Source organism: Drosophila elegans, unplaced genomic scaffold (genome assembly GCF_018152505.1).
Source record: "Drosophila elegans isolate 14027-0461.03 unplaced genomic scaffold, ASM1815250v1 contig_208, whole genome shotgun sequence".
In the NCBI taxonomy this organism is placed as follows: domain Eukaryota; kingdom Metazoa; phylum Arthropoda; class Insecta; order Diptera; family Drosophilidae; genus Drosophila; species Drosophila elegans.
In genome coordinates, this window is record NW_024545578.1 from 18,457,480 (window position 1) to 18,701,272 (window position 243,793).

At 40.8% G+C, this 243,793-nt stretch overlaps 35 protein-coding genes across 53 annotated transcripts; 16 read left to right on the top strand and 19 right to left on the bottom strand.

Moving 5' to 3' along the window:
• Positions 1-1,975: 1,975 nt before the first annotated feature.
• LOC108142338 (barrier-to-autointegration factor-like) lies at positions 1,976-2,400 on the bottom strand. Its single transcript, XM_017266092.2, has 2 exons — positions 2,320-2,400; positions 1,976-2,261 (listed from the first exon to the last, which is right to left on the bottom strand). Exons 1-2 carry the CDS (start codon positions 2,335-2,337, stop codon positions 2,007-2,009), a joined length of 273 nt encoding a protein of 90 aa, XP_017121581.1. The 5' UTR covers positions 2,338-2,400; the 3' UTR covers positions 1,976-2,006.
• A 20,222-nt stretch (positions 2,401-22,622) lies between these two features.
• On the bottom strand, positions 22,623-25,294 carry LOC108142846 (syntaxin-7). The gene is made up of 6 exons (XM_017266915.2): positions 25,112-25,294; positions 24,743-24,957; positions 24,607-24,676; positions 23,726-23,870; positions 23,228-23,650; positions 22,623-23,169 (listed from the first exon to the last, which is right to left on the bottom strand). Exons 2-6 carry the CDS (start codon positions 24,897-24,899, stop codon positions 23,074-23,076), a joined length of 891 nt encoding a protein of 296 aa, XP_017122404.1. The 5' UTR covers positions 24,900-24,957; positions 25,112-25,294; the 3' UTR covers positions 22,623-23,073.
• A 1,045-nt stretch (positions 25,295-26,339) lies between these two features.
• Positions 26,340-29,480, top strand: LOC108142223 (alkaline phosphatase). The gene is made up of 4 exons (XM_017265941.2): positions 26,340-26,493; positions 27,123-27,382; positions 27,894-28,998; positions 29,126-29,480. The coding sequence occupies exons 1-4, from the start codon at positions 26,418-26,420 to the stop codon at positions 29,254-29,256; spliced, it is 1,572 nt and encodes a 523-aa protein (XP_017121430.1). The 5' UTR covers positions 26,340-26,417; the 3' UTR covers positions 29,257-29,480.
• A 2,777-nt stretch (positions 29,481-32,257) lies between these two features.
• On the bottom strand, positions 32,258-33,641 carry LOC108142224. The gene is made up of 2 exons (XM_017265942.2): positions 33,410-33,641; positions 32,258-33,267 (listed from the first exon to the last, which is right to left on the bottom strand). The coding sequence occupies exons 1-2, from the start codon at positions 33,576-33,578 to the stop codon at positions 32,363-32,365; spliced, it is 1,074 nt and encodes a 357-aa protein (XP_017121431.1). The 5' UTR covers positions 33,579-33,641; the 3' UTR covers positions 32,258-32,362.
• Positions 33,642-34,211: 570 nt separating this feature from the next.
• On the top strand, positions 34,212-37,101 carry LOC108142677. Its single transcript, XM_017266682.2, has 3 exons — positions 34,212-35,058; positions 35,118-35,783; positions 35,841-37,101. The coding sequence occupies exons 1-3, from the start codon at positions 34,315-34,317 to the stop codon at positions 36,675-36,677; spliced, it is 2,247 nt and encodes a 748-aa protein (XP_017122171.1). The 5' UTR covers positions 34,212-34,314; the 3' UTR covers positions 36,678-37,101.
• A 626-nt stretch (positions 37,102-37,727) lies between these two features.
• LOC108142678 (adult enhancer factor 1) lies at positions 37,728-42,446 on the bottom strand. Its single transcript, XM_017266683.2, is given in 3 exon segments — positions 37,728-39,627; positions 39,691-40,710; positions 42,172-42,446. Coding segments are annotated over 2 exon segments (1,401 nt in total). The 5' UTR covers positions 40,490-40,710; positions 42,172-42,446; the 3' UTR covers positions 37,728-39,025.
• A 453-nt stretch (positions 42,447-42,899) lies between these two features.
• LOC108142375 (HIV Tat-specific factor 1) lies at positions 42,900-55,606 on the top strand. 2 transcript variants are annotated; one of them, XM_017266205.2, is made up of 8 exons: positions 42,900-42,936; positions 43,132-43,175; positions 50,716-51,543; positions 51,596-51,798; positions 54,748-54,914; positions 54,975-55,161; positions 55,218-55,354; positions 55,421-55,606. In XM_017266205.2, the coding sequence occupies exons 3-8, from the start codon at positions 50,724-50,726 to the stop codon at positions 55,587-55,589; spliced, it is 1,683 nt and encodes a 560-aa protein (XP_017121694.1). In that variant the 5' UTR covers positions 42,900-42,936; positions 43,132-43,175; positions 50,716-50,723; the 3' UTR covers positions 55,590-55,606. The 2 variants fall into 2 exon arrangements, with proteins under 2 accessions (XP_017121694.1, XP_017121695.1); XM_017266206.2 differs by lacking the exon at positions 43,132-43,175 and having other exon boundaries at positions 42,905-42,936.
• On the bottom strand, positions 42,937-48,307 carry LOC108142372. Of its 2 annotated transcripts, XM_017266201.2 has the most exons (6): positions 47,243-47,479; positions 47,085-47,186; positions 46,594-46,800; positions 45,920-46,135; positions 43,224-45,857; positions 42,937-43,149 (listed from the first exon to the last, which is right to left on the bottom strand). In XM_017266201.2, the coding sequence occupies exons 2-6, from the start codon at positions 47,134-47,136 to the stop codon at positions 43,022-43,024; spliced, it is 3,237 nt and encodes a 1,078-aa protein (XP_017121690.1). In that variant the 5' UTR covers positions 47,137-47,186; positions 47,243-47,479; the 3' UTR covers positions 42,937-43,021. The 2 variants fall into 2 exon arrangements, with proteins under 2 accessions (XP_017121690.1, XP_017121688.1); XM_017266199.2 differs by lacking the exons at positions 47,085-47,186; positions 47,243-47,479 and adding an exon at positions 47,847-48,307.
• On the bottom strand, positions 51,830-96,878 carry LOC108142373 (trichohyalin). Of its 4 annotated transcripts, none has more exons than XM_017266204.2 (7): positions 96,277-96,878; positions 65,379-65,425; positions 56,513-56,701; positions 56,141-56,452; positions 55,930-56,041; positions 55,601-55,825; positions 51,830-54,698 (listed from the first exon to the last, which is right to left on the bottom strand). In XM_017266204.2, the coding sequence occupies exons 3-7, from the start codon at positions 56,562-56,564 to the stop codon at positions 53,030-53,032; spliced, it is 2,370 nt and encodes a 789-aa protein (XP_017121693.1). In that variant the 5' UTR covers positions 56,565-56,701; positions 65,379-65,425; positions 96,277-96,878; the 3' UTR covers positions 51,830-53,029. The 4 variants fall into 4 exon arrangements, with proteins under 4 accessions (XP_017121693.1, XP_017121691.1, XP_017121692.1 ...); XM_017266202.2 differs by having other exon boundaries at positions 55,601-55,849; XM_017266203.2 differs by lacking the exon at positions 96,277-96,878 and adding an exon at positions 77,105-77,872 and having other exon boundaries at positions 55,601-55,849.
• On the top strand, positions 69,726-89,991 carry LOC108142376 (transcription initiation factor TFIID subunit 8). Of its 2 annotated transcripts, XM_041708205.1 has the most exons (4): positions 69,726-70,594; positions 70,647-71,228; positions 89,222-89,274; positions 89,341-89,991. In XM_041708205.1, exons 1-3 carry the CDS (start codon positions 70,480-70,482, stop codon positions 89,224-89,226), a joined length of 702 nt encoding a protein of 233 aa, XP_041564139.1. In that variant the 5' UTR covers positions 69,726-70,479; the 3' UTR covers positions 89,227-89,274; positions 89,341-89,991. The 2 variants fall into 2 exon arrangements, with proteins under 2 accessions (XP_041564139.1, XP_017121697.1); XM_017266208.2 differs by lacking the exons at positions 89,222-89,274; positions 89,341-89,991 and adding an exon at positions 71,583-72,728 and having other exon boundaries at positions 69,728-70,594.
• A 9,474-nt stretch (positions 96,879-106,352) lies between the features above and the next one.
• On the bottom strand, positions 106,353-108,325 carry LOC108142290. Its single transcript, XM_017266039.2, has 2 exons — positions 107,971-108,325; positions 106,353-107,063 (listed from the first exon to the last, which is right to left on the bottom strand). The coding sequence occupies exons 1-2, from the start codon at positions 108,129-108,131 to the stop codon at positions 106,973-106,975; spliced, it is 252 nt and encodes an 83-aa protein (XP_017121528.1). The 5' UTR covers positions 108,132-108,325; the 3' UTR covers positions 106,353-106,972.
• A 560-nt stretch (positions 108,326-108,885) lies between these two features.
• LOC108142232 lies at positions 108,886-111,475 on the bottom strand. Its single transcript, XM_017265951.2, has one exon. The coding sequence runs from the start codon at positions 111,318-111,320 to the stop codon at positions 108,966-108,968; it is 2,355 nt and encodes a 784-aa protein (XP_017121440.1). The 5' UTR covers positions 111,321-111,475; the 3' UTR covers positions 108,886-108,965.
• A 1,398-nt stretch (positions 111,476-112,873) lies between these two features.
• Positions 112,874-114,610, top strand: LOC108142181 (putative uncharacterized protein DDB_G0294196). The gene is made up of 3 exons (XM_041707861.1): positions 112,874-112,911; positions 113,123-113,216; positions 113,761-114,610. The coding sequence occupies exons 1-3, from the start codon at positions 112,874-112,876 to the stop codon at positions 114,487-114,489; spliced, it is 861 nt and encodes a 286-aa protein (XP_041563795.1). The 3' UTR covers positions 114,490-114,610.
• A 495-nt stretch (positions 114,611-115,105) lies between these two features.
• Positions 115,106-127,673, bottom strand: LOC108142743. Of its 2 annotated transcripts, XM_041708097.1 has the most exons (5): positions 127,018-127,673; positions 120,655-120,901; positions 120,454-120,577; positions 117,807-120,271; positions 115,106-117,098 (listed from the first exon to the last, which is right to left on the bottom strand). In XM_041708097.1, the coding sequence occupies exons 1-5, from the start codon at positions 127,570-127,572 to the stop codon at positions 115,270-115,272; spliced, it is 5,220 nt and encodes a 1,739-aa protein (XP_041564031.1). In that variant the 5' UTR covers positions 127,573-127,673; the 3' UTR covers positions 115,106-115,269. The 2 variants fall into 2 exon arrangements, with proteins under 2 accessions (XP_041564031.1, XP_041564032.1); XM_041708098.1 differs by lacking the exon at positions 127,018-127,673 and having other exon boundaries at positions 120,454-120,596; positions 120,655-120,846.
• Positions 121,812-126,766, top strand: LOC108142744. Of its 2 annotated transcripts, none has more exons than XM_017266769.2 (3): positions 121,812-122,088; positions 124,799-125,057; positions 125,626-126,766. In XM_017266769.2, exons 2-3 carry the CDS (start codon positions 124,998-125,000, stop codon positions 126,655-126,657), a joined length of 1,092 nt encoding a protein of 363 aa, XP_017122258.1. In that variant the 5' UTR covers positions 121,812-122,088; positions 124,799-124,997; the 3' UTR covers positions 126,658-126,766. The 2 variants fall into 2 exon arrangements, with proteins under 2 accessions (XP_017122258.1, XP_017122259.1); XM_017266770.2 differs by lacking the exon at positions 121,812-122,088 and adding an exon at positions 124,558-124,716.
• Positions 127,674-128,197: 524 nt separating the features above from the next.
• On the top strand, positions 128,198-134,141 carry LOC108142404 (TBC1 domain family member 9). Of its 2 annotated transcripts, XM_017266251.2 has the most exons (11): positions 128,198-128,339; positions 128,835-129,001; positions 129,756-130,014; positions 130,078-130,639; positions 130,696-130,844; positions 130,912-132,307; positions 132,375-132,592; positions 132,683-132,912; positions 133,018-133,398; positions 133,462-133,556; positions 133,620-134,141. In XM_017266251.2, exons 1-11 carry the CDS (start codon positions 128,296-128,298, stop codon positions 133,929-133,931), a joined length of 3,813 nt encoding a protein of 1,270 aa, XP_017121740.1. In that variant the 5' UTR covers positions 128,198-128,295; the 3' UTR covers positions 133,932-134,141. The 2 variants fall into 2 exon arrangements, with proteins under 2 accessions (XP_017121740.1, XP_017121739.1); XM_017266250.2 differs by having other exon boundaries at positions 132,683-133,398.
• LOC108142405 (pre-rRNA-processing protein TSR1 homolog) lies at positions 134,057-137,184 on the bottom strand. Its single transcript, XM_017266252.2, has 5 exons — positions 136,975-137,184; positions 135,321-136,903; positions 134,995-135,261; positions 134,307-134,937; positions 134,057-134,239 (listed from the first exon to the last, which is right to left on the bottom strand). The coding sequence occupies exons 1-4, from the start codon at positions 137,078-137,080 to the stop codon at positions 134,428-134,430; spliced, it is 2,466 nt and encodes an 821-aa protein (XP_017121741.1). The 5' UTR covers positions 137,081-137,184; the 3' UTR covers positions 134,057-134,239; positions 134,307-134,427.
• Positions 137,185-137,498: 314 nt separating this feature from the next.
• Positions 137,499-155,830, bottom strand: LOC108142407 (ras-related protein Rab-26). 5 transcript variants are annotated; one of them, XM_017266254.2, is made up of 7 exons: positions 153,860-153,932; positions 145,383-146,095; positions 143,136-143,246; positions 140,192-140,300; positions 139,432-139,542; positions 139,202-139,346; positions 137,499-138,727 (listed from the first exon to the last, which is right to left on the bottom strand). In XM_017266254.2, the coding sequence occupies exons 2-7, from the start codon at positions 146,055-146,057 to the stop codon at positions 138,610-138,612; spliced, it is 1,269 nt and encodes a 422-aa protein (XP_017121743.1). In that variant the 5' UTR covers positions 146,058-146,095; positions 153,860-153,932; the 3' UTR covers positions 137,499-138,609. The 5 variants fall into 5 exon arrangements, with proteins under 5 accessions (XP_017121743.1, XP_041564358.1, XP_017121742.1 ...); XM_041708424.1 differs by lacking the exon at positions 153,860-153,932 and adding an exon at positions 151,618-151,850; XM_017266253.2 differs by lacking the exon at positions 153,860-153,932 and adding an exon at positions 151,547-151,661.
• Positions 155,831-156,565: 735 nt separating this feature from the next.
• LOC108142702 (polycomb group protein Pc) lies at positions 156,566-159,378 on the top strand. Its single transcript, XM_017266717.2, has 2 exons — positions 156,566-156,793; positions 157,118-159,378. The coding sequence occupies exons 1-2, from the start codon at positions 156,677-156,679 to the stop codon at positions 158,186-158,188; spliced, it is 1,188 nt and encodes a 395-aa protein (XP_017122206.1). The 5' UTR covers positions 156,566-156,676; the 3' UTR covers positions 158,189-159,378.
• LOC108142703 (probable serine hydrolase) lies at positions 159,295-160,792 on the bottom strand. The gene is made up of 2 exons (XM_017266718.2): positions 160,485-160,792; positions 159,295-160,426 (listed from the first exon to the last, which is right to left on the bottom strand). Exons 1-2 carry the CDS (start codon positions 160,581-160,583, stop codon positions 159,533-159,535), a joined length of 993 nt encoding a protein of 330 aa, XP_017122207.1. The 5' UTR covers positions 160,584-160,792; the 3' UTR covers positions 159,295-159,532.
• A 297-nt stretch (positions 160,793-161,089) lies between these two features.
• On the top strand, positions 161,090-163,183 carry LOC108142838 (probable serine hydrolase). Its single transcript, XM_017266904.2, has 3 exons — positions 161,090-161,304; positions 161,448-161,626; positions 162,100-163,183. The coding sequence occupies exons 2-3, from the start codon at positions 161,528-161,530 to the stop codon at positions 163,042-163,044; spliced, it is 1,044 nt and encodes a 347-aa protein (XP_017122393.1). The 5' UTR covers positions 161,090-161,304; positions 161,448-161,527; the 3' UTR covers positions 163,045-163,183.
• Positions 163,184-164,541: 1,358 nt separating this feature from the next.
• LOC108142261 (pupal cuticle protein Edg-78E) lies at positions 164,542-165,209 on the bottom strand. The gene is made up of 2 exons (XM_017265981.2): positions 165,107-165,209; positions 164,542-165,037 (listed from the first exon to the last, which is right to left on the bottom strand). Exons 1-2 carry the CDS (start codon positions 165,116-165,118, stop codon positions 164,690-164,692), a joined length of 360 nt encoding a protein of 119 aa, XP_017121470.1. The 5' UTR covers positions 165,119-165,209; the 3' UTR covers positions 164,542-164,689.
• A 2,764-nt stretch (positions 165,210-167,973) lies between these two features.
• Positions 167,974-168,688, top strand: LOC108142243 (pupal cuticle protein Edg-78E). The gene is made up of 2 exons (XM_017265962.1): positions 167,974-168,083; positions 168,152-168,688. Exons 1-2 carry the CDS (start codon positions 168,072-168,074, stop codon positions 168,506-168,508), a joined length of 369 nt encoding a protein of 122 aa, XP_017121451.1. The 5' UTR covers positions 167,974-168,071; the 3' UTR covers positions 168,509-168,688.
• Positions 168,689-168,776: 88 nt separating this feature from the next.
• Positions 168,777-170,541, bottom strand: LOC108142242. 3 transcript variants are annotated; one of them, XR_001774287.2, is made up of 4 exons: positions 170,225-170,541; positions 169,425-169,999; positions 169,102-169,362; positions 168,777-168,971 (listed from the first exon to the last, which is right to left on the bottom strand). XR_001774287.2 is itself a non-coding variant. In XM_017265960.2 (3 exons), the coding sequence occupies exons 1-3, from the start codon at positions 170,400-170,402 to the stop codon at positions 169,231-169,233; spliced, it is 885 nt and encodes a 294-aa protein (XP_017121449.1). In that variant the 5' UTR covers positions 170,403-170,541; the 3' UTR covers positions 169,065-169,230. The 3 variants fall into 3 exon arrangements, 1 of the variants encoding a protein (XP_017121449.1); XR_001774286.2 differs by having other exon boundaries at positions 168,777-169,032; XM_017265960.2 differs by lacking the exon at positions 168,777-168,971 and having other exon boundaries at positions 169,065-169,362.
• A 240-nt stretch (positions 170,542-170,781) lies between these two features.
• Positions 170,782-172,988, bottom strand: LOC108142273. Of its 2 annotated transcripts, XM_017265998.2 has the most exons (3): positions 171,919-172,988; positions 171,128-171,729; positions 170,782-171,070 (listed from the first exon to the last, which is right to left on the bottom strand). In XM_017265998.2, exons 1-3 carry the CDS (start codon positions 172,094-172,096, stop codon positions 170,939-170,941), a joined length of 912 nt encoding a protein of 303 aa, XP_017121487.1. In that variant the 5' UTR covers positions 172,097-172,988; the 3' UTR covers positions 170,782-170,938. The 2 variants fall into 2 exon arrangements, with proteins under 2 accessions (XP_017121487.1, XP_017121486.1); XM_017265997.2 differs by having other exon boundaries at positions 170,782-171,729.
• An 89-nt stretch (positions 172,989-173,077) lies between these two features.
• On the bottom strand, positions 173,078-174,418 carry LOC108142233 (pupal cuticle protein Edg-78E). The gene is made up of 2 exons (XM_017265952.1): positions 174,231-174,418; positions 173,078-174,144 (listed from the first exon to the last, which is right to left on the bottom strand). Exons 1-2 carry the CDS (start codon positions 174,240-174,242, stop codon positions 173,734-173,736), a joined length of 423 nt encoding a protein of 140 aa, XP_017121441.1. The 5' UTR covers positions 174,243-174,418; the 3' UTR covers positions 173,078-173,733.
• Positions 174,419-176,981: 2,563 nt separating this feature from the next.
• LOC108142320 (pupal cuticle protein Edg-78E) lies at positions 176,982-177,959 on the top strand. Its single transcript, XM_017266073.2, has 2 exons — positions 176,982-177,168; positions 177,232-177,959. The coding sequence occupies exons 1-2, from the start codon at positions 177,148-177,150 to the stop codon at positions 177,589-177,591; spliced, it is 381 nt and encodes a 126-aa protein (XP_017121562.1). The 5' UTR covers positions 176,982-177,147; the 3' UTR covers positions 177,592-177,959.
• Positions 177,960-179,776: 1,817 nt separating this feature from the next.
• On the bottom strand, positions 179,777-183,787 carry LOC108142671 (mucin-22). 2 transcript variants are annotated; one of them, XM_041708022.1, is made up of 3 exons: positions 182,807-183,787; positions 180,329-182,741; positions 179,777-180,269 (listed from the first exon to the last, which is right to left on the bottom strand). In XM_041708022.1, the coding sequence occupies exons 1-2, from the start codon at positions 183,447-183,449 to the stop codon at positions 180,388-180,390; spliced, it is 2,997 nt and encodes a 998-aa protein (XP_041563956.1). In that variant the 5' UTR covers positions 183,450-183,787; the 3' UTR covers positions 179,777-180,269; positions 180,329-180,387. The 2 variants fall into 2 exon arrangements, with proteins under 2 accessions (XP_041563956.1, XP_017122165.1); XM_017266676.2 differs by having other exon boundaries at positions 180,329-182,744; positions 182,807-183,785.
• A 680-nt stretch (positions 183,788-184,467) lies between these two features.
• LOC108142826 lies at positions 184,468-188,858 on the top strand. The gene is made up of 5 exons (XM_017266890.2): positions 184,468-184,876; positions 185,678-185,966; positions 187,114-187,445; positions 188,215-188,294; positions 188,354-188,858. The coding sequence occupies exons 1-5, from the start codon at positions 184,796-184,798 to the stop codon at positions 188,670-188,672; spliced, it is 1,101 nt and encodes a 366-aa protein (XP_017122379.1). The 5' UTR covers positions 184,468-184,795; the 3' UTR covers positions 188,673-188,858.
• A 455-nt stretch (positions 188,859-189,313) lies between these two features.
• Positions 189,314-190,310, top strand: LOC108142499 (glycine cleavage system H protein, mitochondrial). The gene is made up of 3 exons (XM_017266396.2): positions 189,314-189,631; positions 189,690-189,968; positions 190,036-190,310. Exons 1-3 carry the CDS (start codon positions 189,514-189,516, stop codon positions 190,134-190,136), a joined length of 498 nt encoding a protein of 165 aa, XP_017121885.1. The 5' UTR covers positions 189,314-189,513; the 3' UTR covers positions 190,137-190,310.
• Positions 190,311-190,859: 549 nt separating this feature from the next.
• LOC108142496 (acetyl-coenzyme A synthetase) lies at positions 190,860-200,019 on the top strand. The gene is made up of 6 exons (XM_017266392.2): positions 190,860-191,379; positions 197,092-197,830; positions 197,897-198,051; positions 198,569-198,737; positions 198,802-198,991; positions 199,073-200,019. Exons 1-6 carry the CDS (start codon positions 191,069-191,071, stop codon positions 199,519-199,521), a joined length of 2,013 nt encoding a protein of 670 aa, XP_017121881.1. The 5' UTR covers positions 190,860-191,068; the 3' UTR covers positions 199,522-200,019.
• A 664-nt stretch (positions 200,020-200,683) lies between these two features.
• LOC108142497 lies at positions 200,684-203,550 on the top strand. The gene is made up of 3 exons (XM_017266393.2): positions 200,684-201,847; positions 202,122-202,493; positions 203,064-203,550. Exons 1-3 carry the CDS (start codon positions 200,847-200,849, stop codon positions 203,449-203,451), a joined length of 1,761 nt encoding a protein of 586 aa, XP_017121882.1. The 5' UTR covers positions 200,684-200,846; the 3' UTR covers positions 203,452-203,550.
• Positions 203,551-203,895: 345 nt separating this feature from the next.
• LOC108142498 (inositol monophosphatase 1) lies at positions 203,896-205,919 on the top strand. Of its 2 annotated transcripts, XM_017266394.2 has the most exons (5): positions 203,896-204,013; positions 204,405-204,519; positions 204,599-204,732; positions 204,790-205,158; positions 205,498-205,919. In XM_017266394.2, exons 1-5 carry the CDS (start codon positions 203,925-203,927, stop codon positions 205,760-205,762), a joined length of 972 nt encoding a protein of 323 aa, XP_017121883.1. In that variant the 5' UTR covers positions 203,896-203,924; the 3' UTR covers positions 205,763-205,919. The 2 variants fall into 2 exon arrangements, with proteins under 2 accessions (XP_017121883.1, XP_017121884.1); XM_017266395.2 differs by lacking the exon at positions 203,896-204,013 and having other exon boundaries at positions 204,347-204,519.
• A 726-nt stretch (positions 205,920-206,645) lies between these two features.
• Positions 206,646-243,311, bottom strand: LOC108142573 (ecdysone-induced protein 78C). Its single transcript, XM_017266524.2, has 7 exons — positions 242,430-243,311; positions 242,221-242,309; positions 238,683-238,939; positions 238,479-238,620; positions 210,108-210,769; positions 209,233-209,508; positions 206,646-208,634 (listed from the first exon to the last, which is right to left on the bottom strand). The coding sequence occupies exons 1-7, from the start codon at positions 243,308-243,310 to the stop codon at positions 208,257-208,259; spliced, it is 2,685 nt and encodes an 894-aa protein (XP_017122013.1). The 5' UTR covers position 243,311; the 3' UTR covers positions 206,646-208,256.
• Positions 215,554-220,207, bottom strand: LOC108142575. Its single transcript, XM_017266525.2, has 2 exons — positions 216,937-220,207; positions 215,554-216,874 (listed from the first exon to the last, which is right to left on the bottom strand). Exons 1-2 carry the CDS (start codon positions 216,944-216,946, stop codon positions 216,342-216,344), a joined length of 543 nt encoding a protein of 180 aa, XP_017122014.1. The 5' UTR covers positions 216,947-220,207; the 3' UTR covers positions 215,554-216,341.
• Positions 243,312-243,793: the final 482 nt, after the last annotated feature.

Genomic DNA, 243,793 nt, shown 5'->3' on the forward strand with positions numbered 1-243,793 from the left:
GCCCGACACTAACCAAATAACTTCGCCCACAACCAGCTGGAGGTCGCATTCATGAAAAACCATAACAAGATCGGTTTGATATTGCCCCTGAAGCAAATATGACTTTCACAAGATACAAGATGGGTATAATAAACATCAATGGTCTCATTTATTCATTCATTACAAATGGAGAATTTATCAATTGTAATATTTTTTTTTATAACGCTTAAATACACATAAATTTAAACTAATTATTTGCCACTCTATTCTATTATAAATAAATCCCATATGATTTTAAAAATGTATTATTCATGAACAGGCAAGTATGGAAATACAGTAGTATCATTAACAGAAAAAATAAAATATAAATACCATAATATAATACAAATAAAAATACTCCGATTCCCAATCGATCATCGTCAAGGGCATGTTTTGGGATCCATGTTTACGGAAGCCTGCCCAATCCATTGTAAATATATCGTAATAATAATCGCAAGTGGGAGAGAGCCGGCGATAAACTTGGGCAAAGCAACTCATTTAGAAATGGATTGGCAGATAAATCTTTCCGCCGCAGAATGCAGTTTACATGGAAACCATATGGTGGAGTCCCAAGGAGGTGCTAATTTATGGTTACGACAGCTTTTTGGCGTTCCAATGTCTGGCCAGGCCAATGCAATGGTAAACAATTGCCGGCGGAGTGGCTGCAATTGGGATTGTGATTGGGAGTGGAAGTGGGGCTGTAGCTGTGGCTGGAACGGATGGAGAGGCCCTCGCAAAAATGCCAAAACCACCTAGAGATCGGTAAAATTTCAGCATCGGCCACTCATGGCCAATTCTTCATCACTCATTCGGCATATATATTTATTGGCTTGTTTGTGTAACCCAGATTATAAAAACAGAAGCCTAATCGTTCATCATTTGGCGTTGCTATCTGGCAACTTGGCCAGTTTCAGATCGATTGTTATTAATTTGTTTGCAAACATATTTCATGCGCTTTGCCCAATTTCATTCAGCGGGGTCTCTCCGAATCCCCGAATCCCAGAGATACGCCGGCCAGCAGATGTATCTGTATCTGCGTTTTCTGTTGCACTCATGCTGCGCGTCGAAAAGTCTACGATTTCCGTTCCTCGTATAAATCAACTGGGGAAAAAAAATCCGAAACTCAGAAAAACGCCAGAGCAACAACAAATTTTTTCTTCATTTTTATCTCTTTGGGGAAAATTGTGGCTGCCTCCAGTATTTATTTGTGCATAATAAGTTTTTTGAATGCTGCCAGGGGAGGTGCGAGAAAGGGCTGCAGTGGGATAGCTACTAAAAAGTTCGTTACGGAACTAGACATTTTCAGGGAACTTCGTTAAAACACAATCTTTTGGGGGAGGTGGTCTGAAGAAAATTCCTTTCGAGCGACGCCTCTGCTCGTTTGGGTTTGGTATTGTTGCCCGTCTGTGGATATCAAAATACCATACAAATCGTCAGCTCGTCATTTTTCAGACAGTTTTCTCTTCGATTTATTATTGGGTTTACGCGTGTGTGAGGAAGTAACACGCAAACAGTGCTTTAAGTTCGTATGCAGACAGCACGCGATGCCTAAAAAATGAATTAAGTTGTTTCAAGGGAAATGGTTTTCTCAGCATATTTTTTTCTGATTTTTGAAATTTTTTTTTTTTTAAATTAATTTGTCAAAGGAGTAACTAAGTGTTTGGTGTAAAAACTTTAGACGTTTACTCTAGTATATCCTTACATGCTTCATTAAACAAAGGAATTCCCTAAATTAAACTATTTATTTTAACATGGTTTTACTGAAACAATAACGAATTCAATATTCCAGGAAACCCTATAATTTTTTTTAAATATAGTTTGAGACCGTATTCCGTATCTGTTAATTATTATTATTATAGAACTCTATTATTGTTATTATAGACTCTAACAGGGTCAAATAAAACATAGACTTTAACAATTTCTTGAACTTGTTTAATAATAAATAAATAAATTGAACAGAAACTAAGCTGGAACACAGGAACACAAGCTTATAGGAACGCGTCACACCATTTTAGAAGGCAGTGCCAGCATTCTTGCGCTTGACGGGCATTCGCTTGGCATATTTCAAACATCCAATCGCAGAAGTATTCTTTGTCCATGTCGAAGAGAAGGAACTGCCCCAGGACACTGCTGGCCCTTCCGAAACCGGCATCGGTCAGTTTGTAGCCCAATGTTACGCCGATTCCTGGCAGCTCGGTCACGGGTTTGTCGCGAATTGGTTCGGTGATAAAGTTAATCAGTTTCTGGGAATTCGATATTATAAGTTAGCTGAGCTTTAAAATTATATTTTTGCCTTCTTACTACGTTCCGAGTAGGCATGTCAGCTTTTTTAGAAAATATATTGATGAAAGGTGAAAAACGACTGGAGATTAGCAACTCCGACTTCTATCGTTCAATTTTCCTGAACAATATTTAAACTATCGATTAAACATGTGATGAATGGTTTGTCAACACTTTTTTAGAGCCAATACCATATTAATTTTTATATTTATGGTTGAAAAATGGGCTTACTAGCTTAACCAAAACACTTTGACTTATTGTTGATTTTATTTTTAAAATTGTTTGTAGCAATCACTTGCTAACAAACAAAATAAATAACTATAATAATCAATTAATGCATTCTACGATTGAAAAACTAGTGAGATAATTAATTATTAATTTATTAATTATTCATACATTCATGCCTACAAACCGTATTCCTTAGTCTTAGCTTGGAAAACCAACTTTCGGCAGGCACTGTGCCGTCTTGGCCAACCTGCTTCCCCGATCCCAAATTTTCAGAGACTTGGGGGCGCGCATGTGGGGATTGCTTATTTATGTACATAGTTGTTGGGTGCGTGGTGTACGTGTGTTTGAGAAGCAATTCATTAATGAATTTTAAAATGTTGCTAATCGATCGTTTGCGCCACAATTAATGTCAGCCCGTGGCAATTGGAATGTGTTATGTGAAATTTCATCGGCGGCAACTTGATTCATTCGACCGGGGAAATAAAATAAAAGAGTGGACCGCCCGGCGTGGCTCTCTTTGACCTCTTGACGGGCCTGCAAAAGGGCAAACAAAAAAATAGGATAAACCAGGGATGAAGTTCTCAACATTTTGACCACAATGCAAATTGAGCTAAAGTAGAGCACATCCAGATATTCTGTTTTCTTTGTTCCATATTCGATTCTATTCTTTTGGCTTCAGGCGCATTTCTTTTATATTTCTTTTTTTTTTTTGCCTTTGGGATGTGAAACACTTGGTGCCGCGCTGTCTGCACGAGCGGCTCTGGCAATTATAACAACAGAAATTAGAGCAACAACAATGGGCAGCGGCCGCAATAATTGTAGCAACAACAAACACGGACCACCACTGCATATTTCTTATGAATAGAAAAGAGCCCACCACCAGATGCAAAATGGATAAAATCACAATTAAAGAAAAAAAAGGATATCCACGCAAAACAAAAAATAAAGAAAAATGCAGTAAAGATCAGTGGTATATATTTAAAAACAACTGATCTAATTAAAATAAAAATTAAAATCGCTCTTAGACAAATGTTTTAAAGCACTATCATATATTTTAATAAAGACCTTAGTTTCATATATATTTTAAAAATATTCCAAGTTGAGATCCAACAAAGATGTATATATACATATTTGTTTAAGTGCATGCCGATTTTGGTCTGAGCTTGTGGCCTGTTTGCTGTTTCTCCACGCCTAGCGGGAAAAGTGTTGAGAAAATTAATAAAACAAATGCCAAAGTCAGTGGCAGACACAACGACGGCGATGTGAATTGTTGTAATTTTTAACCAGTTTGCTGAGCAAATATTTTATCAACATATTTTCAGAGACAACACGCAAATGTTTGTCTTGAAAATATTTAAATATTTACATTGGGAAAACAACTGCAGCGAGGCGAGTGAGGAGAACGAGTCTACCACGACGAAGACGTTGACAAATATAAAGACACTGGGCCTGCGAGGTTTGTGGGCGGTACCAGGGGGTGGTTTTCTCTCAAGGGGCTGGGAATCCCCATTGTGGGCGTGTTTTTGTCAAGAATCTAAAAGCTTAAGGTTTAATTTAAATAGAGAGTTGTATGTACAATACTTATTAGCTTGCTTGTTTGACAAATGATAATGGCTTATACTTCGCAAAAGGATGAATTAAATATTTTAAATTTTAAGATAAACTAAGAAAATACTTAAACTTTTTTTAACCTTAGCTTAACACTACATTTTTTTGATTGAAATTTCAGTTTACTCAATACTTCCTTAATTCATTACTATTACGTACCTACAAAAATCCAATGTCAGCATAAAAATGTTGTAAAATGTACAGCCAGCTAGTTATTAATATTTTAAATCTTTTATGTATTTTACGATTAATGGCATAGATCACTAGATGTTTGTATTATTGCATCCTTATCCTTAAATCTTCCAGCCCATCTTTAAAGTTAAATTTAATAATTTTAACCCATTATTTGTGCACTGGAATCCATCAAATCATTCATCAAATTATTTAGGTAATTAAATGTTTTAGTTTCAGCAATAATTGATAAGTATCCGACAAATGGTAGCTACTTGAGCTAGATACTTATCTGCATCCACAAGTAGCCATCAACGAGATTATTAAAAACGTATCTGACAGATACTGGCACTCGCATTGGCAGCACAGCCATTAATTATGCAGCTGATAAGCAATGAAAACACATTGGAAAATCAACAAGAGTGGATGTATCTGTGACTCTATTTGAATTTGTATCTGTATCTGCAACCGCAGATTAACACAATTAGTTGAGCGATGCACGGGCAGCTGGGAAGTTGGGAAGTTGGGAAGTTGGGAAGCTGGGAAACGTGTCGTCAATGGCGCGCGGCTAAGCAAACAACGCCTAAAAAAGAAGCTGTGGTAAAAAGACGAGCGTAAAGATGCAGTCAAGGCTGATTGGTGGGGGAGTAGGGGTTTTAGGGGAAGTCAAAGTCCCCCCAAGGCAAGCACATGTCAACAGTTCCGAAGATTTCGCAGTCAATTTGACGAGTTACGCCCATGAAAGTGATTATTGTGCGCGAGTTTATGCCCATGTACCCTGCTCTCCGGCCGAGGCATATTAATTGGTAGGCCATTTTGCGGCCCGGCTAGGGTTTTAACAAGGTACGCAGACGTATAACCCTCGACCGCCCTGCAATGAGCAATTTCCTGCTGCCTACACTCACCGCCGCCGAGCCAAGACAATTTGTCCTAAATAAACATTTCATCTCTCTTGAACTGCCACAGCAACCACAGCACGGCAGCAACAGCAACCACAGCAGCAACATCGCCAGCGACAGCAGCAACATTTTATGAAAGTGGCGGCCAACGAGACGGCTGCACGGAGAAAAAACTAGGACTGCACTTTCTGTCGTCAATGTTAAATGTTTACTACATTTGTGATTAATTGAACAATCGAAAATTTGAAACATTTTACTAAAAAATTAATGACAAACTTAGCATTTTTAGAAACACATATATTCGAATACATATTTATTTTAATTACAAATTGTAATATGCATTTTTGTAAATTTGTTAAAATAAGACCAGAGAATTAAAAAAGAAAAGTGGTTTTAAAAAATCGTATGTTTTTTAGCTGTTTTTATTACTATCTATACCATTTCATCACCCTTTTTCATCATTTCCCACATTAATGAATATATTCATTTATAATCAAGGCTATACATATAGACTTACTTTGCACTGGGTTCCAAAGTGAAGAGTTTTCTGTGAGGCTTAGAGGTTTTTGATATATTTGTTCATGCGTCAAAGCAATTTGCTATTAATGAAGTATCTAAAGTTGAACTCTTTTCTTTGCGTGTACCACTGCTGATGGCATTGGTGATGGGTCGAGTAAATTGTCTGCCTGAAATATACCACCGTTTAAAGGCAGACGCAGAGCACTCTCCCTGCGAGTCCCTTTGCGCACTTCCGCAGCAGCTATGTCGCTATATCTCTTCCCCTAAAGCGATGTGGCCATATAGCTATAGCCACTTCCCTTGCAAGTCCTGCTGCCCCCGATTCCCTGTCCCTTTGCCCGATCCAGTCGAGCGTCGCTCATTCGCCCGTCGCTATATGCTAAATAAACATTTGGGCACGTCATGGCTTATTGAATTGTCACTTATGCCCGAATTCGAATTTCGAGTTTCAGTTTTTGTTGCCATTGCGCTGCCTTCCCTTTGGAATTATCCGCATCCATCCACTCCTGGCTGCGTTTTGTCGCCTTTTCAATTGGCATTCGTAATGGCGACTATCTGCCTCGTTGCCTCGTTTATGTCCATTCCATTCCCATTCCCATTCCCAATTCATCCTCTTGCGACTCCTTCGGCGGCTGTGGCCACTAAAGTGCTTCCATTTAATTAGTTTTACTCCCTGGAAATTCAATTTCAGCAGTATGCCGCCTTAAATGCATTCGGAAAGAGCTGAGAGCCGTTTCAAATAATCAATAATCGATTTATGGTGTTTACTCTTCGACAGAGGCAAGGGGATCTGAAATATAGGATGATATGTGAGTTTATGTGAAAAAAACTAAAATACATAAGAAAAAGACTACAATGAAAGCTAATGAAAAAAAAATGATTCTAAAAATCCCATATAAATTAATTCAAACTTTAACTTAACTAAAACTAAATCATCTTTATATTCCTTATAATAAAACAATCATTAATCGAAGTAGAAAAATTACAAATTAAAGTCAAAAACTGCAAAACATGATGGCATGTTTATAAAAAATTTTGAACGGTCTTTGAACGGTCTTCATTTGTATAAATAAAACCAGACTTAAGAACTTACATTCTAAGCTAATCATACAAGGCGCCCAAGTCCATATTTTCCTATTAAATTAGCAGCCAAAGCCACTAAAATAGTTAAATCCATCTATCCAAACATTTTCATTTCATAAAAGTTAATTAACCTGAGAGCCATGCACACACTCGCCGCCAACATATTTATCCAAATGATTCCATTGACTATTTAATTGAAATATTACACAAATCTATGCATCATAAAATTTTAGAACAAATCATTCAATAACAAACAAAAATTGGCAATCAGAGCCAAATGGAAATGGAAATTGAAATTGAAATGTTTCAGGCTTCATTAAAAAATATGCCAGTGCATGTGCGCGTTGTGTGCACAATTTATCCGCCGGATACATTTCAAATAAATAACAACAATAGACACACGGACGGACGGTGCGAAAACAATAATACAAAATTGCTAAATTACAATCGAAATTACAATTTCCAATTTCATTTTCATGACTTCCGTTTAATAACAAATAAATCGCATAATCCCTAGCATAATATTTTCACAATTAAAATTTCAAATAAATTTTTAGCCAAAGCAGACAAAAATCAAAGCAATTACAAAACTCAGACGCACACATGGACACAATGCAATAAAATAAATTAGCACAATCGTTGTAAAAAAAATAAATAGAAAAAGGCGAGGGAAAAACGATTATTGACACAAACACAAAGCCAATAAATGCGGGCTAAAAACGAGAGAGAAGGCAAATCGATTGAGCAAATAAACAATGAAAATTAGCAAAATTATGCAAAATGGATAAATGCAAAGACAACCTGACCAGGTTGTGGCGGCTTGTAAAAAAAATCAGAAATCGCTAACCAAATAAATAGAAGGCGGAGAAATTTCCACGTTTCGGCCATTTTTGATATAACTCGTTATTTTTTTCACTTAATTTCTGGCTTCCGTCGTTTAGCAAAACTTTTTCATAATCTGTCTCTGTTTTTTTTTTTTTTTTACCTCTCCCTCTGGACCGCCAGTTCACACCTTGGCAGAAAACCCTGGCGAAAAGTATCTAAAGTTTATAAATATTTATGTATCTAACTGGGGCGTGCCGTTCGAGCAGCAGGGGCAAATTCAAATTGAGCGACACACAAAAAGTATTTTGGCAAAATTGGTACCGGCTCAGGCCACGCCCACAGCGCTGACTGCGCAGCAGATACGAAAGTGTCTCACAGATACAAAAGTATCTCACCGATACAAGCGCAGTGCGGCAGCAGAGAGAACCACAACGCCGACGTCGCTGCCACCAATGGGTTAAGGTGAGAGGGGGCTGACACAGGGTTAACAACTACAACAATTGCCAATTGAATAGTACAACTCGTTCGGGCCGCGCAGTCTGCCTCTCGATGCCCAGATCTCCAGTTCTCCTTCCGCTGCCAACATCTATATTCCATAGCCCATATCCCATCGACACCGGGCGACCAGCCCCTCCCCCTCTCCCCGCTGTCTTCGATGGACTTGTTTTGACCAGTCGGTCAGTCGGTGTGGCCATTTGCCTCACCTCCACAGCCAAAGCCTCGACCATCGATGGCCGCACATAAATTACTGGCAACAAGACCGCTCCCCCCTCCCCGGGATTTCCCTTCCGACCTGTCCATCTTGGTCGCTCTTACCTGTCGGCCCACATAGATACGAAACGTTGTGAGTGTGTGTGTGTGGCCCCGTGTCGGTGTAGGTGAACTGTGCATCTTTCAGGTTTTGCCGTCGCTGTTTGCATATTTTTCGGTGAGTTTGGTTTCTAAAGAGAAAAAATAACCAATTCATTTGTACACAATTGATAAGAAAATTAAAGGAAACTAATTTTAAAGCGTTTAAGGAAAATATGAGTTTATTAAATATTTTAAACTTTAATTTAAGTAAAGAGAATTTAAGTGAATTAAAATCATATTACATATTATTTAATTGAAAGCATACATTTGTATGGTTTATAACTATTTGTTTAACAAGATAAGTCAGATAAGTCATTCTAACACTTCTTTCCCATTAAAGAGATATTTACAACATCTTTTTTAAAATATAGCAACTCAAATATTATTAAATTGATTATATATAAAAACAGACTTTTGCGAACAGTCTCTTTTAGTCTTAAAAGCTAATAACTTTCTAAACATAATTTTTTTTTAATTTAATACACAAAATCCATTTAATAATTTCACAAGTAAGCTTTACATTTTACTTAGGGAGTCGTAATTGGTTTGTCGAAAACAATATCTACTGGAAAAGTAAACAATGGCATTCATATAACTACAAACGACATTGATATAGGCGGTTCCAGTTGAAAATTAGTTTATATTATAAACAATGTGTGTTTCAACAGAGTAATAGATAGATAGGTAAAGCCTATAAAAACATTTATGATTTTAGAACATTTATAATTTAGGAAATAGAATTGTTAGAAAGAGTAATCCAATGAAGTGCCATTAATTCGTCTATTTACCACACAGATTTCGGTTCACAAGGAAACATTATTTCAGAGACTCTAATTAGCAGACCAAAACAATAAATTTACCCAATCAATTTAGAGGATTTGCAAATCCATCTAACAGACGCCAGCCATGTCTAACACGGAGCCAACAATTAAGTAGCGAAAACAATTAACGAAATCGAATAGAACTTATGAACAGCCACTTGAGAAGGAGAAAACTAATATACATGCATTATCCCTGCGGAAGATGTGACTTGTTACTGCAAGTGTGCATATCCATATGCAAATCGGCAGCCGAACAACTGTGGCCCATTAAACCTCAGACCACTGCGGGCTAAATGGCAGCCCAATTGAAGTGCATTGGAAATTTTAAACCAATTAAAACAGCTGCTGTCAACGCTGCGGATGCGTAATGAAAAGAAAATATTAATAAATCATACGTGACCAATCAATTTCATGCCGTTCTGGCGGTTGCAAAAAACAACTGCAAATGGTGAATTGGAAAATGGAATAAAAATTGAAAAATGGGAAAATCGAGAGATGGCCGGTCGGTCGGTCGCACGCACAGAATCAATATTTAATTTATAATTAACTTTACAACATGAAAAACAAGCGCGGGGCAAACAGCAAGGAGTCCCCGGATCAGTTTGCTTTATCTTTTGCGCACACACAAATCGAGGAGGAGTTCCCAAGGTAACATGTATAACACGTGGCGAGGGGCGACATGACATTTCGTCGGTGGGGATTTGTGGCGGCTTTAAACGCTCGCCACTATGGGCAATTAACGCGGCCGTAAGCAAACAAAAGCCTGATCCTTTAGACAAACACTCCCGTGCCCGAAACGACTGAGAGAGACGGGACGATGCGAACGTTTCCAAGTAAGGGTAAGTTTTCCTGTTTTCCTTTTTGCTTTTGCCCGGGCCACACAAAAAGGGGCGGCTGGAAGGCAGAGAGGCAACTTTTTGGGGGTGCTAATTGAAAAACTCAATATTTGTCTAGTCTGTGCAATCGGGGTGGCTCTGTACTGGCACTCAATCCACTCAGCTGGGGTTACCACTGTGGCGGCCATTTTGGTTGGCGATCGCTGGGAAAACTTGTTGGGAAAGGTGGCCGAAAGACATGGCCCCTCGGAAAAAGAGGAAAGAAATCAGTTAAGCTAACAGGAAATACTCAAAGTACGGGACTGGAGAAAGGTAAAAGGCAAATGTCAAGGGCATTTTCCACGGCTAAAATGGCAGACAAGTAGATTACATTTCCAGACTGCTTAAATTGGATGAAACTTTTTCACATGGCTTTACTTTGGGTTATCATTTAACATTTTTAGTTTTATTTTGGTGATTTTTAGTACTCATTATAATAAAATCTATTGATTTGCTAACTAGTATTATTATTATGTTCCTTATCTTCCAAACAAACAATCGGTAAATTTAAAAAATTCCTATGTACATATATATTTTAAAAATTGGCTGGCTTCTTAATAATAATGGTGAAATGGTTTAAAATAATAATTTTATAAAAATACACATTATTTACCCATTTAGTGGATTTTTCCTGAATTATTTCATTTAAATCTTTAATTTGCATAATTATACCTCAATAGTCTCCATTAACTGACACATCGAAATCAACCACATTTAGTTGGCACCGTATTGAATATATCTGGGCTATATATCTGAACGATGTGGCCATAAACATCAACAGCGTTCTGCACCTTTTTTAATGGGCTTTGCCATTATGCGCTCGCCTGCTTTTTATGGACTTGCTGCTGCACCGTAGACGTTGCGTCGACAGTTTTTTCCCAGAAAAAACACAATCGGTCCGTTTCCCATTTGAGGCATGTGCCCAACTGATTCCCCCACTTCCCCATCCCCTCCCCCTGTACTCAGCACTTATTACAGATTTGATATACAGCCCAGGACGGAGGATTTGGAATGGGGGAAGCCCTACGACAACGGGGTTTCGGAATCGCAGGGCATTAAATGTTTGTATTATTGTTGGAAATAAACTCTGATTTTATATTGTCGAGGATTAATGATATTGTTTCCCCTAAATTTGTAAATTACTAGCAAACAAATTTGTGTATACAAACCATGCTTGAGTTTTTATGCATTTTCTATAGAATTTTTGAGTGATTGCAGTGGATGAACGAGTCTGAGGCATGTGGAAGCTGAAAGTTTTACCGGATGAACTCGGGGTGAGGGGAAAAAATGTCAATGCAAATAGTAAAATTAAGAAAAAATATTTAAAAAAAATTAATTGATTAAAAAACGATAATTGATATATCTGTTGCAGAGTATAAAAGTATATAAAAGTAATTTAAATTATTTCTAAAATTACAATCGCTCTCTTGGAATATCATCCAGCCCAAAACCTTTTCTACCTCTTAATTGCCCTCCAATATCCAACCAATTAAGAATTTTCCCCCTTGGCATATGGAAAACCGCAGCGGATAGGCTCAGATGCAAACTCCGACAATCCCAGACCGAAGCATCAGCATTAGTTTAAAAACAATACAAAGTAAACAAACATTAGCATGCAAAACATCTGTTTAGTGGGGGATTTGGAGCTGGAGAGTGGGTGGATCGCTGAGCGGAGCGCCTGCAGCCAATATATCAATTACATGTCGATGTCGAACATAATGCAACAAGGCAAAGGAATACCGGAAAACCCCGCTCCGCAGTACACAGCAGTACACAGCAAATAGTACACAGCGCACATGAAAAGAGTCTGAAACTCGAACTGCAACTCGCCCGTCTGTCAGCCCAAGTCAATCAAAGTCGAATCGCGCCCCTCTCATCGCTGAAAAGCTACAAATGCCTTATTGTCAAAACAACAATAGCAGCGGCATCAGCAACAATTAGTTTACCAAATTACATGAAAATATTTTTTAAATGCTCCACAAACATTTAGCGCGCTGATTTGACACATGTCCGGGTCGCGAGTCTTTAGCCGCGAGTCTTTAGTTTTGGGGTCTTCTGCTGTCACTATCGATCGCGAGATGGATGGATCGGAATCGGAATCAGATGGATTGGGGAGGTGAGATCTGGGGGCGAGTCCACAGTCCATTTGTGGCATGTCGCTGGCATCTGTGGATGCCACAAAGCTAAAGATCTTGGGATCTTACATGATTTCGTGAGCTGGCACATGGACGTGGCCGTAAAGAGGGGTGTTTATGGGGATACTATAGCGCCTCTAAAATACTTAATCGCCTTAAAGGAAAACATTATAAAATTATTTAAATATTATATTCCGCCTTTGAAAGACTCTAGTTTTGAACCAACTTCAATTCATAGTCAATATATCATATGCTTTTATTTATGGTAATAAACAGTTTAATTGTATTTAAATAAACATTTAAAAAATATACAGTTTTATAACTTTAACTCATATTATTAAATTGTTAAGTTGTATACAAATAATATTTAAAAAAATATCAGTTTTATTATTAAGTTGTTTTATTGTATTAAAATAAACATATTTAAAAGTTAGGATCCAATCTCATTTAACTTCAAGCCATTTAAGCCAACAAAGAAAAAAAAATAAATGTACTATAAAAGTTGAAAAATTAAAAGTAAAAACGTTACTACACAAGATATTCATTTTATGCAATTAGACTATCTGTACTTGATAAAATGTTCATATGCTTAAAAATGAACTGCAGTATAGAGAGCCATGGAAACTGAATAAGTTATTGGCCATCAATAAATTTCTAGCAATCAGGCTTAAGAAGTTGTGGGGATGGCCTACCCCCTGTCCCGCCCCTGGCCACTTTGCAGCCCTCCCCTTTCCGCCGATGACTTTTACTAGGTGCAGTGTGTTTTATTTCAAATTCACACGAATGGAAGTCCCGGATCCGCTGCGCGATCTCTGCACTCGCCCGCTTTGTATACACAAAATGGACCAAATTGAACCGAAAAATCAATGGGGAGTATATCTCGTAAATTAACGGCGTTCCATTCGGCTGGTAGATTCTTTCTTTTTCTTTCTCACTACTCGTTTTCGTTTTGGCCATTGTTGGCACAGCCATAAAATAAAGTTTCAAGAAGCGTATAAAATTTATAGCGATTCGTTTTGGAGAAAATCTGACAGCGAACACCTTACACTCACTCCCCCATCCATATATCTTTCCCGATTCTATCCCTAAGCGATCTATTTTGATTGACAGGACTGCCGGGGCGTCGATCTGTTGTTGGTGTTGCCACAATCGATGCTGCTACTGTGTCGATCCTAATGCAATTCGCATTTCAATGCAATTTCACAGGCAATTGCAGGCAACGCTGCACAATAAACTAAGCAGCTCAGCCGGAGAACCATCCTCGCCCTTACTCACGCACGATTAGGCGTCTGGGATAATGGCAGAATATCATCAGTTGCCAGATATCTGTACACCAAGAGAAATATTGATGCACTGCAAAAATAAGAATGTCTTTAAATATAAAGTTGAAATATAAACCACCATGTTTTATGATTGACAAACTATTCAAATCTGGCTTGCTTAACTTTTTTTAAGAATGGTCAACAGTAAATGTTCGATGCTTATTATTTTTTTTTATCAAACATGTGTATCTCTGCGCAAATAAAATATTTAAAATAATGTACTCAACTCTTTTTATAAATATCGTTTAGAGTCTTATATATTTTGCAAACATTTATAAATCATATTGGTTAAAACTTAAATTTACATAACATTCAAGTACATTTTTTCTTGAAAGCATATTTTTTCTCAGTGAACCTGTATAAACGAAAGCAGGTTTTTAGGGGCGCTAGGGCCTCGATATTTAAGGTGCTTACACGGGTTGCTCTTTTTTGCCATTATTCGCCTCTCCTATTTGGCCGGGATTCCACGAAAGACATTTGTGCAACAATTTGGTTTGGTGGTGAGCTTATCCTCTCTGGGCCTCTGGCTACCAAAAATTGTTAGCGGATTCCCACTCGAGCCCGGTGGTCTGTTTCGTATCCCCATCCCCCTGTGAGTCGAGGATAAAACTTGCAACCCCTTTCGCAATTCGCAGAACGAACTTTAGCATAACAATGGCGTTGCGACTTCTTCGTCTCTTGTGAAAAGAAGGGGGGTTTATGGAAATTAGCCCGGTACACAATGCCTGCAGCCTGGATGGGATGTGATGTGATGCGATGGTATGGGCTGGGATGGGGATGGCAGTCTGCTGATACGGAGGACAGGACAAAAACCACAGCTACGGACGGACAAAAGGCCGGAGTCAGAGCCGGAGACAGAGCCAAAAGCTTCGACGATGCGTCGGCAGAAAATTAATTCATTTATATGCAGAAAATTCAATGTTACAATGTTATCAATTTTGGCCCAGCGGCAATTCAGTTGTCGAGCTGGCCAAAAGGGGAGGGATTAAAGGTGTTCCCTTGGAAGAGTGGAAAGACGTTTTATGGGGGAGACGATGAGTTAATTGATTGTGGGAAGGATTGACTCCCAGCATACGGCCGTAGATGTCTGATTAGAGTCCTCAAACAGAGAAGCTGTATTTGCATTTCCGTCAATGATTATGTTGGACAACCTAATGCTATGCATCTATAATAAGGCTATACACCAAATAATTTTTTTTTTATAGCCGGAAAACCGATCTAATGCCCTGCCACACCCACTTCCCCTTTTTTTCGAGGAGCGCAACCAAAGAGAGACCCAAAACAAATATACCCGAATGACCCATTCAAATCCGATATCACCGCAACCAAGTACGGTCATTTCCGACCGGAATAAGTGTTAAGAGTCCAACGCGACAAATAATTTCCATGCAATTTCAAGTGCATATTCAAATTACACTCGATATTTTACAAACTCTTGCCTTCGATTGGGCATCGCAGCCCGAAGGAAGCCCCTTAATGAAATGCGACACGTATTTCCCCTGACCCAAAACGGGGATATATGGTTATACGGCTATGTAGATGACTTTGCCCGTGCCGTCCGTATGTCCGTCCGTACGTCTGTCCGCTGTGTAATAAATACGAGACTCATTAAGAAAACCATAAATAAATGCAGCGTCAGTGCATGACCAACAATTAAGTGCGAGGAGCAGGCCCAAGATCATCCAATCTGGTCTCGAGCTCGAGCGATAAAAGAAGCGACCAGGGGCCGTTCAAGCACAGTGGTTTGGGTTCAAGAATATCAGAAAAAATCAATAAGAAAATTTAAACCTTGCAACTTGTTAAGGAAACAGGAAGTTCAAATGTGCATACATTTATAAACACATCTAAACAGATCCAGTTAAACATATATGTTATTTTATAAAATTATTATTAATGTCCTGTGAAATACAACTTCTTATTGCATACTAAATTCTTTAAAAAACACTGAAGATCTTCTTAAGCTAAGAAGGATATCTTTCTAACAAAAACGGCTGTCTGCAATAGGTTCATAATGATCAACATTAACCAATTTTAATGTGTTAGAAAAATCGAATGCATTATTTAATAAAATATGATAACTACTATTTCACAAACTACTTTTAACTATTTAATTTATAAGAAATTGGATTTGATTTATATAGCATTTTCTTAAGACCGTTTAAGAATTATGAACTGAAAACGTTTAGCTTATTAACATATTATTGGGGCTTTAGATCATAAATAATTTTGTTCATATTTATATAAACCTATTTAAAATATGGCATAATAATATCCTTGTTTTCCTTATTCCAAACCACTGTTCCCTGGCCCCCAAATAATGTTAGGGTCTGGATCTTGGGCCGATCGGGCTGCAGAAGATGTAACATGAGCAAATAGTTTGATGAGGGCATGACGTCCACAGAAGTGTCGCCCGGCAGTCTGGCCCGACTTGGGCTGGGTTTTCGATTCGAAATTATATTTTGGACTTGGGCCTTGGTCTTGGTCTTGGTCTGGTGGCCACTTGAGGCAGCCCGGCGACAAATTTCGAGTGTGCGTGTGTGTGAGTGTGTCTGAGTGTGTGTTTGCCCAAAAATAGCATGACACTTGAATTTGAATCGGCCTCTAAGTCCGGACTGGGACAGGTTTTATTGTATAATTTACTGTAAGCAGATGTGGGGGCAGTAGCTGCATTCTCGTCTTGGGAATGCCCTGTCCAAAATTCCATTGAATTTCCACAGAAACAGCCAATGAATGTTGGCTTGTGAACTGCGGCACCTGTGTGTGCAATAGATACCGAATACACTCCTGCGCATATGTCGGAGTCTATTATAAATTGTGGCCCCCGGCTTGTTATGGATAAAAAACAATCAGGATATACACACACACACACACACACCCACACACACACGCAGGCCGGCACCCACTCCTGATTTCTTCTTTGATTTAACATATGGCCGGGATCCAATCTTCCCCACTTCCGTGTTTTTTTGGTCTTGGCCTGGCCTGTGCGGCCTGGCTCCCTCCAATCGATTGCACAATTTTTCGCATTGTCGCCCTTTTTGGCCAAGCAACCGGCGGCTACTTGGCCGCGCCCATTTCGTGTCCGAGCTGCGCCCACGGCTTGCATGCGAAATGCGAAATATGAAATGCGAAATACGACATACGATACAATGTGTGATGTCGTACTCCCCCACATCCGTTCGAAATCCCTCCGGAACCCGAAACCCAGCCCCAAACCTCACCGCTCCGGCAATATTTACTCTGAAAATATTATTCGCGCATATGGACTTGAGGACGTAATCCATAATTGGTTTGACCGTTTGCCATTTCGCTCGATAAGTGGAAAATATTCCAAGGATTGTGCCGCACACAAATTCGATTAATCATAAAGGGAGGGATCGGATTTTATTGCGTGATGGAAAGTCGATTGAGATTGGGGCATGCATATTTATTAAACTTATGGGTGACATCATAAGGCATATAAACTGATTTTATATTTTCAAAAGAGCGGGTGTAGGTTTTTATATATTATATTATTGTATAAAAAGGGATACTCCTTCACACTAATTTGTAATAATAAATTTGTGGAAATGTCGCGACAAAATAAATTTAGTAAAATAAATTAGGTTTAATTTAAAGTTTGTTTTAAAAAAAATTTACATATGCATACATTTAACTGTTAAATATATGGACCAAAATCAAATTTTTAAAATTATATTTTATTTAATTTATAATTTAAAAATTTAACAACCAAATTGTTGTTAGCCACAAAGTCATGTAATTTTAGTTACTTATAGTTTTATTTTACGTAAAGGACTTTATGAAAATATATAATTTGTAGACCTTTTTTTAATATTATTAAAATTAAATTAACAAATACTGACTAGCAGCATTTTGTTGATTACTTTGCCTTGCAAGTTCTTGCAATTGTCAAGCCATTTATCAATGGAAGTTCATAAATTATACTAATCAAATTGGAACATGCCCGGCTAAAAGTCACCCATCCATATTATTGATGAAGCTCAACTAACCGCAAGTCGAATCCCTAAATCATTTGCTCTAATGCCACTCAAATTAGTCTTCCATTTGAAGACTGTCCCGCCCACTTCCATGGCAGCCCCCCTCTTGGAATATGAATCATTCCGCCTAATGAATGTGTCTGTCACTTGCTGTCAACACGTTGCTAAGGCAAAGGCCCCCCGATCCACCGACATAGCGATCCACCAAACCACCGATCCACCGACACCGATCCCATATAGTCCCCCTCATAAGTCGCGGCCCTTACTCCCAAATATGAAATGGAGCAGCCAGAAGGAGGCCTCCAAATCGGCGCTGGGCTATATTTAATACAGAGTGACATTAATGTCAGGCACAATTAGTCGGGGTGGAAAACGCCAGCGGAAAAGCGAAAAGGAAGAAAAACAAGACATTTTTGGAAAGAGAAACAATCAAAAAACGATAAACGAGGCAACCAGATATAATTTGACAGCCATCAGGGTCCCGAGAACTGAGCTATATGCTGGCGATAAGGCTGATCATCCGATGATGATCACTTTGTTATTGCAGCTTTCGATCCATTCGATTTGATTCATTTTATTTTTTTTTTTTTGGGTTTTTTTTTGTTTCTGTGATTTTTTGGTACGTGTGTGAACCCAATGAACTACGAAATTCGCCCTGGCCGTGGCCTTTTGTCTGGCTTTTGTTGCCAATTCGTAAACAAACAATTACACAACAAAGCATCGGCAAATGGCCCATGGCCCATGGGTCCACAAAAAATAGATACTCCATCCACTTCGCATTAGACACCTTCGCAAAGAATGGATCGCACACAATGGGATGGCAAAACTCGAGCACGGTGGCATCCACATTGCCCTGGCCCTACATCTATATACATATATATCTGATATATCCCATCCATCCAGCCGTGCCCTCAATTGTCCGACCGACTTTAATCCCGGCCTGCGGCTTCAGACATCTCAATACTCCGTTACAGTTGCGATTCCGATTTTATGGATGCGCTCGAATTGATCGCCGATCCCTTTGTAGTCGTAATCCCCCGCCCGGAGGACGGCAACCCCAGCATCCCAGCATCCCTGCCAATTTATAAAAAACAGCCTCAGCGCCCCTGGCTCGGAAAATTGTTCTTTTCGCTATCTTATTGCTGTGTTGACGCTTTTTTCACACAGTTCTCGACGGGCGCGTGGTATATGTGTATAAGGCGAATCAGATAAAAGATATAGATATAGTGTTTATATTGAGCGAAGAGCAGACTAGCTAGCATTTTACAGTGGTTTTTGTGCGTTGTCTCTAATGTTATATTATAATCATTAAACTTAAAATGGATTTTACTGGTTCAACTAAGCCTTGCTTTATAGTTTATTCTAAGCTTTTTCGTAAGGCCACTTAAGTTTTGTACATTTTCTTATACAAAAAAATGTTGAGTTTCATAAAAATCTCTGAAATATCAAATATTGAAGATAAAAGGCAACTTTTTCGTGGACAAAGTCTTTGTTCTAATTAAAAAGGTTTTAGACATCATGAAACAGGTAATGTGTTTTACATAAATAAACTTAAACCTCTTATTTTTATAATTAGATTTAAAACAAAATGAAAAAATAGACATATTTTTTTTTAAGCACTCTTATCCTTATCTTGCAACGTAATAGCTTCCAATATCTACCATATTCATATTTTAGCTTACCTTGATCAAAATAAACACGCCCTGCTGCTAAAAAGTACTTAATAACCTTAGTGAATGTACCATAAAATCAAGTGCTTATCTTTGTTGTACACCTAGTCCGTCAAGACTACAATAATTGTATTATGAACCAATAAAAGTGTTTGATATTTGGAGAGCCCGGGATTCGTATATGCCATAAACTGTATTGCCACAGTGCCTTCGGTGGGGCACTTGCCACTGAGCGGCAGCAGCAGGCTCCACTGTGCTGCCACAGTGGCAACCACATAAACGGGCACCGGCGGCGTCTGCCGTTGGGGGCGGCCAAGATCAAAGACCGGCGATCGGTGCCTGCAAAACGGTTAAATCTTTTGAAATGTGCGCACTTTTTGACACCCAATTTGTTTAGAAGTGTGCGCACCAGCTGAAGAAAAAGGGGGGGTTAAGAGGGGAACTTAGGGGGTTAAGAGGGGCTATAAAGGGGAGGCCTTCTCAAGCAGTTCATAAAATATCAGCTACACAGAGAAAACAGTTTGCAACCTGCTTTTTATTTTTTCAAATTAATTGGATCCTGGGATTCGCACATTAAAAAATTGTTGTTATCATATATGAAATTTCTTAATCTTCTGAGAAAAGTTAAAAAATAAGTTTATATATGGCAATAAATCATCTTTTAGAAGAAATTGAAATACAAAATAAATTAAAATCAAACATTAATTTAAAAAATTATGAAAATAACCATTTAAAATGCATTAATCATACATTTTAATGAAATGATTTTTAAAATTAAGTTAATATGGATATTTTTTGTTCAAATGAACATTATTTTAAGAGCAGTTTCTCTCACTGTAGAAAGGGGAAATGGGGTGAAGGAGAGCAGCCGAGTGAAAGAGAGAGGCAGCATCACATCAGTGGCAACTTATTCTGCGAATTTCATTAATAAAACTGTCGAAAGTGTTGGCCATCAAGTGCCTTACCCCCTTTCCACCCCCTCAACAGGTAAAAACGGAACAATCAAAAGAAACTTTTGATTTGGCATTTTTGTTTTTAATAAAAATTCAAAAGATTTACACCTTCTCTAGGCAAGTAATTCCACTTAAAGTTCTGTAAAGCAAAAGAAATGGGGGGAAAGGCGTGCGCGTGGGCACTACGTCTTCATTCATAAAAACGCTTAATTAAGAACTTTTCCAAATAAAAAGGCAAGACTCGGGCAAATGGGATAATAATAAGTTTATTGATTTGGGAAATGCCACAAACCGGATGTTTATCCACTACCCACAACTTCAAGATCAGCGCTATAGAAGGGAACTGATCGTAAGCAACGTGTGAAATGTGTAGAGATTATTAGGGTTTAGAAGCCGGAAGATAACCGCTTGCCATTTCGCAGTTTTCCCCCCCGCTTTTCACAATTTTCCCAGGACCAAGAGAATTCGAAAATCCTGGCTAGCAAGTTGGTAAGTCAATCGTCAATCCACCGCTTACCAAGTTACGGAATTTCCCCTGACCATCATTCTGGGCCAAAGTCAAAACATGCGGTTTGTGTTTGCGCATTAAGTTGGGAAAATCATCCAGACGGAGGCTGGATTTATTTGGGCAAAATGACTTTGCAAATGAGATTCGTCTGCATTCGTCTGACCACCGAAGATGTCAATATTGTCATGGGCCGGGGATGGCATTCAGGCCTATGCAAACAGCAGCCTTTTGGCCAAGACTACCTGCTGCGACCGGATCGCCTTGTAGGTGTGCATAGTTTCTGTTAATTTCCAACACCTCCGCCACTCGACTCGAGTTTCCCGAGCGCACAACGTGACCCACGGCCCAGGGGCTGGATTTGGACTCGGATTTGGACTCGGATTTGTCCACTGGGCCGGGGCCAACCTGCCAAGTGCCGCATGTAGCCATAATCGATGTGATTAGGCCGTGCCGTGTGCTTCGATCGGGGCCTAACCCCTAACTTGGCCCCCATGGACGAGTAATCAATAATTCCCAACCGGCTGGCCAGGCAGCTCGGTGACGTATTTGGACAGCCACTGACAGCCAAGCAGGCCCAAAAGAAACAACCAGCAAATGGCTGAGAATTTCCCAAGGTTGATCCCCAAATACTCTGCATACTCGAATTATTTAATTGCCTCAATATTGAAATTAAAAGAATCATATTATGAAAGTCTTAATAAGTTTGTAAAACAATTGAAAAAAAAAGACCCGCCTTTTAAAGTCACTTAAAAAATGAATAAAATGATCAATAAACTTGAGTTCTAAAATGTTTTCCAGAATATAAGACTCTGGCCCTAAACCCAACTTATTACAATACAAAACTTTCGATTGAAAATTGTTTAAAAAAACATAATCCTTGAAGAAAAACATATAAGTAATTTTAAAAATTATTGATGTTTTGAAGCAAGAGATCGTAAGTTAGTTTTATTTATGACATTTGTTTTTAAAAGACTTCTGTGATATTATTTTTTTTAGCAGCTATCAAATTGCATAAAAACCAGTCAAATTGGAAAACAAAATAAACAAAAATACCAGTAGGCCTTTGAATTTGTATAGGTCTTAAATTCAATTATGAACGGTCCATGCTTAATACTATAAATACCTATATCATTTGTAAATAATACGATCCACAATTCAATTTAGCTTCAATGAATGACTCAATATACCCTGAATATGCCAGGGCAAAGAACCGAATCGTCTTGGGCCAGAAATAACTGGATGACTCGGCGGGAAATGATTGTTGGCCAGCCCCGGGGCGAGTTAGAGAAGGAAATGAGCTGCACTTAAATGCATGCGAGAAAACCACTCGATGCCAACAAGTGGATAAGAAGCCACCACCACACCACCAGCACACAAATGGTGCCCAAACGAACTATCAATGTCAGTGAATTGGCAAAAAAAAAATTAAACTCAATTTGTATGCAGGCCAGCGGAGTTGGAATCTGAAATCTGGAAGATGGAAGTTGGAAGATGGAGTCCGGCCACGAGGAAACCCTTTAGCTGGGGCTGACACACCTCAACGATGCGGCAGTGAAGTGGGTCCACCGCATCCAGGTCTGCCGGGGCATTAATGTGCGAGAGGTGAACACCCAGCCGGAGTGGTATTGGGATCGCTATGGGAGGCGGGGGTCCAGCTCCTAAGCCGTTAAAGCATGCGTAACAATGCCCAACACGAAATCTTAATGATCGCCAAGCCAAGGAGGAGTCGATGACCAGGCACAATTTCGAAGGCCCAAAAGAGCTGGCGAGTTCCATTCCATTCATTGATTCATTCAGGTCGGGCCCTAAATGAAGTGCTCCAAGTGTTTTCAACGCACGCAGGATCGCTGCCAGATATCGGTTTTCATGTTTATTATTTCATTTTTCGTACATGTGTGTATGCCATTGTATATGCTTTCCTCTACCTCTTAACTCTAAATACAATACAAAGCGTTGGCGAATGAGTTTCGGAACATAATTAGAGTTTTGCGGCCAACAGTTGTTAATCAATAATCAATATACAGGGTGCGTAATAATAAAAGTGGTACATGTAAAATATAAGATAGTTTTAAAGCGAATATAACATATGCACGTGCTGGTGAATACTCCTCGATACACTCTCTTTGCCAACAAGTTTCTCGATTTCTAGCCAATATTGGAAGTTGGTTTAAGGATTAAAGCCACAAATGCTCCTAAAGGTCCAAAGTGGGGAATTACGGGGGGTTAGGGGCCTGCATGCGGCAACTCTTGTCTTTTCACAACAATTTACTAGTTTGGTATTGAATGATTCGGATTGGCCAGATGGCCACTAGTTCTTGAACTGAAAAACAAGTATCAAGATGATGGTTAACAGCACGGCGCTTAGGATGCCCACAAGGATCAGCTTCTTCTTGCGCACTTTGTTCTGGAAAATTTGTTTTGCTATTTAAAGGACTTCTTTGTGAGATTATCAGTGGACTCACCCTGTAAGAGCTCGCCTTGCGCAGATTCTCCGTGCCCTGTGAGACGAAAATGCTTGTCTGCTCCACCTGCGACTCGATGGAATCGACCGTCAGTCCCTGCTCGTAGACCAGGGCGCCCAGCTTCTTGTAGATCTCGTTCACGCCCACAATATTGCTCTCCAGCTCTCGGATGACCTGTTCCTGCTCCTCGAGCGCCTGCAGGTCCGCCTGCTCCTGAATCTGAGTTTGCTGCTGCTGTTGCTGCTGGTTTGATTTGCGATTGAAGAAGTTGTCCTCGAAGAAGGAGTTGTTATCCTGCTGGCTGGCGCTGCTGTTGGAGCTGCCGGTGCGCGAGGAACCGGGAGGACGGGCAATGTTGTAGCTATCACCCCGCGCCTGCCGCAGCGCCGTCTTCTCTATGTCCGCCGTCTTGCGCTGGACAGCCTAAAAATACCAATCGATAAGCATTGGGGCGTGACTCACAAAGCCATTTGTTTATCTGCGAGAACAAAAACAAACCTGGAAGGCGGTCAGTGCCGCCGTGAACTCATCGACCAGTCTATCCCGCTGGATCTTCAGGTGGCGCTCCTTGCACTTGTCCACCTCGTTGATTTGATTGTTTGTGTCGGTCACCAGCTGGTTGGTGTAGGTCATTATCTGGTGGCTGTTTGGAAAAGGGATTGTTATGTTAAGCATATTCTATAAATACATTTGATGGGTGAATCATACAGGGCTGTTCGGGTTTATACTTTTAAGGTCAATGATTAAATTTGATTTACAACTATGTTATTTTCTGTGCTGATTTCTAAACAAATAGACACGAATCAAACCTAGATTAATTCTTTAGACTTGACTTTTTTAGGTTATTCTGCATTCAATCATTTGTAGCTTTTAAAATTATGGCCAAATTAAGACAAATTTTAGAAGATTTATTTAAAGTTTCTTAGAAGTTTTAAACTAGCTGACCTATATAACTATAATTACTTAGCAATATTTTATCGGTTGCTAATAAATGTTTAGCAGACGAACTTTTATGACTCAAACAAGTTTTTCAAAATTGCTTTTACAAGAGCTTAGGAAATGACAAATAATTATAGGAGTAACATATTCCATTTTGCAGTGATTTGCAGTGACTTCAATTTAAGAATGATCCAGATAATAGTTAATAAATGTTTAATTAATTGAATTCAAGAAAAGGGTTGCTCAAAATTGACCTAATTTTAAAACTCTCAAAAGGAATATCCAAAAACACTACTTGATACTTTTTTAACAATAGATTAAATTAAAGGGAACAAATTCAAAAACTGAAAATGTATAACCGTTTTCTTTGGCATATGGTAAAATTACAATTTGTAATGGAAATATTGCTAGTTTCGAACGCTAGACGAATAATATCTTACAGTTGCTTCTTAAGCTCCGGGGAATCCTGGGGCGTGTTCAGTTGATTGACCATGCGCTGCATGGTGGACACTGCGAAAACATGGATAGGCAGATTAGTCATAGGCGAAAGTTTTGCAGTCAAAGACAGACACTCACCATTTTGCTGTACCTTCTGGATGCTAGTGGCTATGATCTGGGCCAATCTTTGGAAATCTATTTCACCGAGGCCACCTCCTCCTCCTCCTGCGCCACCGCCACCGCCTCCTCCTCCGCCCCCGCCATTCAGGCCATTCTCCATATGCTGCAAGTCCATGCTTTCGTAGGCAGACACTTTGGTGACCTTTCGCGTTCTCGGTGGCACTGAGTTATTCCTGGAAAAGAAGGCAATTCAATTAGCTGGCCCACTTATATCACATTCACTTTTTATGCGTCTCAGTCAGGTTCTATTCTATTGGTTTGTTTGTTTGTTTGTCGAGATGTTCGTCTTGTGATTGTGATACTCTTTGTTTGCTGCCCACCACCCACCTTTGTGGTTGCCCTTGCTGCCCGTTTGTTGACCTCCGATGATTGCCTTGACCTTAGCACATCTCTTTTATACTTGTACGCTTTGCGCTCGCTGCTATTTGTTGATTTAAATTCGTTGGACGCTTGCAAAACTGCAATTTTAGTTAGTTTTTTATAACAATTGGAACGGAACTGCCAACTGGTGGAATTCAGCTTTAACTCTAGCACCTAAAACTGCCATAACGCAATCATGGGTTTCGGTGATTTTTTAACACTTATTACTTGTGTTTCGCAACACTGAAAATTATATCGATATAAAGCGCGTGATTTAAAAAAACTTATATTCTATAAACAGTTTACAATGCAATAAAATGTTATTATATAATAAATTATTAAAAAAAAACCTACAAGTTTTAATGTTTTTGGGAAAGCTCAAGATTGTTTCAAGCTATAAAAGCTATTTCAAGAAATTTTGGATAAGACTTTTTTTTTTTGTTAGTTTTGTTTTATTTTTGTTTGAACTTTGAGAAAAAAAAACTCATTCTAGTTGATATAAGCCCAGATTCTTAAGGTACCCAAAATGAATAAATTGGTTTCAGTTTTCCCAAGTTACCAATAACATTTATTTAATTTTGTATAGGATTTTTATTAAACCGGCTTTGCAAAATAATTAATTATAAAAGATAATTTTTCGTCAAAGTGTCAAATAACGCATTAAAGAACTTCGTCTTCAAATTGTACTAACAGTATTCCTTACTAACAAACCAGTCTATTTCAAAATTGAAGCCTGGTAGACAATTAAACCTGTTTATAAAAACAAAAGCATCTTACTTTCGCCATCACCTGGTGTATATTTCAATTAAAACCTATATAAATCGGTAAAAAACAATATGTGAAAGATCATCAGTGCCCGGTGCTTGAAGCTCATCAGGGGTTAAGGAACTTTTAAATATTTGAATAAATTAGGTGCATCCACTAATTACAACATCTTTTACCGGGCTAAAAGATTTTACGAATATGTGAGCAAACCTGATTTATAAAAACGATCTCGCTTATGCACCTAATTTAAATAAGGGCATTAGTGCAGGCCTTTTTAATTCGTGTCCCAGCTGAAAAGTTAATTTAGAAGCTTTCTAAGGCAGGGGCGGGGTATTTAAATTTATTGTCTCGCCGCTTTGATAATACATCTCGTAGTTATGGGCCCTGTTTTTCGGCGCTCGTATAAATAAGCCTTCAGTTCCCCAAAAGCGGCTTAGTCGATCCGTAGAGCTCGTGACGCTTCCCTCGCTCCGATCGGTCGAAAGTTAGTTCATCAAAATTCCGTACTATGCGTGCACTCCGGTTCTGGCTGGCTTTGGCCCTCCAACTCACGGCGTGTAGCAGCCAGTATAAATATGGGCCAGGTGCGTGACGCCAAGATCGAGATCAAGATCGGGCCCGAAAAAAAAAGAGTGAGAGTGCGGCCGAAAGTAAACACAAAACATATGCAGAATTGATTAATCAAGTGCTAAACGGAATACAAAAAGGCGTCAGCGAAATACATTTTATTAAATATTTGACACCCCACCAACAGAGATGTCAAGCACCAAGTTCGAAAACGGGATAAACACCCTAAATAAAAAAAAAATTGAGTCCTTTTAATTGCTTAACTATACCGCCAATAAATACTATATCACAAAAGTTTAATTGAATAACGAATCTATTTCGATTTTTTTGGCTTAAACTTCACTTTAAGTTACTTTCTATTGAAAGTAATTTCCCTTTAAAATAATTTATTCGAAAGTGAAGTTCAAAACAATGGCTATTGTAATTAGTTTTTTTTGGAAATCAACAGATGTGCACGGAATTGATGGGCTCTTAAGGTTGTACTTGAAATCATTTACATATCAGCCAAAAAGAATAATACAATTAATTGTTATACTGACATATCAATTTAAGATGAATATTTTAGCTGATTGGTTAGCAAATCCTCACATTAATTTCTTTGTGGTTTGCCAAATTTCGTGATTGGTTAATTGAAATCGAATTTTAGAGAATTCATGGAACCTGCACTCCACCTCTGAGCTGAAGAACAAGGAGTTTTGGTTCCACGATGCCCAACGCGTCCTCTACGAGAAGCTGTCCACACCGCCCAATCAGTACAAGGCCAAGAACGTGATCTTCTTCCTGGGTGATGGAATGTCCGTGCCCACTGTGACCGCCGGAAGGATCTACGATGGACAGCTGCGCGGGGTGGTGGGCGAACGGAATCAACTGGAATTCGAGAAGTTCAACTATGTGGGTCTCTCAAAGGTGGGTAAATTGATAAAACAAACCGTTTGAATAGCACAGCTCAACAGCAAGTATAAAACCACCCTCTCGTAAATTATCAATTATAATTATATTTATTTGCTCAAACGATAATTAAATTTATACAAAAACCAGTAATAACTCAATTCAAATTTTCTTCTGGTATTAATTTTAAGTAATTGTTCAAACAACGGTTTTATATTCAGGTTTGAATCGTTTATCTGTGGTTTTGATTGCATTGTCAACTTACGTAACCACTAATACTCGAAATGAAAAGGTGCATTATAATATTCTTGAAGATGTACTAGAAATCATTTTTTTTTTTTTTTTCAATTAAAAAGTTAAATTGAATCTTGTCATTCAACAATTTTTTTATATTGCTATACAATCATATGAATATTTAACATGAAATATCTTCTAACGGCTAACACAAAATTTATTGCTTAATAATTTTGGAAATCTGTGCAAGAATGTGCTAAAACTATTAGTAAATGTTTAACTTCTTTAATTTCAGACCTATTGCGTCAACAAGCAGGTGGCAGACTCAGCCTGCACCTCCTCGGCCTATTTGTCCGGGATCAAGGCCAACTACCTTACCATCGGAGTGACCGCCGATGTGGAGTTGAACGACTGCAAGGCCTCCCGGTTGCCACAGAATCGACTGTCCTCCATCGCAGCGTGGGCACTTAGGGGCAGGAAATCCGCTGGATTGGTGACCACGACGCGGGTGACTCACGCCAGTCCGGCGGGAGTTTATGCCCATACCTCCAACCGCGACTTCGAGAGCGACTACGATGTCACCAAACTGGGCCAGAGTCCGGGCAATTGTCCGGATATTGCCCGGCAACTGATAGACGGAGAGGTGGGCAAGCGGTTACGGGTGGTGATGGGTGGTGGGACCAAAAAGTTCCTGCCCAACACAGTCACCGATGCGTACGGAAATCAAGGTCAGCGGTTGGATGGAAGGGACCTCATCGAAGAGTGGCAACAGACCAAACCCGGAAACGCCAGGGTGGTGTTCAACCGCACGGATCTCCTGAACACCGATGCCCAGAGCACTGACTTTCTGCTCGGTCTCTTCAACGCCTCCCATCTGGCTTACCACCTGGACGACAGTGTGGACACTCCCACTCTGCCCGAGATGACGGAGGCAGCTATTAATGTGCTCGCCCGGGATCCCAATGGCTATTTCCTGTTCGTCGAAGGCGGTCGGATCGATCATGCCCACCACGAGACCAAGGCGAAGAAGGCTCTGGATGAAACCGTCCAGTTTTCGGAGGCTGTACGAAAGGCACGACAGCTCACGAATCCCTGGGACACTCTGATCGTGGTGAGTGCGGATCACGGCCACACGGTCACGATCAGCGGATACCCGGATGTGAATAACAGCATCGTGGGCCTCAACTCGGAGCTGAGCAATGTGGACCAGCTGCCCTACACGGCCATCTCGTATGCCAATGGCCCCAACTACGAGAGATTCTACACGTCAACGGATGGACAAGTGGAGCGCGTGGATCTGCGGACCCTGGACTTCTCAAATCGGGATGCCATCTATCCGCACGGAGTGCCCATGGCGGAGGAAACCCATGGCGGTGGCGATGTGGCCGTCTATGCTCATGGTGAGTAACTTGAGGAATTAGCAAAACCAATAAAATAATTAATTGTAATTAAAGATAAGCTTTTCAAAATACTACAATATTACAATATTTTTAAATGTCTAACACTTATGTAACATATATTTTTTAGGTCCGTGGTCACACCTCTTCACTGGAGTTTACGAGCAAAGCACTTTGCCGCACCTAATGGGCTTCGCGTCATGTCTGGGCCCTGGAATTACATATTGCGATCTGCAGCCCAAGGCGGTGTACAATCCATAATAAATTATTCTAAAATAAACAAAATAAATTATAATAAAAATTAAAATATATTAAAAATTAAAAAAAAAAAAATAGATTTAATTAAATAAGTATTGATGAAAGCTTCCAGAGATCAAACCTTGATTTTCCGGAGCAGATGGACTACCTGATTCACAAAAATGACTCTCAACGTTTTTTGTATGGCAGCATTATTTTCTAAAGTGTAAATAAAGTTTTTCACCTGATTTGCCATTTTTATTTTTTATCTAAAGTTCTGCTTTACTAATTTCAGTCATCGATAGCTATTTTACTAAATATAAACCATTCTTTAACATTCCCATACATTGTATAAGGTTTCCTAATAATGAATAAATTGCTAAAACTGAAGTTCAGACAACATAAATTAATTCTCATAAAATAAAAGCTTAAAAACCGAAAATAATTTTTTCACTTTATCTTGAAGATGGAACATTCAAAAATCTAACAAGCTTTTAACTTCAACAAAAATGTAACTTCTCTGCTTTTTAATATTTTTAAAAAATTCTTTTAAACATAGCAATGGTTTAAAATTTCAGAATTACGCTCTCTCAGCCATAGGAACGATGAATGATTGAGCTTAAAATTGTTATAGCTTCAATGATTTTAAGCATACACGCATATGTAAGTACAAGTATGTAAATCGAAATTAATATGTTTTAAAGAATAATCTTGGCGATAGCTGCAAGGGATCGGCTTGCCGATGCTTGCATCAGTTCTTGGATATACATATGTACTATTTTTATTACAAAATTTACAATATTTTAACCAACTAAATTTTATAATAAATTCTTGTCCAAACACAGCAAAACTAACGAGAAATACATAACTCATAAAACGTTTTCAATTCATTATAACAAATTGTTCCTTATGGCTTAAGAAATCGGATAGCAGATTGTGGGATTCCCCTTTTTGATTCTTAGTTAAATGGTTTCGGTGTCTTAGTTAATACTATACTATCTGTCAAATAAATCGCTCTGCTAGACCATAAATGTAAACCCCATAAAAATATAAAACCCTTTCCGGGAAAAAATGTAGTGGTAAATTACAGTAAGTACGAAAAAGTGGAATGATAATAAATAACAACAAGATAAACTTAAATGTGTATAAACCTTTCAATGTTCAATAGAGCGAAAACTATTTTTTTTGCACTTAATACAAACAAATTATTTCGTCAAAATTCTCAATCAATTTGTGGTTCCCCGAATTATAAAATGGAAAACATGCATACATGCATATGTACATACATACATACATAAAAAAACCAAACATGCATACATACATATGTACATACACACACATGTAGCTAGGTTAATGTATAACAGTTGATACATACATATGTAGCTAGGGTTCCGTTAATGTATGTATAACAGTTGATTGCTGCGTAGGCTCATTCTCTTTTAGAAAATTAAACAAACTCCTTTAGTGTGCGAATTTACACTCAATGAGATAAAAATGAACCTCGATCTTTTTAATGATGGGAATTCTTCTTATATTCAATGTATGCCCTTCCGGTTTCCCCCGAAAAAACGAAAACTTAGTTTCTAACACTTAATACAGACAGATTATTAACTATTAAAATTCACAGTCACCAAATTTTTGGGGGTACCGAGTACATACATATGTACATATGTGTTCTTTATCGTATAACTCTTTATGCTGCGTATGCTTGTTCCTTCTCAAAAAAGTAAACATACTCCTTGGGGGTACGAATCCAGAGAAAATAAACATACATACATAGATTCTTTTGTGTTCTTTTATTTACAAAAACTCAGCAAAAAATGCAAACCATAATGCTTTTGTTCTTGGATATATGTACTATTTTTATTACAAAATTTACAATATTCTAACCAACTAAATTTTATAATAAATTCTTGTCCAAACACAGCAAAACTAACGAGAAATAACTCATAAAACGTTTTCAATTCATTATAACAAATTGTTCCTTATGGCTTAAGAAATCGGATAGCAGATTGTGGGATTCCCCTTTTTGATTCTTAGTTAAATGGTTTCGGTGTCTTAGTTAATACTATACTATCTGTCAAATAAATCGCTCTGCTAGACCATAAATGTAAACCCCATAAAAATATAAAACCCTTTCCGGGAAAAAATGTAGTGGTAAATTACAGTAAGTACGAAAAAGTGGAATGATAATAAATAACAACAAGATAAACTTAAATGTGTATAAACCTTTCAATGTTCAATAGAGCGAAAACTATTTTTTTTGCACTTAATACAAACAAATTATTTCGTCAAAATTCTCAATCAATTTGTGGTTCCCCGAATTATAAAATGGAAAACATGCATACATGCATATGTACATACATACATAAAAAAACCAAACATGCACACATATGTACATACACACACATGTAGCTAGGTTAATGTATAACAGTTGATACATACATATGTAGCTAGGGTTCCGTTAATGTATGTATAACAGTTGATTGCTGCGTAGGCTCATTCTCTTTTAGAAAATTAAACAAACTCCTTTAGTGGGCGAATTTACACTCAATGAGATAAAAATGAACCTCGATCTTTTTAATGATGGGAATTCTTCTTATATTCAATGTATGCCCTTCCGGTTTCCCCCGAAAAAACGAAAACTTAGTTTCTAACACTTAATACGGACAGATTATTAACTATTAAAATTCTCAGTCACCAAATTTTTGGGGGTACCGAGTTATGAAAACGGAAAACATGCATATGTATGTACATACATACGTACATATGTGTTCTTTATCGTATAACTCTTTATGCTGCGTATGCTTGTTCCTTCTCAAAAAAGTAAACATACTCCTTGGGGGTACGAATCCAGAGAAAATAAACATACATATGTACATAGATGCTTTTGTGTTCTTTTATTTACAAAAACTCAGCAAAAAATGCAAACCATAATGCTTTTGTTTTATCAGTAGAGTAAGTTTTCTAAACAAAATCAGTGGGTATTAGAATTCGCAAGTGAAAATTAAAACAAATAAAATCATATTTTTTTATTGAGCATTCATATATATGAACCAATTTATTTGATTGTTACTGAATCAATACAAAAGGGTAATACAAATTTGAGTAGTACAATATGCAAACACAGTCAGTTTAAATCAAAAAGGTTAGATAGGTCATCCAAGCTGTTCTGAATGCGAGGATCGCGAAGTTTATCGAGCACTTTCTTCGAGTTGATGCGGCATATGCGAAGCTGGTCGTTTCTCATGCGATCAAAGACGTTTTTGTCGTCGGCCCAAAAGAAAGCCAGTTGTCCAGCATCGAGATAATTCACCAAGCAGTTCCACATCTTCAACAAAAGGGTGCCCTCATCCTCTTGCCAATTGATTTTGGGCAACTCTTGGAGGATAACGGTTTTTATCATGTAGCTGGTTAGATGCGGCAAACCAGCATTCGGCCTATCTGGATTCTGTTTGTCCCGAAGTCCCTTCATAAGGCGCAGGACGTTCTTTAAATTATCCTGACGCTTCATATATTCTCGCTCCCATTGCGGGGCGCAAACCAAAAAGGTGCGATTGTCATCGGATCCCCATTTCCTTTGCGGAACGGCGAGCCAGGAGTAATTGCCACGCTCCTTTTTAGAGACCTTCAGATCTGACAATGGCCAGGGCCACTGCGACTCAACGAACTCAAAGGCCGGCACTATATCGAATTCAATGATGCGATTTCCGCATTTGGCCTCAATAGAATGAGCGCAGCCTTGCCCATCCAATCTATACTTCACTCGGTAAACTCTATCAGAGCTGGAGCTGGTGACATCCAAATAATTATATGCCCCAAACACACGATTAAAGACTGTTCGCAACCAGCTCTGCAGTTTGTCACGAGAAATATATCCGCAATAGGATACGAATTGCTCGTATCCATTGGCTGCTCGGAGATAAACAAACCCCTTTTCATTGGCAACCGGGGTGATTTGGAACGGGAACTTGAGCTTCAAGTGCAGGTCGAATTCATCAGGAGTGCCCAGCTTCACGCGATCCAAGTAACTTCCTGTTAACAAGCAAACCAAAAAAAAAAAATAATAAATTAGTCACAATTTTTTTAAACAAATAATATTTTGTTACTTCTGGTCAAAACATTAAAAATACATATATATATGTACAATATATATTACTAAAAAAAGGAAACATACCACCCAAGCTTAGACCGTCGAAGGCTTTTATAAAAGTTGAATCAGCATTTTTCAGTTTTTCAATCACTTGGTTTTGAATACATAGTGCATCATTGGTATACTCGCGACGATCTTCTTCGGAAATCAGCAAGCGGTTTAAGATTGTCTTTAAATTAGCAGAAAAACTCATGATTACTTTTTCTTGTTCAAGTTAAACTTTGCACGACAAGCTTTAGCAAACGAATGGCAATTGTAGAAGTTCCCCTTTTTAACAACACCTCGGTCTTTTGGTTAACAGCAGAACAACAGATGCATTTTCGATAACAGCCGCTCTGTTTAAGTTTAAATCCAGAGTTGCCAGTACTCAAGAAATTATACATTTAAAAATAACTACACATTTATTATTTTAACATTGCAATACCTTTATCCCTAGTATTGATGTTGTAAACGTATGTCTTACATTTAAAGCTCTAAACAAAAATCGATCTCTTGAATTTTGTCTTTGGTCAAACTTGTGACTTGGGCCACCTTTTAAAGTTTTTACGGTATGCTTTTTAAGGATAATGATACAATATGTAATTGACCATGCATCGGCGGGTGCCTGTGTGAATGTGTGCAGACGCTATATAGCGCTATTATAGAGGTTCTGCCAACTAGCACGGATTCTCATTAGAAAGTGCAGAATTTTGACCTATTTATATAATTTATTTCTTAAACTGAAAATAATTGTTTTCAAGGTGTCATTTATCTACGTGTTCACACCGGCTACATGCCAGAAGTAGAGATGGCCGCACACCATTAAGGATTATTCAGGCGGTTCACGTACGGTCACACTAAAATCAGCGCCGGCAAATGAAGACAGACTGCGTATTTTATTAAATAGTATTTGACCGAATTTGCTATTGATTTAAGTGTTAAAACCTTAAATGTCTACTACAAACGACGAAAGTTCCCCGCTCAAGGGGAAAACTAGTTCCGAAACAAAAGATTTGGTCGTTCAACAAGTATCCACGGACACTGATATGGAACTCGAACACCCGGGCTCAAATGAGGAAAACAATGCTCGACAGGAATTCACACGAAATACGGATAGCGTAGACACAATATTAAATACAAGTTCTCGACAGGACTTCACTCGAAATACTGACAGCGTAGACACAATATTAAATACAAGTTTAGATATGGTAGAGACCGTGATAGATGACAATGATAGCGCAGATACTGTTCCCTTTATTCCGCCGCCAGACTCGGATGTGGAAATGGTCTCTGCGAAGTCGGAAGTCATATCAGAGTCAGAGCCGGAGAAGGTTGCCGTAAGAAAGGAGCGCCGCAAGAAGACCAAGGAGCGACCTGCTCCGCCGGAAGCTCCTCCTCAGAAACTCAACTGGAAGTGGAACCTGCGCATTCTGATCTCCAATCTGTACATGAAGAGCGAGGACCGCCTGCCGGGAGCCTGTGTCCCCAAGTGTCTTCATAATACCAGTCAGTGTACGGACAAGCATCGCTGCTCCATGCTCCCGGATGCTCCCAACTTCACGGCCGTGCAGGCCTTACGAACCACGCTGCATGGCCAGCACTACGATACTTTTCTTGACATCCTGGAGATGATGGTGCTGCAGTGCGTCTACCCCGGTGAAGGCGTCTTTGATAGACTTATAGACATGGCCATGGTAAGGATGACTTCCTCATGTCTTGTTTACGTTTGTAATCGAATTCTGTATTCTTGCAGATCCTGATTGCCAAGGAGATGAGCGTCAAGGAGCTGGGCGACACCTACAACAAGCTGATACGCACCTTTTTTCTGCTGGTCGACGCCTTTCCTCCCTGCTGGACCGCCTTGCGTCCATACTACTTAAACTTCCTGGGCGTGAAGAATCCCGCCTCGCGTGAAACGCGTTCCAATGATTCTCCCCAGAAGCTGCAGTTCTATCTGGATCTCCTAGAGGAGAACCTTCCCCAGTGCAGCGATGATGATATACGTGAAAACACCAAGTTTTACGAGAAGTTTGTGTTTAACTTTTCAGAAGAGGAGGATGCCAATATGTCGCAGGAAACTGTCTTTTTGCGGCATGTTCAGGAGTACGACTGGCTGAGTGGCAAGCTCTGTCTGGACGACTTCAAGAGAATGTCACCCGCAGTCCGTCTGGCACGGCTTTGTGATGTCCTAAACATGCTGACCTGGGTGCTGGAAATGGAGTTCCTCTCCTGGCTGGATCACAACAGGCTGCGTCAATCGGAGTCTGAGTTGTTCCAAGAGGACTCAAAGCCATTTGCCTCTATTGTATTCGGAATGTCAGTTAGCACGCGACTCACGGACATTGTTAAACAAGTCATGAAGCTTTTCGGACAGGCAGCAGCCAAATCCATGTACCCAGAACGCCAGAGAATTCTCCAGGTGAGTTTTGACATCATCTCTTATTAAGACACACATTTAAATTGCTCTTTCCACCAGCGCCTTATATCACTGATTGTAGAGGTTAGCAACACGGCAGAGCTAAAGTACGTGGACAATGCAGTGATCTATCCGAATCTCGGCCCCCAAACCCGTGTCCTCATCGACGACTTCTTTAAGATCTTCAAATCGCAGAATCCCAGGCACATCAGCACCTACATAAAAACCATTCCGCAGTTGGATCAGCCGTATCTGCGCTTCGAATTTACGGACCACTTCCTCCAGTTGTTTTACTTGTCCAAAAAGCTTCCTTTTGGACCGGAGAAGGTGGTCGAAGAGTTTACGACCCGTCAGTGGGTTAATTACAAACCAAAGATGGAGATCGAAGGGAACGACGATGAGCAGTTGTCCCGCGAGGATTACTTGGCATTGCTACTCAGCGCATTGAAGGACTATGACAAGTGGCTGAATCTGGGTGGCTTTTGGAAGTATCTGAAAAGCAAGGAGCACATTCAGCCGTTGCAGACCAGGACCAGTAGTCCGCTGGCCACACCAGTGGGCGTGATATCCGGCGACACCGGTAAGGTGTTCATGCTAGACGAGATGGAGGAGGAGGTGCACACCTGGAAGAAGCGTATGAACACCAAAGTGATAATTGCCCGACCCAAGGTGAATCTCCCGGTGGCCAGGATCAATGTGGCCAAGATGTGCTTGCGATACGGCGAGGATGTGCGACAGATGCGCTTCCTGCGACGACTGCTGCAAAAAACAGTCCAGGAAGAGGTCGACGTTTCGGAATGGTTGACCTATCTGAACGAGTTCCTGGGCGACGACGAGCCCATGTCGCAACCGGACTCGGCATCTGCCACCGAATCGGATGAGCCCTCAGATACCTAACTCTGTTACACTAGATCCTAAGCTCAAGTATGTTTTTTAGGCCTATAATACCGAAAGTTCAATTAATTTTTAGTTATTTTAAGCTGATTGAAAACGCTTAGCGATTTTTTTGTATTATGCTAACACATACCGAAAAGAGTCAAATAAGAATGCATTTGATTCATTGCCATTTGTCATAGTTTTCGTTTCTGTATTTCTCCATTGCAAATATATATTTATGCTGTAACTAAATACACAATTACGTACACATTTACATATAAATACAGCTACTGCGCATGTACATACATACATTAATAAATATATATGTGTATAATTATACAATATTATCGCGATTTGTTTTTAAGCCTTTTGCTTGTTTGTTTTTTTTGCAGTTCCTCATCCATCTGCCACCTCGTTTTGCCTAACGTTTTCTTGTCTTTGTTCATTGTATGTCTAAATTCTTTGCAGTTTTACATTTTACACACTCAACTATCATTAAATTAGACTCTTAAATGCTAATCTCACTACATCACTTATATGTAAAGTATATGCATACGCGTGGGTTTAGGGAAGCAGGGTGCAGAGCTCAGATTTGAAAATTGGGCAGAAATAAATATTAGGCCTGCATTTCACTTTATGCTTGCCGGGATCTTTGATCCTATAAGATTTCCGCATTCAAGATGTTAACACATATGGCCCAAAGCGGATTCAAGCGTTGCTCAGATCATTACTCTGCTGGGTTGGGGTTTCGCGTTTTTTTCGTTTCTGCTGTCTTGCTTTCAATTTGTTAACACTACACATTTATCAACATTTATTTATTATTTACTCCATAAAGGCTAGGTTTCGTTTAATGTACCTCCGCTTCCCGGCTTGCAATTGATTCGTATACATTAAGGGATTTTCGTTTTTGTTGCGCTTTGAAATCTATAGGAACTAGACGCATGACGCATGAGTCTTTTGAGTGCGACACATGCTGCAGTTTTTGAAGATATTTAAAGGCGGTCGGGGGGGATTGGAAACAAATGGCAGTCGGGCTGTGAGTAAACCAAGGGTAACATAAAAAGTCGTAGGTTGTATTTTTAGAAAATATTATTTTCTCTTTTAAAAAGGTTTTGTTTTACAATTTAGGTAAACACTCTCCTTAACGCCACTGCTTTCGCTTTTTATACATACAAATTGGAGTTGGGCTTTGTACAGAACTTGTTGCTTTCCTATCGCATAATCGTAATTAATTATGAATTAATTAGCGTTAGTTTGTGTTTACTTCATTAACTAATATTTAGGCGAAGGCTAGCGTAACAGCTTTTGTGTTTCCAAATTATGCCAATGCAAAAATTAAAACTACTAAGACTAATCAAATTAAAATTAACAAAACGCTGCATTTAAAACTATGGCTCTCTAGGGACTACAAAATTATATAGTTTCGACCACTTAACACTAATAAAATTATTTTTGTTTGCCGTTTTCGGTTTATGGTATTGTTTATGGATTTTCTGATAAGTTTACAAAATTAAATAATTAAGCTAGGAATTTTTAAAACAAATTTAATTTGTGTTAACCCAGACCAAAACGCGCCCTCACAAGATGGCGAAAAAAAAACGTCGGCAACTTTGACTAAGTCAACTGTGTACAACAATTTTTCTTAAACGTTAAATGCTAAATTAAACAATTTGTAAGTGAGTTGGATCAACAAATTTAAAATTTGAAAAGGGTTCGCACTTTGTGAAGCATTTTAGTTCTTTTTCTTACACGCAATGACTTTTTGCTTATTACGGGTTTAGATTTATTTTTCTATTAGCAATTTAGTTTCTTTTTAGTTTCTCCTAGTTATGGCTAGGATTATTTAAGTGTTTAGAGAGTGATTTTATCTATTTCCGGGGCTGAGAGGGTGTGAATGTGAGATGGGGTGCGCTGTAATATAGACAACTCTCTGCTAAGGTCTTTCTTCTGGTTTCTAGTTTAGTTTACCTTTACTATTAGTTTTAGTATTTCTGTTTCTGTTTTTGTTTCTGGTTTCGGTATTTTTTACGGTTTGTGTTTTTCTCTGGGAGCTCTGAGTGCTGGTGTTGGCGCCTTTCGGTTAGCTACTTTTGAAGCGTTTGCTATACATTCATCTTGGTAAGTTCTTAGTCACACATTTAAACCTTAACAACAACAACAATGTTCGCTACAATTAAACAACTAACAACAACGTAAGCGTACACACCAAACATGGCTCACTTCTGTCTCGATCGCTGCTCCTCCGACTGAACCTGTTCCTGACTCTCTACTACAACCGTTTCCGGCTCCGGCTCCGACTCCTGTTCCTGTTCATCATCCTCATCCACATTCTCCTCCTTGAGCATGTACTCGAGGAGCAGCTCATCGACTCATCCCTCGCGTTGCGTGGCCGCCGCCGCTGACGTCGTGGCTGTGGCACCATTCGATGGCGATTCCAACTTAATCACGCCCAGCTGTTGCAGTTCCTCGCGCGTGTGCTGGATGCGACCTACCACCACGCCGCCCATGGTCACGAAACTTCCGTCCGCCGTCACAGCGCCCAGCTGCATGGCGCTGGAGAGATCGCCCAGAGCCGCAACATTGAAGTGGTGATGCGGCGAGCCGTCCTGGAGTTGCTGTTGCTGATGCTGGGCCACTGTCGTGGCGGAGGGCAGCGTGGTAATGGTGACTCCTCGCTGGTCGATGTGCTGCGGCTGCTGCTGCTGCTGCTGCTGTTGGGACGGAGGGGGAGGCTGCTGGTGGTGCTGATGCTGCTGCTGCTGGTGGTGCTGCTGATGCTGGTGTGACTGCTGCTGGTGCTGATGGTGGTGTGCCGCCAACGCCATGCGTCCTAGTCACCCCTCCTCCTCCTCCGTTTTGATCTTCACAGGAACGTAGACCTTGTCCATGACGTGGATCTTTATGTGGTTGTTGAGCGTGCTGGACTGCCGGAACTGCTTCTTGCAGATGACGCACTCGAAAGGCTTTTCACCTGCAATAGAACATGGGAATTAGCTTTGGGTGGTTCTTGGGCACTTCCAACTGCTTCACTTACCCGTGTGGATCTTCACATGGTTCGCCAGAGTGCTTAGCTGACGGAAATGCTTGGGACAGTAGTTGCAGTTATAGGGCTTCTCGCCCGTATGGATCTTCAGATGATTCGTCAGCGTTGACGATTGACGGAAGGTCTTATCACAAACGTTGCATTTGTAGGGCTTCTCGCCAGTATGGATCTTCACGTGGTTGGTCAGTGTGCTCAGCTGCCGGAAGCGACGATCGCAGACGGTGCAATGGAAGGGTTTCTCTTGCTCTCGGACTGCTCCTCCTCCTCCGCCTCCGGGGGCGTTGCCCTCGCCGGGGTGCTCGCCATGTCCGTTGGCCAGGTAATGATCACTGGGGATCGTTGTCGGACTGTGCGTGGTCAGGTGCGTTAGGTGTGGCGGCGGCGGAGGCGGTACCGCCGGCTGCTGTTGCTCTGCCGCTGCCGCCTGGGCTGCTGCAGCCTGGGCAGCTGCCATGGCCGCTGCTTGGGCGGCACTGTGCGCCTCCGCCGAGATCCCGCTCAGGTGCATCTGGAAGGGCAAGGGTAGTTCCGTTGGCGGCGGCGGAACCGACGGAGGTCCGCTCGATTGCTGTTGCTGCTGGTGATGCTGCTGTTGTTGCTGCTGCTGTTGTTGTTGTTGTTGTTGTTGGACCGCTGCCATGTGAGCAGGATGCGTGGCCTGGGTGACCGTCTCATTGTTATTGTTGTTTGCTATGGTGGTTTGGGGCTGGGCGGCCACTATGACGATGTCGCAGTTGCTGCTCATCGGCGTGGCAGCAGGATGGGCATGGGGCAGGCTCTTGATATGCATCTTGAACCGCTGGCTGGGATAGGGACTTGGACTTGGATTCGGTTACAGACTGGGAGCTGAAGTTGCTGGAATCTGGGAGGGCAGACTCTGGTACCTCGGTGACTTGAACAGAAAGCTGGCTAATAAACTAAGATCAATGCTTCAAAAATGCCACGACATGCTCATCTTGGTCGCTTCTCTGTTGCTGTTGTTGTTGTTGCTGTTGTTGCCGTTGCTAGTGCCTGGGTTGGAGAATGGAGATTGGGATTAGTCGAAGCGGCGGTATGGCTTTTTGGTATGCAAAAATATGTGAGGAATTCCCAAACGTACGAAATACCTAACTGCGAAATTATAAATCTAAATTATTCAATAGCTGACACAAATCGCTAGCTGGGCTCCCAGTTACTTCCCCCCTCCCACCCCCTCTACTCCTCACTTCTAGCTCTTTTTGGGCGCTATAAAGAATATGCAGCATCACCAGGAGGATTCCATCTAAACGCGTATCTTCGTTTATAAGAGTTTTACTCGCCTATTAAAAAAACTTTCCCAATTATATTTTGTTATGTACGAGGGTGAAGATTGAAGAATGTGCGGATCACACTGCTACTATAGTTGCCATGGGGTCGTAAAAGGTCAAGTTTTTATAACTTAATCAAATAATAACAAATTGGAGAAATATACCCCATAGTTGTCAAAGGATCAATTAGACCAAGATCGCAAGAATTTAAGATACATATTGTGAGAAACCTTTAAGTTATCTTTAAATCGATCAACTATATCCTCTAGATTTCATTTAAAATTCGTTTTCCATATTTGTTTTTAAAGAAACATAATATATTTAAGATACGATCATATATACGATCATATATCGTTAAAAAAGATTTAAAAAGAACTGTTTGATATTAATCAAAGTCGGACCACTTTTTCTACACATTGAATAGACTACTTAGTTTTCCCTCTATCTTTAAGGGTATATAAACTTCGGGTTGATAGCCAAAGGGCATAAATTATAAAACATACGATTATGCATTTTAAAACAAAATAAATACGCGCGAGTTGCCTGCATGCATGTAACTTTATTTTTCGATCGCTGGTTTTTACGTCCGCCGGACAGGTTACCTGGCCCGCCCCCCGCTCACCATCCCCCCTTACACACACAGACACAACCGTACGCTGAGACCAACACACACATGGAGCACTCAGGTATCTCTCTTTTTTTGTATTGAACTGACAGCGTGTTACTTTCTCGCAAATTACATGTGTTTTCCCAACAACTGAACCTGGTATTCACAATTTGACCAATTGGATAACCAGCCAAAAGCAAACAGTGATCAGCAGGATTTCAAATTGACCTTTTTTGGGCGGGCTTTTCGGGGGAGATTTTCCCTTTTTCAAAAGCAGTTTTTCCACTAACACGTTGCCTTCGGATCACCCCTCTCGCTCCCCCTTCACCAGAAACTCGCAACCACTTTCAGTCGCACACACACACACTGGACACTAGCACACACACACACATACACAACCGTACTGTGTAAAAGCTCTTTTGAGGTTAGGAGACTTTTAATTTTGGAGCTCTCCGCTCGAAATGTCCAATGTTTTTCACACGCCTATAAACCCTCCGATTACCAGGTGATTTCAATACCCATTTGGGTTTTCCAAGGCACACGCTCGCACTCTTTTCGGGCGCCCACACATTGACCTACCTTTCCATTTTGTGGCTGTGCTGTGTGGGGCCTTTCAGGTTTAGATTTCCCCCCGTTTTACATCATTTTCCGCACTTGGTTCGGTTTTTGGGGGATATAGGCCGTCGGCAGGGAGTACGCGCTTTGCTATCGCCTATCGAAAACGGGGCCTCACAGCATTATCTGTGGCTGGGTCTTCATTTATAAAAAGCGTATAAACGTTAGAAAAATAGTACAAATATTTCTTTTCTTTTTTTTACTGTTTCGCGTACAAAATAGACGCGAATGAACTAGTGCAAATTGGGGATGGGCGATATTTTTGGGGGACCTGTTACTGGTCACGAGTGTGGCGAAGTCACGATCGACGGTCGTTACTTGTTAAGAAAATTATTTTAATTTATTTTTAAATGTTTAATAAATTAAGATAAAAAATATGCAAGCAGCTCGCAACTCTTAAATAATAGTTTTTTAAATTAATAGTTCGTGGTAGTATTCCATATGAAGGTTTAAAATAAATTTTGCAATCTTAGTTTCAAAGTATTTATTGATCAAAAAACGTATTATTTAACTTGCTCTACATTGTTAATATTTTATTTTTCCTGCCTTTAAATAAAGTCACTAAAGTCCTTATACCACTGGTTAAGCTTGCCCGTGACTTTTTGTGACATCGAAAAGACCATCACTACGTAAATAAACTGGTTCAACTAGTGCCATTCACCCGTGAACGCGGTAAGTAATTTTTTCCCGCCCCAGTACGGTCACACTGCTCGGTGCAGAACTTTTATGGTAATTTCGTTTGCTTTATTTTCATTAAATTGTACTTCAAGACCAAATGCAATTGCTTAGAAAAGTGCTGGCGTTGGTGCAAGTTTTATAAAATCGTGCAGACCCGCGACGACTGCGCCTGCTCGCCATGTGCCTGTCCATTGGTTAAGCTCAGCTCGCTGTTTACTTTGTTTGTGTTCTTGTTGTGAATTGCAGCCGGCGGACGCACTTCATCTGTTTGGGGGGAAAACAGAATATAGGTGAGTCTGTGAATCAAGTTACTTGTGTCCCATAACATTAATAAGTACCTTCAATCCTGACCGCCTTTTCGTTGCGGCACGAGAGCCTGTCCATCACCTGCTGCACAAATCCCTTGGCGTCCTCCTCCTTTTGCTGAGCCACCGCTTGGACATGCGAATTGGCCCTCATTTGCATGGCCCGGATGTCCTCCTGCATCGCCTTCTTGCTGCGCTCGACCACCGCGTCCAGCGGATCCTCGAAGGGATTGCTGGGCTCCAAAATATTGCCATTACCGTTGCCGTGTCCTGCGGAATTGTGGTTCGAGTTCACGGAGGCGGTCGTGCGCTCATCCTCCTCGTTGGAACCCAAAGTGGTAGTCGTTTTGGGTGCCCCCTCTTTGGAGGACAAATCGTCCTCACCGCGAGGTGTGGACACCGGCGAGCTTGGCGGATCCATCTCCCTGGCTGCTTTTATCTGAAACAACGACGAGATATTCTCCTTGGCGCCCTGTACTTCACTGGAGATCTTGTTGGTCACCGAGTCCATGGCCCTGCCCATGGAATCCTTTGTGTCCGAGGCTGCCTTGATCGCATTACTGCCTGCCTGCTCCACAGCGTGCATGGCATCGCTGGCCATGCGCTGGGCGCCTTTACCCGCTGCTCCCACTGCACCGCCCACTGCTTCCACAGCTCCTCGAGCACCTGTGGCCATTCGCTCGCCGGCAGCTTCCATGGCGTCTCGGGCCCCATGGGCAGCATTCCTTACGGCCGTTTGAATGGAGTTACGCGTGGAGTCCATGGCATCCAGCGCTTCATCGCCGACCTTCGCCGCTGTCTCTTCGGTATGCGTCACGATTTTGTCCACCTGTTGCTCCACATGCTGCAGCATTTGCTCCCCATCCGATTCCAAATCCTCCACAGAACTCTCGAGTGGTGTGTCCGGCATTTGTTCCTCCACCTTGGCTGTGACATCAACGCCATTGTTGATGAAGCGTATCTCATTGACCACCTTGCTGCTGTCCTTCGAATCCTTCGTTGTGGTTATCTCCACAGCCAGCTGCTCGTCCTCTTCCGTGGGCGGTGTGGGCGTGTTCACTTGGATGGTGGCCGCCGGCACCTCGTCAACCGTTTCCAGGCTGGACACTAACTCGGGGGAGGTCCTTTCCAGATGGTCATGATCCATTGCCGCCTCGTATGAGAAGTTTCGTATGGGTGTCTTCTTAATCGTTTGTGGTGTGCTGGAATCACTGCTTTCCGGGTACGGAGTCCTTGGACGCAGCAGTTTTTCCTGGCTGCCAGGCATTTTTTCTTGGGGGTTTGATGACTGCATAGATTGCATGGATTTCTCAGATCTTAGAGATTCTGTTGGAGATTTAGGAGGTGTAGGTGTATGTGTAGGGGGAGTTGGTAGCTTTTGCATTGATTCCAATGGTTTTTCTGGGGATGCGTTTGATTTTGATGGAGATTCTTTGGCTGTTACAGGTGATTTTGCCGATTTTACTGGAGAGGCAACTGGACCAACTGGTTCTTCCTTAGGTTCCGATGGTTTTATAGGGGATTCCATAGGGGCCGTGGGCTCTGTCTCTTTGTAATCACCCATTGTTTTCATAGCAGTATTTGCATGATTCTCCATGTCCTTCTTATCCTGACTTAAAGGAGCTTCCATCTCTTGTTTGTTAGTTGAAGTTTGAGGAGATTGCATAGCTCTATGTTCTGCTTGATTGGATTCTTCTTTAGAAGGGCTGCTTGGAATCATATTATTTTCTTCATTGCCGTTTACCTCTTTGGGTTCCATATTCAAAGGATCGTCACCTTCAATATTTGCATTCACATCATTGTGTTCAGTTATATCTTCTTTCTCTTCTGCTTTCTCGCCATTGATTAAATGTTTCACCGCCTCCATGGCAGCAGCTGTACCGGCTCCTGCTGCAGCTGTCAATCCTCCCACAGTGGCCGCAATAGATCGGTCCTCCGACTCCTCGACCCCTTTTTGTTTGGTGAGACTTTTGCCACTATGACTCCTGCCCTGCTCCCCGTTTCCATTTGCATCCGGCGGTTGCAGGACGAAACTACGGCTCATGTAACGATTCGGCTCAGCTGAGCCACCCACAGAAGCGGACGATATCGAGGATCGCGGGATGCCCTGCACCAGAACGTGTTGATCTCCCACGGCGATGTCCAACAGCCGGAGATTCTTAAACTTGGAGATCTCGCGGAAGGTCTTCAAGTGATGGCCGCTCTCCGAGAACGTAGTGAAGAACTTGTTGGCCTTGCTGAGCACCGCGTAGAAGGAGAACCCCTTGAGGAGCTTCCAGATGGGTCCGTTCTCCTCGCTGTCGTAGTCGTAGAAGCGCTGGAAGACCAGGCTCTTGTTTCGCATCGACTCGAAGCTGCGGTAGATGCTGCCTGCATTGGTCACGATGTACACTTCGCTGGTCTTCGAGATGTGCATGAAGATGATGACCTCGGTGGGCGGCAGGTTCTTCTGCAGCTCGGTGAAGCGCGGAAAGACGAACTCGTTGAGGTGGCCGGTGAGGAAGAGGTTCCCGCTGGCGGTCAGCACCAGGGTGGACTCCGGGCCGCAGGCAAATTGTTGCACCGGTGCATCCAGACGAATCTCCACTGGATGACCGTCGTAGTCCGCCTCCAGTTCTCCCAGCTGCTGTTGGGCATTTGAACCGCAGCCAATCAAGCGACCAGTACCTTTTGATCGTGTAACATTGGGGTTAATTAGCCTATAATGATTTTTTTCTTTGACTACTTACTGGTCAGCACGGCAAAATGTTCGTTGCCCGCTTGGATGGCCATAAAGTTGTCCGTCTCCTCGCTCTTGGACAGGTAATCGTCGAACTCCTCCAGCCGAAACGGCTTCCGGATGATGGCACACTGCTGCTGCTCCACTTGGGCGCTGGTGAAGTGCTGGGCCACATGGGTGTCCTCGGGAAAGATGTTGCGACCCGTGAAAAAGATCTCGTTGGAGTCTGTTAATGGGATAGAATTTTTTTCACTTTTTTAATGGGACATAAATATATAAATATATATTCCGTTTGATTTTACCTTAATGAGTTTCAACGTAATACATTCTATTACAATTTTTGATTATACCTTTATAGAAAACATTTGCTACATAAAAGTATTTTAAAATATATTTTTTTAATATATTTCCAAGTATTCTTCGATACTTGAAAATTTTTCATTTTTTATCATACTTAATCTCATTGTTTTTAAAATCCGAATTGTTAAAATATCAATAACGTTTAACGTTTTCTTATTTTTTTTACTTACAAAATAGTACAGGCACAACTAAGTGCAGAAAAATGACCAATTTGCTACCATTCACTAACTTTTTCCCCTAACTAAAATTTTTTCTTGGGCCAATTTCTTTCGTGACAGATTGTTGAAGCCAACCAACTTTCAACGTATTTGTTGATTCACTCACGTGTCAGCATCACGGCCCAGTGGTTCCCGAAGGCGGCGTCGCAAATCTTTAATCCCAGTGTTTTCAAGGCCTTCACGCAGGTGGGTTTGGTGACAATGTCCCCATTGCTGTTGTGGCCGCCGCCCTTCTTCCCGGAGGCTCCTCCATGGCCGCCAATTCCAAGCTGCCCGTAGTGGTTCTCGCCCCAAACAAATAGTCGGCCAGATTCTGTAATTGATAAGAGCGGTTTGACATTTGCTTTGGCTTTCACCTGCTGCCGCTGGCTTTTGTTTTTGTTTTTGTTTTGTTTTGTTTTATTATGTTTGGCGGGAGGGTTGTTTCCCTTTTCTTGACTTTTATTGATTGAGAAAGTGTGCCAGTGTGGGCCAATCCCTCAATCCCTCAATCCCCAAATGTTTCAACTATTTAACTGCTCCCCCGCACAAGTTAACGCCTCAATTACGTTAGCTTCGGTTTTAGTTTCAGTTTCGTTTCGGTTTTGGGTGGATTACTTCGTGAGTTTGCTCCATATTTCAGGTATTTTAACGCCGCGTCTGACCCCATTAGTTGCTGAAGTTGCCGTGATTCGAAGTGCTTGGTCAGCTCTTCTCAGTCTGTCGTGGATTAAAAGCTTATGTAATGCGGCTTAAATGTGGGACAAATTTATTACATTGGAAAAATACGCTTTACATGATGATTGACTCGCTTCTTATTAATTAAAAAATGTAATTGTCGAGAAATTGATCGAACTTTCGTTATAACTGAAGCTAAACAGTTACAAATGGTATATATTATTTTTAGGGGGGTTAGTTCGTATTTATATTTTTCGTATTCAAAGAGATCAATTTAAATTTTGGTACTTTAATTACAATATTAACTAGAAATGGGAATGTTTCCTTTACGTGCAAGGTTTGAAGGGAAAAGCACAGGCAGTAATCAATTTCGATACGGATTGGGCGGATGAAATATTTAAAACGCCCCTGCAATACTCCTTATCCTGGTCACAAATTTGTCGGGCTACAAAATCCGGTTGTAGTTTAGTAATTTAATAGACCCCGCAAGACTCACAGACAACTTGGCCATTGCAAAGACTTGGCCAACAAGAAAGTGAAAGTGTCCGGGGCGTTCAGCTTATTATTATTTAAAGAAAATTGCACTCAACATGCAACCGACCACCGACCACCGACCACCGAGCGCCAATAGATTTTGACTTGACCACTTGACCAGGGGTTGCATGGCTTGACCAGCCAAAGGGATTGGGGTCGCGTAGTTACCACAAATGACAGCGCTCTGGTTTGGACCGGAAATCAGGCGCTTCACAGGATCGTTTTTGATGTAGAAATAACTCTGGGTATTCTCCGCCAGATGGGATTTGCCCAGGGTGAATATGGCTCCGCTGCTGGGAATGTCCATGATGAAATTGTTACTTTTGCGTTCCTAACTTTATGTGGATTTTGCTAGATTTTTATTGATTTTAGTATCAGTGAGTCTTGCATATTTTTCGCCGGCTGCATTTCAAATGTTTATGGATTGCCCCTAGGCGCACATATTTGTACACAACAAAGCCATTTGGAGTTGCGTGCTCCCAATTCCCGAGGCGGATACTGCCGTGGCTATTCTGGCCGGCACTTGCGGTCAGTCGGACGATTCAGCGCGTACTGGTCAGCCAGGACTAGGGCTGGCAGTCTAGCAGTCTAGCAGGCTAACTGACTGGCCACTAGCCGCTAGCCAGTAGCTCACTAACTCACTAGCTCACTCGCACTCCCACAAATGGGCCATCAATATTGGGCCATTTGAGCCGGCCCGCATAAGTGTGCTATGGAAATGTGAGTGAGTGAGTTTTGCCCACTAAAAGAGTGAGTCACCCTACTCCGTCCGTTTTTCCGAGTTAAGTTATTCCGTGCGCCAAAGAGCGAGTATGGGAACTCGGTTTTTTCGGCTAGGAGTATCGGTTCACCCCCCTCTCTTTCTGTTATTTATGGCATTTGTGAGTAATGTTTGCAAATCTCTCGGAATACGAGCCACGTTAAAAATAACATTATTATATATGTGACTGGGGCGTTGATTTCCCTTTCGTTGCGCATACGTCTCGGGTTCGTATAACACCCCTCTCCCCCGATCTGTTGACATTTGGGCAGGACGAGTGTCCTGCGAATTCGCGACATTTCTAAGAAGTTAATTAATTCGTTTTGGGTCGCTTTTCTTTCGCTTTTGGAGGGAGGCCTCCGCTTAGCCAAAATTGGCTAACGATTTTATGACCTCAAAGGCGCCGTCATAAAACATGGCCAACTAACTGGACTGGCCCACATTTGCAGACTTTCGCAGACAATTTGCGTCAATTAATTGATTCTTGACGGCATCCGAAGAAGGTTTCATTTGGTTCTCCTACTTAGTTATGCAATAAGTGCGTTTGCCAGACAAATGGAAAAGGCCAAAGGTATCCAGAGAAGTAGAGAATAGTTGCCTGACATTGCATTTCCAGTCCAGAATGGTTTGTCCTTATTTTATTTTTACAGTGAAAGGCTTTTAAACCAAACCAAACCCGCATTAATTACACTTTTTCTGCCTTAATAGATACATGAAATATCTTTAAAGGCGATCCTACCATTCGTTCAAATAAATTATACATGCATCCTAATAAAATGTAGCTTCTACTGTAAAGCTTTGTTGATTAAAATAAAATGAATTACCCTAAGAGATAGTATAAGATAGTATAGATAGTAGTAAGTTGCAAAAAAGTAACGTAAGAACAAGAAATTTTGGTTTTACTTGACCTTTGCGATTAGATTTGTTACAATTAACAAATTACCATTATTCTTACTTAGCTTTTTTAGGTAAATACTAATTCAATTTACACTCGTTCTTTTTAAAGAACCCGTACTGTTGGCGTATGTTTCTCTGTTTCTTTCATTGGGCTCTGTATTCTATTTTGCAAGGCAATAGCCCCAGTTTAGGGTCTAAACTTTGCATATTATATGCCAGCACTTTGCCTTGTTCATGTGGAAGCCGTGCGCCTTTCGAGTATGTAGGTACTCGAATGTCTATGTAATTTATGAATCCCCTAACAAAGTTGTTTGGCCTGCAAACTGCAATTGCCCGTGCTCCCCGCCCTTTTGCTGCTTTTCCGGGCTGCGGAGTGGGCATGGTCTGTTGCATGTGCCAGTTCGCCCGGGGGATTCGCCCCTCCTTGCGATTCCCCTGGCGGTTCCGCCCTCATCCGCTGACTTGGCAAAAGGCGAATCTTGTGCGAGTGCAGGGAAATGGAAATGCTGCCCACTGCTTGTTGAGCGTTGAACCCGCGACCTCGTCGGTTTTTGCGCCTATTTTTAGTGGCCTTAAGTTGTGACAATTAGCCGCGAGTCCATTGAACCCTCTTCGATTGGCTTAAGATGTTGGGGATGACGTAAAGGGAGCCGATCAAAAACCCGCGGGTCAGCTGCCGGAACTCTCAAGCGATGTGTCAATAGGCTGACAAATCTATTTGGCTTCCGAGTTGTAGTCACCGGGCCAAAGGTTGTTGGCCAGTTCAAAGCAATCGATTCGGGAGGGAAGGAAGAAAGAAGCGCGGTTCCCTGTCCCAAAAATAACACGAAATTAGTTGACCTTCAGAGCGGTGGTAAGCGACGTCCTTTTTCTTTTTCTTTTGTGTTTGTGTTTTCTGGGGATTTGTGTTGGTCTTTTCTTGGACCGCCCAGAAAGTGGCGTGCGCTTTTCTTTTCATTTCATTTTATTGCCCGCCTCAAAGCTTGACCCACACTCACACACACACTCACACACACACTCACACACACACGCACACACACACACACACGTGTTGTGGGGGGAAAAATGGCAATCATTGTGTAAATTGTTTACCTCGCCGGGCTAAAGGTGCAAAAAGGAAAACTTGTTATTTTCCCGGCGGCTTCTCGGAATGCTCTCCCACATTCACCCTCAACCTGCATTTTCCGCTGCCTGCTTCAATGTCAAGCGATATGGGCACGTTCCTGCAATTTAGTTTTGTTGTTTCACGTGGTGATTATTTGCTATCCTGGGAAAAAAATATGAAATTAGCTGGGAATTAGTCGACTGACACGCCTACGCAGCAGTAAAGGAAAGGAAGAAACAAAATGTAGTCTACTTCTCGACTTGCTTTAATTACAGAACCCAAAATGAGCGATGAGGGGGAAAGTAAATCGGAGCAGGTGGAGCAACCCGAAACGAAGGAAATAGCCGAGGAAAGCAAGGAGAAAGTTGAAGAGGACGAAGCAGCAGAGCCAATCTCGGGCAGCATTTCAGCCCCAGAAGTTGAGACCCAGCCCGCAAAAGGTGAAACCCAATCGGATAGTCAACCAGGTGAGACAGAGGAAGCACCATCGCAGGACTTTGCCGCCTACGAGGAGCACATGACCTATGCAGCTGATGGTGGGGCCATCTATACGGATCCCAGCACCAAGCAGAAATACAGGTGGTGCACCACACAAAACAATTGGCAACCACTGAGCGCCGACGAGGCTGCCAGTGCGGGGGATCTCTACGAGAACGAGCACTACAAATGGTGTCCCAAAACACAGCAGTGGCTGCCCAAGAAACAGGAAACCGAAACGGAGCACTACAAGTGGGATGATGAGCAGAAGAAGTGGATGCCCAAGCAACCGCAACCCGGTCAGGAGGGGGTCTACGGAGTGGACGAGCAGGGCGAACGTACTTACACAGACAAAGACGGAGCCGAGTTCTTTTGGGATGCCGCCAAGAGTGCTTGGTTTCCCAAGATCGATGATGACTTCATGGCCCGCTACCAAATGAACTACGGCTTCATTGACAACACATCGGCGGGGGAGAAGGAGAAGGCTGATAAGGAGGCGGCCGAGGCCAAGAGAAAAGAGGAGGAACTGAAGCGGATGACGGCTGAGGCAGAGGAGGCAATGGCCAAGGATAGTACGGCAGCCACGGCAGCTCCCACTGGCAAGCGGAAGGTGCAAGAGCCACCAAGTGAGTAGGATTTACTTCCAAAACACCCCTTATATCAAACATTTCCTTTTAGAATGGTTCGAAATGGATCCGTCGCAGAACACCAAGGTGTATGTCTCCAATTTGCCGCTGGACATCACCATGGATGAGTTTGCCGACCTGATGGGCAAGTGTGGCATGGTCATGAGGGATCCGCAGACCCAGAAGTTCAAACTGAAACTGTACGCCGAGAAAGATGGTCAGATCAAGGGCGATGGTCTTTGCGATTACATCAAGGTGAGTGGCCATTAAAAACTACAGATTCCACTTATTGGTTTTTGTGTTTTTTCAAACTTTATTCATTATTTTACTTTGTTTGCGCCTTAACTAGAATTTATCTTGCATAAATATTATATGGTAATTTTATATCATATGTTTTCGTATTTCATTTGTGTTCTGCTTTCCGCTTCAATGATTTCTTTGCTTACGTTTCGCTGACTATTTTGTTTTATTCGCTTTTCACTTATCCGTGTGTATTGTGATAATATTTAAAATTGGTTAGTTTACTATTAAAATGCATTTACTTGGCTATAAAATTGCTTTTCCTTTCGATTTCGTACCCGTCCTTGCCAGCTTTCAATTTCCATTTTAAACGAAACAAAACGTACTGAAAGTTGCCCTTGGGGTTTTCCATTTTTTTTTTCTTGCTTTTCGCGTTTGAGGTATTAAAAAATACATAAAAATTTACATTTAAACATACTTTAGTTATTACATACATCTTTGTAAAGTATAGTTTGTAACCTAAGAAGTTAGTGAATGGTCGGTGACGACCATCCGATGATGTTATCAAAAGATTATTAGTAAGTTATTGCTTCGCTATGCCCGATTAGAGGACACCATAGGCAAACAAGTGCGGGGAGTTGGACTGGGACTCTGACCCAAAGAAGTTTTCCACTCAATCTTACATTTTCTTCACTACAATATTCTCGTGGTTCTGTGCTTGAGTTTAAAAATGCTCGTGATTTGCGTGTATGGGATTTATTGGCTTTAAAATTGATAGCTAACTTCTAGTTCGGTTATTAAGGAAACATGCGTGTCTGGTGGCCATGTGTGTTCTTTGTTCTGTGTCCTGTTTGCTGTGGGTGTATGTGTGTCTGCGTGTGTGTGTGTGTGTGTGTGTATTTGTGTGCTGTAGTGTGTCTATATCCTAGACCTATATATAGTATATCTTTACTGTACAGTACTAATAGAGCTAGCGAAGTGCCTGGAGATTGGGTTTCCTGCTCGATCGAAATGCAATTGAAATTTGATTCCCCTTTTCTCATTCTGGTAAATAATACTTTTGCGTGTTCTTTCTGTGTTTTTTTTTTCCTTTTTTCTGTATATTAGTTAAAGCACAAAGAAAACAATCGAAAAGGGATCGATTGGGCAACGGTGCGTATGTGGAACCAATTAAGATCGATATGTCTCGTTTAGTATTGGTTAGTTGGGGGAAGGATGAATCGCGTCGTCTCGATACTCGGGACTTCTACTCATCATCACCCAACCGCATGGCCTGCTGTATCCGCTTCAGTTCCTTCGCCTTCTGTTCGCGCTCCTTTCGCTCCTTGAGCAGCTTGCGTCGCTTGCGCATCTCGATGAACTTCTGCTGGTCCTCGGGACTCAACGCCGCAATGCGGCTGACATAGAGACGGCGCTTCTCCTCCATCTTGGCCTGGACCTCGGCATCGGCCAGCTCTTTGGCCTTCTCCAGGCGGCGCTTCTGCTCGGCGGCCTTGGCCTCGTCGGCGGCCTTCTTTTTCGCCTCCTCGGCCTTGCGCACCTCCTCCGCCTCACGCATCTCCTGCTCCAGGCGCTCCTTTCGCGCCCGTTCCTCCTCGAGCATCTCCTTTTTCAGCATTTCCTCCTCCTCGGCCAGCTTCTTCTCGGCGGCCTCCCGCTGTGCTATTTCCCGCTCCCGCTGGCGCTGCAGCTCCTCGCGCCGCAGGTTGGCCTCGTGCAGTCGCTGCAGCTCCTTCTGCTCAAAGCGGCGCGTTTCCTCCAGACGCTTTAGTTCCTCACGCTTCTCCTCCTCTATCTGCTTGAGTCGGACCTGCTCCAGGCGTTCGGCCTCCTGTTTCTCCAGCTGCTCCTGCAGTGCCAGCTCTTCACGCCGCTTGGCCTCCTGCGCCTCGGCCAGTTGCTTCTCCCGCTCCGTGTTGGCCTGCTTGAGCTTCGCCTCGTATTCCTCGCGCACTCGCTGCTCCTCTGCCAAGCGCTTCTCGTGGTTCAGGCGATCCAGTTCCTCCTGCTCCTCGCGCTGCTTGCGTCGCTGCTCCTCGCGTTCCCGTCGCTGTTCCGCCTCCAGTTCGCGCTGTTTCTGGATGCGCTCCTGGCGCAGCTTCTCCGCCTCCTCATCGGCGGCACGTTGGCGCTCTGCCTCCGCCTGGCGTTGCTTCAGTAGCTCCAGTTCCCGGTCCCGCTTTTGCTGCTGGTACTCCCGTTCCTGCTGCTCGCGCTGCTGCTTGGCCTTCTGTTCGCGGTTCTGCTGCTCCTGGTGTTCCTCCTCCTCTTGCCTGATCCTTTCCAGCTCCCTTTGATTCTTCTCATCCTGCTCTGCCCGTTGTTTCTTGACCAGCTCAGCCCGTTCTGTCTTTTCCTGCTCCTCCCTCAGCTTCTTTTCCTGCTCTTCCCTTAGCCGCCTACTCTGATCCTCCTCAGAACGGCGACGCAGTTCGTCGAGCTCCTGGGGCTTGGGGTCATCGTGCGAGACCTGCTCCTGCTGCCGGCGCTGCAGTTCCTCCTGCTGCAAGCGCTGCACTCGCAGGCGCTCTTCGCGTTGGCGGCGTTGTTTCTCGCGCTTCTGCTCACGGGCCAATTTCTGGCGTTCCTGTCGGCGCGCCTGCCGACGACGCTCCCTTTCCCGCTGGCGTTGCAACTTGCGATCGTACTGGGTCATCTGGTGCTGGGGAGTTGGTGCGGAAGCGAGGACGTCATTGGATGGACTACTGGATAGAAGTGCCGGGGGAGCTACAGTAGTTGTAGTGGAGGCACGAGGACGATTCCTCGGGCGCTGCTGAGCTGGGTAGTTCACATCGTTGGGATGCTGATTCTGGTTCGGGCGATTCCTCTGGTTGTTGCGACGATTGTTGTTGCGGCGGCGATTGGGAATGACCATCTCCTCGTCACTGCCCTCGGCCTTAACACGGCGGTGGTATCTAAAAGAAAAGGGAAACACAATCATTAGTTAATCATTTCCGCTTTCAGGTGGAAAGTGTCAATCTGGCGCTTAAAATCCTGGACGAGTATAATTTGCGGGGCCACAAGATTCGGGTGCAGAGAGCTCAGTTCCAAATGCGTGGGGAGTACAATCCCGCCCTGAAGCCCAAGCGAAAGAAGAAGGACAAGGAGAAATTGCAAAAGATGAAGGAAAAGTGAGTGATCCAGCAATCGAATTGGGGCTTCAACCTATAGAGATCATTATTTTCCATTAGATTATTCGACTGGCGGCCAGACAAAATGCGTGGCGAGCGCTCAAAGAATGAGAAAACAGTCATCATTAAGAACCTTTTCACCCCGGAACTCTTCGAAAAGGAGGTGGAACTCATCTTGGAGTACCAGAACAATCTGCGTGAAGAGTGCAGCAAGTGCGGCATGGTCCGCAAAGTGGTCATCTATGACGTAAGTACTCTGATAGTTTCTTTCAAAATCAGCATGTATCTTATATTCCATTCCAGCGCCATCCCGAAGGCGTTGCCCAGATCAACATGTCGTCGCCGGAGGAAGCCGACCAGGTTATCCAAATGATGCAGGGACGCTATTTTGGCCAGCGACAGCTAAGTGCCGAGTCCTGGGATGGCAAGACCAAATATAAGTAAGCTTAGAAAAACTTTCTAATCGAGATCGATTGCTGACTCTTTAACAACTCATCCACTTGTAGAATTGATGAATCAGCTGTGGAGGCCCACAAACGCCTCTCCAAATGGGATGAGTTCCTGGCAGAAGAAGAAGCCGCAGCAGGGAAAGCAGCAGCAGCAGCAGGGGAGGAGGAAAAGGAGGATGATGACTCGCCGGACAACCAGCTGTTGCCCGGAGATGCCACCCCTTAGACTCAATTTACCTGCGATCGTTCTCACGCGGTTCAAGGATCTCCAGGACCACCTCGTTGGCCTGCTCGTTCGGGTAGGTGGCGTTCCAGCGGTTGTAGATCTTGTAGCGATTCGGCCCGCTCACCTTGGGCATCTTGTGCTGGCAGATGAAGCGCAACTTATCCGAGCAGGGACGCGCCGACCAGCGGTACTTGAGATTCGGATCGTAGATGGCGCAGTTATTGTCCTGCGGTTGGCTGTTGGAGATAAGTTGCACATAGCTAGAATTGTTGCTTAAGCGTTGTAGTTAATCTACGGAAATAAAGGCAGATAGGAAAGAGCATTGAAAAGATCAACTTACGTGGGATCGGTGTGTGTGAAGGAGTCGGTGGACAGGTTGCGGCCGCTCATGCTCCACTGCCATCGGTGGTTGTGATGATCATAGGTGGCACCCAGCCAAATGGGGTCTTTTTCTATTCAGGGGGAGAAAGGAACAGGACAGGAAATATAATATTTATGAGTTCATCTTTGATTAAAACTCAATTAAGTTCAACTTAAAACGATTAACTCACCACCTGACTGCGCATCGTGTTTCTGAAGGAACTGCCTCAGTTTGCGGTCAGCATGTTTGCCCGGCTCCGTCAGATTGGCGTTCTTGTCCTTGCAGAAGAAGTGCGCCTCCAGCCAGCTGCTGCGCTGGTCCACCAAGGAGTAGCAATCGGTTCCCACGCGCTGGAACTGCGGCGGACACATGGCGTATACGCGACGTTTTGGTCTGGGAGTTGGAGCCACTGCATCCGGACTTTGGCCCGGCGAGGGGCCATCGAAGCTTATTCCGGCATGAGTAGCGCTGGAATGGAACTCCGCCGGAATTGTGTGAGCAACTGAGGGCGTAAAAGGATTTTCAGTAAATTAACGCGGCAACTGCATGTGCAACCACTCACATAAAGCTAAGATAAATACTTGACAGCACCACATTTTATGGCTGCCACTCATTTTGATGCCTGCTACTTGCTGGACGATGATGATGATGCGGGGTTTTATTTTCTGTTTTTCCCGGCTAAGATGAATCTCTGGTTTTGCTCTGTTTTTCTCGTTCTGGCCACTTCTTACATCGCTCAAGTGACGACGGGCTGCAAAAAAAGGGAATGAAACGAAAACAAACGATGAACATTCGTTAATCTCTCAACTCGTCTGCTTATCATAATTTTATTTCAGCAAATGTTTGTTTTATGCAAATATATTCCGGCGAAGGAGCCTCTAACAAGTGTTTCCGTTGATGGATGGACACACAAACGCCTCCACACTGCCCAAGACAAATTGAGCCGACGGGAATATATTCAAAGAGATTTATTTTATTTATTGGCCCCCATTCATAAGCAGCTTTGGCCACGAAACTGGTCATCTCTCTGTTAGTCAGTGTCCGTCCACTCAACGAGTAGCTCATTTGGCCGCTCATTGTGTGGCGTTTCAATTAACACTTTCATAACTTTAACCACCTCGTCAAGTGGCAGACAACCTGGTCAAAAGCCGTCACTGTAGCTGCCACCGTCACCGAGGCTTGTTATTGCATTCTATTTTCAATTTGTTGACACACCAAGTGCCTCAGACTCAGTGTGTGTGAATGGTGTGTGTACCGGCTGCAGTGACCCACTTTTCGCATATAAATGACTGGAAATGCCGCGGGTTAATCCGCTAACTGCAACTTAAGGGTCTTGGATGCAGCTTAACAAAAATTTGGTTCTGTTGAGTCAGATGAGAAACTCGAAAAGTTGAATATGATTTTCTAAAAGCAATCCACTTTAGCCGTAGAATAAAATGAACCCCGGGTCTTATGTTGTTTTTAAACCAAATGTTTTAATCTAAAGCAATAAATCTTGAATTTTTTGCATTATCCATTGACTTCAAAATTTGTTAAACGAGTCTTGCAGAAAATAGTTAACTTGCGTTTATATATATAAAACAATTTAATCTTTATAGAAATTTTGCAGAATTAAACTATTTTGCAATTAAAAATGTATGCCTAATTAAAAAAATGTTATAAAATATATTTTTTAAGTTCAGTTTTGCTTATCAATAAAACTACTTTCATCGTTTTAGAAAATTAAATTTCAGTTGTAAAAAATTCCTCATAAATGCGTAGATTTGTAGCTCTGATAAAAACGGGGTTCAGAAAAATCTTATTCCACTTTGAACCTAATTTAAAAGTGAAAGTAAAGAAGATTTAATGATAAACCCAAATTTAATTAAAAGTTTGGCCTACCCTGCAAGTTCGACCGTAACACGTCTTTCACCTTTGACATTCCAGCCAACTTAATTAAATGATCTATCATTTAAAGCTTTTAGCGATGGAATTACCTGTTTCAATTGCACTCTTTCAGCAAATTGTGGGCTTGATTGTGTCATTTTAATTGAGCCATTCGAGCGTGCGGCTAATTCATCGCCTCCCCTTTCATTTCCCCCAAAGACCAGTGCACACGTATGCGCACGGCTAGTCATATATAATTCCTGTAAAATAATTCATGCCCACGAAAGCAAACAAATTAAGGGGGGGGGAAAGAAAAGAGTTGAAGAAGTAAACACACGCCGGCCAACTGGCTTGACAGCTTCGCCAGACAGGCCGGAGTTACCTGGTTTTGTCTTGGCTCCCAGCCATTATTGGCTTGTGCCTCTTGGCTTTTCTTGGCCAACGGCAATCGACAACGAATTCCTCACCGGTGACGACTTGACATTCATTATGGCCCCGCTACACGGAAAAATATTATTGAACTCTATTTGAAATTGATCATTTCCAAGCAGAAGATTTTATTAAATTACAAGTCTGATTTCCTAACTTCAAATTGGCGATTCTCCTAATGGCTTTCTTCTAATAGCTTTAGTTTAGCTATAGGCCAACTTTTTAGAATTAAATAGGCTATTTTAAACAATATACTTGCGAAAAAGAGTCTCCCATAATTATTATTATTATTATTATAATTGACTGCCAAACATTTTTGTTTTTATAATAGATTTTAACTAACAGTCTTGGAAAAATATTTATATTGTTCTTAAATAAATCCCAATCGTAATAATAATATAACTAAATTGTATGTTCTACAGTAGTTATCATAATTAGGTACTTTTTTTGATTGATCCTATATTAATAAGTAAGAAAATCCAAATAGATGAGATGATTCATAATTTTCTCTGCGTGCTGATCTTGGAAAGGTTCAGTGGCTGTAATTGCTGTCTCTGCAGGCGGTTTGTTTACTTGTTTTCTGGTTTGTTTGCTCGACCCGATGACGCGATGACGCGAGAGTTCCCGGCAGTTGGACCTTCAAGATACCGCCGATCCACGATGTTGTCAACATTATTACAACTCGACATTCGTTTAAGTGGCTAATAAAAAGAGAGACGGCACCCACACACAAGTAGGCGCAGGGAAAACGTCTGAGAGTGGGCGGAATTTGACTGATTTATGACCCACTTCGGATGCAGTTGGCTGTGGGAGCCTAGACGACATTCAAATGTCGCGGAAAATGATGAAGGGGAAATCGGAAGACCTTGATCTTGAACTTGGGCGGGCCTGTAATGATTTAAATTTGGGCATTACTTCATCCACACAGCTGAAAATGTGAGTTTAATTGGGTCGTATCAACAAGTTTCGGGGAATTAGACTTAAAAAAAAAAACGTTAAAAACAAAAGACAGGGGAATCAATCAGACGGCAGCTTAGACCCAAAAAGTATACACATTTGGGACTTATTATTATTTTTTGTAATAGCAGAATCTGCCTGTAGAACTAATCCGAACCTTTTTCGTAACCTTGTCCATTCGAGGCTAGAGATAAGCTCATCAGCACTTTGGGTTTTAAGACCCGAATTTCGGATACCTAAGAGAATCGCAATGAGAATGGGAAACGTATTTAAATCACACGTGTGCCCCCATCCAAGATGTTGATAAATGAGCAAGGGGCGTGTGATTGCTTTTCTGTTCGGGAACCGAATTTACATTTATGAGGTGCTGTTTCGGTGCTACACGAAAATTAACATAAATTATGGACTTCCACAAAGTTATTATGCCTATGCGATGATATATGATATGTAATTTAGTCGCTATTAGAATCTCATCAAAAACAGCGCTGAAAATTGAAGAGCCCCGAACCGAGCGAATTGGGAATAATTGAGATCTCTTGAGCAGATCATCACCCACTCGCAAACTCGCCAGCCATCAATCAAATCGCCAAACGAATTCGAGTTAAAAGCAAAAGTTGAATGGCTGCGTCAATGGCAGAAACATCTTTTGGACTTAACCTCTTCATGTCGGGTTCAATGCGAACGACTGCCAAATAAATTAAAAATACTAAACAGCGGCTTAGAGATCGGCATGCGGCTGGGAAGTGGACAAATTGGTGGCATTAATCTTGGCCCTGTCATATCTTTGTATGTATGTTGGGGGAGTTCCTGGCCAGCAGATGTCGTAATCAATTACGGGAATCAACCCGTTCTTGGCATAATTAAGTTGCCCAACGAATTTGCATAGATTTCGTTCGCTCTGCGAAGTAAACAAACACTTTAAATCGATAGCAAATTGCTGGCTAAATACCAGTTTGTGGCTTAATTAAAGGTAAATGTTTTTGTGCGGTTAATTTGTAGCCATAGGAAGTTAAACATTTATAAATACAACAAATGGGTTTCTTTTCGTTTGATTCGCTCTGGCCTAATTAATTTATGCGCATTTCATTGATTTAAATGCAATCGCAGAGCGCGCCACGCGAAATAGTTCAGATTCAGTGAAAACCGGGTGTAAATGATGGCTATAAATTGCAATGCAGCTTTTCATTGCTCGTCTGCGGGTTAAATGTGCAAAATCGTGGACGGCCAAAATAATTTATACGCATCTCTGCCAGATTCAAGCCAATCACTCGCTGCACCGTCTCCCTCGATGGCAGCGAAAAGTAGCCGAGAAACGTTTTCACAGCTGCCATTCCATTGCCATTTCCACCATTTTCGCCACATTTCTACCTGTGCAATTGCCAGCACTTTCATGGTTCACCTGTGCGGAATCTGTCGGTGAAGAACCAACACGTAGTGACTGTGGCTGGAGCCGCTATCTCGCATCTGTCATGCCTTTTGACTGAAGTTTTCATTCTTTATTCTGCCCTCAACTGAGGGTCTTTGCCATCGTCAGCTGGCAACTTTGTCCTCTTGGAATTTCCGAGCTGCCCACAGATACACATTTCAACGCTGAGCTTATCTTACACTTGGCAAAATAACGTTTAATGTTTTAAGGTTTACGAACAAATTAACTCAAATACATATATAATAGAGGTATTTTCTTCTAATAGTTTAAAGCAAAAAAAAGTTATTTAATGCAGTCTCAGAAACATTCTAATCCTTTTTTTTATGAAATCAAACCATAAAAATTGTAATCCATTTAGGAGGAGGATTTAATAAAGAACTAATATTAAATAGATCAAACCATGAAAATGTACGGAATAAGTTAACTTCAAAATGATATTTTCTTAATTTAAAACTTCTTTTTGTTTTTCCTGTGTATTCTTTTATATACCCTTCACTTACGAACGGGAAAAGTGAAAGTCACTCAATTGCTGACAAGTCATTGTGTCTGTTGTGTGCTGGCTGCTTTGACAGGACGCTGGCACCACTGCAGAGCAACGCAGCAACACTAGTCCCATGCGGCGTATGCGCGATATCAAGTATACGCAGTGCCAAGCCATGAGGCCGCACTTTTCAATTGAATTCGAGTGCATTTAAAGTTTGGTCTCTGTTTTTTGTGCCGCTGCGGGCCAAGTTGAAATTAATTTACAGTTTCGACGCCGAAAATAAACTTTTTTAATGAGTTTAGATAAATTTTAAATGGATTCTTTCCGGTTGGACTTTGCCACTTAATGAAGCAACAAAGGGAGAAAACTTTTGTGTCTGCTTAGAAGCACCGGTATAAGTTTAACCCGAAAATTTAATTTCAGCTTTACCTGAAGTCATAAATTAAATTCTGAGTTATATAGACCCCTACGAGAGCCAAAGGCAATTCATCAGAACTCATCACAAATCAACTGGACTGCAGTTCGAATTCCCCAGACCCACCTATCAATCATTTCTACCTGCTTGGCGTGCGCATGTCTGGGTCCTACCCCAAAAGATATGACATAACTCAGACGAGAGCTCTCGGCTACTTCATGTCCCCATAAATATCAGACGCGGCAATCGCTCCAAGTTCGCCTTTGAATCGCCGCACGTACCCGCAATTCCGATATTTTCCAACCACTGTGCACTCGTATATACATATGTGCATTTCGAATTGGATGACAACGTCATCGACCAAATAAACCCCGAGATTTGCATTGGGCGCAGGCGCCAGCGGCTACGTCAGCATCTATAACACGTACTCGAGCTCAATTGGAACCCAGTCAGTCGACTGGAGTGATGTCATGCCTCTCAAATTTATTCCGCACAAGTCGACGGCGGGGTGTCCCAGCCTATCTGACACTATCAGTTCGTACACGTTGAAAAAATATGATGGCCTCTTTTTTTGAATTCGAAATCACCCCACTTTCTCAGTTAATAAGAACAGAAATTCGGCATGGGATTCATGTATGTTTCAGTGATAACCACAGTTCTTCAAAAGTAGTAAGGGCATTTGTATTCTTTTAAATAATCGACGTATTTTTAGTTTTTCAATAATTTTGTTGGACAAAACAATGACATAAATTCTATATATATATAATTAAAAAATATATATTAAAAGAATTTTAAATAAATAAAAAGTATTTTCAGTGATCTTTCTTCAATAACAAAAAATAAATAAAGCAAGTTTCAATAAATGCACATAGCCCTTTTAATAGGCAAATATATATTGAAGGGATTAAAAAATATAGTGCAGAAATATATTTAAACTAGTGATGATGTAAATTCAGCAAAATCGACCTTCGCTTTTAAGATCGTTATTTTTCCATGATGTATATATATTGTTCTGTGTGTCGATTTCATTGACATAAAAATGTCACTTGTAGTATTATTGTTGTAGTTTTTTTTTCCACGCACTGCCATTTCAACAGTACAAATATTTTCTATTAATTTTTTTCAAGTTCAGGCCTCCCAAAAGTGAGCAAACAGAAAAAACAGCGACCGAGCAAATATTTGTGGAAATTAAGGCTGGCAAAGCAAACAAATTTTGCGAAACTTTGCTTTCAGAAGTCTGCTTCTGGTTTGGGGTAAATTGTTTTGGCGATGTTATCCGAGTGACCGGCAAGCAAGTTGACCATTCAGCTGCCCATTGTTGTCTGTGCCTCTTGTACTCCGTATTCCATATTCCATGTTCCATGTTCCATGTTTCATCCCCCGGAATCAGACTCATTTGCCTGGCTGCTGTGCCAGAAGCTGGAGAGTTTATGCTTGCTTGCCGCTTTTTGGGTGGGATGCCACAAATTTGTCGGCGCGTGTCGTGACACACACTTGACACTGCCGCCTACGCACTGCCTCTGCCCCCTGAATGCCTTTTTTCCTGCCAGGGTAATTGCCTTCGATGCAGGTACACTGAGAGCAAAGTGCGGCAAATTTTAATCTTTTCTATACACATTTTTGTCCAAATATGTGGCTTTACTTGCTTTCCTGAGCTCTTGTTTTTATCTACTCTGTTATGTGTAAATTGTATTTTCCTAAATTTATTTTTGATAAAAATAAAATTAAATTTGCCTTAATCTTTAAATGCAAATAGCCATAACATTCACAAATTGTTTTTATTATTTTTTTTGTATTTAAGACAGGTAGTTCATAAATGCCGAGGAGAATTTATGAACTAACATAGCTTTCAAAATGCTGCCTATATTCAATTATACCAATTGAATATAACAAATTGATTTTAATTATATGTCAATTTTTTTTCTTTTGTGCAGAAGCTGCCTTTCGTTATCGGCGCACGCATTTGTGTTCTAAGTTAGTTTCCAGTTGCCTCCCACTGACCGAAAAATTCCACAGGACCTTCGTCCTAGTGTTTGGTACTGACTCTGGTCCTCTTGTCCTGCTTGTCCCTCTGTTCTTGGCGTTCGTGTCAACGATAAATCAAAAGTTTTATCTTGTTTGGTAGCCAAAACCGCCCACATACACATGAGTTGCCTTGAAATCGTTTGCAGGCTGTGGAATATTTGTTGCTTCGTTTCGGGTTTTTGTGCGTATGCTGCAGAAATTTTTCGGTTTCTTGCTGATGGGGTTAGGACTTGCATTGTCCTGGAGTTAATCGCATTATAGAATGTTAGTTTATGGCCTGGCTAATGTGGGCCCCATCACGTATACGCAGTGCTGACAATGGCAGGCCAAGTGGAAATATTCCCGCCTGTTTACTAAAATGTTGAAATGTCCGCAAGCACAAACAGGACGGGTTTTTCTTCTTCCTTTTTTTGTCGAGCCAAAGAGCCAGGACATGCATGCAAAATGATTTCCGTTTGACTGTAATTTATAGGCAACCGGTCTGCTGCACTCGTTTTTCCCCATTTAACTCTTTCACCCGTAACTCCTCACTTAACCATTATCCTGGCATCCCCGCCAGATGCTGCATCATCATTGGCCCCCATCCTCTCTCATCTGCGTGGGTCTTTTGTTGACTTTACGGCTATGCAAAGTCTGGCATATTTATAGATTGAGTGGCAGAGGCAAGTGGGCGTGGCATTAGTTTTTTTTTTTTTTTACTAATGCCCAGATGATGCTCTCGACACTCTGCCAGCCGCTTTTGGCGTTTTTTAATCTATATTTAAATTTTCCAGCACGAAATGTCAAGGCGAGCCATTTAGAATCGCCACAAAAATCACAAATCAAACTCAATATCTAAAAATCAAATTACGTTCTCATAGGCAGCGCCACATATATGGTCAAAAGAGAGAAAAAATATACAGAAATACTTTGACATAGCAAATGGCATGCAAATTGATTCTGGTCATAAAAAAAGGAATGAGTTAAAATCTCCGCTGACTAAGCCAAATGCAGCTATAGGTGTGTTCGATCCGTGGAATCAACTGAATCATCTGCAATTTGACTCACTCAGGTTTTTCTACCAATTCACAGACTTTGCAACACCAACTCAAAGAAATATGTCTGTGACTTTGAAACAAATTGTTCAAATATTGGCCAAGTATCAATATTGATCGGGGGCATTAAGTAAATTGTTGCCGTAAGGCCACAGAAATACGATTGGAAATTATTACGTATGCGCCACGTGCGACGGCATAAACTTTTCTGTTTGTACTTTTATTAATTTATATGCCACTCCAACGCCTTATCGCTAACTTATTGTAGTAACTACCGCCGCAATTCCCTTTTTCCATAAAAAAATGCACATGGCGATAGTGCCCAAAGGAATCAGCATAAATAAGCACTAGGAAATCGCGAATGGCTGGCGGAATCGTTTTGGACTCCAGTCTCCAAACGTAGTTGGTGTGAGGAAATAAATATAAATAAGTGTAAATGAAAACCGAATACGAGAAGCAGCAACAAAACCAAGTCCAAAAGATGAAAACCAAAGTCGCCGCTTTGCATTGCGCAAAATGTGCGGTAAATATTGACAAGAGGGCCAAGTGGAGTAACCACATTGCAGTGGGCGCTTTTTTGGTGGCTCAAATTGCATTAGCCAAATGAACTGCATGCGTATCCAACAAGCAATTGATTTATACGATTGTATTTTGCCGTGTGAAATTTATAATACAACTTCAATTCACATTTGTAAGTGAGTTTTTGGTTGAACATGGTAGTTAGTTTTAAACGAAATATTTTGCTTCTTTAAAATGTTTACTGAAATAATATATATATATGAATATAATTACCTATTGGGTAGACGTCTTTGAGACTTTTCAAATCAGAATTGGCGAATCTGCAATACAAAAATACAGCAAAAATCAATAAAAACTCTCAAAACAAAAGAGAAAAATATGCAAATTGTACTCTAGACATTTTCTTTGGCATTAATATTGTCTCAGTCGCGGCACAAAATGCAAACCATCTCGAGTGTGGGGTAAAAGCATTTTGACATATCGAGGGGCGAATAAAAATGTAAACTACTCGATTCAAGGCACTCCGAGTCAGCGAAATGCGGTCCAGAAAATAATATTGTAATTGCAACAGAGTACGCGGCGGATCACAGCCACTTGAAAATGTCAGGATTTCCCTATACGCCCCCCTGATATTTCACCCATCCCTTTGATCATCTGGCGTTTCTTTCATAATTTAAGCAACTGCATTCTGTGGCTTTGTTTGTTTATCTTTGTTGGCTTCGACGTCTGTCAGCTGGAAATGTTTATTTTGCCGATATAGGATACAGCAAGTTGCAAGAAACTTACCTCCCCCACCCCGTCAAATACCCAACGGAATTCCTTTGTCTTACCCAAAAATTTCGATGAGGCTGACGCTCTTCTAAAGTTGTATCTACTTATGCACGTTGAACTGCGTAATTATGCTTAGAAGGTTTCTAGTTTTTAGCACAAATTTAGCATTTTTGTGCTTCTGGAGCGGATGAGCACAAAAGAAGGGGGGAACCTGATATTGCATAAATTTGCCGCCAGCTTTTGAAAAGTTGATTTGAATTTAAATCGAATCGAAATCGGGGCAGACTCCGTTGCTTCGGTTCTGGCAAACAGAATTGAATTATTAAATGTGCCACGAGCTCCGCAGTCCGTTTTTAATTCCTCCATTTTGCACATGAAGCCTCACTTGAATTGGTAATTTATTAAATTCCGTTCGACATAATTCGCCATTTGTTTCGGCAATAAATTTCAATTTGGTCAAAGCGAAAACCAGGCGCAGCCTCTCAAATTGTGTCAATTGGAAATAATCAAGCCATTAAGATTGCTATCTTCGTTTTCCCTTTCAGAAATTGTCACCTGGCCTATGATTAGATAGGCGGTTCCCAACATGCCGTTGAATCTAATAAGCCGGAGTGCAAATAGAAAGTGAGTCTGGGCGCAAAATTGCTTTGTCAACTTCATAAAAGTCCAAATTGCAACATTGTCTGTTTGTCTATCTCAATCTTTTCCATTCGATTTGCATAACCCAGGCTTTGTCAGAGCTCGGCGAAAAATGCAAACAACTGCCAGTGGGGAAAAAGTTTTTGAGCAGACAAATGTCGAAGTGCAAAGAAGTCAACAGTAGAACTTTCAAAGTGCAAGTGCCCTAAAAATATCTAAAAAGCAAACACAACGAAGAAGAGTGCTTCGGAAAGTGTTTAACGATATATTTGCATAAAGAAATGTTGATGCAGTCTGGTTACATATCATATAAATTTACAGAGAGAACAAACACTTAAGACTTGTGTGCAAACTATTTGTTTTATAAAGTTCGAGACAAGTCAAATTAAATATTGTTACTTTTAATTTAAAAACGTACATTTGTATGCCCTTTATAGCAAAATAATAATAATAAACCTTATAGAACTACCACTAAAGCTGACTTAAACAAAAATGATTCATTAGAACGTTAAACTTTTATGTGTTTTTCACAATCAGTACTTAAAAAATTCCTGAAACTTAACCAAGTGTAAAGAACTTTATGGTTTCTACGAAATGTAACTAAAATCAGTGCGAAGCTTATGTAAATATGTTTATAACCTGTTTTCATTCGTGTTAAAAACAACTGTTTTTTTGGGCTGATAAGATAGAAGGGCGACATATCAAAATTTGCTCACGGATTACCTCATTATTTGCACATGGCCCACATTTTAGTACTTAAAGATTGGAGTTAAGTGATTTCCCAAATCGTACACCATGTTTTGAAAATTCACCTGCCGGTGTACAAGTAAACTTGTTTTCCCAACACACACAATAACTTACAATAATTGTTATTGTTAGTGCTGTTGTCATTTTACAATTTAACACAATTTGACGGGTTGACGAACGCGCTTTGTGTCTTTTTTAAATTGGCTTCCGTGGGTTGACTGGCCATTGATCAAACGTGGCCCAAACCGTTGGCCATCTGGCTTTAATTACGCAATTTTGCATTGATTGTGTCATTAGCGATTTGTTTAACCGGCAAAAAGTCGTGCAATCGCTCGATTTGATTGTCTTGACTTCAGGAGATTGTAATGAGGCCTTAACTAAGTGATCATTATAAAAGGTGACTGCCAATCAGCGATAATTTGTTTTCCTTTAACTGAGCTCTAAGATCTTTGAGTTTTAGCGACAGCCCTAAACAAAAATAATATCATACTTTTGCTGTTAAAAAAAAAATCTGTTTACTTTAAAATTTTATTTATATTTTTAATTTTTGCTTAATATGAAAAATCTTACAAAAGTGGTGGTAGCTCTCATACTTAAATTTTATAATTAAAATCCACTAAATTCTAAATAAATAATAGAGAAACCAAAAAGTATTATTTTTCATAACATAAACTTTAATGATGAGCTCTTCGCAAAGGTCACTAGTTCAACTGGCTCTGTTAGCCAATCTCTATCTAAGAAAACGTGGCTTAACCTGTCGGCCAGTTCCGGCAGTGAGCAGCCTGTCATAAAGATAATGCCGCCCTCGGTCAACTGATTGGTTCCAGGGAATAGAACCAGAACCCCGAAGATCGTGCCGCAGACTCCGCTAAATTCAGAGTGAAAGAGTTTCGTGGCGGAATGCATTTGGCCTGCGTGGGATTAACGGTCTTGGAAAGACAGCTGTGATGGGGAGAAAAAATAGGGAGGAGGAGGAGCAGAAGGAGAACCAGGCTCGATATCTCAATGGACTTATCTGCGCCTCGGAAACTGGAACAATTTGTGGTGCTTTGTGCGCCGACCAGTCGACGGGGCAATTTGCACCGGGCCGTCGGCCAAGACTTCCCCAGTAATCGGCTGCTCAATCAATTGGCTGCCGCCGCCTGTTTGTCCAACTGTCGTCCGTCTTTCTGTTTGCCGATTTGAGCTGCAAGCTTATCGAATTAATCGTTCGAATTAGCTCGGGACAGCTCAATTTGCGCCGGTTGCACTTCCCATATACTACATCGAATATGTTAGGCTCTTTGCCGTTGCTCGCTGGTGGCTAAATTGCAGCAATTATTTTGTTTGTCGTCTGGGCAAACAACTTGCGAAACGCTCGTCGGGATGTGTTCTCCATTCTCTGGCGCATCTTGTTAATTATGAATGAATTTATGCGACAATGGGCGCAACCGCAAATGCGAGTGCATAAATTAGCATGTCAAGAAAGCGGATTCCATTTCATCACAAAATGCACTGGCGAAAATTAGCGAAGCGGAAGTTCTCGAAGAGTATTGTCAAGAACGAAACAAAAGCATTAGATAAGACATCTGCAGTTGAGCTCAGATTCTATACATTGATGCTAATGCTTAAGTTTTTAGTCACAATAATTATATATAAGGCCATAAAACTTTATATTTCAAACAGACTTGATCAAAAATACTTTAACGGCTTGTTTATACTTTGTTTGAGCTGAATACCATTTTAGAGATCATAGAAAAGTTAAATCCGTTTGAAAAGCTTAACTAAAAATTAATTATGTGCTTCATTGAAATCTTTAGAAGTTAATAATGACCGTTTAACATGAGCTATATTCCGTATTAAATTGTTTTAAATCAACAACAAAATGAAGCATTAATAAATATTAAAATATACTCCAAAACTTGTTCTCTATTCAAATTTTAGGCTAACAAAACCTGACAACTGCAATACTTTAAGGAATATGACGTCTAACTTTAATATTGTTTTTTTGGTTGATAGATAAATAAGTGGTTAGCAGTCACATCAAAGACTTTATTATGCATTATTCATCAGTCAAGATTTGTTTTCTCTGTGGGCCTTAAACGGTAGCGCCTAGAGGCATAAACATGAGATCTTAGATACGGGCGAGTTCTTTGTACAAATGTCAGCCATGGAACGCCCACAATGCACGACCGCCAACATAATCCCCATCATCAGCAGCCTCATGATGCAGATCGTAAAAAATAAAGAGTGGAGGGAGTATAAGGAATATGGGAGGAGGTGCAATTTGTTCAATTGCAGCAGCCTCTTGGGCGTCACAAAACGCGAATCTGTCTGCATCTAAAGTACTTTTTCCACTCTGACACAGTGACCTCGTGCCTGGTATTTTCCATTCTCCATTCTTCATTTTCCATTTTCCCCTTTTTTCCTCTAAGTTTTCCGTTTTCCGTTCTCCATTCTCTTTTCGCGCCATTTGTTTGGCTTATGACTGATTATGCCTCACGTTTCGGCTAATCTATGACGGAGTCTGGAGAATTTGTCATCGGACAAACAATGGCTTCCACTTTGGTGTTCTTGGAACCCATTCGGCTGCAAATATTTGCATAACTCATTAGGAGAGATGTTCAAGATAGGAGTCTATGGCTAAGCAGTTTTCAGTTGGTCGCGATCCCAAAAGGCGAAAATATTGTAATTAGTTTTCGGGGAGCGGAGCGGAAATAATGCCAAATCGGTAGTTAGCTGCTTGTCTTTACTGCTCAGTCTTTTGGAAAGATGTTGATAATATGTTAAGAGCGGAGGTGGTTTGTTCTACTATTGGGAAGTATACTATTCCTTATTGTTGCTACTTGGTTTTCTTATTTTATTTATAGTTTGCCATCAAACGAGTATAAACGATGTTTGCAAAATAATAGTATTTAAGTTCTTAAAATAAAACCTATGCTTATCTTTTGTTTTATTACCTGAATTTTAAGTTCTTTTATTGGGCGAAGAAATAGGAGTTAAAATGGCAAACGTTTAACTTTTCTATGAAACTTTTTGGAATTACCCGAACATAGAGAAATTAAATACTAACAAATGTAAAACTTTAAATCCAAAAACTTATGTTGGCAATCCTGAATTTAGTTTTAAGTATCGATAAAAGTTATTAGCTTCCGCAACTGTATTTTCATAAAGCGTTTTGCAGCACTGTTGTTTTTCTGACAGCTTTCTAACAAATTTCTCCATCCATTTTTCAATCATGAATTCATACGAGGAGGTCTTGTTCAAAGTGCTTGACAATTTGCTGGCGGAGAAGAACTGCGAGGTGAAGGACGAGCTGTTACGTCACTCGATGGTGGATCTACTTCGCAACAGTAAGTAGCCATTTCCAGCCAAAGAAAAATTATAATCATTGGTTTGTTTGAGGATTCCGTGAGATTGCAGTTGGGACCTCCAATGGGGCCAATCACGCCGGTCGCAGTGCGCCCAGCTACTTTGATCTGGAGCGCACCTTTGGCCTGATGGGCATCAAGGTGGGCGACCTCAAGGCCATTTGCCAAGGTCATTTGGCAGAGGCGGAGCCACTGCTCGAGTGTCCAGTGCCGCAGACACTCGACGAGGATTTCCACAAGGGGCCACAACCGATGCTGAGCGGCACAAAGGCCCGGGAAATGGGCTGCAACTCCCATATTCCCGACTATTTTCCACCATTTCCCGGGGCGCACACCTACAAGAACACGGTTATGGAGCAGGTGACGGACAGGAGCTATGTGGCCGTGAGGAATCGTCATGCCGAGAATCAATTAAATACCAAAAAGGCCCTGAATGGCTTCTACTTGGGCTGCAGTCCAAATGCATCGCTTTTTGAAAATTCCAAACCCGACGACAGCTGTAGGCTTTTAAATGTGGGTCCGCCCAAGAAACCTGCCTATTTGGATGCTCTGATGCCACGCAGTCAGGTCTTTGAAATGGACATTTACGAGACCAAGGAGGAGATAACCCATGCAGGTATTTATTTACTTATTTACTTAAGACCCTTATAAGAAGTTATATGATTAAGCTTCCCCATCACCTTTAAAGTTAGTCTTAAATGCACAGTTATAGGGCCTACATTATATTATTGAGTTCTTGCTTCAAGTTTTATAAATATATAATATTTATGCGTTATTTTTTATTAAGAAATTATATAAATTAAAAAGATAACTCTTAAGAGCCCTGAACCAAATCACAACAACCTCGAATACTTAAAATCCACTGAAGCGAAGCATTCAACGCTTTTGATCGGTTTTCCCTGCCCCTGCGATTTTATTTTATTATTCAGCCATCATCTTCTCATCGTAATAAAAACTTTAACCTGGACAGCCCTCGTCTGTCCCTTTCTGATGGAGCCGAAGGAGCAGAGTTCACGCCAATCCACTGGAAATTGCGGAGTCGAAGATGTGGAGATGCAGGAGCCATGCAGCAATGTGGAGCTGGACTCGGACTCCGATGGGGAGGAGCCGGGGGAGGTCCTTGCAGGAGTGGGGGCCGAGAAGGCCATTCAGGAGATTAACTGGTCACAGCCGGACTGAAAACTGAAAGCTGAAAAACCGAATTAAACTGCAGCTCAGGAAGAGCTGAAAAGCACACGAAATGTTTCCATTACAGAACGGAGCGGATGCACGTGAAAAGTGTGAGAAAAATTAATTTATTACAATTACTTTTCATTAAGGACTGCCACACGTTGCCCTGCCAACAAGCGATGCAAGAGATTGGGGGGGGCAGAGTTCGAAGGAGCAGATGCTACTCCTGCTGACTCCTGCCGACTCCTGCCGACTTCTTCCGACTCCTGCTGCTCGTTCCCGACCGGTTGCGATTCGAAAGTATTAAATAACTTTGTAATTTAATTAACTTTGACGTCGACTTCGTCTGCGCTGCTGCGCCGCTTAACTTTGATTAACGTTTGCCATTTTTCAACAAGTTTCGACCGAACTTCGACGACACACCTGAGTGGCAGTCCGGAGCCAAAGGATTGTGACTGTGATTTCTTCGTCGAGCTCGGATTACAGGGGATTGGCAGCGTCTGTTTTTCGCTCCTCTCATCTTCCGCCAGTTATTTGAAATTTTATCTGGCGAATGGAAGGGGCTTTTTTGGGCTGCGAGTATTGAATGCAATTAGAGATGGTTGGATTGGGGTGAGGGGCAGAATCTTTCAGGATGACAAGCTAATATTTCCAGGGAACGAGCATAATCACTAAAAAAAAGCTAATTACAAAGGATGAGTCAGAGTCCTGGCGTTAATCAATATAGCGGTGGTCGTTTTCAATCCGTCAGTTTTATTTTACCATTAAAAAGTATTTACTGAAATAATGTTTAGCTCTTGGGTTTTATATGCCAATTGAAATAAAACGCTTGTCTCTGAGCATTTTTTATTGGCTTACAAATAACCGTAGTTTGAGGTGATTTAGCTTGTCATAAAAACCACATTTACTGCTCAAAATTTATTATTTCAATGTTTTACAAAACAGGGAAATATTTTATTAATTCTCGGCTCAATAAAAAAGTATATAAATTATATATTCAATTGTCTGTTTCAATTAAAATAACATAAAGAACATTTTAATTTTAAAAAAATGTATGTGATATTATGCAGATATTCAACATATTATTGCAGTATTAGTAACTCGTAAAATTATGAATTGAACATATTTGGTATATTTGACGAAATGTTTATATGCAAAAAAATAAAAAGCGTGAGGTTTTTTCAAAGTCAGGAAAAACTTGCAATTTTTAAAGAGGTAAATATAAACTCGACAGTTGCTTTTGCTGCTTTTTAAATAGCCATTATAAAGTAAGTTTAATTTTCTAGAACAATTTGGAAAGGCAAATAAAACGAATAATTCTGGGAAAATATTTGTAAATAATTCAGATCACTGAAGCACTTGCCTGTTGAATTTGTCTAACAACATTGATTCAATAAATAAGTCTAATGACCTGGAAACATGACGCATTTGGGCCCACATTCTCAGGATGCTGGCCCTTTTCTGCCCATCACTTGGCTCATCATTTAGTCATCAGCTTTGAATTGGTTTCAACATTTTCCGCCGATGATGATTTTATTTGGCACAGGCATCAGGCACATCAGAATTTTACGCACAATTTGGCTTTGATATTGTGCCAGGGTCGGGGTGTGTCGGCATTAAGGGGGTTTTTTGGGGCAAGGGGCCAGGGGCCAAAGATCAGACAGCTGGCAAGCGCCGGCTGATTGCAGGCCGCTTCAGTTGCCAAATTTTCCGACTTTTCTTGGCTGCTGCCTGCTGTTACTGTGCCATTAAAATGCATAAACATAAACATAAACAACAACGGTACACAAATTTGTGAAAGACCTATAAAAATGAAATTACATTTATGTGGGAAAACATGGGCAGCCGAAGAAAGGCCAACAAATGTTTAACAAAAATGTGCTGTTTTTATTGTTGCTGTGCCCAATTGCGTTTGTCATTTTAACCCAGTTAACCCATGTTAGCCAATGTGCATCTGTCTATGCACAAACATGTTGTGTTTGTTGTTTTTTCCATTGGCCACAAAATTGCTTTGGCATCTTTGTTTATTTTGCGGTCAACTGATAGAATTCAATTCACATGAATGAGAGAACGAGAATGAAAATTATGGCTGCCTTGATTATTATTTTGCTAATTTATGCTTTCATTTTTTTCTGCCCCTTTTTTTAGACACAAACAAATAAAAATAGTTTTAAATTATTAAAGAATTTAAAACCAGGATCTTTAATATACATAATTAAATAAATAAATAAATAGGAGAATGTACAAAGAAAAAAATAATGTAAAAAGAAATACGAATTAAGTTATTGGCATTAAAAATATTTATAGTTTTAATTAATAATACAAAATATAAACATTTTAATGATCTAATGTGAGATGCTAACCGCTTTTAATTACCCTTTTCATATCGATTTTATGTTGCATAATAGCCTTCATTTTTGTTCTGTGCATGCATGCGGATAAACCTTGTTGACCTCAGGGCATATAGTTTGTGATTTATTTATTCTAGTTGATAAAAATGCGGCCGGGTTAAAAGCGGATATCCTAACGAACAGCGGGTGGAGAAGGTCGTGCGGCGATGGTAAAAAAAAACAGAGCTCGCTCTGTCATAAAGTTCACATTTTCATTTCCGTTCACGAACTTTTGTGTGTGTAAGTTTGGCTACGAGTGTGAGTGTGTTTCGCTCATGTTATCTTGTTTACTTGTGAAGCCCCTCGACGCACAGGAACTACAGAAACAACAACAACAATGGTAACAACAACGACATTACAACCATAACAACAAAAGCCAATTTTTCATAAATCTTTTTTCCCCCAGCTCTACAACCCACTGTCGTTGAATTTTTACAGCTGCATTTAACCTTTTTCTCTTGACATTCGCTTTAAATTTAATGCCCGTGTGTGCTATAAAAAAGTTCCTTTCGAGTATATTGCTCATTCGCCTCGTTGTCTGCACGGAGCCAAACAAATTTGCTACCTCGTTATAATTATGATGTTTTTACGCCTAACAAGGCGGAGTTTGGAGCTCTCTTAAGCAAATCAATTCGAGTTCACGCTTCTTTATTTATTTACGTGTTTTTCTTCCCTTTTTTTTTCTCTTCATCGGCGCGTGTGTGAAATTTACTTTCCATTGCCTTTTCACAGCCTCACTTTCTTTTGCGTTGCGGTTTCAGTCATTTCTTCGACTTGGCCCGGCTTTATTTGATTTTTATTATCAAGCGGCTGCCTTAAAAAAAAGGGAAATACAAAGCAAGCTTGCTTTTTTTTTTTTGCACGTGTTATTTCCCCGTCCTTGTTAAGCATCTTTTCTTCGTTGCGGCTCGTGTTATTTATGTTGTCTGCCTTTTGACACACATACTCGGGGATATGAAGTCGAGGAAAAAAAAGGAAAAAGTGCCAGTAAATCGCTCTTGGTTCGTGTTTAGCATGAGAATGCGCCGTTGCCTCGTTTGGGAATTACAAATTTCTACGGTCCAAAGCAACTGCAGAACATCATCCACTGTCAGGGACCTTCCCGAAAACTTCAACTCGGAATATATGATGGGTGCAGAAAAAGCACTGATATTTAGTAATGGGTAAGACAAGATATACTTGTACTTTCCAAAAAACCTAAATAGGTTTTAGGGCTGGCAAGCCTTTCATATATTTTATTTATTTTCTTGCAAATGAGGGCTTGAGATATATCACAATGCAAAATACCTTTGAGGAATATATTTTTTTAATAGAAAACACATGTTTTTTAATTAGAAAAGTGACCAACCAGAGAGGTAAAAAGTTTCATAAATAATACATCTGGAAACCCGCCTACTTTCCACCTCTAGCTACATTTTTCCTTTTTATTCTGTCCAATTTTTCCAGTATGTCAGTTCCGAGAAATAGTTTGGCAAAACAGAAGCAGCATAAACAGAAAAACCGGGCTGAATGAAGCCACATCCCTTTTGGCCCATTTGTACGTGTTGTTAGCACGTTCTGTTGCTTTATGGCCGCCTTATTATGTAGCCAGGGGACCAGGGAAACTCACTTCCTTCTGGCCAGCTTATCCAGCCTTTGTGCGTGTGTGCGTGTGTGCTTGTATGCGTCGTTTGTGTTACTCGATATTATGGCAGCTATATAAAGACAAGTGTATACACGATTATATTTTTGGCATCGCTCTACGTGCGTAACGCGTTAAAAATAAAGCAAATTGGGGAATACGCCGGGTCGGCTCTTCTATTACCAAATTGTACTGCCCCGCCCCCATTTTGGCTTAATTAAATTGATTGAATTTGATTGCCGGCAGTGCCAACTTGCCAAAGAGGATGCAATTATAGCTTCCCTCGGCTCACCTGTCGATTTTCTATCACTCTATTCGCAGCTCTGACAACACCCAACTATGCAAATTTTTCAGCCTCACCATAGCGCACTGGCAAAAGACAGCAATTTCGCCGAAAATGCATTTCGAATTGAATTAATAAGCCGGCTGGAAAAGCAGCCAAAGGAGAGGAAAGCTTCGCTTCTTCTCTCCCGCAATCATCTGGCAAATGAAAATGTTTTGCGAATACCTTATGTGTTTATAATGCCAGAAACGTGCCAGCGTGCAGAAATTTTAGCATGTCAAAGTAACAGCAGCGAATGCAAGTATACTACAGATGTATCTTGGCTCGGCTTCCGTCAGGAGCCTGTCTCATTAGCTTGTCTTGCCAATTTATGCATTCTAAGTAGTTTCACCCGGCCTCAAACCCAGATCCCACATCATGACAATGAAAGCCAGCGTGCCATTTGCCAGGCCGCAGCGGGGGGTTTTTCATTTCATAATCACAACAAAACTTAGCTGAAAGGCTTTTGCGGCAAGCTGTCTGGTACCAAGTCGGGGCTGCCGAACAATGCTACAATACTATACTATATACAGTGGATATAATACTTGAGCAGCCATGAATGGGGTATGCAGCAAGGGCAAACGGCGCATGCGCAGCATTTCGCGCAGCTCGAGTTTCCCGCTCGAAGGCGTCTCGAATGCTCCACTTCAGGTGGCAAGCAGAATTTCCGCAATCTTTTAAATCGTTTTTTTTTATTGTATCAGAAGGAGGAAGACTTTGCCTTTGCCAGCCACAAATCATGGCCAAAGATCCATGGAGCAACTATAAGCAAGCCATCAGAGGTGATGGTTGAAACATTTTTTAGGGGCTACAAAAAAAGTGAACTAAAATCGAGATTTTCTACTTTACTCCTCCTTTAGCCTTTAAACTAGGGGTTTTCTGTTTCGTTAAATATTACAATAAATTAACATTTTACAGTCAATCAAAATAAAAAAAAAATTGTTTTTCAATCTGTTTTAAATTGTTTTTTTTAATGGACATTTACTCACCGTATTGTTTGAAAATCTCTAAACCATTGGCTCTAATGGGCTCGAACCGATGCTATCTTAAATGTTTATCTCAAACGATGCTCCGCCGGCTCTGTGTCTCCCTCTCTGTCTGGCGCTGGCGTCTCCTTCTCCCTCTCTAATCAATTTCAAATGCTTTTCGGGGAGTTGAGTTCGTCGTGCCGGTCGCATTCAGTCTTTCTTATCAGCATTTGGCAATCTTTCTTTGAAATATTTTTCCATATGGCTGCCGCTTCATCTTGTCGAGATTAGGCCACCAACAACAACACCAACAATAAAAACAACAGTAATAGCCAGAGAAAGCAACAACAACGAGGTCTGTCAGCGGCATAAAATGATGCAGCAACATGCTGCAGCAACATGTTGTTGGTGGCCAGAAAACGTTTATTGCTGCAGGTCATGAGCAGCCCATAAATATGAAAAATTGTAAAATATCCACACATACACACACACACACCATCGAACGGGCCATTTCCAAGTGGAAAATGCATTCAGCTCTAGCACAAATTTTCATTTCTATAATGGGAAAAATGGGGAATAGCTGTGGACGCGAGACAAGTCGTTGCAGTTCAATGACGAAGCGATCGAATGATTACCATGTGGCCTGGGGTTGCTGTTCTATTTCATTTGTATCTATATGTTACTCCACTCACAAAAAAACTATATGTCACTTAAAATTCTAACTGAACTGAACTCTAAAATTCGCAAAAGAAAGCAATACATTAGCCTGCTAATTAACGTATGTATATGTACAGTACAAAAACAACACTACAAAAAGTAAGTCAGCTCAATGTAAAATTTATTTCAATAAAAAGGCATGTCAGCAGTTAATACTTTTTTTTTAGTTTTTAATAAATAAACTGAAGTTTCTTTTGAACAAATGTGAAAATGTTTGAATGGTCATACAAAATGTATAGCTAAATAAAGCTCTAAGGAGAAAACAACAAACATATATAACATATTAAAGTTGTATTTTTTCCGTGGAAATAGAAAGTTTTTTTTTTGGTTATTTAACTGTCGCTGCAATGCAATCTAGACAATTTTTGTGTAGCACTCGCAACAATTCCCCAAGTCCCCCAGACAGTTGACTAGTTGCAGCACCTCCCACCACCCTGCACCCATTTGATGCGCCCCCGAAAAACCACCGCTCAACTGCTTGCCACACATGAGATGGCACGTTTACGAATTTGAATTCAATTTGCGGTGCACTCTAAGGGGACTTTAGCCGGGGGCCATCGCGGCAGCTGAACATGACCCTCCCCAAAAGCACACAGTCACACAGTCACCCAGCCATCCCACCACCCAACCACCCACTATCGGGATGCCCCATGACCTTTGGCCGCTTCTATTTTCGACTCGATTTCGTTGGTCTGAACTTGAAAATGTATTTCAGGCACTTTTCCCTCTTGCCAGCCCATTTCCCGGGAGTGGATTTTATTCTTGAATATTATTTATTTATATGCCCTGTGCCACATCTCGGCTGGATGTCACGGCATCTGTCCCTGAATGGGATATATTTATAGTCCGGCTAATTGCGCTCGACCTTTTGTTGCGGTGGCTGGTTGTGCATTTTTCATGGATTTCCCATTTCCTATGAGTCTATAAATGAGTCATAATTTCGTTTTTATGCAGATTAATTGAATCATTTTCGAATAAGCTTATTCAATTTTTTTTGGCTTAAGTATTAAAATTACATTGAGCCTGTCGATTGCACAAAGTAAACTTCGAATGGCATCAACATTGCATATTAAACGATAGCAAATCGAATTGTTCTTTAAAATAAAAAAATTCGCACACGGGTGATCAATAAAAATAAAAAATTCCATAAATGTACTCTTAAATAAATGGAAATGTTCTTCTCCCCTGTCTATGTCATCCGACAAAAAACATCAATCACGTTGGCCAATTCATAGGCATCAACTTCCAATCCCCCGCACTTGCAGTTGACATATTTTCCAACTTATTTGACAGCTGCTGGAATGCCTGTGACAAGTTATCCACTTTAATCTCAGGTGTCGCATAATTTTGAAATAAATATAAAAAGCAAAAAAAAAAAATGTTCACGAAAATAATGACCATGATTTACAGAACAGCAAATTTTTATTCGTCCATATTTCGCTGTAGTTCGTGTTTCGGCATTTGTACAACCGCTTAATCATCAATCATTCAGTCCATATAATGTTTCAATGCTTGCCAATAAAATCAAAAATAAAATTCCGCGGAAAAAGTACAACACAGGGTGAAACAGAAGCACAACATTTTTTAACCCAAATTCAACAAACAGAGAACACGAGAAATGCTACAAATAAATCAAAAAAACGTTTGATGTATATTTAAAGTAAGAAAGAGAAACTGTGACATAAACGAAGGCCTAATGATTGCCAGTTGCCATAAATTTTGAATAATCTCTGGCATTCTTGGAAACGCCAGCTAAATAGCCTCGAAAGCACCCGAGAAGAAACAATTAATTGTCAATTAGGTTCGAGGGAAGCGTGTCCCTGTCGCAACAAGTGTTTGCTGTGCCCTTCTATATCTTTTAAATATTTTTAAATGGAAAATCGTCTGAGTCTCGAATTGCGTTGGGGATGACTAATTTCGATCTAAAAATAAAAAGGAAAATAGACAAGAAAATTGGCACGCTTCTCGTTTCTTACAAAGAGCAGAAAACGAATGAAAATGTTTACGCCAAAACTTAGGAAAACTACGGCGAAAATAAAAGTGTGAGCCAATTAGCCCACTAAATTATGGTAGAAAGCCTTAAGGCTTATCTGAAATATATACTTGACTAGGAAGATGCTTGCGGTTTTTAGTGCATTTATATTGATGTACAGAGAGTGAGTATGTGAATATTTAGTGCTTTTATGTTCTTAAGACAAATAAACAAATAAATAAGAAAAAAATTAGAATCTGTTAGAACAGGAAAAGAAATTGTTTAAAAAAATATATTTAAATATTTTTCGTCGTATCTGGGAAAATAAAATGTCCCACGCCTTTTGTATTACTCATCTAACATCATGTGTTGCTAATATATTTCTAGATTTCTGCAGATTTATTCATCTTGTCTTTTGTGTCAGCAAACACATTAATGAACATAACTTTGTTTTTCATATTTAAGTGCTAGATTTTTAAGTGTTTTCGCGGGGAATGTCAGCGAAATCATCAGCGACGTTTCATTCCAATCATTTTAGTGCCTCCGCCATGAGCTTTAATCATAAATGCTAGAAATTATTCACGGCCAGCTGGGGCGAGTATATCCTGCCCATTTGACTAAGTGAAGCCCCGGGCATTGAGTTTTATTTTCTGGGGTTGAGAAGCCCCCTGTATACAGCATACACCCGTAAATAAGAGAAGTTTGCGGCTGGCCATTGGCTGATTTTATGATCATCCAGCTACCCAGCGACTGACATGCGAACTTCCGTTTCTCGGGGCAGGAAATGCAAATAAACAAAAGGCCACAACAGCTCCCTCGCTGGTGTAGGGGAACTGATTTTTATGGGCCGTAAGTTTGGGATATTTATGCAACAGCCTTGCAAGAAACACTCTGGATTTGTTTATGGAACTGGCAAATGGCAAAACCTCACACTCGACCATGAGAAGTTTGCGGCATCTTTAATGGAACATTAGCATTGCAGACAGGGAAGAGCAAAAAAAAAAGAATTATAACTTAAGCAGCGACTTGATTATGCTTGATGGCCAAAGTCTGCCTGGGGGCGTGGCACGTCACTTCAACAGACCAGCCACTTTTTGTGCGATTTATTCCACTTCCCTCTGGATTCTGAATGCTGGATTCCCTTTTTTATTTCGCCTTTTCGGGGTTTTTATTTTAATGCGCGAGCATTAACAGCCCAAGAGTTTTGGCTTTTATTATTGCTCATTTGCACAGTCGTCGTTTGTCCTGGCAAAAAAAAAAAAAAACAAAATGCAGAAAAAAGAGGGAAATGCGGGACGATTGGGGTAACGACATTATGCTCATTTCACTCACAATGAGCGATGGCACTTTGGCCAAGCGGAAATTCCTGGAGTTGAGCAACGATGTGAAATTTCCTTTCTGAGATTAAATATCTTAAGCAAGTTGGCACTTCTGTGGCATTCCTTAAAAGTTTCTGGATTTATACTCTTTAATAAATCAAATAAAACATGAAAATACTTTATTATTTCTGGTTTTTCTTCTTTTAAAGATTCTAAACATATTCGAGAAATTGTCATAAATACAAATGAGCTTTAATTTAGCTTTCCAAATATATTAAATGAAAATTTACATTTTATAAAGCATTTGTATACCTACTTACAAAACTTCTAATTTGTTTATTTTAGTTTTCCAGATATATTAAATACAAATATTTTTCTAATTTTCTCCAATTTCAAGTGCAAACATTATTTTCCTAAGTCTAATAATTTCCATAATTTTTTTTTGTTTGCCTGCTGAATGAAGAAGGTCTTCAGCTCTTTTGGGCGTAAAAGTTCATGAAAATTCAATAAGTTTTCTTTCAAATGAAGTTGGTATTTCGCCTTTTTTTATTTGCTGGTTGTCGGCGTTTTTCAAGCGGATTCCTTCGCTTTGCGTTAACCGTTTTTTTATTTTTTTTTGCTGGGACGTTTTATAAGTTTTAATTAGCCGCATTTTATGCAAACGTATTCAAATCAACAAAAGAGTGCTGAAAATGCGGCTCACGCGATAAGGCGGGACAAAAATGAGTGAATATGGGTGCGAAAAGATGGAAAGTTTGTTTGATGCTGCAACTCCACTTTGTGCGAGTGGGAGAAAATCAATTAGCCTTTGGCTGAGTTGCCCCAACAACTCCTTGCTAATCGACATGTGGGTGGTGGCGAAGGCCGTGGCAGGTGGCAAGGGACAGAAGTAGGAGGAAGTGGTTCCATATCTGCAGCGCACTGCACTGTTTCCGTTGTTCCTCGCCGCTCGCTTCCGTTTCCTGCCTGCATTGCAGGTTCTATCCCCGAATCCATCCATTGCTGATGACTTTTGTCCTTGTTCGCCTTCGGGCAAATATTGAAACAACTGATTAGTTTGAGTGAGCTCAACTTGTTCTGCATGCATGTGTCGGGCATTCACCAAGTGCACAGAAAAAAAATGAATGGAAATTCTTTAATAAAAATTCATTTGTGCTGCTGCATAAAGGAAAAATATAATGAAATCATTTTGATTTCTGAGAAGCCTAAGCAGTTTTTTTTTATGTTGTACTATTTTTCGATGTACTTTGCAAACTGCAAACCTTGAAGTATAGGGTTGCTTCTATTTTTTACAGACTTTACATATTTTATTTAAAAAAATTATTTCTGTACTAATATTTTTCTTTCAGTGCATGAATTTGTTCGTTTGGGTGCCAGCCTGTTTCAAATTTATAGTGAAAAGGGTCAATTTGCTAATAATTATAAGTCAATATATACGAATTCGAAATTGTGAAATATTCATCCGGTACTCTAATTGATGTAAACTAGCTGGCAGCTGCCCCAAAAATCGATCCCTGCAATATTCATATCCGTTTGCCGAATCTGGCTGCGGCATATAGATATGTGAGCTTCCTGCTAGATTGCCCAGAAGTATGCAACGGAAAATTGCATTTTCTGATTCTTTGTAATTATATTTGCCATGCAAATGTTGTGTGTCTCGGTTTCTCCGGCTCAGGAGCTCTGTAGCTCTACAGCTCTGCAGCTCTGAAGCTCTTCCGCATCCAATCCCAGGAGTTTTAGCCAGTCCCCAACCCAGCCCTTTAGCCAAACTTAAATGACATTTGAGTTGCAGACTTTTCCTAATGGAATCACAATTTCCCAGCCACCCACACACACGCACACACGACACAGGAAAAGTTGGGTAAATAAATTTTTGTTGTCTTATTTAACTGCAAAGTTGAGCGCAAATAAACCGATCTGCTCGGGTGGCAATGGGCAGGGGCGGTGGTTCGGTGGGCGTGGCAGCAAAACGTCGCACAAATTGGACTTAATCAAATTGCCAAAATGTTGACAACCAAAAAAAAAAAAGAAAAAAAGAATAAGAAATATTTTGCACACTTGGCTTTTGTTTTTCGGCATCAACGAAAAGGCCGAAGAAGGAAAAGTTGTGTAGGCATGGAAAATTGATATGTCTGCTTTTAGTTTCTCTCGCGTTTCTGTGCTTACATAATAAAAAAACTTTTTTTATAGATAGAGAAACTCTTATCTTAAAAGTAAAATATGGGTTTTGATTTTAACAATATGAAATTGAGTTCAAAAAGTTTTATTTCGATATTTTTTATAAGAATATAACTTGCTTAATTCAATTGAAAACTTAATAAAAGCCATAGTAAAACGTAAATTTTTCTTAGTGTATGGTTTTTTGTATGCCAAAATTGATATTTGAACTGAAAAGAAGCCAAGTAGCTTTTAGTTATTTCCAATCAAGACTAAATTAATTAAATGCTTATCGATTAGCTGACCAATGAATGGCCATCTTAGCCATATAAATAAGGAGCAACTGAAGTGTGCGAGCTACTTGGCCAAACAAAATCCTTTAGCAATTCCATTTAACTGCAATTTATTGTTCGAGAGGCTTTTGTGCCAAAGCGAGCTGACCTACAAATTATGCAGACTGCGAAAGTTGTGCAAGAACTTGGCCATTCAGCTAATTGAGTTGTGCTGCAGGTGGAACTGCGAACAACAATGAAAGTCAATTAAGTGGCTAAGCCTGGGAAAACATCTTCATTATGCCCGGCGATTTGAATAAGCGCTAAAAATTCATTTCGAGTGACCCAATTAACAAGGCAGTAGTAACAGAAACAACAGCACCAAAAGCAGCGACAAGTGAAATCGCATTAGGCGTTTAATTACAGTGTCCCGGTAACAATGCTGCTCCCCTCTCTTTGTCTCTTTCTAATTGTGTCTTGCCATCTCTTTCTTATCTGGCTGCCACTTCCGGTGCTAACAAGCGTATCCTTTCCGGCCAGTGGCGCCTGAAAAGGCGGTCTGAAAAGGATTTCAGCAATTTGCCTCACAGCCTTTCTGGGCTTTATAAAAACGTTTTTTTTTGCAGCCCTCTCCATTTTTGCAGATTGGTAGTACTAGAAGTCTTTGTTGGCAACGCTTGTTTGCACCCATCGGCGGATAGCAGTGTTTTTGTATATTGAGTGGCACTCCATTGTTGACCTGCTTGGGCAACAACTGGGCAGCACCACCTACGCACTCGCACCGTCCGACTGCACCACTCAACTGGGTCAGCCTTACGCATTAGGGTGGCTCCATTTAAAAGTGCCTTCGAAGCATGACATCATGTGGGGCAAGCTTATCTTAAGATAGTACATATGGTTGTAAGAATACTTAAGCCAAAAGAAAGTAACCCACAAAATGTAATAATTTCTAACAGAAATCTTCTGTTTTAAACTTAGTTTTGGCATTTCTTCTGTCTTTATATTTTAAAATAACAGTTGAATAAAATAACATGTTTTATGCAATACTAAAAACATTTCTTTACATTCTGTTGCATAATACAGAAGATCATGCTCTTTTGAAGAAAATGGGTAAAGTAAAAAGTCAATTTAGAGGGACTGCACACTTTTATCGACCCACCCTATTCCACATGGATATATGAATGAAGGTGGCGGAAAGGAAACGGGTAACCCACTGAAAACTCCAATTGCGATGGCTCAGCCTGAGTTAATCAGAATTGAAAGGGCGTTGTTGTTTCAAATGCGATAGCCAAAGGCACGTGGCTTCAGAAGGTTTCAGGGGATAGATTTAATTGAGAATTGAACAATTGCGGAAGTGGACTGCCCCAGGGGAACACAATTCCGGGAACAAGACAGCCCCAAAATCAGCATTGGATATGACCCCAAAGTGTCTGATTAGCCATTCGACATGTGGCTCGTGTCCCCCGCTTTGCACTTCGATAAACAAGCAAAGCGGGCCAAATTGATGCGCCTAATTGGCTCCATCGAAACCATTGCCAGCGGCAATTGCAGTCATGTATCGCGCTGTGTGTCTATGGATTCGCACATATTTATATGCGTGGGCTGGCACAGGCAAACACAACAACTTCATTAATGGGTGAAACAACAACGTCCCCGTTTTGCCGGCTGATTGACTGATTATGGTCAAGTGGTTGACTGCATAGTGTTATAGTGTTGGCCACCAGCACCAGCACCAGCACCCCTCGCTCCCTGCCTAAATGTTTATTAATTATCGTGCACATTTCGAATATATTTATCATGCACACGCCGTCGTTAAATTGGAAATATTTTATGCTCGGTGTTAATTTTTATTTCGCATTTTTCGCATCTCGCTTTTGGGTTTTTATTTTTATGAACGCTCTGCGATCGCATTTTGTTTGGCTTAATTGCGCGTGGCGTGAATACGCGGCGTATGCGTTATGTGCCTCGTGCCTGCCGCAATGCATTGCACATACGCACTGGCGTACGGCTCGCCATTCGCTCCGTTTTCGCTAAAATCAACATGCTAAAAGCTGAAATATTTCTGCCAACTGAACACAATTTGTTGCGTTTGCATATCAAATGTTGAATTGCATTCTTTATTTTTAGTTTCAAGGAAAAGTTGTACGCAATCGGAGGGAGTATTCATGGCGTTTGGTAAGCTGGAAATAGTTACCATGATTACATGATTATCCGGATCAAGAGGTCTTACCTGGAAAGAAAAACAAAGAAGGTTGCTTTAAAATAACTAGTATAGGTTCAGGGTAAGGGAAAAGGCAAACACTTTTACTTTAATAACTTTGTACATTTTGCAAAAAAAAAAAACATTTTTTGAAGTCAATATATTTTTTTAAATTTAAACCCAATTTAGATCAATTACAAAACTATTGTTCTTATAATTAAAAAAATTGAAATCTACAATAAGTTATATTGTTTAAAGCAGTTCGCGGCTTATTAATAACACAAATAGTTGATATATTCATAGAGATTACTTTGAGACCTTAAGGCCAACGTTTGCAAATATGTGTAGTGTACATTTACTTTAATGTATAAATATTTATTAAACTGTGTGTTTTTCTATTAAATTTCCTTTGGGTTTTCCCTCCATCAGCATCTTGTTTGCTGAGCTATTTTTTCCTGTCACATTTCCGCTAAGAAAACTCAAATTAAGCGCATCATAAGAAGCCGTCTCCACGCTAAAGATCTATTCTTTTCTCAGTTTGCCAGTTGGCAAATGCAACAAATGAGTTCTTGTCAGCCGAACAATGCTCGAAAAAATCTATGGCAGCAACGGGAAAATTTCTCGCACTGGATTAGCGATGCGAAGCAGCTAAGCAAACCGGCAACATGGGGTTAAGGGGGCCTCCAAGGGGGCGGAGTTAAATTGCAAAGCAGCTGCACAAAGCAAATGAAACTAACAAAAATAAATGCACAACAAAAGGGGGTGAGTAAGTGAGTGTGTGCGAGGAAAACACATTTTTTGCTTGGCGTACATATTTTCGTTTTTTTCCTCCGCATTTTCGCGTTTCCTTCTGGTGCAGAATTTTCCGCCAACTTTTTCTACATGCTTGTAACTTACTAAAGGAAATTACATTTTAAACGGAAATGCAACCCCTTTTAGCAGCCAACTGGCCCTATTTAATAACTAATTTGACAAAATAGAACAGAAAAACAGGACCAAATACATTAATTTATTTATAATACGCTTTGGGACAAAATCAATTTTCCATTAAATTGTATAACAAATCATTGACCGAACTCTAATTGAAAAACGAACAAACAAGCCACAAATATGAATTCCATGTGCCACAATAATTTCGAAGAGCGAGAGGAAGTGCGGAACCTCGGATTGTTTGCAATTTGCATAAATAGCGGACAGCCCTCGGGGCGATACTGAATTTTGGGGCTGGGGACGTGTAGGAGCAGCATCCTGGCTGGGAAAGATTTATGGGCCCGAACGGCTTTTCCAACCGCCAATTTATGCCGGAAATTTTTCGGCATATTTTTGGTATTTTCATTGAAATTGAAAACATATTAAATGTACATTAATTTCATATGTCATAAGTCTGAGGGCGATGAAGAGGAAGTCGCTCGAAGGCCGGAAATACGATGGATGGAGTTAGAACATTCCGTCGAGTGCTATCGGAAATGCTTTTAATTTTAAACGTGTGGCGTGTTTCCATAATAAATGTTTAAATAGGAAGCATCTTTTTTTTTTATTCAAAAAAATATTGTGAAATAAAATTTTTGGAATAAAAGCAACCAGAATCATAATAGAACGTACAAAATAAAAATTAAACGGCTTTTAAAGCGTTGAAAGATTTATTTAAATAATTTCATATTTAAAGGTTCTTAAATCTCTTTAAAAAAAAGTTTGCCTGGTTAATTAAGGCCTTTTTTAGTTTCCTAGACTTTTCTGCAAAAAAATTTGCCTTGTTGTTTGCTTAAAGTAAGTTATTTAATCATAAAAGTTTTCTTTCTCCTGATGAGAGAATAATAAGTGTGTTAATTAAGTTATTCCAAAGCACTTAAGGCACAAGCCTTAATAATTATTGAGAACTCTTACGTTTTTATTTGAATGAAATCCCACGCTTTTAACTAGATAAGATTTTTCGATAAACCAGAGACCGAGTTATCTTATCTGTTTTAAATGAGTGCACAACTACCTAATACCCTTTGCAATCTGGTTGAGTTTATCGGGTTAAGTGGGATGGTTTTCCTCCACAGGTTTCCTTATCAGATGCGTCACCATCGGCTGTGTCAACGCCATCGTGGCCATCATTTTGCATATTAATGGTGTTTTCATTCACCGGCGCAATAGAATTTATAATGAGGCACAGCCCGGCTTGAGAAGCTGGCCTAATGAATTACATCATTAATTCTCCGCAACCAAATTCATCAAGGGAGCAGCATTAAATAAGCCAAGTTGATTAATTTCGTTGAACTTTAAGACTGACTTTATGACTACTTCCCACTAGATTGGCTTAATTAGAAATATAATTTAACACCTCGAAGCCAAACGTGTTTATTTGCCCAAATCAAAATCAAAGCCAAATGCAGACAAAAACAAAACTCCAGAGCAATCAATTGTTTCGCCCCGGCGACAACATTGTCTCCGAATTCTGGCGTCAGAAATTAATCCACCACAGAAAGCCTACATTTTTAAGGGGGTTTGTTGTCTTTCGTGCTGACCACATAATTTATTTGATTTCCTGAGCACGATCGTTTATGATAAGGGGTCTCAAGAGGCGGCGGTTCTCGGTCCCTTGTTATAGTTCTGTTTGTTTAATTTTTTTCTTTTTTTGCCCCAGCAACATGATCTTGTATATTTCGCATTCCAGACGCAAAATAAACTTGAAAGTTTTTTATGGATTTTTGGACCCGCTTCAGCCTAATTGGCATTTTCAGCGCGTCTCCATCTCTGCTTCTCTGATGAACTGCCTCAACGCACCCAAAACATATTTTATATGGTTTCGCCTTATTGTTCTTGACAATTTTTGCATGTCGAAGCCGAACGGAAAAAAAACTTTTTTCCCCGCTTTCTTTTGCCAAAAAAAAAAGAAGCCAAAACCGATATGTGTCTGTGCCTGCGCCTGGCCAATCATAATGGTGCCATATCTCACCGATTTGTGTCGGGTTTATTCCGTAGTCGGCGTTGGGTGAAGCCATAACCACTGATTTTACGAGTATGTTCGCAATTTGAAAGTTTTTCGATTTGTTATGGGCAAAGCGACGCGTTTAATGCTCTTAAAGGTGTGCGAACGGTGAGATTATGATGTAATTCATGCAAAGTCGAAACTTGGGTGTTGGCAATTCCGATGAGTGTGAAATTGGGAAAATGGAATATTATAAATTCATGTGGATAATGTCGTCAAAAGCCCTTTTCAGCCAATTTAATAGCATAGAAGTTTAGCTTTTATAACGGCTATTTCAAATTTCTATAGGAAGCGATATCTATAAAAGTTTAATTATTTATATTGATTGTAAAGTAAGTAAATTAACATTTTTATTATTTTTATTACAATTATTGATTTCATTAATCAATTTGTTTTAAATAAATAAAAGTAACCTTCAAAATAATAAGTTTATAGAGAGTGATTGCTATATAATTCCCATCGAATATATTTAATATAATACATATTTCGTTAATATGTTGTTTTGACTTAATCCAATTTCTTTCCAGGGTAGTGCCCCGAAATTTGTTGAGGTCAGCCTAAACAAAAGTTCCCAAAATTGGTAAAGTCATGGTTACCATTGCCATTACAACACATTCTTACAACTTTGTACTTTGGTCCGTTACAGTGAAAGACATAAAAAAAAGACAGCGGAACGTTCGCAGAATGACACTTCAGTTTAATGAACCGGCGATTCGCGACAGTCTGGGCAGAACAAAAAACGAGTAGAGGGCCAAGCTGAACTCGAATGTCAAAGTCAGCGAAACCCAACAAGCGAACCCGGGGTCCCATTACCAGTACCCAAATCGTGGTAATTCCCGAGTCAACTCCACCCAACTGCGCATAATTAAGAGTAAAAACCGCAGAAAAGAAAACAATTTGTTGTCCGATGGAAGTTGTCAAGCGGTGGATCTGTGGTTCGTTGGTTGGTGCTATTTGCCTCCCAGTTTGCCCAGTTTGATTGTGAGCATGTGAGTGTTCTACCGGTGCGAGTCCCTGTTTCCTGGAGGGAGAGTTCCGCTTTCAATTCGGGAACATAGCAGTCCCAAATCTAGGGGTTCGAGCTGGCCATCAAATGCGCAGCTGGAAAGCCAAACATCGACTTAATTAGGACCGGGCCTCTGTTGCAGCTTCAAAAGGAAAATATTGAATGAAAAGAGGAAGACTCCTGCGGCTGCCGGGCTTAACCCTTATTAGGAACACTGTTCTTAGGCATCGGCTATAAATATAGCTTTATTTAAAAATATGTTTTGGGTAGAACAATAAAAGCAACAGGCACAATTCTGCGTACAAATTATTTCAGTCTTCGGCAAATAAAAGTTTGTTCTAGAATAATAAACAATTTAATAAAAAGATTAATATAATTTATCTTTTTAATAAAAAATGTCCATTTTGATAGCTATAATGTACTGAAAATTTTGTACAGCAATATCGTTAGTCTAACTATGGAGTGGTTTATTGTAATCTTCATCTAATACGTTTTAATGAACTTTTAAGTGTGAATTAATACCAAAGAATATTATATTATTAATATTTATAATAACAAAAAATGTTCCTACTTTTAGGGAAACCCAGCGAAGGGTTAATCAAAGTCTGTCAACGGGGCGTATGCGCAATGGCGCAGCTCTTGACACAAAGGCTCACAAAGAGTGAAACTTTTCGGTGGGCGAGCCGTATAATAGGCCGCCGTTGAATGGGGCCCAGGTCAAGGTCGGCCCACCATCCCCTGTCCGCTGCCAGACAGGAAACTGAGCAGCGGTACTTAGCCGCTAACCCCACGAACATCAAGTGCCAAAGCCAAACCGATCGATTAGATTGCCAGCGATTTATAAACAAAATGCGAACGGGAAAATGCGCTCGTAAAACATTCTTAGCAGCTAGAGAGCTGCCCCGGTTCGATGCTGTTCAATCAACGAAATTAAACCTATAGTCGACGCCGTCTGGTCGTCGATTTGCAAGCTAATGTCAACAATTTATAATGCATCGACATGACAGGCGTCGCTTCTCAAGCGCCAGCCCCATCGCCTCATCATAGAGCCAAGAAAAGCTGTGATGAGCTGAGACAAGTTGAGCCGAGCCCACTTCACATCGGGCATGTTGCCTTCTAAATGGCCGGCTGTTTGTTCACCAATTGATTTTTTATTACAAAATATATGGCTTATAATTTGCCACAAAATAAATATTCAAATTTGCGAATTTTTCATGTAATGGGGGGCACTAAAAATTCCTAATGAATGAGTGCCGTCATCGAGTGAGATAAATGAAGAGGAAGCTGTGTAAATAAACAGTGTAAGATGATTCTAGATTATGAGGAATAGTTTGATTAGTGGAAAACACTTGAGCTAGAACAAGCGATCAATATAAGTTTTTTTTTGCATCTTATTTTTCAGAAAATAAACAATAAAGTTTTAGTTTTTAATTTACATTTTTACCCAGATTGCTCATATGGGGAAAATCTAAATTACTTTTATTATATTAGTGCTTCTTAAGACGCTAAACAAAATACGAATTAATACAAGTAAACATGATGTTACAAATACATTTTTTAATTTAATTATCTTTAATTGTTTGTGTAACCCTTTACTGATATTATACTAATTAATATGAACAAGTCGAGCTGATAAATAAAATAAAATGTTTGTTATATAGTGTTATTTATTTAATAAATGATAATAGATCAACCAATCTGGATAAGACTAGATTCTTCAAAAATTCTTTCACGAAAAAATTGCACTAATTGCTAGAGCAATAAGAATAATTTCACCAATTCATAGCATTTGCCCGGATACTTTCCTTACCCGACCCATTTCAAAGTCAAGTGGCCCGCCTAAAATGCGCAAATTCCAAACTATACAAAGATCCCATTAAGCCATTAGAATTCCCCATAAAGAACACATTTATGGGGCCCAAAGGGAAAGTATAATATGTTTTCCATGTGCTCCAGTGACCGCTAATCTAATCTAGGCTTATCTATTTCTACAGTAGTGGCGTAGTGGAATGTGCCTGAGTTTGCTACACATGAAAATATGTTTTTAAGCGATCGCTTAGATGGCTAAGAAACAACTTTGGTGCTGGAGAAGGGAAAAAAACAGGTAAGTGGGTAAGTGAAGCTCATGCAATTAGCAAGAATTGCAAATTAATAATCATGTATCGTGCGGATAACAAGGACAAAAGCTAACACACGACACCCACTTAATACAAGGTGGATATACCAGAGGGTTGTGGGTGGTGGCCAAGTGGGCGGAATGAGTGGGTGGTCCAAAAGCCATAACAATTTGCTAGCGTATGAAAAATGTATGCGGAGCAAACTTTAAATTCATTACACACACGCAAAGTCAGCAGCATTGAAAGAAGGTAGATGCACACAAAAAAAATGTATCACCGATATGTATCTTTAGTTGGCTTTTTTCCATTAAACACCATTATATTTTTAATATAAATGAAATATACATATTAATCGCCAAAGCAACCAAAAATAGTTGATAAAAATATTGTTTTTCTCAAATTGAAAACAAATAACCATGCATTATAAAATTATAATAGTATTTTTAAACTAGAATAAACATTGATATCTAGGTATATTTTCATTTTATACTTTAGTTATATTGGTTTATTGTTTGAGTTTTATAAAGAGTTCATCTTCCCAGGACAAGATGAATAAGAAGAGCTGAGATTATGTAATAAGAAGCCATTAGGGACAAATAAAAGTTTCTTAAAAATAGTGTAGAATACAAATTTGAAAAAAGGTAAGGGAATATATTTTTTTCTGTGCAGAAGAAGGGGAAAAAGATGAGTAAACGGGGCAAGAGAAAGGTGACAACTTTTCCACATGATAGTGTATGGAACATGGACACGGGCAGGCCAAGCAGTTTGTTTAAACTGCGGTCGCTTGGCAGGATGTGGAAACACCACACCCACACATATGCATAAGCATTTTTGCTTGCGTGTGTGCTAGCACTTTCAATAAGTTCACACACAAACACACATAGTTACCCTTACCCCCTAAATGTGGGTGTACCTGCCCCAATCTCTTTGCTGGTAATTTGAAAAAATTTTCGTGCCTCGCTTCTATTTACGCTTTTATCTCGGTGGCACAGTTACCAAAAAACCCCCTCTTTTTTGTACAATTTGTATTTCTTCATTTCTATTTGCTAGCTTTATCCGCTTTTTCTTCATTACGTTAGAGTGTCTTTTCTTTTTGTGTGAGTGCACTGAAAATTTTCAACTATTTAACAAACAAAATTTATTATGTTATAATATCTGGATAAACTGGAAGATATTAATTTAACTAATGCGACAAATAACTAAAATGACAAGTTTTATTGGCCAGAAATTTTTGATGTTCAATTTTCTTAAAATATTGCAAGGACACCACAAAATTGTCGTTCTTGATTTAATGCAATCTTCATATCAAGGGTGCAATATAAAATATCAAACTTTAAAACTAATTAAATTTTTAAAAGTTTTTATTTTTTTATTAAAATCAAAATAAAAGTTTTTAGTTTTATCCTAGATGGTATTTTAATTTTTAGCATGTCAAACATTGTTTAAAATTCTTTGACTTAAATTTTTTTGTGTGTTTGTGTTAACCTTGGACAAGGCATTAAAACCGTGCCAAGTGTCGAAGCCAGGCCCCCGAGTTGGCCGAAAGCTGAGGAGCCGGACAACTGGACATTTATTGAAGGATACACCTCCCCCAAGGCCCATTTCATCGTCCCGCCCCTTTTGGCCACCTGAATCGTTGGCTGACTCATTTAAAATTCGCCAAGGTGTGCTCATGTGTGAGTGGGCCCGAAATCCAAGCTACTGGCCCATTTCTGTCCCTTTTTTCTTTCTTTCGGTCTAAATGCTCCAGCTTCCTCTTCTTTCTTAGCCGTTTCCCTCCGTTTCCGCCGACTTCCCCTTGTTCATATCTTTTTCTACCCTGGCTTTTTCGTGTTTATCTCACTGAACTGTTGCATTTTTTATACCATTTTATTTCATTTTTATTTTTATGCTCTGCCAAATGTTTTTTCTGTCTTTCTTTTCGGTCTTCTTACTTTTTTGTTATTCCTTTTATTTATACCCGTCTCGGATTCTCACATCCCCTGCACACAAACACACTGAAGCTTATCATTTTTGTCTCAGTGGAGACGTAAATAGTGGTCTAAAGAGCTTTGATAGTTTCAATGGGATTTGAAAAAATTATTCATTGAAAAATTTCGTTCCATAAATTACGTTCAACGTCGTTGCAATAAGCTTTAAATATGATATTATTAGTTGATAGGCTTTTAATAGGCTTTTAATCTGGTTAAAATTCAATTTCCATATTGCTCATTATAGCCGAATTCCCTCTCAATTATGTTAAAGCACTCTATCCACATATTTCGGTTGAAAATGAATTAGCTTATTAAATTCATCAAAAAGCTGAAATTGTTAAAGTTCATGTCAACTGCCACTTCTGAAATAATTATGTTCTGCCCATAATTGGCTTCATTGTTGTACTATGATATATTTATAAGTCAATTTATATTCAATATAAATGGTATTAAATAAACATTTTAGCCAATAAGCTTTTATACTAATCACTCTGCTGTTGTCGCCAAAAAGCTGACATCTTAATTTGATAATAAGCCCATTTCGCTTATATTAAATAGGAAAAGTTTGCTTAGTACAATTTATTACCCATCCAGGGTAATACCTTTTCGACTACTCCCACTTGCAAACTCCGATGTCCTCTACCACAGACATCGCCTTTTGTGCTGGCTAATGTCTATTTTCTTGTATTTCGGTTTCTTTTTCTGCATTTCGGCATTTTATGATATCCCAGCGCGCATTCTGTCGGTTTTGAGTGCAGGGCTTTGTTTTCCTTTTTCTGCGGTATATTTCTCTTGTTCCCGCCTTACTTTTCATTTTTTTGCTGAAGAAAGCAATGTATTTTTAGTGGATTCTGCTAAACGTCTAAAAATATTCGCCATGTCGAGCACCTGAGTGGCATAGAGCGGGAAAAAGCGTGTGAGGGGAAGCGACTCGCTTTTTTATTTATGACCCTCGAAAAGCGATTCGTGCATTTGGCTTAAATCTCCCAGGAGCTGGCTGCTCCGCTGAAGGTCATCGTTGGACACGTACCCCTGCTCCAAAAAACAAAATAAAACCAAATCGATTTTAACGATTATTATTTCTTGGCTTGTGGAAGTTGTCGGCTTAGTCACACTCACTCACTCACTCGACTCGACGACTTATGAATATGTAGGAAAAATGAAAAAAAACAATTTGCAAAATATACTTGTGATTGACAAAAGTGTGGCAAGGACATTTAGCGAGCGAACAGCTCTGACGACACTGCCACAGTCACGATAATTGATGACCAAGACTGACCGCCGCCCCAAATCCAGTGCCCATTGCCCATTGCCCATTGCCATTGCCTTGTGACAGCTCATTAATAAGCGGATTTGGCCCTTCGCAGAGCATGTCCTTTGGCCTTCGCTTTGTGTTGACGAGCTAATCTACTGCATAAATCTACAGTTTTGTTAACAATCCCAACGAGAGCTCAGATACCAAAAGCGGTAATAAAAAGGGCACAAAAGTGGCGGCCAAAGGCAACCAAATGCACGGCAAAAAAATATCAACAAAGATTGTTAATCAAACAAATTAGCTACCATCTCCGGCTTATCATTGTGACATTTCATTATACCGGTAAAAGTATTTTAGGCAAATCAAATTTAGAAGGTTGCTAGACATTTCTTTTTTCGTAAATTAAGATTATCTTATCTATCAGTTCACTCTTATACAATATACATTTTTCTTATCTGTCTGACATAAATACCGGTTATTTAAATTACTTTTTTTTTAACAACAGGTAATAAAGAATGACATTTAATTAAATAAACAACATATTACAATATTGTTAAAAAGTTTAATGATGTCACTTTGTCGTGTTTCCTGATAGATTTAACCTTTTTCGAACATCTTAGGTAAAAAATATTTGAACGTACCCTATCCGAAACATGTTATTTTTAAAAAAATTATATTATTAATTGATATTTATATTATTATTAATTCAAAAAAACGAATTTTAAATTCTAATAAATTTAATTTTACTGATAAACTTTATTCACTGCAATGATTTGCAGTCCAAAAAATCAAGTTGCCAAGTAATAATAGAGAAATCATTAGCTTTTTATGATTGATGAATTCGGTTCGCACTGATAAGCCTCAAATGGTTTTATTAGCAAAAACTGATATGAAAACTGTGCACATGTATAAATCCACTGATATGTTTTCTCCGTGTAGCAATCAAGGGGTCAGAGGTGAGCTTAGGGTCGTGGGAGTGGCAACATCATTGGGGCAGGTCTCGGCACTTAATTAGAATTGCGCCCGAACAGAATAGAATAGAACAGAACGCGAGAGTAGGATAATTTATGCAGCCAAAGGAAATGGACAAGCACAAAAATATATATTCCCATCGGGTTATGCAAATATCGCCAGAATATCCAGAAATCGAATCGAAAATCGTTCGAATTAATTGTACCACTTCTTGTTTGATTTTCACTTAGCCCGTCTTTTTCACCGGCGAGCCACTTACCTTTTTTAGATGTTCGCAAACAATTTGAAATGCAAATAGGCAGAACTCCCTGCTTTCCAAGCTCACTTCACGATGGCCCGTTGCCAAAATATATATATATATACTCGTATATAGATTTCTTTCGGTTTCCGCAAGTGACAGACTGTCCGTTTTCGCGAACACACGGTAAATATTGAAACTTGATATGTATTTTGGGCCCAAAATCAAGCCAATTAGCGCGATTTTTGCGGGGGAAAATAACACACGGATTCGGCTTCGGTTTCGGTTTCGCTTTAGGAGTTGGCGGAATAGCAATAGGAATCGGTATTAGAATCGGAGAAGGTGTCAGGCTAATCTAACCGGCACGACCGAAATTTCACCTGCAGCAACACCTGCCAAGAAGCACTTGCAGCTAATTGTAAGTAGCACTGGCGAGCATCGGCGAAAATCAAACAATCGCACTTGTTGTTGCCCAGAGTCGTTCGGAGTTTAAGTCTCAGATGGTGTTTTGGTTCGTTGTTAGCCAACCACTTCTAACGGCCAAGAGATTCGGATGCCGGCAGTTTGAAGACTGCTTCGTTGGAAAACGCGTCTGTTCGCCACGAACGGAAAATTGCGACTGGCAAAACGCGAAACCGACGCAAAGCTCGCCGCTGCCGGCTTGTTAGCAACTCACAAAGTTGCCGCTGCCGAATTCAGCGCTCATTGCTTTGACGTAGCTGCCGTGATGCTGTTGTTGCCAAGAGAGAGCGCAGTACACTCAAAAAAACATTTGCCTTACTAACTAATAATCCAAAATTTTTAAATAACAAAATTCATATAAAACGGCTCACAAAAACAAAGTCACAATTCAAATTGTACATACTTCTAAGCCTTTTATTTAAGAGCCTCGCACTTATTGCTTATTTAATAATAAAAAGCCTTGATAATTAACATTTTTTTTTAAATCCAATTTTGTATCGAACTTTTGTAGCTTAAACTTATAGATTAAATATAAATTAAATATAAATTTAAGTCTGATAGGGTTTTTATATTAAATTAAACTGTGCTATTTTTAATATAAAGGACAAATTGATATTTTTACGTTGGTTTTCTATTGGCATGTGAATGAATAAATCTAAGTTTATTTGCTAGCTAAACTCCAGTCATGGCTTGTTTTAAATGTCTACAACACAACCTATTTATATCAAATTTGTAATTGCAAATTATTTTTAAATGCAAATATTTCCACTTTATTGACAGAAATGAGACTACAATAAAATATATAATGCAAATCAATAGCCCTCAGTCTACAAAACTCAAATATTTATTTTTGTACAGTTACAGAGGGTTGACTTAAATAATTTAAACTTTATAATGTTCTTGTTAATCCTTAAATTATCAAAAAAATATGTATTTAATTGTGGTATTGACAGCTTAAAGCTCTTTAATATAATAAAGGGGGGAGAACATAGTTTAAAGTGAATAATTTTCATCCCATTGAAAATGTGTTGAAAAGTGTATGCATTTCTAATATTTTTTAATTTTCTTATAAATTTCAATTTTGTGTATATACAAACACAGAAAGAGTGTGTAAAAGAATCATAATTTCATTTTTAGTTTATTTTATAAATAAATTCTCTGTGTAATACAATTCGAAATAGGTAACTAATACTTTTTTTTTGAGTGAAGAGAGCGTCAAAAATATTGTCGTCTCATAACTGAAAGAGTAAATCTTCGCTCTTTTGCAAAATTACCGGCTTCCCTCGGCACATGTTTTTTATATTTCGCCCTCTCGGCAACATGTTGCTGTTCGAAGTTTGGCGCGCTTTTATTATTTGAAGTTTGCTCCGCTAATTTGAGTTGTGCTGCTGACGCCTGGCCCCTTTTAATTGCTGATGCCTGATTTATAATTTATACAGTTGATTTTATTTTAGTTTCGCTTTAGATTTTCATTTTGTGAAATGAAAGCTGCCGCTTGCGTTGCTTATTTATAAAGACATTTAAATTTATGGGCGCCGACTTTTTGCATGAGATCAGAGTGCTTGGCCCAGTTAATTTATGGGCGCGACGGGTGCTTCTTGTCTCGTTGGCAAAAACTAAAAATGTATGTTTCAAATATCAGGGCAATAAACCGAATTCTTTTTGTTGCCCAACACAGAAAGTGTTGCCAGCGGATTTGTGTTTACCTTCCGCGGCTTAGTCAACCCAAAATGGTTCGAAACGGGAAAAAAGAAAAATAAAATTCCTGACCACATTCAATGCAAACAAATGACGCCATCTGTCTGCCGTTGCCGCCCATATTTATAAACAATTACGTAGACCAGCGGCAGCGTTAATGAATCATGCAAAGGTCTTGTGAAATTTGCATACTGTTTCCAAATTTTCCTAGGTAAATGTTTGTTCTTTAATTACTAGAAAGTCGAGTATAGTAATCTTATTCATTGTCGGAAGCTGTCAAAGTTTCAAGAACTTTTCGTAGGACTTTAATAGTGTGAAACTAGAAAGCTTTCAAGATTCGGCAACTTGTTGCTTGTGAGTTTTATTAAATGGTTTCGTACAAGAGCTGAACAACAACAGCAACAGCGTCAACTACAGCACCATCATAATTAATAGCTACTGCTTAATCATGAAATATCAGCAACATTAAGTGCAGTAGCAACATACGCAACGCAAAATGAAAAGCAAAAATAACAGTAACAACACCGAATTAAGTAGCAAATAGCAACGAAACTGCAGCAGCAACAACAGCATCGAATTGCTACTCTGATAGCAACATCTAAACTAGTAGCAACAAGAGCAACTGCAACACGAGTAGCAACACAATACCCAGCAGCAACACCATTAGCCTTAAGAACACGAGCAACATTTACATCAGCAACAACAGCAACATCAACAAGTGTAACCTAAGCCGCATGAGCAACAACACTGTATTTAAGGAGCAACATTAACATTTTCATTGCTTGTGCGCGCCTGACCCATTTAAAATAACAAGAAATGAGGGCCAGCTTTAAAAACCGAATCTTAAATACCCTTGCTGATGTGAAACACGTTAATATTAAATAATACTTTCGTATTAGCTAATTTTTTGTTAAGATATATTACAAGCTTCGGGCTAGGAAACTTTATATTTTTTGTTTAATATTATACAATTTTTATTAGAGCCATAACATTTTTATACATTTTTTGTTTAATAACATGGCAAATACTCAATAAACATTAATTATCTCTTCTTTATTCCACTATTTACGACTGTATTCTGCAGCTAAAGAACGTACAATGTACTTCCAAAGTCTTAGTGCCTAATAACATCAACGATAAAGAAACTATGTATAAACCCAAGTTGTTTAAGTTGTAAAATACTTATGAGAAAGTATAATCCCTAGAGCTATATATTCATCGGATTTTCAAAGTTTTACTTTTCTTTTTGCGTGTTTAATAAATTATGAAATTTAAGGCTTACTCCTCCTTGGCTTCTTAAGCTTAACAATATCCCTTGCTATTCTACATAGTAACCTACGATTTACTTATATTTTAGCCGTAAATAAATTTGCTCTCTTGTTGTGTCTTGAAAAAATAAATATTTGATAAATGAATGTAGACTTTTCTTAAGTGTCGTCGAACTGCAATCAAATATATGACTAGCATCTGCAGACATCTTCACGATTTGTAACTTATTACTTTTTAATATTAACAATGTCTCGTTCAAGGCGTTGCCTTTGCATGAACTTGTAACATCCTCAGCCAGTGTATAAAGACATAAAATTCCAAAGCATGGGGAATATACCCTCAACCAACACCCAATAAAGTGGTCAAATTGACGGACCAGTTTATTATTAATCTGCTGCACTTTGTAAGCCGATAAACAAAACGAAATGTTTACAGTACGCGCAACAAATTAAGCGAACTCGTTGAAAAAATATCCGAAAAAGCGAGCATACAAATTGTAAACAAAAAGTAATTTGAAAAATATGGAAACCTTACATGAAGACAAATGGATCATAATTTTCCGATGGGGAATAGTTTCCCGGCAGGAAAATGGGAATCGCAAATCGAAATAAATTAATTGATGGTACGTGAAAGAGTTACCATGCTTGGCCACACAGGATGATCCGTGCTGGGTAAAAATAGGGATGACTGCCAAATCGAAATAGAATCGCCGGCGCGTCGGGCGCTGGATGTGGGTGGGGCCGCTCTGGGTGTGGATGTGGGTGGGTGAGTGAGCGTGCCGCCATCTGTTCTGGACATTGGCATTGAGTGGGTGGCGTGGCGTGGCGTGGCGCCTCGCTGCCAACATGTGCGGCAGCTGCCCCCAAAAATCCGTGCATAAACATCAGCATTCGTGTAATGTTACGAGAATACACCAAGAGAAAAATTCCTAAGTTCAATTTCACTTAGTATGCAACTAATGAAAGGCATAGAGCAATATATTTTGTTTAAATAAATAAAATGGAAATGTGAGTAAACACTAGTTTAAATATGAACAATTTTTTAATAAGATAAATACTATTTTTCGTTTCGTTTTATTTCTCTTTAAACGTTTGTTATTGAAACGGAAATTTGATAGATAGTGGTTCTTAGAACCATGGATAAATTTAAAAATTTAAATTTATAGATATATAAATGAAAATAAATCAATAAATTTTCTTCAAGTTATGTGGGTAACAAAATCAGGCTATTATTCTTAATGACCGAATAGTTACGATATAAAATTGCCAAGAGAAACACAATTTTTTGGGTGGGCCATTAACACCCGGGAAATTCTAATAAAAACTACAGTGACGATCTTCACTTTGGAAGGTCGCCCATGATTTATGCGATAGCTCAACTCTTTTGGGGCCATCAAAGGCCAGACCCATTAATTCCGTTTGAATTCTGGCCGTATACGCCTCCGTTTCGATCTGTTCTATTCCGCTCATCGACACTCTGCACTTGACTCCAGGGAAATGTTTGCGCAACTTTGGCAGCCGTATCAAACATTAGGCCCCTAATTCATATAATTTATGGCAATTTAAATATTTTCCCGTCTGTCCCGAGGAGAGAGCCTAAACAAACTCATCGAGCGTCAATTCTGGCGTGACATTGACCCACCGAAGAGGTCGCAGCACGTGGACAAAAGCGTGTTTGAATCGGAGAAAAAATGATTCACTGTATATGCTATGTAAATAAATTGACATACAGGAAGATGAATTAAAAGAAAAGGGAACGTTTAAGAAATAACATTGTTTTTTTTTGAAGGTGGAAAATATTACAATAAAAGAAACGATATTTCAGTTCACGAATCAACAGGGTTATTTATTTGCCAGCAAAAACGCTTTCCAGCTTTCCAGGTGTCTGCGCTTTTGGTGTCTGGATCATACCATACTTATTATATATATAATAAACAAAATCTGGGAAAATAATTATTTCAAGTATAGATTAAACAAACAATACGTTCTTATTTTCAAGGGGAAATCAAAATAAAGAAAGTTTTCTAATCATTTCGACAAGTTCTTACCAAATTACCCCAGAAAAATAATCCCCGCATCCCACCTACGGTTTCCTGCCCATTATAATTGCCAGATGTCTTGATATTTTCGCACATTTTGGTTATATTCAAATACATGTAAACTAAAATAAACCGGCAGTCGCAACATGTGTCGGTGCTCGGGGATTTGCGTCTGGGTATGCTCCACTAATAAGAGCACAAATATCGTCCAAAATGATGGCCACGTTTTTGAACCGCACCACCGAGACCCCAATCCGAAAAATTAAACTCGAGAAAACGAAAAAATCATAAAATGCGAATAAACATGCTGAAACTAAAATTCGAAAATATGCAAACTTGCACTTGCCCAAAGATGATTGCCCAATAAAGCCAGCCGATTCCAATTAAAGTTTACTGACGATTTAGTTAGGGTCTATATGGTATTTTCATAGGCAAATGAAGGTTACAACTCTGAATCATTCAAGTATCTGGTGAGTAATGCACTATGCAAATCTGTAATCGAAGGAGAGAGGCACTGATGAATACCTTAAACCAGCCAACTAACGTGTTTCCAATTATGCAAATCTCATCATAACATAACTTACTTGGCCGATAACCAAGTTTGGGATACTTCCAGTAATAAGTTTTCAATTAAAAAATATTTGATAAGCGGCAGCAGAACACCCAAGTTGGTTAGTGCTGCGTGACTTAATTGCTTTTCGTTGTTGTGCTGCGATTGGCGCTAATTGAAGACAACTTGTTGGGCAGCTGCCGATGGTGATGGTGATGGTGGTCATTGGTTACTGGATACTGGATACTAGAGACTGAAAACTGGTGACCGGTGGTCAGCAGTCGGAGCCAACTGCAACCTGTCCCCCGGCAAAACGCAAATTTTGTCATTGATGATTACTTCACACAGAGAAAAATGAAAACTTATCAAATTAACAATAATAAATAACCTCAATCTTTAAATTTATTTGATTTTTAATCAGATTTCTTATTGTTTTTTATTTATATTACAATTTAAATTATGTTTGAATTACAACTTATGCTACCTCTTAAATAAGAATTTATATTATTGATTTATATCCTATTTTGAGCTTTTTTAATCCTAATTTAAAGAATTGGTTTTGAAGTCATATTTGTTATTTTTTGGTAGAATAGCTTTTTGAAATGAAACTTTTATTTCCGTAAATTTAGTTTTTACCTTTTAAATACCAGCTCGTGGCAAATTAAATATATATAGTCAAGCATATTTTAGGTTTTTAGTTGTGAACAAATTCATTTCTTATGCTTTTCTTTTTTCACAGTACAATGGGTACGAAGCCACCAGCTCAAGAATTATGCGTGGCCCCCAGTTCCCAGAGCCACGTTGTCTGGCGTTGTCATTTCCATTTTGTTGATTTTCCTGTTCACTTTGCACTAATCGATTTTCAATATATTCACGCTTAGACGGCATTCACAAGCCATATAGTTTAACATTGTTTTGGCCACTGGGGCAACGCTTTTGTTGCTGGTTTTATGCATATACGAAAATTATTCAAAAACTTTCGCAATTTTTAAGAAATTTTTTTTTTTTTAGAATTTTTGACGTAAGTCTTTATGACCATAATACCAGGCGATTAATTAAAGTTATAAAAATTATTCACTTGTGTGCATTCCATGAGTTTCAGCAAGAATTGACCCAAATTTTGGGAGTGGAAATTAAGACATTTCAATTGCTGTCACTTAACATCAAGTTCAAGTTCAATTGTGTCGTTTGATTCCAAAATAAGAGATCAATTACAGAAAAAAATAAGTAACATTTTTATTTTTACATTTTAGCTATTTCTCTGACTCAACAACTCGAAAATCGCAGATACCTGAATCATCTGGGCCCGATTAGCCATTCTTATCGATGTGAATAAGCGGAATCTACTTTCTGATTCATCTGAACGCTTTTTTTGCAGCCATGAGAAATGTGGAAATTGTGTTTAGAATATTAGTTTACGTTTTCATAAAACTCATCATTTGTGAATAATTGACAGAGCTAGCGACAGATGTTGGCCAAAAACCTTTTTCCACGGCATCATCAATAATTGATTGAGCATATATCATACGAGCTGGGTAAGGCTAATTAATCAATTTTTCTCTAATTGGCAGAAAGTAATTGCATAGAAATTGATCAAAATTGTTCGAGCTTTGCGAATTCGCAAATAACACGTATACGACGCATGGGAAATGAAAAATCTCTCTTTCCCCTATCGGTGTGTAGCGAAGAGTGAAATTCAATTTGTTCCAACAGAGAAAAAAAAAGAAAATGAGCGAAATAGTTTCGGTCACAAAATCGCAACCCATAATTGCATTTCGCTTTAAAAAGGCTTTAAAATTATGCAAAACGCATTTGAGCTGCAGGCACGAACCACGACGACCATCCATGTCAATGACAGATACCAATCCTCTGAACCCCTCACCCCCTTTGGCCCCTCGGAGACGGCAGCAATTACAGCCACAACAAGTGAAGCGAAATTTGGCAAGAGCAAAGAAACCACCTCTTCCAACACACCCCCCTTGTCCAATCATATGGCACTTGAAAAAAATCATATATTTTAAAAGCTGAATCTAAAATTGAATTCGGACTTAAGGTTTAATACGATTTTTAATAGTACGCATAAATAATAATAAATATTTTGATAGTACACACAGCTTAACATCAAAAATAATTTAAACAAATTTATAAAAAATAAATCTAAAAAACAAAACAATATTAGGATTATTTTTTGTTTTAAATAAAAAGTTAATTACATTTTACATAAAAAAAAAACGTATTGTTTAGGTTTAAAAAATAGTATTTTTGGTAGTTTCGTTAATGTTTTTAATTTTTCAGGTAAAAATAGAATTTACTATTATTGGGGAGATTCTCTACAATTGTTTGTTTGATTTTACAAAAGTTAAATGGCTTAGTTGTACTGATCATAGTAAGATGTTGTTGGAAAAAGCATATAAATATATAAGTACAAAAAATGACAATAGTCCACACTGCCTACATTTAATATCGCACTTTTCTTCAAGTGTATTGCTCAGATTGTTGCAACTTGCAAGTGCAGTTGCCGTTGTTTCGCTGGCTCTGAAAATTCTTGTGCATATATAATTTTATGCTTATGCTCATGTTTTCCTTATGGAAATGTGAGATTTTACCACATAAGAAAAAAAAACACCAGAAGTACAAAAACGGGGAAACGAAAACACAGGCGACTTTGGACTTTGAGCTTGCCCATGTTTTTTATGCAAATAATGCGAAATGTATGGAAAGAATTCTGTGTGGACATACGACAAAGTTCAATTGTATCAAATTGGTGAAAAACGAACGTCTAAAAACCGTACGTCGGGCAGAAAAATAAACGAAAATCGAGTGCGACTCCATCAATCATAACCATCAATGAGAAATGTGCGGAGTAGAGCTAAACTTTGAAGTTTGCGGCATGCCGCATTCAGGGAAGAGCAATTTTGTGGTCCATTTCAATTATAACAGAGAAACAAGCAGGCCGCAAAATGTGGCAAGCAAATAGGCAAAAATATATCTGCAATAAGAGTTCATGGTGTGAATGTACCTAACAGTATTAGCAGGAATTTGGCCAAATAAATTCCAATTCGAACACGCCAAAAAACACATTTAAAAATTTCACTCGTAATTACCCAGAGCTGATCTCACTTTTCACTTGAATGGTATAAATATGTTCTTGTTATAGCCGAGTGCCAACTGATGTCACTGCCACTTTTAGCTCATTTATAAAATGCAGTTTACAATGAGGAAAATATGCAGCGAATAATCAGAAATTCACCACGGAAATGAGACATTTCTTGGCCCGTTTGTAAACTTTTTGATTGAAAGCCAAGGTCCTAGTGACTTTTTTATATCATAAGGCTTAAAAATAGAAATTATAGAAATGTCTTATCTTACCCGATAAGCGTAATCTAATCGCCATGCAGTTGGCAATTGAAGGTTAAGCTAAATAAATGCAGTATTATACTTACGAGTATATCCTCATATCCTAATCTAAATATTGTATTGGCACACACTTTTAAATTAATTAAATAAATTATTTGGGTCAGACATTTTAGCAGTGCTTAAAGCTGACATGTGGCCGGAATCTTTAAATCCACCCATCTGCATGCAGTGCCAAATATTCAGTATGCAGATATGCTAACGAGCAGACAAACAGATTTTGGCATGCTTGAAAGAAAGCTATTTTCGGAACCATTTTAAAACGCAGACAGACCATAAATTTATGGAGGGGGAATCAGAAGAGGTCAGATGAGCATGGAAGCCAAAATTTAGATTTATTAAGACGGCTTAAAAGTATTTAAAGTTTAAATCAACAATTTTGATATCCAATATGTTTCTAGAGGTCTTTCTACTGAAAACATAATGCTGAACTAGGAAATTAACAAATATATTTTATTTTCAATTTTTGTACGCATTTAATCATTAAAAATATAAGCGCTGGTATTTTCTATTGACAAGCGTTTATATTAACAATGTTTACAAAACTATTGTGACCAACCCTTTCATATTTACTACTTGTCTCCCTAAATGCCTGAAAAAATTAAAGGATTATTGTTTTCCTTAAAATATCTTTATGTTCTTCCCCCACAATTGAAAAAAAAACTATTTTAGATTATTCATTGGGAGATTATCATTTCGTGCTAAGACCATTTGCCAAATTTTTCATAACTGACATTGGATAGATGATTGCAAACATTGGGGATCAATTTGATGAATTTCACACGTATTTAGAAACTGTCAGATGTGTCAGCGTCGCGTCATTTGTCTCATTAAGCCATTATTTCCGCTTTTGATATAACTGACACTTCTCAAGAGCAATCTTGGCTCAATGTGTCGGGTGCCATGAATGACATCATGGATAGTTCTGCGATCGCTGTGCGAAGTAGTATAGTATTGTACTATATGTCTGAAGCGCCGCAGATCGCGCTCAATGACGCTGTCTCCATTAATCACAATCGTACGTATCAGAACCGCCGGAGACAACATCATCAATTGCAGCCGTACCCACGACCCACACAAAAAGATCACATATGCACTGGCACGAGGGCGAATTTCAATTTTATATAACATTTCGCGACATCTGATGAATGACTGGTGGATGGATGTGGTGGCGAAGGAGTCAATCAGTGGGCCAGGCGGTTGCAGACATTCGATTTAAATTGCTGCTTATACGGAACATTGTGATGGAGAACGGGTCATCTGTCTGATCTGCGGTTTTGTTGTCTCTACTTCAAGGCTCTGTCCTTGCCGGCACCAAAATACAGGACTGACCACGACTTTTCCGGTACATCGTAACCAATCTCCCGCTGGTATACGCTGAAATAATAAATATAATTTAAGTTATAGCCAATTATTCGCATTAATTTAGGGACACATTTCTATGTAATTGACATGCAAAACAAAAATAAAATCATTACTATGGTACATCTATTCAAATTTTGTACGATTTTAAACTTAATAAAATTTATAACATAATAAAAAAATATTGATTAACAATAATAATTTTTTGTAGCCTAAAATATAATTAAGTTTTAAGAACACCGTCTACGATTTTTGTGAAAGCACTTGTAAATAGACTTTAGCGAAATCTACAATTAATAAAAATAGTAATAAAGCCTATTTTATTTCTCTCATTTCGTTCTTTGTTTGCCATGTTAACTCTAAGATAAATATTTAACTTATATGCCTACTTAAAATTTAACAAAATCATAAATCTTTAAGAATCACTTAAAAAAACAAAATATCTCAAAACACGTAAACAAAATTAACAATAATTATTTTTAAAAATCACTTTTTGCTAAAAAAAAATAATTATTATTCTCAAGAATATTAAAAAAATAATAATTTTGTGATTCTCAAAAGTAAACATGCATGTTATTTACGGTTACTTTTTCCTAATAACTACAATTAATTGCATCAGATTATATATTCTTACTTAGTATTTTTCCACTTATAAATAGGCAATCAACTAGATTTAATAATAATCGGCTTTTATGATTAATTAAAATAAAAAATTAAACATTTTAATTTGATATGCATATTTAAACCCATTTCCAAAAAGAACGAGCACATATTCGAAAAATATCATATAATTTCAAGCATAGAATTTGTGAACCAAGAAGAATAACAGAACAATGAGCGTTTTCCCTTGTCTGCCAGCACATGGATCCCTCCAGCTGGTAGGGGAATATAAAGTTTAAGGTTTAAGTAAGTCCCAACTTACTTGGTTTCCGAGATGGCCATTCGGCGATGGTGTTCCGGAATGCAGGTCTGCTTGGGCGCCGGCTTCAGCTCCAGGGCAAAGTCACTTTCAGTTGGATCCATGGTCGCCACTTCGTCGTTGCCGCTGGAGCTACCGCACTTCGCACAGAACTGAGACGACATGGTCCGCTGTTCGCTTATCTTGGTTTTGGGCCGAAAGAGAGGCAAATCGGTCACTTAAACGGACAATTTACGATCGAGTTAAATTTATAAATCTAAAATTTACGTTCCCTTGAAAAGGTGACACTCAAAAAATGTATAATATTTTTCGTATTATTTGTGATATACAACTGAATGGGTACTTTCGATGTAACTAGTGTTATAAGACAGAAAACGCTAGGCATTGAAAACGTAATATAAAAAATTTTAATAAATAAAATCAGCGCAACCTTATCAATCCTTTATATATAGATGTAAGGATAAAAAAATAAATTTATTTTATTAATGCGAAAATCCCAGCTATACAGCTTCCAGGAAAGAAGGCAACAGAATATTGTGTTAATATTTTGAGGACGTTGATCATGAAGCCTAAAAGTATGCAAGATTTTTGATAAAATAAAGCGCACCAAAAACAACAAGAAAAATTTGGCTTTGCTCGCTTTATTAAGTTAAAGTTATACACTTATACTGATTCACATATATATATTATTGAAGCTAATGAATTTTTTTTTTCAATTTCGTAAAATGCAACAAAAATAAATACTTATAATATATATAGCTATAAACCAATATTTTTGTTGCTGAAAAGAACTGCATTAAATTATAAGAGGTTTATAAACACCAATTAACAATCATACTTGGAAAATTAACAGTTTATATATTTTTTGTTGTAGCTTATAGGCCCGCCCACTTGCCATTACTTAAAAAGCAACAAAAATTAATATTATAGTCTCTTGTATTTAGTAATAATATATCCAATTAGTACGATAAAATGTTGCCTTCGGTTGTGACCGATCCTCAATAGACCTGCACCTGAATGGCCAGGAATCGGCGTCCTTTGTCGGTCATCCGCTTGATCATGTGCATGGGCAGGATAATTGAACAGCCACTTTGGCAGATGGAACCCATTTCGTTGGGAGCCCTGATATCGTAGACATAGCTGGTGTTGGCACTAGCGCAATCCGCCAAATCGGGACCTAGGGTGGACCACGTCGAAAGCGTTGCCATCAGTTTTAGGTCCTGCGGCACCAGTCCGGTTAGCCAGAGGACGAAGAGCTTCCTATCGCCCTTCGGTTGTTTCCGGCTACTGGCTCCTACTTTCCGATCTCCACAAGAAGCCAAAACCGTGCTCAAATGGGTGCGGGCACTCATCACCATAACGGGCAGTAGATCGCACATGTCGTCGCCACCGGTGTTGAAGATCTTGTCCCGCACCAAATAAAGCATATGACATCTGGGCTGGTCCATCAGCGCCATGTTCGTGTCCAGAAAGAAGGTCTTGGTCTGCCTGGCTTGGATCCGCTCCGCGGTCAACGAACGGTGATCGAGCAGGAGGTGTTTGTTAAAATCGGAGACAAAGGACAGCCGATTGCAATCGGAGTCGGGGCAGCGGACTGGCAATCGGCAAATGTCAAGTTCCTTTGCCTTTTGCGGTTTTTTCTTGATCAGCTGGGCCAGTTCCTGCTCCTCACAGGCCACCGTGGAAAACTGTGCGTTGGGGGCTTTCAACTGGACTTCGTTGCCATCTTCCAGATTCTTGATTAGCTTCACCACCTCCAGGGGATCGTCAACGCAGCCAGTGAATCTGGCACGTTGCGCGGTGGACACCAAGGCCTGGATGCTGCGAGATTTGCACAATGGCCTCGATCGCTGAAGTCTATCCTGGGTATCGTGGACGTTGTGATTGTGAAAGCCGACGGTACGAGGAGTCGCAAATGGATTTCTCAGCTGAAAGGGCAGAGGTATATAGGTTGGTGACAAATCCTTCTCCCTGTTTTCATTGCCCTTCGGAGACGCAAAAGCTGTGTTGGATTCCATCTCTGCATCGCACTTGCTTTCAGTCGCGATTTCTGTGTCAGTTTCTAGAGATGGAGTATATAAGTTATGGCTGCCTAGATACTCCTGATCCTCAGCCTGATCCAGATCCTGATTCACATCCAGTTCCTTATACTGATCCTGATCCTCTCTCTTTACTTGCGGCACAGCCTGCTCGTGTAAGGTTTTTAAGAGCGTTTCAAACTTATCTTCCGTTATCAACTTTTTACGATCATCCATTTCGTTTTCCAGTTCTATTTTTTTTACCAGCCTAATATGAGCTCCGCCCCTTTCCCGATTACTTCGTCGGGACTGGGACCTACGATTTCTTCGCTCCAGGAGCTCCAATTCAGTTTTGGTTGCCTCACATTCCGCATCGAGCCTCGTCCGCATTGAGGTCAACCTACACAACTGCCGCCGTTTCTGATCGATCTTCTTCTGGAGCTCCACAGTGCTAGTAGGCTCACTGCTGGGCTCTACGCTCATCGGGCCACTGCCGGCGGAGAATCGATCGCTGGAATGAGCGGAACTCTCCGGTCCGGAAAAATCATCAGCAGCAAAGCGGCGCTGCAACTTCTTTATGTCCTTGAGGGTTAAACTCGGCCCTTGAGTATTTACGATTTTCTTAACAGAAGTTTCAGGTTTTTCACTTGTTTTCTTCAAGGGTCTAAAGGTTTTGGCATAGGGATTAGCCGCAGAAAGGCGTGGAGTCTGTTCGTCTGGTAGCCTTTGGCTTAGATGGCTGGGGGCAATTGATCGCAACCGTTCGACTCCCTTGACCTGCTCAGACCTAGGACTTTTGGATGAAGATGGCTTTCTCTCCTCCACTTTAACATTACTTGAGTTGCGAGGGGTCTTGTCATCATCGCTCAGGACTCGCGGACTCAAGATCACATTAAGTGGAGTTATCGGCGGTCGGGGGACATCCTCATCTGGTATCCGAGTTTTCGGGGCCATATGGCCATGTCGATTGGGCAGAGTAGTGAAGGATACCGCTCTTTTCGGAGGATCCATGGCCTCAACGGCCCAGTTATTCAGATGGTTAGCCAGACTGGCGGCCTGTTGGTTTTGGACAACCGTACGTGGATGGAGAGCACCTCTGAGGAGAGCAGCCGTCACCTTAACCGGCACCGGATCGATCGAGTCCAAAGTGTTGCTTATAAGTGGCTGGACGAAATCTTTATCAGCATGGCACCTTATAAAGAAGGTCAGTTCACCGCAGGAATTGCACCAACTGGAGCCGCCCTCTATGTAATCCTCTCCGGTGGAATGTAACTCGATGCCGGCGCGAAGACTTAAGCCGCTTCTTCGATTACCGCAACGACTACACTCGTACATACTCTATCCAGACCGGGATTGTGAATGGCCAGTTAAACACTTATAAAACAATTTATAAAAGCGCTACCGAAAAATATGTATAAAAACAGGTCACAGTTTTTGGTTCGGTTCCCATTAAAGGGAGTGTGAACGGTGTGAAAATGGAAAAATGTTTACAGTTGTGGGTTGAATTTTCACAACCTGACAACTAGATGGGGAAAATAGGTTTCACATCAAAACTCATGCTTTATGTGTTAAATGGTTTAAATAAAATATATCTATATATTATAAAAACATTTGACTTCATATATTTTTTATAAAACAATATTAGCACATATTTAAAAATACGGTATGAACTAGTTTATTAAAAAAACGTTATATAAATATTAATATAAAACCTATTAAAAAAACGTATCTAAACAATCAAAATCAAAATTAAATTATGCAAAGCAACTTACGTAAACATTACATTCTTAGAACTAATACTTTAAAGTATTGAAATAAACAACTTATATTTAAATAATTTTATCAAAACAATTTCAAAAAGTCTTCGACAATTGGAAATCAAAAAACTTATTTACAACTACACAATTAAATTAAGTAAATACTATTTTTAGATCCGTCCCTCGTTTTTATGCTAATTTTGAGAAAACAGCCATCACAATTATAAAACTGTAGTCCCTTGATTGTATGGGATTTTTTGCATGATTGGTTATTTACTTTTCCGGTCCGGCCCCTTGGAGATACGGAGACATCTTAGGTCAGGTGCTGGACCCATCCATTGACCGTGAAATCCGCACCCGAAGGTCAGGAGGGGACGTGCAAAAATCGCAGAGTGAAAAGCAAATTCGGGGAACCTTGGGTCCCCAGCCCAGCCATGCTCCAGTTTATACGCCTCGAGCCGGAGCTCTCGAGCGCAATTGAGATTGTCAAACGCCCCGTCAAGTGGCACCTGTCAGCAGGTGAAGACAGAAATAAAGAGAAAAGATACGCTAAAAATGGATAAACATGCGTTTAAAAATGGTGATGATTGAATACTCTGTTTCTGTAATATATTAACTTAATAGTGTTTCAGGTTGATTTCTATACACTTTTTTAAAAGTTTGTAATTTTTAAGCAAAATTGTAATTTATTCAAATCTTATTAAATTGAAATCGTTTTAATATTATTATATTATTTTCAAAAATATATAGATTAGATTAGCTAATTAATCTATTTTATTTATATAACCCTAAAAATTATAAATTTTTAAATATGCATTAAGAATATTCCAAAAATATAGTATAGTAATGATAATATATATATGCATTTATATTTTATATATAACATTTAAAGCACAAAATAAACAATTTTATTTTCAAAAATTGAACTTGTTTATAGATAACATTTTTTATTTTAATAAATGTTAGCCTTGCCGAACATACCTGTAGAATTTTCTTTTCATAAAAAACAAACTAGATTACTTACTTTAACTAGATTACTTCCTTATAGGTAACAAAAAATCGTAAATACTCTATGGAAGGGTACGAAAATGGCCAAAAGCGGCTTAAACTGAGTCCAATTGAGGCTTCGCTATGGCTTGGCTTGGATCGGATGGGATCGGATTGCTTTGGTTTGCTTGGCGGCCAGTGGCGATGATTCAGCTCGAATGTTTGGGCATTTAGGCATTTCGAATGTTTATTTGTTTGACTGTTTGTTGAGATGCGCCAAATAAAAAAACAAAACCAAAGCAAAAAAAAAGAAAACCGACGACAAATCGATGGTCTTTGCAAATAACGGAACCCGCCTCTAAGCCCACTGTTTGAACTTATTGACTCTCCCAGCCGAAGGTCTCCTCTGGAGCTGTACTCGTATAAATATCATCACTTCCAGCTGTTTCGACATCAGACGCTCCACAGCCAAACATCCAACAAGATGGTAAGTAGTCGCAAAGGGTATTATAAGGCCCAAAAAAAAAAAAGGATTGCAAGGAGTATAGGATAGCACAAAAAGGCTTATTGAAATCTCATATTATAATTTATTTCTGTTTTAAGAATACAGAAATTGGATTATTTCTGATGAATATCCTTTGCAAATTGAAAAATTTATCTGTCACAAAAATTAGAAAAACAAACTTTACGAAATATTTACAATTTTGTTTTGTTTAACATGTTAATATAATTTCATAGATATCATAAACTCAAAGTCATTATACATTGTAAAATTTTAACACCAAGTATTGGACAATTATACTGATTGTCTTTTAAAGTAAAAATATATTAAGTAGTTAATATAAATAAATAAAAGAGAGAAGATAATGTCCAAACTTAATATCCTGAAATTACTACTAAGACTCATGTTCTAAAGTGCCGTTTTCATGTAAATTTTCGCTTTTAAAATTTGTTATCATGACCAATAACATGTTTGAATCCATTTTAATGCTAAAATCATATATAATGTAATATATATTCTTCTCATGCAGAAAACCTTCTGCCTGACCCTCGCTTTGTGCGCCTGCCTGGCCGCCGCGGATGTGTCCCATCTGCAGCCCAGCAGCAGCTACCTTCCTCCTCCTCGGCCGGAGCACGCTGTGTCCATGAGCATCGAACAGCAGGAGCTGCGAGAGCTGCCCGAGCAGGTGGAGTATATGCGTCCGAACGAACAGGGTCAGATGGAGGCGATGCCCAGCAGCCTGCTTACTCCGCCCGCTCCCTCGGACCAGGAGGAAGCCATGCCCTCCACTCGCTACCTGCCTCCTGCACCTGCACCTGCACCTGCAGCAGTGCCTGTTCCAGTTCCTGCCCAGATGGATGCCGAGCCCATGATGATGCCCCAGATGGAGATGATGGCTCCTGAGGAGGCCGTCATGGAGAAACTCCAGCAGCAGCCACAGCCCGCCAGCCGTTACCTGCCCCCCGCACCAGTTTCCCAGGAGCAACTCACCTACCAGCAATACCAGGAGCAGATGCAGCAGATGCAACAGTTCCAGCAGATGCAGGAGCAGCAGCAGGTGCAGGAACAAGAGCCTCAGCAATTCCAGGATCAGCCAGCCGAGGAGCAGCAGATGCCCTACATCCTGGATGTCCAGCAGCCCATGGCTCCATCCGATGCGGAGACCCAGGAGCCACTGGAACCAGAGCCCGCCCACGAACTTCGTGCCGATGGCTATCACTACAAACAGGCCGAGGAACAGCGTCGTCTGCGGCATTAAGTCATCCAGAAATGAGTCACCGCCTGACGACATCGAGTCACCGGACCATGCGTCATCCGATCGTTGTTAAATGTTTAGCTTAGTTCTTAGAGACCCGATTAAATTTCGACTTTGAAGAGTATCTGCGTTTGATTATTTCTGGCTTGCTTTTATTAGTCACGTAGCGGGTAAAGCGAATCATTGTTTCCTATACATGGAAATATTGAAAAAATGATTAAACAGGCAGTAGAATGAAATACCATTCGAGTAAATCTTGTGTTTTTGTCTAAAGCTTTAAATTTTTTATTAATATGGAAATTCAAAATCTTTAGTTAGGGTTTATACCTATAGCGCCTATAAATTTTAAAGTTTACAGCTCTGGACAATTAATATTTTTAATCAGTAGAACCCATGTACTCAATTAAATATTCAATCTTAATGCTTAAAACAATGCATATTAAATTGTATGATTTAATAAAAAAAGTTGCTACATTTCAAATTAAATTTAAATTAAATTGTTAGATGTTAAAATCAATTGTGAAAATAGTCAAATTCGTTACAAATTTGATATATTTGTATATTTAAAAAAACCGCTGGGGATAAAAATCAAAAATAGAGTAAAAAACAATTAAATTGATTACGTTTGTTTTTCCAGTGTAGCCATTTATTGTAAAAGTGTTTATTCAAAAATAAATGTAATGTTATTTTAATTTCTTTTCCATAGATATTATCCAAACAAATAGTAACTAATTTTCAGCGTCTGACCGAACGAATACCAAACCCATCTCCTCCTGCTCCTCATCAAGGTCCGCCCTCTTCGTCGCCGCCCTCCTCCTCCTCGTTCTCGACGGTGGCTCCCTCGCGCAGCATCTCCACCTTGTGGATGCTGAAGTCGATGTTGTAGAAGGGCACGTTCAGGGTGACCACCACGCAGTAGAGCAGCACCTGGAGGTGGCGGGTGCGCAGCATGTAGGAGGCGCCCTGTTGCTTGGGGAACAGCGGGTGGTCCTTCTCCTGGCAGTCGTACATGAAGTATCCGCCATCGTGGCCGGGGCAGAACCCAATCGCCAGCGACCGCTTGCGCACACTTATTATTCCGAATTGGTAGTGGCTGAAGAAGTAGATCAGAGCCTCGGAGAGATTCATCCGGTTGAAAGTGGGCACCCGGTAGAGTTTGCCGTAGCAAACATGCTCGATGTGCACCACAAAGTTGATGGTGTCCATGGAGCAGTCGATGTTCAGGTTCTCCAGCGAGAACTCGTAGTCCTCCTTGCTGATCTGATCGATGCTCTCCTTGAAGTAGGTGTTTCCGCTCACAACGATGGTGTCCAGGAGATGGGGGCTCCAGTCCATCAGCCGGTACACACTGGCCGCACAACAGGCCATCACATAGCAGCCCAGGTACTGACGACCCCTCACATCGTCCTCGAAGACTGGAGCCTCGGGATGCAGGTTGCCCCATAGCGACCACAAACGCCCCTCGATCTCGATGTCGAACTTCTTGATCTTGCTGACCGGCAGGTTGCGATACTTGCCAGCCGTATTGCGTCGATTGAGCCTGCTCCAAACGGGCAGGCAGTTCTCCAGCTCCAACCATCCAAGGGATTCGTTGGTGGCACAGATCTCGTACTCCGGTCTGCCGTACTGCTTGTTGCTGCAGGTCATCGGTATCGAGAGATCGGTGAGCAGCTGCAGGATTCTGGCATTCGGTGCCGCCTTCTTGTGCGACAGCACATCCACCACGAAGAACTTGTACAGGTTCTTCTCCTTCCAGTTCTTGGCCGCACTGCGCTCATCGATGTACTTGATCACGGAATCCACATCGTAGAGCAGAACCCAGGAGGCCGTGTTTCGTTCGGGCCAACGCTTTGGGCCCTTGGGACAGCGCTTCTTCTTTCTGCCTCCCTCCTCGTCACCCTCGTCCTCCTGCTCCTCATCTCCGCCTGGCTTCTCCATGCTGCCATAGGGATCGAACAGGTGGAAGAACTCGTCATGGTAAATGGCATAGCTGCCGTTGGGCGTGAAGATGATCATGTATTTGCGCAGATTGAGCAGTTTGCCGAACTTTTTCTTGAATATCATGAGACCCACTTCCGGAGTGCCGGGTTTCTTCACCGGAGTTGGAGTCCACATGCCCGCTGGCTCAAAGCACCGGATCCAGATGTCAAACTCATAATCGTCGATGGTCACGTGGCGAACCACGCGTTCGAACACCGATTCCAGTTCACAGACCCCCGTGGAAATGGCCTTGGCATTGTTGATCACCCGGTCGATGCGGTAAGAGTTCCATTGATTTAATGGACGCAGGGAGCAACTAATGATGGCCAGGGCGGAGGCGAAGTAGCACGGCTTGATCGTCTTGAAGGACCCCTCCTCACGGCCCTCGAGCGCCAGACTGCCTTGGATCTTGAAGTTGCAGTCCTTTTCGCGCATCCTGTAGCCAAACATAATGGGACGAGGTTTGTATGCGCGACGAAGTTCCTTCGGTAGCTTCTTGCCAGGGCGGTGCTTCAACTCCACCTCCTCCTCGCCCTCGCCTTCCTCTTCGCCCTCCTCGATGCCGACCATGTCCTCCTCCTCGTCGCCCTCCCCGCCTTCGCCCTCGTCGATGCCAATGTCTCGGTACTCCGCTGTAAAGGATGTTCGAAGGCGTTAGAATAAGTGGTATTCAATAGAACAGGTTAATTTCAATAAAACTCATTAAAAGCAACTCTGGTTTTTATACAAAGATGTAATCCTTGTTAAATAATATACCCAAAAAAACCACCACTACATAAAATACCTCATAAGAAGTATTTTAAAACATAACGACAATTTTCTCTTTTCTATTTTCCCATAAAATGTTTAGCAATGTTTACTACTCAAAAATAAATAAAATTTTATTATTGTTCTAACTTCTTTTTGATGGGGACAACAATTATAAGGTCCTCAAAAATCTTATTCATCAAATGATTTTCAAATTGGGCAAATTGGGACTTAATTTTGGTCCTAAAGAAAATAACTCAATTGAGCAGCAAAATAAATCAAAATAATAGTTATTTTAATAAATAATTCATTAACAGATTATAAAAACTAATTATTTTTATTACTTAACTAAATTAATTTTGGGCCAAAACCAAAAAACTTTTTGTATGCAGAAAAATAAATCATATTAATTTTGTTTGATTTTCCATTTTAAGTGATTGATATTTTGTTAAGAAAAATTGATGTTCATTATTCAATACAAAATTAAAAACTAAGAAAGATAGAATGGACCACAAAATAAAATTAAATAATGGGTAGAGATCGCATTCTTAAATTAATTTTTTTGGGTAAAATATTCATTAATAGTTACTCACGTTTCTTTCCAGCCTTCCTGTCCATGTGCTCCTGTTTGGCCTTGAGGAACATCTGGATGCGCTCGTCCTCCTTCTGCAGCTCCTCGTCGATGAAGCGCATCTTGTCCAGCCGCTGTTCCCGCAGCTTTTTCTGCCTCGCCGTCTCCTGTTTGACCTCTTTGTCATCGTCCTCCTTGCGCCAGGGTCGGAATCTGCCGTGAAGGTTATTATCCACCATCTGGATGCAGGCCACGATGAAGTTCATCACTGAGCAGCCCTGCGGATTGCAGCCAAATTCGATGCGTTTGATCAGAGCATCCAGCTCCACGAAGCGGAGGAGGCAAGCTGGACCAGATCCACCCTTTCGATAGCCGATGGCATTGCAGGGAAAGCCAATGAACATGTATACAAAGTTGTAGCGCTTGAAGATCACACAGGAGAAGCGTTGGCAAACGAGGAGCAGCCTGTTGTTATCCACCAGCAGGTCCACCAACACCTGGCGCAGAGGAACCATGGTCGAGGACTTCACAACCTTCTTGACCTCCAAAGAGAAGTTGCTCTCGCCAATGGCTATATCCGGTAGTTTCTTGGCCAACAGACAGGCCAGGATGTACTCGTAGTTCTGGTAATCATCTCCAAAGCTATTTGCCGACTCCAAAGAGAATTCAATGAGTTCGGCATTCCAGGTGGAGAGTTTGTACTTGGAGGAAACGGCCATGGCCACCAAGCCGGCCAGTAGACCTCCAAGTTTAGCCATCTCCTCGTCCAACTGAGGAAGTTGCGTGGTGCCCACAATGATCCAGGAACCATCTGGCAGCGCCTTGAAGTTGCTCTTGAGAGCCACCTCCTCCTCCACGGTGAGCACCCTCTTCAGGTCCTCCTCCTCCTCCTGGCCCAGTTCATAGCCTCGCTTGATCTTCAGCCGCAGGGCCTTTAGGTTCTCCTGATCCGAGCGCAATAGCACCTTCTGGGCTGGCTTGTACAATTGTGGTCTCTTTGGCTGCGGTTCCGGCAACTCCTTGATGATGCTATTAATGATCATGTTAATCAGTTCCTCCACCATCTCCTTCTCATCGACGGTGGGGAAGCGTTCTTCCTCCGGAATGCTCTCGATGCTCTTCTTCTGCTTCAGCTCCGGTGCCGGCGGCTCATCCGTGAACGTGGGCAGACCCATCTGCAGACCCGGGAACTTGTTCGTTTGCGGTGTCATCACCTGCAGCGGTCGGATGCAGCCAGTCCGTATGCCATGGATAAAGAACTTGCCACCACGGCGCATCTTCAGCGCATTCATGTACAGCACACGGACGAAGGAGTCAAAGGTGGCGTGCATTTGCAGCACAGCCAGACCCTTGATAGTGTAGTCGTCGGGATCCACCACCAGACCCGTTCGATTCCGCCGGAAGGGATCGAAGACATAGAAGAACTCCTTGTCCCGCCACAAAGCCAACACCGAGTTGTCGATCTGCAGCAGGGCCGATGGCCACTGGGGCATGTTGAACAACTGATGCAGGGCCATCGTTAGCTGTGACTCCAAATAGTTCTTGCAGTCCGCCACATGGCCATTGATCATAAACGGATGCTTGCGAACCGTTGCCTTGAAAGCACCCATGAGGAACATCTCCGGCAGATCCACCACATTCAAATGGGGCTTCTTGTTCTTCCAGCGCTTGCCATCCAGACGGAACTTCTTGCGAAGGGTTTTGTAGTAGGCCACACCATACCTAATGATGTCATCCACAGTGCCCGGTTTCCAGAGTTTGGCCAGCTCGAATTCGGAGTAAATGAGAGCTATCAGGGAGACAACCAACGAGGCGTTCTTCTCGTTCCCGGAAATGGGCTGATGAATGCCACCCGTTGCCGCTGTCTTAACCGCAAAGTTCTCATTGACCACCGCCCAGAGTTTATGGTACTCCTCGTTCTCCATCGGCCTCAGAGGCGGCTCCTTAAGTTTTCCATACTGAGTCAGAGCTATCTCAAAGATATTGAACTCATCCTGCGGCTGCAGATCACTAAACTTGATGATCAGGTGCACCAGGTGCTCCGTGTAGCGGGTGGCCATCAGCGAGCACTTGCCCTCCTCGAAATCCCGCTCGCAGTTTTCAGCCCGTCCATTGGGATCGAAGATATAGTACGAGTTCAAGCAGCGCTTCCAGATCAGTAGGAAGAGATCGCGGGACGTGAGGATGCAGGCATTGTACTTGGAGAAGAACAGCGATAGGGCCTTGAACATATTCGGCTCGTTCTTCAGCAGTCCGGAAAAATGAATCTTGATCTCCACGGCGGCATCGCGTTCTACCACCTGCTGAATGATATCAAAATCGTTCGTCTCCGACTTATAGTTAAGGCTAGCGCTCTTTTTGGTCAACTTCACGCCGCGCTTTAGAATACCGTCCATGGTGCTTGCCGTCCAGAAATCGGGGTTCAAGCGGAAGCTCTCCACAAAGGCCACTATAAGGGCACCGATCTCACTGGGCCTATTATAATATCTGGTATCAAGTAAGGATTGAGGTGAAAAATTGGTTATACAACGAGTCTTTACTTAAATCTATGTATTTATTTTATTCTTATATTAATAAAATTCACAACAAACTGATGGAAGGTCTTCAATTATTAAAATGTTAGTGAGCAAATAACCAAGAACTAATTAAGCTGTTACGTGATCACTTACTGCAGTCGGTAGGACTCCTGCTTTGGTTCGGGATAGATGTTTCGATTTCCAAACACAATCTCCGCGGTGAAGGTTTTTTCCAGCTGCTGAGGTATGTTATAGAGCGTAAGTTCGCCGTCGTTTTCTGCAAAATTTCGATGAAGCTAGATTAGAATAGCCAAACTCTGAAGGAGGGAAATATCTTCGCCGTTAAGTACAAACCATATTTGGGTAAGGAAGCGGAGATGAACTCCTGGTCAAGTTCCTCCTCGCGCTTCTGGTAGCCCACATTCCAAGTCCACAGATCCTGTGGACTGCAGCCCTCGATGATGTCGTAGGTCTTGAGATTCTCGCCCTCTAATCCCTCTTGCAGGACACGCGGATTGTAGGAGGGGAAGGGCAGAACCTCCAGGGGGCCCACTTCAGTCTCGTTTAGGTAGATGCGACTCTTGGGGCGCTTTAGCTCCAACTGGGCAGGGAAAAAAATTTAATAAAAATTAATATATTATCATAGAAAGTTCATACAAAGATCAACCAAATATCATAAATTCTTATTTTTAAATGTTCTATAGTTAAGCAAAACCACTTATGTTAGTGACATTTTAGAGCACTATTTCTATATAGAAGTATGCAACTATATAAGCTAATTTTGAATTTCAAAAGACATTTGAAATTTAAAGTGAATTACAAATTCCAACAATCAGAAAATCTTCAAAACTAAATAAAGATAATAATGTAAAACAAATAAGGTTGTTATTGATATTCTAAACGCTTCTAAAACAATAGCAAATTATTAAACCAATTCATTTCCATTTCATCCCTTGTCCCTTACTATTTCTCTGTGTGTGGGGTGTCAACAAAAGGTGCAGTTAGCCACAAATAAAGTTAGGATATGCCAGTCAAGTGAATTATTCAGAGACCCAATTGTCTTGGCCGGCGATTGGGTAACATATGGCCAGTTATCAGCGCTTGGCTCTGTGCAAGCTCTGTGCTTTCACTCGGCGACTCTGTTTTCCTGGCCATGGCCATAAGCTTTTAATGCGGCTGAAAATAGCACGCATACGCCACCGATGCCCGACGCCCCGTATATAGGAGGCGTCGTTTGTGTTTGTCTTGGTCTTGTACGGTATGTACGGGAGGCCTGTTTTACTTTTATTTTTTTCTTTTTTTTTCTTCTGTATTTTTCTGCGCTCATCAAGAAGTTAGTAAGCGGCATAAGGTAAGCACGAAATGCCAACTAGACTGACTATAACGACCTGATGTCGCCGCGCTATATGCGGTGCCTATGTGCATGTGTGTGGGTTCGGGGTGCGTCCGTATAAGTGAGTGTGCCTCTATGGCTGGCTGGCCACGATGACGGCCACCAAACAACAGAGGCGTCCCATCCACAGAGCAGTAAACAACGAACAGCGCTTAGTGCCACATCACGGAATCTTATCGCTCTCGTTCGTTGGTTCGTTCCAATAACCAAAAACCCAACCAAAACCGACAAGCCCGAGACCAGAAACCCGGACCCCCGAGCAAATACGAAGCTGTCTCGGCTGCAGAACAAACAAGTCATCTAGTAGCGTGCTGCAGCAACAATAACAATAGCAACAGCAACACCAACAGAACAGAAATCGAGACACATAGTACTGGGGCGACCAGGTGAACCAGGTGAGCGGCGCAGTATCGCGCAGTTATAGCATACGACCACGTCAATACCAATACCAATACCAATGCCAACACCAAAACGCAGTTGCCAACAGCACAAGTCGGTTCCACTACGCAACCCTCTCGAAAAATAGGCGCGCTGGCAAAATGTCAAACTAAGTAGGGTTACGACGGGACGAGAAGGGGGGCCTTGGCTGTTACAGGAATTGCAGACGGCAAGATCTTGCCAAAGACAGGTGTATTGGGATGGGCTCGAAATTATAGCTCTTAATGGCAAAGCATTTGATACCGATGTATTTGTGTTTACATATATAATCTTATAAGCATTAAACTGAGGGAAGATCTACGAGTTTTCCTTTTATTGATAATAATATAAAATTAAATCTAGCAAGATCCTAACCAGAACAGGTTGTATCTGAGTTTAAAGTTGTCATTAAACTATTTTTTCAATTTAAATAAATAACGAAATGTTATACGTGGCCAAAAAAGATGGCTACCCCTAATCATACCAGTCTAGGTATAACTATTTTTTGTTAATTAGGATAAATAAAATTAATATTATATTATTTTTATGCTTAAAGTATGCATTTGTTAAAGATTCTGGGACGTTTTTGTTTTGCTATAAAAAGGTTTCGACATTTGCAAGCAATAAAAGAAGCCACGTATGCTTAATTTGAAAAACCTAAAAGGAACTGATGACGTAATCAATTTAAGGGCAGCTGTTTTATTCAAAAAACGCTCAGGCTGCAAAATCCGCCTCGGTGATGACTTTGAATTCGAATTAAAATTGTTATTTACCAGGTGCAGCTGCCCAACGAAACCCAGATATTCATTTGTACATATACAGCTATAAAGTGTACAGCAAACATACGACCGCAGGTGGCGTTCCTGGAAAAGGCAAAAGTTGCAGAACCAGAGACACATAGTTTTCAAAAAGAGATCCTATTTTTAGCTCACATTACCTATTTCGAAGGACCTATTTTGACATTCAATTTGAAAGTAGCTTGTGATAAAACGTCGTGTCATAGTGCTAGAGAGCTTTAAAAATTTATAAATATAAAAATATAAATATAAATACATAGCTCGCTTATAGAAGTATAAGAGTACTGACTATAAAACATTTGTTTTATTCATATTTTATTTGGTCAGCGCTCTGGTACACACCAAAGATCTTAAATGAACCCGAATTGCTTTATGTCTATTGATAAGACTTTAGCTATGAACCCCAATTGAACATTAGAGCGTGTTTCTATCACTTCGAGTAGCAAATGAACCGTTCATAGAGTAGACAGGCTCTTATCTCAAGCACAAAGTTAATTAGCCAAGATAAAGAGAGGTTTCTGCAGAGAGCCCATCGAGTAGGAATCGGATTTTAATCGTTAACCCAGCCTATAGCCTTTACCACCCCCTCTGGCCAACTCCCACAAGAGCAAGCGAGTCGTAACAAACAACGTACGCGGCAAAACGCAAACGCAAATGACACAAAAGCGAAGTGACTGCAACCGCACAGCTTTTGCATATGCACAATGCACGATGCACCAGACCAACAAAGCTCACAGGTGCGGTCAAAAAAATAGTGGTAATAGAAGGGTTTTAATATTTTAAGATTTCCATACACTCTTAGTAATAAGAGCAGCAGGATAGTATTTTCGTTCTACACGGACGGTTTTTGATTTAAACTGTCAATTTTACCAAAAAAAAATCCAAACGGTTGTTCATATTTTTTTAACAAATTTAGTTTTTAAATGCCCAAAAGTTCTTAAAGTTTACATTTGACTACAATTTCAATTTTATCTGACTGCATTCTTGCTCAAAGAATCAAGAATTTATAATGATGTCAGACTTTAGTACAGTTTCAACTAAATTGATTGATTTATTTTTTTGTATTTTCTTGAAATTAACACAGGAAAATACAAATCTGCCAAATTTTTAAAATGTAAAACCTGATTTCCTATGATTATACAAAAATGTAATGAACTAAGTAAGATGTGTGCCGATGTATTTGGCACTACATGTTTTAATAATATCTGTTTCTATTTCTACGCCAGCAATAGTCATTTGTGGTATTCTAAATATTCGTTTCCTTGATTTTCTGTACCCAAGAAACAATTCTTATCTGTTTGATGTCTTTTCAACCCAAGATTAGCAATCAGTTGAGCTAAGACCTTTCTCAAATGGTTTAACTCTTTTCTGGTTTAATATTCTGCAAAGATACATTTTTTGCGTTATTCTTAAGTAAAAAATCCTGTTATGACCTCTACAATGCAAAATTAATAATAGATCTGTTCAACTAAGACATTTATTAAGTGTTTTTTTTGCTGTAAACATATTTCCTATTAAACTCCACTATTATTTTGACCTCAACTGTGCAACAGTAACAGCTGCAAGTGTCGTTTGTGTTGCTACAACAACAAACGCCTTGCAAAGGGACTGAGCATAGTGAACCGTTTTTATTTCATACGGAGCGCGCAAAGAACGCACACACACACGCGCAGAGCAAAGAGCGGAACCAAAAAAAACAGGGCACACAAGTGTTATTACTCAGTAATTGTAAAAATATCAGAGTCGCAACAACAAAAGCTATTAGAGTCAAAGCGAATTTGAGAACGTGCTGTGCCAACACTCATAAAAGTGACTAATAACAATTTTCTATTTGCATGGGCAGTATTAATAATGCTTTTATTTATGTTTTATTGATATTTCTTTGTGGCAGCTTCAAAAGGAGTTACACACACACCCGTTTACTAGCTCTCTCTGACGCACGATCTTTGTGGCGAGAGAGAGGCCACCACACAGCGCAATTGGCTGAGTGTGAAGGCTGCTGCGCAGTTTGCAGAAAAGAGGAATAGGAGGAGGAGGAGATAAGGAAGGAGCAGAAAACTAGTTAAAAGTTACTTAAAACTACTATTGAAATGGCAGCTATAGCGGCATTACCAACGGCGACGCTGCGGCGAAACAATAACAACAAAGGGGTAAGTATTCAGAAGTGGAAGCCAGATATGTTTGTATGTTAACTTGGCCTTAAAGCGGTCCGCTGAGGGTGGATTTTACAACTGGCCTCAAGTGTACACGCGGCCGTCAGACAAGCACGCGCCTAAGCTGGAAGCACATATGTACATACATATGTATTGTATATACTTATGTACATTTGTAAATACATAAATTTGCATGAACTTAAGTACATATACATATAGTACCTATGTATATTTACCCCTGAACAATGTGCTTTGAAACGTAGAATTTCTTTATAGCATGATCATTTGAATTATTTTATTCTTTAAAGGACATTTTTATACTTTGACAACTAATTTTTAATGTTTTAAAATACATAATGTATCTTTTTTAGTGAACAGTCTTTTAAAGTATTAAAATACTTCTAGCCTATGCCGATTATTCAAACAAAAACATTAAATCTTTAAAAAAAAATTTTGTTTGATTTAAGGAGATATTGTTATTATTAACCTACTACGTTTTAGTATAAGCTATACACTTCCGGCATGATAAATTGGTACTGATCTTATACTACCTTCCTTTCTTTAGGTCAAATCCCGTCGCAATGAACGCAATATTTTAACTTTTTACGAAAAGATTGCCGTGATCCGTTACTACGAGGAGACAAATATCTCAAGGAACAGTCTGGCCAAGATGTTCCACTGCTGCGCCACCCAAATACGTCGCATCCTGGACAAGAAAAAGGACCTGCTCCAACAATTGGCTAGCTTGAGCGAAGCGGATGCCTCTATTATAATTGAGGAGATGACTCGCAAGCGTCGCAAGTTTGAGATGAGCGCCATTAGTTTCCTTTTGCACGAGTGGGTGGAAAGATGCATCCAACTCCATTTGAACATCAGCATAAGGAACCAAAAACTGAAGGAAACGGCTTTGCGGATGGCGGCGGTTTTGAACCTGCCATCGTTTAGACCATCCTATCGCTGGCTAAACCGATTCCGTGGAAAGTACAAGTACGAGGCGGATGAGCTGGGCTACCAAGGCGAGAATCCCTTAAATCAGGATCTGCCCGTCGAGGAAATCATTGTGGAGTTTAAGCATGCACTACCAAACTTCATGCAACGGGAGCTGGCTGATCCGGCTGAAGACGCTAGCAAGGGACTGCTCAAACCCGACTTTGTTAATCTTTCCAGTGAGAACAGTCTGATGTCCGATCACCTCGAGGAGGATGATGAAGTGGAGATGGTAACCTGTGAACCCAGCATGATGCCCTCGCCAGCCAGCTCACCAGAGGAAGAGGAGGAAGTTTTCTCGCCGCAGGAAGACCAGGAAAGCCCGGATGATGATCAGATGAACGCCGGCACCAGCACCCTCCTAAATGGCGTATTCCCCCATCTGGCCATTATCCATCAGTTCGCTCTGATGAACTCAGACATCCAGGCACTGGAGCTCATATCTCAGCTTGGCGTCCACATGCAGCAACAGGCTGTCTCAGGAGCGTATCACACCCTGTCGCTGGCGACGAGCGGAGAAGGTCAAACGGATTCGGGGACGAATTCCCTGCCCGAACTGCCACCGGGCAGCATCTATGCGGACATCGATGACATCGAGTTGATCGAGTAGGAGTCACCAAATACCAACTGAAACTAAGCTAGCCTAAGCCTCAATGCCATAAAAAGTCGTTTGTTATTTATGATTATTTCAAAACACTTAATAAAAGTACTTAATAAGATTTTCGATTTGTATCTTAAAGCTATAATTTCGCTTTTAATTGGATGTACGTCTTTACGATTACATGCTATTTATTCATTTAAAACTCAAATCGGATTTGATTGATTTCAAAACAAATAAAAAAAGCACTGCTTATGATGTAAACTTGATAATTCCAAGTTCGTATGATTAATATTTATATATATTTTTTTTTGGGGAACTAAAACTACTTATAATTTGAAGGAATGAGAAAAATAAAATCTTTTCGCTTACCATGCGCTTATCAGGAATAATGATCATGTCCGAACTGCACTCGGGAGTGGCTAGTTGTGGCTTGACGTCTCCCTCTTCCTCCTCCTCCCCCTCTTCGGCCTGCTGCTCCTCCTCGCCCATGTCCATGGGACTGTTGAGAACCACCAGGTCCTTGGGACATGTCCTTTCGACTCTGGCGTCGTGCTCGACCAGGCCGAAATCCTTGCGGGCTGCCAGCAGACGTTCTCGCATCTCGGCGTGCGTTTTCAGCTCCGCAGCAGTACGCTGAGGTACGATGCACATGGTGTAATCGTCGTAGAGGGCACAGCGTTTCTTGTATGGGCGAATGAAGCGAGACTCCTCCGCCTTTTGGTGGATGCGGCGCAGCTCATCCTCGATGGTCATCACTTGGGAGATCGTGGAGTTAGGGGGCTTCTTCGGGCAGACACGATCGCGTGGTGGACAGTTTTCTGCCTTCCATTCCGGCGACGTTTCGTTGCCCAGATAGGTCCGCACCTCGTAGGGATTCGCCGAGGGACTGCATTCTGCATTTACTTCCACGAATTTTTTCAACATTTTTGCAAAACACTAACGATTTTGCAGGGTTGAGAATAAAACTAGTAATTTTGTAGCACGACACGTTCGTTATGTTTTGAAATAGTCTCACAAATAATAGGTTTCAGTTTGGAGGTTAAAACAAAAGCAAGGATTACTACAAATTTAAAATGGATTTAGAATAAAAATTTATAAAAAGCCACAAATAATATAAAACATTGTTAAAGATTAGAAGGAAATAATTTGGATATTATTTGTTATTTTAAAAGGGTAAAAAAAATTAAAAAAAAAAAACAAAAACCGAATTTTGCGTCTTTTTTAATTTGTAAAACTAGTTAAAAATAAAAAAATTTGAAATCCTTCTTCCCTTAAATATTTATTGCCATTTTGTGTGTTTGTTAAAATGTTGAATCATAGCTTCTGGAGCAACCCGTTGTTGAATCGATAAAAAAGTGAGTAATATTTTTAATATACTTTGTAAAGATTCATAAATTTGATTATGCTGATCTGCAGGAACGAATAGCTTTATCTTATTAAATTACACTGTTTTACCGTAAAATTTTTACGAATTTAAATATCCCGCTTTAAAAACCATTCACAATAGCTCGCTTCGTTCTTAGTGCCTATTTCCGCTTTACAGTCAACGGTCACACTTGCCGCAAAAACAACAATCAGCGCTCGATGCAGTACTAAACAAAGAGTAATTTTTAATTTTAGGCCTCGAACGGGCCACAGATAATCAAAATGTGGATTCAACCCAAGGAGCTGCTCCTGCCCTCGGCATTTTGGTGAGTTTTACACCGAACTTAAAGCTAGAACCACGGAATGCCGAAAATCTAAATTAAACATGCCTGCATGAGTGCGTGTGTGTGTGTGTGGGTGGATAAATGGCATGTGTATATGCAATGTTGTGTTTATGGAAGGTGTCTCACGGAAAGATATTATCACGAAATGCATTCCAAAAGGAGTGACGTAGATCACGTAATAGGGTCACGCATAAACGCCGTACTTGCAGTTAGTTTAATTGCATTTGTTGATAACTAATTGAGCCGAGTTCAAGACTCCCAAGACTCTTTGGATCGGCGGCTCCGATTTCGCAACGCAAAAAGAGGCAGCTGTGCAAAGTCGGCAGCAGCGGCAGCAGCAGCAGCAGCAGCTTGAAAATTGATTTCCAACTGTGTTTCCTGCTGCGTAAAAAAGAAACCCCCTCCCCCAGATTTTGCCCCATTAGAGTGGGTCCCCCTAACGAGAACCGACTATATAAAAACCCGTTCCGCCCACAGGATTGCCGAGATGCACTCGAGATACTTTGTCCTGCAGAAGCGACGTGGCCACGGGGAATCCCGGGGATTCGGATCCATGCTGGTTGGCACCTACGACAGCGTGATGAACACCAAGCCGGCTCCATACCGCATCCTCCACCAGACGCCCTCATCGGAGGTGTCTTACGGTAGGTCCCATTCCTCGGATTCATCCGCCTTATCAGTTCCAGTTCCTTCAGCCCCAGTGCCCAGCAATCTATGACCGTGAATCATCGGGTTTGGCGACGCTTTTATGGGAGTATGCCAGTATTTCTTTCATCTACGGTTCCCTCGCATCGCTTACGTAAACACGGAACGAGGCTGATTACAAAAGCTGCGGAGGCTGGCTCATTTCTTTTGTTATTCAATTTTAAATATATTAAGAATGGAAGGCTATAGAAGGAGCAGTGTACTTTTAATACTTGAATGCCTATACTTTTATAAAAACGTTATTAACACAATGTATTTATTTACTTAAGTCAAATTTTATCATCGATTCTATGCTACAGTCTGAGCTTTCTAAAATTTAAAGATTTCTTGATAAGCAATCAAATAAGTACTTTGCTTTACGAGTTCATAAAAAAACAAAATTATAATGATATGGATTGTTTAACTTGAACAGAGCACATTGAAAGTGCACTAGTAAAAATTCATAACATAATATTATTATTTACTTAAACGATCTACAAGTAAAACCGAAAAGAATATTTGACACATAAGGAGCTTGTATGGCTTTTGCATTAATAAGTATATCTTATCTATGTTATCAATGATTTGTGTAATTAATTTATTTGGATTTACTGCTATAATGATCATAACAAAAACCATTTATTCTTGTGTTATCAATAAGTTTTAGTATTCACCTGCTCATATCTATAATATAAAACCAACATATACCCACAGAAATCGCCATTGGCATCACCCAGGATGAGATAGTCAAGGATTGGGAATGGCTGCAGAGCAATCTGTTTAAAGTGCTGGACGAGATGGAGAACGAGGACGAGGTGACCAACTTCACCATATGCAAAATCCAGTCACTATACACGCAAAACAACCAAGATGATACTGGCGAGTCGGCCGATTTCAAGGTGATGACTTCACAATTCAGGCAGATCTTCAAAATGCCCGAAGAAGAGCGACTGGTTAACTCCTACTCAGCCACGTAAGCAATAATGAGCTTGTTATATCATTAAAGGGGTTGTCCTAATGGGATTTACCATTTCAGATACGTGAAGAACAAGATCCCGAGACAGGGTCAGCTATACATCTCGCTGAACCACGTTTGCTATTACTCCTATATGCTGGGCCAGGAGATCAAGCGCATTATACGGTTTGCAGAGCTAGAGGACATTAGCCGAAATGCAAACACGATCTATCTGAAGACCACCAACAACATGACGTATAATTTTACAATGCTCTTTAACGCCAGCGAGGCGCATTTATTGATCGAGCAGCTCAACAAAATGGCAATACAGCAATTGATCCATGATCCTGACAGTCCCGTCGTCGACCACGATCCCTCAAATTTCGCCCGGTTGGGTAACAAGACATCCAAGAAGCCCGTGCTGCTGCGCGATTTAACAGCTCGCCAGAAATCAGAGGAGTTTCGCATATATTTCCGACTGCCGCAGTCGGAGATAATTGATGGGAAGATCAAGGCCAATATTTGGACACCTTACTCGAAGCGGTTTAATTCCGGCTTTATCTATCTGTCGCCCAATTTCCTATGCTTTCGTAGCGATGTCAAGGATTTGGTCAGCGTGGTGATACCCATGAAGACCATTAAGGTGGGCAGTGGAAATATACAAGATTACGTTTAATTCAATTAATTCTTTCTATTTAGAGTGTGGAGAAAAAAGATGATGGCCAGCAACGGTTCGAAAATCAAATTGTCATCATCACATCGGAGAATGTGCCTTTTATGTTTGCTCACATCGTGGACAGAGATGTGCTAATCTCCAAGATCACAGATCTTCTCGCACGAATCCATGTGTAAGTTTAGGCTTCTAAAACATAGCTTAAAAAATCATTTACTTTCGTATCTTCTTATTAATAACAGTCCTGTGAGTCGGGAACGGGCCAAATACGACATCTCGTGGAGCAAACAGACCGCTCTGATGAACACATTCAAGACGCAGTTCAGTTCGGAGATCGTGCAGAAACAAGAGGAGAAAATGTTGCGCTGGGAAGCGCATTTCCGGGACTTTGGACGGGGCATCGGAATGTTCCGCACCACGGACGTGATAAATCTGATTGTAGAGGGCATTCCCGACAAGTTGCGCCAGGAGATCTGGCTGATCTTCTCGGGGGCGATTCACGACAAAGAGATGAACCCGGGCCTGTACGAGGATTTGGTAGAGAAGGCGGCCTGCATCAAGAATTGCTTTGCACACGACGAGATCGATCGAGACTTGCCGCGTTCGCTGCCCGAGCATCCGGCATTCCAGAGTACCGATGGCATCGGAGCTCTGAGAAGAGTCCTGCAGGCCTATGCGCTGCGCAATCCGCAAGTGGGCTACTGCCAGGCCATGAACATTGTGTCGTCGGTGTTCCTGCTCTTTTGTGACGAGGAGAACGCCTTCTGGATGCTGGCCAGCCTGTGCGAGAACCTACTGCCGGACTACTACAAGGACAAGGTGGTGGGGGCCCAGATTGATCAGGGCGTGCTCAACGAACTGGTGGAAACACATCTGGCCGATTTGCACGGTCACCTGGAGCAGCTGGGAGTGATTAAGATGATCTCCATCTCGTGGTTCCTCACCATCTTTATGAGCGTGATAAGCTACGAGAGTTCGCTGCACATCCTGGACTGCTTCTTCTACGAGGGCGCCAAAATCATCTTTATGATCTCGCTGCAAATCATCGAGTGGAATAGGGAAAAGCTGCTGCAGTGCCAGGATGATGGCGAAGCCATGTTGGTATTGCAGAACTATCTGGAGGGGATCTACAATCCGGAGTATCAGGTTCCTCCCGCTACGGACAAGCGAAAGATGGAGCGCAAAATCCAAACCCAAACCGTACAGACTCTGATCCATGAGGCGTACACCAAATTCGGCGAGGAGATAACCCAGCAGCGTATTGAAGAGCTGCGGAACAAACACCGTCGGCTGACCATGCGACAGTTTGATATTGACAACGAGAAGACCATTGTGAAGGCCTACGTCCAGAATCCGTACTTCAGCCGCAATGAGCTGCACCAGCTGCTCACCATCATTCGCGAGGAGAAGCATGCCCTGAAGTCCCTGCAACAGCAGCAGCAGAAGGCCCAATGCCCGCTGTCGGAGATGCCTCAACTGGTGGCGCAGTCGCCAAGCAGGGCCATCCATGAGGCGGGAGCCTCGGGAGACAGACACGAGGCCTACAGCGTCAACTATGAGGTGTTCCACACGCTCTTCACGGAGCTCACACCCTGGCGAAAGTGCGTCAGTGTGGACATTGGTGAAAAGTTGTTCCGGGTGAGTTAGCCTTGCCTCAGCTCCCTGGAATCTGTAAGTTTGAAAGTTTTTGTTTACTTTTCACCAGCTCACAGACAAGCGGGGCACTGGTTCGCTAGACTTTGGCCAGCTTATCAATGCCCTGGGTTTGGTCTGCTCCACCAAGAGCATGGAGAAGCTGAAGCTGCTGTTCGTTCTGCATCTGCCGCCTCTTTTGTCCAAAGCGGAGATTGAACGCTCGCGTCGTCCGCGTCCGCGCACCAAAGACGATGCCGAGGAGGCCTTCGAGGCGGAGGATTTCTTTGAGTGAGTGTGTCCAGTCGCTTCCTTGTAATGGAATATTTTGCAAACCTTAGTAAAGTGATAATCAAATTAACGGCGGAAATCCATTTGCAGCAACGACGCATCAGAATCGATGGAAGCGCTGCCCTCGCCCTCGGATCACAATTTTGATGCCGACGACTTTGCCCTGATCAGTGCCACCCAGCACCTGCACAACTTGGCCGGAATCTCGGGCAACACGTTCATGGACCTGTCGCGTACGCCAAATCTGTCGTTGAACTCCAACACCTCGTCGTTGGCGCAGCGCAGCTCGACCTTCTACGTGGACCTGCCGGCACTCCAGGGTACAGCAACATCCACAGATGCTGGGCGGGACGAAGACGGGCCCCAGAGAGGGCTACGCCAGCAGGGACGTTACGAATCGATTGACACATTTTCGGATATTTCAGATCTGGGAGCGGCTCGCATGACGCCGCCCGGAACGGGAGCGGTAGCGGGATTGGGAGCGGGAGCGGGATCGGAAGCGGATGTGGCAGCCGGAGCACAAGCTGCTGCGGCCGCTGACCACATGCTTCTGAATGTTGAGACTATATCGAATTTCTCACAGATCAGCGACCTGGTTGCGGCCACACGACAAGAGCGCGCCGACTCGACAGCCACGGACTCGCGCAGCCTGGGCAGTCTCGGCTATCTGCTGGACCAGCCGGATGAGGGGGCGTCCTGTTCGCAGCACAGCATTCCGCACATGCGCAAGGAGAATTTCCAGCTGCTGTGGCGCAGCATCATCGAGATCATGGGTCTGGTGCAAGATGAAGAGATGCAGAGGGCTTGTAAGTGCAAGTACCTTTACTTAAAAAAAAGAGCACCTAAGTAAGTTCTTGACTTATTTGCAGATGAGAATCTCCTCGAGCTGGGCAACAGCAACATAAAGAAGGAGCCCAGCCTGGAAAGCTTCACGCAGCTGAATTTGGGAGGCAGTGGCGATGAGGTAAGTGTTGCTTTTTCACTCAAGAGGTTTTTAGTGACCTTAAGTGCACTATCTTGTTACCAGCAACCGGATAGCAATGGCAATCCCACCACACCCGCTGCAGAGCCCATCGGCACCACTCGCCTATTTGTGGCTCTCGAGGAGGAACTGCGCCAGGCGAGTGGCAATGGGAGGACCACAACGACAAGCAGCGGCAACAGCAGCAGCAGCAGCACAAACACATCCGAGTCGTGGCACATATCCATTAGCCAGTTCATCGCCACGGTACTGACCGTCAATAGCATTGTCAGAGGTTTCCAAACACCCATCCAGATAAGCGAGCAGATCGAGCAGCTGCAAAAGAAGCGGCGCAAGTGTTTGTCCATCAACTACTGAATAACAATAGTCCCTATACCCTTCCTATACCCACCACCCAATCCTAGCCACAAATCTGTATTAGCCATATATGAGAGCCCGACCGATCCTTGATCCTTGTGCAATGCGAAAAGCTTTTAATCGTATCCATGTTTTATGTATGTATATTGTATTGCCTCTATCGTTAAGTTAAGACAATTGTTTGTGAATATAATTCTATTATTCCTATTATACAACGCAGTCATACATAAATAACGATGGATGCGGATTTTCTGTACATATTGTATGTACTTTTTAGGGGGTGTGGTTTGCAGGTTTTCACAGAATAACTAAAGGAAGGAAAATATTAATAATGGACATTTCTTCTTGGAAAGCTATAAAATAAACATTACTCACATAAAATAAATTCAAAGGTTATTCGAATTTTGTTCTATTCTGTGTAGCTATTACAAAGAAAAACTCCATTTAAACTGTCCACTGATTACTATTCAGAAGAGCTTTTTAGTTATATACTCCATTACTCCTCCATGGCTATCTGCTTGGAGTTTCGGCTGTTTGCCGCCGCATGCTGTCGCTCGTGCTCCGCCGTTCGCACCAGGCACTCCTCGTATGTCCACTTGGGGAAAACTCGCTTGTACAGGTACATGAACGCTGTGTCGTAGGAGCGCAGCTGGCCATCGAAGTAGCACTTCATATGGCCGTGCGTGCCCAGCGACTCCTTGATGTGTCCCAGTCGTCCGCACTTGGTCCTTAGTTTCACCGGCTTGAAGTACTCCACATCCTCCTTGTAGAAGAACATGTATCGGATCGTGGCCGATTTACGATTAATCCGCATGGGATGACCACTGAGCACAACGCGCTTGAGCACAACGCGATCTGGATTGCAGGAGAGCAGGCGTCCGCGGGCCACCAGCGCCAGGGTCGAGTCGGGATTCACTTTAAAGGCTAACACGGCCGACGGAGGGAACTGAATGGGGGCGTAAAACGTAGCGCAGACTGTTTCGTACGGGCGGAAATACCTTTCAAACTGCAGGATTATAGTCGATTAATGTTTGTTCAACTGCACATTGAGTATTACTCTCACCTTATGTTTATCCCCATTGGTGTGCTGGCTGTAAATGGGATTCACTACAAAGCGGCGATAGCCGCACTGGACAATCAACTGCTCCTTGGATTTCAGGGGCACTTCAGAGTCCGGCATTCGCTGCAGGACCACGTTCATGATGCACATCTGATGCTCGTGGGGCAGCATTCCGTACACAATGATGTTGTCCGTAAGCTGGGCGGACCTGAAAGCATTCCAGCGGCTTTCCGGCACATTGATCACATGGAGGGTGACATAGAAACCAGGCTAAAAACAAGAACATATTAATAAGTATAGTTTACTAGTTAAATTATTTAGGATCCTACCAGCACACCCTCGAACTCCTTGGCTTCGTTCAGAATCCTACGCTTGGTGCGATCGAAATTCTGGAATTGATATATACGCGCATAGTCGGCGGGCAGATTCTCCTTGACATCCCAGGGCGATGTCCTGAAGGACTCCAAGCCACGATACTTCTGGAATCTCTCGTGGGCGGGCACATCCAAGGGCGTGTCTATCTCATCCGGCCAGAGTTGATCGGTGCGCGCCTGCTGCAGTTGCTTGAGAGTCTCACGCTCCTCCTGGAAGTCCATTTGCTGATCGTACTTCTCGTCGTTGACGGCCGCCTCCGAGGCCACGGACGCACTGTCCTGAAACTCTTCTGTGTCGGAGTCCCGCTTCTCGTACTCATCCTCAAAGGATTTGTTGTCGCACGACATGAAGTCCTCATCATCCTCCTCATCGTCGTCGTCGTCATCATCATCATCATCATCGTCGTTGTCGCTCATGTCATCGTCTTCTTTGCCGTCCGTATCTGCCACCTCCTCGACATCGGGAATCCAGGCTGCCTGGTACTCGCTATAGCCTTTGGGCACACGTTTCACCAGCTTCATCTTTTTGGTCTCCTGCTGCGAGGCGGCGATCTCCTCCTCGGTGGGCCACGTCTGTTCCGCGTCCATGGGATCGGGTATGTTCTCGCTCTGGAGAGAGGTGCGCTTCAGGGGATCACTGCGGTCCAGCAGACGCACCTCGGCATTCTCGCCATCACGAGATTTGTCCAGCTTGTAGGGATCTGGCGGTGCCGTCACCTGACTCAACTGGAAATCGCCTAAGCCGGGTATGTGCACCAAGCCATTCACGTTCAGAGATTGTCCGCGAAGGAAGCCAGTAACCTCTAGGGTGCCCAGATCCTCGCTGGGATCGGAACTTGGTTTGAACTCCACCACATCGCCAAAGAGGTGCGGCCGGTTGGCCACGTTGTGCAGAATGCGCTTCTTCTGACCGCCAATGCGACGCATTACATTCAAACCCTCGCTGGCAGTGTCCAATTGCATGATCTTCTCCTCGGGCAGCAGCTTGGAGATGATCTTCTGGGCCGCCTGCTTGGCAGCAGTGCGTCGCTTGGGATTGATGGACTCCAGATCCATGAGGGCCACCACGGGCGTGGGTATTCCCTGGGCGGACATCATGTTAAAGATCCGCTGGCCCCAGCGATCGAAGATCTCGTCATCGCCAAAGGCGGCCGAGGTCAGGAGCAGGGTGGTATCGCACACCTTGAGGTAATCCAGGGCAATTAGCTCATTTCCACGACCCACAGGTGGGGTGACAAAGGCGAAGCGCTGCTTGAAGCGCGGAAGATTCATGTAAACAATGCCACTTGGGGAGTTCTCCACCACCAGCTCGCTGTCGCAGCTCTGGAGGATGGCCAGTGCGGACTTGGGATCGATCTGCTCGTGCATGGGCAGCAGGCAGACGAGGAAGGGAGCGGTGTTCTGGCCACCAAGCTTCCTCTTCTGCTCCAGCACCTCATCCCTTTTGTTCTTGCGGAGCTGGTTCATTTGGTTGCGACGCTGCTCCTTGCGCTGCTGCTGCTTGTGCTTGTGGGAGACGGCCTTCAGACCAATCTTTCCTGTGGGAGCAAGATGGAGGTGGTTTAGATCACCCGCAGGCCTGGTAATCCCTTCAAGCATCTGCACTTACCCTTCTGGGCATTGTCTATGGCTCCTTTGGAGCGATGACGGCCCGTTTTGTGGGCCTTGTTCGCTTGCTTCAGCGGCCCCGGCCGATGGAACGCATGATCAGCCATGATTGCAGCTTTTAAACTCACGAAATTGCAATTAAATTACGCTGTTTTGTTTTCTCCGTCAGAGCACATGTTCTGCCGCCAGTGTGACCAGATTGGAAGAAAGAGATTTGCGCCTAACAGCACCGTTCAGCATGTTAGGCTTTAACAGCACTGTTGAAGGGCGCCAATTTAAATTTTAACATTTGATGTAGTAACTTAGTTTTGCCTCACAACGTTTGAGTCCTACTATCAAAACAATACTGGTATTATATTTCTGAAAATCTAAGTCCATTAACTTTGCTTATATTTCGATTTTATTTAAAGAAAGCAAAGAAATATTATTTTTTATATTCTTATAAAAATGTTAAATTTTTCAAATTTGAAAGTAAATAATTCAAAGTAAATGGTTGCTTTTGAAAATAATTTAAGTCTTTAATAAATTAATTTATAAGTGTTAATATCTTTATAGTAAACAAATTCAATGATGCTTTTACTTGACCTACACAATTCGATCCCCAAATTAAAACACAAAGCTTTTTCGTCTTTTTTTAAACCACATTCAATGTAAATATGTATTTGCTGTTTATGGTATAGACTTGTCGTCTGCTTGAATATAACGCTGTTTAGTAGTTAGTTTTCATCCATGCCGTGATATATGCATGCTTCGGATTCATTTGCTGTAGTAGCTCAGTATAGTAATAGGTTCAACTGCCTTTGATTATTCGCAACGTTCGCCTTGGCGGGCTCTTCAAAATATGTTCGAATGGGTTTGTTTGGACTTTCATAGATTAAACGTAGGTAGTAGTAATTAACTTAGTTGCGTAGGGTATTCATTAGTGGGGTGTGTAAATAATTTCCAGGGGCCTCCAGTGGGTCTAAAACTTAACGATAGGCCATATAACACTTAACAATTAGGAGTAAAAACATAAAACTAATAGTAGGTAAATTGAGTGATTGTTTCTCATTAATTGGATTTGGTACTTCTCGAGATTTCTTCTGGGTTTAGGTAGGTATATATATACATATATATATATATATGTGTTTCCTCGATCCTCCGCAAAGTCCAACGACGTGCTGGATAAATCTCAATGTTGCATGATTTTGCTGCGTTGCTTCTGCTTTCGCTTTCTCTCGTTAAAGTAATTTATGCAGTTGTATATGGATATTTGTATATATATATAATATATTGTTCAATATTTATGCATTGGCCTATTTACGCCTCAATGCCAATGGCATGCCCTTAAAAAATTATGCGTACCGCGTCCCGTTGCGCCCCGAAATACCCATTTACATACAAAACATCCCGAATACTCTACCTCCTCACTAGGGTCTTACAAAATTGGTGCCATCTTATGTCTTTGTGTGAATCTGTTGTTCGAGTGTGTCTCATTAAATGCAGAAGTTCGACTCTGCCCCACGTGCTCCATCGTACATTTCCCATCTGTATCCCTCTGAGGGCCCCACTTCCCTTTGATCTGACTGCCGGTTTATTGTTGTCTTTGTGCGCGGGATCGGGAGAATATGGCTTTTGTTGTTCGCAAGCTGGCCAATTACATGTTTCTGCACTGGGCGCCGCAAACGGAGCGAGCCTTTGTATTATCACGCACAAAATCATGCACATTGAACTTTCCATCATCGCCGTGTTCGTAGCCGCGACTCTTGAGTTGCCTGTCAACGAAAATATTGTAAAGAGGGTTTGGATAAAGTCAAAAACAGGACCTCAGCATTTCCAAGAAACCAACAGTGATGTAAAAAAGCTGATAGTTCTATCTAGGTAACTGATGTCTTTTTCTATTTATGAATATTTGTTTCTTTTTTACCTTATTTTTGCACGCATAATGACTTTAGATTTTCAGAGAAAGTCATTTACCCATATGGCTTGAAACTCTATTGATTTGCGTTCATATTTGTATTCTTAATTTTGAGAAATATTTCTATAAATTTAAAAAAAAAAGTGGGTAAGTAAATTTAATAACACTACTCACTGAGTCGTGTTTGTTTTTCATGATAATATAATACAAAATGTACTTTTCTAAAATATTGAAACTAGGTACACTTCTAGGTACACAACAACCCTAGTTTTCCAATCACTGTTGGCAGAATTTCGAACAATCGAGGATGGAGTTGAAAAGGAATATCTACCTGGCCATCGCTGTGAAGGACAGTTCCACATTGAGTCCCGTCTTGGCCGAGGTCTCCATGAAGGGCACGTTGTGCTCCCTGCCCAGACGCTCCCCATCCTCCCGTTTCACTTGCCGCTCGCTACCGCTGCAGTCGGCCTTGTTTCCTGCGCAACGAAAAGCGGATTCGAATCGATTCGCAACTCGAAAGTTAATTAAGCGTAATCAAAGCCTTTTAGCCGGATCTCTCACCTATTAAAACGATGACCACGTCCTCCTGCGCGTACTCCCGGATTTCGCCCAGCCAGGCGCGTATGTTGTCGTAGGTGGTCTTGTTGGTCACGTCGTACAGCAGCAGCAGAGCTTCGGTTTCAAAATTCAATTAAGATCAAAGGACAGGCAGTCGGAAGGAGAGTTTTTGTAGCATGCACCAAAAAAAAGTAGTCAAATAAAAGTTTTGCAGTTAAATAAATATGTTTAGTCCTTAAAATCATTTTTTAACTAGAACTTATAACAGGCAATTCCAGGAACTCGAACTGGTTTTTATCGGATGGTTTTTTTTAGCCTGCAGCAGAAAAACTAAGAGTATTATGCAGAATGCTGCAAATGAAAATTTTTTGTTTATTTCCCAGAACTAGAAATTAATATGCCTTTCAAGGAAAAGATATTTTAAGAATTCAGGAAAAAATCTCCTTTTGCCATTACGGAAATTTACTTTATTGCTGCTTTGAATCGTATTAAAATCATTAGTTGTTGCCAGAAACATATATGTGATTACTTCGTTCACAAATTATAGAAAACACTTTATTTTAGCAATAATAATTTGAAAGGTTTTATAAAATTTAATTTTAAAAATTGGGGCAGGGTCACAATAAATCGACGAAATATAAATTTAAAATAAGTAAAGGTAGTGCTCAGTTAAAAAACATAATAAGTAATTTTAACTATTATATAAATATGTGGAAATATATTTAACTATTAAAAAATAGTGAAATATTACAATTTAGCTTACCATGGGCGTCTCTGTAATAAGCGTGTGTAACGCTTCGGAATCGCTCCTGTCCGGCCGTGTCCCATATTTGCAGCTTCACGCGGGTGCCATCGACGACCACCACTTTATTCTGTCGATTTTATTGTACAAGTAATTGGATGAAATGTTATTTATTATTTTATAAATGCCAAACACGAAACTGGGCCGGGGAAACGCAATTGTAAGGTAAAATGCAATTAATTCATGCACAAAAGCCGTGCCACCGAAATACACACAGAGAAAGAGAAAAATGGTTGCACGCTAATGGGGATTACGTTGCGTATGCTTAATGCATATCACTTATACGCATCGAGGGCTGTCGTTTACTGAAGACCCCAAGCACCACATGCAGACATTTAAATAGCAAAAGAGTGAGCGAGAGAGGGGTAGGGGGAATATTCATAAGTACGACAATTTCCATGATGAAAGCCTTGAGTGGTGAAATCTCCGGCATAATGATGAGCCCCTCCCTTTGACTTCCATTTCCTTTTTCCCGGATAATAAGCAGCAGACGTTGCAAGTTCGTCCGGCCATTGGCATTATTACGCTGGCCCCATGTTGTTTTCCCCACTAACTACTCAGACAGTCAGTCAATACCGTAAAAGTGTACGAAAGGAGGAATACACAAAATAATATAGAAAACACAGAACATATAGAACATACAGAAAAAGGTCCATGTACGGGTATAAGATTTTAATGTGCTTGTGTGCCATATTGTCTTGATTTGATTCCAATTTCTGGGAAAGAAACACGACTGAAAAGATAAACCAAGAATTTCTAGCTGAGCACACATTTGGGTAATGCACTGCCAAAAATTACTAGGATGAACTTTAAATTTGTATTTAAACTTGTTTTTAGAGCAAATATTTGTGTATGACATCAGCTTAGTTTCCGCAATATATATTTAGTTGTTTTCAAAATAAGACTTCAACTTGAAAATAACATAATTTATTTTTTTTAAATACATTTTATACAATGTTGTATTTAAAAATATATTGTTAACTAAGCTTAATTAAATTTAATTCATTCCAAATTTAAAATAAATGTTTACTTTTTTTTAATATACAAGTTTAAGGAATTCGTTTTACATTTTCTGTGGCCTTTATTTATTTAAATAAATAAGTAGAAACACATGTATATCATAACACAATCAAATAAAAAACTTTTCTTACATTTAGAAAGTTCAAACAATTAATTATCCACAAATTGGCAGTCACTCATATACAATATCTGTTTACTTTATACTTTGGCCAAAAATCAGCCAAGTTGAAAAATCAACATGAACAACTCCCAAGCGAATTAAATTTCAGGTCATTCCCCAGTGCCCCCCACAGTAAGCGGTGAGGTGGGTGATGACTTAGGGGGAGCTGCATCCCCGGGGCCAAAGTTAGACAATGCCAGAGTCGACATATTTAATATAGAAAACATGGTAACAATTTAAAGTCAAGGAAACGCCAAACGAATGAGGCACTTGTAAAATTTCCCGGGACAGTGACAGATAGTCATAGAAAGTAAAAGACAGACAGAGGGCGAGTGAGAGAGATAGAGAGAAAAAGAGAGAGAGGTAACGCGGGTAGTTTAATAAATTTATGAGCCATGAACCACAGAGGAAAAGAGGATATATGCTGGGATAGAGACAGGGGAATGGAAGTGCCTCCGGCCAGGACAACTAAGGCCCTAAATGTTCAACCGCACGATAATAAGCACAATAAAAGCAATAACAACAAGTTAAATACGGCAAAAACAACACCAGAAGGAGAGTAAACAGCACACACACAGATACACACACATACAAAGCCACGGGTAAGAACATCAACAAGTCCTTTTCAAGTTCACATGCTTTTTAATAAATAGTCCCCCAAGGATCTTTATCTCTATCAACAAGTTGTGTGGTTGGGTGGATTTTCGTTGGGTTTGAACAACAACTAAACATAAAGAGGACAACCGCAGGCAACTACGAAATCATGAAAACCACAACCCATAGACGGCCAGAGAAAGAGACAGGTAGAGACGGAGAGAAAGAGACACAGGCAGACAGAAAGAAGGAGAAAGAGAGAGTAAGTAGTGGAGTTGAAAGGCCAGTAGGTGAAAATTGTATTCAGAGCCTTGACAACAGTTGACAGGATGCGCAGAGTGTCGAAAAAGAGGAGACAAAAAGATATAGAAGTACACAGAGAAAAAAATATATACAACTTTTCAATAACTCAGCATGGTTAGTGTAAAAATATGTACAAAACTGTATTGTAAATGAGTTTTATTGGTATTTTGGAAAAAAATATGTATTTTCTTCTATATGTTTTTCTTTTTATTTTAAGAAGTATTATATATATCAACGCAGCTATTTTTTCAGAAAACTAGTTATTTTTGAGTTATTAGAGACATATTTTGAATGCATTATACTCAGATACTAGAAGGTTTCTTATTGTAAAAAAGTTTATTTCAATGGTAGTTTAAAAATTTTAACAAGACATTTGAGTTTAATTTTTAAGTTTTAAATTTCTGTTATAAGCGTTGGTCTCTTTAATAAACAAAGAAGCTCAAATGTTTGTAGCTTAGCGTGGTCTTAACTAGCCAGTTTCAGTTTTTAGAAGTTCGTTCTTTAAATAAGTTAAATGTTTGCTAAGCCCCATTTACTTTTTCCTCTGTGTACCCAATGACGGGCAGTTCAAATATATAGGTAAATGATGTAGATTTAGTAGACAGACAAAGTCACAGATGAGAATAAACTATGAGAGATGGAGAAAACACTTATGCTGAAAGTACAACAATGATACAAAAAATATTGACAAGAACAACAACAACATAAAGGAACAACAACAAGGACCAACAACAATATATTATAGGGGCAACAGAACACACAGAATGGAACATTTGAACAGAATACAGTAGTACAGAATAGAACAAACGGCGGGAATAAAGCGCTTACCCTAAAATCAATGCCGACCGTGCTGAGGAAATAGCTCGGCACATAGCGACCATCGCGGAAACGGATCAAAAGTGAGGTCTTGCCCACTCCCGAATCGCCCAGCATTATGACCTATTGTGGGCCACCAGGAAAAGCCAAGAAAATCCAAGAAAAGCCATGTGATACGTAAGTGGTGGTATATGGTTATGTACTTCTTTGGAGGATGAAAGCATTGTCTTGGTTTGATTTTTCTGCATAATAATTTATGCGAGGACCCTAATGTTTTCCGCTAAATATTTAATGAGCTGCTTATGAATTTAACATGCCAGCCGGGGAGTTGCTGAAAGCTTTCGTTTTCAGGATCTATCAATTGCTCGGCACTTCCCCCCCTACAACCTCATTTAAAACCCTTTCGAAAGGTCCTGCTTCTGCTGCTGCTGCTGTTGACTCTGCTGGAATACGCAAAGTTAGCTCAGTTATGCAAACAGTGCAATTGCTGATTTTCCAGGGAATACGGTGTTTGCCAGCTGCTAACTAAGTAAAAATGCTACATAAAAAAACATTATGAAAACCCGTTTTACTTACAAAGTAAAATTGATTTTTACACAGTTAAAATAAATCAAATTAAATTATACCGTTCCGAAAACTACTTTACAAAGTATTGGCCTGAGTTTTCTTAAATTCCAACATGTAAAGGTTTAAAAATCTATGGTTCTTTATTGATAGTAAGCATTTTTCACTATTAAATTTAGTTTCAATGACTTAAGAAGCTTTTACTTAAAATATAAATGTAATGCAATAGTTAGGTGTTTCTTCATAGATTAAGAAACATTGTTCCTTTTAAATGTATTAAATTAATTAATGAACATTGTTCATTTATTTAGAAATAATTTCTTTTTATGTCTTATAGGGAAACTGTGTTCTCTGTGCATTACGTCTTTATGCCTGGTCTATGCATGACTTTAAATTAAAATGGAAATTGCTAAAATAATTGCTTTCATTGGAGCCAACTTTAAATGCCTTGAAGCTGTCAGAGGGGATTTATGCAAATGCTTTCTCGCCATTCTTCAGCATTTAACGAGCGCGACAAATAAATGAAATTTTTATGCATCTCTTGTTTTATACATTTTTCACTTTCTCATTTTGGCATGGCAGCTGACTGGCAGGAAGAAGCCGCCAGGAGTCCTGTCATAATTCCCCAGAATTATTCTAGTCAACAGCAGCTGCAGCATCAACCAAATGTCACAAAAACTTTGCACTCCAACATTCCATTACATTCGCTTTGTCACTCTGCACTTTATTGAATTTTATGACTTTATTTTCGGCTGCTTATGTAAATCACATTGTAAATCAGGCCAAAAGCCGATCATGGGCGAAACGAATAAAAGCCGGCTCGTAAAAGTCGCAGCCAGTCAAACAAAAAGGTATAATACATAAATCAAATTGCGGCCTCAAGAACAAGTTGCTGGGTGGAAATCACTCGACTCCCAGACTCCTCAAGTTGCAAATAAAAATACCCATAAGAAAATATATATTTTCTTCGGCACGCCTTTGTTGTTACCTTTCTGGAAATGCAAATTGGCAGTTGACGAGCTGAATCGAAAAAGGGATTTTTCTTGCGTCAGTTTTTTTTTTGTAGTCCAAAAGCAATAGTGGGAGGGTATTCTTATAAATGTGTGAAGCACAAAGTCAATGACAATAAGAACCAGTTATGCTTATACCTATGATAATAACTGAAAACTTACGTTGAAAAAGTTAAAATATACCACATATTTAAAATAGAGTTTGTTGAACAAAATACTTGATTAATGGCTGTATGAAACAGCTATAATTCGTATATTAAGCACAATTTTTTTTATCAATTGTAGCCGAAAGTGTGGTAAAATTCTAAAATCAAGTAATAATTTGTTGTGAAGTGACGTCTTTAATTACATTTTTATTAAAGCAATTTTTCAAAAAATGGGGAGTATTAGATTGTCTTTTTATATCCCTAGGGTTGTAATAATATTTTATACCTCTTCTAAGAAAATCAGTCCTATAAACTTTTAAAGTAATTTAACTACGACTCACGAGAAATTAAATTTTCCAGAAAATTTGATTGTATTTTTATATCTCTAGGGTTGTAATAATATTTTATACCTTTTCTAAGAAAAATAGTCCTACAAAACTTTTAAACTTATGCAGCTACTTCCCACTACTTGCTATTTTGTCTGCAAAAGGGACTCTGTCAAGCTATTATGCTTTTCTCGGTATTCCAATCTTATTCACCTTGCCCATGATGTCAAAGTCGTCCTCCTCCTCCGGCGCATTGTTAGATGATGAAATCATGCGGATGAGTGCTCGTCCGGCGTTCTTGCAGAGCGTGGCGCTGGCTCCCTCGATTCCCGGCCCCGGAGCGGGTGCAACAGATGGCTTGGCCACGGTGGTGGTTCCTCCACCTCCACCTCCACCTCCACCTCCACCTCCACCTACTCCTCCTCCCCCGGAGTCCAGGAGTGGCTGTTGCTCTGCTCCAGTGGCCAATCGAACACTATTCAAACGGGCCATGAAACCATTACCAGATGGCATATGGTGCGTTTGCGATTGCGATTGCGATGTCTGTGCTGGGTGATCCCGGAAAATGGAGGACGAGGTCATGTATTCCGGCAGCAGGGGCTGCTGGGAGATGGACTGCTGGCGCTGGTGGACAATCACGCTGGGACGCCGCTTCGGATAGCCATCGTCGTCGGAGTCGTCCGAGGCAATGCCATTGATCTTGTCCAGCGTTTTGGGCGGCAGTTGGCCCGGCGTAATGTGCTGCCAAGTGGGCTTCACCAGGGACTCGCGACGAGTGGGCGATCCACTGGCCAACGGCGATGGATTGGCCACCGAAATGGAGGGCTTTCGAGTGCCCATTGGACTGGCGATGGAATCGGAACGATATCTTGTCTGCTGGCGACGCATCTTTGAAACCTCTTTACTTCCTGCTGATTGGCCTGATTCTATATTTAACACACGCACATAAATCAATAATCTCGGCTCAGATGTCGGATGTATCTTCATTATTGATGGGCAAAATCAACCCCCAAGGCGGAAGTTCCCCAAATAAAGTTTGTTTAGGTCTCAGATATACATGTCACACACACACACACACACACACACACACACACACACACACACACACACACACACACACACACACACACACACACACACACACACACACACACACACACACACACACACACACACACACACACACACACACACACACACACACACACACACACACACACATAATTACATACAGCCCGTTCCGACAAAGTCATTAAAACTCATTAAAAAACATCAACAACATGGCAACTTTAATTATACCCGCAGTTGTGATACAGTTTTAATAAATATATATACGTGTACACAAAAAATAAATGAAAATACTGGACCTTTTACACATAAAACAATGAACGACCAGGTGCAAATTGAATGAAATTTCGTCGCTTTCTCTTTTAGCGAAATGAAATGAAAACCGAAACCCACAAATGCTCCAGGGCCACAAAACAACAACTGTCGTTGACAACAGGGTAAAAGTGGGAGGTGAAAGTGGGCGGGGAGTGGGGAGGGGGGTTGTTGTGGGCGGCTGCGGTTACTCTCGCTAAATCAACAGTTGGCAAGCAAACCGCAAGGCCACCGAAAGCGAAATCATCGGACCGAAGCTGTGGCTAACTACATTTTTGGCTAATTATGCATTGGCTCGTCCTGCAGGAGAAAGTTGGCCAAGTGAAAAGGAGGGGGAAAGGAATGTGGGGCGTATTGGTACAATCCTGTGATTAACTGGCGCTCATTAGCAACCCCAAAATGCCTTGGCTGCTGTTTTACTAAGTGATTACAAATCGCTTGTACATACCTTTGCCAATTTTCTTAGCATACTTTTTGGGGCCAAAGTTCAGTTCAAGTAGTGGCATTCCTAGTTTCAGTTTCATTAATACCTTCTAATTTCTTTTTAAATGGTTAAAGCTTTTTACAAGAAATTTTCTAAATTTGATAAAAATTACACTTTGCAAAAATTACTAACTTAAACTTTTATTGAACATAACTTTAGTTGGAAAAATTTGAAAGTTTTTTAGGCAAACAAAATTTAACTTCACAAGAATAAACGAATTCACAAACAAAATCTTAAGTGCAAAGTTGTTAGAAATAAAAAATCGTAAAAAGCAAAAACAAACAGCAGCAAAAAGTTTATTAAGAAATGTAATACAAAAATTCTATAGAATTATAACTATAGTTATTGAGTAAAAAAAGCTTAGAAAGTAAGTAAGTAAAGTAAGTGACACAATACTTAAAGAGATAATGATAGAAATAAAATTTTTGAAAGAAATCGACAGTATAAACAACAAAAACTGGCTAAAAACTCAAAAATATTAAAATTCAAGAGCCTGTGAAAAATGCAAATCAATAAATAAACTATAAAAACGGTTTGTAGTAGCCAGTGAATAGAATTTTAACTCAACGAAAATCCATAGTCTAGAAGTCGTATTTCATGGACCAAAAGTTGACAAACTCTTATTTACTTTGACGTCTTTGGGGTTTGCCAGCAGCAAGGCAAAATTCACCCGGCCTTTAATTTAATTTGCAGCTCAACAAATTGCGAAATGCCAATACATATATCAAAATGGTTGTTCGGCTTTCAATTTCCAGACAAAACCCTTTTGACGTGGGTGTTTTTTTGGGGAGGGTTAGCGGGTGGATTTTTGGGGAGGACTATTGAAGCTGCGGGCCCTCAGATCCGTGCGAATGTTCCCATCCATTCTACACGGCTGTCTGCAACCTGTCGTTTCACCTTTATTTCTTTCTCCTCTTGAAAGGCGCCTTAAAGTGTTCTTTTTATGGCGGCTTTCGTGGATGCGTGGGTTCTTAAATGCAGGTCAATGCCAGCGAACACGTGCGAATTGTTAAATACTTTTTGAAGGCGGCTAAAACGAGAGCAAAGTGCTCGAGATGGAATGGCAATGAAATCGCATAACCCTTGAGCCAGGCATAATTTGTTCAAACTGAGAAGTGTAAAGATATATACAGAACAATATGGTTTCGAACCTTTAATCAAAGAAAAGCTGTTATAAGAACTTATTTAGTTCAATAACAGTGTACAAAAAAAATTATTTAGTAAAAAAATATTTAGAAAGTCAAAATATAAATATTCTTAAATTAAAAAAAGTATGTTTTAACAAATGAATGTCTAGTTTACCGTACACATAACAAACATATAATTGAATGTCAGAATCTAAAAAATTATTTCTGGGAAAAAAATGTTAAATAAAACGAAAACGACATGGTAATCGGATAGTCGTTGAGCTTGTCGAGGACAAATTGTTAAGGCCGACAAAAGTATAATTTTACCAATTACGGTTCAGTTCTTAGCAACACACTCAAAGGCAGACCTTTAATTATGCCCAAATTCAATGTAACTCCATACAATAGTACACATGGCCTGTGGACAATTCGTTTTCCTCTACGCAAATATTGCAAATGATATTCAAAAAGTTGACCCTTTTTACCCGGCTTGGGGGTCAATGAGGTGTCAATCCATGAAACAACCTTTCGAGCAGCCATCGAGCAATTTGCTTTAATCAACTTAAAACGCAATGCCTAATAACAAAAGTTTTTAATTGGGTTGTCGCTGTCTTCTGCCCAGCTTATGATTTTCCTTTTCCTCTTATATCCTACACAGAAAATATTTTATTATATCAATATAAAAATTTATATAAATGTACTTGCACCAGAATTAAAAAACCGTTAAGGGAAAATTTTTGATTTTACTAATAGTTACCATGATGCCAATTATTGTAACATTAAAATCGCTTTAAAAATCAAGAATATTTTTTGCTGTGTTTGCTTTTGCTGCTGGTGACAACTACCAAAAGCGGACAGACAAAAAAAAAGGAAAAAAGAAATTTCCTTTCTCTGAGTAAACGAAATTTGTTCAAAGTTAAAAGTTAAGCAGAATTTTTCAGTTCCTTTCATAAATTGGGTGAGCAGGTCGGTGGAGTGCAGGGGAAGTGGGCGTGGAATCCCCATTTGCAGCATTCCCCGTGTATAATTATGCCAAGCGAAAGGAGAAAGTGGTCCTTTGCTGAGGGGGAAAGTGAAAGGCAGTCTCGGCCAGCCTATGAGACGGTTCATTGCTCAGCCACCAGGAAGCCCACGCAGGACACAATGCTCATGTAAGCGCAAAAGTATGTCCTGCCCACGCTCCCACACACACACAACCAACCACGAAGCCAGGCAGAAGGACACACAGAGATTCTAAGGACACCATGACTTACATTCAATTTAGCGTTCAATCACGCAGCTTTAACGGCAGCAACAAGGAGCAGACAGAAACGCCAGACAATAGTTTCCTGATTGCATGAAACGATTTAAGGAAATGACGAGCCAGATGAATGAACCGCCGCCCACGCAGAAGAATAAACAGTTGGGCTCAGAATAGTAGACCCTTTTTGCGTGTGACTTTAAGGGATAGGCTGTGGCGAATTTCAGCCAATAAATAATAGATTCAAATTTTCAATTAAAGTTTTGATTAACTTAGACCTGTTTTTTATTCAAAAACGAATTCTAAAGTGACAGAAAAGTATAATTGTATATCATTTTTTCATGCAATTTTAACTTCAATAATGAACAAAGAACAATTTTGTGGTTATCTTTCTGCTTTGCGCGATTGTTTTTAAAATTTAATTTAAAATTAATGAGAAATTCATTTTTAATGGGAAACTTTAGCGGAAACAACAAAGAACTCAACGAGGTTTAGGTTCGGTGACCGAGTTTTTTTATTTTATGCTCATAGCTTACGTATTTAACTTTGAAAATTTTAATTTTTAATAAAAGTTTTTTGTCAATTTTTATAATCTTTTTCAATAGAGGTGGGATTTTATTCGAAGGACATATTCTAAAGAGCTATAGAAATAGTTTAAAATGTCCGTGGTGAAGCACCTATTATTCTGACCTTTCCTGTAATATTACCCACTTAAATTGGCATGTGGACGGTGGAGATTTTGAAGGGAAACTTCAAATTGACGAGTAAGCCAATTGACAGGACAAAAGGCAAAATGGTTTCGCGCAAAGCGATTTCATAAAACTTTCAAGGCAGCCACACACATAATTTACTACAGTGCATCTGGGGGAAGACACGGCCTAAGGGGGGCTCTGATGGGGAAAGGGGATCTCCGCAAAGAGATTTGTGCTGGTAATCGGCTTAAATGACGATTCAAGTGACTTCCACCCCGAGGGGATGCCCCTGGAAATTTCGAAACGGCAAGAAACAGGACACCTGTAGCAGTGAAATAAAAGTTTTAAGGGTTTCGAAGCCCCATTCACTTTTCTAACCCCTCGCAGTGTGAGGCAAAACCAATTTTAATTGCGAAAATCGATGGCTCGTTTATCCCTCTCCAAAAATCCTTGAAAGCCACAAGCTTCTTAAAAAAAATGTTATTAAATTCCAACGAAATGTGACATTATATACGCTTTGCGGCAGAAGAAAATCAGGGGGAGATACTGACCATGACCTTCAGCAGTTTGCATTCATGCGCAATTATCGGCTCTCGCATAATTAATGCGCATTTGAAAGAAACACGAGTTGAAGTAAACAACAATAGACTCTGGCCAAGACATAACAGACATCAATAAAAGGCCTAAATTGGCTTATGTTCCATTGAATTTTTAAAATTCCAATTAAATACGGACAAATAAACTCTTGGAATTTCAGTCAAGAATTGTGTAAAATAATCAACCGATCGAATTCCACTTAATCAGATTAAGTCCATTAAAGCTGTACTTTAAACAAAGTTTTAGTTTGATGTTAATAGTCTCGAAGTACTTTGAAAAAAAATCCTATTAAAACTTGAATAATATTAAAAATGTTTAAAAATAATAGTTTAACTTTATAGTTTCAGTTAGTATACTATAAATAAACCAAACTAAAGTTTGCCAAATTTAATCCATTCAATTTGTAATTGGAGGATAAAGGTGGAAACCTTTTTAATTAAAAACAAAGAGTGTTATTTTAGACGATAAATATCTGTGTAATAAAAGATTCAACACCAACTTCCCAAAACTCTTATTTTTAGCCAAGCTCCCACGTCATTTCCTATGCCTTTTCTAGGTTAGCTTCAAACAGATTATCCAATTAAAAAGCATCCGAAGTTTCCAAATCCTCTCAACGCCGCAAAGAACAGCAAATGTTTTTCCAAACATTTTCCGCTGCAATTGAATTATTAAATGCCAACCGACAGCCAGTCTGCCATAATTGTTTTCATTTATTTTTAAACTCGCGCAGGACCTTGTCAATTTACCCAGACACCACAAAAGCAGCTCACACAGACACACACGCAGGATGGGTAGAGGAAATTAAAGCGCCAAAAATAGCAAACAAAAAGGACTGGCATTTGAATGCAAGTGCTTACAAAAAGTTTAAATACGATTTCAAAATTGTTAAATTTGGAAAAGTCAAACACAAAACATCACTTCACTTTACTTGACTCGCAGTTTCGCGTAGATTGTATATTTTTGGCTGGAGCAGCTGTCACAGTTTTCCACCTGGCTGGGAAATTCAAAAATGCTACAAACGGTGCGCGTCCGATGGCTATCGAGGCGTCAGTGTTCAGACCCACAGCTAGACTGACTGGCGGCTGGCCCAGGATAACTCGCATCACTCCCATATCACCCGCAGCAGCCGAGTCCTTCGGCTTCGCTTCGCTTCGATTTGAGTTCGAGTTCCAGCTCTCGTGTGGCTTCGGTTTTTTGGCTTTGGCTTTGGCTTTGGCTTTGAAACAGCAGCAGCAGCCCTGGCCTAGAAACGTGGAAATTGGCGCGGAGGGGTGGGGATCGGGGTGTCAGGACTCAGGTGTCTGTTTGTCAGGGTTCACTGATTTCTTGCCCAAATACACCCTGATTTCCATCCCAAATTTCAGATGAATATCTTGTCTGGTTCAAAAGATACAGACTTCGATTATGGTCTTACCAATTTTTATCAAAACTATATGAAACGACATATAAAATTAAAAATATACCTTTAAATCAACAGGAAAATTCTATAAATTTATGATATATATCCATTTGTTGGTTTATCTTTAAAAACTTTTTATTTAAACCATTTTTAAAATTTAAAGAACTTCAGAGCTACCTAAATTCAAATTAGAAAAACAAAAAGCACACCAACTATTGGGAAGAAAATTAACTGGAATAAAACTTATTTATTTCCATTATATATCTTTTTACATTTATTGTTGATCCACCCTATTGCACATGGTTGTTCTCCGGAGTTGAGCACGCGCCACATTTTGCAATGAGGAAAATGGAGCAGCAGCTTCCAAGGCAAATGAAAACCGTTGCACTTGAACTTCACTGGCGGCCATTGCGGTGGCATTCAATCTGTGTCTGTGTCTGTGTGTGAGTCTGTAACACAGTCTGCGAGAAAATGTGGTGAGTGAAAGTGAAAGGCAGCAACAGGTCGCGTGTGTGTGTGTGAGGGAAAGCTGCACACACTGTCATTTCCAGCCAGCCATCAGTGTCAGCAACGTGTAAAAGGTCGAACGCTGCGATTTATATATATCCAGCGAGAAAAAAATCAATTTGGCAGACTTTAACATGCCGCCAAAAATAGAAAATCTCCGGCGATTACCCCAACAATATGTTGGCAATTGAGCAAAGTAAAAAGGTGCACGGCAAAAAAGATATTGAAAAGCTTTTTTTTTGCCGCTACTGTAGGTTAAGGTTTTTATCATTTTTATAAAAGATACAAGTAAGCAGATTCGTTGACTGATGAAATAAATATTTCCAAATTTTTTGTTATTACAACATTTTAGGAAATGTACGCACAAATATATGACCTATAATCATTTTAATCAAGAACCTTTCGAAAATAAAGACTTCTTCACTTCGTAAGGTATTTTTCTTGAAGCTACCATGCAAAATAAATTAAATATATATTTTTTTAAGAGCAATTGTTGAAAATAAAATATTTTAAACCTTTTTAAACCTTTAATTTAAATAGGGGGCTTATTTAAATTGCAAATTGAGTTGCCAATTTCTCTCAGTGTGGAAGCAAAGACTTGTATTACCAAACGGTACTGGGCAGCTGTTCCCCAATTACACACACAGCAAGCTAAGGCACACAGACATACTCGTACTACATAAGCGAACCCATTCGAATGTGCGTCAATATGTGGGCGGGGGTCGCAGGGGGCGGGGCCAGTCTACTGTGCGGGTTTCATGCAGCAGGCAGCGCTACGGATTCGCCCACAATTGTTAGTCTTAGGCTACGAGAGTTCCGGAATTTGAGAATCTACCCCGTACTTTTGTAACTCGAGCCACAAGCTGTCATTATATGAAAATTAATTACTTTTTATATTTAACTTTTTTCTATTTTGTTATTTGTTAACTGAAATTATGTAAGGCCTAAATTTAACTTTTTTTTTAACTTTAAAAACAAATATAAACATATTATTGGGAAGGTTTGCGTATAAAAGGACGGACAGACGGACATGGCTAGATTGACTGTGATGCTGCTTAGGAGTATATATACTCTTTAGGGTCGGTAAGGAATCCTTTATTGCGTTGCAAACTTTGACTGAAGTACCCTCTGAAAGGGTATCAAAACTCTACTTTAATGTTTTACTTGAAAGTTTAATTGACATTTTTAGCTTGGTTCGAGTTACAGAAGAGTAGGATGGGGGAACCTTGGACTTGTAGGTGTTGTACTGTTTCAAAAGACTCACCGTTAACGCGATGCCCACTGTGGCGGAGAAGGAACCCAGCCGGAACTCGCCCGTGTTGTATTTGACCAGGAAGGATGTCTTGCCCACTCCCGAGTCGCCGAGCAGGATCGTTTTGTGGTTGACCGTGTCGTCGAAGGGCTGCTGGTGGGCGGTGGACGGGGCTGTGTGCATGTCCACCTCATCGTAGCGATACGATCGCCAGCCATCGCTGTAGTCATCCTCGTAGTCCTCGTTCCCGTACGCATACATCTGCATAGCCTCGCGGGAAGGTCGATAGCCCGGATATCCGGTGGCAGAGCGCTGAACGGGCGCCATGATTGCATCGTCGTGGTAGTGATGGCTTCCGGTTAAGCTCAGCTGGCTGTGATGATGGTGGTGCGGATTGTGATGGTGGTGGTGCTGCTGCTGTTGCTGCTGCGTCGTTGTCGTTGTAATCGATGCCGAGACAGAGGCGGGCGCTGCGGGGGGATTGTAACAGCCATCGCCGAAGGGTCGGCGACGCAGCTCCTCGATCCTCGCCTGAGTGGTCTCCGCATCCTCGAAGACGTCGTCGCTCATACTACTGGCGTCGTCAGGATGCGCTGCTCCTGCTGGAGCTCCTCCTTGCCCTCCCCCTCCTCCCACTCCCACCGCTGTGGTGGCCATTGGTCTGCAATTATTGGCTTGTGTCTCGGCCAAAAGCTTAGCTTGAGCTTTTATCCTGAGCTTTCTCTTAATGCTTCCACATTGGTCTGGTTCTACAGTGTTCTACTGGGTTTTTACTTTCATTTACATTTACATTTCTTGGGTCTCTTGAAATTTAAAGAAGTTATGACAAATTATTGTGGGCTTTTCTTCTCAAAAGCTATGGCTTTGCTTTTATCCTGATGATTATATCCACAGCTTTTGATTGGTTGCGGTTGTTTCTTTCCCTTCACTTTTTTGGATTTTGACAGTTAGCCGATAGATCGTTTTTATTATTAGATTTAATAGAATAGTTTTATTAATATTAAATATTTGTAGAGCTTGCCTTAAAGTTTAAGCGGGATTCTCAGCGTTACTTTAGATTTGCCCAATAATTTTTACTCCTTAAGCAAAACCTCAAGTAAATTATTTAACCGGAGGATTTCTTCTTATTCTGTCTGCTCCACTTTGTGTTTTACTGTTTAGGCTTTCTCTTTGCGGTACTTTTTTTCTCTTTATGATTTTGACACTTTGCGTTGTTTTACGTAAAAGCTCGCGTTAAAACTTTATTTCGAGCGTAACTTCTTCTTTCCTTACAATTTTGACATTTGCATTGAGCTTTCTCTCAGCGGCATTTCTCTGCTTTCTCTTTATGACTTTGACATTTACCGTTGTCCGTCGCTGCCGCGGTCGACGTCGCTGCCGTCCGGTTGTGTGGCACGTTTTCTGAATGAATTCGCTTTTCGGGGCTTTCGGCGCGGGTGGGTGGGCCGTTGCTATTATTATTTCCTATTCGCTATAAGCTTAATATTTTCGCCAGCCTTATCAGTTGGCCAGTTTTTCTAATCTCTATTCGTTAGTTTTTGCGTTCCGTACAATTGAACTAGGTATTGGTTTTTCCCCTTTTTGTGGGTTGTTGGTGTTTTTTTTGAAGCCACTAATTAAATGTTATCTATGTAAATTGTAACTAGCTAAACATATTGACTAATATGTATCTTATAGGTTATGCGCTAATTGGTGCTGTTTCACTATTAATTAGGGGTTTATTTATTTATACGTTTTGCAAAGACTTGCTTGGTGTTTTTTTGTTTTTAGTTAAAGCTTTTGGTACAATTTTTTCCTTTTTTTCGTTAAATTTAGTGACGTTCTATTGGTTTTGCATCTCTCCTCGAAAATATTGCGATTGATTTAAGGGGGCTGGGTGTTGTTGTTCTTGGTGTTGTTGTTGTTGTTATTTCACTATCACAGCATAAATAAAATAATGTCATCGTCGTTGCCGCCCCCGCCACGCGAACCCTCGGCCAACATACAACTGGTAAAAAATATCTGCAGTCGACACTTCCTTTCGACATCCTTTGCGAGCTTTATTGCGCTCTTGTGCTTTCACTCTCTCGCACTCACTCTTTATGGATTTGACATTTGAAGAGTTCAGAGGGGAATTAAACTGGTTCATGTGCTAATTAAATTAACTAAAAGTATATATATGTGTAAATATGGGTCAAAAAAACTTTCTGCCCATATAAAATTAATAGAGCTTTTAACTTAGACATGTCGAATAAATATGTACTTAATGAGCTAAAACTTTTAGTACTATTGTTTATTTAGTTTATTAGCCTAGCGCGGCAAGCTTAAAACTTATAATTGGTGTGAAAATATTCTTTACATAATATCCTCGATTTTATGAATTTCTAATCACTGTGTTGCATTTAAGCATTAAATAGCAAATTAACATTCAACAAATACTAAGTAAATAAAAATTGAAAAAATATAACATTAAATAAAACAAATTTGTTTGCTTACAACACTTTAAAGGTTTACTTTGACCAAAAATAATGTTTTCGTTTTATTTTCAAAATAGAACCATTTGATTTTATTCATATTCAAATTATTTGCATAAAGTGTGACCACATTTGCATAAGGTTTGTGTCAAAGCTACCTTTCCAACCAGGTTCGATACACCGATAACTGCCTGCTTCTTGTTGGTATACTTAACTATTTCATGGTATATTTTAGTACATTTCTCACAGTCCGTGGAATATTCTGATCTGCCATGGTCACTCTGAAGAAGAACAAAAACGCGAACGCAGAATTGTAAATCTGGAAATTGCAAATAATACGAATAATCAAATAACCCACGGCGATAATTAATTAAAAATGACTGGTCGTGGCAAGGGCGCAAAGGGGAAGGTGGTGCGCGAAAACGCGACGGACGATAGGGACGATTTTCTCGTGTACGCGGCCGAGAAAATAATCCAAAAGCGCGTTAGAAAGGTGAGCAATCGTAAACAAATGCGAAAAAGGCGATAAAAACGAAGGGCCCCAAAGAAAATGCAGAACGCAATATGCGCAGCACACGCAGGATATATCTATATTCCACAAGGTCACATGTCCTTCGTCATTTTTTGGGCAGAGGACATCTGCTGCAGCAACCACCATTTGCACGTTGCATGTGTGCGTGTTTGTGCGTGTGTGTGTGTGTGCCTAGTGCGTGCGCGTGTGTGTGTGTTGTGTGGCGTGTGTTTTTGTTGATGGAAAATCAATTAGTTGTCTAAGAAAATGCAATGTTTCCCTCCCTCCATTTCGTTCATTTTCCAGGGCACCGTGGAGTATCGCGTAAAATGGAAGGGCTGGAACCAGCGCTACAACACCTGGGAACCGGAGGTAAACATCCTAGATCGCCGCCTGATCGACATCTACGAGCAGAGCAACAAATCCTCGGGCACGCCCTCCAAACGGGGTTTGAAAAAGAAGGAAAAGGAGCCCGATCCGGAGCCGGAATCCGAGGAGGATGAGTACACCTTCACCGGCGACGATGTGGATACCAATCAGGCCACCACCTCCGCGGCTGGTCAGGATGCGGAGCCCAAGAAGGAGAAGAAGCACCATCAGCATCATCACCACCACCATCATCACCACATCAAGTCCGAACGCAGCAGTGGACGGCGCTCAGAATCGCCACTGACCCACCATCATCATCACCACCACCACGAGTCCAAGCGGCAGCGCATGGACCACAGCTCCTCCTCGAACAGTAGCTCCACGCACAACTCATTTGTCCCCGAGCCGGACACCAACTCATCCAGCTCCGAGGATCAGCCGCTAATCGGTACCAAGCGCAAGGCCGAGGTACTTAAGGAGTCGGGCAAGATTGGCGTAACGATTAAGACCTCGCCAGATGGCCCCACGCTGAAGCCGCAGCCGGTTCAGCAGCCAGCGCCTGTGCAACAGCAGCAACAGCCTTCCCAGGATCAGCAGCAGGCGGAGAAGGTAGCCAGCGATGCAGCCACCCCGCTGAAATCCGAGCTGCAGGTCAGTCCACTGGCCGTTGAAGCCACAACCACAACGCCCGCTGAATCTGGAGCTGAGGAAGAAGAGCTGGTCAGCGAGGAGGCCAACCCGCAACCCCCTCAGGTTGCTCCTGAGAACAACAACATACCAAAACCGTGCAACAACCTGGCCATTAACCAGAAACAGCCACTCACTCCCCTTTCACCGCGCGCTCTTCCCCCGCGCTTCTGGCTGCCGGCCAAGTGCAACATATCCAACCGCGTGGTCATCACCGATGTCACCGTCAACCTGGAGACCGTCACCATACGAGAGTGCAAAACGGAGCGGGGTTTTTTTCGCGAGCGCGACATGAAGGGCGACTCGTCGCCAGTAGCTTGAGCTACGGCCCAAACAAAAGCCGGCAAAACGAAACGGAAACCTGAAACAATTGTAAATAGACAAACCAAAACGGGGGAAAGTTGAGAGGAGCACTAACAAATCCGCACTAGATGTTGCTAAGCATTTTCTCTAAGACAAAACTTATTTATTGTATTTATTTATAGCGTAGTTATTAGTTTGTTGTTTTATTACAATGTTTAATGTGCAAGAGTAGCTTGAGCAAGCGCAAGTCGCTCATTTACTAAAAGACTGATTTCTCACTTCAATATTTACCCCTTGACTTATACACTTTCTGATTTATTTATCAGCCATATTTATTTATGATAGTACGCATTATTGTCTTCTTCATTTCTACAATATAGCTTATTTGAGCTCTGGCGGTTTTTTAGTAAATGAACGAAATGCTGCGAGTGCTTAACTTGCCACTGCAATAGATTGTAAAACCTGCAGCATAGATATGTATGTCGTACATATATTTATTTACCACATATTGTATATTTTTCTATAACAATTTGAATCTGATTGAGAACAACACAACACACTCATATGCAACAAAACTCCATGCGAAACCGAAGCAATTGTTGATTACGCTTGATATACAATTATATACAACTAAAGAAGCATATATTCGAGAATGTCACCATGTTTGCCAAGTTGGTATCCCAATGTTGTAATTGTTTAATATTATATTTCCTCGCGCCGACTGATTTTACAAAAGAAACCCCAAAAAGATATATATGTAGTTTGATAAATATTTTTAGAAATTAGCTAACCACAATCTCCACTTAATATTTATTTTAAAATGTTCTACTATTAGCAGTCATCCAAGGCTCAAGTGTTGACTTTATGGGCTCAGAGCGGTGCAGTGCACATATAATTCCAAATCGAGCCCATAGACTCAATACTTAACTCCTATGATTATTACACTATTTTTTACCGCTTTACAAAAGGAAACTGCGTGGGAACTGTGTGGAATTCGAAAACTCTTGTTTGTTTCGCATGGTTCCTGTGAGTTGGACTCCGTTTGTGTTAGCTATTTATTGGCTAGTTTTAGTTACGGCGCTAATTCCACACAAAAGAAAAAAAAGAACAACTCAAAACAAGTATTTTGAAGTTTGTAATGTAGTGTTTAACTTTAATGTTATTGCCGGTATCGATTGTACATAATAAATTAAATAGAAGCAACCAAATGATCTATGCTTGGGTTTTTTTTCTTCTACTGAGATTGATTTGTGTCTAATATCCAGTCAATATCATCAATCTACGTCAGGGGTTAAAATCTAACACTAGGCGTAAGGTCTAACATTCAACTAGCTATATGTCCAGGTCTATGGTAAGCCGATCTCATAAGGGCCGGTATTTATTGATAAAGGAATTGATAATTGGCGCCACCTTCTCCGGCTCGTTGAGGTGGACATGGTGGGTTCCGTCTACTTCGTGGAACTCGAACAGCGGATTATGTTGCAATTCTGCCAAAACTTCATCAAAGTACTCCTTGCGTTCGTAGTAAGGAGCCTGCAGAGCCTTGATGAAAAGATGTGGGCACTTGATCCGGCGTGCCATCTCCATTGTAACCTCCTGGTGCAGCGTGTAGAACAACGATGACTTCAGTCGGTTGTCCCGGGAGAAGTAATACTTGTGGGGCTCGTGCGTGGAGGGTCTGGAGTTCCGCTGCAGTAGGTACTTGCAGGCATCCAGCGATACGGATTTATTGGAACCCTCGTGCAGCCTGGTCACCAATTGGTCCCATTCGTAGGCGGGCGGCTCGGAGCCGCTCTTAAGGCGTCGTTCCAGCTTTAAGGTGGACTCCAGTCGCTCGGCCAGCGCATCCACAATGCTGCGGGAACTCCGGACGGGCGGTTTCAGCACATCCAGGCCCACAAACAGATCCACTTTGTCGGGAAACAGAGCACTGAACACAAATCCATTGATGGCACTCATTGAGTGCGCCAGAATGGAGATCTTGTCCCAGTTGTAGTCGTCCATCAGGCGGCGGGTGATCAGTACCAGATCGATGGAGTGGTACGAGGTGCCAGCCGGCAGCCATGAGGAGAGTCCGTGGCCCGGGGCATCGATGCTCAGGAAGGAGAGATGAGATGGCAGGAGCGGAGCCAATGTATCGAAGGTCCCGGCATTATCCTGCCAGCCGTGCATGCCGACAATGGGTCGCACGTGCTTGGGGCCATACCATTTGCCCGATATATGTCCCCATGGAACGGGTATGCTTATCTCTTCAAACTGCCAAGGGGAAAGTCATGATTAGTGAATAAATAACAACTATAATTGGGTAACCTACATGTTTGGTTACGATCTTCAGGGGTTTTGTACTTCTACTGCTGCAGTTCCGGACATTCGGCAGCTGTTTTAGCAGGCAAAGACTTTTAGGCACCTTCATTTCAAGGCAAGATGTGATTTTCGTTGAGTAACGACACCGTCGTCGATCTCGTTTAATGTGCGACTAATGTTCTGGCTGTGATTTCACCACACATGGATGGCGATGAGGCAGCTTTGCCAGATGAACTTTGATCTGGTACGTAATATCTGAGAAAACTATGTTTTAGTAAGGTTTTTAATCTTGTCATTCGCTGGCGGCTGCCCACACCTAACAACACTGAACTTAAACTTGTTTCGTGTGTTTTTCAACACTAAGTTTTCGGTTATGCGTAGACACTTTATAAGCTTTACAAAAAAAAGAAGTAGTTTAGTTATCTTCAAGGTATTCTTATTTATTCTTAATACTTATAAAAGTATGCAATCTGACTATTAAAAATAAGTAAGTAAAATAATAAATACTAAAATGAAATTACATAAAATGTTTAAAACTCGTTGCTGACAAGCGAAAACTTTGTGATATACACCACGCATAAACGTTGCCGCCCATTCTCAAGTTTTATGAACAGCTGGTAGATAAGTGTTTACTTTTAGTTTGCCCTCTGTTTTCACCTGTTTTTTGTGCGAATAACTAATAATTTAAGAAATTTATTTAACGAAAAGTGCAAAATTAAATCAGGCATTACAGAAATTTAAATAAAACACGCCAATAAAATCCGTGACAGAAGGAAACGTGAGTTATAATTCGCGACGGTCGCCAAGGAGATTACCTTGACCTTTGTCTGGTGAGTCTGAATGAGACGCCGATCGATTTGGATATTATATTTTTACTTTTTGATGATTTCTCTTTAATGTTTACTTTCGGATTTTATGTGTTTCTTCGTCTGTTTTCGTGCATTTGTTAACTAATCGCACTGCTAATCTCCAGGTCGTTGCTGATAAGCGCCTAATTTAGCTAAACTTTGGAATTGGAGCTCATTCAGTTTTTGGGCACTTCAGAGGGCAGAAATGGACTCGGACGACAACTGTAGTGGCACCACCGGCAGCGATCTCGGCCAGCGTTATCGACATGCAGGGGACTTAACCGGCGAAGCCCCGACCAGACCCGTAAGTGTACTTTGAACTACTCTGTTCCAGTTTTTACTAACTAGCAGTTGGTTAAACACTATTTTTTCATCGAGTTTGCAAAGGAATCTAACAGGTGCTAATATACAAATACGAATTGTATTTCTAAGGATCTATATTTTTAACAGTAAAACTTGTATACCTTTCCTCGTAAAGTATGTATCTTATACATATGTATGAGTGCTTGATTTTTGGCAGGATTGCTTTCAAAAACAACAGAACAAAAGTATATACCCACTTTTGATTGTCTAAGATGTATTTAATGACAATTGAAAAGTACTTAGTTTTGTTTACAGTTGTTAGTTATGGTATTTACTATGAGAACGACCGACTTAAATAAACATATCTGAGAAATATAAATAAAGAGAGGAACCAAATTACAAAAATAAAAAAAGACTAAATCGTATGGTACAAATCTCATTAAACTAATTATTGTTTTTTTTCCATATTTTCAGTTCGCCGAGATTAGCATTACTGTTCCGTGGGGGCATATATCCGGCAAATGGTACGGCCCGCAGAATGTCCAACCCATTTTGGGACTACATGGCTGGCAGGATAACGCAGGCACCTACGATCGCCTGATGCCACTGCTCTCGCCGGAGGTCGCTTTCCTCTCGATCGATCTGCCTGGTCATGGTTTATCCTCTCGCCTGCCCGACGGCTGCTACTACAACTCCGTGGATAATCTATATGTGATCCGACTGATCATGAAACAGTACAAGTGGGAGAAGGTTTCCCTGGTGGGCCACTCAATGTCGTCCATTATTTGCTTTGTGTTCGCCGCCGTCTTTCCGGACAAGGTGGACATGATAATTGGGATTGATGCTTTGAAACCACATCAACGTCCTTATCCCTCCGTTATAAGGACCATGGAGACCCGACTGGATGAGTTCCTGCGCGAGGACGAGCGGAATCGAAGCAAAAACGAGCCGCCGAGCTATTCCTACGATGAACTAATCGAAAGGGTGTATATCGGCACCTTCCATTCGGTGAACAAGGAGCACTGTAAGCATCTGATGGCCCGCAACATCGGAAAGTCGGAGAAGTACCCAGACAAGTACTACTTCTGCCGCGATCGGCGCCTTAAGTTCTACAACTATGCCATTGGCTCCCAGGAGCTGTGCGTGGAGATGGCCAATCGCATCACATGCCCCTACTTGTTCATCAAGGCCGCCCAGTCCTCTTATTTCGAGGACAAGAAGTACTACGACGAGGTGTTGGATGTACTGCAGAAGAAGCCCAACTTCGAGTACCTGGAGGTTAATGGCTCGCACCATGTGCACATAAACGATCCGGAGGCCATTATCGCACCGGTCAACAACTTTATCCAGCGCTTCGGACCGGCGGCACTGGCTGCTTCTCGGCAGAAGGCGAAGGAGGCTAAAGAGAGCAAGCTCTAGAGGGTCTATACAATGCTAAATGGAGCTTATTTATTGTTCCACAGATTGCACAGGTTTTTATACTTAAATGTTGATTTTGATTATGTGATCACGGCAGAGGACTCGGCTCTGCTATAAATACACAATGTACATATGCCGAGAGGTTGTTCGACTCCGATTAATGGGGAAGTCGTGAAGGATACTGGGAAACTGGTTATGCGCACTGCTTAACCCTTTTCGATAACCATGTAGTAGGCATTTCAAAACCTTTTTTTTACAGTCGAACTTGGCAAAGAAAAATATGCATTATAAATGAATATTATACTGGGAAACCCCACCATATTAACCCAAATCAAATGTGGTGCCCCTCATATCAATTAATTCATTACAATATAAATGCTTAAATAACTTTTAAAACTCATATACAGATAATTTCTGAAATGTTTTACAAGTAACAAGTTTAAAAGAAATAACGTTTTTGTCTGAGTTCACAAATTTACGAGTAAATCATATATTTTTTTTTATATTTTGAAAATACATTAACAATAATTTGCAATTAAAACAAAATATTTTTCAATAAGCTGTCAAACAAATTTCAATCATTTTTAATAGTGCAGAAAATATTTAATGATTGAGTATAAAATTTTGAGTGTAATTAGCCCTACAATTTTCAGTTACCGTCAAAAGAAGTAACTTGTCTTAAGATCGCCGGCAGTTGACCTACATCTTCCTTCAGTAGAATCCAAGCAGCAAGCAGCGAAAGTGTTAATAACCCGCAAACCAGTTTCCCAAATCCCAGCCGGCTGTTGCATCATTTTCTAGACTCTTTCTTGGCAACAACATCGTCTTCTACTGTCGGCCCGCTTTTGGAGGTCAGCCCCAGTCGGATTTACATGGAAATGATATTTTAAATATATATATTTTTAAAAATAAATGAACAGAGGCAACAGGGGAAAAGAAGCCAAGTAAGTTGATGGCCCTGCGGCTTCCACATTTGTCTGCACTCATGTTCGTTTGACGTTGCTTCTGCTGGATTTTTCATTTTGCCATGGTCAGTTCCTGGGTCTGGTTCACAGTGTGATAAATGATCTTGGACAACCGCTTAATTTGTCTTAAATTGGTAACACACACACTTAATATGCAAAAAGTATTGATTTAATTTAGAAAAACACCTAAAAACATGATGGTTTATGTTCCTGAATCAGATATTAGTATGATGAATGAACCCATTATAAAAACATTGAAAATAACACTATGAAAAATGACTTTAAAAAACTACACATTCTGTCAAAATCTGACGGCGACTTTAAATTTCTTCATTAACATCTTTAAATAAAACCCTACTCCAAATTGATAGAATGTGTGACGCTCCAAAAACATACAATTTAATATAATTCGTATGCAACTTGGGGGTAGAAATTATGAATTCAGCTAAGACGGCGGGACTTTCAAGTTTGCAATCTAGTACAGCGCATTTTTGTTTTGTTTTGCTAATTCCATAATTAAAACAAACTGATCTTTGTTCAAATGACTGTGGTATATTTTATGGGATTTTCAACATATTTTTGTGGACTTATGTACAGACTTGTTAGAACTAGTTATAACTCATTTTTAGCCGCGAGAGCACTGACTAGGCCTTAAATGGATGTGGAATTCAAATCCGGACTTAAATTTTCTGGGGGTGAGCGGCGATGTATTCCAGGGCGCGGAGGATGGCCTCTGGGATTGGGGGAGGGGTGGGAAGGTGGGCGCCCTGGGGCTGGAAGCCGTTCTCATCGGCGACGTAGCTCAGCGAGATTGGAGTGCCATCGGGGGCGATGTAGCTATTAGATCCGGTGACACCATTGGCATTGCCGGCCTCCTGGGCCTGGATGCCATTGCTGGTCTCAAAGGCATAGTTGTAGTTTCCCTCGGCATCGGAAGGATTGATATCTGCGCGTGTGATCAGGGCATCCTTGTTGATGTTATCCGCATGGACATTGGCCAGCATCAAAGCGGCGAACAGGCAGAGCGACTGAAATTGGTTACACGATCACCATCACGATCACAATCTGAATCCTTCCGGCTGACATTGTCTACTCACTAGCTTGAACATCTTGCTGGTTTCTGGGCTTGAATAATCCACACTGGTTGGGTGATCTTCGCAGGCGGTGGCTTTTATAGCTAGCCAACCACTGCGCCGACTTTGGCGTTGGCGTCGCCTCTGCTGACGTCTCTAATCTGGCTCTGAACTCCAAACAGCCGCTCCAAACTAAATATCAAACTTAATACGCTTGTGTGTTTTTTCGTCAAAGAGCAGCATACCGATCGAATTTAATAAAATTCAGCGCAGCCGCCGAGAAAAAAACAAGAAAGGAGGTTTTGCTTTGGGCACCGGAACGCGGGATACCCTTGCTAGATGGCTTGGTATAGCTGCAGCATTTTGCCAAGTTTAATTTAATTGCCTTTAAGGCGGTTTGTTTATTTCAATCGGTATTTGCCACGGCATCAGAATAGTACCGAAACTAATTTTCTTAATGATTGATTGGTTTTATAATCCGATTTGGGTCAAACAATTAGTGATCATTGGTTTGTTAGTTTGATATAATATACAAATATAAAAATCAATGAGTGAATTATTCATTATTAAAATAAAACTACATTTTCGTTCATTTTTAAACAAATTTTTAAAGAAAATATTTTTTAAACTCATCTTTGGTATATTAAACACTAAACGATATATTTTTAAGCTAAGCTGCTACTAATTAGGAACTGATGATCTTGACGACATTTGATAAAAAAAAGTTGGTTCAAGAATAATCTGATAACCTTGATAATCGCATTTTTATCGACTGCTTATGGTTGACGTATCTCATCAAAAGATCGTTACAAATCACTGATCAAAATTCTAACAACCTTTGGCAAGGGTATAATGGAGCATCTGAACCCATTCCATGCGGTTGCTGCTGATGGTTCCACATCTGCCTTGGAAGCGGTAATCAAAGATCTGACTTTGCACTTAATGGCTAATAGTTTTGGTTAGCTTTTGGGGGCTTGGGGTTTTCTCGATCGTAATGGCACATGTGACATTCACCCGCCCAGCGAGGGTTACTTCAGAGACGCACCTGGATTTCATTTGGAAGGGGGCAGCCAAAGCCACTCGTGCACGAATAAATTTAATTCAGACCAATTTATCATACGTTTCAATTTCGGTTTCATTGGCCATTTGGCTCGGGATGAGCGCAGGCGGAGAACCTGTTTGCTTATGAAGGTATTCTTAATTCCCCCAAACATCTCAGCCAATTCATCGCATTAGCATACAAATTTGCTGTCCAGTAATAAATTTTCTAGGCCTAAACGCACTTAGCACTCCGACTAATGAAATGCCCATCAATCGCCGCCCCACCTGATCTAGCAAACTAGTTCAGCGACCCATCCGTATCCAAGCCCTAAACATATTCCATGACGTATCCAACTGATGGCAACGACAACATTCACAAAAATTTGAATTGGTAAATTGCCAAAATGAAAATATACAACTTCACAGATAATTTAGAAGTCTAATATATATAGAAGCATTCCTAAAATCACGTTGCGTTATACAGCAGTTCTATAACGGTTTAAAGACAACTTTTTTATCAATATTTGCATATGCTTCTATTTATTTTAAACTCCTAAAATACAAATTGGACTTGTTGAAATATGATACAACTTGTTTCCATTAATGGATGCAGTTTGGCTTGCATATACAGTCAACTCTCAGCTAAATTTGTCAAGTGCAAGGTTTGCGTATAGAATCCGTACTGGTCCACACAACATAAAAAAAAAGTAACCAGGTATAGTTTCATTGGTCCAAAATTGCTCATCTGGATTGACAGCATTGTTATCAATTTGAAAATAGTTTCTAAGAATTTGCAACACGGAAAATCGCAAGCCATCCAACCAGAAGGAAAACACACTGAAAAGAGCTTAGGATTATCCGAATAGATTTATGTATGTATGTATCTGTTTCCATATCTTCACTTTCATTCTACCTGAGTTGCGAAAAACATACCGATTTTTATGAGGTGAACTTCCTGGAAATGTTTGGTTCGGCAATGATTTGAACAGAAATATCTAAAGATACATGTGAACTATATTTAATTACTAGTCCAGTTTCACTTCCTTATTGACCGAAATCATTCTTAACAATTAACACAAATTTTCGAAGATGTTTGCTCAGCTAAATCTTATGTGCGGTGTGAAGACAGAAATAAATATGATCAAACTTATCGCTTAGTTCGAGGTAATTAATCAATTCGCCGAACATCAAAGTGAACAATTAATTAAAGTCATAAATGTAGGGTATCAGAAGATCACACATTGCATTGGCTAGCTGGACGCTCTTCTTCGATCGACGGCGCTCCGGGTGACATGCTGCCAGGTGACCTTGTCCATCTCCGAACCGATTTCAACAGCTTTCCAGGGGCAAAGGCAAAAGGCATTCCGCACCTGCCATCTGCCACCTGCCACTTGGAAGCTCCGAGCCCAGGGCGCATCATCTCACCAGTTCCAATTGAAAGTTGTAACACAGAAATCTTCAGCTCGATGGGGGGAATTTCCAGCGGTTTGTGAATGAGCCGAAACCGCATTAAACAGCAATTTTTATTTGTTTGTAATTCAACATTTAGTGGTATCCAAAAAACGATATGAGCAGTATGAGCAGTCTCGTGCGAAACCGTAACCGAAACTGAAACCGAATTAAAGCACACAATTTAAATTGTTGGCACATGACTCATGTATTTTAACTCTAGTTCAGCTGAGCATTGTTGTTATTGTTCCCATTATTGGTGGTATGATAAGACAAGTTTTTGGCAATTATAGCCACCTCTGGTCCTCGGGTTCCAAAAAAAAAAAAAAAAAAAAAAACAAACCCGTTTAGGTGCCTGCCACTAAAGACAAGGGTCTCAGTCTCATCCATATAAAAGACGCACTTGAGCTGATCGAATTAAACAGTTGCATTGCAAGCAGCATCACCACAGCATCAGTCCAGCACTCAAGAAACAAAGAAACCCCCAATTCCCAACAAGATGTACAAATATGTAAGTTTTGAGGGATTATTTGCCGAAAGGACTCGGTCACTCACAATTATGGTATTATTTTCCCAAAGCTGTTCTGCCTCGCTCTCATCGGCTGCGCCTGCGCCGACAATATCAACAAGGACGCCCAGATCCGCAGCTTCCAGAACGATGCCACCGATGCGGAGGGCAACTACCAGTACGCCTACGAGACCAGCAATGGCATCCAGTTCCAGGAGGCGGGTAATCCCAACGGGGTCCGCGGTGCCGTGGCCTATGTGTCGCCCGAGGGTGAGCACATCTCGCTGACCTACACGGCCGACGAGGAGGGCTACCATCCGGTGGGTGACCATCTGCCCACACCGCCCCCAGTGCCCGCCTACATCCTGCGCGCCCTGGAGTACATCCGCACCCATCCCCCGGCGCCCGCTCAGAAGGATCAGCAGTAATCCCGCGGAGCAGCAGCTCCACTGCCAGCAACACCACATCCACATCCCAACTGGCGGCCAGTCATTGTTATTTAGGGACGTTACCAGTAGTTATTGTTAATAAAGAACGTCGATACAGGAACATGAACTTGTATTGAATTTAGCAAGTTCAGAATAAAATTTGTACAAGACTTAACTTGATATTAAAATATGAAAATTATTTTATTCAACTAAAAAATAGAAACATTTATTGGACAGAGAACGCAGAGTTGGATTCTATTAAACATGTTTCACACACATATTTAGACAAAGGATCAGCAGTAATCCAGCTCCACTGCCAGCAACTTCTCGTGCAAACTTGCGGCCAGTCATAGTTATTTACCAGTAGCTATTGTTAATAAAAAACGTCCTTGCAGAAACATGATCATAAACTCCATTTGGCAAGCTCAATTTGATATTAAAATATGAAGTTTATTTAATTCAGCTGAAAAAAAGTACAAAAATGTAATGGGCAGTAGTGGAATTTAAATACGGATTTCGTAAGCCTTTTAAATAAACAAAGTTAAATTTTGTTAAACATTAAATCAATCAATATATATTATTTTTATATTTACTCTGAGTAATTCCAATTTAAATCCATGGCAAAGTATAAACCAAAATATATTGTTTTTGTAGACGTTCGAAGTGTCTAAGATCCTTGTATACTTGTTCTTAATTTAATTTATTCGTCCTCATTTGGATATTTAATGCAGCCCGAAAAGCGCTTTTAGTTCTGGCATTTCGACTGAATCTAATTGCTTAAGCTGCAATAACTTCAGGTAAACCGATTTGACGGGCTCGGGGTTTGGCATTATCGAAATAACCTTCATTAAAACCTGAAGATTATTTAAATGTTAACAAAAAACATACAAAGTCTGCGTAAAATGCGTTGACTCACCTCGAGCAATGTATCACCGGCGTTGGTAACCAATTTCCAATTGATAGAATCAAATAAGTTTGCACCAACTTGAATGGACAAGGATAAATACACCTTTAATTGTATCAATAATGTGTGGACGATCATGTGAATGGTTGACAATTTCTTAGGTCTATCAGATTTGGTTTCTTGGAAGAATAAATTCTTGTTGGTTGCGTACAAAATAGAATGGTCAAAGAAACTGAATTGTAGTTTGAAAGTATAAGAAATTGTCTCTTCGACCTGACCAGCTTCATAGGCATTAATTATAAAGTTTTTAGCCATATCCATGCCATGTCGAATGCTATATGATTTTCCGCTTTTACACTCGATCTGAGAAACTCTGCCAATGGCTTTGCTCAAATCCGTAAAGAACAATTTGGCTAGCTTATCACCCTTCACAAAGTTATTCACAACTGCCGGATGTGCCACAGATGTTTTCAGATGAAAGACCTTGTATTCGGGAATATGAAGGCGCTGAGGCTCTACTTTAAATGGCATTTTAAGCCAAAGGAGCGGCTCTACCATTTTCGGAAAAGGAATATTGAAAAACATATCTGCAAAAAAGATACAAATATATAATTTTTCAGAAGCAGTTACTAGCTTCCTAACAATTTTTACCACAATCAATTTTTTTTTCATTAAATTTTAGTATAAATAGTGTTTTTACATTTTTTTTTTATCATAATCACTGATCAGGTAAAATTTTATAAATTTGGTTGTTTTCGAAATTATTTCGTTTCTTTTTTGCCTATTATATAATTTTGTGAATTCTTACTTACATGTCTTGTCCAAATTGCTGATTGTACCCTTGAAAATAGAGTCGATGTTGTTGAATTCTTGGCATATTTTCTCGGATATGTCGGAAGCGTCCTGCACATAACTTTTATGTTCTGGTGTTGGATTATTAGATAGATTTTCTATAAGCATTTCAAGAGCCTCATTGAAGTTGAGCGCCATCGTAAAGATATTTGCCTGCTTGGTCCTTTCTCGGGGAAGTCCAAAACTAAACTAAAAAATAGGCACGACTGAACTTTCCAAGCCTTTTTTTATGTGACTGTGATTCATTTAGGGGATTCCCCAAACGAAATAAATGTCAGCTGTTAGCCAGCTGATCCATACAATTTAAACTTTCAAAAATAAAATCTATGGAACAGCTGAAAAAAAGGGGAAATCCCCATTCTTGAATTAAATTTTCATTGTTTTTCAATGGCTTATAGTCCCGCCCCACAGAGCCCATCCAAGCGTAACGGTTGGGATTTTTCATGGATGGTGGACTGTTGTTCCCACAAAAAATTAAAACAAAAAGTGCTATCGACATAACAAAATTCTTAATATTTTATTATTTATATGTAAAAGTTGTCTTTGTCTTGACCATGACGTGCTGGTTGTTTTCATGCAATAAGGAGTTTAAGTATTTTTCATTATTCTTTTCTGTAGAATAAACAGCGTCCAAGTGGTTTTATCCAAATCTTTCTTGAAATTCGATCAAATATTCAAGGCAGACCAAAAAGAGCCTTTAGCTCTGGCATTGTAACGGAGTCCGATTCCTTGAACTGCATCAATTTTCCCAAGATGCATACGAAACGTCCGCGTTTTGGGATGATCGGAATTATGTTTGATAGTGCCTGATGGTTCATAACAATGTTATAGTAATAATTGATTATAAAGCTGTGAAAACTCACCGCAAGTAAATATTCCCCGGTGTTGGGTTCTACACGAAAATCAAGAGAATCAATTGCAAAATTTGTAACTGGCATAACTAGATTTTCATCTTGTAATTGTAGAAACAATTTTTTTACATTGGTTAACAATTTGATGACTTTTTTTTCCACTGCTTCGACCTCGAGTTTTTCGGCTTGTTTAAAGAAATCGACACGGTAGGTGTATAGGAAAAAATTGTTGGAGAATTTAAGAGTGAGTTTAAACTCATAAATCAATAGCTCGTTTTCCTCCAATCCATTCCTGCCATATTCCTTGACAACGATGATGAAAGATTCATCATGCAATAGGTTAGTGCGTAGATTATACATTTTTCCGCTTTTACAAATAAAATTCGTCATTCTGTCCACGACTCTGTTCAAATCAAAGTAGAAAAGCTTGGTCAACTTTTCGCCGTTCACGTATCCATTATCAACTGCTGGATGATTCACAGTCGTCTTAAGGTTAAACAATCGGCATCCAGGATCACGGTGAACGTAAACATTCTGTGGCTCAATCGCAAATGGCATTTCTACCCACAAAATCGGTACTCTGGCTTTGGGGTATGGTTTATAGGCGAACATATCTAAAAACAAAATGTTGTACGTTAATGCTGCACAAGTTTTAAGGGTAAACAAACTGAAAAGATGCTGACACAAGACTTTGTACTTTATGCGAGTTTTTATGCTGATTAATCTTTTTTCCCTTATTGAACTTAATTATAAAAATCCGTAACTTAAAAGTAGAACAGTATTTTAAAAACAATTTAACTTACATGTCTGATCCCATTTGGTGACTGTACCCTTGAAAATAGAATTAATGTAGATAAGTTCCTGATTTATTTTCTCGGATATTTCGGCTGCATCCTGCATATATGTTTCCTGTTCAGGTTTAATAGTTTTTGACAGATTTTCTATCAACATTTCAATTGCCTCGTTGAATTTAAGCGACATTTTCCTTTTTTGCTCCTTCTTTCTGGGATTCACAGAACTAAATGAAACTTTTGTATACCGACCGCACCTAAATTATATATGGACTTGATCACTGTCACTGTCACTGTCACTTTACGCGGTATCGATATTAAGTTGTTTGGGGTGTTCCTAAACGACTGAACCTCGCACAATTCCACAGATATTTTTAGAAATTGGGGAAAATTTTAAATTATTATTTATGTTCATATTACATGTTTTTGTTTGTTGATAACAACTCAATAATAATAATTTGACAATTAATGTTTAGCTGATATTAAAACAATGCAAATTGATTTTAAATGGATTTATTGTTTAAGAGTCAAAATCCTGTTAAATATTTCAGAAAAGAATGTAGAAATTTTAACCAAAACAAAATATTAACCAATTTATTTTTTTTTAAATCCATTAAACACATTATAATGCTAAGAAACATGTATTTTGGGAAGTACCCGTTGTTAATTTATAACAGTTCTAAAATTATCCCATGTTTATACACATCTAGAGGGTATTATAATTTTAGTCAGAAGTTTGCAACGCAGGGATGGAGACATTTTCGACCCTCTGAAGTTTATACAGTGGGCAAAAAAGTTTACGATCATTTTTTTATGTTTCCCGATTAAATTTGATTTTCTTTCTAATGTGAAATTTGTAAGAATATTCTTAATTAAAGACAAGTTTTATTAGCTGTTTTTTTTTAACGAATCCTATTATTTATTCTGCAATGATTTTCCGCAAACTATATTAAATTGTTTGGTATATTGCAACATGACTATCAATGTTAACAAAAAAAAAAAAAACTCACTCCCCCATTAAAACGAATACGTTGTTAGGCAATAACGTAATACTTATCCAACGGTCATGTTCATCAATTCAAATTTGTTAACAGCCTGAAAAATAAACACATGCTTAACAAACTATACTTTTGGGCTACCAACTGGAAAAAAAACACAAATGTTCAACAAATGTTTTCGCAATTTGCATGGTTTAATTCGCTTTAAAAATATGTTAGGTTGTGTTTAAATTCGAGCGAGCCGAACTTGTTTCGAAATTTTGCAAAAGCTCTTCGCCGCTTTTTGGAGATGGGTTGTTACCCGGAAAGAATTTACCGTTTATTATTAAGTCATCGAAAGGTTGGCAAACAGAACCGCGACTGATTTCCATCCAGTTTTCAAATTTCCATATCTGAGAATAGACGTAAATTTTAATCAGACTCGCAGACAAATAAAGCTGTTAGCAGTTAATGGGATAACAAGCTAGAATTCGTTGGGGTCACCCGAGCTTCACAGATTTTATGCTTGGGCGTGCCTTTGTTTGCTCTTTTTGGGCACAAAGACCATAAATTCACGCCGCGAAGGAATCAATGGATGGATTGATTTATAGCCCAAGCAGAAAAGCCCCAAGGTTTTGGCGCGGAGCGAAGAACATTTGCGCATTTCGGAGCGCTTACAACATCTAGCAACAACTTAGTCTAGGTCTGGGGTCTTACAATGCCAAGTTAGTTGATGATTATGATTAGTACATGCTATGTGGTATGTTCAGCCTTCTTCTTGGACACTTGCATCCAAATCGATGTGTATGGTGGACATGATGGTGGATGGGATCAGGATGGGTCAGGAAGCTCAGAAGAATTGCGGCTTCTTCAGCTTGCCATCCTCAGTGTGGGTGCGTATGTATTCCAAGGATCGCAGGATATAGTCCGGCGTGGGCGGTGGCTGCGGCAGATGTCGACCGACCACATGGAAGCCCAGCTCGTCGGCTATGTAGCGGGTCTCGATGGGCACGCCCTCGGGCGAGGTGTAGCTGTAGATGCCAATGGTTTCCAGGGGCGATCCGGCCGCCTGGACATCGATGCCGTTGCTGGTCTTGAAGGCGTACTTGAACACGCCCTCGTCGTCCGTTGGCGAGACCCGGAAGTCCGTTATCTGGGCATCCCGCTCGTCGCCGCCCACCAATCTTCGGATCCGGCGCACCCGCACCAGTCCTCCATCCACTTCCAGCCAAATCAGGGCCAGAAACACCAGGCCAATGAGCTGAAACCAAGAGGGGTCTTATCAGCCACAAAGATCACAAATCAGGTGGGGAGCACACTTTATGGGAACAGGGTCAAAATGCTTACAAAATATCGCATATTTTTCGGCTATCGCTTTTATATTTTCGCACTGGCACCAAAAAACACAACAGATTTACGATTGATTTTGTAATCAAATCAATATTTCCCGATCCGATGTAAAGGGTTCGATTTGCTGCGGAGATGGCACGTCTGCGAGGTTCAAAGTTAGCCACCGTACTGCCAGTGCGGCCAGCTGGCCTTTTCCAATTTATATGTGGTAAACAACGGGCCAAAACGTACGCCACGAAGATCTAATAAGCATAACCAAATGCCAATAATCATTGGCTCCGTCTTTTTTTTGTGGCCTCTCGCAAACAAATGCTGCTGTGTGTGGTGTGGCTTACCCTGCCCACTAATTCTAGCTCTCGATAGCGGGTCATATAATTCATTTCCGTTTATCATGTTTGCTTATTCATATTTTATGATTTCATACTATTCATATTAAAAAGTGCTAAGTAGCTCGAGTTCTTGAAGATCTGGCGCCAATAACGTTGGCAATTTATGATGGCAGAGGTTCCGATTTTGGTTTTATTAGTGTCATCTGACAGCAATAAACTCAATCGAATTAAAAATACTAGTTTTTTTTTGTTTTGGTTTATTGCATTTCTCTAACTGTTTTGGCTTTGTAAAATATTTTGTTTAGCTGAAAATGAATCACTATAAACACAAACCACTACAAACACAGTATGGTTAAGTATCTAACCACTAAGTAAAAATGTATACTTTTAACACTTATCCATTACTAATAGAATTTACCACCCTGGGTCCCAAACACGGAAGCATTTGTGCGCCCAGCATGTTCTGAAATATTCACATATAAAAAATATTAAAGCCTCTTCTTGTTTTGAAGCAAATGCAAATCATGATCATAAAAATCACAGCAAATGCGATAAAATCGTAGAAAATAGGCCATCAAATTATAAGAAGCTGTATCGAAATTTGGATTAACAGAAGGCTTTTTAACGATTTTTGATTTGTTAATCGGCCTGAAGAAACATAATTAACGGACAGTTCCGTGTGGAAAATGAATGGAACTGTAGCTCCATAGGTTTACAGGTTCAAAAGCAGACTGATTCTTAATTTTTGAAAGAGTCGCAGCCAGTTCGTTGCCTGAGTCTTTTGTTTTTCGCTCCATTTGCGAGAGTGTACGCTGTAGCATAAATTATGGTAGTTCTTGAAGAACATTTAGCATGAAAAGGAGTTGTCTATGCTCATATTTACATATGCCTAGATTAATGTTCTCAAAATTGTACGTCCCAAGGGGTCAACAGCAGAGTCATCGCCAGCAACTAACTACCTAATAGTTCACACACGAAGCGTTTATGGTTTCTGGCAGAGAAGGAGAACTGGAAAAGGCAGTTCATTTGTAGTTTTCAATTTTGTTTTTGATTTCGATTTTCTCGTTTTTCGTGTTTGCGTTTCGCAATCGATTCTAAGGCTAAACTATTTGGCGTCGATTTGTGTTACTTAATTAATGTTGTCCGCAAAAAAGATTTCAACTAGTTTGACTTGAAGATTTATGTCTGAAAATTAGCCGAAGATTATTTTCGCTTCATGCTTTCCTCTTTGTCGAGTGCCACTTTTGCTATGTAAATCCTCGGAAACACAGGCGTTGTTTCTTAATTAGTAAATAGTGTTTAGGACAAACAAACATAATGCAAATCTCATTAGGCAAAAACAAACATGAATTCTGATTGATGGGCTGATTGATTCTTCGGACCGACACCTTGACGAGCGGCGACTTGTAAAGTCGAGCTATGCAAATCAACGGGTTGCGGGGTTAAATCATACAAGTTGTGCAAGGTCTATGTATGTATGCCTAGCTCCATATTCCACACAGTGGAACAAAATCACCTATTAAACGTTTACATATTTTTAAGAAGAATTGTGTAGACCCCTAAAATGAACTGATGCCCAGGATTGTCCAAAAATGAATGATGCACTTATAAAATTCGGGACAAAATTTGAAAACAATAAAAGCCAGAATTAAAAATACAAAGAAATAATCAAAAAAATATTTTCACTAAAAATCGAATGTATTTTTATAAAGCCAAACAACCAGCTCCGAGCACTTGACAAACAGAAGTTATTTGCTTGGACATATAACTCACTCAAACCGAATAAAAACCCGAATTAGCCATGATTGATCATGGTGCAGTAAACCTTTAGCATTTCCAGTTTCGCTTTAAATCGCAAACAGTTAATCGAATAATCAAAACTGACGTATTATATGCATATTTAGCACGCCTCATTAAATCAAATTAATATATTTGGTATTGGCTTTTTAGTTGAGACTCCATTTCAACCATGACCTTTTACAGCCAAAAATAGAATCTAATTATAATAAATTAATAACTAAATGGCACTATTTGTCAGTGGCGGGATGTCCGCAAGTTGGACATGTGATTCACAGTCACATGTGAACCACTGTGCATACCTTTCGATTTCATTTCGGCTTGATATGCAGGCACACCTACAAATGGACCCCGAACCATCCAAAACAACTTCATTGTCAGGCGATAATAGCCGGCATTAGCACAAAATCAATATAAATCAATTCCCGGGCTTGAAACTTGTATTTTTTTTCGGTTATATTGCGGCTGCTTTTTGGTTGCACTGATTCCCGGGTTATGCTTCCTCATCTGATATTCTGAGAACACTTTGAAGAGAGCTCAAAGATTAGCTTTAACTTCCTCTATGCAAAATCGAAAGCTTCCTTTTCGGCCTGGTCAAATGTTTTTTTGGCCAGTTTCAATTTAACTTTCAAGCGCAGCAGATCGCGTCGCATTAAGCTGTCCGCTTTATAACGGTTTAAACTGGGATACTGACTTTGATTCAGGTTCAGTATCAGTATTTCAGGTTCAAGATCCACACCGTAAAAACAAAGATTTGGAATTTAATTGAAATTAGGCGGCAATCGGCAATGATGATGTCGTTCGGCAAGGTTTGTGCGATGTTGTGTGATTGTACTTGTTCCAAATAAACCTCCAAGCATATACCCGATCAGTTTGTGCTGCTCCTGGCCCTCATCCATGTGCATCACTGTACCGGAGCCATTGCCGCATCCTCGGTCAGGACCATCTACTACCGGAACACCCCACCCGATCCGTTTGGCCACTACAGCTTCGAGTTCCAGACCACCAATGGCATCACCACCAAGGGGGCCGGGAACGAGAACGGAGCCGTCGGCGTGGTTCAGTTCGTGTCCCTCGAGGGCATTCCCGTCACCTTCACCTACGTCGCCGATGCGGATGGCTATCGGCCCACCGGAGACCAAATTCCGGCCATTCCGCTGCACGTAATCCGCCAGTTGGAGTACATCCGCACTCATCCGCCGGTGGATGAGCGTCGGTCGAGGCGTTGGTAAATCGCTCGGATATAAACAAAAATTATAATTCGAAGCTTAAAAAGCTATCGATTGTCTGGCCGAGTATCGTTACAGTTGGGGAATATTTTTATTTCGTATTTATGTTTATTGTTTCTCCATGCAAATGGGACATACGAAATAACAAAACAGAGCCAGAAAAAAAACACCATGCCAAAATACATTGCAAGCCAATAAATATTCTAGAAATATTAATAAAGTACTAGACTTAATTGATCTGTGTTCTGGAAGTCCGGAAAGTTTATCCAAAGGAAGGAAGTTTATTCAATAAATAACAATTAAAATTCGTACAACGTTTTGCAACTGAGAAACTGAACAAAACTGAATAAACATTTTGATTGAATTTTTAATTATGGTAATTTCAGATTGCCACATAAAAGGAGTGAAAATTATCGGAAAACGTATTTTAAACAAATAATATATAATAATATTAAAATGTTAATATTACCAAGTTAAAAAATCTTTTTTTTGTTCCTAAATAAATTTTAGACTTAAAGATGGGTGAAGATTTGAAGATCCAAAAGTATACTTTTTAAAATGCAAATCTTTTAAAATTTTATATTGAAAGATTTGTCAAATCTTTATTAGCAATTTTATATTGGCGATGTTACCTTTTTTTGTTTACCATTTTTCTTCCAGTGTAGAGACTGACAACTATGCTTTTGAAATATGTTAAGAATGTTCCTTATAAATTCTAAGATTTACTGACTGCATAAGTAGTTGAAATCATGTTTTCTATGCTAATGACTCACAAATTAGCCGCACTAAAATGTCAGCTTTCATCAGTTCACTTTTGGCCTGGCTTCTTTGTTATAAAAATGTCATAGTATACCGATCCGATCCGATCCGATCCGATCTTACGGCCTTGTCTTTAAGAACGACTTTCGCTTTTTGAGGCAATCAACAAGAAGATTGCACCTGTCACCGCTCATTTGCATGTGGGAGCCTAATTAAGGCCGCTGCATAATATTGACCGACTCTTCAAGACCGCCTAAATGTAACCAGACTAGTAAACCAAATTGAGTTGACACCGTTTAATGTCACCGAAACAAGTTGCTGATTGATGCTCGCCCCAAACTAATCCCCAATTTGGTTCCGGCCTTGGGACACACAAATATCGTTAAGAGATTACCGCGGTCATCTCCAAAAGTTCACCATGTAAATGAATGAATGCTACCGCTGCACTCAAGTCCCCGATCAGTTGGTAGAATACTCCATTCACACATCTTCGAATATGAATTATTCATAGCGGCTTCGCTTATCCGATCTTCCTCTCAACAGATCCATTAAGCGCTTAAATATGCATTAGACAAATGGTAGACAACCCGCAGGCGAAGACCGCAGATTTGTATATGTCCTATTTCGTTGGGATCTCAAACTATCAAACAAACATTAGTTCGATCTATCTGATCATGTTCGTCGTTCGATTCATCTGAAACCCCATCCACGTGCCAATCCGGTTGCAGTATTTCGGTTGCTGTATTTAGATTCTCAACAGTCGCTGATTTATGGATCGGAACGGAGCATTCATAAGGCTTTAATGGCAGTCTGAACAGCTTTTATGCCACCGCTGGGGGTTTAGTATCCAAGCTAGTATTAAATCTTATTAATCAACTAACTGAACATTTAAATATACATCAATGGCCAACAGGTGTCGAGCAACGAGTCGAAAGTTTCGCTATTAAATATGCATTTTTCAAAACATTGATTTTTTCTATTCATAACTGACTAAGCTACTTTTAAAGGTCAATGGCCCACTAGACCTGAGAATTGATGGTGACAATATGTAAACGTTGGGATAACTGCCTGACTTATGGGTCATCTGTATTCATTGGTATAAAGATGTTAAGTTATCTTATCTGAATTGATTTACATGCATTCCAAATTCCAAAGATCGCACACAAAGTAAACAACACAGAAACATGGCATCGATGTTCGTTACTTTACAATAATATATTTCAAGTTGCTTGACATATATATATGTATATTTCTGGGTGTGTTTGTGGCGTGCAGCTATGTGTGTGTGTGTGTTGGGTTGAAACTGGGGGCTAATCAAAGTGGGTTACGGGTAACATTCACCTAACAATGCGTTTATACGGGCGTCACGAGTTTCTTAGGAAGCAGCAACAGTTCTGAATAACATCGAGCCAATATCGAATCCTATTCCTTTGTGTTTTAATCGATTTTATTTAGTGTAATTGTTTTTGTATTGTGTTGGCGTGTAAATACATATTTTAAACATATTCCAAGTATCTCAAATAAACTCTATGCTTATACAATTTTTCGCTTTCATCTTGCATTTTTGCCTAAACTATTGCTAAACCTAGACACGATTTTATAGAGGCAGCCAGAGCGATCTGGTTTGAGATCCCTGGCAGCCGAGAGCGAAACGGACCGAATGAACAATTTGATTGATTGAATTACGTTTATCTTCTTCTGGTTCGTGAATAATAAATCGTTTGTTTAGTTTACTGGAGTGTTTAATACATATGCTAAATGTAAATATATATTGAATAGGTTTGTGTGTTCCTCTGTCTTCGTGTTCAGTTGTCTGTAAATGTGGGCTCCGGTTTTGGATGTGTGTGTGTCCGGATGTTGGTTGCAGTTGGTGGGTGTGCAAAAGTCCTCCAGAGACCTTTGAGCGCGCCCACAGCTAAAACCTGCAAGCGATGTGGGAGTTATAATTTGGTTCTTTTGAACGGTGCTCCTTTGAACTCACCAGTCCTCTTCGCATGCCAGTATGGTGTAGTGGTCACGGCCCCGCCCCTAGGGCCAATCCTAGTCGGCCTTCGTCTCCGTAAACTCCTCCAGAGCGAAGAAACTGCCGCCGGAGGCTCCGCCGCTGCTGCTGGCCGTGCTGGTGGCCACCGCGGTGGTGGATGCCGTGGCGCTGGATGCCTCCGACACCTGAACCTCCTCGCCGGCCGAGGCGGCAGCCGCCTCCTTGTCGTCGGCACTGCCGGCAGCGCTGGCTGCCGCCTGCTGGGCGGCCTCCAAGACCTGCTGCTGAACCTGGACGATGGGTTGGCCATCTTCCGTGTACGATACGGACACTGGGATGCGGGTACCATCCTCGCTGATGACATGAGCGCCTTCCTCGCCATCCTGGCCCTGCTGGATGATCAACTGACCCTCCGAATTGAGGAGCGAGGCATCGATCAGCTGCTGCTCATTGTTGTCGCCATGGACAAGGACCATCTGGCCACTGCCGTCGGTCATCATCTGAAGGGTTTCGCCCTCCATTCCTTCGGACTGCAGGACTCCCACGCTTTGCAGCAGCTGCTGGATCTGCTCGGGATCCTGTACAATTATCTGGTTGCCTTCGGCGTCGGTCAGGATGTGATTGTCCAGCTGAAGGAGATGGCCGTTCTCGTTGACGATGAACTTTATTTGGCCCCCATCAACCTGCGCCTGCATGGCCTCGTCCAGTTCCATGGCCACATGCTCGCCGGCGGCAGCTTCGCCAGACTCGCCCTCAGTTCCGGTCCCGGCGGTCACTTCGCCTTCGCCAGATTCGGCTCCTTCTGCGGCCGCAGCTGCAGCCTCCGATTCGGTTGTGGGCGTGTCCGTGGCTTCACGCTTCTCCCCTTCGTCCGAGGGCTGTGGTTCCTCTGCAGCGGCCTCCTTGGGCTTGGTGCTCTCCCCGGCCTTGGTCTTGGATTTCTCTAGACCCGCTTTGCTGGTCGCCTTGGTTTCCTCTGTGACCTCAGCCTCGGCAGCTGCGGCCTCATTGTCATCATCTAAACTGGGCATGGAAACGGGAGCGGCATTGGACTTGCTCTCGGCAGTGGAGGCCTCGCCGCTTTCAACCTTGGCGTCAACGCTGCCCTGCGACTGGGATTCGTCTTCGGCTTGATCCAGATTGGGCATGTCAATGGGGACAGAAGCTGTGGCGTTGGGAGAATCCTTTTGCGACTGGTCACCGTCCGGTTGCGGAATAGTTATATTAAAAGTGATTCCGCCGCTGCCCTCCTGCGAGGTGATGACCATTCCACCGGCTTTGGTGCCTGCCTTGGGCGCCTCGCCGCTCTCGTTCTTGTCGGAGTGCAGCTTCTCGAACAGACTCTCAATGTCGGCCTCGGCGTTCTGCTCACCGCCCTCGTCTCCACCTTTTCCGGCTGCCTCACCGGGTTCATCGCTCAGCAAAGCCGTGGCTGCCGAATTGAGAGCAGTGGCGCCGGTCGAAGCTCCCTTCTTGTCGCGTCTATGGGTCTCCATATGATGGGTATAGTATTGTTCCTGGATGAAGGTCAGGGAGCAAATGCTGCACGAGAAGAAGCGGATGTTGTTCTCCGCCTCGCTGGTGGCCACCACAGCGGCGGCTGCGGATGCCGAAGCAGGCACAGTGTCGCTCAGTGCCTCGTCAATGGTCTCCTGGAGCAGTTTCTGGGTATTCAAGTTCTGGCTGACCGGCTGTTTGGGCGAGACCGCAGCTGCGGTCGGATTCTGATGCACCTCGAAGTGCTTGACGAGCAGCTCCCGCTTGGGGAAGGTCATCGAGCAAGTGCCGCACTTGAAGAAGTTGGTCTGATGCTGCTTGGCGTGCACGGTGGCCGCTTCGCGCGTCTCAAAGCGCTGTGAGCACAGACGGCACTTAAAAGGCTTGGGCTTGCCGGCGGCGTGCTTCCGCATATGCTCATCGAAGACGCCCTTGTCCGTGGACTTGAACTGACAATGGTTGCATGTGTACAGCGAAGCTCCGACCACGTTCAGATTCTCAGAGGCGGCGGCAGCAGCGGCGGCCGCAGCGGCAGCCACCGGGGCAGCAGCAGCCGGTATGGTTGTGGTGCTGGTCACCAGCACATTGGTGGCGTGGTTGGTCTCCATGTGCTTGCGCAGGCTGTTCTCGTTCACAAAGTTGATGTGGCACATGGCACAAGTGTTGTCCATGGCAGTGTTGTGGTCGCGCACCATATGCTGCTTCATGGCCCCGAAGTGCGGGAAGATCTTGCGGCAGGTCTTGCACTGGAAGGTCTGCTGCTTGCAGGTCTCATAATGCGTGTTGAAGAGCCGCATGTCCGAGGTCTTGTAATCGCACGAGGTGCACTTGTAGATCTTGGTGGCCTTGCGCTGGACCGTCTGTGTGCCCTGGACGCTGCTCTGGGGTGTTCCTGCGGCGATCTTGGGCGTACCTACTACAAAATAAAAGAAACAGCTTTAAATGATGACCTGGAAATTGTTTCAACAAAATGCTCACCTGGATTTCCCTGCAAAACCTTGCGTGGTCGCAATACGTCCCCAGTGGGACTCTCCTCCAGCGAACGATTGGCGGCACCCGTGCCCATTTTCTGCATCTTGAGCGGCGGACTGCCCTCCAGGCCCACATCCTCGTTAATGGCGTACTTCTTGTTCAGCAGACTGATGAGGTTCGTCTTCACGCGCTCCACATCGTTCTCCAGGCGGTCGTAGTAGTTAACCAGATTGGTGCAGCGCGAGCACACGTAATCCTCGCCGCATACAATCACGAGGAATCCCTCGCCCACGAGCTGAGCCAGTTTGTTGGGGAACTTGGTGGCCGTATGGGTGGTGCACATATCGGTGAGCGAGGTCTGCGGCTCGCAGCGGTCGTCGCAGATGTAGCATCGCGTGGCCAGGCCACCGACGCCCAGGCCTCCCGCCTCCGCATCGCTGACCGCCTGCTGCTGCGCGACTCCGCCGCCCGATGAGCCACCTCCAGTGGCCAATCCGACGGCACCACCTCCTCCGCCGCCGCCTCCGGGAACCACCAAACGCGTCGTCTTGAGGATTCGCGGCTGGCTGGGACCGGTCACAGTGACCGCTCCGCTACTGAGCAGATTGTTGAACTTGCGATAGGTGGCCGGGTTCAGTTGATTGTTCATCGTGTGGCGTTGGCGTTTCGCTTTCGGATCCGGATGAGCACGCCGTAGTGATGGTGTTCTTCGGTTTTAGCGGGCGCAACACGCGCAACTGCAAGCCGCTTCTTTTCAATTAATCGGCGATTACGACAAGCTGAACTTTTGCACTGCACACTCCACTAATTGCTTATTTTATCTGGGGGGGGCAGCCACACGCACAGCACAACTCGCTCTCCTTTTCTTTGGACACCAGGAACAACAATCTCCTCCGGTTTTTAATTTTCGATTTTGTTCTGGGTTGTCGCGGCGTCACTTTGACTGTACTAAAGCCTCGGTGCTGTATTTTTTAGGGTTAAAAATGCGTATGTTGCTGCAGCGGTTCTTGTCGACGGCAGATAGTCGTCTCGCTCACTAGCACGCACGCTGCCCTGGCACGGCGGGAAAGTATGGGCTAGTCATCTCGCTCGCACGTCACGGAAATGGCGGCTGCCTGGGCGGTCTACCACGATCAAACAGCGAAAAGATATGACGACGTTGCAGCTTGCATGATGGAAAAACTAATTATTATAGAAAATTAAATGCTTTTTTTTATACATTGACTTGATAGAGTGTTTTAATTATTCTAAATATTTGTTGGCTTATATTTGTGCTATTAAAACTTTGCTATTAGCTTATTTGTCCTCTTTTAGTAATGACGTGTCTTGTTTGTCATGCAATGTAATGCCGTTTCAGTTCCTCTACCAACCACCAGAGGTCGCCCTTAACCCGCGCACTTTGAATGTATGTAAGCTAACCAAACAAATAATTAAAATAATTTTCCCATGAGGTAATCACTAAAATACGAGCATTTACGCAATGATAAGGAAAGACATCACTAATGTGCTAATACAGACGTCCGATAAGATTCCAGCTCTCCAATTTTAGCCATTCGATTTTGGGCCAGAATTTCAACCGAAGCAAATGGCCTTATCAGCAGCGATAATATAATATTTACCATCCGAACTCAGAACGAAAGTTAAGGCCCGATAAATGCTTTGGCTGAAAACCCAACATTCAGTTAACGAACGAAACGAAAAGCGAGCGCATATCGACACGGCATCGAAGTAAAAAACCGATGAAGGAAAATAAAAATAAAAGCCCCGGTCAATTGGCTTTTTTAGACATTATCGCTTAGTTATCGGCAGATAAACGAGCTGCAAAACGCGTCGCCAATATAATTGTCCGGCCCGATCGTTCAGTTGGCCAACGGACGTCGCGAATTGCAAAAGCGCACTCAACCCGAACTATTCAGATCGATTTAAGTCCCGCATCCGGAGGCGTGAGAATATAGCAACCAAAACCACCCCTGCAGATCCAACAGTCACTGCAATATGTATCCACCGCCGGCGCCGAGCATCAAGCACTTTGGCTCCCTCAAAACGGCCGTACTTTGGGCCGGAATTCTCGGAGTGGTAAGTAAACAGTAGTAAGTCACTGTCACAGTCACCAGCAAGCGACCGCGACCCCATTCTATGTGTATTGATAAGAGATATAGGCAGATATTGGAACTGACATTGAAGGCACTTACTTGAATTGAATGTCCATTCGCAATCTCAGAGTCCACTTTTTTATCTGTTCGTTTGCAAGTCGTTATATAATCTGCATTGACTCATTTGGGAGATTCCCCCTGATAAATAAAGACTTTTAGCAATCCGATTAGATTGACATTTGTAAACAACTGAAACAAATGCTCTAAATATAATAATTTAAATAATTGCGTTTTATAAAATTGTTAGGATTCAAAAACGGAAGTGCAATCGAACTTCAATAATTTTAAAATTTAAACTATTTTAACTCGTGTTTCAAGTTTGATTTTATCCAATGAACACTTTTATTACTTAAGAAATTTATTCAATTAACAAACAAAAAAAATTTAATACAAATGCTATTATTGATCATTAATATTTGTATATAAGCTTAAAAATTTATAACAAACCATAAACGGGTAAAAATTTTATTAAAAAATTTTAATTAAGGTTTTCTACCCATACAAATATTTAAAAACAAACGACCAACATTAGAAAGAAATTAAATACCATTCATAAAAGAACAAATTTCTGCAACCTTAGGTCATTTGCATTTTTTTTTGTATTTAAATTTTTAAGTCGATTATAGGCAAGAGTTCAATTAGTGTCAGTTTTATTAAATCTCAACTAGTTTTCTCCTAGTCTTTTAAAATAGCTCCCATGAAAATAATAACTTTTTTTCCACAGGCTCAGTCAATCATCTGGATGGGCCTGACCATCACAGCGATATGCGCCTTCAACTGTGTGCTCTACATTACAAATGTCTTGAATTATGGAACTATGGTAAAGACAGTCTTTTTCGACCTGTACTTTAAGGGCGGATGCAAGATGGACCCCGCCGACTACCAAAACTACGACCAAACTATTCTGAATTCAGTAAAGACCGTGTTCGATCCCAGCCAGATGTTGATTTGGGATTCCGTATACCTGGGAGTTTCTGTCTGCTGGCTCATCGTCTCGATCGTGCTGCTTTTGTGTGAGTATTGTGGGAAAATAGAAATGAACTGCATATATGAATTAAGATAATGAAACCTTTATGATTCACTTGAAGAAATTTAGGAACTTGTTTTTATCAGGCAGCGGAACCAAATGATAAAATGCCACAAATGCCCACAATAAAGCCAAATAAACAAAAGTTAATGATAAGTTCGCTTGAAACTTATATGATGTGTTGTATCTATAATGATTTCATTGACGGTTATTCCCCACTATAATAGTTGATTTACTTTTGCTTTTAGTTAAGCGTTCATACCAGTTCATATATTTTCTTAATCTGCTTGAATTTATTCCAAGAAATGTCTTGGTTTTTTATTAAATTTTTTATGTTTTGTAACAATGTATGTATTTAATAAATTAGGTAGGAGAACTATGACGTAATTGAAAATCAGCTCGTTACTAAGTTGGTATACAATTTATCATAACGTTTGTAATGCCTTATCAATTGTTTGATAATTTAAAAACAAATATGTAGACAAAAAATGGAATGATATTGTTGTGTCTAAATATTTTATTGAAACCTTTGTGACTTTCAAAATAGTAATAAATGATGAAGTCCCAAAGTCAAATTATGTATTCAGACTTGTTAGCGTATGGCAACCAGTGAGGAACGAGTATCATCTAAATAAAAATAGTTGCCAATTCAACTAGTGAAAAATGAGTATTTTGTAAATAATAGTTTCCAACTCCATCGTTCCAAAAACATTTAGGGCCGTATTTTTTTTAATAAGATGTTTTTTGTTTTAGGAACAATATAGGTAACTTGAATACTAAGCCCAAGCGAACGAAAAGCTCCACGATTCTTATTATAATTTATTTATTATTATTTCTGCACCACCTTATGCATCTTCACCAGCATCATCCGGCTGAAAGGACCAACATATAAGTGGCGACCCGGCACTTATTCAGATTTTTTTGAGCCTTCACTGTGTTTGCAAGCTTCAGATTGAAATTATAGTAGGGGTATAAAAATAAATATTTTAATGACTTAATTATAAGATTGATTGATGTATCACCAATAAGAAAACCCATTTAAGTATCACATGTTAAAGTGATTCTATTATGTAACTATCCCAACTGTGATGGATTATACCTTGAGTAATATTTGTATCTTCAATCCTTTTCAGCGGTAAAAAAGGATAACCCAAAGCTAACCCTTACAGCCATTTACACATGGGCCTTTTTCGTGGCCGCCATTTGCTGCATGGACGTTGCCTCCGGAGTGATCTTTGGAGTCGATTACGGACGCTTCAATGATGCGGCTCTCAAGTACAATGCCAATAGCGTGAACGCTGGCCCAATTGATCCCATGGCTGCTACTCTAATCGCCGGTGGAGTGGCCGCCATATCGATGATGATCATCTCTTTCAAGGGATTTGTTTTGTGGTTCATCAACGTTGGACTGCTTATTTATCTGCTGATGAGAGCCGCTCGCATTGCCACCGATAAGGATAGTGTGGTAAGTGGTGGTCGTATTCGGGGTCAGTGGGTGAGCTCATCGCCCACTTATGCTCGCTGGCGTTGTCTTCTCCGATTCCATTAATTTCCGCCACTGTCTGTGAAAATATTCCAACAACGCAGAAAAACGGGCAGCGACTACGACATGGCTAAACTTAGCACTCTGTCGCCAATAACTCGGAATGGTGGTGGTAACGGCTGATAAGTAAATGGCCTCAGTTTGGCGTGATAGCAGATTCCTGCGATTTCGGGTTCGTTTTACCGAAGCACCGGGGAAAATGATTACTAACCGGGTGCCCAGTTCGATTGAACTGAGTTGTACTAACAAAAAACTCAAAACTAATCTTTAGTTCAAACATTAAGCAAAAAATGGATGCATTTTCATTAGAAATAAATTCAATAGCAACAATTTTGACCATATTTTTCATTAGGAAACTTTTTCAAACAATGTATATATTGAAAGTCTTTTAATTTCTCAATAAAAAAGGGGTTTACAATTTTCTTTTAATGCTGAAATATTTAAAAATTGTACAATGTGCAGTGGCTTAAGAAAAATAAATGTTTATTTTAGCGCTTCTTTTTAAGGTTTTAACATTATTTTAGTCTTTTTGACAGATAACTCACAAATGAAATATGAAGACGTTTTCTGTTTTCTTTTTTTTTTAATCATACGAACCAATTTTAAAGACATTTTTTTTGTTGTGTGTTAATTGTTTTAAATCTAAGAATATGCGTTAAAAAAATATTAAATTTTATCTTCCTTTTCATAGGATACGTTGTTTAATCCTCGCAAGGATTCAAATGATATTCTGACTACCAGGCCGCCGATTCGCGCATACGAGGAGGAGAAGTGAGTAGAATCAATTAGTGTGTAGCCCCACCAAACTAATTTCCGATCTATATTGTTAGGGTGGAGATCCAGGCGTATAATAACGCAGCCTACATTCCGGAAACCCGTTCTACGGCAGAGACGATCGAGGTTAACGAGGAGGCCATTGTCCGGGCGGCGCACTTGTCGATGGACTCCAATCTGATGGATCGCCGCTTCCGAGACCTCAACGCCTTCCAGCAGTACCCGGCTCCAAATCCGCAGAACAGTCGCCCATTGCGCCAATCCTCGCAGGTTCCGGTGCAGGAGACCATTGTGGTGGCAACGGCGGGATTCCCCCAGCCTGACTACTCCCCGCAGCCCAGCCCCAATGGCATATTGCGCCCACGCCAGTACTAAGCCTTTTGGCGCCCCCGAAAAGCCCTCTTCTATAATATAATTCTCAAATATTCCCCCAAGTGACAGCTAAAGTCTAGTTCAAATTTTTTTCGGTATGAACAATTGTTGTGCATAGTATTTTTATTTATTTGCATGTTAATAACATAATAAGTGTGCAGTTGTAAATATATAAAATTGTTGTAGTTATTTTCATTACCAGTTGAATGGTATTTTGTTTATATGTTTATATTTCACAGAGCTGATAAGTCGGGGGTCGCCGATTAAAGCGGAAAATGGCCCCCAGCAACGATTTAATTGGGAAGAGATTAGAAATACAGGAGGAACATCAAAACAAATTTTTGATGCCTTCTTCATTTTATAAAGGTTTTTTAAATTTAACAATAGGGGAAATTGATTAACAAATTGGTACTTTAAGATAACTTGGCGAAAGAAATGTCTTACAATTACGTAATTGAAAATGATTTTGGCTGGTTTCACTTTCGAAATACCCAAAATAATTTTAACAAAGGGAAAACAAATATTTTTGAATTTTTTAAACAACCCGCTAAAATGTAGAGTAGTGCGACACACCGATAGACTGCTATTGTTATCGATAGACAGGCGCTATGGAATTTTTAGGCCCAATTTCAAGTTGCTGCTGTTCTTCTTCGGGTCAACAAAAGTTCACAATATATTGTCGGATTTCTGATAAGCCGGGCAATATTCGACTTTCATCTCGAGAGCCGGGCATTAAACGTAACGCGTGTGTTTTGAATCCGATCATTTGTCACCGAAACACCCCCGGGAGCGGACAAAAAAATCACTTCACCGGCAGTTGCCTTTGTATTTGACTGAAAAAAATATGGTTTTCATCACCAAATTCGCACGGATTGGGCTGCAGGCTGCCCGCCAGCTGAGTGCCACGCCCCTTGCCGCCGTCCACGGGCGCGCCTTCCATCTGACAAGCCTGCTAGCCAAAGGTAATCCCACCACGGTTTATGCAATACCCAACGAATCTCAAACTGTAATCCCCGCCAGAACGTCGCTACACAAACAAACACGAGTGGGTGGAACTGGTGTCCGGGAACAATGCCATCGTGGGCATCTCCAGCTACGCCCAGGAGGCCCTGGGAGATGTGGTCTTTGCCCAGCTGCCGGAACCGGGCACGGAACTCAAGCAGGATGACGAATGTGGAGCCCTGGAGAGTGTTAAGGCGGCTAGCGAGGTCTACTCCCCAGTCAGCGGCAAGGTGACGGAGAAAAACGCCCTGGTGGAGGACACACCGGCTCTGGTGAACAGCAGCTGCTATGAGAAGGGTAAGATCTGATATAGAAACCCATTAACCAGATCATCATAATCACAATATTCAATCCACTTTTACAGGCTGGCTCTTCAAGGTGGACCTTAAGAATCCCCAGGAACTGGACGCCCTCATGACCGAGGAACAGTACAAAACCTTTGTGAGCAGCAGTGGCGATCACTAGGACCAGCAGCTAACCCAGCATCCAACCACCTTGACTGTAGCCCTAAAACAAACGATCTAGCATTTGTTATCAACTACACGCATACCCAAAAATCACCAACTAAACTCATCGCCATACACACGTTGTTGTAGCACTTGAAATTTGTTACGAATAAGAATCAACAGTAAATCCAAATATTATATTTGAAATTGGGCATCTTGACCTGCGGGTGACAGACGCAGTCTGCTCCCCCATGGAAACCTTCTGGGTGATAAGACAAAAAAAAAACACTGAAGAGAAAACGTGCTGAGAGTCACTCAAAGATAAGAAATCACTCTGCCGAAGACTAAGAGAGAGATAGAGAGAGAGAGAGAGAGAGAAAAACCACTCAATTTCATAATATTACGGATCGGATCAGCTTGGAACGGCGTGCTTGATCGGATTTGAAAATAACATTCAACACTGTTGCCGGGACAGACAATGGCGCACGCCATGGCATCCAGATCCAGCCATCACCTGATGGGTGATGGACAGACACACCTACCTCACTGGAAAGTTACGCTGTGCTTGGGCGATAAGGATGTACCAAGTCGCGCCTTGCAAATAGTGCCCGATCCAGAGGCTGATAAGCCCTCCAAAAAGCGCCGCCCATGTCTCATTGAACTTGAAGAGCGTGCTCGCCAGAGCTTTGCCATGCAAAAGCTATGCCGACGGAGGCGAAAAGCTTGGCCGTGGCTCACTCGTGGGTCAGTGCTCAAAAAGAACTCATTCCGTGCGGTGCGAGAAGCGCGGGCTGTTCGAAAACCAACCCCAGAAATAATAAAAACAATCACACACCACACATTAAGCTAGGGACAACTACATAACAGGATAATTATCCTGCCAAGCCTTGAATAAGGATAAATAACAAAAAAAGAGATACCTGAAACACACACACACAAATCAAATACAAAATGCCAGCGGAAAAATCAATATACCATCCGAACCCGGCCATCAGCCAGAATGCCTACATATCCAGCTTCGAGGAGTACCAGAAGTTCTACCAGGAGTCGCTGGACAATCCCGCTGAGTTCTGGTCCCGTGTGGCCAAGCAATTCCATTGGGAAACGCCCGCCGATCCGGAGAAGTTCCTCAAGTACAACTTTAACATCTCCAAGGGACCCATTTCGATCAAGTGGATGGAGGGCGCCTCGACCAACCTGTGCTACAACCTCCTGGATCGCAATGTTAGGAATGGTCTGGGCGACCAAATAGCCTACTACTGGTGAGTCTGACTGGCTGGCGGGCTGACTGGCTTGCTGGCTGGCAATCCTCGCCCACTTTCCCACTGGGTGGCGTAGGTCGCATGAAAACAAAAGTTTCTGGGTGGCAGCACAGGATTATTGATTTTTCGTGTGGTTACGAAACTCTCGCCTCGTGACGTAGGAAGGTCGGCTCTTCTCGACAGGATTTACTGCGCAGGCACCGTATTCGAAACAGATGATGGCACTTCTTTTGTATATTTTTTATATATATATGTGCATATATGCCACTCAAGGGCATATCTCACCTTTTGACATCGATTTTTGGCAGGAGTTTAACTAGATTGTTTTCAAACCCAGCTAATTGATGCGATTATTCTTTGTTTTGATTGCTCACAATAGGTTTAATCGTCTGCATGCCTAATGTGACAGCAAGTCTAACGACCCATAATTAATTCAATTTCGGGTGCTTTTTCAATTTCTAACTGCAGTTTTGCCAAACACTCTGTGTCAATGTCAGGGTCAGTCTTCGTTCCCCGAGACGACCCTCTTAACGGGGTGACCCGGCCAAGTTTACGCATTATTTGTTTGTTTATTCAGTTTATACCGAATAACCAAAAAACTCGTGATGAAACGAAAGGTCGAAAACTGAGATATTTTGACCTTTTTTTCATTTTTCCTTAAAAGTTTAATGTTGAATTTAGGTGGTATATATTTTTTTATAAATCCAAGACCAACATTTGAATAAAAAAAAATATTAATTTATATCGGTTTGGTGATTCTTTTAGAACACATTAAAAATCATTTTTAAGACTAAGATTTCTTTTGCTCAGAACATAATGAAACAAAAAGGTATTTTCATATACAAATGTTCAAAATAAAATGCACATTTAGGAATATAAAAATAAAAGTTGAATTTTATTATAGCTTATTTGTTTGTTACGTATTTTGTAAAGTGCATTTTTATAGATACCTCTAAAGATAAATATCTCTAGAGTCTAGACCTTATCTAAAGTCTGTTTTTAACTCTTCTTGGCAGTGTTGGTTTGTTTCTCTAGTGGAGAAACTCCACAGGAGACACTTGTTCGCAACAAAACAGTGAACAATCAAGGCACAAATTAAGTAAATATTTCACCCACTATAAAGGCTCTTCCCACTATAAATCAACATACTCCGTTGATTACGGTTAAGCAACAGACATTCGTTTTCGCTGATTAGTAAATGAAGTACCTGGGTACTATATAATACCTCATGATACTCTCAAGTGCCCACTCAGAACGCAATTAAATTAAAAAACCTGGATGAAATAAGTATATTGTTTTGTTTGCGCGAGAAGATTCGTTTTATTTTGAGGCCCAAAGTTCACCTAACAATGCGTCAGTTCGAAAAAAAGCAATGTTAAGCAAATGGTAATGCTAATGAGCTTATCTCGGGGTTATCACTTGAAGGGGCGGATTTGGGGAGTAGGGAGCGTGTGCCGGAGGAAATGCAAATGAAAGTCAGGTAATTGAAAGGCAATTACAAGGTCATCGGTAGTTGGTTCCCAATCAACCTCGGACGCCTTAAAGTTACGAGGACCCATCACTATTCTGCACTATTTCCCGTTTTTGTGGGAAATACTTAATCCCAGCGCACAATCTGTCCTCAGATAAGATAAAAGGGTGGGACACAACCCAAAAAATAGACTAAAAAAACCGTGGACGTAATGAGTAATAATTATGGCTTTTCGACCGCGCGATTCAGATAATTTTATTGCAAACCAAAGCAAAACAAAATCTTAAACTTTATACGCCCAATTTGTATTGTGTAGATAGGAATTGGGATACGCAGAAGTTGTTTGGTTTTTTTCTAGTTTTTTCTCTTTGGATTTTCAAAAATTTTTGTAATTTTCCTTAATAAATAACGGTTTTGAACCCAACCGATTTACGCAAATGTTTTTGTTTTTTGAGGACTCGTTAGCAACAAAATTAAATCGAATTAAACACACGAAAGTCTGAGCGAAAGCCCGGCAATATTATGTAAACGATTTGACAATGCGCGCAAATTGTTTATTCAAATTGATGGAAGCGCGTCTTTGCGTTAAACAATTTGCTATTTTTCCACTTTTTCAACTTTTTTTTTTCGGTTTCTGTGTCAGCGTGACGGCGTCTGGGCAAAAGGTGGAGGAAAAAAAAAATAGAATATGTTACAACAGAGAAATCGAGTACCCAAACAAATTGCACCTGGACTCTATCTCCCAGTAACAGTTAACAGTTTTAGCTGCACTGGGTGGCTAGAAAATCACGCGATCACATCGTCTGATTCACTCGCAACCAATTAGAGAGCCACTCCGCTCCGCTCACGCACCCGCAGACAGACAAGGACAGAGATAATTGTGAGGGAGAACCACAAAAAAGAATGGACTGTCTTACCTGCAAAAAAAGAGCAAAACTTTTGTTTATAGAATAATGCTGCCCAGGCATTTATTGATCTTTTCGCCGGTGCTATCAGTTTTCCCTTATGAACAGGTTGCTGCCTAGCCCTTCCCTTAAGTAATACAAACGGTTGCCTTCACTCAAATCGAAGATACACGAAACCGTAAAAATGAATGATTAGTAGATAAACAAAGCAGATCAGCATCGTACGATTATGTCTCCCAAACTGTAGGGCCAGGCAGACACAGAGACGCGTTAAAAAAAGATTGATAGAGGAGTACACAGTAAAAAATGTTGGTGGTTTTTATTGTTTTTTTTTTAATAAAATGTTACCATAAAAAATGTAAGTTTCATATAATTTTTAAAATAAAAATAGGAAATCATTTTATTTATTATAATTTGTATTTTGTATGTTATAAAAATATATATTTAAATAATTAGTTAAGTTGCTCCCTTACTCAATAGCTTATAATAGATCTTATTAACATTATTATCTCTGAAACTTCGCTTAGCTACAATATTATTTATTGAGAAATACCTTAGAAATCGTTATTTAAAATTTTATAGCTTGAAGATTGAGATATAAAGATATTTTGTGCTTATTTTTATCTTTAGATAATCAAACGTTTTATTTCCAGCAGTTCTTGTCAGTGCAGGGAAGAAACCAAAAACATTCGATGCGATTTATACGAAATGCGAATCAACAGCTGATGTTATTATTATTAAGATAAGTTAGCGGGGCTAATTTTTTTTTGCTGTAGTTTCTTATACCAGCCCCTCATAATTTTTTTCAATTCACGCGCGTGGCTGTTTTTAGCATATGTATTTTCTGATTTCTGATAACACGGAGCCGGCCACGCGTCTTCCCGTGGTCGAGAGGTGAATGGTGAATGCCGGGACGGTGCATGAGGTGTTTCTAAGGCGGTATGGAAAATTTCTTGTCTAGCGATCCGACGGCGAGATTAGGCGGCGAGTGGCCCGATTACTCCTCTAAATTGGAAATTAATCAGTGCTCGCCAATAACAGTTGACCGCTTTTCCTTTGGGGTCTAAGCACCTTAATTTAGAATAGTTTGATTGTCAACATTTTGGTTTTCGGTCGAGTGTTGTTGGATTAACTATTTGTTTTACAGTAACAACTTATACAAAGTGCTTGGACTGAACGCTCACATGTTGTCAATCAGTAGATGAACGATAAATAAAATACTCAGCTCAAAGGGTCTTTCCTTTGCCTTTTATTTTTGAATTTTTTTTTAATTCAACATTTCTTACGACCACCGTCAATACTACTCCGATAAAAAAACTAAAAGTGTTTCTTGAAAATAAACTACAGACAATATTAAAGTATAAGTATTAATTCAATACTTAATACTATAATCTTTATATCTGATATTTGCTGGCTTTGAAATTAGTACATTCGACAGAACTAGTCGCGCCATATTTTTCCCAACAATTTCGGTTAGTCATGCGGAGGAGGAAAAGCCTCTAAAGTGCTCGAAACTTTGATAAGGGGAGATGACGTCCTCAAAAACTTGGCCTTGACTGTGAGTTGTCGGCGGCTGATTAGGAATTCGGCACAGTTAAGCAATCACTTTTTCTTAAAAAAGTTATGAGTTCTACCTTAGAAAGATTACTGTCAAAAAACAAAGTTTTGTAATTCTAAGAAGGTTTTGATAGGAGTTTCCGGAATTTTGAGTTTTATGTAAAAGGTCTTTGTTTGAGTGCCAAAAGTTGGAAGATCGAGATCAGTAATCCCAGTAGTTTGTATTTTGGTAAGAGTTTCAAAAAATGTTACCAAAAAAGGTGAGACTCATCATCGATGCGTATTTTATTTATTTTTACCATCTTACTAATTGACAGGGACAAGTACAAACAGGTATTTCGTTTAGGTGGAATAACATTTCATGGCTGTTGGCCCAGTCACAGCCGAGACGGCCCAAAACAACCCCACTCGGCACTCGGCACTCGTCACCCCTTTTTAGCCTGAACTTTGGTCGTTGCGGACCAGTCAGCGGCACCAAAATAACACCCGAAAAACGTCACGATGAGAGCTTTGTTCCGATGGTTCCTGCTTTTCTCTTCGGGAATATATTTTGGCGGGGTCCGAAATAAAAGCCGTTTTATTGCCGACTAATTCTTATCGCAGGTGTCGGGCTGAAAGGCGATGATTTACAGTCCACATTGTGCTCTACTGATTGCATTGTCTACTTGCCTTGCCCACCTGTCAATGTTTTTAGTCCAGTTAGTTTATTACTCTTTTTTTTGCGTTTCTAATATGCCTTGACCTCCAAACATGACATGGAAAATTGCTTTCCCCATTACTTTTGTAAGTTTCGTGTCCGTCCATTGACAATCTCGAATGTTTATATCCGTTTTGGGAGCTGAAATCATTCACGATTTAGCTCAGTCACGATTTTTGTTTACCCATTCAGAGCTTTCTAAAGCTCTGCCCATTTTTACATACATACATTTCGTGTTAAATTCTAAAATTCATTCATTTAATAGCAACAATTAGGGAAACGTTGACAGAGCACTCTGTTTGTATGCAAAATTAGAGATTATTACCAAATGTTGATTAAAATTTTCAATTTTACTGGTGAAAGTTAAGTATTGGTAATCATTGTTTGAAAGTGTTATTAGTTTAATTTAGTTATATAGTTTTTTTTTGGCGGCAAATGTAGATAGTCAACGACTTTTTGCGGCTGTTCTATGTCGGTTATTGGCATTGGCTTCTGTTGCCAAGTTCAGAACAAAAAGGGAAAGGCGCATAAAGTAAATACAATTGAACAATGCTATGATATATGTAATGTATTTTAAAAACAACTGCGGTTAAGATAATAGCACTCCTATTTGTTAAATCACTCATTAGGTCAAGTAATGTATTTGAAATATAAATAAACTTGCACAAAAAAAGGTAGCAAATATCGTATCAAATTTGTTAAGAGAAACAAATTTCTATTGCAAATCCTCTACAAATTGTTTGTGTTATTAAATTACCATATTAAATGAAAAGCCATTTTGCAATTTAAAGAGTAGCTATAATTTTTGCAGCAACTATATGTGATAACTTTGAAATGAAGTGGCCATTTGAATGCAGGGAATCGAATTAGGTCTCCTCGGGCAATTAGGAAGCCTCGCATTACAGTAAGTGATCCAATTGTGTTCGGGGTAATTAGCCCAATTGTGGGACACCCGGTACGCGGCCACCCATTTAAGAACGCCACCGGCGCGTGCTCAATGTGAATACTATGGAAGTAATACTATATACACTGCAATGTGTTTCCTCATGGTCGTGTTTCTCTTTTTTCTGTCATTGTTCCAGGGAGGGCAACCACCCCGACGATTATTCCCGGGGCCTCACCTATCGCAAGTTGCTGGAGGAGGTGTGCCGCTTTGCCAACGTGCTGAAGGACCATGGAATCCGGAAGGGCGACCGTGTGTCCATCTACATGCCGATGATCCTGGAGCTGCCCATCGCTATGTTGGCCTGTGCCCGTATTGGAGCCGTGCACTCGATCGTTTTTGCCGGATTCTCGCCGGACTCGCTGGCGGAGCGGATGGTCGACTGCAAGGCCAAGCTGCTGATCACGGCGGATGGAGCCTGGCGTGGCGAGAAGCCCCTGTACTTGAAGGCCCTGTGCGACAAGGCATTGGAGAAGGCGGAGGAGATGGGTCACTCGGTGGAGAAGTGCATCGTGGTGTCGCATTTGAAGCGCGTCACTCCCTGCCAGCCGGATCATGTCGAGGAGGAGATCCCGTGGACCGATGACCGGGACTACTGGTGGCACGAGGAGATGGAGGACAAGGAGCCGGCCTGCTATCCCGAGTGGATGGACGCCGAGGACCCGCTGTTCATGCTCTACACCAGCGGCTCCACCGGCAAGCCGAAGGGAGTGCTCCACACGACCGCCGGATATCTGCTGTATGCAGCCACTACCTTCAAGATCGTCTTCGACTACAAGCCAGGTGATATCTACTGGTGCACCGCCGATGTGGGCTGGATCACGGGACACACTTACGTGGTATACGGACCACTGGCCAATGGTGCCACTTCGGTTATTGTGAGTGTCCGATTAGATCAAACGAATACCATAACGCAATTCCTGACTAACACCTGGCTTTTCCAGTTCGAGGGCACCCCGTTCTTCCCTGGCAACGATCGGTATTGGAGTGTCATTGACAAATATAAGGTTACCCAGTTCTATACAGCTCCCACGGCCATCCGTGCGCTCATGAAGTACGGCGAGGGACCCGTGCTTAAGCACAACCTAAGCGGACTCAAGTAGGTTGCTCACAACTTTGTACAACTTAACTTAGACTTTACGAATTGAAATGTTAAAGATAATATTAATTCTTCAGAACCAGTTGTATTTATTTTCTTATCAATTGAGGTCTTAAGACACTTGAGAAAAAAGCATTCATAAAGCGATACATCTATTTAACTCTCTTATTAAAGAATATTGTATATTAACACTTTTATTTATTTAGAACAAAATGTGTCACTCACGTAAACGAGTTTAGATTGCTAAAAAGTGTATTTTTAAAATAATTAACAGATGAACGGAAAATATATTGAACCATGATAACATAAATTCATTATTAAATTTGCATATGCTGAAATTAATATATATTGCTATATATTAGACTGACAATGCATTTATAAAGTTAACAAATGAAAACTAAATCAACCCATAATATTATTTACCTTCAATTAGGATGTTAACAGAAACGTGTTATAAATTTGTAAATTTATGAAATCGTTTGCTTTTACTTACTCTATTATCTCCAATCTCTTACAGAGTTTTGGGCAGCGTGGGTGAGCCCATTAACCCGGAGGCCTGGCTCTGGTACTATCGCAACATTGGCAAGGAGCAGTGCTCCATTGTGGATACTTTCTGGCAGACGGAAACCGGGGGTCATGTCATCACACCGCTGCCCGGAGCCACGCCCATGAAGCCGGGCTCTGCTGTAAGAAGTGCTTAGCCCAATTACTGCAACAAACTTTTAATTTCATACTCTCACACTTCTTCAGTCTTTCCCATTCTTTGGCGTCAAGCCCACTTTGCTGGATGAGTGTGGCATTGAGATCAAGGGCGAGGGCGAAGGCTACTTGGTCTTCTCGCAACCTTGGCCGGGAATGATGCGCACCTTGTATAACAACCATGAACGCTTCGAGGACACCTACTTCTCAAAGTTTCCTGGCTTCTACTGCACTGGTGACGGTGAGTTTGGTTCAAAATATAATAAATATAATAAAATGTGTAAAGGACTGTTGCTAACTATTTGTTTTTTTTCCCCGACAGGTGCCCGTCGCGATGCTGATGGCTATCTCTGGATCACCGGCCGTGTGGACGACATGTTGAACGTGTCCGGACATCTGATGTCCACCGCCGAGGTGGAGTCCGTCCTGACGGAGCATCCCCGTGTGGCCGAGTCCGCCGTGGTCTCTCGGCCGCATCCCGTGAAGGGCGAGTGCCTCTACTGCTTCATTACACCAAATGAGAACGAGGTGTTCGACCAGAAGCTGATTGCCGACCTGAAGAAGATGGTACGCGAGCGAATCGGACCCTTTGCCATGCCGGATGTCATCCAGAATGCTCCTGGATTGCCAAAAACGCGCTCCGGCAAGATCATGCGCCGCGTGCTGCGCAAGATCGCGGTCAACGATCGCAATGTGGGCGATACCTCGACCCTGGCTGATGAGCAGATTGTGGAGCAGCTCTTCGCCAACCGGCCGGTGGAGGCCAAGTAGATGGTAGCAGATGGTCCAAAAGGCAGTGGCTATGATTCCTTGCCGAATGCTTTCCCCAGCTTGCACCGACCACTCCACTCTGCCGTCGCATTTCTACCACTTGCGTATCCCGATTACGTGTCCTGTAAATCTCCCCCTACATATACAAAATACCCAATGCTTAATGTTGGTCCCGTTCCGGGCTACGGCGTGGTTATCATCTATTAAATTCTACCTAGTTTGTAAGCCCAAGCGTGTGCGTAAGTAGACGGGCTGGATGGTTTCCGTTTCAAGTAACTATCTGCCGTCTGTCCTTGTGTTTTTGCCTGTTCGCCGTAGTTAAACATGCTCAGCACGCACACAATTTCCAGTTCTTTTGTTTCTTTGTTGTAGTCGTAGTTTAAGTTCTCGCTAATTAGTTGTGATACAAGTTTAATTATATCTTACGTATGTATGTATTTTTAGTAGAATTGATATGAGACAAAATATATACACGATTCAAGTTGTAGCCACAAATTACACAGCTCACCCTTTTCGGTTTTTTCCGGTATCCTTTTGATTTGTAGCCACTCTTCTTGCACCTTTTCAGATCCCAGATGACACGCACGTAAGTCCGGAATCCGATCGGGGAATCGGTTTCTTTCCCCTTCCCCCTTTCCACTAGCCCGTAAGTTTGAGAACGATACATATCAGTGTGGCGTTATGCTTGACACATTCCTACATACGATCTACATGTTAAAGAGAACCGCTCGGATATACTATATACACTATATAACATATATATATATATTGTTATACGGTCTGAAGACTTACTGCAACGAAACATATCATTGAAGTTACTGCTGCAAGCCTATGAATATTATAGAGGATTTTATTGTTAGAGCTCGTTGTAATTGGGAGATCTAGATCGATTAGAAATAATGGATATCATGGATTATCTGATTGGGGTACTGCGTCTGATTGTAAAAAGATTGTTAGTTTTACAGCGTTGACGAATGGAAGAATGCAATTTACATATCTATATATATTTCTGTATATGAACGTATGTGTATAATAAAGTTTATTGTTTTAATGTGTTTGAACCTGCAAAACCAAAGAAGATGATTTTAGTTTTTTATTGTAACACTCAAAAAATTGCAAGAGTTAAACAAAGTCATTTCAAGTGTTATCAAAACTTTAGAGTAGAATAGCCGATCGTACTGGCCTGGCTTAAAAATTCCTGGTGGAGCAGTCAACTCTTGACCTTTGGCAATATCGCTTAGAAAAATTAAAGCTCGGCCTTTTATCACCTTGCCGGCAGTGGGAGATCTTGGAGTTGGGCTAGGGGCACCAGGAATATCATCAGAATGGCCGAAGAACAGCAGCCGCCGAACAAGAAGCCCGAAAACACAGACACCCCGGAGAGGAACGCGGCCACGGGATTCGGCTTGGAGGACCACGAGGCCACCCAGCAGGATGCCCGGGTGACAACCCTGCGGCTCGCCGAGGAGCGACGTGGCTCCATGATGCCTCCCGAAAAGCGACCGCTCAAGGGGACTTCGCAAGTGAGGCTGCAGACCGCAAATGAGCAGTGGGGCGGTGGTCGCGTTGGTGAGCACACACCCCCAGTCGCCTCATCCGCTGTGGCTCCGGATCTGCCGCCCAAGCCGCAGCGTTACTCCGATGCCGACGCCGATGTCGAATCCTCCGAGGTGGAAAGATCACCACAGAAGAGGAAATCCGAGAAATCAGATGTACTGATCTCGGATAGTCCCATGTCGTCGGATGATCAACAATCTCCGGCCCCAACGACGGAACCGACACCACGGACTGCAGCACCCGCACCCGCACCAGCTCCAGCTCCAAGTCCATCCCAAGCTGAACCCCAGCGGAAATCCATTGATTTTGCACCCACAGGAGCGGAACCGATGCCACCGCCGGCTCAAAGGCCGGAGGATGTGCCTATGCCACCGCCCATGATGTCGTCCTTGCAGCCGGACACCAGCAAGGACGATGTGCAGAGCTCGTTGAGCAAGCTGACCAACACGGACGTGACCTTTGACCCGTCCAAAGATTTTGCCAACAAGGGCACCAACACTTCCGGCATGATCTATTCGGGGAGCGAATCGGACCTAGGGGCCGAGCCAGTGTCCCAGCTGCCGGCCGTGTTCCCCGCCAGCGATCTGGACACCCTCTTCCAACTGGCCTGCTCGGAGGTAAAGAAGGCTGGCGCCATCGCCTTGGCCGAGAACGAAAAGAAGATGGAGTACACCACCAAGCAGCACACCCATGACCTGGTCACACCCGCCGACAACATAGTCGAGGAGACCTTCATCAAGGCCATCAGCTCTCGGTTTCCCGATCACCAGTAAGTTGGCATTATCTTGAGGGTCACAATTTAAATCAGAGTCACTAGGTTACTAAAATTCGATTATGTTTATTGGTATCAGAACTTACCAATAACAATAAAGTTATATATTTTAATGAGAAATAATTATAAGTAAATTCCCACCATAATAGAAGGAATCAAAAAGCTTACTTTCTGGGTCATTGATTATCAAAAAGTTGATTAAATCTAAAATTCTTTCAATTTCTGGTAAAACAAATGCAATTTTAGTGTGGTAACCATTTTCAACTTGCAGATTCATTGCTGAGGAGCGAATTTCAAAGTCGGAGACCGGAATGGTTACGCTGACAAACGAGCCCACCTGGATAATCGATCCCATTGACGGCACCATGAACTTTGTCCACCACTTTCCACACTACTGCATCTCCGTGGCCTATTTGGTGAACCAGGAGACGCAGTTTGGCATCATCTACAATCCGCCCATGAAGAACATGTACACGGCGCAACTGGGAAAGGGGGCGCAGCTGAACGGCTCGGACATTCGGACGACTGGTGAGACCAAACTCTCCTCGGCCATGATCCTGCAGGAGTACAGCTCGGACAGTAATGAAACGCGCAATCTGGTGGCGGCAGAGAATTTTCAGCGACTGGTGAAAAAGACACATGCGTGAGTAGTTTTCACTCAGATATTAACAAAAACAAGAAAGGAAGCTATTGCAAAATGTAAACATTCTTTATAACAACTATATTCCGATTTTGTATGACCATAAAACAATGAAGATGTGATGATTTTCCAAAGAATTATTCGATCGTTCCAATGACAACTATACGATATCGTAAATAAAATTAAATAATAAACTAATTCTGTATAAAGAATATATTAAATTTATTTCCGATTCACGATTTTAATAACACTGAAACCTTAATTCTTAAATATTTAATATTTAATAATTTATCTAAAAGAATATTGTAGAAAATTTAAAAAGCAGCGAAGTTAAAACTTTTTTTCCCCTTTTTTTTTTTTTTTTTTTTTATTTTTAAGATTGCTTAAACAGAAAGATAACTTTTGGGAAAGTTTCATGCAGATAGTTTTAAAGCAGAGATACTAGTTTTGGACTGGTAATATAACACCCTCTGCAAGGGTACAAAAAGCTGACAGAAATTATTAAAACCATCTTTTAGATATATGATTTTAATAATAAATACTCTTTAACGAAATGATCCTGTTTCATTGCAGCATGCGCTCCATTGGATCTTCTGCGATGTGCTTGGCAATGGTGGCCTCTGGAGTGGCGGATGCGTACTACAACTTCGGGCTGCATGTTTGGGACATGTGCGCGGGAGCTCTGATAGTCACCGAGGCTGGCGGAGTGGCGATGGATCCGGCCGGAACCGAACTGGACATAATGTCTCGACGCTGCTTGGCGGCGTCCACCGAGCACCTGGCCTTGGAACTGGGCTGTCACCTGGAGCAGAACTATCCCTCGCCCCGGGACGATGAGCCGCGATCCGTGAATCCCAACGAGTACGGCCCCGCTCCGGAAACCAAAGACTTCTCCGCCCAAACGGACTTTCCGGATTCCGATAGCGCGGACACCACGGACACAGATGCTGAAAGACACTAAACTGACCACCAGAAAGGCCAGCTTAAATTAAATTTTTAGTTATTCAATAAATTCACAATGAAAAGGCGATGGGTAATCAAAACACATTACCCAAAAATACATAGTTCTGTTTATGGCATATAGGTATTTAAAAAACAAAAACGTTATTCTCACTATTTAATAATGCAGATGTATTTAATAACACAACCATTTTATATTATGTTTTAGGGCATGCGCAATGGCATCAAAGTTTCTGCCAAAATGACTTACTTGACAACAATGCAATTTTCGACCAAAGCCAACACTACGTATGAGAGAGATATATAAAGGAACTCTAAGAACATTAATATATTAAAATAAATAAAATCTGGATTTAACAGAATTTAGAGCCGAACCCACCCTGTCTTATACATTAAATGCTAATCAGTTTACCCATTCATTTCTTGTATGCACAATGAATTTATATAAAATTTACATACATAAATTAAATAGTTATGGGGACTAATTTTTATTTGGTCTTTCAAAAAATTGTTTCTTGTAGGTCTTCAATATATGGATCTCATTTGGCGCATTCACCGCAAATGTAAGTTATAAAATAAATAAATTCATTATTTCAAATTGAGATTTGAACTTGGCGCAAACTTGTTGAAATGAGTTGCTAGCTAAGTTCTTTACCAGGAACATGGACGTGGAAAGTATTTTTCCTTGGGTGAAATTAAATGAAATTTAGTAATAATCAGTAGTGTTTATCAGATAACAACACTTTTTTAACCAAAGTTCGTATTTTATTAATCAAGTATTTGTTGTATTTAACTACGCCCATGAATTTATAAAAGTTTTCCAATCAGAACTTTTCTGGTATATTATAAGTATATTCCTCAAGCTTTTTGGTATATTTTAACGGTCGCGCGCCTCGGTCACTTTGTTCATAAATGTATAATTGAATTAAAACTAGTAATTTTTGGATTTGTTAGCGGCTCATTGCAACTCCAGAAAACGAACAGACAACACCACTGCAAAATGGGCGACAGTGTGGACTTGGAAAAGTGCTTTGAAGTGGTCAGCAATCTGGTATCCGAGGCTGGACGGGTAAATAGTAGTGGAAAACCACTCGAGTGTTATTATGGAAGCTTGTGGAATTTTCCTATTTCCTCGGTTATTTTCCCAGTTAATCGCTCGCAATAATGAGACCCGTCAGGAATTCGTGACCAAGAGCAACGACATCGACCTGGTGACCCAAACGGACAAGGATGTGGAGCAGCTGCTGATGGACGGCATTCGCCGGCATTTTCCGGATCACAAGTAAGTTTAATAACCCAATAGGATATCTGGTGGTGTGCTTATCTAAGGGTATTGCAGATTCATAGGCGAGGAGGAGAGCAGCGGAGAGGGGGGCGTCAAGAAGCTGACCAATGACCCCACCTGGATCATCGATCCCGTGGACGGAACCATGAACTTTGTGCACGCCTTTCCCCACTCGTGCATCTCCGTGGGTCTGAAGGTGAACAAGGTCACGGAGTTGGGCCTGGTCTACAACCCCATCCTGGAGCAGCGCTTCACCGCCAGACGGGGCCATGGAGCCTTCTACAACGGCCGGAGGATCCATGTGAGTGGCCAGCAGGAGCTGGGCAAGGCGCTGATCACCACCGAATTTGGAACCACTCGCGACGAGGCCAAGATGAAGGTTGTCAACGAGAACTTCGAGAAGATGGCCAAAAAGGCGCACGGGTAAGTTTTCAAGTTTTCAAGTTTTTCATACATTAATATGGCTTCTTAAGACCCAGAACTCTTTATTTGACAGATCTTATTTATTGTAATGCAAAGAAGGTTTTATTTAATATACTTTATCTCTAAAGTCAATTAAATTAATTTTATTTTAATTTATTTTTTTATAGAAGTTATAACTAGATTATTTGTTTAAGATTGTTTCCCAATAAAAGAGCTTACATTTTTTGCTACTTTTTCTGGAATGTTGTACCCTGAGTTTTCAGAACGTTTTACCTAATTTCAAGTCACTTTAAAATTTTAAATGAAATTAAATGTATAGTATATTAATATCTCTTTCAGTTTACGCGCTTTGGGTTCGGCAGCACTTAACATGTCCATGGTTGCCCTAGGAGCTGTCGATGCCAACTATGAGTTCGGCATCCATGCATGGGATGTTTGTGCCGGGGACTTGATTGTTCGCGAGGCTGGTGGAGTGGTCATCGATCCTGCTGGCGGGGAGTTCGACATCATGTCGCGCAGGGTCCTGGCAGCAGCCACGCCCCAATTGGCCCAGGAAATCACCAAAGTGCTGACGCAGTTCTATCCTCTTCCTCGCGATGATTGAGCAGGAAAACCGTTATCGACTTAAACAGGGGAGCAATGTAACTCCATTCCATACTAACCAGATAAACGCATTTCAACTGTGCCGATCATGTACCTAACAATTTAAATGAATACGCCTAGTCATGCATATTCCAAATAAATCGTTTTATGTATACAAAGCCAAGTTCAATTATATCGATTATAAACATCCTATTTGTTTAAATCTTCCTTCTGTTGAATTTGGAATTTTCTTCCTTTTTCATAGCTGGCCCCCCTGATAAAGTTCTATATTTTTCCATTACTTTATCAAATCATTCAAAGACGTTTGTTTGTTTGCTTTTCTGTAATTTTATTACAATCTGCGTATGTATTTCGCTTTCTAATTAGTTTTCGCAGAGCTCTTATCGCCATTTGTTTATTTGTTATATTTTGTTTTGGGCTTAGTGTTATGTATATGGGTTTCTCTTCTATTTCTTAGTATTTTAGTAAAGCGAGCTGGCCTCATATCTGATAATTGTGAGTGCCCTGCACTGTGAAGCGGAATGAATGGGGTTGGATTCACCACAGACCGCAGGTCACCTATTAGATCGTGCAGGGCAACGCAAGGTCGACGCTACCGACACATCCTTGGGATATGGGGGGTTATGGTAGGGTATCAGTAAACAGCTAAGCAATGTCTTGCATATTGATATATGATTAGTGTATATCTGGGATCTGGGGTCTGGATCTTTGCACTGTATTCGAGTAGAGTGATTTGTGGACACGTAACAAGCCATGATCGTAGGAAGTCGGCCTTCTTAATGCGCTGTAAATTTGTCTGCTGTAGTTGCTGAGTATTTTGGACTATCGGTAATACCATTTAAAATTTGACACATCATTGAAAATGTAATCAAAGCTACAGTAGGTAAAAAATTGTATCTATATATTTATTATATGTCTGTATATAATAGTTAGGTATAAGTTAATAATGTAATTAAAAATCTGTTGTTCTTGTTGTCGTTTTTAATGCTACATTCACAAGGTTCCATTATGCGCACTGGTTTACAAAATTAACACAGAGTTTTATTCTTGGGTTTGTGCTCGGATCGAAAGTATAGTGTTGGAGTGGATATTTTTTGGGGATCGGGAGAGAAAATTGCTAGCGTTGCAAGTTGCGTGTCTGCTAAGATATTGCGAATCGTAGTCTTTAAATTTATGTATATAGATCTATGTTGATTTCGATATTCTAGTTCAATAAGCGAAAGGTACACATGGAGCATAGAACGGCAGCCACAAGTTCGATCGCAGCTGCCTCTACATTTAATATTTTCCTTTGTCACACTAATAAAATTTACAAAATGTTCTATATAAATTCAACAATCAATGAAGAGCTTTAGAGAAGAATCCTTTTGATTTTTACATACATGTATTTGATATATAGATAGCTTTAAATATATATGTATATTTTGTTCGCCTGTCTGGTTGGTTTTCCTCGCTTGTTTCCATGTAAACTTAACACACAAATTTAGCACCAATCTATTCAAAATTGATCAAACAATTTGATTGTTCCGAGTTATACAAATGAAGCCTTAAAGCACTTAACTTAGATGGTCTCTAACCCAAGGATCTTAATCGTAGGATGTTAAATGTCTTGTCTTAAGTGAGAAACTGAACACTTTCAATGGAGGTCGGAGCCGCCGAAGATCTGGGATGGATCATCGAGCAACTCAATGGGTGGTGGGGTCTAAAATAATCAAGTCGCAGCGAGTTAATGGTACAAATTAATTTAAATTTATTTACACGCAGATACAATAAACGCATCGATCTTCAATTCGAAATAATGATTTAAACTAGTCATATATATTTATCATTTATCATTTATCTTTTCGCATATGCATATATTATCATATCGTATGGGATCTCCAACTTTTGCAAGCAAACGAAGTGGGTCTTTTTGCTTTTCGACTACGCTAGGTCCGTATCTCTAGATGTAACGTACACATATATCCGATATCGTTTATAGTAGTTAATATTATTAAAAAAACCAGTATTTATCGAACTTTAACGCTCGCTCTTCAGTCGAGTTCTAAATAGATGCCTTGGTTAGCTGGCCAATGGTGAATTTTCATTTTCATTTGCATTTGCATTTGCATTTGCATTTGCATTTGCATTTGCATTCTTAATTTCGGTTGGGATGAGTGCTTGGGGATGTGAAGTGATGTGGATCGGAGTGGATCTCGATGAGTCAACAATGAAATAAATAATTTATGTTCGCGCATGGATATGTTCAGCGGGGAGTGGAGTTGATTGGAGTAGAGTAGAGTGGAGTGGAGTCCTAGTCACTCTAACACTGCTAGTGAATATGCATATAGGCTTAGTGAACTATCTCCAGTAATGCTGAGTAGACGTGTATCTGATCTCCGGCCCTCCCGTTTTTCACTATAGCTACGTTGCTTAAGCCTACAAGTGGTAGAATATTTTGTTGCGGTTTGCATTTGCACGGCCCTGGAAACGCGCTGGTCCGGATCCCCGCCATCCTACAGCTCGTCGTCGGCCTTGGGGATGTCAAAGATCTCGGCGAAGAGGGGCGGCAGGCGCAGCTTGGTCCAGTTCATCCGCAGCCAGTCTAAGTGTGAGAAGTGCTTGGCCCCCAGGGACCGCAGCTCGGGTATCTTGGCCTCCAGCGCCGGCATCAGCTGCAGTGCCTGCGGCGATCCCGCCCGGGAGCGCAGGATCTGGACGCGGAGCGCCTCGGCCACCAGCTCCCTGGCCCGTCCAATCACCTTGGGCTCGCTGAGTCCCGTCCGGTCCGAGGCCAGCAGCACCATGGCCGAGAAGAGCCCGATCTCGGTGTCGCTCAGCCCGTAGGCGTTCAATGTGTTGGCAAAGTTCAGCAAGGCGTTCACAAAGTCAGACTGCAAGAAAACAGAGCAATTAGTAAACATTTAATTATTATGTTGTCCGAAAAATTACGAAACTGTTCTTTGTCGGATTCTAAACTATTAGGTATGAAACCATTAAGTAATATTAACTTGTGTCTTTCGACCTATAATTCCTGGCAATATGCAGGTACAGTATTGACATACAAGACTAAACAAATTTTCGTTTAATGCCCAACTTAAACTTAAACTTATTTGAAAACTTCCTGATTAGATCAGTTTTAACTTATTATTAACTAGTATGAATAATAGTCCTGATAAGACGAGTATTGATTAAAAACTTTCTGAAGTGTCAAAATTAAATTTTCTATATTAAAATAATGCTGCCAAACAAAAAATAGAAAGTGGGTTCATTTTTGGACATTTTTTTTAAGAGTAAATACTTTAATGAACAAATGTTTTTCTTGTTTCCAATAAAACCAGATACGCAAAAACTTGAGTCTAGTAAACAGGCTAGTTCTGGCCCATATATGCAAGCTAAAAAATGATATTCCATTCTACACACTAGAAACCTTTTATTTTTCCCTATATGATTTTTTAAAATCTTTTTTAATACCTCAAGAAGTCTACTCACATCGTAGAGTATCTCGAGTTGCTGGCGCGTCAGGTAGGCTCCGTCGTCCAGCGTCAGAGTGGCCTCGTTGATCAGGCGGGCCACGTGCGTCAGCCAGACCTCGAAGAAGCCCAGCTTGATGAGTATGAGCTGGTCGTCTTGGGTGAAATCACAGAAGCCAGGTACGCGTTTCGCAAACTCCACAATCCGCTGGACACCGGGCGTCACCCTGGCCGAGAACTGCTGCCACAGCCAGATCTTCTGGAACTCCAGGCTCTCCGCCACTGTGCTGGCAATCTGGAAAAGAGGAAACCCTTAGTTAAATAGAAACCCTTGGACAAAATTGTCTAGCTCTAAATTCACAAGTAAGGATCCATTTATATTGCAAAGAAAACTTTTTCGACAGCTAGTGGGTAATTGAAGGAAATTTATTTTCGTCTTCCGCTAGTGCTTCTGAAATCAGCGTAAAAAGTTTACAGAGCCTTGGTTTTTTTTGCTGTCAATCAATATTTTATTTTATATGATTTAAGATCTTTGTTTTTAGGGAAAAGTTATCTTCTTAAGTAATAGAATGTTTAATACATAACAATTTTAACAATAATTTAATTTAACAGGCCAAAAATAAAAAAAAAACAGAACTGTTTTTAGGTAGTACAACTTTTTATATAAAAATTAATTTTTTTCACTACTTCTTGGATTTAAAGTTCCTTATATTGTATTCTTTGTAATTGGGACTAATATTAAAATATAGATTAAATGTGTAGATGTAGCATTAAAAGTCTATAGATTAAATATTTTTGAGGAATTTGGTAGTCTTAATGTAGAATTTTATTTGATATTGGTTTCTAATATCTGGTCTTTGTCTTTGAAGGTTATAAAGTGTCTTCCGTACTTACCCCATTTTGGGGCACCGTCACTGGACGGCGCATCAGCTCCCTGGTCAGTTCCTCCGTGTAGGAGCAGTTGAGGCGGTGCGCCTGCGACACGCACATGATCACATCGTAGACGGTCAGCTCGTTGGCCGTTCCGGCCAGTCCGTCGTGGCACATGCCCACCTGGTGGTGGCCCCCGCCCAGTTCCGTGCCCATGCCCACGCCCACCATGCTGCCGCCCACCAGTTGCTGGTGACCGCCCACAACAACAACGCCGACGCTTACGCCGCTGCCGCCGCTGGCATTGCCGCTGCTGTTGTTGTTGTTATTGTTATTGTTATTGGCACTATTGCAACCGCCCAGCTCCGATGGCGAGGATGCGATCGAACACATTTGTGGCGTTTGTGGAGTACTCGGTGTCTTCACTCTGGCGCCGCTCACATGCGGCTGTTGCTGTTGATGTTGCTGTTGATGTTGCTGATGTTGCTGCTGCTGCTGCTGCTGTTGCTGCAGGAGATGTTGCTGCTGTTGCTGTTGCTGCTGTTGCTGCTGTAACTGGTTGGGGTGCAGTGTACTGCCGGAGGAGTCATCCACATTGAGGGAGGAAGGAGCGCCTGCGGCGGCGGAGGCGGCGGCTGCTCCGTTCAGCTCACGGGAACGCTTGGGAACGCGACCATAACGTACAGCTGCAAAATGGGGGAAAAAAAGGGAGAAATGGGTCAATAAGTTACTAGCAAATAGTCCACAGTAAGTTGCATATTTAAATAGACAAACAAGTAATTTTAATTACTTTACTGGCTATACAATATATGCATGTAGTTATTGACACTTCTAGAGAAAATACATATTTTTATGAATGTACATTGTACATATGTAATTATTATTTTTTTAAATTATTCCTGAAATTTTAACTACCTTACTGTCGTGCAAAGTTTGTATATATTGAAACTCCTAGAGAAAATTAAAAATGGCGATTAAACATATTTGCAGAAGAAACATTTGCTCAATTTGACTTCAATTAAAAATACATTTTCAAGTTATTGTGAAAACATGATGGCAAAAATGGGGAAATGTGAACTGTGCATTTATTTCCGCCCATTTTAAAAGCGCCACCCAAAAGTATGCCACAGAAAAGGTCATATAATTTTTACGTTTCTATTTTCAATGAACTCCCCTTTTACATTTTCATTTAAATTTTCAAAAGAAAACTGATTATTATATGGTTGGGCCAATAAAATAGTGCGTATTTTGTTTATAGCTTGTATATTATTAGTCACCTGATTATTTAAATTCGAAAATTCATTCCCTACAAAACACACAATTAACTTATTATAGCAGCCGCCGAGTGTTGATGTATACTTTGTATTTAGTTGGGAAAGAAGAAAAACTGGCACACGCATAAATCTTATAAATGCGTCACACACTTGTGGATACTTTCGAGTATCTCTAGCAAATTGCCAACACATCTGTGCTATCAACTAGAAAATTTGCGTGTCCTACAAGTTGTTGGTCTGTCGAAATGCGATACATTCTGTCGGGGAAAAATAATTAATTTCAATTTGCGTTCAGCGTTTGAAGTGTTCATTAGCCAATGTTTTTTTTTTTTTGGCATTTCTCAGTTTTGTTTGTCTGTGAAAATTGCACAACGTGAAATTTGGCTTTGTGCAACCGAACCCAACACATATTTTATTAATTAAAATCGCATTTGGCTGCCCAAAACTCAGCGCAGCGCACCGCAGACAGACAGAAAAAGAAAAAGAAACAGAAACAGACGCAGCTGCTCCAGTTGCCGGCATTCAGTGCTCACTTTATCAGTGGGACATTGACCCACTGCGCTCAATATGAAAACGGAGGCAAGTGATTTCGTTGCCGCCGCTTTTTGTTTTTCCTCTTGCCTTATATGAGTTTATGTGCGGGTATTTCTTCGGCTTTGTCGAGTTGTGTTGTGTTGTGCTGTGTTGTTATTGTGGTGTGGCGGTAGCCGCCGTCGGCGGTTTCCAAACAAACGGCCACAATAACAACACTAATGACGAAAGCCTCTGCTCTTACTATGCGTCAGCATTTTGGGCTGACAACATCGTAAAATCACATAAAATAAAATAACATAAAATACGGCATGAGCAGAGGCAAAAGAAAAAGCACGGCAAAAGTGAAAGAAACTTCGCATGCATTGCGCATACGCAGCGTGGACAGGGGAAGCCGGAAAACTCTTCTGCACGCAAAGCATCGCCACCAAAGCCAAAAGGCAGCTGGCCAAGTGAGAGATGGCCAACACACTGACCCATTTATGAAAACGCCAAAACATCGCATCCGTGCTGGTCGAGGGTCAAAAAGATCGTTTGCCCTACACAACAAGATATATTATATTATTAGATATGAGAAATTCCATAAAAAGGTTAAAAAAAATGGTACACTATACAGAAAATGATTTTAAATTATTTAAAATAAATAGGTATTTAATTTAGAATAACTATAAATAAATCCATTTTATAAACACATATTAGTATTGCAATATTTTCTGAGTATAAATGTATCATAATAAAGTAAAAACGAAGTCTTTTAAAATATGAAGCTCATTATTAGTTTTCTAAATTTTAACTAACATTTCTTAAGATTAGCTAACATATATTTTTTTTTTTGTTTACAACGAATTGTTTATTTGTTAAAAGTTTAAAAAAATAAAATTTTCTTGATTGATTTCATCTTTTTATTATTTATAACATTAACATTCCTAAATGTCATGCTAGCGAATCAGTGCAATTTGATAAGGTAAACACCAAGTTGATGACCCATTTCGGTGATAGATTTAGCAGCTTTGGAAGACCCTGAGCCGGAGCTTCCCTGACCTTAGTTTGGCGGCAACATGATCCCATTACGACCGCTGCCAGACGAGGTTTCAGTTCCAGCCTTGTCACGCTCATAACTCTAGGTTTTCTAGGTTCTCATTGTGCTCGAGTCACGCTTTTCACCGCCCACCGAAGAGCGCTGATCATAAAACGTCTCGTTGGCGTTAATTGTCACAGCTCGTAAATTAATTATGTCATAATTCGCCACACCACACACACCACACACAGCACCCCCATACACCCATACACCCATATAGACATATAGACATAGTCATGCATAATACTTGGACATTGGGTTTTTGAGGCTGCCACCTTCGATATGCCGCTAATTGCTCATGGCGGGCACTCGGCGTTCTTGCTCTGTTTGTTCTAAGGTGTTTTCAATTAGCGACCGAGGGCCTCGGCTTATTGATTTTGCAGATTTCACCATCGCAAATCGAGATTCAAGGGGCTGCGGCTGCTTAAGTCGTCAATAAGTGGAGCAGATCGATGGCATCTTCAGCCGGATTGCAAGTGGAGTGTCTATCATTGCGGAATTGGGAGCAGTCGTCCCCGAATGGCCCCAGTATAATCCCCGTCATTACTTATTCAATCGACCTGGACCTGCTGGACCTGGAACGTCTCGCCTCTCGCCCCTCGCTTCTCGCCTGTCACCTGTCACCACCCACGGAGCAGGCCCCATTCAGACCAGGTCAACACCATCCATTACACACGCCTCGGGCCAAGTTGGGGAGCCAGCCCGAGCCCACATAAATAAGTGGAGCGTTGCTGGCCTAAGCTCAAACTTTTTTCCCAGCTAAAAACATCTTAAGTGATGTAGTGCAGCCAAATGACGAGCGGCAGAGGGAGGCGAAGCGGCAGCAGGGGAGTGCGGTGTGGGTTGAGGGGAGTGCGGAGCGGAAAAACTCGTTTAGGCCAGATTCACAGGGAGAAATACACTTTGAAAAATATATATCCACTTGAAAAGTTCACAAAACTGTAAAGGTCTCCTTATTGCAAAATAACGTCTTTAAGTTAATTTCTTTAAAAACTGTTAGATTTCGAAAACAATTCATAGGGTCTATGAAATAAATAATCTCGCCGATAACTCCCCTCAATAGTTACATAATTTATTTTTGTCTAAATATTTTTGTAATATTTGTTTTTTTAATTTCAAGCTAAGGGTTTAGAATAGTTTTTAAAGTTGAAAGATAAGACCTCTTTAAGATATAAAAAGTATAATAATAAAATGTGTTTAAAAATTAAATTAAATTTACACAGAAATAGATTTCATACATTATTGTAAGGGTTAAAATGTGGCTAATAATTCTTAATTAGGTAGCTTACCGTAAATACAGCTTAACCAACCTTTTTAGAAACTAGGTCGAGAATGTATTCTACTTTTTTTTCGAGTGCACAATGTAGGGGGAGGGGTTTCTTGCTAAGCTGAGCTCCCACTTCTGGCCTGGGTAAAAAAGGATTTAGGTCACCGAAATCTGAGGCAGCAGAAGTGTGAGAAGCGGCAGCATCGCCTCGTAAAGTGGCCAAATGTTGCCCACATTTAGCTTGGTTTTTTGCCCCAACTTTTGGTCGTAGTCTTTTGTCGCTTTTCGGACCGAACCGGGCCATTAGCATGCGAAGAGGGCCAAAATGCCAAATGCCAACAGGCAACATCCAACTGCCAAAGCTCCACGCTGTAGTAACACATATGCACAGACACGGATGTATACATAGCATATAGTTGATATTTTTTTGGGTTTATCGTGCGCATGAATGACCCCGACAGTTCCCTCTTCCTCATCCTCATCCTCTCCCTCTCCCACCCGCTTCCCATAACCCATAACCCCCTGTCACCACCCAACTGCTGACCTCGTTTGAGGTCGTTCGTTCACCTGTCGCTGCTGGCTGCACTTTATGCACTTTATGCACTCTACATTTGCATGACTGCCCGGGTGTATCAGTGTGTGTGTATGTGCCAGTGTGTGTGTGTGTTTACCCAGTTACGAAATTGTCCAAAATGCTGCGGCTTACTGCCGGGTGAAAGTTTGTTGTTTGTTTGCTGTTCCACAAATCGAAGAAACTGAACCAATTTTGTAGCTACTCTATCTTTATTTTTAAAAGATTTGAAAATTAATTTTATTTTTAAAACGGTTAAAGTTTTAAAGAACAGGTTTCGTACAACTTCTTAAATTTTTTTTCCAGCAGTAAAAGTAATAGACTTCTCCGTAAAAAAATAATTTCAATGGTATACAATTAAAAATTAAAAGTGATCTAGTTGTAAAAATTATCTGAAATATTGAAATATAATTATTATATAATATTAAACAAAAAACTTAAAATGAATAATTAAGAATAAATTAAAATTTTGAGAATTTTGAATTGGCTCAGAGTTAAATATATATTTTTATAAAATATGTTTTATTCACCCAATTTCTTGAATTGTATTATCCTTAACTATACATTTTTTATCTATTCTTTAAACGTAATAATTAAAATAAAGGGGCTTGGCTAGCACAATTAATTAATGCCCTTTGGCATTCCATAGCCAATAGACTCCGAAAAACTCTCCCCGCATTTTAAATGGCATTTTCTAGGAATGAAATGGTAAAAGTCTATCCACTTTTCGTAGCGTGTACGAAACTAAACTTTACATTTGAAGCTTCTTTTGTTTGTTTTCATATGCACCTGGGTGTGCCAGTCAGCGAGTGTTTGCGAGTGTCGCTCTATCTGGAACAGCTAAAATTGTTAGTTGCGTGCTAAATTTGTTGCTTTCTGCCAGCGGTAGAAGCAGCAGCAGCAGCAGCAGTAACAACAACAATTCGCACGCAGCAACCGCCCACACGGCCGGGGTAACAACAACAACAACAACAGCAACAACAACAACAGAAGCAACAACAACATAAACAGCAGCACCAACAACAAATGCAAAATTGTGTCAAGCAATTTGCGTAAATTATCGCCATGTTGTTGGGCGCTGCTCGCTGGCTTTTGCCTATTCGCTCTGCCCATTCATGAGGACAATTGCAGTTTAATGACCGTTCAAATTAACTTTGCCTCACTTCGATTTGCCATGACACATATTTATTTGATTTGATTTTGCCCCGATTGCAGTTTGGAAGCGAATCTTAAATTAACATCTAATATGGTTTTCAAGTAAGAAATATATCTAGTTTTGATATTCACCTCAAAGAAACATAAATAAAAGTGAAAAAAACCCTTTGATAATAAAGAAACATTATAATAATTTCGCCAAGTTTAATAAAAGGAAATAATATATTTCTACAAATAATCAAAATTAAAACAGTAGAGTCACATTTTTATCGACTTCTGGGTAAATTAGTTAAAGATGCAGAATTCAAGAAATGTGCTTTAATGATTTGGTTTAAAGTTTTTGTGTGTGCAAAATTCTTTGTAAGAAATGAAAATCGGTGTCCTAGTCCTGGTTGGGAGGACAGTTGCGGACATTTTCTGGGATATCACAGACGAATTTCTCCCTATCAAACCATTTGCCCAGCTCACAAAAGCCCAAAACAGGGCAACTTTCCAGGCAGGTGTAAAAGAAGCGGCAATGTTTAGCATGGGCAATAATTTGGCCATTGAAGCTACATTTCACTTCATTAGAACAGGATCCTCCTGGAGATCCTCCTGGAGTTGGCGGAGTCTCTGTAGTTAAAGTCGGAGTAGTTGGTGGTGTGTTGGTCGCTGCACAAAAGCCATCCCTTCTCGGACATTGACCCTCCACACAGGTTTGTAATTTGATGTCGAAGATCAGGCCGGAGGAACATTTCTTTTTCTCTACATTACCATCGCCACATTGGTAGTAACCGGAGCAATCCTCGCAGTCCGGTACCCTTTCACCCACTGGATGACCCGAGCAAACACATATGCCATCCGCATCACAGGGAAAATACTGACCAAACGTAGTAGCATTTTCGAGGATCAGGAATCCTCCAAGAAGTATAAAAACTGCAATGTACGAGTCCATCCTTAGAAGCAGGATATATTAACAAAATCCAACTAATGCTCACCCAACTTCATGCTCTCGGCAACTTGTCACGGTGACAACTAAATCTTTGCGGAAAATGTAAGCCATTTTATAGGCATTTAATAGTTACTTAGGTATTTAATAGACAAACTGTTGCATTGTTGCAATCTATTGGCTTTGCAATTGACCCAACTCCCAGGGGGTTTTGCCATATCATATCCACATCTATTTCCACTTCAGATAGTGAGAAGTCGATGTTTATTTTATAACCAATCAGCGTCAAAGATATTATGCCGAATAGAACTCAACCAAGTCGATGTAATATCGTCATATGTACAGCACGTGTTCGCACATTTACGTTTTTGGGGCAGGCCAAACAGTCAGAATATGAATAAAAAATCAAGCGAGAAATCAAAGGCAGCCAGCAGAGCGGCCATATATGCAAATTTTGAACTGACCTACTCCCATAAGAAAATCAAATAAAGTCAAGCGAAACGATACGAAACGATACGAAACGAAACGAAGCGACACTAAGCCGAAACGAGACAGATAGAGAACGGCAATAATATCAAAATTCCAAAGAGCTGGCAAATATTTATGCAAATACCCGGACGGAGGGCGTCGATCTCGAGTCAATCAATCAGATTTTGTGAATTCGCAAACGGCGGGAGGGTGACAGATTCCAAGGCAAATTGCGGACAATTAGCGGTGACTTGGAGAAAGGCTTTCCCTCGAAGTGTAAATGGAACCCATTTCTTGCTCGGGGGGGATGGGGGGAGGGGCAATATGTTTCCCTGCCTCCATTCACATGCTCATCTAAGCTGCTGACCCGCCTTCAAATACTCCAGACCCCGATCCCCTGATCACCCGATTCCCCGATTCCCCGATTCCCAGTTCCCCCACACATATATCTACGTATACATAATTCACTTAAGCGCGCTCAACGAAGCGAGATGAATGACCTCAATTTGAATAGTTGTCCATATAGCCACGATTTGCCTCGGACTTTCGGGTGCCATTTAAATCAACAAAAGCCAACCGCCGCCTACTTTTTACGTTTTTGACAATCTCTCGCTCTTACTTCTTTTACTTTCTGTTCTGTTCTGTTTTCATGTTGATTGCATTCTTGTCAAATTATTCAAATGCTCCACAATTTTCGGGGCAAGTTTTCTCCCATAAAGCTGGAATCGGGGTTATAATTATACCGCTGAAAGGAGTGGCTGCCCCGACGCCTTCTTCCATCTCCGCAGCCATCGTTATAACCATCGTCATCACCATCATCATCATCATTATTAACATCATCGCTGTCGCAGTCGTTGCCGCTGGCATCGTTTTTCTTTTTTATCTATTTGACACAATTCTCTGGGCAAAGTTGAGTTCTCTCCACCCATCCACTTGGATTTTTGTTTAGTGACACAGTTTATATGGCGTTCTCTTTTTTGTCCCCTTTTTTTTTTTGTTTTGTTTTGACTACCTAATTAGATAAAAACGTAGAATCCTAGGTGGTGAATCGGACACACGCTGATAGAGTGGTTAGATCGAAGTCAGAGAAGACCCCTCTAATGGATAGAAATTTAGATAAATTGCCAGCGACAAGGCTTCATCAGAAATCTGTAATAACTGGCGCGCTTCACGTCCGGCCACAAGCATTTCAATTAGCCAGCAGCTTAACGCAGATTATCGTTAGCAGACTGCCAACAACCAAAAATAAAAACCACTGACAAAAATACATTAGCCAGTTTTAATATGGAATCTGAATTAGAATAGTTAAATTTGTAATTTTTAATATGTAAACATGACCCGCACTAAAAAAAGAGTTTTTCTGTATCGAGTTTAACAGCAGGCAGAAACAAAATAAAAGCGAGGGAATGACAGTCATTAAGCCTGAGTAAAAATACATTTTTTTTTGCTGTGTAGATTCAGTGGAATTACCACATCGTTAAACGTATTTTGAACCTGCCCGAAAAAGCATTTTCTTAAACCGCATTTATGTGCTGTGGCTGCGGCAGAATCGAAAATGAAATTCAGCCTCGAATTAGGCATGCAACATTAAAAATTAAAGCGGGTAGAATCAAAAGCGTTTAACTGCCGGAAGCAACTCTAACTGTAAACCTCAAAGTGGGCAAACAAGTCGAGAGCAACGCGGCGTATGAGTAATGCCGCCGAATTATCGCCGCGAGACGTGCGATTTCGAGTGGTCTTATCAAATATTTGCACTAAAATGTGCTACTAAATTAAAAAAAGAGAAGCAAAACAACACACAAAAGCAGCTAGCCAAAAAAAAAAAAACAAAAAAAGCTAGACAAACACAAACAAAAAATAATATAGAAGAGGCAAAATAGGTTTTGATGCTCCAATTTGATAAGCGTCGAGCGCATTAGCAATTAGCGAATTAAATGCCAGCCCAGCGAACGCGCGTTTATGCTATAAATGTTTCAATGAACTAAAAAGCCTTCGGATCCCATCTATCTGACTGAGGGAGCCTCAGTATAAAAAACAAACAATTAAATTAGCCAAGAGGTAAACGTCAGGCCGAAGACAGAAATGCGAATCGACAGGGCAAAACTAGAACGCCGCCACATTTGTGAAATGCCAAAGACACACGCAGATACATTTGCACAGGCGATGGGGCTCAGATACATATGCAGATACAGATACAGCTACAGATACACCCAGAAGATGAGATCAACGCTCCCAGCAGATCTGTCGATTGGCGATCGCCGGGTGATCGATCGTTAGGGCAGCTGCTGCCAACCAGGCAGCCAATCCAATCCAACCCGTGATTGATTGAATTAATAATACGAATTAGCAGCGCCAAGTAGGTAAGATCAATGATCGCGAGCCAAGTGGAACGGCATGCGTTTCGTGGGCGCTTTCATCGGCAGAAGCTGCCGAAGTGTCTGCAGCAATCACAACAGCCCAGATATCGATCACAACAGTGGATAATAGCATTCACCTATGCGGATCGATCACCAGAGTCAGAAGCTGTCAAAATCTATGATCACTATATAAGTTAAAAGCCCTTAAAACCCACAAAAAGTATTTCGAAGAAGATCTTATGGATAAACAACTAATCATTTTGCCAATTTTGTTACTCTTAAAACAACAACAAAATTTTAACAGCTAAACATCATTTTGTAATTGGTGAAATTGTTGTAAATTATAGCTTATTAATAATTTTCAGCAATGTGTTTTTTTTTTTCAATTACCGCTGCAATTGAATTGTATTAATGTACTTTAATTTCGTTTATATTGAACAACAAAAATTGTTATATATACGTTTACATTTTGTTTGATAATAAGAAAAATGTTTTATTTATTCTTTGTAAATAAAATTAGTTCCAATGACATAATATTTTAATCAATAATTCATTAATTTGTTTTTTGTAAGCACAAATTAAAGTTGTCAAGTATCGATTATTTCACTTCTGAAACTTTATCGTAAGTAGTCACAAGCTAATGAAAAATATTTAAAATTGTTTAATGAAATCCAAGGTTTAGTTCGATGCTTTCTGATTTTTTTTTAGCTTGAATATGTAATCACATAATTGATCAGTGACTTTAGTTTGCCCCTCGATTTGTTGATCCCATGTAAGACCCGTCGCATTCTGTGCCAATCTGGGCTTAATCAGATCCCGCCGAGCTGCATCAGCAGCATCGATATCAGCAGCTTCCTGTCCGACGGCCCCTACTGTCTCAGCATAATAAGATCAACATCAGATCCGTCACCATATTGTCAATGAAAGTCAACAAGAGTCGTTGTCTTCATTATGAGGAGCACTCTCGCACAAATACTCCACACACACACACTCACAGCCAGACGACGATCATTGACCGCGACGGAGAGTTGCAGGCGCGTGAGTGTTTTCCCCGATTCCCTCCAGGTTCCCTCATGTCCCCCATGTCCCCCAGATCCCCCAGATCCCCCAGAGACACCCCGATCCTCTCCTGCCGCTGCAGGAGTTTCAGGGCACTGGCCAGTGGCTACCGATCGGAGATCGAGGGGAGCAGGGAACTTGGGAACTTGGGAACTTGGGAGCTTGGGAGCTCGGGAAGGGGACCAGTGCGTTGAACTATAAACGTCGTTCTTCGTTGTTCTTGCTGGGGCATTTCATTCTTGACTTTTTGCCGTGCGTTGTTTGGCAACGTCATCGTCATCAGCAAGCGATTACGATCGTCATCATTATGAGAGTCTGGCCTGGAGTTTGCCTGCTTGTTTTGCAATATCATAATCAGCAGCCCTTCACCGCCCTCCTCATTTCTTTCCTTTTCACTCTGCTCATTTAGCAATTCGGATTCGGTGCAACGAACGCGAATTTCGGTTTTTTTTGGCTACATTTCGGTGAGTTGTTCTGACTCCGTATCTGTATTTTTCCCTCGAGTTCCTCTCTTCTGCACAGGAAACAATTTTTCTGTATTTTTTTAATGAAACTAAAGGTTTATAACTCCCATTTATTATTTTGTTTCTTATGATTTTGTGTAAATATTTCATTAAATAATGCATAAATGTCAAGATTTGATTTGAATTTAATTTTAATATTTTTAATATATATTTATTTAGAATTAATTCTTGATTATTACTTCATATTATTTTAAAAATTGCATTTTTTTCTAATTTAGTATTTAATTTTTAGTTTGCTGCCTATAAATTTGATCTACAGTTTTGAACGCCAAATAGTTGAAAAGAAAAAAATCATTGGACTTGATAAAGTTACCTTATTAATCAAATTGCTTTTATTTTCGAATTAGGGTATGCTATTATGATAGTATTGCTGTATGGATATGTTTTTTTGTCAGTGTTGATTGATCAGCTGGTTGGTTGGTTAATGTTGCTGCTGTGTTCTTCGGTGTTTTTGTTGCTGTTGCTGTTGCTGTTGTTGCTGCCTTGAGGTCGATCCCTTTGTGGGCTCTGTTCTGCTTGCGGATTGCTATCAAAATGCAGCGCTGTCGGTGCTTCACCCTTTGCAGTCGCCTTGCCGCCGTCTGTCCGCTTAGCCCCTACACCTCCGCCACCCCCTCCCCCGCTGTCCGTCCGTAAAGTGTCAATGCACTTGTTCTTGTTTCAACCAGCAGCGCATTTATGTGCGCGTGTGTGCCTTTGTGTTTCTCTGTTTGTGCGACTGTGTGATTGTGTTTGCCGGCGTAGTGCGTGTGTGCTTGACTGCGTCGTCTTCACGTGCGTCGCCTCCTGCTGTTTGGGCTGACCCCCCGTCCCCCCTCCATCCCCTCAGCATAAGCCCCTGGCCAACTGAACCCCTCTTCGCCCCCGTCTCTGGGCACCCAGGTTGCTCAATCCTTTTTGCTTTCCGTTTTTCAAGCACTGTTCCTCCAGCAACCACTGCACTCAGAAAAATTAGGTTTCCTTAATTATGGAAATTATCTAGGAAGTTCATGTTTGTAAATGCTATAATCTAGAAATTTGGCTAATAATGAATAACTTGGAAGCAAAGTTCGTTTTTGTCATATTTTAAAACTTATCCAAGTAAATTTTAAAATTTTACGTTTTTGACATTTTGGATCACTTTAATTCCCGTAAAAAAAAATGTCATATAACCCTATAATATGACTCACAGTGCTTGGCTAATTTCTATTTCAAACATTTTTTCTAAGACAACAATTTGCATATTAATTTATAGAGACTTGAATTACGAACTTTTAAGGATATGACAATATTTAATTCGTGATTCAGATCCAAAATCAGGATAAGTTTACATTGAAAACAACGAATTTCTTTTGGCAACGAGATAGTTAGAATTGGCAAGAAAACGAGTTTTTTTTTTATATGCTGGTATGAAAACTCATCTAAATTTTTGTGCTGTGTGTACTATCCCTTGCCTTGCAACGTCGCCTGGTCGACGTCTGCCTCGAGTGCCTGCCCAGCCGCCTGGCAGCCCCTCCTCCTCCTGCGGGCCTGCTCCGTCCCTGGTTCCTGGCTATTGCCCCCTCCTGCATCCCCTGATCCGCCCCTGCAGCTGGGTCGTTGCTTCGTTTGTTCGCTGGCTGCCTTTGCACTTTGGTGCATCCTTGTCTGGCGTTTGAACTTTTTGTGCTGCGTTGTTTGGTGTGCAATCTTTGTTCGGCAGACGTCTGGCCTTCACTGGTGTGAGTGAGTATCTGTGTGAGTGAGTGAGTGCGTGTGTGTGTGCGTGTGTGTGTGTGTGTGTTTTTGTGTGTGTGCATTGGCATTTGACTCCATTTAAAGTTTGTTTCGCTTTATTTTGCAAATAAAATTAACTCCAGCGATTGCCACAGCGTGGAAGTGCAAGTGAAAATTACTGAAGATGGAGTTGCCAAGTGCTATCGCTCTCTCTTTCTTGTGTCTCTCAGCTCTTTCCCACCTCCCTGCTGATTGCTTTTTGTGGCATCTACCGAGAGGCGAGATGCCCCCAATCCCCAATCCCCAGTCCCCATCGCACATCAACCATCAACCCATCCAATGTCTGGCGTTTGCTAATGAGCTGAGCTAGCTACGCATAAATATGAAATGGGCACACATTAGCTCAAGGGTTAGGAGTTTTCCAGGGGGTTCAGACGGAGGTGGAGGTACTGAGGAGGATCTGAGAGTGCAGTGGATTGCAGACCGTACCGGTAAGTGCTTTAAATGGACTTCAGCACAGAGATTTACTATGCAAAGTGCGGCGGAACTGAAGACTTTACATACATAAATTATGGGTTTACTTTGAAAGGTGTAAATGGATGTCCAAAGGTAAGAGAATCATATCATTTAACCTTAGTATACAGGAATATTATAGTTTCTTGTAGACATTTGTATGTCTACATTGTACAAATGTCAAAAATTAAATAGTAAAAGTTTGTTGTTCGTAAAAAACCATTAAAACTCTAGATCTATATCTTAAAACTAAATTTTAATGATTTATTTTTACTTATATGGTAATTTAAATCGTTAAAAATCGTTACTATAAATTGTTTACAACCTTTTAACCAGCATATATACAATTGAAATATTTAGATTTATAAGTTAGCCACATGAAAAAGCGCTTATTCAATAGAACTTAATTAACACAAATTTGCCAAGTTAATAGCTGTGCCTACTTCAACCCAAATCCCCCTCGAAATCATGTTAGGCGTGTTTATGTTTGGCCGCAGACATTTCCCAGCGACCCCGATCCACGCGTTTAACCCACTTTAAACTTGTCTGTTTTCGGGGCACACAGTCACAGTCATTAGCCAGCCGACAAAAACTCCATCTTTATCTGCAGATCCATCGCATGTCTCATCGGATGGAGACGGATGGAGACGGAGCCGGAGACGGAGCCTCGGAAACAGCCTTTGTTTTTGCCCCGGGCTCCGCTGAGGGCCATCAACAGCATTTAATAGGCTCATCAACACACGGAGTCGTCGCTGCAGCTCCACCCAAGCAAGACCCCCATCGAAAAACTGCCCCCCTCTTTCTGCTAGGCAACCGACAAAAACCACCTGTACAACATTTTAATACATTTTGTAATAAAAACAGACGTCATTAAATGGCGACTCGCAAGTAACTGACGAGATACGCTTCTCCGACTCCATCACCGCCTAACTTCCCCCTCACACTTTGAGCCACCCCCATTCCGCCCCCCACGTCCATTAAACAGTTACTGACGACGCCCCTGTCCATTCCATTCCACTCAGCTCAGTTCAGTTCAGTTCACTTCGGTTTGGTTTAGTTCTCTGGCGTTTGGATCCATTCGGTACTCGGTTCTGTTCTGTTTAGCGCTCTGAATGGAGCAGTCGACCCGTCTCCATTTGTGGCAGGCAACAGTCATGGCTACAAAGCTAAAGACCCAGTCTGTCAATCACATGTTGTCACTACACTAAGGAAAATAACAGTTTCTGGTGCTATAACTCCATAAGATTTCATCAATGTTTAAATCATTGTTTATTTCCGAAATTAATGTTATATTTTTAATAGGCACACTTACTAATGGAAACTTCGAGGTAGTCGTATAATATTCATAATTATTTTGCAATTTAAAGCTTGAAAATGAGCAACATTTAGCAACATTGCAATCAAGTGTTCCTTGCCTAGTTAGTTTAAGACCCTTTAATACCGCTTTAAATGGAAATATATAAATATTTTTGTCCTAAAAAAAACTTGCTGTCAAGTTTAAAGGATTTTCAATATTACACATTATGGTATATGAAAAATGTTGGTGTGCATTAAATAACTAAAAATATATTACTACTACTTAAATATATATACAAATTTGAACCGCACCAATATAAATACATATATGAAAGTTTTATTTCGTTATATCTGTGTTACAAAATATAAGAAAAGATTATTCTACAAACGTTTATTGAATTGTAATGAAAATCTTATTTCACTAATAACATTTAAAAGGTTTTAATTTTTGGAAAACGAACTCTGCGCTTAGTGTAAACCCAACATTAAATGCACTTATTAAACGAATATTTAGCGTGCTTCAGTTTCTTCATCAACATCATTATTATCATTTTGTGGTTATGCTCGCCACCTTGCCTCATTTGTGGTCATATCTAGAGACTTTGAGCACACGTAAATGGTAACTATAGAGAATATAGAGACCAAAGATTCGAGGGCTGCGAGTGAGGGTGTCTGGCAGTTGGGTTCTTAGAATTTAGAGGTCACTTCTTTTCAGCTACCAACTGCAAGTCGGCTGGGTATCAGTTTATGTATCTTTTTGTTACTGTATCTCGACCTGCCAATGCAGCCAAGCGAATCATTCTGTGGCGGCTGCCAGTCCAAATCAAAACTAAAACAGTTTGCGGTATATTCTTGGCACAAAACTGTCAATTATGACGAGGGCTAACCAAACACACAATCCACTGGCCCACAAAATGGTTTTGAAAGTTCTCCATTCGAGTGGCGAAACTATCGGCAATGAACTCTTCCTATCGCAATGAATGGTATTTTTCGCTATTCGGCCATCCAAGCAATCCAACCAATCCATATAAGTTCATTAATGTCAACGGACAATGCGAACCCACCCATTCGTTTGCTAATGACACACAAAGCAGACGAAATAAAATTATAATGAATAAATAACAAGAAGCACACAGGCAGGCGCACAGCGATATGCAGAGATACAAATGTATCTGGTGGCTGGTTGACTCGCCGTAGGAATATGTAGGTCAATTTTGTAATAAACTAGACGGCAAAAGCCAGAACTTTGCGAGAGATTCCCAGATTCCGGGGCCAGAATCCGTAGGAATTAGAGCTGCAAATGATTTCAGCTGATTCCAGGCGGCACCCAGAGTTATGACCCCCCTTTTACTTCGTTTTCCGCTGGTCTTTTGGCCAAGTCAATTACCCTGAGTTGGGTAATTGGCCCCAGCGCCGCTCGCAGCTTAACTGTTAATGGGCGCTTGACTTGGCTTAACGGTAACAGAAGCCACCGCTCTGCGACTTTTTGGTCAATGAGCTTGGGATTCAGATGCCGAGTATCTGGCCATCTCATGGATACGTTTTTTTTTTTTGTAGCTTTAGTGGCTGTGCTAGTTTAGCCCCGCTCGGCAGATGATTTCATGCTTTTGAGATTTAATTGTTATTCATTCGGTCTGTCGTCTGTGTGTGTTCGTGCTTTTTTTCGTTGTTGTTGATTTTTTTTTTTTTTTATGTTTCTCTGCCTTACGTTTTAGTTTCATTTTTGGCTTTGGCCAAACCTTGAACCGCACGCGTTCAGTTTATTGGCCGCTTTTTTACTACAAATACCGTTCGTTCGCTTCGCTTGGCTTCGACTGACTTTTCGATGATGACGCCGGCGAACGTTGATTATGACGATAAAGATCATCATCGTCGGCGTTCTGTTGGTTCTGTTGGTTATTCGGTGGGTAGGTATATATTTGCCCAGGCCCAAGTGTGTATCTATATCCTACCAGCTCCTTTGGCTGCCTTTTGATAAAGGTGAAACGTGGCCAAAAGGTTGGTGCCTACTTAACCCAGTTGTTGTAGCAAATCATTTATTTATTAGTGCTTTCGGTTACCCTTTGCCAAAACCGAACCAAAGTTTCCACCTGTAGGGTAAATCTGGCGTACAACCGTGTTACATTTGATTCATACATAATAACATATTCAATTTCAATTTTCCGTTTATCAATTTAAACATTTTATTCTAAATGAAATACTGTTTGTGTTTTTAAAGAATGAATAATTCCTTAAGGTTTTATATGTGATAGAAATGTTCAGTAAATTCCTTTTTTTTCCCACTCTAGGGTATTTTTAAGTCGAACTACCCCGCCCCATGCATTTGATTCGCTTAGCAAAAAGCTAAAAACGCACAAGGACAACACTTAATGTTAATGAACTCGGCAAACAAGTGCACCAGTATGAGTTCGAGTATCTCCATCTGTATCTGTGTATTCACGTATCTATGTTTCTATGTATCTCGGGGCATTGTTTGTATAGTTGCGAATTTGTCAACTATTTTATGCGAGGCCTCGGCCATGTGTATGTAGATAGCCCGTGGCCGTATTACACACATAATGGAAGCACAAATGTACATAAGCACAGGCCGAGATTCGTCGAGATCCACTGAGAAACCCGAGCTGAAGTCGCAGAAGCAGCTGCCATTTAGCCATAATAGGAATCGGCAACAGAATCGGCTCTATGCACCTGTTCGTTCGCCTGGCTTTTTATGTTTCCGGTTCTGATTAGAAGCGACGGGAATCTTGATCCCGAGGAATGCAAATCAATTGCCCGCGGGCCAAAGGAGTCAAATCAAAGCACAGAGGCTTACACAAAACAAAAAGGAAAAACGCCCAACCAGTTTCGCAATGCAAACCAGTTTTTTTCTTTATTTTTTTGGGGGGGCCCAGTTGTAAAGTTAAACACGAAGGAAAATGGCAATTGGCAGGCAAATAGGAAGTGAAATTGGCCCACCACAAAGACAGGAAGTGCACTGACCCCGCGATGCCGATGATTAGTCAGCCGATTGTCGAGTGATAACTCGATATTGCGTATACGCCGTGTATGCTAAATACACACAGCCTCTGTAACCCCGTATTTTCTCCCCGGAAATCGACCGAAAAAATAAGGCATTTACCATTCAGCTCCTGCCGCGGAGGTTATCCAAAAATAGGCTCCTTCTCCGTACGTGGGCTTCTGTTTTTATTTTTTTTTTCTTTTGAATTTCGGAAACTTCACTTAAGCTGGTTTTCTTTTCTTTTTCTCTTTTTGATTTTTTTGCTTTAATTTCACTGCTCTGCTTTTGTTAAATTTTATTTTATTTTTCGGGCTAAAGAAGAGGAGTTCTTCAGCTCTGGGGTTTTGAAATTCAAATCACACAATGCCCCCCGAAATCAATTTATGCAACGGGTGCGGGCGTTTTGGGTTTCTATATATATTTCGTATTGAACGCACTTTAATGTGAAGTTTTGGGCCGGGAATTGATACACAAAAACGATGTTTGTTTGTTTGCCAGCCAGTGTTGTTGCTGCTGGGGGTGGGGTGTTGCTGTTACTGTTGCTGCTGTTGCTGCTGTTACTGTTGCTGCTGTTGCTGCCTGATGTTGCTGCTGTCACTTGAAATGTTTCGGAGCGTTCGCGTGCCGCGCGCTTTGAGCAACGAGAGACAACTGAAAACGACAGCGAAACGAAGGCAACGAAAAGTGGCCAACGCCGCTGCCGCAGCCGCTGCCTCAGCCAGCGTCGCTGCCTCGGTCGACGTCAATGTAGGCGGTAGCGGCAAAGCTTTTACAGCACGCCAGCAGCAACAACACAGCAGCTGAAGAATACCCCAAGCAAAACAAAGAAACGAAAAGAGCAGGCGGCATGAAAATCCGAACGAGAAGGGGCTATAAATCAGAGAGAGAGGGGTGTATACATCTGAGAGAGACTGCTAGAAAGAGAGCATGGAGAGAGCTTTTCGGCGCAGCAGAACTTTCGAGTGCAGCAGGAAGCATTGCAGTTGCAGCGACGCCGGCAGAGCACCAATTGAAATTGAGTAACAAGATTTGTTGATGTTGCTGCTGCGTCGTTGTGTTGCTGTTGTGTTGCTGATGGTCTGTTGCCGCTGTGTATGTTGCATGCAACTGCTGCCGCTGCTGCTGCTGCTGCAATATCTTGGCTGCTGCAGACAAAAAAAAAAGCTGCCCAACCGGTGTTAGATGCATTTGCATCTTTTTTTACACGTTTTTCTTCAGCAGTTTGGCAACGTGGCCGTTGGCACAAAAAAATGAAAAATGAAAAACGAGGCAAGGAAAAGGCAGTCTCAGCTTTGGCCGAAGTTACATAAGCCTTGATTTAGATGATGGCTTAAATGTGCATGTATGCGTGAGCTTTGCAATAAGGAAGTGACTTTTCGTGTCAGTCGTTGTTGCTGCATTTGCAATTGCTTGGCTTTTTCTTTGATCTGATTGCCCGGGGACAACAGGACGCATCGCTTGACAATTTCCTGCTTTTCAGCCAGTTTTCGATAGTTTTCCCACACAAAACAAAATGACATCCGCTGGATGTTCGAAAATTGAGTCGATTTGCAATGAAAGTTTCGCCTTTGATTCGCTAAACGAGCCTGCGAAAGTGGCTAGTACTTATGCAAAGAAAGCACTGGGAATATTAATTTACATATATTTAAATCAACATTTTTAAAACTTTCACGTCTGAAATTATTTGTAGAAAATGTGTCCAGTTTTTAAAATGGTTTACCAATTTTGATTATCTTTTATCTTAGCGATAATTTCATTGATACATGTATATATATAGGTATTGTTATAGATAAGATAAAAATTAGTTATTATATTGACTTATGTCTGAAATCCCCATATATTCGTAAAGGCGTAATTGTTATTAGTTTTAATTAAATTACAAAAACAGTTTACATATACATTAATAATATAAATTAATATACATATACATTATAAGTAGACATAGTTATACTTTTTCTTAACTTAGTAAACTAATTGAGGCTTTAGCCAGTGCTAAACATGGGTGCAAATGCACTCCATAAATAAGGGTGAACCTTATTCTAGCTGAAAAGCCGTTAGTGGAGTTCTTGCTAATTTACAGCACGCAACACGCAGCGGTTAAGTGTGTATTAAAAATCATATTATGACCAGCTCTTTGTAAACCCAAACTCCGCTCCGCCCATCTCCGGCAAACCCTGATGCCCCTGGAAAGTGCACGCGTCTCAAGTGCCGACTTCCTCCAGCAAACCAATGCAACTACCCGATTTTTACCCCTTGATGACCATGCCCATGCTCATGCCCGTGCCCGTGCCCTTTTTGGCATGTCGGGCACGTCTTAACACGCTGCCAGTTTTGATTTAATTTAGTAGCAACTTAAAGATGAGGTGAAGAGTCGGAGAACTTGAGTACTTGGAACAGGGAGCCACCATCGATCACGCTTCTCGGGCAGCAGCAGCAGCAGCACCATCATCATCATCTTTATCGTTTTCATAAGGCTGTGTGCATTGAGATCAGCAGGGCGAGCAATTTACCATGCAACCTCAACCTCAACCTCCATCCATCCATCCTCGTCTTAAGCTTGATTAAGCAGTTAAGTCGGAATCGAAGGAGGAGGAGCGGTGAAGGTGTTCCCAACAAGCCGTCAAAGTGGCCGCCACCATGATGATCATCATCGTCATCGTCATCGTCATCTGTGGCCACACTCGAGAGCACACATCACTCCGCCTTTTCCTTGGCCCCTTTTCCCCGGCAAAAAGGTCAACGCATTCTGCAAAATCGCAAAGGGAAATGCCACACAACAACAGCAACATGGAAGCGGCGTGTTAATTGAAGACAGGCACCCCTGGCAAAAAGGGGGGCAAAAGGGGGGTAATGCAGCTATGTAGCTGACCAGCCTGTTCGAAACCCAAAACGCTTCACTGATTTCTGCGTTGGCAGCGGCAACTCGCTGTAATGCAATGGTTGCTGCGGCATTTGAAGTTGCTTCCTCATTTCTGTAGCATGCACAAGCTCATAACGGTACACATGAAAAAAACATAAGCCATAAACTCTCAAATATTCACAAACGAAAAATACAAACGAATTGGTAGTTAAAAAATTGGTAGATTTCTCATTTACTGGTTTTATGTCCATTTTCAAGAGTATTTTTTTTAGTAACTGTAAATTAAAAAATAAAAGGAATACTGATAACTAAGCACTTATATAAACATTTAAAAACCTTTCGAAAAGCCTTACTTATCAATTGTTAAAAGGCAATAAGGTATTATTTGCAACAAGGTCATCTGCAAATATTTATAAATAAATTAGCAGTCAGATAAAAATAATCTTTACTGCAATACTGATTATTTCATATTCTATTTAAAATCATTTAATCAAATCCAAGTGCAGTAATTATACATTTTTTAATAAACATGTAAAAGATAACAACAGTTATGTAAAAAGAGTGATTAGAAACTTGGTTATCCACTGTGTAGACTTTAATGCTAGCCTGATTTCCCCCTTCTGGCCATTGCAATTATAATAAAAAAGGTTCTTCTTGGCTTTGCATAGAACCAGCAGCTGCAATCCAAATTGGTCAAGTTTTGGCTTCTTCCGGGTGGCCGTTAGCCATCAACGAAGCGTGATGTTGCAGATGCAACAGCAACATCATCAAGTGTGGCAGCATCCCAAACAGCTGCTCATGTTATTGGCAGCTTAATCAAGGCACTTGGATCCCCGATTCTACTCCCCAATTGGCTGATAATGCTCTGGTACTCGGGTTGTTGAAGTCGATGGCCAGAATCGCGGAAGCACCAAGAAAAATGCGTTCTGGTGTTGCTGTTGCTGTTGCCGATGTTGATGTTGATGTTGTTGCTGCTGCTGGGCGTTGAACCCAAAGGCGGGTGCAATTGCCGCCGCCTCGGGCGATGCGTTGTCAACTATTTGTGGGGATGGTGCGGGGAATTACGGGGAATGGCAGTGCATCATAATCATTTATTTTCGCACTAGACAACAACACAAAGTGCGCTGGCTAATTTTATAAACTTCTTTTCTTCTGCATCGCCAGTGATTTGTTTTTTTGCTTTACATTTTGTTTTTTTCACTTTGCATATTTGCTTTTTTTATGATATTTACTAAGACATTCTTATGCCGGGCACGTTGGTTGTGGGGGAAAAACACACAGAGGGGAGTCCGCAGTGATTGACATTTAGAAGTCAACGTTCGGGTGGCTTTGTTGCTGCTGCTGCTGCTGCTGCTGTGGCTTTGCCGTCATTGTCTTTGTCAACCACCCACCCACTGTTCCTCCCCCTTCGACCACTCCCCTCTCTAAGTGTGCGACATTTCTTGGCAATTTGTCGATGGTTTATGACATTAATTGTGTGTTGGTGGCGGGGGGTCCTATAATAGCCCAATGCGGATAATCGATTGCAACTATAGTTGATAAAGAGTTCTACTACCTTCTTAAGCATATTAGGGGTCACGCCTTTTTCCTTCCACAAAAAAAAGGTATTTATTCACAAACAATGACAATTTTTGTGCCAAATTTGCCAATTTGTTCAACTGAGATCATTTCGGGTAAATAGAACCAAATTACGCATAAACTCTCTGGAAAGTTAATGACTCACAAAAAAGGTACTTGTCCCAAGTTGCAAGTGATGCAGAAATGTGCCAATTGCACAGCAAGCTGTGAGTAAACGTTTGTTGTTGGGGGTCACAAGGTTCAACAAACTCACAAAAATAAGGAATGGGATCAATCAATCTCACGGTTCTTTAACGAATTTTCTAGGATTTGTAGCCAAAAAAAAACTCAATCTTTAAATAGATGTTCTTAGAATTAAACCGAAGTTTAAAAACTTGTATTCATATGTACTTTAAGTTAAAATACTTACTTACTTACTCAGATTTTGACTATTATCTAGCTCATTTGAAGCTATTTTTTTAATTATACGTTTAGTATTGGCTTTTATTTTGCTTTTTTGCCAGCTTGGCGAGGCGACAAGGTGTTAATTGAACTATAAATAGAGGGACAACTGCATCAACAATCGGCGGCAACATCTACCGAGCGGATACAAACGAGTTTCGTTGTAATTGACGGACAGATTGCTCGCGTCGCCAACGATGTTGCCGCGGGGCACGCATGCGTAACGCGGCAGCAACATGCGACACACACAAGAACAATGAGCCGCAACACAGGCGATTGCATAAATTAACATTAGCAATTAGTCAAAGAGAATATGTTGCAACACCCGAGGGCAACGACAACAGCAGCAGCAACAGCAACAGCAGCAACAACAACAACTGACTGTCCAACAGCAACATCGGGAGATTGACTCATTCACCTGCAACAGGTGCGGGCGCAATCCGCTTTTGTTATTATATTAAATTGTTTAACGATCGGTTTTTCATTTCTGGCCGAACTGTTTACTCAACTTTTCAGCTTATGCAGCCAGCCTGGCGAATTGTTTACAAACGAGTCGCGCGGCAATAACAACACTTTAAATACGTAATTAAAAAATTAAATGATGTTTCAGCGGCTACAAATTTTTTTGGAAATATTTTATTTACTTTTCGCTGTATTGTTTGTGTTCTTGTTTTTATTGCATTTTGTGTTTGCTGTTGTGGCCGATTTGTTTCGCGAAAAGTCATAAACACTGCGTGCATTGGACTTTGCGTTCTGTGGGAAAGGAGGTTGACTTCAAGGGGGGACTTCGATGGGGGAAGTTGGGCAATAGCAGCGGAAGCAGCTCAGCAGCTCAGCAGCAACAACGCCAACGAACGACAACTGAAAGTAAAAGGCGCTGGGGGAATTTCAAAGGAAGCGGAAGGCTGGCGCTTGGGGAGTTCAATTCGAAAACGGAATCGAAGTCCGAAAGGTTTGGTGAACTTCGTGAGGAAATCGATAAAAAAGTTGAATGAAATCCAGACAGATAATCGTGAACTGTAATCTTTGAAGTGATAATTCCAGACAAAGCAAACAAATATTAACAGTTCATTTGCGTCTTTAGATTCCGGGAATTCCCAAAATATAATTAGAGACTTTAAAATTATTTAATGAAAGGTAGTCACTGGTTTATTTAAACTCCTACAAAAACTAAGTAATTTTAACTCTATAGTAATAATAGTTCAAAATATTTGTTTTGAGGCTTAAATATGTATATTCGATTTAAAAATCGATGAAAAAAGTTTAAAATTAGTTGTTAATTTATATTAAAAAAAAAACATGTGCTATTACTTATTACTAAAAATTGATTTTATTTTGTTTGGAAAGTGTAATGTAGAGCTTAAATGAGTTTATATTTACATTGGCAAGTTTAATTAAAAATTATAAATGCGAAAACAAAGGAATATAAATGAGCAATATTTTTCAAAATAAAAGATTGTTTTTGAGCACGGTGCTGAGCAATAAATCGCTGAAAATAATTTTTTTTTCTAGCCGTGCAGCGTTTATGGAATTTTGACAGCCGGCAATCAAAGACCGTGCAATATTCCAGCATGTTTTCTTTGCATTCTCGGCCGTTTTGGCTATTGCCAAATAATAATAAAATTTCTCGAGCAAAACAATGGCAAAATAAAGCTGTGGCTGTGGCTAAACTTTAATGTAACCGACGGCCAAACAAAAGACAATTGTCAGAAGCGCAGAAACAGAGCGAGCAGCCACAATGGGCCGCCAGTCAAAGAACCAAACAACCAGCAACAATGAGCATTCGCACTCCGGTACAACTGGCAACGGGGTCTGGCTTTTGGATTTGGATTGGCCCGAGTTGGCAACTGACCCAGTTTACGCCACAATTATAAGCCTGTCTTGCTCTCCGGCTTTTGTTGTTGCCATTGTTGCCGTTGTTGCTGTGGTTGCCGTTGTCACTGCGCAGGCGCAGCGGCAACATGAAGTTTTTGGCAGCAACAGTTTCGTTTTGCACTCGATTTTGGGCGTCTAGAAGAGTCGTGGCAACGAATCTCGAATCTTTGTAGCTGACATTTGATAGTTGGCTTTCAAATTGACTACAATTGAGACGAGAGCAGTTTGATTCTGTGTTACTGTGTCGCTTAGGCGGTTGATATTGCTGTTGCTGTTGCTGCTGCTGTTGCTGCTGCTGATGTTGCCGCTGGCAGAGACAGCTCTGTGCCCATTCCCAAGCAGACAGAAAACAGAAAACAGTCGACAGCAGACAACCAGAACTTTGTCCAAAAAGTTCTGTGGCCCGCTTGCCGCTTTAATTGCATTTTGATTTGCGGCCAATTTGATTGACGGCGGCATTAGAAAAAACATAGAGGAGAAAAACGGAGAAAGAGAGTATGCCGGAAACTTTTCAATTAGCCAACTCAGACGAATTTTCTCACATAAATTTGATTACTGCCGGCAGCTCTAGATCCGAGTTAGGTATTATAAAGGTTCAAGAAATTGTGTACTCGTAGAATTAGAGTAAAATAACTATTAAACCTTTAAAATAAGCTTGGTAATTTTTTACGAAATGTATATAAAGACCCTATTTATGTTGCATATTATATTATAATATCAAAATAATCTCTTTTGTAAGTCAAATTAACTCTTAGAACATGTAATGAAAAATAATCTGATATAGACTTTCTTAGATCTCTTAAAACAGTTGAATGCTTTTATTGGGCTTATTTTGTAGATTAAAAATATATATAGGTGATAATAATTTTATATTAAATATTAAAATGTAATTAAATAAATATTTGACATCAGCGTTTTGTATCATGTAACGATAAATACCTCAAGTGACTTCGCTTAATTAAAAAGTAGTAAACAAAATTAAAATATCCTTTTAATTAATTAACATTTTAAAAAGAAGCTTCCTTTAAATTGTTTTTTTATTGAGCAAGTAAGAAGGTTAAGAATTTCAGGCAGTAATTATGTTAAAGTTATTCGCTGAACATTTCTTTGTGCCCCACTTCTCCTCTTTATTTTAGCCTAAATGCAAATAAATATCACTAAAAGTTTATCAAATTGTTTGAGAAATAATTGGCTTAAGCAAAGGGAGGCAGATGTTGCTGCCGGCATGACATGGTTGCTGCTGTTGCTGTTGCTGGCAGCGATGTTGATATTGCCACAAAATGCCGCATGCCGGCATGAAAACTTTGGGCCTGTGTGTGTGTGTTTGTGTTATGTGCTTTATGTTTGACCCAAATTCCTGTAGAGCCATGCAAAGTGTTGCTGCTGACGTCGACGGTGTTGCTGTTGCTGCTGTTGCTGCAACATCCGAAATGCAATTTCTGCTTGGCAAGCATCGCGCTATTTTCCTTTTTTTCATTGTACTTTGTGCGACTGCCAACAAAAGCTTTGCAAATTAAATAAAAGTCGTGCCACGCCCACTCATATACACACAGACACTATAATTGCATTTGTTTTTTTTTTTTTGTTCAGGGAGAGAGATGCAGGGTAATAATGGTTTGACCCATTTAAATCCTTAAACTCCAACATTTGCACGGGGAAACGTTGAAATTAATGTTAGTTTTAGGCTTTCAACAATTTTAGCCAACTAAATCTCTCTAAGCCAACTTAATTGGAAAATATCTCACGGCAGTTGCAACTGCAACAGCAATCGGCAATCAGCAATTGCCAGCTGCAGCATTGCCATAACCCATAAGCCGTAATAACCCCATCCGATTCGACAAAGTCTAATTAAGGCGAGCAAGCAAATTCAAAAGGCGCCTCGAAAGTTGCTACCGCCCACCGACAGCAGCAATAGCAACAGCAATATCGCAGCCACAGCAGCAACATCCCATTCAGGCCCAAACAAAACTTGCCTCTCAAGCAATTTAAGTAAATTATTGAACTTTCCATATGCATTGGGGCAAAGGAAAAGTCGCAAAGTAAAAGCCAGCAGGGACGAAGAATCAGTAAACTGCTGTGGGGTAAATATGGAAAATGGAAAACTTGTTTGCTCTGAAACGAAGCTGCTATGCTCTGCGAGCGCACACAGTTAATCTAGGCAAATAAAATTTGGCTGAGTAATATAGGACGGTCAGTAACGATAAGTTATAAATGATGATGCTGTTACTTTTAAAACCTCTTAAGCCTAAAATGTTTTACTTCTTCTTAAATCACTGCTGCGCAGGGGAGCTTAAACCAATTTTAGATCTGGCAAAAAAAAATAGAAAAACTAACAGTAAAAGTTATTAATTGAATGATTTTGAATGGTTAATTTATAATTTTATTGCATGTGTAAGCAATATATACCTGCTTGCATATTTAAAAAAAGCGAATAATTTTCTTATAAATTTATTATTACAATTTTTATTTAAAAATAATGACTGTTTAGCAATCCGTTCATTTAAAGGCATTTAAAGTCGGCTAGAAAGAAAATCTTTGCAGTACAAGCCTATTAAACGTGTGGTAAAAGGCAGCTCCACGACTTGGTCGTGTGGGTCGTGGGGGATTTCCTTGTGGTTCACTTTGCGTGGGCGTCGAGGAAAATTAAGGAAATGTTTGCTCAACACTGTAGGCCCGACTCTTACCGAGACAAATGCCATAAAAAATTGCAACAAATGTTGCAGCCAATAGACTTGGCTAATAAATGTTGCTCGCGTGCAGCAACGGCGACAGCGACAGCAACAGCAAAAGCAACAGTGACAGCAACAACACACTCGTCCGTTGCCTGATTTTATGAGCCCGCTCTCTTGTTTCCGATCTTTTTGGGCAATTAATTGCGCAACATCAAATAAATTGCATTTGAAAGCCAAGGGATCCCTGGAGCTGTTGCTGTTGCAGCTTTAGCTGACTTTGCTGCTGTTGCCGGCGTTGCTGCCGCTGACAACAGTCATAAAAACTAATTTCGCTCTCGGTTCGTGGGTGGATTTGGGCTTTGCAGGAAGTATTTCCCAAGCCGACTGGGGGAAAATTTGTGGCTAGCCCAACTTCAACTGCATTTAAGCTGTGGTTTCCGCCCGCTTCACATTGCTGCGGCGAGTCTGGAGTTGTTTATGGGTGCTTAGCTAAAAGGTTGGGCGGATTGTAAACCCGTTTTAGCGTCGGATGAACGGCCTCTGTCCACAAATTGAGTTTTTAAATGGTCGAATTATCTTAAGTTAAGGTTTTACAGCATTTTAAGGGGCATAAGTAGACTGGGAGTTAGATAAAAATATTAATAAACGTATTGGATACTCAAAGTATGCCAGATAAGACCACGTTTTCTTGTTCGCATTTTTAGCAAAAAGGTGTTTTTAAACTGAGATAATATATGCACTTTGGCAGTTAAAAGTCTACTTTAAGTAAGCTCAAAGCAGGGAAAAACATATCGAACTTGGCCGTAAAAAACCTAATTTATTTTAACATGAGCACGAGTCATTTATATATTGCATTCACAATTCTTAGAAGTCATTATAGTTAATCGTTTTACTGACTAATTACCTGAAATACCCCGATTTTACAACGTAATATATGTTTTTCCTAGATTAAACTCAGTTGTGGTCCCCCGCTTTCATGTGTGTGTGTGTAGGATAAATTGCACCTCTAAAGTTTTATCTTCGAATTGCGAATTTCCACTGACAGCACAACTGACACAATCTGCGATCTCTTGGAAGAAATCTGCCAGTGGTTTCGCAGCTAATAAAGTTATCAAGGGGGCAAAAAGTAAAAAACCAAGAGGTGCAGCCTTCCCTTCACTTTGGCCCCAAACGGTTGGCATTTGGGTTTGGGTTTTGTCTTAATCATATTTCCTTAGTGCGGGTATGAGGGTATGGCTTGGGTTTTAGTACTTACAATCGCGGCTCATGCCAGCGGAGAGGCATTTCTTGAAGCGGCAGTACTGGCAGCGATTGCGATTCAGCCGGATGACCAGACACTTGCCGTCCCGCAAACAGCGGTATTCGATTTGTTTTTGGATGCTGCGACGAAAGAAACCCTGCCAGGAAGACAATAAATTATACAAGGGGGGCGCACTTTAAAAGCATAAAAAAAGCTCACCTTGCAACCCTCGCAGGAGGTTACACCATAGTGGTAGCCCGATGCCTTGTCGCCACAAACTTTGCAGGGCACAAATGATTTCGAGGAGACCCCGTTGTTGTTATTGCTGCTGCCGTTGCTGTTGCTGCTGCTGCCGTTGTTGTTGTTGCTGCTGTCCGCTAGGCCAAAAGATTGCTGCTGCGGGTGTTGCAATTGCTGTTGGTGCTGGTGTTGCTGCTGCAGCTGTATCGTCGTCGGCGGCTGCTGCTGCTGTTGCTCTGCAAGGGAAAAATGCATTGGTTTACACACATTTCCTCCGCTGGAAAGTTGTCCAGCTGGTCGCTTATGCAATGGCACATTGCTCATACGCCGCATGTGCAACGCTCGCCGCTGTGCAATTTGCCAAATGAGTTGGCTGTCACTGACGGTATCACCCACTCGCCATCTCCCAAGTTGTCACACTTGCAACACAGGGGCAGCCACAATCAATCGACAACTGTCGCAGTCCATTGGGTTTACCCACCTAATGGCTAAAATCAATTTTTCCGGCAGCCTTAAGACTTCTATCTTAATCATCCTTAAGCCAGCTGGCAATCAAAGTCAAATGCATTAGCCACAAAGTGCATTCAACTCGACGGCGATGTGCGATAAGAAGAAATGCCAAAAAATCACGTATACGCCACCGCCTACAATAAATTGCCTGTAAAAACGGCAGTCACGAGGAAAAACTGCAGCCGCACAATTTTCACTGCGAGAGCCGAAAAAAATTTGCATTGCAAATTCAAAAAAAAAAAAAACAAAAAAAACAATAAAGGAGAAACAGAAGAGCAGGCAGCAAAGAAAAACTGGAGCCAGACAGCAATGTTTGCTTCTTGGCATTTTATTTCGAATTCAATTTGACTGCATTTCTTGCTTTTATTTTTTTCGCTTTTCTAATGCAAGAGGAAGAGGCAAATGAACTAAGCGCGGAGTTTGAACTGCCGTTGTTGTTGTTGTTGTTGCTGCTGGTGTTGCTGGTTGTTGGTGTTGCTAGTTGCTGCTGTGCCAATTGGCGTTGCCACACCTCAAAAATGCGAAACAAAATGAAATTAATGTGCAACTTGCACGCGCCGACAAACAGGCGAAAGGAAAGAAAAAGCAAAGATTGGGCCACACAGAAAGAATATTTCGTAGATATTAACATTTCCCTTTGTATTAAGTTAGAATAAATCAAATTGCAAAATATGCAAACGATTTTATTTGACTTTCATAAGGTTTTTTATACTCTATATACAAACCAAAAAGGAAAAATGAAACATTATTGCTCGGATAAATTTCAGCAATAAATAAAATTCTTGTTGACAGACATTTCATTTATACCCAATAGAAGGTAGACTCTAATTAGGATATCCACAAAAGCTAATGATATCCAAAAATGAATTAATGTGTAATTAGAAAATGTATTGAAAACTTATTTTAACTCCTCTGTAAATTTATAAGCCCTATTAATTATTTTATTAAATATTAAGTCTTGTATTTGTACAAGAATGCTATTATTGGAATTTAAATAGTATATTGAATAGAATTTTAGAATTTATTTAATTTTTTCTGTAATATATTTTTAAAACAAATTGTTACTATTAAATAAAATCAAAAACAATCAGAAACTGGGTTAAATTATTTTTTTTTTTTACTGCAAAACCCAATATGATCAACATTTTTATAAGTGCATGGCGCGTTACGCGCTTGTGCAATTGCAAATTGAATTTTCACCATTGGACTGCCGGCAACAGCAACAACGTTGTCTGGAAAATGTCGTCGGCCCGGGCAGGAATGAAAAAGAAAAACCCAAAGGAAACTCAAGTGCCTGCTTTTCATTTTCGCGCCGCGTTCAAATGCAAATCATTTGGTGGCTTTTGTAAGTTGACAATTTGAAACGCCATTGTTTACCCAGCCGAAGAAAGGGGTGAGGTGATGCGAAGTGAGGGCTGGCGGAAAACTGCTTGGCATTTCCGCGTTGTCAGACAAGTCAGAGGCAGGCCATGGACGATAGACGACAAAGACTTCATATTTTCCTCGATTTTTTCTTTCCATTTCCATTGCCTGCATTTATCTGAGCGACGACAACTGATTGAGTGGGGAAGGCAAGCGCAGCGAACGGCGGTTGGCAGACATAACTTGCTGCAGCAAATATCAATTGGAGTGCCTAGCAAAGGCAATCGAGTTTTTGACTTCTCCTTGATGAATTTCTATTTGCTTTAACCCCCACAAACCCGGTTAGACAGATTTAATTTGCTTGCAATTTGCATTCGCCTGCAACTGCCCGCACTAATTGCTGCAATTAAATGTTGCCGTTGTAAGCCGCAAAATGAAATCCTTGCCAGCGAGTCCAGGCAATTAGCAAGTCTGGCCAAGACAAATTTACCCAAGTGCCAGTGGTTTTTATGGTTGAGGGAGTGTGCACGGAAAATAATGGATTTGTATATGAAAAAATTGTAATATGACTTTAAAAGCGGCCTTACAACAACATGAAGCTAATAAAAATATGCACTTTTATTCATTTTATTAGGCAAATAAATTTCCTTCACAAAATGTTATATATAAAGGGGGCATGAAAATATATTTTATTAACGCATCTTCGTTTGAACAACTTTCCACAGTTCACAAACAAATTTTATATACAAAATAGAGCAACTACCTTGAAGCAAAAATGCATTTACAACTTTAAATAACGTTTTAAGCTATGATATTTATGTTATAAATAATTTCAAAGCTAATGTCTTAAAATAACAAAAACAAATATAAACAATTTTAAAAACTCATAATGGTTTTGATTAAACAACATTAATATTATTTAATAAAGTTGTTTACATGCAATGATAAAACGCTAATGAAATAAACAAAATGTTGGAAATACTTTAAGTTAATAAACAAAACACTGTCCAAAATAAACACGCAAGCATTAGAGTTTGTTGCTGTAGATGAATAGCTATTATTTTTAATGAAATATTATTGAAATCCTTTTTAATACAAAATAACTTGAACTGTGCTCTGGTATTATTAAATTCTTTCTTGTGTAGACAGCAGCTGACCGTAATAGTTATTTAACTTAATTTTTGTTGCATTTTCCGGCTCAGTTCTTAGTACCTATTAGAGCAAAGGAAAACTCCCTCAAATAAGCCCATTCAAATGCCAAATCCAAGGCAATCCGAGACCAATTCAAGGCGATTTATGAAAATGAAAACATTTTTGCCATGGCTTTCAATTTCATGGCAACCGCATTGACAGACCTGCAACGTGAAAAGCAATTTCCTCGTAGCGCACAAGGAAAGGCGAAACAGCAACACAGCCACTGGCCAATAACAGGGAATTATATTCATTTTCACATTTTTCATGCTGCGCTTTAATAGTTTCCTCAAAAGGAGAAGAAGTCGAAGCCCCAACGACTTTCAATTGCTGTTATGCAATGAATGCAAATTTATTGAACATAATTTCCAACAGCGACAACAATGGTCCGCAAATGCAGAAGAGAGTCGACAACGCGGAAGAGTCGAAGTTGCAAGTTGCAAGTTGCACGTACCTTTGTTCAGATGCGCAACAGATGAAGATGTTGCTGCGGGGTTGGCGCTGTTGCTGCCGGCGTTGTTATTGTTGTTGCTGCTGTTGCTGCTGTGGCTGCCGCTGTTCTTGCTGTTGGTGTTGCTGCTGCTGACCGCTGACGAGGATGTATGAGCGTGGCCGCTGACATTGACAACTGTACTCCGTGCAAAGTGCTCCGAGCAGCTGGACGACGACGAGGAGGAGACCGCGTGGGAGGAGGCGGACCCAGTGGATCCACAGGATCCCGACGATCCGGAGGAGGAGGCCGACGAGCAGCCGCTGTCCGGCGAGGAGTGGGCGCCCCTGGAGGAGGGGGAACTGCTGCTGTTGTGGCTGCTGGCCGGACCGAACTGATGCACACTGCTGATGGTGAACAGAGCACCTCCACCATTGCTCAGTGTGCAGTTGAGCTGGTGTTGCTGCTGTCCAGGGTGCTGCTGCTGCTGCTGTTGCTGTTGCTGTTGCTGGTGGGTATGTTGCTGATGTGGGGGGGCTAAGCTGGCGGCAACACTCTCCACTGGCGCTGCTGTTCTGTAGAAATCGTCGCACTGCAGCAACTGCAGGGGATCGGCTTCAATGGCACTTAGGCAATCCTGCAATTCCCGGTGATGTTGCTGCTGCTGGTGCTGCTGGTGTTGCTGTTGCTGCGGAGGCTGGTGCTCCTCCTCTTCCTGCTCAGACTCCAAGCTATTGGCCTCACTGTAGGCCCCTTGGGTGGACGAGTCCTCTGGTGTGTCAAAGAAATGCAAATTAAAGTCTGAATTTGCATTAAAATTGACCGGCGGCAGCAGGGCTCCTTCGCCTTCGACCTCGTCCTCCTCCTCTTCTTCCTCGGCTCCGTCGTCCTCGTCCTCGTCCTCTTCGTCGTCTTCTTCCCCCTCGTCCTCCTCCTCTTCCTCCTCCTCGTCCTCGCTTGGCGGTTCCTCGTCCCGAGCAAAGTCCTTGATGAGGTCCTCCTCCTTGACCTGGAGCTGCGGCTGCTGCTCCGAGGAGTGATTCACACAGGTTTCGACCACAAGATTGGAGCGGATTTGTGCCTGTGCCTCCAGCTCTATTTGGTATACATCCATGTTGCTCGGATCGGATCGGTTAGATGGCCATCCATCATCTTCATCATCGTCCTGCTGGCGGAATTCGATGTTGGCACCCCCCGAAGGCGCCTGCTCAGCATGTTTGTGGGAAATCTTCGCGATTCTATGTCATTTGGCACTTTATGGGGAATTCGGAGAAAGATTTTCGAAAGGATTCGGCACAGTCTCTTGGAAATATTTGCGTTTTAAATTTGGTTCTAGCTGCGGTTTAATTAAAAATAAAACTTACACGTTAGCATCTTGCAAAGTTACTGATGTTAAGTTAAACTACCTAATTATTAGATTTTTTGTTTATTTTCTCTAATTACTTTCTCTAAACTGGTTTAAGGAAACTACTGTCTAAACTTAAAATGTAAAACCAAAATATTCCAAATCTAAAATTCCTTCCAGAAAATTGTGAATCTTAATATGGAATTTTATAAAAGAGTTTCAATGATTAATTGTTTTTTTAAAGAGAAATAT

Excerpts from the sequence above, each read along its gene's own strand:
- LOC108142181 (XM_041707861.1), top strand. The coding sequence starts at position 112,874 with ATGGCTTGGCTTGGATCGGATGGGATCGGATTGCTTTG. Across the intron at positions 112,912-113,122 it reads GATGGGATCGGATTGCTTTG|CCGAAGGTCTCCTCTGGAGC; the intron begins GTTTGCTTGGCG and ends TGACTCTCCCAG. Across the intron at positions 113,217-113,760 it reads GCCAAACATCCAACAAGATG|AAAACCTTCTGCCTGACCCT; the intron begins GTAAGTAGTCGC and ends CTTCTCATGCAG.
- LOC108142407 (XM_041708424.1), bottom strand. The coding sequence starts at position 151,801 with ATGGGAGTGATGCGAGTTATCCTGGGCCAGCCGCCAGTCAGTCTAGCT. Across the intron at positions 139,347-139,431 it reads CGTGGTCATCGTTTTAATAG|GAAACAAGGCCGACTGCAGC; the intron begins GTGAGAGATCCG and ends TTCGTTGCGCAG. Across the intron at positions 138,728-139,201 it reads TCCTTCACAGCGATGGCCAG|GCAACTCAAGAGTCGCGGCT; the intron begins GTAGATATTCCT and ends TTTCGTTGACAG.
- LOC108142232 (XM_017265951.2), bottom strand. The coding sequence starts at position 111,320 with ATGTACGAGTGTAGTCGTTGCGGTAATCGAAGAAGCGGCTTAAGTCTT.
- LOC108142671 (XM_017266676.2), bottom strand. The coding sequence starts at position 183,449 with ATGAACAATCAACTGAACCCGGCCACCTATCGCAAGTTCAACAATCTG. Across the intron at positions 182,745-182,806 it reads GGTTTTGCAGGGAAATCCAG|TAGGTACGCCCAAGATCGCC; the intron begins GTGAGCATTTTG and ends TTTATTTTGTAG.
- LOC108142499 (XM_017266396.2), top strand. The coding sequence starts at position 189,514 with ATGGTTTTCATCACCAAATTCGCACGGATTGGGCTGCAGGCTGCCCGC. Across the intron at positions 189,632-189,689 it reads GACAAGCCTGCTAGCCAAAG|AACGTCGCTACACAAACAAA; the intron begins GTAATCCCACCA and ends AATCCCCGCCAG. Across the intron at positions 189,969-190,035 it reads CAGCAGCTGCTATGAGAAGG|GCTGGCTCTTCAAGGTGGAC; the intron begins GTAAGATCTGAT and ends CCACTTTTACAG.
- LOC108142826 (XM_017266890.2), top strand. The coding sequence starts at position 184,796 with ATGTATCCACCGCCGGCGCCGAGCATCAAGCACTTTGGCTCCCTCAAA. Across the intron at positions 184,877-185,677 it reads GGGCCGGAATTCTCGGAGTG|GCTCAGTCAATCATCTGGAT; the intron begins GTAAGTAAACAG and ends TTTTTTCCACAG. Across the intron at positions 188,295-188,353 it reads CGCGCATACGAGGAGGAGAA|GGTGGAGATCCAGGCGTATA; the intron begins GTGAGTAGAATC and ends CTATATTGTTAG.
- LOC108142223 (XM_017265941.2), top strand. The coding sequence starts at position 26,418 with ATGCGTGCACTCCGGTTCTGGCTGGCTTTGGCCCTCCAACTCACGGCG. Across the intron at positions 27,383-27,893 it reads ACTATGTGGGTCTCTCAAAG|ACCTATTGCGTCAACAAGCA; the intron begins GTGGGTAAATTG and ends CTTTAATTTCAG. Across the intron at positions 28,999-29,125 it reads TGTGGCCGTCTATGCTCATG|GTCCGTGGTCACACCTCTTC; the intron begins GTGAGTAACTTG and ends TATATTTTTTAG.
- LOC108142496 (XM_017266392.2), top strand. The coding sequence starts at position 191,069 with ATGCCAGCGGAAAAATCAATATACCATCCGAACCCGGCCATCAGCCAG. Across the intron at positions 198,052-198,568 it reads CACAACCTAAGCGGACTCAA|AGTTTTGGGCAGCGTGGGTG; the intron begins GTAGGTTGCTCA and ends AATCTCTTACAG. Across the intron at positions 198,992-199,072 it reads CTTCTACTGCACTGGTGACG|GTGCCCGTCGCGATGCTGAT; the intron begins GTGAGTTTGGTT and ends TTTCCCCGACAG.
- LOC108142375 (XM_017266205.2), top strand. The coding sequence starts at position 50,724 with ATGAGCGATGAGGGGGAAAGTAAATCGGAGCAGGTGGAGCAACCCGAA. Across the intron at positions 54,915-54,974 it reads TTGCAAAAGATGAAGGAAAA|ATTATTCGACTGGCGGCCAG; the intron begins GTGAGTGATCCA and ends ATTTTCCATTAG. Across the intron at positions 55,162-55,217 it reads GCAAAGTGGTCATCTATGAC|CGCCATCCCGAAGGCGTTGC; the intron begins GTAAGTACTCTG and ends ATTCCATTCCAG.
- LOC108142838 (XM_017266904.2), top strand. The coding sequence starts at position 161,528 with ATGGACTCGGACGACAACTGTAGTGGCACCACCGGCAGCGATCTCGGC. Across the intron at positions 161,627-162,099 it reads GCGAAGCCCCGACCAGACCC|TTCGCCGAGATTAGCATTAC; the intron begins GTAAGTGTACTT and ends CCATATTTTCAG.
- LOC108142405 (XM_017266252.2), bottom strand. The coding sequence starts at position 137,080 with ATGGCTGATCATGCGTTCCATCGGCCGGGGCCGCTGAAGCAAGCGAAC. Across the intron at positions 136,904-136,974 it reads CATAGACAATGCCCAGAAGG|GAAAGATTGGTCTGAAGGCC; the intron begins GTAAGTGCAGAT and ends TTGCTCCCACAG. Across the intron at positions 135,262-135,320 it reads AGGAGTTCGAGGGTGTGCTG|CCTGGTTTCTATGTCACCCT; the intron begins GTAGGATCCTAA and ends TCTTGTTTTTAG.
- LOC108142744 (XM_017266769.2), top strand. The coding sequence starts at position 124,998 with ATGGCAGCTATAGCGGCATTACCAACGGCGACGCTGCGGCGAAACAAT. Across the intron at positions 125,058-125,625 it reads GAAACAATAACAACAAAGGG|GTCAAATCCCGTCGCAATGA; the intron begins GTAAGTATTCAG and ends TCCTTTCTTTAG.
- LOC108142320 (XM_017266073.2), top strand. The coding sequence starts at position 177,148 with ATGATGATGTCGTTCGGCAAG. Across the intron at positions 177,169-177,231 it reads TGATGATGTCGTTCGGCAAG|TTTGTGCTGCTCCTGGCCCT; the intron begins GTTTGTGCGATG and ends ATACCCGATCAG.
- LOC108142273 (XM_017265997.2), bottom strand. The coding sequence starts at position 172,096 with ATGTCGCTTAAATTCAACGAGGCAATTGAAATGTTGATAGAAAATCTG. Across the intron at positions 171,730-171,918 it reads CACCAAATGGGATCAGACAT|ATATGTTCGCCTATAAACCA; the intron begins GTAAGTTAAATT and ends TTTTGTTTTTAG.
- LOC108142376 (XM_017266208.2), top strand. The coding sequence starts at position 70,480 with ATGAATTCATACGAGGAGGTCTTGTTCAAAGTGCTTGACAATTTGCTG. Across the intron at positions 70,595-70,646 it reads GGTGGATCTACTTCGCAACA|GATTCCGTGAGATTGCAGTT; the intron begins GTAAGTAGCCAT and ends GGTTTGTTTGAG. Across the intron at positions 71,229-71,582 it reads GGAGGAGATAACCCATGCAG|CCCTCGTCTGTCCCTTTCTG; the intron begins GTATTTATTTAC and ends TAACCTGGACAG.
- LOC108142290 (XM_017266039.2), bottom strand. The coding sequence starts at position 108,131 with ATGTCGTCTCAGTTCTGTGCGAAGTGCGGTAGCTCCAGCGGCAACGAC. Across the intron at positions 107,064-107,970 it reads ATGGCCATCTCGGAAACCAA|CGTATACCAGCGGGAGATTG; the intron begins GTAAGTTGGGAC and ends TTATTATTTCAG.
- LOC108142224 (XM_017265942.2), bottom strand. The coding sequence starts at position 33,578 with ATGAGTTTTTCTGCTAATTTAAAGACAATCTTAAACCGCTTGCTGATT. Across the intron at positions 33,268-33,409 it reads CGACGGTCTAAGCTTGGGTG|GAAGTTACTTGGATCGCGTG; the intron begins GTATGTTTCCTT and ends GCTTGTTAACAG.
- LOC108142373 (XM_041708204.1), bottom strand. The coding sequence starts at position 56,564 with ATGAGTGGCAGCCATAAAATGTGGTGCTGTCAAGTATTTATCTTAGCT. Across the intron at positions 56,453-56,512 it reads AGTATTTATCTTAGCTTTAT|TTGCTCACACAATTCCGGCG; the intron begins GTGAGTGGTTGC and ends TTACGCCCTCAG. Across the intron at positions 54,699-55,600 it reads CCGCGTGAGAACGATCGCAG|ATACCACCGCCGTGTTAAGG; the intron begins GTAAATTGAGTC and ends CTTTTCTTTTAG.
- LOC108142573 (XM_017266524.2), bottom strand. The coding sequence starts at position 243,310 with ATGGATGTATACCAAATAGAGCTGGAGGCACAGGCACAAATCCGCTCC. Across the intron at positions 242,310-242,429 it reads GCGGTCTCCTCCTCGTCGTC|CAGCAACAGCAGCAACAACA; the intron begins GTCCAGCTGCTC and ends CGGCAGCCACAG. Across the intron at positions 208,635-209,232 it reads AACTCGAGATACTCTACGAT|TCTGACTTTGTGAACGCCTT; the intron begins GTGAGTAGACTT and ends GTTTTCTTGCAG.
- LOC108142498 (XM_017266394.2), top strand. The coding sequence starts at position 203,925 with ATGGGGACTAATTTTTATTTGGTCTTTCAAAAAATTGTTTCTTGTAGG. Across the intron at positions 204,014-204,404 it reads TTGGCGCATTCACCGCAAAT|CGGCTCATTGCAACTCCAGA; the intron begins GTAAGTTATAAA and ends TGGATTTGTTAG. Across the intron at positions 204,520-204,598 it reads TGGTATCCGAGGCTGGACGG|TTAATCGCTCGCAATAATGA; the intron begins GTAAATAGTAGT and ends TTATTTTCCCAG.
- LOC108142242 (XM_017265960.2), bottom strand. The coding sequence starts at position 170,402 with ATGGCGCTCAACTTCAATGAGGCTCTTGAAATGCTTATAGAAAATCTA. Across the intron at positions 170,000-170,224 it reads CAGCAATTTGGACAAGACAT|ATATGTTTTTCAATATTCCT; the intron begins GTAAGTAAGAAT and ends TCTTTTTTGCAG. Across the intron at positions 169,363-169,424 it reads CCGGTGATACATTGCTCGAG|GTTTTAATGAAGGTTATTTC; the intron begins GTGAGTCAACGC and ends AATAATCTTCAG.
- LOC108142497 (XM_017266393.2), top strand. The coding sequence starts at position 200,847 with ATGGCCGAAGAACAGCAGCCGCCGAACAAGAAGCCCGAAAACACAGAC. Across the intron at positions 201,848-202,121 it reads TCTCGGTTTCCCGATCACCA|ATTCATTGCTGAGGAGCGAA; the intron begins GTAAGTTGGCAT and ends TTCAACTTGCAG. Across the intron at positions 202,494-203,063 it reads CTGGTGAAAAAGACACATGC|CATGCGCTCCATTGGATCTT; the intron begins GTGAGTAGTTTT and ends GTTTCATTGCAG.
- LOC108142404 (XM_017266250.2), top strand. The coding sequence starts at position 128,296 with ATGTGGATTCAACCCAAGGAGCTGCTCCTGCCCTCGGCATTTTG. Across the intron at positions 130,640-130,695 it reads TACCCATGAAGACCATTAAG|AGTGTGGAGAAAAAAGATGA; the intron begins GTGGGCAGTGGA and ends CTTTCTATTTAG. Across the intron at positions 132,308-132,374 it reads TTGGTGAAAAGTTGTTCCGG|CTCACAGACAAGCGGGGCAC; the intron begins GTGAGTTAGCCT and ends ACTTTTCACCAG.
- LOC108142702 (XM_017266717.2), top strand. The coding sequence starts at position 156,677 with ATGACTGGTCGTGGCAAGGGCGCAAAGGGGAAGGTGGTGCGCGAAAAC. Across the intron at positions 156,794-157,117 it reads TCCAAAAGCGCGTTAGAAAG|GGCACCGTGGAGTATCGCGT; the intron begins GTGAGCAATCGT and ends TTCATTTTCCAG.
- LOC108142703 (XM_017266718.2), bottom strand. The coding sequence starts at position 160,583 with ATGAAGGTGCCTAAAAGTCTTTGCCTGCTAAAACAGCTGCCGAATGTC. Across the intron at positions 160,427-160,484 it reads TGAAGATCGTAACCAAACAT|TTTGAAGAGATAAGCATACC; the intron begins GTAGGTTACCCA and ends TCCCCTTGGCAG.
- LOC108142846 (XM_017266915.2), bottom strand. The coding sequence starts at position 24,899 with ATGGACTTGCAGCATATGGAGAATGGCCTGAATGGCGGGGGCGGAGGA. Across the intron at positions 23,871-24,606 it reads CCGGAGCTTAAGAAGCAACT|CCACCAGATAATGACCTACA; the intron begins GTAAGATATTAT and ends TTTTCCAAACAG. Across the intron at positions 23,170-23,227 it reads GCAAGGCGAGCTCTTACAGG|AACAAAGTGCGCAAGAAGAA; the intron begins GTGAGTCCACTG and ends CAAATTTTCCAG.
- LOC108142743 (XM_041708097.1), bottom strand. The coding sequence starts at position 127,572 with ATGTTGAAAAAATTCGTGGAAGTAAATGCAGAATGCAGTCCCTCGGCG. Across the intron at positions 120,578-120,654 it reads CGCTTCCTTACCCAAATATG|AAAACGACGGCGAACTTACG; the intron begins GTTTGTACTTAA and ends GAAATTTTGCAG. Across the intron at positions 117,099-117,806 it reads CAGGAAGGCTGGAAAGAAAC|CGGAGTACCGAGACATTGGC; the intron begins GTGAGTAACTAT and ends CATCCTTTACAG.
- LOC108142372 (XM_017266199.2), bottom strand. The coding sequence starts at position 47,985 with ATGGACATTCCCAGCAGCGGAGCCATATTCACCCTGGGCAAATCCCAT. Across the intron at positions 46,136-46,593 it reads CTGGGCCGTGATGCTGACAC|ACTCCAACGAGATCTTTTTC; the intron begins GTGAGTGAATCA and ends TCCCATTAACAG. Across the intron at positions 45,858-45,919 it reads ACATTTTGCCGTGCTGACCA|GTACTGGTCGCTTGATTGGC; the intron begins GTAAGTAGTCAA and ends CACGATCAAAAG.
- LOC108142677 (XM_017266682.2), top strand. The coding sequence starts at position 34,315 with ATGTCTACTACAAACGACGAAAGTTCCCCGCTCAAGGGGAAAACTAGT. Across the intron at positions 35,059-35,117 it reads GACTTATAGACATGGCCATG|ATCCTGATTGCCAAGGAGAT; the intron begins GTAAGGATGACT and ends GTATTCTTGCAG. Across the intron at positions 35,784-35,840 it reads AACGCCAGAGAATTCTCCAG|CGCCTTATATCACTGATTGT; the intron begins GTGAGTTTTGAC and ends TCTTTCCACCAG.